Source organism: Ovis canadensis, chromosome 19, assembly GCF_042477335.2.
Source record: "Ovis canadensis isolate MfBH-ARS-UI-01 breed Bighorn chromosome 19, ARS-UI_OviCan_v2, whole genome shotgun sequence".
NCBI lineage: Eukaryota > Metazoa > Chordata > Mammalia > Artiodactyla > Bovidae > Ovis > Ovis canadensis.
The window spans coordinates 67,396,363-67,605,583 of NC_091263.1; the positions used below are offsets into that span (position 1 = coordinate 67,396,363).

Consider the following 209,221-nt stretch of genomic DNA (forward strand, 5'->3'; position numbering starts at 1 on the left):
AGTTAAAGCCTTTTCCACTTTTTTACTCCTCTCCTCTGCTTACTTGTGAGAATTGAAGCCCAGGGAGAGGTTGTCTCCTACCTAAGGTCACTCAGGAACTGGGGCCTCAAACTCAGTTTTCAGCTTGTAATCCAGTGAGCTCTGCTCACTGTTCAGTACTGTTTCTACTTCTTCTGAGGGGCCACACATACTCCTATGCTCCACTCCCAGTTGGGCCCATCAGGTCTGGGGAAACAGAGCTCTGGACCCCTAAGCTCTCCAGCTTGGCTCCCCTGAAAGATAGTGTCCCCCTATACATGGTGGCATAAATGCTGGCCTGCAGAAACCTGTTTGTCCCTTGCGTATTATTTTTAGCTCCTGCGGGTTTCCTGTAGGGATCCAGCCCAGCCTCCAGGGCCTCTGGGTTGGAAGCTGTGGGCAGTCATTTGGCAGTGGTCAGGGGACCCTGCAGACATTCTCTTCTGGAGTCTGAAACCGCAGAGTTCAAAGTTCAGCTCCAGGGAAGCAGCAGGTAGGAAGGGAGGATCCCTCTAGTCACAGAGCCAGGCTGAGATCCAGTGCGTCTTGGACTCAGCCTAGGCTGGTGTGGGGGCTGGGTGGCTGAGGCCTGTGACACAGTGGCTGGGGCCTGTTGGGAGCTGGCAGCCTCTGATCTTGTTGGCCTTGGGCCTGGCCCAAAATAGCTCTGGGGCTGAGCCGGGCCTGGGTGAGATCTGTGTGTTCATCAGCATTTACTTGTGTCCAGGGGCACTCGAGTACATGGGAGTACACAAGTACTCTACACTGACCTCTCTGCGTGCATGGGTCTGAGTCTCAATGTGTGTTCCGTGGAGCAGTGTATGAATCTGCACACATGTTCCCATGGACAGAGCTGCCACCCAAGTTGTGCAACACAGAAGCCCTGCCAGTGGATTCAGTAGCAGATGGGTCAATGGGACACAAGTGAATGTACTGTGGAACCGCGCGTGTAGAGTGGAAGTTCAGGTGGGTATGTGCACATCTGTGATGGGATTGGGTAAGCGCCTTGGGCTGTACTGCAGGCGGCAAAGAGCAGGTGGACCCAGTGGAAGCCGTCTTTGGGGCACTACCAGGGCACTTCAAATTACCCACGACCCTGGAAGGAAGGCTGGGCAGATCTTGCCCCATTTATGAGACAGTAAACCTGGGCTTGGGAATGCCTGTGATGTTATCCAATGAGTGGGGAGTGAGTGAGGGAAGACTAGCCGGCATCCTTTCTTCATTTCCACTTCCTGTCTCTGGAGGGGGGCCTCTTGACCTCAAGTTTTGTCAGTAACACGGTTATCCCCTAGAATCCTCATGCCGCAGGAAGTGATTGGAGGATCCAGAGGAAGACAGCGGGCTACTTTGTTACAGGCTTGAACCGTGGGTCCTCCCCCTCCCAGGAGGTCCTCCAGGACAAGGCTTCTGGCTGCCTTTCCCAAGGTCTCAGGCCCTGGCGCGCAGACAACCACTGGCTGACTTCACGGTCTACCGGGCTATGTTAAGAGTCGGGAGTGGGGGCAGGAGACTTCCCCAAGGTCATTCAGACACGAGTGGAGGCTGGCCAAGGACATCCTGCCCACCAGGAGCAGCCTCGGTTTACCCTCCTCTCGGCCACAGGTTTCAGGAACCCATCCGGTGCACCTAGGTCCGTAGGGCATCAGAATGGCGGGGCAGTGGGGCGGGACGCAGATGCGTGGAACAGGGAAAGACCCCTCCAGGATGTTTCCTAAGGCGTAGCTGGCCTCTCCTGAGCGTGTGTGTGTGTGTGTGTGTGCGCGCGCGCGCGTGTGTGTTGGCTGGGGCGGGCAATCAAGTTCCCACCTTCTCTCCTCCTCCTCCCACCCCGACTGCGTCCCAGACCCTAGAGGACGCCAAACTGAGACCTCAGGAGAGGCCTCGTGCGAGGGGCAGACTGACGCCACTTCCCGCCTCCTCCCTGCGGATCCCCGTCCTGGACCACGAGCAACATCCCAAGGCCGGTTGGAGGCAGGGGAGGCGGAGCTGCCTTCGGGGGCGGGGGCGGGCAGGAGTGGGCGGGGCCGGCGAGGGGGCGGGGCCGGCGGGGGGCTGGCGTCCGCGAGCAAGCAACCGCAGCGCGCTCCCCCGCGTGGGTTCCCGCGCCTCGCAGGTAAGGGCGGGGTGGAGGTCGCGCGTCTGGGGCAGAGCCCTTTTGCTGTCCCGTCTCCTCGCTCCAGGTGAGACTTTCGTCTCCGCGGCCCCTTGGGCCGCCGCGCGCCGCTCCTCCACTACTGCTCGGTCCCCAACAGCTCTCACGCTCGCTCGGGGCCCGTCAGAGTTTGTCCGAAGGCCCCTCCCTCTCAGCGGGGTTCAGCTTCGTCCTCCCTGCCCCTTGGTCACCCTGTCACCATGGGACAGCCTCCCTGGTCCCGTGCCTGACAAGAGGGCAGTGCCCAGGGGCTTGGCCTGGGCTGTGGGGCGACCTCGTGGGCAGCACCCAGCTTGAGGGACTTGGCGCCAGGAGGTGACGCAGTCTAGTGTTGCCACAGGGAGAATGGCATGGGCAAACGCCTGGTGACTGGAACAAGAGCCCATGTTTGGGAAATTCCAGTGACTGCGTGTGCCTGGCCAGGGAGAGGAAGGAAGGCTGTGAAAAAAATGCCACCAGGGAGATCGGGAGGGTGAGGGGTGGGGTCTAGGACAAGGTGCCTGGAGCCACTGAGGCCCAGAGGAAGGGTGTGGGGGGGAGGCCCAGGTGGAGACTGGGACCTGTCAGCTGTGACAGCTCAGCGCCCCCTCCCTCGGGCAGCTCCTCCCTCCTCTCTCTGTCTACCGCCCCAGCTTGCTGGATAATCAAGGGGGTTCCAAGGCAGCCCAGGAAAAAGCCTCCGCAGCAGGCAGCACTTCCTTGCTGACCGAGAAATCATAGACAGGGTGTGGCCAAGGGGCCTGAGGGGCCAGGCCTTGGAGAAGGTAGGGGAGAAAGGGACCCAGCGTGGACAGAGGCCAAGAATGCGAGAGAGAGAGAGAGAGAGAGAGAGAGAGAGAGAGAGAGAGAGAGAGAGAGAGAGAGAGAGCGAGCGAGCACAAGCGAGCCAGAGAGTGAGCTAGCCGGTCTGGCTGCTGGCTAGATAGCTGCAAGGACCGGCAGCTGACTCACCTGGGCATGCCAAGACTAGCCAGTCTGCCCTCACCCTGCCCCATGGTGACCATGAAAGCCGCCTGGGGAGCCTAGGTATTTGCTGTGTGCCCTGAGGTGAGTCGCCCAGCCTTTCTGAACTGCCTAGCTCAAGTGAGCTTCATGGGACTGGGAGCTGGAGGCCTGGGTCTGAGCCATGTATGTGCTCTATAGTTAGTGTCTTTGGGCCCTCCCATTCCTTCCTGGGCCTCAGTTTCCCCATATGTACCTCCTGTGCAGACTCCTGAGGAACCTTAGAACTGAATGGAGTGAGAGGGTAAGAAGGCCATGCCCTTAACCAGCGAGCCGTAGCTTGGTGATGGGACTGCTGTTTGAGGGAGGAGACTCCTGCTGGATCCCTGTGGTGTTAGGTTCAGCACCTCTTTCTCCTTCCTCGTACACACTTAGGTACACTCATACCTGGCCTGGGTCCTGCCCTCACATTTCATTGCCCCTGGGATGAAGCCTGGGAGCTTCCTAGCCTGGGAGCAGAGGCTCTCAGGACTACCAGACCAGATGCTTAGCCCCAAATGCAGTTTTCTCCCCACCCACCACCTCACCAACAATGCTTAGCCTCTGGCCTTTCCTTTGGGCAGTGTGACTCAAAGGTAGGAGATCCTTCTGGGGCCACAGACCTGGAAGGGTCCCAGAATAGTGTTGCCAGTCTGGGTCTGTAATACTCAGCTCCAGGGGCCCCAGGCTGCACTGAGAGGTAAGGGAAGCTGAGAAACAGCTCCCCATACTCAGAGGAGCTCCCTTCCATCAGTTTATCTATTCTGAAAGTGTTGGTCACTCGGTCATGTCTGATTCTTTGCAACTCCATGGACTGTATCCTGCCAGGCTCCTCTGTTCATGGAATTCTCCAGGGTAGAATACTGGGGTGGGTTGCCATTCGCTTCTCCAGGGGATCTTCCCGACCAAGGGACTGAACCTGGGTCACCTGCATTGCAGGCAGATTCTTTACTGTCTGAGCCACCAGCGAAGCTCCTTTATCCTTTCTAGGGAAGACTAACAAAGCTGTGATTTAGTCAGAGTAAAAAGCTATGATTTAGTCTTCTCCATTTCATAGAGAAGGTGATTGAGGCCCAGAGATGAGTAAGGCTCTGGATAAGCTGGGAAATGGCCAAGACTGGGCAGAGGTCAGAAGGGGGCCTGTGGGAGTTGCTGAGGTGTGAGCCACGCGTCCAGGGCTGGGTAGCAACTGCCAGCCCCATGTGGCAAGGGGAGGAAACCGAGGGGGAGAGGAGCATCTCAAATGTGGCATTGGCTGGGGTGGGCCCCCAAAAGTATCTGAGATCTGATGTTCAAGGCCTCCCAACAGTGGGTTACTTGCTGCAGGTTCCCAGCTCACCCTAATCTGGTCTCTAGTCGGTTCCTCCTATCTTAACCACACCTTCCTCCCTTCACTTTTAGCCAGTGTCCTCACCTGCCAGCTCTGACCCTGACAGACTGCCAGCTAAGGTTGGAAAGGTCACCTTCCAAAGGGTCTTTCCATTCCACCAGTTTCTGGAGATGTGGGTGAGAGTCAGATGGGCCCAGGCGACACTTGCTGCACCTCTGACTCCTAGGCTGGGGTCGCTTGGTCTGTCTGAATTGATTTGGAGCAACCTTCCCCTAGTCCTCCAAAGCAGGCTGGGGCTGCTGCAGGGCCAGCAGAAAGAGAAGAAGGCTGCAGCTGGGTGTCCAGTCATTTCTCCTTCCTGCCTCTCCCTCCCAAGGCCTCACCCTCCTGAAACAACAACAGCAGGAAAGGTGGGGCAGGAATGCCTGGGCCCGTGGCCAGAGTTCTGAGACAGTTGCCTCACTTTGTTGCCCCAGAGCCAATTCCCTGGGAATCATAGGCTCTGCCAAGGGCCTGGAATACCCTTCAGTGTCTTTGGGGCTGGGTGAGGGGTGGAGGTGATGAGACCCAGACCCTTTCCCGTTTGGTCTTTTGGGTCTGTCAGCATTGTCTCAAATTATGTCTCTAGTTCCACCCGGGTCAACCAACTCAGAGTGTCAGAGTTGGAGAGAGGCTGAGTCTGAGAGTCTGGGGTTAAAAGAGTATTTAATTTTCAATCCTAAGATGTATAGTCATGAAATCTGGGCAGATGACCTCATTTGCCAGGTCTGGTAGGAGAGGGCTGTGTCTGATTGGAGGCTGCAGCCTGGTTATGGCGGTGGGTTTGAACCTAGGCCCTTTGCTTCCTCTCTCTTCAGTCAGGAGGCTCCTTTCTCAGGTGATCCTGCCTTGGTGAGTCCCTCTCTCCAGAGCAGGAGGTACAAAGACCTGCTCATCCCCAAAGCCCCCACATGTGGAGTAGGACCCGTCCTGCAGGATCAGCCAGGTGGGGAGCCTGGAGGGGCTGGCTCCTGCCCACACTGACCTCACCCTCTCACAGCTTGGCGTCTTCTTGTCTGTAGCTGTCACCAAGTCTGTGTCCCCAAGTCTGATGTTGAATATCACCACTCCCCTACTCTGAGCCCCTCCATGGCTCCTCTGTCAGCCACTTAGGCAGCTCTTGGTGGGCCCCCTGCCGAGCCTGGGTCTTCATGCTATCGAGCCTTTGCGCTCATGGTTCCCTCACCTGCATGCCTTGTCCTCTCTGCCTCTTTTATTTCCTGTTCATCCTTCATGCTCCAGTAGGCAGTTCCCTACATCCCCCAGACCTCTTTTTGTTTATAAGGCAAGACAGGGGGTCCTGAGTCATGACCTTGAGAAAAAAGCTGTGTCCTTCTGACAATATCCTTGTTTCCAGAGACTCTGTGGAGAGGGGGCTAGGTCAGATCACTACTAGATGTTACTCTGAGCCCTTGGGAACCATGGTGGGTGTTTGAGCAGGGGAATGAACAAGCCAGAGGGCTTAAGGAACATCTGCCTTTTGGGTAAAAAAAGATGTTTCTTTTGGTAATTCTGAACCCTCTCTACTACTCCTTCGGGCTCCCCTCAACTGGGTCCAAGTAGAGCATAAGCAGGAGTCACTGGTCTGTTTAGAACTCCCCTTTGGGGTGACCTGGGCTCCCTGCTCAGTTCTGAGGCGGGGTGGTCATGGGCCTTGCTTTCGGGCATCTGGCCTGAGAGGAGCACTGACTGTGCTCTCACAGCGGCTCTAATCTGGGCTCTGTCCACAGGCCTGAGTCTGGCACCCTGGCCATGTGCAGCCCAGAGGAGGCGGCCCTGCTGCGGCTGGAGGAGGTTTTCTCAGCAACCCTTGCCCGCATCAACAGCCTTGTCCTCCAACCCCTTCTTGAGGCTGGTGAGTTGAGGCTCTCCAGTGAAAAAGGTGGGGGCCACAGGAACCATCCTCCTAGGGACAGGAGTCCTCCCTGGTTGGATCTTCTGAGCTACAGCTTTCTCAACTGCAGATGGGAGCAGTGGGATTTGAAGTGGGTGGCTTTCGATGAGTCCAGGGTTCTCACGCTCAACTGTTGGCTGCTTCCTTCTCAAAGGGACCCCGGGGAGCTAGGCTCTGAACCCCATTCTAACCTAGGTCTGCTGTGCATGGAAACGAAATCCCATCTCTCCCAGGGCACAGGTCTGGATTCTCTGCCCAAATTCTCATCTTGCTCTCACCCAGGGCGTGACTGGAAGGCAGGATGCCCAGTCTGTGAAGTGACCTTAGGCAGATGTCTTCATCTCAGGAGCTTTATCGGCGTGTCTGTAAATGGCAGGGGACCACTGCACATTCTGGACCTGAGGATGTTCTGAAACTTGGGGAATGTGTGTACTTGGTGGCCATAGGTCATCAGGTCATAGGCCATAGGTCATTGCCTTCTCCCCTATGCGGAGAAGGCAATGGCACCCCACTCAAGTACTCTTGTCTGGAAAATCCCATGGACGGAGGAGCCTGGTAGGCTGCAGTCCATGCGGTCGCTAAGAGTCGGACACGACTGAGCGATTTCACTTTCACTTTTCACTTTCCACTTTCATGCATTGGAGAAGGAAATGGCAACCCACTCCAGTGTTCTTGCCTGGAGAATCCCAGGGACGGGGGAGCCTGGTGGGCTGCCGTCTATGGGGTCGCACAGAGTCGGACACGACTGAAGCGACTTAGCAGCAGCAGCAGCAGCAGCAGCTGCTGCCCCTATGTAACGAGGAGGTGGACATGTGCCCCTGTTTAATCCACAAGGGTGCCCCCCACTACTGCAGCCTGCCTGTCCCTTGCTGAGCTCCAGGGGGCACGTGGGCTTCCAGTCCTGTCCCAAGGACCTCCAGGGCTCGTGGGGCTGCTGCCCCTCGGGTGACCAGCCAGGGCCTGTGTGTGCTCCCTGGACGGTGTAGCGGCCCTGTTCCGCCTCACGCGGTGCTTGTGCTCCTGCCCCAGCTCCAGAGGCCTCAGACCCCTGGGTCCGAGAGTGCCTGCAGCTCCTGCAGCAGCTGCACAGGAGCTCCCAGCAGCTGTGGGACGTGACAGAGGAAAGCCTGCACTCGCTGCGGGAGAGGCTGCGCCACCCCGAAGCCGTCGGCCTGGAGTCCCTGCTGCTGCTGCAGAGCGCGGACCGTGTCCTGCAGGTCCACCTGGAGTAAGACAGCCCTGGTGGGCTAGGGGCTGGCGCTGGGACTCACTTGGCTCAGGGCTTCGGCAAAGGTTTGCACTCAGCCCTGGGGTTGGGTGTTAGCCTGGGGGCAGGCTCAGACACCCCAGATCTGAGCCTGGTGACCTCCCAGGGAAGAAAGACTCTGAGTTAGAATTGTCCAGTTGAGTCAGTGAGGACTCAAGATCAGCAGTGCCCAGAGCCAGGCCCTCAGGGCTGTAGCCACTCAACGGGTAGGATCTAGGAACCCCAGAAGGGCAGGCCCTTGGGTCTGGAGCTGAGGGTGGGGCCTGCAGGGTATCCCTGGTGCTGCCTACAGGTACATCGAGTCCTACACATGCTGCGTGGCAGTGCAGGCCTTTCAGAAGGCAGCAAAGAGGAGGAGGTGAGCACACGGCGTTGCGGAGAGCCTCTGAGAGGGGCGTGTCTGGGAGGGAGGGCGTGGGGAAGCCAGGACCCCAGAGCAGTGCGTGTGACAGCCTGGGACTCATCCTGAGCACTCCTGGCTCTGGCAACCCCACGCTGATCCACACCCCGGCAGAGGGGCAGGGAAGCCTCGGGAGGCTGTGAGCAGAAGCCAGAGACATCAACTAGTGGGAGTGACCCTTGGGCAGGGGAGCATTCCTAATTCCTACTCAGGGAGGGCTGCTATAATCAGTGATCCCTTCAGTCTCTGAGATGCTGCTCCCAGACCTCAGCCACTGTTCTCATGAGAGAGCTTTGGGGTCTGGGATTGGTCCTGGGATCTGAGGGATTAGCCAGGGCAAGGAGGCAATGGTGGTGGGTGCGGGAACAGAGGAGGGGAGAGTGATGGGGCGCTGGCCCTCCCTCCACTCAGTGAGTACTGGCGGGGCCAGCGGAAGGTGCTGCGGCAAGTCCTGTTGGGTGTGAGCTCCGAGGGCTCGGTGGGCACGGCCCTGCTCCAGGCCCTCCGCCAGCCACTTTCCCATCACGTGCAGCAGTACGTGCTCCTCCTGCTGAGCCTCGGGGACACCATCGGGGAGGTAGGTAGCAGGGGTGCAGGGGGCAGGGGGCCAGGGCGGTATTGATGCTTACCAGACCTGCTTCTGTGAGGAAGCTGATGGACGGGAGAAATGGGCCTCTGGCTCAGGGAACCTGCCTTACTCAGGAACCCCTTGTTGGAAAAAGGACCTGGCCTGCCTTGGGGACATCATCTTGTTCTGGGGGATTGAAGGCCCATGTCCTTGCCCTGGGGTATCTGAGTTACATGGACCTGCCCCGGCAGAGCCAGCAGAGACCCAGAGAGCAGATGTAGACTCATGTGCTGGGTGTGAGGACACGTGGCCCAGGCCCAGCTGCGGCATCATCAGATGGTCCTGAATCCCCCGGATGCATCCTCCTGCTGACCTCTCCTCGGAGGAAGAGCCAGCAGGGAGAAAAGAACAAACTCCTGACCTGCTGGGCCAGGGCAGGGCTGGGGCAGTCATCCCCGAGTGGGGGAAGGTTCTGATGAGCCCCCGCCCTGGTGGCCCTGTCTCCCTACAGTGTCACCCCACCCGGGAGCTGGTGATACATGCTGCCGGCCTCTTTGGAGACTTGCAGTCCTTCATGAGGCAGGAGCTGGACCAGGCCATGGCCACGCAGGCCCTCTGGCCCACGCTGAGTAGCCGGCTGAGGGTGAGTTCCACACCTGAAGGGCGCTCTGAGAAGACCCCCCCCCCCAACCCAGCGGGGGCCCCCTGGGTGGCTCGAGCTGCCTGTTGCATTCTCCATGCTTCATTTTCCCCACCCAAATGGGGCAGTGGCTAAAGCAAGTGTCTGTGACGTTTCTCTGTCCGGCCATCTTCACGCATTTGTTGAGCACCTCTTGGGCTGGGATGTGAGCTGCTGGCTCTGGAAGAGCGGTCACAGAACCAACCCTCTCTTCTGGGATGTCACTGAATGATTGCACCCTCGAGCCACTGCCTATACTGCCCCTACAGGGGGAAAATCCCCTGTGCTCTGATGAGGCATGACAGGCTTGGGGCTCAGAGCAGAGAATTAGGAGGACAAATGAAGGGGATAAGAATTGCCAGAGAGGCAGGGATTGTAGAACCCTGGGTGAGAGTTGATGGGGGCTTGGCTGTGGCCATGGCCTGGGATGGGGTGGAGGAGGACAAAGCGGGGCTTCAAGAGAGGTTGTGACGTCTTGCCGAGAATAGCCAGGAATGAAGCCCCACCAGCTCAGAGCCCCAGTGCCCATCACTGACCTGGGGGCCTCCAGGAGACGCCCAGAGTGTGGGTGGAGGTGCCTGGGGCAGAGGCGGGCAGTGGAGTGACTGGTGCAGTGTCAAGGATGGTGGTCCCTGAACTTTGCAGTTCTCTCCTCACCTCGCCAGGATGTGCTCTGCACCCCTGCTCGCCGACTCTTGCAAGACAGCCAGGACGTCCCTGTGACAGTCACCCCACTGCGGGCAGAGCGCGTGCTGCTCTTTGATGATGCCCTCGTCCTGCTGCAGGTGGGCTGGGGCAGGCCAGAGGTCTTGGGAGTGGTTGAGAAAAGGAGGAAAGAGACAAGTGGCTGGGGGAGATGAGGGGGCTGCGACGTGGAAAGGGTGCTACTTGCCTATCCAAACCTATGTCTCCTGAAGCCTGGTTTGGGGGTTTCGATGCAGTTTGTTTTCCTCCACCCCTGACTTCCCCCTCTGTGCTCCAGGTACAGTGACAAGACGCTCACTAAAAGGCACCGAGCCCTTTCTCACCTCTGGACCTGGGCACGTCTGTTTGTCTATGCCGGACCCTCTCTTGTCCTTGCCCATGTCTGGCACGCTCCTCCTCCCCTTCAGGCCTGGGCCTGGGGCCACTTCATCCTGTGGCTATTGCTTGGTGGGAGAGGTTACTACACGAGATGGTCCAGAGGAAGGGAGGTTTGGTCTGGCTCTCAGAGCAGGGATGACATTCCAGGTAGAAGTAGCAGCGCAGCGAAGGTTCGGGCTGAGGAGAGTTTGTGGCAAGTGGAGAAAGGGGGGCACATGACCTGGGGCTGTTCTGTGTGGCCTTAGGTGTCAGGCTCAGCAGGAGGGATTTCAGGGAGGTTTCTAGCAGGAGCTCCTAAGGTCCAAGCGGCATTTCCAGAAGACCACTCTGGCGGCCCTGATGGAGCAGGATGTAGAGGGTTGTGGGAGACTGATCCTGTGTCTTGGGTGGGAAGGGAGGTGGAGGGGCTGCCCTGGAGATGGGAACAGGCAGGCTTGGTGGGGGACTCAGCGCTGGGCATGCTGAACCAAGCAACCTGGGGACACCTAGGGGCGTGCTGAGCTGGTGCTTGGGAGCAAGGCCAAACCAGACAATAGGTGAGCATCTTGCCCACCTATGCCCCATCTTCTTTCAGGGCCACAACATCCACACCTTTGATCTGAAGCTGGTGTGGGTGGAACCTGGGCAGGACAGGTGAGCGCTCCTCTCCAGTGACAGGTCAGGCCTTCCCTCCCTCTACCCCATGAAATCTGCCCACCCCAGGGCTCTGACTTGGACCTGCCCCCAGCTCCCTTCTGAAAATGAAACTGGGGCCTACTCATCACCTCCATCTGTCTAGGTGCACGTTTCACCTCCTCACACCCGAGGAAGAGTTCTCCTTTTGTTCCAAGGACCCGCAGGGCCTGGTGAGTGTGGGTGGACTGTGAACTTGGGGACTAGGATTGGGGGAGTAAAGGAAGGCGACAGGAGGGTAGGGGAGGGCATAAGTATACTGCCCTGGAGGCTCCTTGGGAATGTCAAGCCTCTGGAGCCATGGCCAGAGTGAATCAGGCGTCTGCCTGGACGCAGGCCTAAGACTGCCATAGAGAGCAGGTATTTTTCTCTGTGAAGCCAGGGATGAGGCCCACTTGATGGTTTTGTTTGGCCTCTCTGGGCAGGCCCCAAACTGCAAGTAAGTATCTCAGGTCTGGATGAGGCCCTAGGGAGCAGTGTGGAACTGTTGGAGTTTCCCCCAGGTGATAGAATGCGGTATGGGGGGGTGGTACCTGGAGCCACCCCAGGAGGCTTCCTAGAGGGGCTGCCTCCAGCAGCAGTGACCTGTCCTGTGTTTTCCCTGTCCTCCCCCAGGTGGTCTGGCAATGGAAGGTCACCCAGGCTGTGTGCCAGGCCTTGCGTGGAAAGAAGGACTTCCCTGTGCTGGGAGCGGGCCTGGAGCCTTCTGAACCCCCCACCTGCCGCTGTGGAGCATACACCTTCCGTGCAGAGGGCCGCTTCTGCCAGGCCACCTATGAGGGCGAGTGGTACTGGGGCAGGCCCCATGGCAAGTGAGTGACTGAGGCTCTGGGCCAAGCAAGGCAGGGGTCCTCCTGGGAGTCTCTGGGGCGCATAGGACCCAGATGGACCTTATTGCCTCAGGGCATGAACCAGAGGCTGTTACCCTCCCTGGTCAGTTCTGTCAATTCTTAAGTTCTCTTGGACAGCACTGGTCCATAGTAGGTTTGTGCCAAATAGTCTTGATGTCGGTGAGGCTGGAGAGCTCGGGACAGGCATCAAGAGACCCGACTGCAGGGCCCGCAGTTACTGTTCTGTTCTCAAGGCGGGTAACTGGTGTCTGTGTAGCATTTTCTGGTGGCCCTTACAAGAATGGCCTGAGGGAGTGTTAGCATGCCCTTTGTAGATGCAGAAACCATGACTTTCTCCAGGCCTCAGGGTAGGGGGAGCCTGGCCTCAACTGCAGATCTATACGACTCTACAAGCAGAGAGGCTTTTGAAGAATGTGGCCCTAATTTTTGCCACAGCTGATGAAACCAAGGCCCAGAAAGCAGAAGGGACTCACCAAGTTTTCGCTGGCAAGCATTCCACTCATTTCTGATACCCTGCCTACTTCCAGAAAGGGCTTCAGGAAGCCTATAAACAAAAACACAGAAAAACAATGCTGTGTCAGAAGAGGAGATGAGGATGGTAGAAACCCCACTGACTCTTAGTGCTTGGCTTGAACTCAAAGGTTAGCTCTGAGCTTCCTGTTGGTCAAGGGAACAAGGCAACCTGGATGCTTCCAGAACTTTCCCTGCTGGTGTAGAATGCCCTCCGTGAGGCTGCAGGGGCAGCTGTGCCAGTGCAGGGTCGTAGAACTCAGGGAAGAGGCCCAGTGGGAGCAGAGAGTCCAGTCCAAGGGCAATCGAGGCTTCTGAGAGAGTGTACGGTAGAGGCCGACTGGGGAACTTGTGTATGCTGAAGGATGGTCTGGTGGGCCTGACACCCATGGACCTGATGACTGTGGACTTCGACTGTTCCAGGGGAACCCTGAAGTGGCCAGATGGGCGGAATCACGTGGGGGATTTCTGCCAGGGCCTGGAGCACGGGTAAGGCTGGGGCTGACACGGGGCTGCATGACAGGGGTTCCCACCCCCATCACTGTCACCGGCCTGGCGCCACCCTAAATTCCCAAACCTCCAGCAGAAACTTGGAGGCCATCTGGTCCAGCTCCACTCATTGTCCTAAAGGGGAAACTAGGCTCTGAGGAGAGGGCACGTCATGGAGGGAGTGGTCTAGGTCCAGAAGGCCCTCTCAGGGTGCATGGGGGTGGGGTGGAGGTGGGGTATCCTGAGGGGCCCTTAGGAAGAAGAGGGACCTGATCACCTGTAAGATTCTTCTCATTGTCTGCGAAGGCCCCTCGGAAGCAGGGACACTCCTGGGCACGGAGGGGGTGTGACAGCTGTTTGGGGCAGGGCCGTGGCCCCAGTGCTGACCTCCTTCCCTGCCCACCCACACTGGCAGCTTTGGCATCCGCCTGGTGCCCCAGGCCTCTGAGGATAAGTTTGACTGTTACAAGTGCCACTGGTGGGAAGGCAGCATGTGCGGCTATGGCATCTGTGAGTAAGTGACCCTTATCTGACGGGGGGCAGCCTTGTGGGCTGGGCACGTCCTCTGGGAGGTAGGGCCAGCCACTGATGACCCTCCTCAGGTACAGCACCAGCGAGGTGTACAAAGGCTACTTCCAGGAGGGCCTGCGCCATGGATTTGGGGTCCTCGAGAGTGCCCCACAGGCCCCTCGGCCCCTGCGGTACACGGGCCACTGGGAGAGGGGCCAGCGGAGTGGCTACGGTGTCGAGGAGGACAGCAACAGGTGAGCGCTCTGCAGCCGCCCCAGCAGGACTGAGGGGAGACAGGACCCTCACAGACCAAATGCCTCTAGGCATGGGTTCCCTGTCATCAGTGGGTCCATTCTGTCTGTCTCCCAGAGTCTTTCTGAAGCCCCTCACTTCTGCTCCACACCCTGCTGAGGCTCAGGTTGAGGGACCCTGACCTTGACTGCAGATGCGCAGCCCCCCCCCCCAACTCCAGCCCTTCGCTCTGTCAGAGAGGAGTTTGTGCCCCCCAAGATCTGGCCCCATCAAAGGGTCACAGCCCTTCCAGATTCTCTGGGCTGAGACAAAGCCCAGTGTCCTTGGCCTGGCATCCGAGGCCTTGCCTGCTCCTCTGAACTCATCTGTGCCATGACACCTGTGTACCCCCCAGCCTTCTAGACCACTGAAGTGAAGCAAAGTGAAAGTCGCTCAGTTGTGTCCGACTCTGCGACCCCATGGACTGTGCAGTCCATAGAATTCTCCAGGCCAGAATACTGGAGTGGGTAGCCGTCCCCTTCTCCAGGGGATCTTCCTGACCCTGGGATCGAGCATCAGCAGGCGGATTCTTTGCCAGCGGAGCCTCCAGGGAAGCCCTCTAGACCGCAGAGCGTCCCCACATATCTGACGTGCGCTGGCACCCCCATGGCTGTGCGTGTGTCACAGTGGCGCTCCCTGCCTCTGCCCTTCCCGCCACCTCTCCCAAGAAGCCTGCCAGGATGCCCTCCCCCAGGCAGGCTTCCTTTCTCCTCCACCCTCTGTTCTTCTTGTCGGTCCTAATCTCACCTCCCCATGTTTGACTTGAGTGAATTCATGTCCTGGCTCTTTATCTGCCCCTTGCCCCCCGACCCCTGGCCCCACGCCAGCAGAGCACACAGAAGGTGCATGGGAACAATTCTGATCCAACTCCGGCCATCTTCTCTCCCCGCCCCCACCCTCCAGGGGTGAGCGCTACATTGGCATGTGGCAGACTGACCAGCGCCATGGCCCAGGGGTCATGGTTACCCAGGCGGGTGTCTGCTACCAGGGCACCTTCCAGGCAGACAAGATGGTGGTGAGTACGGTGACCCACATGTGTCCTGAGCCACCCTGTCCCTGCTCTGGGGCCCCAGAGCTGAACTGGGGCAGGAATCAGGGTTCTGATATGCTAGAGCGAGCCCAACCCTGGGCCAGAATCCAGTTCTGCCACCTGCCTACCCTGGCCTTGGCCGAGTCTCTGCCCCTCCCAGCCTCAGTTTTCCCTTCAGCAGCTCAGGTTATCCACGTATTATAATGACTCACTGGAATAGCAATAATGAAGTGAATGGTAATGAGAATGCCAGCAGCCTCCTCTGCCCACATTTATAGACCACTAACTGGGTGCCTGAAAAAAAAGAAAGTGGGAGTGTTAGTCACTCAGTCATGTCTGACTCTTTTGTGACCCCATTGACTGTAGCCCGCCAGGCTCCTCTGTCTTGTCTGGAATTCTCCGGGCAAGAATGCTGGAGTGGGTTGCCATTCCCTTCTCCAGGGCATCTTCCTGACCCAGGAATTGAACCCAGGTCTCCTGCATTGCAGGCAGATTCTTTACCATCTGAGCCGCCAGGGAAACCCTGGTACCTAGCTCTGGGCTAGGCCTCCCAGCGTGGTCTCGTGGGATCCTCCCAGTAGCCCTGGGGTTTGTGTCATCATCCCTAGTGTACAAGTGACAAATGTGAGGCTCAGAGAGGTCAGAGAACCTGCCTAGTGTCACATTCTGTTGAGTGACAGAAATGAGTCTCAAGCCCAGATATCCTGAGCATGGGCGTATCAACCCCCATCTTCTGTCTCACCCACACCCTGCCAGGTGGTTGGCACATAGTATGGCTTGGCCTGATGGCTGTTATTGATATTGTGGCTTGTTTGTTTAGCTACACTTTGTTCTGGAAGGAGTTGAAGGAGGAAGAAAAGATAAGAATAGGCACATAAAATAGATTTAAAAATAAGAACACAAATTGTATCCCATTTGGGTCTGAAGCTTCCTGGCAGCCAGAGCCGCAAGGGAGCCTGATGAACTCCACTGCCCCTGGCATCAGTGGCAGGAAAGTGGAGATGGTTCAGGAAAAGCCCAGCACTTCCTGAGCTGTAGGTGGGAAGGAAGGGTCCCCCAGAAAAGTTCCTGAGAGAGGCTGCTGGAGGGGAGAAGCCAGGTCTGGGGGTGTCAGTCAGAGTAACCCAGGATTGAGGTGCATGGGGTTTGTGCAGTCCAAGGGCTGGCATCCCACCTGGGCACAGTCCTAGGAGGTGTGCCAGGGCTCAGGGCCCTTCTCCTCTCCCTATCCCCAGGCTTCTGGCCCTTCTAACCCGCTGCTCCTGCCCTCCCCACTCCTTCTCTAGGGCCCAGGGATCCTCCTCTCTGATGATGACTCCTTGTATGAGGGCACTTTTACCAGGGACCTGACCCTCGTGGGGAAGGTGAGGGCCACTGAGACCCTACTCCACTCTGCGCAGTGACCTTGGCCAGAATCTGTAGTCTCCCTGCTTAGACCCAAGACTGAGGGTGGGTGGAGACGACAGGGGGGCCTCTCCCATCTCCACTATATCTAGGGGGCATGTGCAGCGACCTTTCTCTGCTACAAAGGTGCAGTTTGATCGGATATGAGTCAAGAGGGCCTAGGCAGGCTTGCCTTGGGTGCAGAGGGTCTGGTGGTCTGGTGTTTCCCCCGCTGGCTCCAGAGTTAGGGATCCACCCCCTCTACCACCACCTTGAGTGGGGTCCCCTGAAGGCATTGTCCTTCAGGAAGTTTCTGCCCGAGCTGACCCAGGAGAAGGCAGTTGTATCCCTCCTGGAGCCTTTGGACATGTGGGGGCTGTTTTCTCTTTGTAATGACTGGAGGGTACTGTGGCATCTAATGGATAGAGACCAAGAATGCCGTGAATGGGACAGTCCCATGCAGTAAGGAATTGCCCCTTCTTGGGGCCAGTAATACCTCACGCCCTCCCTAAGGCCACTGCCTACTTCTGGACTTATTCCCCGCTCCCAGCCTCTGTGGTGGTCCCCCTACTCTGACCTCTGAGTCCCTACTCTGACTCCCTTGCCATCTTCTACCTCATAGACAAGCCCCTTAGTGGTGGGCACGGCTCTCGGTCAGAGCTCCTACAGGGGTGAAGGATTATGAGCCCCTTGGGGTGGGGCAGATTGAATAGATGGTGGGAAGGCCACCCGTCTGTTTCCAGCCTTTGTAGCCCAGAATGACGGCCATGACTGTTATGATTGGGTGGAAGGGCAGCTGGACAGACAGATGGACAGACATACCTGCATTCCTCTCCCGGCTTCCAGGGCAAGGTCACCTTCCCCAATGGCTTCACCCTGGAGGGCTCTTTCGGCAGTGTGTCAGGGAGAGGACTGCATACCCAGGGTGTGCTGGACACAGCTGCCCTCCCTCCAGATCCAAGCAGTACCTGCAAGAGGTGAGAGCCTGACCGTCTGGCCTGTGCATTCTGGAGCCTTTCTGGGGGTTGTGCTTGTGGGTGCCTATGTTTCTACCCCAAAGACAGGTCTCGTTAGAAGGGCTTTTCTGTACCTCCTCTTAGCTCTTTGGAGAGTTCAGAAAGCTCAGGTCACACAACCCTTATCAGAGACTCTGGGAATCAAGGGCTATGTGGTGATAACTCCACACGCTGCAGAACTGAAGAAAAATGCTATGTATAGCCTTTGCTTAGACTCTGCTTTTTTTCTAGGAAGGTACAAGGTAGTCAAGCAAATGAGAATAAAATAGACAACTAAAGTATGAGTTGAGCTTAAAAGAAAAGGAGGTGCAGATAGGCACTATAATTGAGCATTAGCCTGACTCTGAGTTCCCTGGCAGCCAGGGTGAAAAGGGAAACTTGGAAGTGGATTCACACTCCTTATCATGGGGTATTTGAGAAGTGGATAGACTTCTTCCTTATCGGGACAGAGTTCTTCCTTGGAAAGGCAGGTGTTCAAGTGGTGACTCTTGTAATGTCTGTTGAGATGTGGTTGGTGGTTCTAATGGTGCCAGTCAGCATTTCAGAAGTTGATTTACCTGACACATCTTTTTATCTGATAGCAGGAGCTAGAAGTGGATGGCAAATCCTAGGGGCATAAGCCTGGGTCAGGTGCAGGTGTAGGGATATCTGTCAGTGTGAGAGGGGAGGGCAGTGCTCACCAGACACGCACACAGCCAGACACTTGGGCCTAACAACCGAGACAGGATCAACCTCAGGAAGGAACCAGGTGTAGGAGGAGGGAGAGTCGGGGAACCCTGGGCTTTGGGCCCTCACTGCTCTTAGGCCAAGACCCCAGTCTCTGGACTTGGCCTCCAGCTCTCCAGATCTTTCTGTTTCCTTTCCAGGGCTCTGAGTGCCCCTGTCTCTTTTCTCTACCGTGGAGTAGATTCTCTCTGACCCTTCTCTGCCTCCTGTTTCTCCTCCTGGAGTCTTGGAGGTCAGACCCCTCTGCATACCCCAGTCCATTCACCCTATTGGGGCCCTAACTCTGGCCAGGCTGGATATCCCCCCCTTTCACCCAAGGGCTGGACAGGGTCCTACATGGCTCCCTCCCTGTCCACGTTTCCCACCACCTCCATCGCAGGCAGCTGGGTCAGGGCGTCTTCCCCGTGGAGAGCCGCTGGCAGGGTGTCTACGGCCCCTTCCGGGACTTTGTTCGCGCCGGCTGCCCTGGGGACCTGCGGGAGGCCCTGCTGGGCTTCCACGTGCAGAGCTCAAGGGAGCTGCGCAAGTCGCAGGAGTACCTGTGCTGTGAGAGGTGAGGCCCAGGCGTGTGGGGTGTGTGTACCCACGGGGTGTCCAGACCCAGGGCTGGGGGCAGTGGGCTCCGAGTGGGTGGGAGAGGGGCAAGAAGGCTTTCTGGAGCGGGCAGGCCTGGGCATGGGTGAGACGTTGTGTGTGGTGCCCCAGGACCTGCCCCGAGGACCAGGTGGGCAGGATGGAGGACATCCTGGAGGAGCTGGTGCAGCACCGGGAGCCCAAGGCCCTGCAGCAGTGCCTCAGGAAGGTGAGGCTGCAGGGGAGGGTGCTGACCACAGGGGACAGGCCTTGCTGAGAGGCCGCGGTGCTCCTGTCTGAGAAGCGGGGTCTTGCCCTGGTGCTGAGCATCTCTTTGTGGCCGTCGCACCTGCCCAGGCTCTGAGCAACTCTCTGCATCCCCTGGGGAAGCTGCTCCGGATGCTGATGTTGACCTTCCAGGCCACATACGCAGGTATCGGGGCCAACAAGCATCTGCAGGGGCTGGCGCAGGAGGAGGTGAAGCAGCATGCCCAGGAGCTCTGGGCTGCCTACAGGTGAGCCCGGTGGCACCTGGGGACAGGCTCTGCCCTTTCTAGGCCTCAGCTCTGCCTGCTGCCCTGGGTAGGAATGGTGCCTCTACCTTGGGTCTGAAATGAGAGAGAAACAGAGGATGGGTTGTTTAGTGTGCCGCTGGTGAGCATATGGGTTGGATGGTGGCGAGGTGATAACAAGGCCTGATTGCAGCCAGAGTCCAGGCCCCAGCCAGGCTCGGGGCTGGCTCTAACCCCACTGCAGGCTGATCCTGACCTGGACTCACACCCCATCTTCTGTCCTGTCCTGGCTGAGCTGTGACCCCATCAAACATTATAAACTGAAACCTTCGATGCTGTAGTTCGTTCTGTCTGGGGCTGCAGGGCACTCACGTGGACATCCTGTACTCCCATCCCCCTCACTGCTGAGGTTCGGGCAGCTGGGCTCTGCAGGCCTCAAGCTTCATGGTTCTGGGAGCAGAACCCGCCTGCCTGGGCTTGGGTGACTCGTTCAGTGGGAGATGGCAGCCACACCGCCCCTCTCTTTGGTTCACAGGGGTCTGATGCAGGTTGCCTTACAGCGCAAGGGCCAGGCCCCAGAGGAGGACGAAGATGCAGAGACAAGGTGACAGCCCCCAGGAAGTTTGTGGGGTCTTCTCCCCTGGTACAGCCAGGCTCCAGTCCAGGGGATCCTTGTACCTTGCTCCTGGGAAAAGAGGTGTTTCTGAGGAAATGTTGGGGATTCATGCTATTGACCACACGCTGTTCATTGACCATTCAGGAATCATAAAGATCTGTGACCTCTGTTCCTTGAGCAGCCTGGAAAGGGACACTGTCACAGTGCATCAGATGCACCTTTGTTCTGAACATTATCCCAGCCTCATCTCTTAGGTGCCTGGGTGGTGAGCAGCTCCCTCAGGCACCTCCTTCCTCCTGTGCACAGATGGGGAAACTGAGGCCCAGCAGAGGCTGAGCCTGAGGTCACACAGAGCAGGAATTAAGTGGGTCATTAAATCTCTCAGCCCATTGCCCCCGAGACCAAACCTCACAACTTGCCTTCAGATCCCAGGCCCAGGGATCCTGATCAGAGGGGGATTTCTGTTAGTGCATTGCAGGAGGCAGGGGAAACAGGGTTAGACCTTAGGGAGAACTTCCCCCTGAGTCCTAGCAAGCACAGAAAGCTAGGAGGCCGAACTGGACTAGCTTGGAATGACTGCTGACAGCTTTGCTGCAGGTCACTCGTCTATCAGGGCCAGGTTTTGTTTTCAGACAAGTGCGGATCAAAACCCAACCTCACTTGCCATGTTGGTTCTCAATGAGAGCATGAGGTGGTCACAGATGTCCGCTGACTGTGAGATGACTGAGAACGGGGCTGGGAAGGGTTTTCTAAGGGATGGGGAAGGCTGGAGGCAGGCACGCTGAGGTGCAATGAGGATTTCTGTGGGCTCTTGGGGGCAGCCCAAGTAGACCCCCACATGCGCCCTGCTGACCCTGAGCCGTCCTGGTGGCTCTCACTCAGGGACCTGCGGGTGCACGGCTTGGTGCTCCCCCTCGTGCTGCCCAGCTTCTACTCGGAGCTCTTCACCCTCTACCTGCTGCTTCATGAGAGAGAGGACAGCCTGTACAGCCAGGGCATCGTCCACCTGAGCCTCTTCCCTGACGCCAGGCTGCTCGAGTTCCTGGACGTGCAGAAGTAAGCCTCTCCACCATGCCACCGTGGCCAGAGTTCTTATGTAGAAGAGGATGCAAACTCAACTCCAGTAGTCTTCAGAGAAAAAGGGAAGAGGTTAATTGGCTTATGTACCCATGAAGTTCTAGGGTGTGGCCAGTACAGCTAGATTCAGGTATGACTGGATCTAGGTGTTCAGCTACATGAAAAAGGAAGCAACCCCTCTCTCTCTGTTGGTGTGCCTCTGGTTTCCCTGTGTGGTGACAAACAGCACCAGTCACTGGAGGTTTATACTCTCCCAGCTCAGTCCCCACAAGGAGTTGGAGTCTCATTCCCAACAGCTCTAGCAGAGCCTCTAAAGTTCCTCCCTGGCATGGCTAGGTTCTTGAATGTGCCCCTGAATGCCGGCTGTGGCCCAGATTGACCGGGCTTACCTCAGTATCTGCTGCTGGGGCTGGGGTAATATCACCTGCTCCCAGCTCTTGGACTGAGAGTGGGAGAGGGATGATACTCAAGGGGGAAACCAAGGACTATTCTGGAAGCAGGTCAGGGCCTCCCTTCTACCCTCAGTAATCAGAACATCCTTTATCCTCCACACCCCTTCCATCTGAGTGTTGAGGGTACGAATGCACTCCTGCCTCCCACACCTGGTCCCTGGTCCCCCTTTTCTCAAGGTAATGGTGCTTCCTATCCCCCCTTCCCCCAAAACCCTTGTTCCCCTGTTGTGGTGAATGTTTCCTGCATCTGACCAGTTATCAGCCCAGAGAACTTGTTGTCAACAGCTTCCCAGGGGTTTTTCCTCTGCCACCTCAGTGCCACCTCCTCCATGCTGGCCTCCCTGCTTCATTGGCTCTACTTCCCTTGTATGGCATCCCTACTTCTCACCAGCCTGTGCCAGCTTACCGAGCCCCTGGAGCAGTCTCCACAACTGAGCGCTCTGGATGGACCCCCCAGGACTTTGTGCAGGAGGGTCCCCTGGCCTGCAGCACCATCCCTCTCTCTGCTCACTGTGTTTTGGGGCTGCATGGAGGGCTGCCCTCTCAGGGAATCCCTCCTGGCCTCCTATAGCCTGACGTAAAGTGAAGTGAAGTGAAGTAGCTCAGTCGTATCCGATTCTTTGCGACCCCATGGACTGTAGCCTACCAGGCTCCTCTGTCCATGGGATTTTCCAGGCAATAGTGCTGGAGTGGATTGCCATTTCTTTCTCCAGGGGATCTTTCCAACCCAGGGATCGAACCCGGGTCTCCTGCATTGTAGACAGACACTTTACCATCTGAGCCACCAGGGAAGTCCTATAGCCTGGCTCCACACAATTCCTCCCAGATGCCTTTGTGCATCCCCAGCTGCTTTCCCGTGCTCAGCCCTCCTGAGGGACATGGGGATGCAGGGAATTCGGCCTCTGAGAGGGCAAAGCCTCCCATCTCCCGTCTTATTTCAGGCACCTGTGGCCCCTCAAGGACCTCACACTGACGACCAATCAGGTGAGAGGGTGGGCCGGTTACCTGCCCAGGAGAGGGGCCCCTGAGCCTCAGCTGGGCCCTGGGTTTGCGCAGGTTTCCGAGCAGCTCCTCGTAGTCACGGTCTCAGGCCGCAGAGGCGGGTGAGGGAGAAGACGGCAGGCTTTCTGCACTGTTCTGGTTTTCCATGTGGGTGAGTGTGCAGCCACAAGTGACCAGCCTCAAGCGCAGGCTCCACCCCTTTTACTGGCTGTATGCCCATGGGCGGATACTTGATCTCTGTCCCTCAGTTTCCCCATCTGTAGAAGTACCTACTCCTGCAGTACTAGTACTCCCTCATGAGATTGTTGTGGGAGGAGGGGAGCAGGCTGGAACAGAGGAGGCACTGGTGTTCAGTGTGCTTGCTGGATTGGCAGCATCAGCGTTGCTGGGAACTAGTTAGAAAGGCCAGTTCTTGGACCCACGCCAAACCTACTGAGTCAGAAACTCAGGGAGGGAACTTGGAATTTCTGTTTCAACAAGCCCTGGGATTCAACAGCTGTTGACCAAGGCACTTAGAACTGGGCAGCACCCAGTGACCACTGGCTGTTACGATTCTTCTCTGTCCACCTTGATCCTCCCACCTCCTGGAGGCCGTTTACCCCACTTTACAGTCAAGTAAACTGACGCTTGCAGTGGAGCTGTGACTTGCCCTGGGTTGCTCAGCCCTCTGGGCAGAGCTGTGTTGAAGCCAGTGATAAGGAAGGGGTGGGTGGTGAGCAAGGACCAGCCCCAACCCTGGGAAGGGGAGGCCTCATCTAACCCCCTCCCCCGACCACACAGAGATACTCCCTGGTCAGAGACAAGTGCTTCCTGTCGGCCACGGAGTGTCTGCAGAAGATGATGTGAGTCCGCAGCCTGGGGAGGGGCGTGGGAGGCAGGACTGTGGGGACCCCGTTTGGGACTGAACCCGAGGGCCTTGATCTGGAGCCAGTTACCCTGCTGCAGCACCACGGTGGACCCCCGGGAGAAGCTGGAGGTGCTGGAGAGGACATACGGGGAAATCGAGGCCACCGTGTCGCGGGTGCTGGGCCGGGAGCACAAGCTACCCATGGACGACCTGCTGCCGCTGCTCATCTATGTGGTGTCTCGTGCCCAGTGAGCCCCAGCTGGGGGTGGGCCCAGGAGCTTCCCTTCCCACCCTGCCTGCCCCCAACCAAGGCATACTGCAAAGCCTTTGAACACTGCGGTCTATGGGCACAGCCTTTCTTGGGACAGATGGGGAAGCTGAGGCCCAGAAAGGCCCACCCAGGGTCCCATGGGTACCACAGCTCAGGTGTCTAGCCACCCAGACCAGGGCTCCTTCCCAGCTGCTGGGCGCCTGTCCTGATGGGTCCCCTTTTCCCTCTCGTGGTGGTGGCGGCGGTGGTGCTCCAGAATCCAGCACCTGGGAGCTGAGATCCACCTGATCCGTGACATGATGGACCCTCTCCACACAGGAGGCCTGTATGACTTCCTGCTCACAGCCCTGGAGGTGAGGGATGGAAGCGGTTGGCCCAGGCAGGAATGCCCTGGCCTCTGGGGCAGACCCCTTTTGCCCCAGACACCATCACGGGGATGTGCTCAAATTCACAGCTAGTGTGTGTCTCTGTGGGAGGGGTCCTCACAGAGCCCCTGCTCCAGCCCTCATTAAAAGGGGCTGGGTGGGGGAAAGCGGGCATAGCACATCCCGGCCCTCGGCTCCCCAGGGCTGAGTGTGTTCCAGGCTGCGTCCCTGAGCACAGGAGAGGGAAGTACCCCTTTCCCTGCAGCCTGTGGCTGAGGGCTGAGTTGGAGACACAGTGGTCCAGACCTGGGAGCGGGTGCACCCGCGTTAGGCCCTAAAGCTTCTGCACGCAGCTGGGGGCTGGCAGGCCAGCTGGCTCCAGCCTCGCCTCTCTCCTGCCAGTCCTGCTACGAGCACATCCAGAAGGAGGACATGAGGCTGCATCGCCTGCCCAGCCGCTGGAGCTCCAGGGAGCCATGGTAGCTCGGCTTCTCCTGGACCCACCGCAGTGCTGAGAGGGCCGCTGTGGAATGCCCATGGCCCGGGCCTGGCCCAGCCTGGCCCAGGGGGCAGAAGGCAGGAGGGGCCCTGGAGGTGACTCTGGCTCTTTGAGGAGATGAGGTCCAGTTTCTCCAGGGAGATGCTGCTGGAGTCCTGACTGGGATGAGGGTGACAAGTATGGCCCTGGAGCTGGTGGTCTGTCCCGCACCACTCTCCAGGCCAGCCTTGGATGACCTCCTCAATGCTGAGGCAAAGAGACCCTGACTTCTCCTTGCCTGAGCCTTGCCTTCACGTGACTGAGCCACTCTGGGCCTCAGTGTTGCCATCTGTAAAATGGTGGACTAGGGGATCTGTAAAGAGCCTTCCATCCATCTTGCTGACTTCTGGCATCCTTCCGTAAGTCTGACTTTGGTCTGTTGGGCTGTAAGTGAAGTTCTTGCGTCATGGGGGGTGTCGTTCCATTTCTCCTGTCCTGGTCAGAGGCTACACACTGCTAGTGGCCTTTTCCTTGATGGGTTTTTATTTTTTTCCCCATGAGTCATCTTCCGTGGACCTTCCTTCCCAGCTCTGCCCCAGGGTGGAGCTGGCCTCTCAGGGTCTCAGGGTGGGAACTGTTCCAGCTCCACCCTGCTGGGTGGCTTCTGGTGAGGCCCTCCCTTCATTGCGTATGCAATTGAGGGAGTGGGCTTGGGGGTCTCTGAACTGCAGTCCACATATAATGGCCATGTTGGAGCAGGCTGGAGGGAGAGGAGAAAGAAACTCACCTTGCTTGTCTCACTGTCAGCAGGTACCAAGGGAACTGGCCTCTGAACCTGCATGTGTGAAGGACAGCAGGGGCCCAAGTGTTCCGGCAGGGACTGTACCCAAGGATTCAGGGGGCCAATCCAAGGACCCTCAGAGATACTAGGGAGCATTAAGCAGAGAGCCGCAGGTGCCTCCAGAAGAAGGGGCAAGGCTGAGCTTCCCTGACTGATTCCACCAAGTGAACAGCTGGAATGGAGAAAGGTTTTGGGCTCTGGTTTTGCCAGACATGCCCGTGGTGTCCTCACAGAGGTCCCTGGAAGAGGACTGAACTGGTGAAAAATAGGGATCCCCAGGATGCCATGGGCACGCCCCTCACCCAGGACCGTGGAAGCTCTCCAGCAGTTGTCAGTCGGTTCTCGTCCTTTAACGGGTGACAGCAGCCTTGCCTGAGGGCAGCCCTGAGCTGGTGCGGTGCTGCAGCCTCACTCCCCGCACACTCCCTGGCTTCGTCAGCATCGGCGCCCACTCACCACAGTTTAGATTCGCCTGGGCCCTTTCACCCATCCTCTGGCTGGGCCTCGCCCACACCTACTGAACTGGGCCCTCCCGACAGGGCTTTGGGAGATTCCCAGGGCAGCTCTGCTGTCAGACCCTTTCAGCACAACTGCAGAGCCAGCAGGGGCCTTCAGATTAGACAGCAGATTGACAGCTAAGGTCAGTGCTTCATTTACAGATGAGACGCCTAGAGCCAGGTGACCACCTGCCGTGTAAGTCCCTTGGGGAGGCTGATGGAAATGGCCTGGGGCAGGCTTGTCCACCCTCAGTGATGGTGTCTCCCAGCTGCTGCGGGAGCCCTTTGGCTGCGGTAAGAGCACTGGTGTCCACTCTGTGAGTCTGGTTGGAAACCAAGGACTCTAGCACCTTGAGTGACCCCATTGATGTGCAAAGTAGCCTCTGCCCCCCGTCTTTCTGGTCCCCATCTCCTCTCCAGAGTGAGGATTCTGCTTTCAGCAACAGTTGCGAGGAAGTGGTAGAATTCTTCACGGTCTGTCTCAATCAAAATTCGTGATCACCAGGGCTGGAGAGGAGAGAGGCCAGGGGAGATGCTTCCCACTGATGGGGTTCTGACAGGCTCCGAAGGGCCACACTGGCCTTCAAGAGCCTGGACTTGGGGCTGAGAAAGAGACACCTGAGAGTTAGTAAATGGCGTTTCAGTGAGCAGATGTGTCTGAGTCATACAACCCAACACCCCACTTTTCATTGCAGCCCTGACTGTGGAGATCCACCTTTGCCCTGGCCCTGCAGGCAGTCTCTTATGCAAGCTCTCAACTTCTGCTTCTGTCCCCCTGCCCCACCCTGACTACTTCCCTTCAGTAGTCAAACCTGTCTGCTGCCCTCCCTGCTCTCCAGCTCCTGCCCCTGTTCTCTCCCCTAGAAATGTCCTCCTCTGGTCCCACTGGGTCCCAGTCTGCGCCATCCTCACAGGCCCTGCTCCCATGAAGCCCTGTGTCCCAAGGCAGAAGTCTCCCTGCTCCCCAGCCCTCTCTAGGGCCCCCTCCCCTGCTCCGTCATGTTACTGGTGTGTGACAGGCGGGTGCCTGCTTTCCCCCAGTGTCACTTCCCCCCATTGTTCAGGGACACTGCTCCCTCTGCTTGCTACGTACAGAGAAGGGGGAGCTGGACCTGAGTTCTGAGCAAGTGCCCCTGGCGGAGGCCTCCCCGGCTCAGGTCCAAGGAGGGTGGGTAAGAGACCAGGAGAGGGCGAGGTGGCCCCATCAGCAGGACCAGGTCGGTGCTAGCAATGACAGCCAGCAACCAGTTCAGTTCTGCAGGAAGCGCATGGGAGGGCTTTGCTTTCGTTTTGACAGTATTACGGCTGGCCGTAATAAGGTGAAGCTAAGGGAGTTCATATCAGCATCTAGGAAATACTGTTTTTTCATTTGGTGGAAGCCATTCTGCCTCCCCAGTCAGTCCTCAGTTCAGAGTGTCCCAAGAGGGGTTGTCCAGGACTCAGATCGGAAGGCATGGCGACGGTTGGGATGAGGTTGTCAAAGCATTCTGGGATGACAGGCTGGGCCAGGGGTCCTGCATGTGACAGCCAAGTTACTAACACCGCCCACCCCCACCCCACAACATCTTTGACCTCCAGAGGGTCTGAGGTCTCCCCCCACCAGCAGAACAGCTGTCCTTCCATGGCCCCATGGTCAGTATCTGTATGACCTGTCCCTGCAGCAAGGGAGTTTCAACCCTTTAAAAAATCCTCGCCGTTTCTTACTCTGGATGGATTCATCCCTGGGAGATTATACATGCATCTCAGATCCTGCTGGCCATGCTGGCGGGACCACCCTAGGAGCTGTCACCTTGTGCTTGTGCTCATTATGTCCCCAAGCTGCCTGGTCCCCAGCTCTGCTCGGCCTCGTACAGACCCTGTGGCCTGGGTTCCTGCAGGTGGACACAGGAGGGGAAAATGGAGGTGGGAGAAGTCTCATTGTGTGGCTGGGGTCTCTTGCAGGCAGGGTGGGCCTTTTCTCATCCTCCATCCTAATTAAATAGTGTACTTAAGTGTTGGTACATTTCTGGAAAATTGCCACAAATAGGGTCCACTTACGATGTCCCCAGTTTTTAAAAAAGAGTCTGCTTCATCTTTTCACGGCTTCTATTGTCTGTGGGTGATACTGGGCATGAAATGCCACAGTAATGCCAGATGTTGGCACTCGTGACCACGAGGGAGGCATCGCTGTCTGACTGGATGTGTTCAGGGAGTTCAGATATGCAGCAGCACGTTTAGGAGTTCTCAAACGGCATGCTCTGCATCTGTTCTGCAAGTGGGAATTGTGTGGTACCCAGAAAGGGGATCACTGTAGTTGACACCCAGTGGTACCCCTGGGGCAAGGGTAAGGGGTCTCCAGAGTCTGGGCGATGGATATACAGGTGGCTGCAGTCTTTACCTGTGTGACGCAGAACTGATCATTGCTTCCACTGATGTTCATTGCCAAAGGGTCCTTTTCCGTGGCTCATGAACAGAGCATGTGAATCCTGAGCAGTCTGCTGCCACAGAGTTTGTCCCTAAGGGGTTGGGACTGTATCCAGGTTGTTCAGCTGTCAGGTGCCACAATTGATGGCTGTTGGCTACTGGCTGCAAGTTGCGGAAAATATAACAAGGTGTGTTCAGGGGATGTCTTACAGGACAAGCACCAGTCTGCATCTCTGTTCATGGGCAGAGTTTTTTTGTTTCCCCCCTACATGCTTTAGCTCTTTCCCAGGCATCCTTCAGGACAGTGGTATACTGAAGACCCCACATCGCAGGGCCACACTTCCACGCAGGTGGGAGAGCCCGTTGATAGCTGGTTTACTCCTTTCTTGGATGTACTGTTTTCATTTAATAATAGGGGCTTGCTGGGCAGGGCCCACTTTATTCCATGACAGACATGCCAGGGAGGAACAACACAAGGGGAACTAGTCTCTCACTGTCCACGAGTGCCCAGTGTTGAGCCAGTAATGGGCCCTCAAATGGGATAGGCTGAGCCACAACTGTCAGGCAACTGCTAATCAAAACACCAGCCGTCCTCTTTGCTGAGTGTCAGCTTCCTACTGCCCCAGGCTCCACGCTGCGTAATTCTCAGTCCCCCACACTTGTCATCAGAAAGTGTCTTAGGACAAACCGGCCTGAGCAGGAGGCAGCCTGTGCAGCCTGCGGGTTGCTTTCTTTAAGCACTTCTGCGCCCACAGCTCTTCCGTTGATGTGCAGTGAGCTCCTTCCTCGTCCACCCTTGTCTTCTAAACTTCTCTACTGCCGCCATGTGACTGGGCCGGGGCGCCTGGAGAGCTCCTGTTGGGCAGTTGCTCCCATGTCACTGTCCAACCATGGCCTTTCCCCAACAGCATCACCCCTCCCAGTAAGAAGAGGTTCTCATCCTAAAACCTCCCTTTCCTGGCTGTGCAAACTGTCCTTCACAGAGAACAACACAGATTAGTTTCAGGGACATGGTAGGGTCGGTGTTGGTGGAAGCCACATCTTTGTACCCTAAAAAGGACAGGCTGGAGCCCCGGCCTTGCCTGGAGAGGAGCCGTCAGATATCTGGTCAGAAAGAGGCAGGGCCATGGCCTCATGGAGTGTGGCTATTTTCCCTGTTAAGACAGCCTTCTGACTGGAGTTACAGATCCCACATACACTGATGGCTTCTGCCTCAGAAACACAATTTCTCCACTGTATGATGGATAGCAGTTTGAGGATTCTTTTTTTTTTTCTTCTTCCTTTTCAATGTGTGGTAGACAGAGAAATTGTCCTCGGAAGATGTCTATTACCTAATCCCTGAAGCTGTGACTGTCACATCACTTTTGTCGATGTGATTAAGTTGAGGACCTTGTGAAGGGGAGCTGATCCTGGATTTTCTGGGTGGGTCCAGTCTAAGCACAAGGGTCCTTAAAAGTTGAAGGGAGAGATGGGAGAGTATCAAAAGGAGATAACGACCGTGGAGGAATGACCCAGGAGATGCAGGGTTGGAGCACAAGACTGTAAGAGCCTCCAGAAGCTGGAAAAGGCAAAGAAATGGATTCTGTCCTGGAGCTTCCAGGAAGAAACACAGCCCAGGAAGAGCCGTGTCAGACTTCTTACCTACAGAAACGAAAGAGAGTGCATTTGTGTTGTTTTAAAGCCACCAAATTTATGATCATTTGCTCTCATGGCAATAGAAAGCACATACACTGCTTCTGTAATTCTCTTTGTTACTGTAATTGTTGAGGTTTCATCCTTCCCACCCTGGGCTGATGCAGAGACTCCCTCCAACTTCCTCACATCCTGAGCGTTCCTGTCCCTCCAGATGGTGGACAGTGTGAGCTCAGGGCAGACTCCACCTGTCCCATCTCTATCTCTTATGCTGACTGGCTCTGAATTGCAGGAATTTCTTCCGTCTGATGCGCTTCTGTGTCTCTCTAATCTTGTGTGTCCTGTAACTGACCTCTGGGTGGCCCAGATCCCACAGGATTCCCAGGCTTCCAGGAAACTACGATTCTGTTCCCTCCTTGCTTATGACATCTTCAGCTTATAAATTGGCCTGTCATCATATAGGGCCTCCCCAAAGTTGGGGCTTTGGGCCCCCAGATCTCTTCAGTCTTTCACTTTAGGCACTTCTGTTCAATAGACCTGACTCACTCAGTACAGATAGCAAACCACACACCCTCCAGTTCTCTCTCTTTAAGAAAAGGGACGGTGTAGCTTCCTTCACAAACCACAAAAAACAAACACCAGATAAACTGAATAGTTAAAAGGTAAAAATAAAACTCTAAATATATTAGAAGAAGAAATAGGGGAATAAGTCCCTGTATTAGTGTGTGAAAAGCCATTTTATTTAGGGATGAGCATTAACTTCTATTGATGCTGCCTAAAGGTTTTTGGGACCAAATTAAAATACTAATAGTAGACCACCTGGTAGATTGTACCAACTATCAGTGTCTTGGCTAGAAAATTCATTCAAGAACTGAAGGGTAAAATGAAGTTTTTGTTCCTGTAAATAGATAATAGGTAAATAGATGATAAGGATAATAGATAATAGGGATAATAGATTTAATTTTGAAAAGTAGAATATCCAAGATAACTTTGAAGTTTCAAGAACTGTTGACTGATCATAGCTGTGCACCTGGTATACTAGAGAACATAGGAGAAAAACCCTCTGCTAACTGAGAAAGAGGTGAAATTATAAATCTGGTTTGGAATCACTATCTCTATAAAAATGGTGATTTTTTTCATGTGTCTGCTATCTATCAGACATCTTATTTGAGAACCGTAAGATCAATCTTTGAAATGTTTATTGACTCCAGGGCCTGTTTTACTCCTTAAATAGACCCTAAAATAAACCCTGCAAGGTATTCTCATCAGTACTCAGCAGAATATTGATGTAGCACTTGGGTGGCAAAGATGCAGCCTAGTAGTCCTGCACTGGAGGCCAAGAAGAAAAAGGTCTGCATGATCACCGTGGTGCTGTGATAGACAGGGAAGGAGGTGACTCAGACACTGCAGGACACCAGCATGCTTGAACTTGGCTTCACCGAAGGTGTCAGGTAGATTCCTGACTGGGGAATCCACAGCAGTGCTTCCCAGGGCCAAGGATCCCATGCATTCCAGGACACAGTAGAAAGCAGTGACCGAGCCCTTAGTGCATCCAGCGATAATGTGTGTAGACTCCGAGTGTGTGTTCACTTCAGTGAAAAAAGGAGAGAGTCCCAACCTGATTCTAGATTCTGACTTGGGATCAAGGCTTGATGGGAGGGACAGAGTCAGTGATCCGGATATAAACCACTGTCTTATTCTTTTCCCTTTATCTTGAAAGCCAAAACCACAGTCATGATTTTAGCCTTAACAGTATAGAAATAACCACAGTAAACACAAATGTAAATGTCATTTGCTGAGCCATGCAGGTGCCTGTGTTGGGAGGGCTGATGGAGAGTAAGAACAGAGGAAACCCAGGAAGAGGAAGGTAAGCGGGATGTAGCTGAGAGTCAGTTGCTGGCCTTGATGATTGAGTGTCTCAGTGCTTCACAGAGACCCTGAGGAGCACAGCTGTGAGAACAGAATAGCATAGAGTGATGCTGTCCAGAGCCATCCTTAGTGGGTCTTGAGAGTCCAGGAAGGTCACTTTCCTTGGGAGGCAGTGGTCTTGAGAGTTTGAGAACTGATAATCAGTGTATTGGTGCGTATCTAAAGAGGAGAGAAAAGATGTACTGTGTCTCCAGTTCAGGGACTCCTACTGATACCCAAGGAAAATAGTCCCCTTTGGGAACTTTGAACATCCTGTTCACCTTGATGCACACTCAGACAATAGCAATGAAATTTACAAGTTTCTGTTGATGCTGTCTAAAACTTTTTTGAACAAAATGAAAATTTCTGTCACTTTTTTCCCTTGTGTAAGGGAGCTATTTTGGTTCCTTCCACAGGGAAACTATTATAGCGTCTTAGATGTATAAATATAATATCTTCAGGTTCTCTCCCAGATTACAATGTTTCTCCAACTGTAGCTGGAGTAATTTATTCTCAGGAAATATGATTTTTACTGAGTATTAGATAAGTTTAAGGAATGACTACTGGTTTTGTTAGGTGTGATAGTTTTATACTAGTTATGTGGGAAAATGTCATATTTTCAGAGAAAATTTCAGAGAAACCTAAAGAGTGAAATGTCAATGTATCTGTAATTTATTTTCAAAAACATTTGCAGAACAGTTATAGGTAAAGCTTACATGGCAAAATGCCAGCATTTGTTAAATTTTGATCACATATATATGCATATTCATTATACGTTAAATCTGAAAATGCTTATAACATAAAGATCAGAAGAGGAAAGAAAAAAAGCCTCATCTGGGGAAAATTCTCCTAAGTTACAAAACATAATTAAGTTTAATTTTAGTGGAAAATTGTTAATTCATTCCAGAGCCCCAAATTTAAGCACTAAGTTAAAATAACACAAAATTCCTTTAAAGTCGGCACAGAAGACTTCCCTAGAGGTCCAGTGGTTAAGACTCTGCTTTCAAGGCAGGGGGTGCAAGTTCGATCCCTGGTCAGGGAACTAAGATCCCTCATGCCATGTGGTGTGACCAAAGAGAGGGGGAAAAAAGCACGTACAGTTATTCCAGTTTTTAGTGTTATCTATTGTAATCTGACATACTAAAATTGGCTCATTTTGTTAATTTATTTCATGTTTGTCTACCTACACTGCTTCAGGTTCTTTGTGCCTCTTACATATTATATACCTAAAATTTGTATAAATTATGCACTTGACTATCAGTGTATGTTACTTGAGTCTTTCATCCAAGAATCAATCAGAAAGCACAGGATAGAATTTAAAAGTCTACAGAAATAATGTCAGTGAAGCACCAAGATCGCCACCATAGGAAACCAGCAAACCAGGAGTAAATCAATGAGACATGATACTGATTCTCCCATCCCCCTAGGTCCTCAGTGCAGCTCCTTTAAGGAGTAAGATTCTTGGGGCAGAGGCCAGAGATCTTTATTTCCCCCCGAGAAATCAAAGGCCATACATGTCTCTTCAAGTATGCTGGGGAAACTCAGAGAAGGGAAGGACTCAGGGCTCTGCTTCATGGCTCACGGCTCTGTTGGATACAGACACCTGTCTCCATTGTGTCAGGGCCACAGGTGACTAGTACCTTGGGGTTGTCATAAGAGACCTTTGAGTGCTTAACCACCGGCAGCTCCTGTAGCCCTGACAACTGCTGTGTGTGTGTGTGCATGCTAAGTTGTTTCAGTTGTGTCAACTTGTTGTGATGCTCTGAACTTTGGTCAGCGAGTCTCCCTTGTCCATGGGATTCTCCAGGCAAGAATACTGGAGTGGGTTGCCATGCCTTCCTCCAGGGGATCTTCCTGACCCAGGGATCAAACCCATGCCTCTTAAGTCTCTTGCATTGCTGGCAGGTCCTTTATCAGTCGTGCCACCTGGGAAGCCCCTGACAATTGTTGAGATCTCTTCAAAATAAGGTTACCATTGTTTGCTCAGACTCACTATGTATGTGGACCCTGAGGGCACTTTTCCACCCAATGGGAATCATCCAGTTAGGAAAGGTGATGTGAAAACTTGTCCTTGATTTCAGCTGAAGTGATCAATGCCCCTTGATCACTGCCACCACCTCGGCTCTGGAAGGTGTTCAGGGCAGCCTCAGCTCGCGGGCTGGGGTGTTACAGATGATAGAACCTCCCTAGAGTCAGACTGAAGCGTGATCCTAATACACACTGTGTACCTGGATAAATGCCTTGGGCCAAGAGGAAAGGTCAGCATAGAGGCTTAAGGAGAAAGCCCCTTGGCTTTCTAAAGTACACATCATCAGGGTTGATGGGATTTGTTTGGCTGATGGGTCCTGAACCCTGGGGGATGAGGTTGAATCAGTTCTGTCAGAGGGTTTCATCCTGAAACTTGAGGTCTTTTTCAGTCAGCTATATACCTGCTGTATGAGTCCAACAAAATACATTTGGCTGGCCTGTCAGTGAGATGTATTCAGATCAGGAATCAATTTTTCTAAACGCTTTGCAGGATTCTTTCCAAAAAACTGTACCATCTCTCATACATGGATTTTACTTCCTTTGGTTTGTTCTCTGCCTCTTTTTACCCTTCCCTCTTCTTATCCCAAGTCCTCACTAGACTCCAGAGCTGTCCTCCAAGGGAGCCTTCTGGGGGTAGAAGGATCTGAATTGGGGCGCTGTCATGAACAAGGAACAGGGACCACCTATCGCTAAAGCCACTCAGGGCTTATATATACAATTATCTTTAACAGGAAGAAAGTACCAGCCAAGAAGCCACAGGGCACACCCAGAGGTGGGCCCAGGCCTGGCACAACTGGACTGGACCCATGTGAAAAAGTTCTAGGAGCACCACGCCGCTGTAATGCCCTTCATTTTTTAGGCTGAATGGAACCAATTGAACAGTTATGAAATAATGAAATCTTCCTGGTCAGGAAGTACCCTTGTAAAAAGGAGAAGCCTCTGAAGCTTAGCCACTGACATCAGCCTGTTTTATGTGAACCAATTCAGACAAGCTGAGTGAGTTCTCTGCTGAAAGGGGGAGGAAATAGGCCTGAGGTGACAACCGTTCAGCCTCCTCGACCCTACTGTGAATGGGGTGTTGTTGAGGAGTTTCTCATAGAGCAATGTGCTTGTGTGAACACTCCATTCATTCATCCAACAGGTAAGTTGTATGTCTCATAACCTATTACGAGTGTTGTTCCAGACCCTAGGGCTGTACTGGATGCCAAGGCAGCCAAGGTTTCCGCTTTCACATTCAGCCTCAGAGCCCCCTGAGGTGGGCCCTGGGTCTTCCTGGCCCCAACTTATCTTACCCTTTCCCCACAGCCAGACCATGTAGCTGGAACCTTCCTTTCCTGGTCTTCTCCCATTGTGTCTCTCAAGTTCTCCCAGAGCTGGTCTTCAACCTGGTAGATGCATTATCCTCGTGACCTTTCCACAGATTAGAGAAAAGGAAGCAGTGTCTGCTCATTTCCAAAGAGCAACATCTAGGACTGTTCAGATCTCTGAGAGGACACAAGCCAAAGGGACAGAATGGCCTGGGAGCTGAGCTTCAGGGTCTGATTCATCCCTTAAGTCTCTTTCTTGACCTCAAACAAACTAATCCTATGTCATACAGGTATTATTTTCAAGCACTATGCAAGATTCCATAAACATGTTTTTTCCTAGAGGAGAACTCCAATGGAACTTTAAAAATGATAAGTCGCATCCACATAGGTGAACATGACAAGTTGATTTTATGATCAGTCCTAAAAGAAGAATTTCATCCTACTTGTATTCACATGCATCACAAAAAACTAAACTAAAACATACCAATCAATAAAAATCTCTTCGGGACCTGTTCAGCCTGGGGATAGGTTAGGGCCCCACCCAGTCAGCAATGCTGGGTTATTTCCAAAGAGAGACATCCTTTTTTAATTCTCAGAGATGTGACAAGATGTTCCACCTGCCAGCACACCCATAAAATCTATCCCCCTAGAGATGGGATCTCCAAATCCAAGACCTCTTCTTCCCATTCATCACCTCCTTGACTGTGAATTCATCATTCTCTCTGATGGGTCATAGCCTTGTGCTGGAGACCAGCATGGAACTAGCCAAGACTTCTGCCGAGTATCCCCCATTTGGGAGACCAGGTAGACACTGAAACAGAAGGTCCTAAGATACCCATTTTTACAGATATCTAAAAAGTGTCCTGAGGAGGTAGTGCTCCCGAATATCTGAGCAGTGGCCTGGAAATAGAATTCTTTCTCTCTGTCTCACACTCTATTTAAAAAGTACCACTTCCATCAAGCTTCCTGAGGGACCTACAGCTCACCAACCCAACTCCCTTGCACCCATCCTAAGTGAACCATCGCTCATGGAAAGGGGGCAGCACTTCCCAAACAAGGTGTCCTTGGGGGGAGTGGGTAGCTCTGACCTTCTCTTATAAATTAGGCAGTATAAAGATGATAACTTTTAATTGTGTTAAAGTTACTGTCACCTTTGAACTAGGGTGTAATGGTCTCATTCTAAACCTTATGAACTTAAGAACCTTGTGAATTTTGAAGGTAGAACTGGCAGGATTTGTGAGTAGTTTAGATGGACGGCTTGAGAGAGAAGAGCCAGGGTGACTAGATTTTAATCTGAGTAACAGGGTGACTGGGGCACTATTTATGGAGATAATGTGATTAGGGGTGGTGGAATATGGGAGTGGGAGAGGAGAAACTTTCCGGGAAAATCTTAGAAGAAAGAATACTTTGATCTTGAGCATTTAAATGTGGGAACAGCCTTTAACAGCACTGACTTGAAGCCTATTTATAACTCTAGAAATTACCATTCTTAGAAGTTTAGCAATCTATTCAGTTGCTTTACACCTCCATTTGTATCACCTATTTGCCTACCATAACTTACGATATGTCAGGCACTGTAGTTTACTTAAGAAGAAAGTAATGTTTAATTGTATTATCATAAAGATGAGGAAACTGAAGCTCAAAAATAACTAAGGTCATCTAGCTAGAATTATATACAGTAGAATTCTCTTTCTGTACATTTAATATATTATATAGAAAGTTAGCCCAACACGAATGATCAGGTGCTTTGTGGCTTCAGAACAAACAGCACCAGCTCCCTGGGCCCTGTGGAATACATGCTGCCCTGTCCGGTAACTTCTGATCACTAATTCCTTTATCCAGTGTATGCATAGTGCTTACTTGCTGAGCCAAGAGAATCTACGAGAGATGTCTTTGAAAAATCCTTGGAATCTTGTTGGAGTATATTTACGGTGACCACATTTCTTCACCAAAAGTGGTGACACAGGAGCAGATATTGGCAACACATTTGAAATCGGGACTGCTCTGGAGGACCCACGGTATTTAGGCTGCCCTTGAGATAGAACTGGGAGAGGTTTGTTTGCAGAATTTAGTCCATGAGTTGAGTGGACTCTGGGTGTTCTCCCAGTAAGCAACCTAGCACCAAACTTCTGAGACTGACTCTTTCCCTTATAGAAGTATAACTTGGCATTCTAGACCACTGTGCACATCTGGGGCCTCAGGTCCCAGCAGGCTTCACGGCTGATGTGGGAGGCCAGGTCTCTGCAGGACAGCCCCACTCCCTGGTCCAGACTCTGAAATCTCCTTTAAATATATATATATATTTATATATATTTTTGACCGCACTGGGTTTTCGCTGCTGGGCTTGGGCTTTCTCTAGTTCTGGCGAATGGCGGCTACTCTTTGTTGTGGTGCTCAGGCTTCTCCTTGTGGTGGCTTCCCTTGTTGCAGAACACGGGCTCTAGAACAGGCCCAGTAGTTGTGGCGCAAAGGATTAGTTGCTCCGTGGCATGTGGGATCCTCCCAGACTGGGGATAGAAACTGTGTCCCCTGCGTTGGCAGGTGGATTCTTAACCACTGGACCACCAGGGAACTCCTGAAATCTCCTTTAATTCATACTGTTTGTAACTTTGTGAATAAGGGAAATGTGTAGGCAGCTTTGAAAAGGGAATTTATTATACGGATGCATCAGTACCTCATGGAGCCCAAGTTAGGTAAGCAGTCAGACCCTGGGAAGGATGAGAACTGGGAATGGAAGGCCGCCAAGAACCCTGGAGGATACTTTTTTTACCCCTATGTTTTTCTCCAGGCATCTGCTTCCCTCTTATTTCCAAGCGGCTAGACTTCTCCGCTTTACAGTCTGAGGCCATGGTGGCCCCTGGAGCTCTCAGATTTCCATGGTATTCATTCAGATGCTCAGAAGGAAATGGGTTCTTCCTTGATCCACCCCACCTCACCCTGGGGAAATGTCTGCTGGGTCTGCACCATGCTCTTTTCTGAACCCAAGTCAGGACAGAGCTCTGCGGTATAAGCCTGGCTGCTGTGGGAACCACAGATTTGGAAAGGAAAGCCAGAAAGGAACTTCTCTGAGTTTAGCTCTGAGCAGATGCTGCTCAGAACAGCTAAGGGTGGGAATGTGACCACAGATCTATTGAGGTCCTGTGGGTGTTTGCCATTTGGTCATGGTCCCCTTGGATCTATGGGGACAAATTATTTTCTGCTTATTACACTTTCCACTTTTTATTTGAGGAAACTGCTCCTTCCCCATTCCATGCAAGCCTGGTGGGATACAGTATTTGTTCCTTCGTGACTAGCTTATTCCACTTAGCCCAATGTCCTCAGGGTTTATCCATGTTGTACCATGCGTCAGACCTTCCTTCCTATTTAAAGCTCCATAGTGTTCCATTATATGGCTGTGCCTTATTTTGCTTATCCGTTCGTTCCTTGATGGATACTTGGGTTGCTTCTACGTTTTGGCTACTGTGGATAATGCTGCTATGGACATAAGCATATAAACACCACCTTAAGATCCTGCTTTCAATTCTTTTGAGTATATATGCAGTAGAATTGCTGGCCCGTGTGATAATTCTTCATTTAATGTTTTGAGGAACTGATACACTGTTTTTCACAATTGTGCTATTTTTACATCCCCACTAACAGACAGGATTTCAATTTCTCCACATCCTCCCCAATACTAATTTTCTGTTTTTGGATAGGTGTGAGGGTGGGTGTGAGGTAGTATCTTATTGTAATTTTGATTTGCGTCTCCCTAATGATTTAAGGATGTTGAGCATATTTTCATGGGCTCATTGGCCACTTGCATATTTTCTTCAGAGATTTCTGTTGAATTTCCACTAAAATGTAGCTACTCAGCTACATTACCCATTTTTGAATTAGGTAGTTTGTGTTTTGTTGTTGAGTTCTAGTTCTTCATATGTTCTGGCTGTGAAACCCTTGTCAGAGATATGATTTGTATATATTTTCACCCATTCCATGGGTTGCCTTTTCACTCTATTGATTGTGTCCTTTTATGTACAGAAGTTTTTAATGTTGATGTAGTCCAACTGATATATTTTTTCATCATCATATCCAAGTCAAATTAAGAAATTATTGTCAAATTCAATGTCATAAAGTTACCCCTATGTTTTCTTCTAAGAGTTTTATAGTTTTGGCCCTTATATTTAGGTCTTTGATCCATTCTGAGTTTATTTTTGTAAATGGTATAATAAGTGTCCAACTTCATTCTTTTCCATGTCAATATTCAGTTTTCCCAGCACCATTTGCTGAAATGATTATCCTTTCCCTATTGAATGGTTTTGCCACCCTTGTTGAAAATCATCCGACCACATATGCAAGAGTTTATTTTTTGGCTCTCTGTGTTAATTCATTGGCCTATGTGTCTGTCTTTATGCCAGTACCACATTGTTTTGATTACTTTAGCTTTGTAGAAAGTTTTGAAATCAGCAACTATGAGACCTCCAACTTTCTTCTTTTTCAAGATTGTTTTTGGTTATTTGGAGTTCGTTGAATTTTGAATTTTATGGCAGATTTTTCCTATTACTGTAAAAATCACCGTTGAGATTTTGATGAGATTGCATTGAATCTATAGATTGCTTTGGATAATACTGACATCTTAACTATATTAATTTTTCCAGTCCATAAACATGAGATGTCTTTTCATTTGTTTGTATCTTTTAAATTTCTTTCAGCAATATTTTGTACTTTTAAGTGTACAGAACTTTTTGCCTCTTTAGTTAATTTAATTCCTAAGTATATTATTCTTTTTGATGCTATCACAAGTAGAATTGTTTTCGTAATCTTTTTCACATAGTTCATTTTTGGTGTATTAGAAATATCACTGATTTTTGAGTATATTTTATATTCTTCAGCTTTTCCGAATTCACTTATTATTAGTTCTGACAGTTTATTTTGTATTTGTGTGTAATATTTAGGGTTATCCTGATATAAGATCATGTCATATAAGAACAAAGATAAACCTTTTATTTTCTTTTTCTTGGCTAGTTGCTCTCACTAGATGTCTAGTAGTATGTTGAATAGAAGTGGTGAAAGTGGGCATCCTCTCCTCTTGGGACTCCAGTGATACAAATTTTATATCTTTTGCTATTGTCCCATAGGTCCTGATACTCTGCTACTTTTTTTTTTTTTTTTTTGAGAAACCTATATTCAGGACTTCCCTGGTAATCCAATGGTTAAGGCAGGGGGAGTGGGTTCAATCCCTGGTTGAGGAACGAAGATCCCACAAGCCATGTGGCACTGCCAAAAAACAAAACAAAACAAAACAAAACTGTTTTCTCTTATTCAAATTAAATAATTTTATCAACTATCTGAAACTTCACCAATCCTTTTCTCTATATTTTCCTTTCTATGCTTGAGCTCATCCAGTGTTATTTTTGTTGTTTGTTTGCCTCGGTTGTGAAAGCTTTCCTTTCTAAAAGTTCCATTTGGTTCTTCTACATATCTATTGTTCCTTTGCTGATAGTTTTTTACTTTTTCCATTTGCCTAAAGAGCTCTTGTAATTGCTTGTTGAAGTGTTTATGTAACCGTTTTAAAATCCTTGTCAGATAATTTCAACCTCTATGTCATCTCAGTACTAAGTGTCTGTTGATTATCTTTTCCCATTTGAGTTGAGATTTTCTTGGCTTTTGGTATGAGTAATTTTGGACTGTATCTTGGACATTTTGAGTACAAGGTTAGGAGACTCTGTTTTTCATATAACAATTTTAATAGGCAGTCAATCTATTTATGTTAAGAATGCATGTCCTGGCCCACTTTTGTGGGCTGTGTTTTAAATATCAATTACTTTTCAAAGCCTTTGCAGTGCTTTTGTGGTCTGTTGCTTGTGTGCTACCCAGAGGTCAATTTGAAACCTATGCCATTCCATGCTGTAGTTCAGTTATCAAAGTTTTTGCTGTTTGATCCTGATCAGTTTGATAAATGTGCTGTGTCCAGGACTTCATACACAGATTGAAAGCATCCCCCTCTGCTATGGACTGCAGTGTCCTCCCTATCCCTGAAATCCTACTCCTCCCCAAATTCATATCCTGAAGCCCTAACCCTTCATAAAGACAGGTATTTAGAAATGAGGCCTTTGGGGGGTTATTAGGTTTAGATAAGGTCATGCAGGTGGGGCCCTCATGGTGGGATTAGTGTCCCTGTAAGAAGAGACACCGGGCTTTCCTGGTGGCTCGGTGATAAAGAACCTGCCTGCCAATGCAGGAGACACAGGTTCAATCCTTGGGTTGGGAAGATCTCCTGGAGAAACAAATGGCAACCCAATCCAGTATTCTTGCCTGGGAAATCCCATGGACAGATGAACCTGGCAGGCCACAGTCCACGAAGTCACAAAGAGTTGGACACGACTTAGCTACTAAACAAGAAGAGACACCTGAGAGCTTGTTCTCTCCCTCCCTCTCTCACTCTCTCTCGCTCCCTTTCTCTCTCCTTATGCCATGTGAGGACATGGTGAGAAGTGGCCATCTATAAGAGAACAAAGAGCTGTCATCAGAAACTAACCATGCTGCCACTTTGATCTTGGACTTCAAGCCTCTAGTACTGTGAGAAAAGGCACTCATGCTTCTCTCCTCATCTCTTTCCCTGCAGTCGCTGCTGCCAGGGCACTGAGGACTTCGTGTGGTCTTTCTTGCCTCTTGAGAGGCATCTGCAGAAGCTCTTGGCTTTCCTTCCCAGCTTTGTCCTGCCGTCTTTCTGTGCAAAGTAATCCTCCTGAACCATGTCCATTGTGGCACTTCTCTGGCCAACACCCTTCAGTGGCACCCTTCAGTGGCTGGCCCTTGGGAAAAGCTCAGATGCTCAGCCAGCAAGGCCCTGCATGCTGATTTCTTCAGATTCAGCTCTTGCTATATTTTCTCCTCACTTCCATTCTAGCTTAGCTAAATGTATTCCCTCAAGACACCCAAGACCTGAGTCCTGAATTTCGCCTTCACTGGATCATGCTCAGCTGGGCTTAACTAGTCTGTTCTTAAGAAGCCTTCTTTCAGCCAGAATGGGTCCCCATATCAGGTGGGCACCTTTGCTACTGTGGCTCCCAGTGTTATTTAGTTTTTCACACTTATTACCTTGGCTTTTCTGCTATCTTCTTCCCTAGACTTGTAGCCTCCAGAGCCATCACTTCTGGTTTTTTTTTTTTTTTCTGCTGTATTTATAGCACAGTGCTGAGCATATGATGAGTCAGAAAATCCACAACAAATTTTCACCTGCATTTTCTGCCTCACTTGATTGCATTTACATTCCAGCAGCAGCACTTTGCAGTTTGTGATGGTAGGCCTTTGCTTCTAAGAGCCTCTCAGACAGAGCCTGCAAGTTCTGTCTTTTCTTCTCCTTCTTTTTACCTTCTATTTCCCTCTTAGGGGCTTCCCTGGTGGCTCAGACAATAAAGAATGTACCTGCAAGGCAGTAGACCCAGGTTCAATTCCTGGGTCAGGAAGATCCCCTGGAGAAGGGAATGGTACCCACTCCAGTATTATTGCTTGGAGAATTCCATGTACAGAGGAGCCTGGTGGGCTATAGTCCATGGAGTTACAAAGAGACATGACTAAGTGACCAACACTTTCACTTTCTCTCTTATATCCAAAAAAAATTCCTCTTTCATCAGAATGCTCTCAACGATCCCAACTGAGATTCGTGGTTTATTCATTGAATTGAATCAAGTTGAATGAGAGACCATAACAAGGAGAAGGGCTCTGAGCCCTGATTCCTGGATCATATAAGTGAATCTGAGGAAGTGCTCCCCTAACTCTTCTTGCTTCCCAGTGAGATGGTGATTCCCATCTGGGCCCTCTGGGGATGTTAATGGAAGCACTTTGTGGTATATCAGGGCGTTTAGAGGACTGGAACAGCTCACTTTCTCTGTTCTGAATTGCCTTGCCTTGTTCTCTGTGTCTCCTGGTAGCACTGCTGCTTGAATATGTAAGACTTTGCAGGTGCTAGCTACCTACAACCATCAAGTACTTAACAACATACATCTATCTCTCTGCTCCTTTGCCCTGTTTGGGAAGTGCACCAGGCCTAGTTATAATTTTCACTCTAAGAAGCAGCAACCCTGTAAGGGGATCTGAGAGATAGCGGGGCAGTGACAATGATATTTCAAAGTCCAGAATCTATGTGACACACTTTGTTGGGGTGGCAAGATACACCTTAGCTGCCAGCATGCGGAGATTTAAAGCAAGAAAATGAAGAGCACACGGGACTTCCCTAGTGGTCCAGTGATTAAGACGTCTCACTTGTCGGGGGCGTGGGTTTGATCCTAGTCAGGAGAACTGAGATCCTGCATGCCTGAATGGCCAAAACAAGGAGCACACATGCCAGCAATGGCATGGCAACCACGTTATATTAAAATTATCCTAATCTTATTGAGTGGTTCTATGTGAACGTGTTTTCGAATAAGCCAATTAAATTCATGTGATGAAAACATAATATTAGATCAATTAATTTATGAACCTTGTACTAATGACTATTTACAACATTTTTATTGCTGCAGATAGGTGCATTTCTCTTATTAAAAGAAAACAAGAGAAAGGATTACATGATCTGTTTCTTAGGAGAGATGTAGAGCAACAGTACTGTGCAAATGTTTAAAGTCTTGGGTTGGCCAAAAGTTCATTTGAGTTTTTCCTTAAGATGTTATCAAAACGCCTGAGTGAACTTTTTGGTCAACCCAGTATGACTGTAAAAATCATCACCCCCCACCTCGTGTGCTTAGAATTTCAATATTGGGATTTCAAAATTAGAAGATAATAATATGGAAATAAAGCAAGCTACATAGAGCTTTGATATTAGATAATTCCATCTTTAGAGGTACTGGGAATAATATTCTGGCTCCCGTGAAGAGAGGACTGTCTTGGCTAATAATTCCCACTCAGCACTGGAGAAGGCTCCACAGGTAAACCCCTCACAGGTGGGGGAAACAATAGTATGGGATATGTATGGTGTAGCAAAGGGACTAAGGAATTTGCACTGGCTTGTCCTGGCAGAATAACCTCAGTGCTTTGTATCCTCTTGTGTCAATGCAGCTCTTGGCCAACTTTAGCCTGCTTTTCTGTCTCATCTGGATTGTTGCGTAGTCTCAGCTTTGTTTCCACTTTCTGCTTCCATTCTTCCCTGAGCCTGAAAATAGAAACAAAATATACAAATGGAGCATTCCTCTCCATGACTTTTGGTTCAGGGAAGCTTTTTTCCCTTTTATTCTGAAGGTGTTTTAAGTATGCTTGTGTGTGCTTTTGTGTGTTTGGGCTTTAAAAGGTATGCAGAGGGCTTACAAATTTAAATATATACGTATTTGAAATCTCATTTCTATTTGAGCCCTGGTGGCTCGGATGGTAAAGCATCTGCCTACAATGTGGGAGACCCGGGTTCGATCCCTGGGTTGGGAAGATACCCTGGAGAAGGAAATGGCAACCCACTCCAGTACTTTTGCCTGGAAAATCCCATGGACAGAGGAGTCTGGTAGGCTATAGTCCATGGGGTCACAAAGAGTCGGACATGACTGAACGACTTCACTTTCTTTCTATTTGAATACTATTTTAGTCTTAATTTCTAAAATTTCCTTTGAAAGTGCAATATCTTTAAAGTTTAAGAGGAGGGAAAAGCCCTGCCAATCTAGAATTGTTTACCCAGCAAAGCTATCTTTCAAAAACCAGAGGTGAGATAAAATTGTATTCATATGATTGCAAGGTTCTTACCCTCTACAGGAAATGATGTATCACTTGAAGGTAGACTGTAATAAGTATATAAATCCTAAAGCAACCGCTAGAATAACACACAGAGATATAGCTAAAAAGCCAATAGAGGAGACAAATGGCTAGCATACACATGCCCCACAGCCCCTGGCTACTCACTAGCTGTGGTCTTGGTGAACAGACAGCAACTGAACTGTTCCCTCTGAGGGAACAGACAAGCTGGCCTGTCCTTTCCTGTGGCCTGTAGGTGACTCCCTGCAGTCATCGAGAGGCTGTATGTGTGAGGGTGGTGAAGGGCCGCTGTTTCCAGAGACAGCAACCTAGGTCTGCTCGCATGAGTCACTGCTCTCCACTCGACTTCTTTGGCTAGAACAGGGTTGCATACCAGAGGGCCAAGAGCCTCCCAGAACCACACAGGACATCCTGTGTCATTATCCAAATGAGCACCGATCATTAGCTGATCACTGTCTCCTTTGTTTGATTGTTCTTCATGGATACATCTGTTGACATGCTCCACAAATTTAGTGTAACCCTCACACACTAGAAATGCTGACAGAGAGGAGAGATTTTTCTGGTTATAAAGATGAGAGCTGTGTACACTTGTTAACTTGGAAGAATTTCTTAAATTACTGCCCATAACCATAAATGGTGGCAGGACTACATGCAAAAATTGAAATAATTGCATCCTCTAGGATTGGCATTTTTCTGGGGAAATAAATTTTGCTTTCAAAACACACAGAAGCAAAGGTCATTATGATGTGTCCATGTAGGTTCATGAATTGTAACAGAGTACCTTCTGGTGGGGCATGTTGCTGGTGGGAGAGGCTGTGTGATGGAGTTTTGCTGTGAACCTAAAACCACGCTAAAAGTCATTTTATTTTTAAAAATTAATAATAAACAAGTAGATAAGGCACGTACTTTCTCAGTGCACTTCTTCCCAGGCGATGTTCTTCTGACTCTCGATAGTAAGTCTGTTTGCCAATTTCCCTTTCCCAGAAGCGTTTGAGCTCGTGACAGGTGTTCCGGCAGAAGACCTCCCGGCGGACGTACTGATTGTTCATCCCCTGAAAAAGAAAATATCGACTGAACCCCCACAGAACATGCTCCCTTGTACTCTGGAAGGTACAGATCCTGCTGTTTAACTCCTGAGGGAGACCCCAGTCAGGCACAAAACCTCGTGATAGGGACACACAGATCCAGGGATGTGACTGCAGAAGCTCCCCGCTGAAGCATGTCACAAGTGAACTGAAAGTTGCTCAGTCTGACTCTTTGCGACCCCATAGACTATATATAGTCCATGGAATTATCCAGGCCAGAATACTGGAGTGTGTAGCCTTTCCCTTCTCCAGGGGATCTTCCCAACCCAGGGATCAAACCCAGGTCTCCCACATTGCAGGAGGATTCTATACCAGCTGAGCTACAAGGGAAGCCCAAGACTACTGGAGTGGGTAGCCTATCCCTTCTCCAGCATCTGACAAATACCTCTGTCCTTCCTTCCCCCTCACAAATGAATGACTTCTCAGCTTTTTATCAGCAGGAAGTATTTTATGCTATTTATGCTATTGGCATTTTATACTATTGGTCCCCTTAGTTATCATATCTCCATGAGTCAATATCCCCTTCCTCATATTCTAGGTGAGACATTTGAGAAGTGATTAAATTTGCTCGAGGTCTCATGGCTGTAGCAGGTAGAAGGCAGGCTGCACACCTCGGAACATTTTCAGGCTCTTTACTAAAGAGATTTGTCACAGAAAATCAAAGTTGTGGATCACAGCTCTCCCAGAGGGATGGGCAAGGACACTAGGGCAGGATGGAAGCAAGACAGGTTTGAAACCAGACATTTACTCCAGACCTATCAACTTGATGCACCTTCTGTCAGCCAGTGATTCTCCAGGTCTCAGTCTCCTCATCTTTAAAATTTCTCTGAAGATTAAATTTGATCATAAATGTAAAAGTGTTTTGCAGTTTATGAGTTCTGATCTCAATATACATAGCCTTTTGTTATTCTAAAACCTCAAATTGTACAGGATATAGGACAATAATTAGCAATAAGTAATCATCATAACCTCCCCCCAACTTTCTTTTTATAGACATGAAATAATTATACTTCTCTTTTCTTTCTGAATCAGTGTCTGTTGACCTTCACTGAACTTGGAGTCACTTGGGGAGCTTTACAAAAAATGGATGCCAGGGATTCCTCCTTAAGGAGTCTAATTTCATCAGCCTTGAAAATGTAATGGGTGTCAGGATTTTTAAAAGTTCCTCCTGTGATTCTAATGTGCAGGCGAAGGTGAGAACTCAGTCTTTGATCCTGTCCTCTTGTGTGTTGGTCATGTCTGTGTCCAGAGCTGGCTCCAGGGAAGCTAAGGTAGTGAAGGCTGGGCCTAGGTAGGTCTCAGCAACAGCTGTCTTTCAGGGTAGACACTATTTTGCAGGTAAGGAAGCTGAGTAGCAATCTGACCTTATCAATGTAATATAGCTGGTTAAGGGGGCAGCTGTCATACTCAGGGCCCAAGCCCCATCCCCTGCCCCCAACTGTCCCCTAAGAAGGAGGAGAGTGACTTTCTTATCTCCTGGAAATGCTCAGTGATCTCACAATTTCCTGGCAAAAGAGCAGAAATCCAACTGACCTTGCAGAAAGCTCCCAGAGCTTTTAGGAAATGAGATTATCCTATGTTTTATTTAAATATATTAAAGTGTGTACTGGTGCTCAATAAATATTTGTTGAATTGAATAAATGCCCCCCACCTCCAAGTTATCTTTATCCTGAAGGTCTGGCCAGGAAGTGGCAGTGGTCCCTGTGGCAGTGCTTCAGGCATTGAGGGTCAGTCTGTGGGGCCAGTGAGGGGCACCCTAAGGTCACCTGGCCTGGCCTGAGGGCCTCAAGGTGATTCCTAAGGGCAGGGACATGCAGGATGAGTGGGTAGGAGTACCCATGGTGTGGGATGTGGACTCTGCAGAGGCCTATGGTGAAAGCCCTGCAGAAACAGAGGGACAGAAGCAGATGGGGTGGGTGGCCTGGTAACATTTTCGGGTTGTGGAAGTGTTTTATATCTTATTTCTCATCATGGTGACACAGCTGTATACAATGCTGAAACTTATCAAACTGTACACCTAAAACAGGTGAATTTTATTACACTTAAGTTATGTCTCAATAAATAGAGAAAAACTGTCTTCTATCTTTGGACTAGAGATTCATCCAAGTTCCCCAGTTCTAACCTCCTTGGAGATTCAGCATCTTATTATTAGGATTTAGCCCATTCCCTCACAGATAATACACATTTCCGGGAACATTTGTGTTTTCTGGCTTCTGAAATGAGGACAACTACTCTAGCTTGCAGAAAGGTGACAAGGAAGATATCAGTAGAAGGAAAGTCCTTTGAAAATGTGGAAGATTGTCCTCAATGAATAAATGACTATTCATCTGTGTCTGCTCAACAGTGCCAACAATACTAGCCACCAGCCTGCATTCCCAGGTGGCACAGTGGGAAAGAATCTCCCTGCCAATGCAGGAGACATAAGAGACACAGGTTCAATCCCTGGGTCGGGAAGATCCCCTGGAGGAGGAAATAAGGCAACCCATTCCAGTATTCTTGCCTGGAAAATTCCACTAACAGAGGAGCCTGGCAGGCCACAGTTCTTGGGGTCGCAAAGAGTCAGACATGACTGAACGACTGAGCACATAGTGCAAAGCATTCCTGTTGAGAGACTCAATAGTATTCCTTCCAGTCAATCACCACCAACTCAGAAAAGACATAACTTCAATGACAATTATAAACTTTACCTCACAAAATTAATGCATGCTTAAAGAGAACAGCAGCATGTAACACCTTCATAGAATTCAGTTAAACAAAGTGTGTTGAATTTTTCACCATCCGTGAGGCATCAGTACTGCCCTGGGGGCCAATTGATCTTAGTGAGTCAGCTGAGACAAAGGCACATTTGCCCATTGTGAGTGCTAATTGCTGTGCCAATCATTTAACTTCCCAAGTCTCTGGTTGCTCAGAGTATTAAACCCAAATTGAGGGATGTGAGAGTTATCTTCATAAGCATCCTATGACTCTCGGCTAGTTGTGGTTCACTGTGTCCCAGCTGACCAAGGAAATTCCAATACATACACATTGCTGAGCTTGGCAGCAGCAATGGAATGGACCAGCAGCAGGGCTTGCAGAGATGCACAACCCACCAGCTCTGATAGGAGGAGCTGTGGTCCCACTGGGTGGAGTAGACGCTCACTACTTTTCTCTGTCTTCTCAGCGTGCTTTATTGACTATGCCAAAGCCTTTGACTGTGTGGATCACAACAAACTGGAAAATTCTTAAAAGAGCTGGGAATACCAGAGCACCTGACCTGCCTCGTGAGAAATCTGTATGCAGGTCAAGAAGCAACAGTTAGAACTGGATGTGGAACAACTGACTGATTTCAAATCAGGAAAGGTGTACGTCAAGGCTGTATATTGTCACTGTGCTTATTTAACTTATATGCAGAATACATCATGAGAAATGTGGGCTGGATGAAGCACAAGCTGGAATCAAGATTGTCGAGAGCAATATCAACCTCAGATATGCAGATGACACCACTCTTATGGCAGAAAGCAAAGAAGAACTAAAGAGCCTCTTGATGAAAGTGAATGAGGATAGTGAAAAAGTTGGCTTCAAACTCAATATTCAGAAAACTAAGATCATGGCATCTGGTCCCATCACTTCATGGCAAATAGATGGGGAAACAGTGGAAACAGTGTCTGACTTTATTTTTTGGGGCTCCAAAATCACTGTAGATGGTGACTGCAACCATGAAATTAAAAGATACTTGCTCCTTGGAAGAAAAGTTATGACCAACCTAGACAGCATATTAAAAAGCAGAGACATTACTTTGCCAACAAAGGTCTGTCTAGTCAAAGCTATGATTTTTCCAGTAGTCATGAATGGATGTGACATTTGGACTATAAAGAAAGCTGAGCACCAAAGAACTGATGCTTTTGAACTGTGATGTTGGAGAAGACTCTTGAGAATCCCTTGGACTGCAAGGAGATCCAACCAGTCCATCCTAAAGGAGATCAGTCCTGGGTGTTCATTGGAAGGACTGATGTTGAAGCTGAAACTCCCATGCTTTGGCCTCCTGATGTGAAGAGCTGACTCATTGGAAAAGACCCTGATGCTGGGCAAGATTGAAGGCAGGAGAAGAAGGGGGCAATGGAGGATGAGATGGCTGGATGACATTACTGACTCAATGGGCATGAGTCTGAGTAAACTCTGGGAGTTGGGCAATGAACAGGGAAGCCTGGTGTGCTCTAGTCCATGGGGTCGCAAAGAGTCGGACACAACTGAGCGACTGAACTGAATTGATAGAAAATCATCACAGATATAAAAAAACTGAGCAGCAGCAGCTGTCAACTAGATCTAAGTGTAATTTATTGGATCTCTATCCAATGATGACAGAATATAGGTTCTTTTCAAGTGTACATGAGGCAAGTCACAAAAAAATTCCTAAAACTAGTAAGTGAGTTTAGCAAAGATGCGGGATATCAGTTTAATACACACAGATTAGTGTGTACTACCAATGGGCAATTGGAAATTGAAATTAAAGAGATGATACCATTTACAATAATGCCCCCCAATTAAATACTTAGATATAAATCTAACAAAATATGTACAAAATGTGGTTGCTAAAAACTGCAAAATGCTAATGAATAAAATAAAACTTCAATAAATGGAGAGACAGATCATGTTAATGGATTAGAAGATAGCATAGCAGAGATATTAGTTCTCCAAAAATAAATCTGTAGGTTTATTGCAATTCTAGCAAAAATCCAAACTGTATTTTTAAAAATAAGTAAAGGCAAAGTGATTCTAAAACTTACATGGAAACGCAAAAGGACTAGAGTAAGTAAAGCACTTTTGAAAATGAGTAAAGTTGAAGAAATTATACTACCTAATGTTAAGTCTTACTGTAAAGCTATGGTAATGTAGATGTGTGATTTCAGAAAAAGAAAAAAAAACACAAAAAACACATCAAAGACATGTCTCGACAAATAGTGTTGGAACAACAGGATATCAATATGCCAAAAAAAAAAATAAAGGCCCACACCCTGTATAAAAATTAACTTATTATAGACCTAATATAAAATGCAAAACTATAAAACTCTTACAGAGAAAATCTAGTTTTGTGTGTGAGTGTGTGTGTGTGTGCATGTGTGACTTGCGGCTAGGTAAAGAATTCTTAGACATGACATAAAAAGTACACTCCATGAAAGAAAAAAAATTCAATAAATTGGGCTTCATCAAAATTAGAAAGTTTTGCTCTCCAAAAAAGAATGAAAAGACGAGATACAAATTGAGAAAAAAATATTTGCAAATCGTGTCTATAACAAAGGATTTGTGTCCAGAGTATATGAAGAACTCTCAAAACTCAACAGTATGAAAACAAGCAACCCAAGTAAAAGATGGGAAAACCACTTTAGCAGACACTTCACCGAAGAAAATGAACAGATAACAAGTAAACATTAAAAGATGTTGAACATCATTAGCCACTAGGAAAATACAAATTAAGTAAAAAGTGCAGAGATACCACTATATCCTTATAAGAATGGCCAAAATAAAAATTTACATGTTGACAATATCAAGTGCTAGAGAGGAGAGGTATGGAGAAATTGGAACTGTCGATGTATGACTTGTCAAATTAAACATATTCCCACCATATGGCCCAGCAATTCCATTCCTAGGTATTTAGCCTAGAGAAATGCAAACCTCAGCTTCCCAAATGACTCAGTGGTAAAGAATCCACCTGCCAATGCAGAAGAAGCAAGTTCGATCCCTGGGTTGGGAAGCTTCCCTGGAGAAGGAAAAGGCAACCCACTCTGATATTCTTGCCTAGGAAATCCCATGGACAGAGGAGCCTGGCTGGCTACAGTCTATGGGGTTGCAAAAAAGTCAGACATGACTTAGCAACTCACTAACCAACAACAACGAATGCAAACTAATGTGCTAGCAAAGTATGTACACCTAACCACAGTTCTATTTTTCATGCCAAAAAGTGGAGACAACCAACAGTCTTTGAATGTGTGAATAACTGTTGAACATCTGTAGGATGAAATACTGTGCAGTAATAAAAAAGAATACTGTTGATATTTTCAATAACTTGGATGAACCTCAAAGGCATTCATGTTGAGTGGAAGAAGCCAGTCTCAATAAACTATATACCCTTTATGATTCCAGCTGTGAAAAGATACCCCATGTATGAGAAAACTAAGTAAGAGGTAGGCACTGAGAGAGGGCATCAGAAGGCAGACAGACTGAAACCACAATCACAAACAACTAGCCAGTCTGATCACATGGACCACAGGCTTGTCTAACTCAGTGAAACTAAGCCGTGCCGTGTCGGGCTGCTAACAGAAAGATAGAACACTGAAAGAGGAACTCCCCAGCTCATTAGGTGCCCAATATGCTACTGGAGAGCAGTGGAGAAAGAACTACAGAAAGAATGAAGGGATGGAGCCGAAGCAAAAACAACACCCAGTTGTGGATGGGACTGGTGATAGAATCAAGGTTCGATGCTGTAAAGAGCAATATTGCATAGGAACCTGGAACGTTAGGTCCATGAATCAAGGCAAATTGAAAGTGGTCAAACAGGAGATGGCAAGAGTGAACATCAACATTCTAGGACTTCAGCAAACTAAGATGGACTGGAATGGGTGAATTTAACTCAGATGACCATTATATCTACTACTATGGGCAGGAATCCCTTAGAAGAAATGGAGTAGCCATCATAGTCAACAAGAGTCCAAAATGCAGTACTTGGATGCAATCTCAAAAACAACAGAATGATCTCTGTTCGTTTCCAAGGCAAACTATTCAATATCACAGTAATCCAAGTCTGTGCCCCAACCAGTAACGCTGAAGAAGCTGAAATTGAACAGTTCTATGAAGACCTACAAGACCTTCTAGAACTAACACCCAAAAAAAGATGTCCTTTTCATTATAGGGGACGGAAATGCAAAAGTAGGAAGTCAAGAAACACCTGGAGTAACAGGTAAATTTGGCCTTGGAGTACAGAATGAAGCAGGGCAAAGGCTAATAGAGTTCTGCCAAGAGAACACACTGGTCATAGCAAACACCCTTTTCCAACAATGCACGAGAAGACTCTACACATGGACATCACCAGATGGTTGACAACGAAATCAGATTGATTATATTCTTTGCAGCCAAAGATGGAGAAGCTCTATACAGTCAGCAAAAACAAGACCGGGAGCTGACTGTGGCTCAGATGATGAATTCCTTATTGCCAAATTCAGACTGAAATTGAAGAAAGTAGAGAAAACCTCTAGACCAGTCAGGTATGACCTAAATCAAATCCCTTACAGTGGAAGTGAGAAATAGATTTAAGGGACTAGATCTGATAGACAAAGTACCTGATGAACTATGGATGGAGGTTCATGAGCTTGTACAGGAGACAGGGATCAAGACCATCCCCAAGAAAAAGAAATGGAAAAAAAGCAAAATGGTTATCTGAGGAGGCCTTACAAATAGCTGTGAAAAGAAGGGAAGCAAAAAGCAAAGGGGAAAAGGAAAGATATACCCATTTGAATGCAGAGTTCCAAAGAATAGCAAGGAGAGATAAGAAAGCCTTCCTCAGCAATCAATGCAAAGAAATAGAGGAAAACAATAGAATGGGAAAGACTAGAGCTCTCTTCAAGAAAATTAGAGATATCAAAGGAATATTTTATGCAAAGATGGGCTCAATAAAGGACAGAAATGGTCTGGACCTAACAGAAGCAGAAGATATTAAGAAGAGGTGGCAAGAATACACAGAAGAACTGTACAAACAAAATCTTCATGACCCAGATAATCACAATGGTGTGATCACTCACCTAGAGCCAGACATCCTGGAATGTGAAGTCAAGTGGGCCTTAGGAATCATCACTACGAACAAAGCTAGTGGAGGTGATGGAATTCCAGTTAAGCTATTTCAAATCCTGAAAGATGACACTGTGAAAGTGCTGCACTCAATATGCCAGCAACTTTGGAAAACTCAGCAGTGGCCACAGGACTGGAAAAGTTCAGTTTTCATTCCAATCCCAAAGAAAGGCAATGCCAAAGAATGCTCAAACTACCACACAATTGGACTCATCTCACACAGTAGTAAAGTAATGCTTAAAATTCTCCAAGCCAGGCTTCAGCAATACGTGAACCGTGAACTTCCTGATGTTCAAGCTGGTTTTCGAAAAGGCAGAGGAACCAGAGATCAAATTGCCAACATCTGCTGGATCATGGAAAAAGCAAGAGAGTTCCAGAAAAACATCTATTTCTGCTTTATTGACTGCCAAAGCCTTTGACTGTGTGGATCACAATAAACTGTGGAAAATTCTGAAAGAGCTGGGAATACCAGACCACCTGACCTGCCTCTTAAGAAATCTGTATGCAGGTCAAGAAATAACAGTTAGAACTCAACATGGAACAACAGACTGGTTCCAAATAGGAAAAGGAGTACGTCAAGGCTGTATATTGTCACCGTGCTTATTTAACTTATATGCAGAGTACATCATGAGAAACGCCAGACTGGAAGAAACACAAGCTGGAATCAAGATTCCTGGGAGAAATATCAATCACCTCAGATATGCAGATGACACCACCCTTATGGCAGAAAGTGAAGACGAACTAAAGAGCCTCTTGATGAAAGTTAAAAAGGAGAGTGAAAAAGTTGGCTTAAAGCTCAACATTCATAAAACTAAAATCATGGCATCCGGTCCCATCACTTCATGGGAGATAGATGGGGAAACAGTGGAAACAGTGTCTGACTTTATTTTTCTGAACTCCAAAATCACTGCAGATGGTGACTGCAGCCATGAAGTTAAAAGACGCTTACTCCTTGGAAGAAAAGTTATGACCAACCTAGACACCATATTAAAAAGCAGAGACATTACTTTGCCAACAAAGGTCTATCTAGTCAAGGCTATGGTTTTTCCAGTAGTCATGAATGGATGTGAGAGTTGGACTATAAAGAAAGCTGAGTGCCAAAGAATTGATGCTTTTCAACTGTGGTGTTGGAGAAGACTCTAGAAAGTTACTTGGATTGCGATGAGATCCAACCAGTCCATTCTAAAGGAGATCAGTCCTGGGTGTTCATTGGAAGGACTGATGTTGAAGCTGAAACTCCCATACTTTGGCCACCTGATGCGAAGAGCTGACTGATTGGAAAAGACCCGCATGCTGGGCAAGATTGAGGGCAGGAGGAAAAGGGGATGACAGAGGATGAGATGGTTGGATAGCATCTCCGACTCAATGCACATGGGTTTGGGTGGACTCCAGGAGTTGGTGATGGACAGGGAGGCCTGGCATGCTGCAGTTCATGAGGTTGCAAAGAGTTGGACACGACTGAGCAAATGAACTGATACGACATTCTCGAAAAAACAAGCCTATAATAATTGCTTGGAGTTAGCGATAAGGGGAGAGCATAACTTCAAAGCCAGAGCATGAAGAAATTAGGGGTGGGGGTGATGGAACTGTTCTGTATCCCAACTGTGGTGGTAGTTCCACAAGCTGAATATGTGATAAATTCTTAGAACTGAGCACACACAGAAGAGTCATTTTGCTTTATGTTAAGATACAAATCAAAATTTAAAAATAGAACAGAACTGTTTTTGATTTTTCACTGATTTGATTCAGTCATTGAAAAGTCTAAAGATTATTTTTCGATCCCTGAAATACCATAGAACCTTCTCAGTTGCTGCGTGGACCAGCTGCACTGGTATCACCTAGTAGTTGTTATGAAGGCAGAGTTTATCAAGACCAAAATCTGAATCAAAATCTGCATTTTAAACTGATCCCTAGATGATTCACACACATAGGAAAGTTTAAGAAGCTCAGCTTCAGAATTACAAAGACCAGAATTTAGTACATCTTCTTAAGCATCAGTCTTCTGAGGAGCCCGCTGTAGCTGAGCATCTCTATTTGAAAGGATGTTGATTCCTCAGAGGTTTAGCATCTCCCCCTCTATATGCACTGTTTTTTGTTTTTTGTTTTTGTTTTTTTTTTTTTTACAGGCAATCATCTTATCAGAGCCTTGTTAAATGAACACTGTAATGGATTTCTGGTTCTCTCACAGAGCTGTTTTGAATGCATTACTTAAATATATAAACTAGATACGGAAAAGTCCTGTTGAGATTTCTAAGCAGTGGAATTCCACCATTCCCAAACAGGTGTAAGGTGAGAATTCAGAGGGAAAGATGAACCCCAGTGGCTGAAAAAGACAGGGTTACAAGAACGCTCTCCATTCACTCCCCCCTGAGAAGGATAAGATGAACTTCCATCCCATGTACATTCAAGTTCAACATCCTTTACCTTTGTGATGAATCTGCTGCTGTCTTGATACGGTGTCAAGGAGAGTGAGTATTGCAGCTAGGGTTTGCAACAGCCCCGGTCTGGTCCTGAAACCCTAGGGCATCAACCCTTTATATGTGGAGGGGAGGTGTTTCAGAAACGACTCAGCCTTTCAAGGTTACAGGCACCAAATTAGTAGCAGAATCACAGAGATATCATTCCAGGCACACAATGACCTCCTTCCTGGTGAAAAATAGCCCCTATCGCCTGTTCCCCCTACCCACCCCAGGGCAGGTAAGCTTCTGCTCTGGCAGGCCCTGCAGGGACCATGACTTGGCTAGAACCAGAGTTATTGTGCAAAATATGCTCTGGATTACCCATGAGCTTGAACCTGCTGTGCATCAGGCCGCCCTCTGCCCTTCAGAGAGTAAACGAGCCCAGGATGGTGTGACAAGCCACGCTTTGGGGTCACTTTACAGGATGACTTAGAGTTGTGTGTTTTCCTTTGGAGCCGCTAATCCACTCAGGGAGCTTGGTGATGACATTTCACAGTTTGCTTAGTTCTCCCCCAGCAGGAGCAGGAACTGGACACCAATGACCATCTTCCAGCAAAGGCATTAAACTGAGAAGGGCTTCTCAGTTGAAAGGGGCCTTCAAGCAATTTCAAGGAGCTTGTTGTGTTCTTGGGTTAAACATCTGAAATGGTCCCTATCTGAGAACAGTCAGGTCACCATCAGACCCTGCTGGGCTACTAGTAAGCGTGCTTATAACTTAGTTATAAGAGTGTCAGTGTCAAAGCTCAAGATAAAATCCGAGGGCAGTGAAGCAAGTAGAATTGCTGATGTTCAATCTGTAGAGGTATTTTAATAAATCTTTTCTCTCCTATTGTGAATGCCTGTTGGAATAGCAGAACCAGATCATGCAGTGGAGGTTTTCTCATCAGGGAAAGAAGGAGCTAAGCATCACCTATTCAAAATGATAGCAACAGCCATGCTGGTATCGCTGGACTGTATGTAAAGGTAAAGATACCCATTTTGCTTTTACTGTTTTTCTGCTGATACATGTTATATGCAAATAGAGAGGACAGGATAAAAAAGCTATTAAAATATTTATTCTGTAAGTTTTTAACTCCGTTTTCCTCTTTAAAAGAAATCCACGACAAAATGATATTTAATAGGTGAAAGATTATCTTGAAAGTTTTTTTTTTAACTGACATGCTATATACATATATTCCTCAGACCTTAGACAAATCATTAGCAAGCCCTTTAAGAAAAAAAAAATGTATCAAGCTGAGCTTCTGAAGAGTTGCTGCTCCTTTGGTGTTCACAAGTGATCTGAAAACCTACTTAAGGCCCTAGCATGGAATTTCACAGTCTCCATAATTCATTTACTGCAAAGGACAAGCATTTCTGATTTTTGTAGTTTGACTGAATTTTGAATTGACAACACAGAGTCAAAAGATTGACACTCATGTGACCCATGACATTGCTGAACCACTGAATTCACCAACCCGAGAGGCTTCCAACTTAGGAAACCATAATAAGTGAGAACATGAATTTCCTTCATAGTCCTAAGTCAGTTGAGATGTTCTTTCATCTTTCTCTCTAGAATGTAATCTATTCTTTCTCCTTTCCTGTTCTTTCTGAATTTTCCCTCTCCTCATCTTTCTGGTAAGGTTTCCATACACACTGGCTCAGACATGCACATGGGAAAAGGCATACATTTGGAGGCTCTGGGCTTCCCTGGTGGCTCAGCTGGTAAAGAATCGACCTGCAATGTGGGAGACCTGGGTTTGATTCCTGGGTTAGGAAGATCCCCTGGAGAAAGGAATGGCCATCCACTCCAGTATTCTGGCCTGGAGAATTCCATGGACTATGTAGTCCATGGGGTCACCAAGAGAAAGACATGATTGAGTGAGTTTCACTTTCTTTTGGAGGCTCTGGATTTGGATCTCAGCTCTGTCACTAGTTGATCCACACTAGTTAAGTAGTTTTGTTAAGTCTCAGCTTCTTCATCGTAAAAGAGGAATGATAAAACCTATAGAGAGGGACTTCCTTGGTGGTCCAATGGCTAAGACTCTGAGCTCCTAATGCAGGGCGCCTGGGTTTGATCCCTGGTCAGTGAACTAGATCCTACATGCCGTGACTAAAGATCCCACATTCCACAATTGAGACCTGGCACAGCCAAAAAAAAAAAAAAAAAAAAAAAAATATATATATATATATATATATAAAACCTATAGAGAGATATAATAACAGTAAACAATTGTTTTATTAGTATTATAAATAAAAACCAACATTTATTAACTCTTTTTAGATGTCTGGTACTGTTCTAAGCTTTATAGGTACAAACACAGTATGCTATACATTGTACACCTAAGACTGGGGACTATCGTCACTCCCACTTCATAGATAAAAAGACAGAGGCACAAAAGGGTAAGCATCTTATCTGAGGTCATATCGACAGTAAGTGACAGATTGGGGTTTGAACCCAAGCAGCGTGACTTCAAAGCCCTTAATCCATCGTGAGCTCCAGCATTGTTAAAGGTCACACCCAGATTTCTCTGGGTCTCTGCCCTGTGCTTCCATCATCTGTTCCCCAGTGATAAGTTACATGGGGAGGGGGGTTGAAACTTCATGCAAAGCTGTGGGGCTGCCAGATAAAGTGAGAAGAGAGGACAGCACCCAGGCCAGACCTCCCTCCCTCAGGGGACATCTCTTGGGCACCAAGGTCATGTCAGTACCAGCAGGGAAGCCCATACAGGCTCTGTCAGGGGCTTGCTGTCTTCTTTGTTTGAACTGTTTATTTTAAAATAATTATAGACTCACAGGGAATTACAAAGAGGTGGACTGCACACCTTCCACCCAGTTTCCTCCAGAGGTAACACCTTGTTTAACCACAGTGCAAGAGCAAAACCAGGAAATACCCTGGTACCACCCACAGAGCTTCTTCAGGTTTCCCTGGTTTCACAAGCACTTGTGTGTGTAGCTCTGTGTAGTTTTATGTGTGCAGATTTGCACGTTCGCCATCACAGTCAAGATACAGACTTGTTCCATGGTACGGATCCCCTGTGTCTTCCTTTTATACTCACGGTCACTTCCCTCCTTCCTTTTATCCCAAACCTCTGCCAACTACTAATTTTTCCTTCATCTCTGCAATTTTGTCATTTCAGTAGTGCTATATACTGCAGAAACCACGCAGTGTGAACTTTTGAGGTTGACTTTTTGCATTCAGCCAGATTTCCTTGAGATCCATTCAAACTGTTGTGTGTATCAACAGTTTGTTCCTCTGCATTGCTCAGTTGTAGCCCATGATGTAAATGTATCAGCTTCTTTCATTATTTACCTATTGAAGGATGTTTTGATTGTTTCCGGTTTTTTTGATATTATACGCAAAGCTTCTGTGAACATCCGTGTACAGGCCTTTTGAGAACAGACAAAAATCCTTCTCTGGAATAAATACCCGAGAGTTCAATTGCTGGGTCACGTGGTAAGCATTTGGCAAGGCTTCCCTGGTAGGTCACCTGGTAAGGAATCTGCCTGCATGCAGGAGACCCTGGTTCAATTCTTGGGTTGGGAAGACTCCCTGGAGAAAGAATATGCTGCCGTATCCTTGGGCTTCCCTGGTGGCTCATATGATAAAGAATCCACCTGAAATGCAGGAGACCTAGGTTTGATCCCTAGGTTAGGAAGGTCCGCTGGAGGAGGGCATGGCAACCTGTTCCAGTATTCTTGCCTGGAGAATCCCCATGGACAGAGGAGCCTGGTGGGCTACAGTCTATGGTATTGCACAAAGTCAGACATGACTAAGTGACTAAGCACAGGGCAGTCGATGGTAAGTATTAATACATGTTTAGGTTTTTAGGAAACTGCGAAACTGCTTTGTTTTTTTCTAAAACTATTCTTTTAAAAATAATTTCACACAACAGAAATTTTGTTAAGAAAGAATAGTACAAAGAGTTTCATACCATCACCAAGATTAACCAAATGTTAATTTTGCGACATTTGCTATAGCATTTCCTACATCTCTCTCTCTCTCTTTCTCTCTACCTATCTATCATCTTTCTGTCTCTACCCATCCATCCATCCATCATCTCATTTCTGAACTGGTTTAAAGTAAGCTGCATACATCATGTCATTTTTCTCTTTGTTGTTGTTGAGTCACTAAGTCATGTCTAACTCTTTGTGGCCCCATGGACTGCACCACACCAGGCTTTCCTGTCTTTCACTGTCTCCTAGAGTTTGCTCAAACTCATGTCCATTGAGTTGGTGATGCCATCCATCCATCTCATCCTCTGTTGCCCCCTTCTCTTCTTGCCCTCAATCTTTCCCAGCATCAGGTTCTTTTCCAATGAGTAGGTTCTTCGAATCAGATGGCCAGAGTACTCGAGCTTCAGCTTCAGCATCAGTTCTTCCAATGACTATTCAGAGTTGATTTCCTTTAGGACTGATTGGTTTGATCAGGAATAGTCCAAGGCACTCTCAAGAGTCATTTTCCTCCTAAATACTTCACATTTCAGTGTGTATTTCCTAAATACAAGGACATTCACTTACATAACCACCATATAGTGGTCAAAATCAGGACGTTTAACAATTATTATCTCAAACACACGTTTTTCAGATTTTTCTCAATGAAACTGATAGCAGTTCTCCCCCCTGAAATCCAATCCAAGATCATACAGACATTGCATTCACTTGTCATGTCTCCTTGATCTCCATTAATCTGGAAAAACTGCTCATCCTTTTAGTTTAATTAACTAATTAATTTAGGTCTTTTGTAACAGTGACAGTTTTTAATACCATAGGTTAGTATTTTATAGAATACCCTTCAGCTTGACTTTGTGTGATATCTTGTCATCGTTAGAATCAGATTATGGATTTTTGGCATAAGTGCCACTGAAGTGATGTTTCCTACTCAGGGCACCCCAGCAGGAGGCACAGATAGCCATTTGTTCCGGTGTTGGTGGTGTCAGTGTTGACCATTGATTAACGTAGTATCTGCCAGTTTTATCCACTGTAAAGCTATTATTTCTCCCTTTATAGTAAGCATTTTGTGGGGGACTAATATGAGACTGTACATATCTTGGTGCTCATCAAACTTTCAGCCTCTAGGTTTAACATTCACTGATGACTCCTGCCTGCAACTTTTTTTTATAATAATAAACATTTTTATAAATCTAATTCGATCTTTCCTTCTACATGTATTAGCCGGCATTCTACAGTAGTGTTTGCTCTTCTCAACTCTCTGTCTGTCTATTGGTCAGTCTAGATATTGTCAGTATGGACTCATGGATTATTATTTTATTCAGTGGATTATAATCTGTTATTACCATTTTTTATTTCAATGTGAGACTACTGCAGATTTGCGAGGGGTAGCCTCTTCAAGCCAGTGTCTATGTTTTTTGACACATCCCTGTCCTTCCCTGGTGGCTCAGACAGTGAGAATCTGCCTGTGATGCAGGAGACCTGTGTTCGATCCCTGGGTTGGGATCTCCCCCAGAGAAGGGAATGGCTACCCACTCTGGTATTCTTGCCTGGAAAATCCCATGGACGGAGGAGCCTGGCGGGCTACAGTCCATGGAACTGCAGAGTCTGACATGACTGAGTGACTAACAACAAAAATGTGTCCTTCCTGAGGCCTTCCTTGCTTTTTGGCACAAGATGTTCCAGGCTTCTCTTGTGCCTTTCCTGCCCCAGCCCTGGTATCAGCCACTTCTCTTTGAAGCCCTGGCTCCTTTTACTGAGAAAGGTGTTGATGCAGCAAGACCAGGGTGCTGGGTGTGCCTATTGCATTGGAGAGGTCACAGCTTCCAAACCCTCTCAGCATCTGGGTTTCAAGCTTTCTGAAGTTGAATTAGGGGGACGCTGCATAACCTAATGCTGCTTGATTGGTTTCTAGTTGCATTCATTCCTAAGACAGCCCCATACACTGGAAATGGGATGTTTTCTGAGTTGAGGGTTGGAACAACGCCCTCAGTGAACTTGGCTTGGCCTAGCAGGGCAGCTGCGAGAGCTATACAGCTGAAGCAGTCCTTGGAGGACAGGAGAGAAGACGAGACCACAGCTGGAGGAGAAGACTCCTGAAACAGCCACCAGACAGAGCATTTGGAAAATGCAGCTGCTTTGCTCCTCACGTAGCTCCTGTCCCAGAGGAGACCCTGCTAGATGGAGATGTTGTTGCCTCTGCTGTTGATTTTGTGGTCATTGTACACAGCCTTTCTCCTTTCTCAAAAACAAGGGATTTGTGCTGATTCAATTTTTGTCTCAAAATGGTGAAGGAGAATTCCAGGGGTTGCCAGAGCCCAGCTGGATGTTGTGATGTTGTGCTCAACATGGCATATACTCTTAGCTCTGAGAGCTGAGTTATCAGATATGGTGGTGGGAATGGGCAGAGAGAGAGCAAAATAAATAGCATGAAAATAGGACTCTCCGACAGAAGATAACTACCCGGGTTTAAAAACCCTCCTCCAAATGGGCCAAGGGAAACCCAGTTAGTAAGACCAGCCTGCATACCAGGTATCCTAATCATCAAGAGGCCAGTGGGGACCTGGCCTAGCCAGCAGGCTCACAAATGGGACTTTGTGAGATTCTATTTATAAGGAACAGAGCTGCTTTACTAAGCCTGGGGGCTTCATGGAAGCAAAAAAGTTATGAATCATTGGTTAGAAGAGGGCTGGCAGGAAATATACTTGCAGCCCAGACCAAGAAAGTGGAAGAGTCCCCAGGAAGGGCCATCCCCGACCTTTGCAATAGGGCTCTGAGAAGCCCCTCGTTAGAAGAAAGTACTTTTATTCAGCGCCAAGATGCAAATACTTCCCCTCAACAACGTTAGGCCTTTTATAGGCAAGTTCAAGGTCAGTAAGGCAGAAATTGGGGGAGGCCAACACAGCCTCTTACTAACCTGGGTTTTGCAACACTGCAAGTATTTATATAGGTTGCATATTTCTGGCCCTTAATTCAGCTGCTTTTCTGGGATAAGCTCACTGAAGCAGGAAAGGCCTTCCTAGGGCTGGTAGCACCGAACTTTCCTGTTAAGAAAATGGTTGTCCCTCTTTGTAATACTCCATGGAGTGAGTTTCATTCCCTAAAAAACTCACACTGCTTTACACATAACATATAAGTTATCCCATTGTTTCATACTTGCAAAGAATGTAAAATTAGTAAGATGATAAAATATTTAAATTTAAGCCTGGAAAATCCCATGGATGGAGGAGCCTGGAAGGCTGCAGTCCATGGGATCGCTGAGGGTCGGACACGACTGAGCGACTTCACTTTCACTTTTCACTTTCACGCATTGGAGAAGGAAATGGCAACCCACTCCAGTGTTCTTGTCTGGAGAATCCCAGGGACGGCGGAGCCTGGTGGGCTGTCATCTATGGGGTCGCACAGAGTCGGACACAACTGAAGCGACTTAGAAGCAGCAGCAGCAGCAGCAGCGGAGGAGACTTTACTTTGCCGACAAAGACATTACTTTGTTGCAAAGGTCTGTCTAATCAAAGCTATGGTTTTTTCAGTAGTCATGTATGGATGTGAGAGTTGGACTATAAAGAAAGCTGAGCACCGAAGAATTGATGCTTTTGAACTGTGGTGTTGGAGAAAACTCTTGAGAGTCCCTTGGACTGCAAGGAGATCAAGCCAGTCAATCCTAAAGGAAATCAACCCTGAATATTCATTGGAAGGACTGATGCTGAAGCTGAAGCTCCAATACTTTGGCCACCTGATGCAAAGAACTGATTCACTGGAAAAGACCCTGATGCTGGGAAAGATTGAAGGCAGGAGGGGAATGGGGTGACAGAGGATGAGATGGTTGGATGGTATCACCGACTCAATGGACATGAGTTTGAGTAAGTTCTGGGAGTTGGTGATGGACAGGGAGGCCTGGCGTGCTGCAGTACATGCAGCAAGAGTCGCAAAGAGTTGGATGCGACTGAGTGACTGAACTGAATTGAGAGGAGACTAATTTTCCATGAGGGGGGCAGAGAAAGATGAAACTAATATTTACGTATGTTCTATTGTGAAGCATTTGATGTTGTATTGTAGTTCTTTACTGATTGTCCTCACATGAGGTTCTTGTCCCTATTTTATAGACATGAAAACTGAGTCTGGGAAAGAATGAACAACAAGCCTATGATCTCACAGCTGGAAATGGCAGAGCTGAGGCTCAAACCTGTGTCAGTCTGATCTCAAAGTCTGCAAGTGCTGTTGAAGCTGGTATGTTTGTACCTGGTTGAAATTGGCCTGTATATTAGGCACATGGGATATAGATAGTAAATATCCATGTAACAACATGATTAACATTGTGTAACCTGATCCACACTTGAGGATGCCTCTACTTAAAGATTATTATCTGTCTTTTTTCTGCGGTGGCTCAGCAGTAACGAACCTGCCAATGCAGGAGATGTAGGTTCAATCCCTGGGTCGGGAAGATCCTCCTGGGGAAGAAAATGGCAATGCACTCCAGTGTTCTTGCCTGGAAAATTCCATGGACAGAGGAGCCTGGCGGGCTACAGTCCATGGGGTTGCAAAAGAGTCAGACATGACTTAGAGACTAAACGCACATGAAACGTGAAATATAGTCATCACAAGCAAAGAGGTCTTTGGATGGCTGGGCCAAACCCAAGAGAAGTCTGGAAGCTGTGTTAGCAGTCCACAGCAGCACTGTGTCCCTGACTTTGTCATCTCTGAATGACTTTAGCCTTAAACCTGTGCTCCTGCACTGGGACCCGTGGGGTGGTTAAATAGGAAGTAGCTTACCATCTTTCATCTCCCTTCCTCTTGTCTCAGCAATTCCTTTTCCAGGACTAATTCGTTTCCAGGCTCTGCCTGACCTAATGAAGAGGCTGGGAGCCCTGAGACATGACTGTGATCCTGCACAGCTGAACATTTAATATTGATTTTGTAGGACGTTTTTTAATTTACAAAGTGCTTTCAATCACATTGTCTAATGAGTTATCAACAAGGGTTAGGAAAAGTGGTAAGAAGTAAGGCGAGATGACAAAAAGCGTTAAGATGAGCCTGGGAATGAGGCTGGTCCTCTGGAGAGGGGGTGGAGGTTGATGAAGAAAGATTGTGTGGTGAGCCAGCCCCTGAGCACCAGGCAGAGGCAGGACAGGACTTGACAGAATCACTGACCCATAGGCCCCATTTCCCAAGACCCTTGCCCGCTGCAGACCCCAGCTGATACAGAGCCAGGAACTGTAATTTCTCCACGAGACAGCTACGGTGAACTCTGACAGAAGCTTCTCTCTGACGCTTCACATGCCTTCATGTGGTCAGGACCACAGGACCATTTTGTGTTGCATTTATCCATGCCCTGGTGGCTTATCCTTAAGTACCTCATTTAGAATGGTGCTTTGCCAAAGATAAGAGTTGTGAAGTTGACAGGGCCTGGGACTGTGTCTCTCTTGGCCTGACCTTTTCCACTCCTTTATGAGTCTGATCCATATTCCATTACCTTCAGATAAGCTGTGCTTGCTTGGTGGGGAGTGGGTGCCAGTGAGTAAGCTGCCTGGATTCTATCAGCATTTTCACAGTCTTCCCTGCCATTCTGTACAGAAAAATGAGAATGGAGGCAGATTTTCCAGCAGTGCTGTGGGGAAAATTATTCTGGGCAAGGACTTTATGAACTCTTTCCAGCCACCAAAAATGAGGCTGCTGAGTCCAGGCATGTCTGGCCAAGCACGTCCTTACGTTTCAAGGGTACAGCTTGGGAAGGGCGGGGTGCTGCCCACACAGCAGCTGCTCTCTGGCCAGCCCTGAGGCTGGCCGCATGGAGGGGGGTCGGGTCGGTGCCCCTGTGATGGAGCTCCTCCTCCACTCCCCGCCCAGGATGCAGGTGGGTGAAAACAGGTATGCAGAGGATGGTATGCTGATGCCCTCTGTTAGGAGTGCAGCTGGTGGTCTGTGAGCCAGCACCCAGCCAGGGCCACCTCTGCACAGCGGCGACACCAGCAGCTGGACCCGAGGGCCTCCCTCCACCCACAGTCAGGACCCTGTGCTCTCCAGGATTTCCTGACGATGGTCTGCTCACTGCAGTGACGAGGCATGACTTGCTGCATAGAGTGGGGATCTATTCCCCACAGAGTGATAATACTATTGTTTCAGGTTTGAACGGTGAACCTGAGTATTTCCATTTGCTCCATATTTAACGCCAGCTGCTCTGTACTTTTCCCCTTTGTGTACTTGTCTCTCTACACCCCAGGCTATGGGCACCATGGTCTGTGGGGGTTATGTCCCATGCGTCCTGGTGTGTTTGCCCCAGGCATCTAGGACCATGCTTTGTTGCTGTTGTTCAGTTGCTAAGCTGTGTCTGACTCTCTGCAACCCCATGGAGTGTGGCACATCAGGCTTCCCTGTCCTTCACTATTGCCCAGAGTTTGTTCAAATTCATGTCCATTGCATCAGTGATGCTATCTAACCATCTTATCCTCTGCTGCCTTCAATCTTTCCCAGCATCACAGTCTTTCTCAAAGAGTTGGCTCTTTATATCGGGGGGCCAAAGCATTGGAGCCTCAGCTTCAGCATCAGTCTTTCCCAGTGAATACTCAGGACTGATTTCCTTTAGGATTGACTGGCTTGATCTCCTTGCTCTCTAAGGGCCTCCAAGAGTCTTCTTCAGCACCACAGTTTGAAAGCATCAATTCTTTGTCACTCAGCCTTCTTTTTGGCCCAATGCTCACATCCATACACGACCACTGGAAAAATCATAGCTTTGACTATATGAACCTTTGTTAACAAAGTAATGTCTCTGCTTTTTAATACACTATCTAGGTTTGTCATAGTTTTCCTTCCAAGGAGCAAGCGTCTTTTAATTTCATGGCTGCAGTCACCATCTGCAGTGATTTTGGAGCCCAAGACAATAAAATCTGTCCCTCCTTCCACTTTTCCCCTTCTATTTTGCTGTGAAGTGATGGGACTGGATGCCGTGAATCTTCGTTTTTTGAATGTTGAGTTTTGAGCCAGCTCTTTCTCTTTCCTCTTTCACCGTCTTCAAGAGGCTCTTTAGTTCCTCTTTACTTTCTGCCATTAGAGTAGTATCATCTACATACCTGAGGTTGTTGATATTTCTCCTGGCAGTCTTGTGGGGTTGTGATTCATCCAGCCTGACATTTTGCATGATGTACTCTGCAGATAAGTTAAATAAGCAGGGTGACAATATTCAGCCTTGTCATACTCCTTTCACAATTTGCATACAGCAAGCAGTTTTTCCTGTACTAAATGCTTGTTAGCTCAAGAAAATCAGTAACAGTAGATTTAATTTGATTCAAACCCATATTTGAGGGATGAGATGAGGCTAGGGATGGAGGATGGGTTTAAGGACCTGGAATGTGAAGTCAGTGTTAGAATCTGTCTTCACCTACTAGCTGTTTGGCCTTGGGCAGGTTAGTCACCCTCTCTGAGTCTGTTTCTTTCGCTGTGAAATGGAGGTAGTAATAGTTACTCAACACTATTGTTGAAAGCATCAGATGGGATCATAAGTATGTACACATTTTCTAGCAAAGTTCCTGGCAAAGTAAGTCCACGATAGATGGATGAGTATTGGAAACTGTTATGAAAACATTAAGAATGAAAGGAGTTAAATGAATTGTCCCAATTAATACAATGAGTACTATTTATTCAATTACACTGGGGTATGCGTGCTTAGTCATATCTGACTCTTTGTGACCCTCTGGACTGTAGCCTGCCAGGCTCCTCTGTCCATGGGATTCTCCAAGCAAGAATACTGGGATGGGTAGCCATTCCCTTCTTCAGGTTGCAACAAAAGAAGTCACTCCAATGAGAAGCCTTGGTACCACAACTAGAGAATAGCCCCTGCTTGCCACAACTAGAGAGAAGTCTGCCTGGAGCAATGAAGACCCAGCTCAGCCAAAACCAAAAAGCTCTATGGAAAAAAAAGAAGATGATGAAGAGGCTAGCTAGGGCAGAGAGCTGAGTCCCAGGCAGCTGCTGTTCCTTCGCCTCCAGCCTGGGAGCCAGGAGATGGGCCTGGTTTCCCTCACCTTGGGGAAGGATGGACCCCTCTACCTGCTGGGGCTGCCACCTTGGGCAAATGTAAACATTGTTTTTGGGCAAGAGCAACAAAAAAATGCTCTACTCTTGATATATTCAGGGAAATCATCTATTGGATTTTAGTCCAAATATCTCCCGAGGTGGAGGCTGTGCACAAAAAGGCTTAGGTGAGCCTGACCACCTCTTGTCATGCCAGGTGTCTTGCCCAGGAGTGGAGCAGAAGGGTGCTGGGAACTGAAGGAGATGCCCTGAAGTGTGAACTCAGGTTACTCAGTACTGCTGTGTGGGGCTGGAACTCTGAAATGTTTTGCCATTTGCAGAATAATAAATAAAGGGAAGGAAAGAAGAAAGGGATACACTCCTCTTAATGATCCCATTAAAATGGGAACCTCATCTACCATTGTTTTAGAGCCAGGCTACGTGCTCAGCTCTGTTCTGTGTTTGGCCAGGGGTGTTAAGCACTCAGCAGTCAGGGGGAAAACTGTTTAGAAGAGACCTACAGGAAGAGAGCTGATTCCTGGGAAGCATGGTGGTGGGACCTCCCCGCTTCCCTTCCAAAACCTTTCTTGAGCACCACTTACATGCTGGCACTGGTGCCGCTGGGGACGACGATGAGCAGCCTGCCCGGGCCCTCATTCTGCCCACAGCACATGGAGGCTCAGGCCTTGAGACAACTTGCTGGCAATGGAGGGGGTGAGACTTGCTCCTAGGCCGTTGGAGTCCAAATCCACTGTGCTGGGAAAAAGACCAAGCTTTGGACGGCCAGCGCTTGGCAGCCTGAAAAGGTGTGTCTGCGGTTTCCTGCTCTTCTCCATCCTCTTTAAAGCCCCTTCTTTCTCATCACTCCACCTCTTCCCAGCAGAGGCCCCACCCAAGGAGGAGGCTTTTCTCCACCATGTGCAGGAAAGGGCTTGCTTGGCTTCTTCCAGGGCCAAAGGGAAAAGTGGCTCTTCAATAAGAATTATCCAATCTACTTCATGATCTCCAGGAGCATGTGTATCTATTGAGTACCTATGGCTCTGAGCCTCCTTTTGGCCATTTTTCAGTGGGCAGTTGGATCAACTCACTTCCCAGTGAGAGCACATGCCTCAGTGATTGATAGACACCAGGGCAAGGGCCACATCCATTTCAAAGAACATCAGTCAGGTCTGCCCACCTAGCAGTTTCAAGTTGGAAGGAGGCTGGGGACCAGTAACATGGCCAGACGGGGAGATGGTGCTGTCTTCCCAACTCTTCACTCTAGATGTAGTCGCTGGCCCTGCAGACCAGCGTGCACCGGGCAGCTGTTATTCCTTCTCCTAAGAAGTGAGATGAGGCACAGCTGAACTCAGAACTAGCTCCAGATAGCTGTGCAGAGTGACTGTTGCAGAGAAAACGATGAGCTTCCTATGTTTTCCTGTGAAAGGTTGTTGCTGAACCACGAAAGACGCCAGGATTCTTGGCCTCCAGAGGGGAAGAAAATCAATCCGGGAGCAGAGACGAGGATTGATTGCTCAGAGCTTTTATGTAATAAGGTTTTATTAAAGTATAAAAAAGATAAAGAAAGTTTCTGACATAGACATCAGAAGGGGGCAGAGCCTAGAAATTGACTCTCTCACCTGCCTAGAGTGCTCATCAGCTATTGCTATATTACCTGGTGCTTCTAACTTGGGGCATTTAGAAGCTCATGGAGTTACAAGGCAATTAGTTTTCTCTTCCTTTGTGGACTTCTCTTCTTCCCCTGCCCAGAGAGGAAGGAATCTTGGACTTGGGGTGACTCTGACCCTTGGTTAGGCTGTGCTTAGGCTGGCAGAGATGAAGCCAAGACCATCAACAACTCTGAGTGGAGACAGAGCCCAAGCTTTGAGGGAAGGGTCTTAGGCGAAGAATCTAACCAAGGCTGTGTTTTGTTGGATGGGGCAGTTGACATTTCTGTTTATAACTGGGATGTGTTTGTATAACTGGGATACACTTCGGAGTGGGAAACACCTTTTATCCAAATATCTCCAAGTACTACAGAAAAATAAACATCTTACTTTTTATGATTCCAGACAAAATTTGATTTTCTTCTCATAGCACATGGGTTTTATTTTGATGGCCTAGTCTGGTAAATCCTATAATAATATCAGTTTTTCTGATTGACGTTGATTACATGCTAATGTATCTAGTCCGTAGTCCTTGGCTTTTTTTCTCTCTGAATAAAAATAAACCAGAGTGATCTGGAATTAGATAATATCACACTTGTCTTCTGATTCCTACTGCGTGGAGGGCTTCCTGTGCAACTGGGGTTAATCTGTGATAGCTTAATTTACATCATGCGTTCAATGTAAGAAATAATTGTGTGGCTTAGAAGTGCTACATCACTTAGGAGAAGAATTGTGACCTCCCTCTTCTGCTTTCTTTTCTTCATTCTCCCCCCACCCCACCCCACCCCCGTCTCCACCGCCGATCAGCGTTGACCTAGTGGATGAGGTGGGCCAAGTCTCCTGGGAGTTGCAGAGGCACCTGGAAGCGACCACAGCTGGGGAGGGCCTTCTTCTCTGACCCATACTGAGGTCAGTTTTGTCAAACAGCATGCTGCCTGTTTTTCCTGTCTTTATCATCTTCCCTCTTGATGGGGATGTAGGAGATGGTCTCCAGAAGTGTTAATTGTCTTTAATGCAGCTGTTAATGAGAAAGGAGACGATAAGGAACCAGTCCCCTTCCTGCCTTCCTACCCCTCTTCTTCCCTCCCTCTTCCATCTACAGTATCTACAGAGCAGCTCTAGAGTCCCTGGAGGTTTGGCACCCAGGGGCTGAGGATGCTGACAGACCAGTGCGGGAGACAGACAGGAAAACAAATCAGGGTGTTGGAGTGTTATGGGATCTATGGGAGACCTGTGGGGGGATTCAGCTCACAGAGTGGTTCTTCCCCCACAGTAGTTGGAGTAGGGGTGGGGAGACAGGAATAGTAGAAAGAGAAGGAGGGGTGGAGGCACAGATCATAGTTATCACCCTCCTCCTTGTGAGATGCTTGTATTATACAGGCCCAGCTGTACCTCTGCCAAGGTGGATATTGCATTTTTTTCTTTTCCATTTGTGGTTTATTACAGGATATTGACTATAGTTCCTTGTGCTATATAGTAGGACCTCATTGTTTATCCATCCTAAATATAATAGTTTGTATCTGCTAGTTCCAACTCTCAATCTATCCCTCCCCTACCCATCCCCCTTGGCATCTTCTGTATGAAGATGCATCTACTTGCATCATACAAGTCTTCTGTATGTTTGTGAGCCTGTTTTATAGATAAGTTCATTTGTGTTATATTTTAAATTCTTTATATAGGAGATATGATATCGTATTTGTCTCTTTCTAAATTATTTCACTTTGTATGATCATGTCTGGGTCCATCCATGTTGCTGCAAATGGCATTGTTTCCTTTTTATGGCTGAGTAACATCCCATTGTGTTTATGTGTGTATATATATATATGCACCACATCTTCTTTGTCCATTCAGCTGTTGGACATTTTGGTTGCTTCCACATCTTGGCTATTGTAAATAGTGCTGCTATGAACATAGAGGTGCCTGTATCTTTTCAAATTTTGTCCAAATATAGGCCCAGGAGTGAGACTGCTGATTATATGGCAACTCTATTTTTAGCTTTTTGGGGAACCTCCCTACTGACTTGTTGACTCAGGAGTCCAAAGATCTGGTCCCTTACCTCAACAAGAGACAGCTCTGAAGGGCCATCCCAGCCCTGGAGCTCCCACGGCATCTGTTGAGGCCTGTTACACATAGCATCTCTGAGGCATAGCAACCGTGCAGTTAACTTCTTCCCGAAGGCAGCTCCCCGAAAGTGTTGTTTTCAGGAGCTCTTCCCAGGAAGCTCCTTCTGAACACTCACAGCTCAGCTCCTGGGAATCTGACCCAGGACTCATCCTAGAGTAACCATTTCCCCCTGTGCTGTGGTTTCCTCCAGCTTCCTTTTATTTATTGACGTTGTCATCACATAAATCTGTCCTGATTTTCACTGAAATAGAGACAGCCCTTCTCCATCTAACCACTCATCTTGAAGTCGATTTTTTTCCCCCTGTAATTTCATAATTGTCCCTGGCTAACTGCCTTGCTCTCCCATGAATACTTCCATGGACCTCACAAATATAAACATGATAACTAATTCTTGCCTTTAGTCTTTACAAAATCTTAACTTCCCGTTATACAATCAATTATGTGCAATTGTAGTTAGCTTAGAAAACAAGATGAAAATTTACCTCTACTTGGAAATAACCATTTCAATATTTTCATGTTTCTTACCTTTTATGAACTCTAGTTGAAGCTACACTATACTCTGCCTCTCTCACCTGACATTGTGTTTTACACATTTCAGGTCATTAAATATTCTAAAGATGGTATTTTAAAGGTGGTCATATTCCAAGGTTAAAGTTGAGTTCTTATGTGAAGTGAAGTCGCTCAGTTGTGTCTGACTCTTTGTGACCCCATGGACTGTAGCCTACCAGGCTTCTCTGTCCATGGGATTTTCCAGGCAAGAGTACTGGAGGGGGTTGCCATTTCCATCTCCAGGGGATCTTCCCAATCCAGGGATCGAACCTAGGTCTCCTGCATTGCAAGCAGACACTCAGAAGCCCTTCTCTGATATCAGACCTCTGGTTCAGCAACAGTGTTTTGAGTGAACCAGGGCAAGTCTGCCCACTTGGAATAACAGGGCCAGAGGGCAATATGCTTTCTAGCTAGTGTGGACCCAGGTGTGTCTTTATTGTTTCCCATGTGGACACTTCAAGAAGTCTGTAAGGCTTTTGAGGGTAGAATCTAGAGTCTTCTGCATCCCCTTGAACACCATTTCTCAGAATATTCTTTTGGTTCATGATTTTAGATAGCATACAGGTGAACATTATTATTATTCATTTTTGTTCTTTAAAATTTAGGGACTGGTATAAATTATTCAGGCTTCACAAATGCTATTGCTTTGGACAAGTAAAAAGCACTTAAAAAAAAGTGGATAGATATTCAAGATCACCAATGACTAGGGAAATGCAAATCAAAACCATATAAGATACTACTTCATACCCACTAGCATAGCTATTATGAAAAAAAGAAAATAAAAGCAGTGCCCAGAAAGCAATAGGGTGCAGGAAAATTGGAATATTTATGCATTGCTGATGGACGTGTAAAATGGTGAAGCTATTGTGAGAAACGTACAGTAGTTCTTTACAAAATTAAAACAGAATTATGATATGATCCAACAATTCCACTTGTGAGTCTATACATAAAAGAACTGAAAGCAGGGACTGGAAGATATATTTATACACCAATGTTCACGTCACATCATTCATAATAGCCAAAAGGTAGAAAACAAATGCCATTAATGGATGGATAACCAAATGTGGTATATACATATAATGGAATATTATTTGGCCTTTTAAAAAAAGATGAAGTTCTGACACATGGGTGAACCTTGAAGACAGTATACTAAGTGAAATATGCCAGTCACAAAAGGATGTGTATGACTAATTATGTGAGGTGTCTAGAATAAATTCATGGACACAAAATAAACTAGTGGCTGCCAGGGGCTGTGGGGAGGAAAAATGAGTTGTTATTGAGTTTCAGTTTGAAAGGATGAAAAAGTTGTGGAAATGGATGGTGGTGATGGTTGCCCAATAGTGTGAATGTACTTAATGTCACTGAACTTTACACTTAAAAAATAGTTGAAATGATAATGACTGAATATAAATTATAATTTAAAGCACAGGTGATGTGGCCCAAATAAGGTGGAATGTGAACTGTCCAAGTTTGGAGAACACAGTCCCAACAGTGTTCACATTATGCTTAGGGATCATAGCAGTTTCATGAAATGAGACAAAGCCTTATTTCAATACTCTGAAGTCTTTTTTTTTTTTTCATTTCTGGGCTAAAAATGTTTTAAAGTAATTTGTGGTAAATAGGAAGGTAGAGAAGAACTGTGACATTTGTTGAGGAACTTGTGTTAGAGTTTTAGTTGGTTCACTTCATTCTAACACGGTGGTGTAGTAACCAACATGGGTCAGACTAGGAAACTGGGTCCCATTGCCAGTAAGTGGCCAGACCAGCCCTCCCCACTGGGCAGCCCCCTCTCCAGCTCTGAGCTCTCTTGGTGGTATCTCTCACTGCTTCCTTCCTTATCCCATTTCACCTTCTGTCACTGGACATTGCAAAACAAAAAAGAAAATTCCACTCTTCTGGAATTTTGCATCTGTAGGGCATTCATTTGGAAAACCACAAATTATGGATCCAACAGTATGTAAATAATGGAAACAGACCTTGTCCCTCACAGCAGAGCACACACACCAAAGCCACAAACAAAACTGGGCACCACCTTGAGCTCTTGGCCTGTCCAGTTCCCTTATCTTTAAGCCTGTTGTAGTCATCACGGTCCATATGAAAACAAAAACAATACACCCTCACTGCGGAAAACAGAGAAGTGAGAGGAAAAATGCCACCACCTAGAAATAACCAGAGTTCACACATTGGTCAATGTACTTCCCACTTTTACTAGACAGAACAGATACATGTTTTTAAAACTGGCTTTACAATATATGGTTTTATCACTGGCTTACAACTAAACATACTGTGAACATCTTCTTTTACCACCATTGAAATAATTGCATAGTATAGAGAAATCATAATGTATTAAGCAATCTTTATATCTCAGGGGAATTTAGATAGTTTTTTTAAAGGAGACTTTATTCTTTTCCCCTGGGCTTCCCTAGTGGCTCAGAGGTTAAAGCAGACGCTGGAATGCAGGAGACCCGGGTTCGATCCCTGGGTCGGGAAGATCCCCTGGAGAAGGAAATGGCAACCCACTCCAGTACTCTTGCCTGCAGAATCCCATGGAGGGAGGAGCCTGGTAGGCTACAGTCCATGGGGTCGCAAAAGGTCGGACATGACTGAGCAACTTCACTTTCACTTTTATTCTTTTTACAAATCCTTCAGAAAACAGGTGCCCTTGTCTCATACAGCTTCCTATAGATGACAGAAACTTGCCCTTCAACTTAGCCTTTTAACTTGCTTCTCTGTAGCCACTGGATCAACCAAGACATTCATTTTATTTTCTCAAATCTCTCCCATTTGCTCCCACTTTTCTACCTAGTCACCCAGGATATATGCACACCTCCATCACTCTAGCACCATGTCTCTCACCGTGGATATCTGCCCCCTTCTTCTCCTCTGCTCCCCTCACAGGTCCTTCCTTTCCAAGATACTATCTTAACTGATGTCAATCAACTCCATTCAAAGCTTTATGCTCAGTTCCACATTGAGAGTAACCTTTAATAATCTGAATATAGAATTCATCTGTTTAAAGGAAATTATTTGTAAGCCCTTGGCAGTTACATGTATCAGAAACACAGGAGTTGGGCACAAGAGATGGCTTACTCTTTTTTTTTTTTTAACTAGTTTTTTGGAGAGGGCAGGGCAGAGGAAAGTAATTGGCGCTTCAAGGAAATCTTTTTAGGGACCACAGGGAAATCTATTCACTATTTCAAGGCAACTAACAAATTATCATCTCTCAGTTGAGACATTAGAGAGACAGCCTTTACAGGTCATGAAATCTGCATGACAAATGTTGAAAAGAAATGTGGGTTAATAATAACTTTGTATAGCAATGCAGATGCCAGGTAGCATAAGAGCACATGCAGACAGTGTTAATTCTGGAGTCCTGGAAGCTGTGAGGTGCTCATCCATCACATGGCCATCTGGAAGATAGAGACACTTGGTCATTAAAGGAGATCCCTCTGGCACTTTATCCTGTTGCCCACATGGGTGACTCATCCACATGAGCCCCAAAGCAGTTAGGGTCCAAGACTGAGTGCAGTGTGTTTATGGGATCAACAGTACCTACCAGTTACGTGCAGTCAGACTCCCCTGAAAAAATATTTTGACAGAAGACGCCACAGGCCCACTGGTAACTTGGTCTTTCTCAGACCTGGGCATCTAACCCTGCAGGTGAAGCCTATAATTGTTGGTGTGTGGCAGAACTTGGTTGGGGTCTAATGATAAGGAGGCAGCATATTTCAGGTCCCAAGTTCTGGGGAGAAAATACGGTCCCTACCTATCCATCCACACCTTCCAATCACCTACCCTGGGTCTGATGTCTATGTGTATTTGTGTGAGTGTATTCGTTACTCAGTCATGTCCAAATTTTTGCAATCCCATGGACTGCTGCCTGCCAGGCTCCTCTGTCCATGGACTTCTCCAGGAAATCTTCCCAACCCAGGAATCAAACCCAGATCTCTAGCATTGCAGGCGGATTCTTTACCATGTGAGCCACCAGGAAAGCCCACCTGGGTCTGATACCCAATGTAAATAGACAAGACAATCCCTGCCTGGATCAGTGTCCCATCTTGTACTCAATGAAGCATTTGTTTTCATTTTCAATTTGTTGAATATTTTCAATTTCTAACATCTGCAGGGTCAGGACTAGGAGAGGCCTCTGAACTAGGGTGGCCTCTGAAATCTGGCTTAGGTTGGGGTAGGGAGCAAACCCTCTCTTCTTGTTCTCCTTTATGTCCCTGCCCTTCTTGTCATTGTTTTTCTCAAATCAGTAAAAATCAATAAGGTGAAAGGGTTCTGAGACCAATCACCAGGGAGTGCCGTACAGGGACCTTTTAGGATCCATGAAAAAGCTCCAATGAAAGGAGAAGGGGGCTCAGATCCTCCCGTGGAATTTAAGTACAATACTTGAAGTTGGGTTTTCCCAACCCCACTCTGGGCTTCCCTTGTGGCTCAGCTGGTAAAGAATCCGCCTGCAATGCAGGAGACCTGAGTTTGATCCCTGGGTTGGGAAGATCCCCTAGAGAAGGGAAAGGCTACCCACTCTAGTATTCTGGCCTGGAAAATTCCATGGACTGTATAGTCCATGGGGTTGCAAAGAGTCAGACACGACTGAGCGACTTTCACTTGCAAATTAGCAGACGGCTGCCTTCACTTGCAATCCCACTCTGGGGTGGGCACTAACTGAGCTGCCCCCCTGGAGTCTGTCTGGGTCCCCCTGCCCAAAGAAAGGAACAGCAGAGAGCATCTCTTGGTATTTAAGAGGCCAAGACTTTTCTTGTTTATTTTCCTCTACAGAGTTTCACATCCTATAAAGTGTCAGGTAGACTTAAAGTAACTCTCCACCTGAAAGGTGGCACAACTAGCCACATACTGAGGAAGTAAATATCAAGGGTGCCAGGATGAACATCCAATCTGGAGTCCTCGATGCTTTTACAAGCAGACCTTTTACTGACAGCTTGCAGCAAGCCATGTGGTAAGAGGAAAGACCCTTAGTAACTAAGTGTCCACAGGCCACTAACTAACCGGAGAGGGCAAAAGAGGGGACCCTCTGCTTACCACAACCAGGTAGGAATGACTGAGGAAAGCAGCGAAGCTGGCCATGCCAGCATTTACACATGGAACACTTCCTGGGCAGCCAGGTGTCATGGGGCACAGACCCACAGTTCCTGAGGATGAATGGACATGCAGATTTTAAATCTCCACTTCTCCTCCCCTCTCCGCCCCCAGCCCCTTTTTCAAGGACTTACTCTTTGCGAGAGTCATGCTCACAGTTGCGTCCATAGAAAGAGGGAGGGCAGGCACAAAAGGACCCCAGCATGCAGGTTCCCCCATTCAAACAGCAGGTTCTGTTCAGCTCCTTACCTGAAATGTAAGAAGAGGTGGCTGAGAAAGGTGGAGGGACTGAAAAGTTCTCTTAAAAGGTTAATATGGCAGTAAGGACTTAATCTCCCCAAAGTGTTTGCAGATGTCTAAACATTGTAAATCTCACTGAATAAGACTCTGCTTTTTAGTGTTCCTTTGGCTACCTGTGCTTTTGAGCAGAGAAATCTTTTTTCATGCCCAAGCCAGTGGTGGTACCTGGAATCCCCACCGTGGTGGGATCAGGTGAGGGAAACTTGTGTTCTGCGAGAGAAATTGTGTTCTGTGGTGGGGTGGAAGGCAGTGTGAAGTGCATGCCTGTATTGTCCCCAGAATCAAACCCAGTCCAGCTATCCCTCTACCCAGCTCCAGAATCACTCTTTTAGGCGAAAGTGTAAAAAAGATACTCAGAAAACACATAAAGGACCACGATAAAGATACCAAACTGTACATCTAAGGCGGGTATGTCTTACTCTTTTGGATTCCCATGGATGCTACAAACTGGGAAGGCTGGTGACGAATTGCAGGCTCCTCTTGGGGCCAAAGGCCATCATCTCTGAAGGCCAGCTCTCCCTGTGACAGATCGGCAAGTTCAAGGCCGCCCAATCCTGAATGACAAAATTAACTCCTTGAGTCTATGTTCCAGCCACTTGAAAATTTCCAGTGATCAAAAGAACAAAGTCTCTTACCAGCGACTAATCCCAGTTCAAGTGCTCTGGAAAAGGCCATGATCAAAATCACACTAGGAAGAGGAAATCAGACCTCCATTAGCAAAACAAAGCAAATAAAATCCCTTTGAGTTAACACCACAGGCCACTAGGGAGAGAAATCCTAGAGCACCACTTTCCTCCCCCCACTCCTTTCTTTTTAAATGATTAATTTATATTAACAACCCAAAGAAAGATGATGAGAATAAAGTCCAACTAATTTCCAGCTCTTTCCAATATGTATCCTCACATGCATAAAATTTTAAGTGTCTTCTGCCTTCTATATCACATATTTTTCTCCTGCACCTAGTTTTCATAGTAATTTTAAATGGCTGGATGACATTCAGTGTCATTGACGAATCACATTTCACAAACTATTTCATTTACACCAGTCATTTAAAAGATGTTCAAGGTTAAAAAACATGTCCCGTTATTCTTAATGGTTTCCAAATATTGAAAACCTGTCTATAACTTCAACCTTCTCAGAAGTATATTTTAAATTTCGTTGTAATGTTGACCTGTTCTTACAAAAGAGGAGGAAACCACTAGTCATGTCATAGGCAGAGCCAGTAACCTGACTGAAGATGTTAAAAGCCAATAAAAAAGGTAGATGCAACTTTAAGTTCCAGGTCTTTTGGAAAAACAGCAGCATTGTTGGCAGCTTTTTAAGGTTTGAATGAGATGAAATAGAACAATGCAGAGGTACAGAACACGTTTCCTAAGCTGGCAAACTCTAGTAATAAAAAGTTCACACTCAAGATCGGTTTTCATACCTGTAAGAGAAGCGCTCCATCTTCCTCTGGTCTGTGGCCCCTAACAATTTAGAAGGAAAAAAATATTAACCCGGCTTTAATTCACAGTCATTGCCAAAACACCCACAGGAAAATGTTAATTTCTTGACGTGAAAAAGAGCATTTTAAAAGAAAAATATCCCAGGTGAGAAATATGCTTTCCCTCAAAGTTCTTAGAAGCAGAAGTCGGGCCGTCCGGCGAAACTAGGGGACTCCTCACGGGTCTGTCCTAACAAACGCTTGGACTATAACCTTCAGGGAGATTCGCCTTCCTCAGTCGCAAGCCCCGGGGTTGTGGGGACAACCCTCCGGTGGGCGGGGAGGCGGCGGCCCGTTCGCATTACAATGCTTAAACACTCCGGGGTGGAGGTGAGAGGCTGCGAGGCGGCCAAAGAGAATGGAAAAGGCCATTCTTGTAAAACTGTTGCTAATTAGCCCTAATGTCTGTATCATTAGTTTCGGGTTAAAAATATCAGATTTGCTGTTTAAAAAAAAAGGGCAAAGCAATTTCTGTATTGAGGTGGTGGGAAAGTATTGCTTTAATCAGGAAAACCGAAACACCAAGTTTGGGTCTCCTAAGGAGTTGATGTTTTGTTTTATTTCCCGAAATTTGCTTTCATTTTTGGTTTTCCCAGGAAAGGTGTATTGAGCCCGTGCTCGAGAAGGGTGTGTCTCCGGGGGTGGGAGGGAAAGGTGAGGACTCAGGGAAAGTTAGGGTTAGGACAGAAGTTCAGGGTCAGGAAGGGGTTCCTGCCCCCGCTGGAGTGAATGGGTGTAAATTCCAGGCGCACCTGAATTGCAAGCGAGGCTGGAAGGAAGCACAGCCGGCGCCAGGCGGGTGGGTGGGCTAGGGGAGGCGGGCAGCGAGGCGGACGGGGCCTGCGCCTTCCTGGTGGACCGAAGGCCGGGGCGCAGCCACTAGCGGTCTACACAAGGGGTGCCAGGCCTGCTCCAGGAAAAGGATGTAGAAACACGGCCGTCTAGCCTGGGAGGCCATTTCAGCTTTGCCACTGGGTTTCATTGCATTTTAGCAGTCTCCCAGGGCTCAATGTGCAGTCTCTTTCATCCCCTTAGTCTGCCCTGTCCTCCCTCCCCACCACGACACCACCGGAATTAACCCGATTTAGCTGTGTCCTGTATTACCCTAAAAGTATTTATTTGGTAATTTCAGTAAGCTCCAGATGCTGCTGCTGGAGAGGCCTGTCCCTGAGCCCTGAGGCCTCTTGAAACAGAACAGGACTCTTTGGGGACCTCCCAGGTATAAAAAGTGCCTCCGTGTCCCTTGTCTCCTGTTAGTCACACAGGAGCAGGCTCAAGCAGTTAATGATTAGGACAATAGAGTCACAGAATCTTTAGTTCCTCCCTGAAGGAGGCAGATAAGTGTCTGGTGCACATTCCTGAGCTGTGCTGCAGATACCAAAACTGCCACCAAAGGGAAAAGGCTAACTGCACGATGACCAGACTATAGCCATGACGTGAGCTGCTCCATCTTGAGCAGCACTGATTCTCTGAAAGTGAAAGTGGCTCAGTCGTGTCAGACTCTTTGTGACCCCATAGTCTATACAGTCCATGTACTTCTCCAGGCCAGAATACTGGAGTGAGTAGCAGTACCCTTCTCCAGGGGATCTTCCCAACCCAGGGATTGAACCCAGGTCACCCACATTACAGGTGGATTCTTTACCAGCTGAGCTACCAGGGAAGCCCTATGTCTGGCCAGCACGATTCCAAGAATTGGCCTCAAGAGAATGGGGGAAAAAAACTGACCCTGGAGTTGAAGATTAACTGGGCTTGAAACACTCAATATGACTCTGACACAACCTGCTACTTGGCTCTGACAGACCTTAGCCCGCAATACTTCCCTATTTCAAAGTGGATGAGGGTTTACTAACCTACTTTCTTGAATTTCCTCTGGGAGTGGGTCCATGCTTGAAGGAATCCTTAAATTGGAATTTTATCTTCTAGTCAAGGGGATCATAATTGGCATGATGAGTCTTTGTGAAATGATTACTTAAAACGTTACTAAAGAGATGCATCTTTTGGAGTCTCAGTGAGCATGTGAGGGAAGCAGAGAATATTTCTTATACCATGTCAGATCCTTCCACTCTAACAATTCTCTGTTGCTTATGTACAGCTTGAAATTACAGAAGACTTCTTCACCCTTTTCCCCTGGACATGGAAGGAAAATCTGACAGTGGGGGTTGTCACTGAGGAATTAAGACACTAACTAGGGACTGTCAGCAACTCAGCATTCCAAGGCTATTTCTTTTTCTTTCTTTATTTTCTTGGGCTGCACTGAGTAGCTTTGGGGCCTTAGTTCCTGATCAGAGATCAATCCTGTGCCCCAATAGTAGGAGTATGAAGTTCTAACCACTGAACCATCAGGGAACTCCTCCAAATCTATTTCTTCATTTTTCATTATGCCTGACTTCTACCATTAGCTTGGCTTAGCTTGCTGCAGATAGAGAAAGCTGTTGATGCATATCAAGATTGAAGATTAGTTTTTCTATAGGTCTTACTTCTATTCCCTACTCTCCAGTACTAGCTGACCAAAGATTTGTTCCAACCGCAAGCAAGACCTGGTGGCTACCTGGAACCTTGTGATGGGGACAGTCATCTCTGGATAGAAAAGACTGCCCCTTCCCCTGCACATAGCCCCTTCCTTTTTATCCCTGGGTAATCTCTGAGCAAACCTGGGGATTTGGTTCTTTGTGACATGAGTCTCTGTCTCTCCAGGGTTGCTGGCTTCCTTAATAAGGTTATCTTTCCTTTTACCTAACACTTGTCTCTCAGTATTGGACTCTAGAGCAAAGAGCTGCTGAGATGGATTTGGTAACACTTTCACCTAATACCTGAGCGCTCCAGATAATTTAATTTGTTATTAAATACATCCTAAGTCATGAGTGAAAGTGAAAGTGTTAATCGCCCATTTGTGTCCGACTTTTTGTGACCCCGTGGACTATAGCCTGCCAGGCTCCTTGGTCCATGGAATTTCCCAGGCAAGAATACTGGAGTGGGTAACCATTCCCTTCTCCAGGAAATCTTCCTGACCCAGGGATTAAACCTGAGTCCCCTGCATTGCAGGCAGATTCTTTACTGTCTGAGCCACCAGGGAAGCCCCTAAAGTCAGGAGTAGTTTCTAAAAATCATCTACGCCTAATTTCTAAAGTGAAACCCCTGCGCTTACCTAATATTGCCAGGCGCACAAATGTGAAACTTTTATCTAGTACTAAAATGGCCCCACTCTTCTGAGGACTTAATGAAATTCAGGTTCTTTTTGTCTTGGTGCAGAAGGAATTCAGTAAGAGGCAAAGTGATGGGTAAGAAGTATAGATTTATTAATATACTTTGTAATGAAGTTGCAGGATAATGGAGCCTGAAAGGATGGTCATGCCCCAGGTCTCAGGTGAGTTCCTGGGATGGGCCACCAAGTGAAAGTGCTTGGCTTTGAGTAGGAAGGAATTCAAGAGTGAACCATAGTAAAGTGAAAGCAGAAATACACATTCCACAGGCAGAATGCGGTCCATCTCAGAAGGCAAGAGCGGCACTGAATTGTTGGGGTGGTTAGTGGGAGGATTATCTCATCTATTTTGAGGAATTAGACCACTGCCTCCTTTTTGGCTTTCCCTCTCAGAACAGTCATGGTGCCACTGGATGTGTCATTTCGCATATGCTAATATATTTCAATGAGCTCATAATGAGGATGCTGCTGCTGCTGCTGCTGCTGCTGCTAAGTCACTTCAGTTATGTCCGACTCTGTGCGACCCCAAAGACGGCAGCCCACCAGGCTCCCCCATCCCTGGGATTCTCCAGGCAAGAACACTGGAGTGGGTTCCCATTTCCTTCTCCAATGCATGAAAGTGAAAAGTGAAAGGGAAGTCACTCAGTCATGTCTGACTCTTTGCAACCCCATGGACTGCAGCCCACTAGGCTCCTCTGTCCATGGGATTTTCCAGGCAAGAGTACTGGAGTGGGGTGCCATTGCATAATGAGGCTACTGGAAGTCAAATCTTCCACCATCTTGGGCCTAGTCAGCTCTAGCCAGTTTCTGATGTCTGCAGTTTTTGTCAATGGCTGTATCATTCTTTAAGGACTATGCTCTGCCCCCTTCCCGCGGCAGAACAAATCACAGCATCTGAGACCATTTCAGCATCCCTGTCTACCTGTGTGAATGTGACGAGTCCACAGGTGCTAAAGAAGAGTGGTTATTTGCTTCTACACCAGTGGTTTAATTCTTGGGGGAATTAAATTTTAAATGATTTTTATTGGAAGGTAGGTCCCCATCAGAGCAATGGTGGCATGGGATGCAGCCTGTTTACTTAAAGCTGGTAGTTACCCCACAGTGGTTGACTAATTCCTGCTGTGCTTCAGCTCCCTGTGTGGCCTTCCAACTTGTTTCATGTGTCACTCTGAGATTCCGAGGGAATGAGGAACTTGGCCTGAAGCTCTAGAAGCTGGATGTGGAGGAGGGCAGTGCAGAAGAGAAGGCCAACCATATAACTCAGGAGCTGCACAGAGGCTTAAAGAAAGAACAGTACATTCTCAGCACACCTTGTGCTTCCCAGTCTGCAACAATCCAATGTGCTAAGCAGATAACAGCATTGGCAACGTTAGCCTCATTTTTTGGATGAAACAATGGCTCCCATCTGTGGACTTACAGGTCTTTTCCACAGAGGCTGGGCAGGTCTGTGGCAGAACTGGCAGAGGGACACCACCCCTGCCCTGACACTTCCTTGTTTAAAGGGGCTCTTGTGGAACTTTTGGGACTTGGAATAGAACCCCTGGAAATCATCTCTTCATTTTCAGGAGAGAATCAAGGCCCTGAGTCTGGCGACGTTTGCATGACTGGTGTGAGTTCAGCCTGCAGCCCACACAGGATCTCTGCATACCCCAAAACTGGAGCTCACTGAAAAGATCTGTGTTCCCCAGAGGGACAGAGGGCAGAGAAAGTCTAGTGTATGCAGTAGACAGAATCTGGGCTAGGTTTTAAGATAGGAAGAGGATAAGGGGAGGGGAGGGCTGAAGTGTTTGAGTGGCTAGATATTTGGTATTGGGCTGGGGACCGATAGGCTGTTCATTCAAAAAGTATTTAATGAGGCTACCATGTTGCTGGTCAAAGGCTGGGCTCTGGGGACACAGTGATGAAAGGTGACCCCACTGCTCAGTGGGGGAGAAAGGACAGTCGTGATTGTAGTTGTGCTGCTGTCTCTGGGTGGGGAGTTGATTGACATCTCTGAGACAGTCACTGGACACCTCTGCTCGGTCACTGCTGAAATTGACAGAGGCCACCCAGCCTCTGCCCAGTAATTACTGTGTTAGAGACCCATGGAGGGTCTGGGGTTAGGAGATCCTGGAATGGGGGTTCCCAGTCACTGGCAGCCCACATTCTCTGTCAGCACCAGATGGCCCTGGTCTCAGGATGGTTCACTACTGCCCTCTTGTCGTCCAACCCAAGTCACTGTGCTGGTGCACAAGGAGGCCAAACAAACCTAAACGTGTATTGGGCACGTGAACTTGGGTTCAACAACACTCTGAGTTGTCTTGCATTAAAAACTGGGGCAAAAGAGAGTTGTGTGTGTTTAAAATATACAAGTAAGAATTTGACTTAAAACCAATCGACCAAGAGTAGTCAAAGCAAAATAATAATAATAATAATCCCAACAGAGATTTCCAGTGTCTCTCTCAGTTTCAAGGAAGAAAACACCTTTGGAGGTAGGATAAGTTTTTAGCTTTAAAAAGTCAATTCGACGTTTCAGTGGTTGAGACCGTTTAGAATGAAACCTTAACTGAAGTGAAGTTGCTCAGTCGTGTCCAACTCTTTGCGACCCTATGGACTGTAGCCTACCAGACTCCTCTGTCCCTGGGGTTCTCCAGGCAGGAATACTGGAGTGGGTTGCCATTTCCTTCTCCAGGAGATCTTCCCAACCCAGGGATCCAATCCGGGTCTCCCTTATTGCAGGCAGACACTTTACCATCTGAGCCACCAGGGAAGCTCAAATAGTTAATAAAAAGAAGAGCCATTTCTGCAGCACGATGATGAGGTTTAAGGTCAAAGCCTACTTTTTCACAGGATTCCTAGGGACAGTTGTGTGGCCCCCTCTGTCATTGTCTCCTCAGGCCAGAAGAACAATGAGCCAGGCTGGGGAACTTCAGCTGAGGGATGTAGAGGCTACCAAGCTCAGCACCCAGCGGCTTCCGATAAAACCCAAGTGACACCCTGGCAGGAGTGGAGCCCTTGCCCATTCACCAGCAAGTACATGGCTTCCTCTTTTCACCGGTTAACTTAGCAAATAGCCACTGGAAACCTCTTCTGTATTTGCACAGACCTCTGTGTGGGGTTCAGAAGAATAGGTTCTTGCTCCCAAATCTCTGCAGTCTCAGAAGGGAAGATTGTTCAAATGAGCCAATTTAATGCTATACTGTTGTAGAAACTGGGTAAGAGGGACAGAGAAGGCCTTAGGAGGAGACTCCTTGTGTGTGTGTGTGTACGTGTGTGGGGTGGAGGGTATATCATATCAATTTCTATATAGACAGAAACTATCTCATCAAGAAATACTTGCTGTGTTTCTGCATTTACAGTGAGCTCCCTTGAATGTATATCCTGGTGACTTTTGGGGAATATTTCTAGCCAGTAAACTTCTAGCACTGGAATTGCTTGGTTAAAGGGAGAACATTTCCAAATTTATTTTCCAAGAAGGTTGCGCTGGTTTCCTCTCCCTCCCTTTTCTTCCCTTCCCCACACATCCCCAGGTCCTTCACAGCTGGCTGAAACAAGCATCTTGTGCGAGGGTGCTAAGTCGCTTCAGTTGTGTCCGACTCTTTGAGGCCCAATGGACCACAGCCTGCCAGGCCCCTCTGTCCATGGGATTCTCCAGGCAGGACTACTGGAGTGGATTGCCATGCGCTCCTCCAGGGGATCTTCCTGACCCAGGGATTGAACCCAGGTCTCTTACATGTCCTGCATTGACAGGTGAGTACTTAATGACTAGCGCCACCTGGCTTGCAGGATCTGCTTCCTGACTGAGGCTCAAACCCACACCCCCTGCAGCAGAAGCACAGTATCTTAACCCCTGGACCGCCAGGGAAATCCCACAACAAGTATCTTAATTTTTGCTGAATCTGTTTGTGAAAATAGTATCCCCTTGTTGTTTGGATTTGCATTGTTGTTTACCGGATGCTTGTATTTCTTTTCCTATGAACTGGCAGGTGGTACTGAGAGGGCATTTGAACAGGAGTTTCCCTCATTTTGTCAACTCTGTTGTTAACTACCAGTTTCCTTGTCTTTCACCAGCCCCTCTCCTTATGCTGATCCCCCACACCAGGGGATCCAGAAACCTAGTCTTCTGGAAATCTCACTTCTGCAACCTCTAGAGCAGTGTCTGTCTGTCTGTGCTGGTTTCCTTTTGGCTAAATCTTTTTCCGTCTGCCGCATCTGTGGCTGACATGTTACCTTTCAGCCTTATTTTCTAAATGAGAAGGTGGGGTGGGCGTGGACTAGGTCTTTGAGAAGCTCCAAAGGAAAACAACTTGCGCCCCCTAGCCTGAGCTAGGAAATACAACAAAAAATACTCCCTGCTGACAACAGTGAAGGAAAAAATAAGTGAATCTTAAGTACTCTGCTGCTGCTGCTGCTGCTAAGTCGCTTCAGTTGTGTCTGACTCTGTGCGACCCCATAGACGGCAGCCCACCAGGCTCCCCCGTCCCTGGGATTCTCCAGGCAAGAACACTGGAGTGGGTTGCTATTTCCTTCTCCACTCTGAGCAGTGCTGAATTCTGGGCAACTTATTCAAGAGAGGTCACAATGTACAAGACAAAATAGTCTTGATGCAGTTACCAGAAACCATGTCAGGGTAGGGGCAATTCTGATTTAGACTTCTAAACATGGCCATGGTTTAGAATTTTCACCAAAATTTTTCTCTTTTCAATCAAATTAGTCAAATAGTTACTCTGCTGAGCACACTAGAGGAGACAGGATCTCCTAGATTGGACTCCTGTTCCTTTCCCACTTCCCCCAGAAAAGATGAGCCCAGTAAGTACCATTTTAGTGTTATCAAAAAAACTGCTGATGGGGAAGGAGCCATCATTTCCTGATGGCCCCCTGACCAGGTCGAGGTCAGTGGCCCCAGACAGACAGATAGATGGGCAGACAGACTCTTTGAAGGGACTTGGGAAGGTGAGCTGGGGTCCCACTTGGTTTCACAAGACGTGGAGGATCTCATTTTAAAGTGCTTCTTAAGTGGATTTTGTATCAGATTGCATTCAGACATTCTTCACAGCTCTTAATGGTTTTGAAATGGATGAAATGCAAGTGGAGGGACAGAGGGAGGCCAAAGTACAAAACCCAGGCTATATCAGAGACCCGTTAAAGTGCTCCAGGGAGAAGATTTCCTGTATGCAAATGACCCTGGGCACTTTGAGTTGCTCCCCACTCTGGAAACTCAGTTGATCCAGGATAGATATCTGAAGTACGGGAACTGTGAATAAATGATATTCTATTAAGCCACTGAATTTGTGAGAATTTGATACAACAATATAAGATGAATAGGTAAAAATTTTTTAATGAAGTATGTTCTACATTGATAAAAGTCCACAGGTAATTAAGGTTATAGGTTAGTGAATTATTCCAAATTCAGAACCATGGAACCACAACCCAGGTCAAGAAGAAGAATATTACCAGAACCCCAAAAGTCCACTTCCTGCTTTTTCACAACCACCACTCACTCCCTCTTCCTCAGAGCTTTTACTTTTTAAATTTCTAATCCCAGAGGTTGGATTTCCATGGTTTTGACCTTTTTATAACCATCAGTGTGCATGTATATCTGCTTCTTTTTGCTCTTCTTTGGTGAGAGTAATCCATACTATTTGCAGAAGCTTGTTCATATTCAATTGCTGTCTAGTATTCCATTGCAGCACCACTAATTGAAAAGATCATTCCTATAACACTGATCTATCATGTTATTTCATTAGCAATCAGTTGTTCATGTGTTTGTGTGAAGTGGGTTTTTTTTTCTTTTCTAATGCCTTATTCTCTCTTCTTATACCAATATCATTCTGTCTTTAATACTATAGCTTTATGCTTTATAATTAAAAAGTCCTTGATATTCAGCATAGTAAGTTATCTCCCTTCCACACTTCAGCTTATAGCAACTATTCTTGACCTTTTACATTTCCAATTAAGTTTTAGAACATTTTCTAAATTTCTAAAAATTTCTGCCAGGATTTTGATAAAAGCACATTGATCCTTTAGAATTCCTATCTGTGTCATATTGAGTCTTCCAGTCTCTGAAGATCTGTTTAGGCGCTGTTTAATTTCTTTAAGAAAATTTTTATTAATAATTTCTATATAGAGATATTATACAGTTTTGTTGGATCATTCCTAAATATTTATTCTTTTAATGTTAAAGTGAATGGTATCTTTTACTTCCATTTTTGTGGCACTAATTTTTATATTGATCTTGTATCCAATGCTCTTATTTACTTATTATATTAGCTAGCACTGCCATAATACATACAGAGATAAAGGGTCTTAATCAACAGAAATTGATTTCCTCACAATTCTGGAGACTAGAAGTCCAAGATCACGGCATTACGAGGTTTGATTTCTTCTGAGTCCTCTCTTCTTGGCATGCACATGGCCATCTTTTTGCTGTGTTTCCCAGAAATTTTACAAACTAAGAAATCTGACAGATATGAGAGATCAGATCATCAGTGATTATTTCATTATTCTTTTTCATAACACTCAGTTTTTTTTTAATTTATCGCATTAACCACAGTTTACCGTTGGATATTTAAATGCTTGTTTGAAGGACACTCTTCCAACAAACTGTGATATTCCAAAGGGCAAGATCCTGTTTAATTCACTACCAAATTCTTAATACCAAACATATTTCCAGGAATATAGTAGGCACTTAATAAATATTTGGTAAATTAATAGATGAATCCCTGTGGAAGAAAATACGTACGTATGAGAGATTTCTTTCAGTTAGTTTTATGATTGTAGTTTCCACTTTCGGTAATGATAGGAAAGGTAAATCAGATCTGCAGAAAACAAGTAAAAAGTTGGACAAAACAATTTTGAAAAACTGGCTTAATAATCGGTAGATCACTTGGATTCAATAACTAGTGCAGCCTTCCTGAACCCAGGGCGTTGAGCTCAGGCAGGACTGAGTGACTATGTCAAGGTCAACTTAGTATACCATTTAAAATGGTAGCTTAATTAAAATGCCAATAAATAGAAAATGTTCCATATAGAAAACAGTCCCTCAGAAATCAAACTATTTTCTAATTTGAGTTCTTATGTATATATTAGACGAAGGTGTTTTGCTGTTTTAGGGTGAAGGGTATGAGGAACTGTCGCCATGAAGGGGCACTGAGAGAGGTTGTCTTGGACATGATAACTGCTTATTAAGTGACTATCACATCGTCCCAATGTTGGATGTCAGGAAAACATATTTGCCAAATTAGTAAAATCTCTAGACAGAACCTAAACTGACATATGTTTTAGGAAATTAATTTCTTAATTAAATTAAGAAAAAAATGTAACGTGAAACCAAGATTTTGGACATCTGTTGCTTCAAATACCTGGGAAGAGGGGTAGGGGAGACCAGCCCTTACATTTCCTTGGTTATATGGCTTTCTTATCCTGCTTTTTGTTTGGTTCCTAGTTTAGCGGGCTAAGAACGCGGCACCCACCCTTGGCCTTCACTGGCCTGTTCTATTTAACACGCTTCAGGATTTCCAATGTCAAAAGGCAAGGCCGACTGGAGGGAGGTGCAGATAATCCCGGGTTGTAGGGCTCAGATTGGCCAGCTTGTCGGCTGCCCCGTGCCAAACCCTCCTCTCCCAAGTCTGTTTTGTCTCATGCCGGGCTGAGTCACATAGAATAGATAGATAGTTTATCAGCACATGTTCTACAGATCATATTATCAGCTTACAAATATAGCCCGTTAGCACACAGGCGGGCAGGCTCCCGTGGTCGGAGCGTTTCCGGCCGCAGCGTGTGGCTGCTGCGGTGTAAACAGGCAGGCTCGGATTCCGCTCAGAGAGCCGCGGCAGGGGTTCAGGTTTGCAGTGTGATCACGGGTAGGTGGGCGTGGGGGGGGGGGGTCAGTGCGCCGCAGCTCCTGAAACTGGGGGGAACTGTGGGGAAAGCGAGGGAGAGGGTGTGTGGCACCTGCGGACGTCGAGGGCGGGGGGGAGGGGGCAGTGCCTCCTTGTTTATGTCTGTTCCTGCTGTGCCAAGGCTTGAATGTAGATGCAGGCAAAAGACTCCGCATCTATCTGCGTTTTACGCACGGCCTGGAATTGAAGGAGAGCCTGTGGGCCGGCCTGTCCAAGGCGCGGGTCTGCTGGCGCCGGCTCCGCACATTCCTGCTCCTGCTTAGTGAGTTACTCCCAGCGGCACCCTTGTGCCCAAGGGTGAACTCAAAGCCTGCTGGTCCAAAGTGCTGTCGAGGGGAGATAAATCATCTTTGTTTGTGCTTCTTAAGTGCCAGGGAGGGGATGGTCAAGTGGCTGGGGAAGTCTGTCCTGCAGGAGGGGCTGGGGGTGAGGGTGGGAAAGTGACTGGAAACCCAGAGAACTGTCTAGTTTTGTAAGCAGTTCCACTGTCTTGGTGGCCCTTCTAATGACCAGATCCTCTCTGTTAACTCAGAGGCTGGATGTTCTCCCGAAGAACCTTCTGTTACCATTGCTGATAGAGAAAAAATCCCCACATGCTCACGTATTATATCTCCTGTGCTTATCTTATGTTTAATTGGGAACAATGTCTGTCTTAATTTCTTCTTTTCTTTAAATAACTGACAGCTTTTTGAGCTTTACTAGGTGTCAGGTACTGTCTTAAGCACTTGCCACAAATGCCACTCCCACTAATCCTATAAGCTCAGTGCTGCTGTTACAGCATGTTCGCATGAGAACACCGGGGTTCAGAGAGGTTAGGTGACTGTCTCAGGATGCAGGACTCCAGCCCTGCAGGCTGACTCTGAGACTGTCCTCTCAATCCTACCTGGAGCCTCTGCCTCCCATGGCCAGATTTTCTAGCCTAAAAAATTACCATAAAATAATGGGTGTCCCCAGGGGGAACGCTGATCAAGGGACATAAAATGTGACAATTTAGAATTTGGCTGAAATAGTGTGACTGTTGCGACTGGCCTCGCTTGAAGATTTAGCCACTATTTCCCCCACTGTTTCTATCAGAAAACTCACTCTGTGTGCCAACTCTGGGGTCCAGGCCTTATGTGAGGATGGGAAAGAATTTGTGAGCCACTAAAGACCCCAGTCTGCCATATTATTCTCCCATTGTACCTTGGTCCCACTGGAAGTTCCTGTTGGTTATAGTCATTCCCTTGGATCCAGCAAGGCTGATGATAGGTATTTTCTGCACACAGAGGATACACCTGGATAAACACTATGGAAGGCCTGATGCCGGTCAGTGCAAGGAAGGGTCCCTGGGGGCTCTGAGGGGCAGGTGGGGAGGAGGCAAGCCAGCCCTCTCTCCCTGTGTCTGGTCCAGGTGACCCCTGACACCTTCTCCCTCCTCCCCTGTTTGGTACTGTCCCCCCTCCAAGCCTCTCAGAGGCAGCATCAAGACTGGCTTGGAACCTGAATTGTGGAGTTGGTTGAGTCTCCTCCCAGACTCCCCCAGATCCCCTCCACTCTAAATTCTCTGAGATGAAGCCCTGCCGCCTTCTAGCCCAGTCTGTCATTTGACGAAGAGTGAGAAGACTGGGTGACCCGTAAGCCTCCCTTGCCACCTGGAACCCTGGCCTATGACTCTAAGTGGAGACTAGAGTTCTGGGCCAAAGGACATGTTCTTCCATCACCCCTTGGCTCGGGATAGCGGACGGTTCTGTAAAGTGGTTCTGATATACCTGACTTGGGGAGGGAGCACGGAAAACCATTCAACTAAACCCAGAAGAATAGTCCTTTCCACTCTCTCACAGTCCCTGTGGGACTATCCACCCTCCTCCCAGACATCCTTCAGGGCATCCGTCCCCTTCTGGCTCCCACAGCAGCTCCTTCAGTCTCTGTTGTCGAGTCCACACGCCGCACTGAAATGTATCCCTTTAAACATCTGTTCATCCCTCCAGATTGAGAGCTCAGAGGCAAGGATGTCCATCTTTCTACATTTAATGAGTGTCCCTAAATGTCAGTTATTTAGGGTTCCTGGGAATCAATGAGCAGAAATACACACCAAGTAAACAGGCTGCATACCCAGGGTTTCTGTGTTGAGATTCAGAAGCGGGAGCCTGGCGCCTGTAGCCCTCTCTAGTTCCTGCGTCTGTAGCTGTGTCTGTGACTTAGCGTCAAGGGCTGACTTGAAGGGTCAGGCTCTGAGCCCCAATCTGGAGCCCCTTGGGTGGCAGCTCCTGTCAGTAAACCATGTTTCTGTCAGTCGACGGGCAGATAAAGTATAGTTGAACAAATGGTCGAATGATTCAACTTGTACGATATGCTGTGAAGTAAGTAAGGAACAGTCAGAGACAGAACAGCAGGGGGCTGTGCCTTAGACAAAGAGGCCACGCTAAGGGGAGAACAGCGCTAAGGGGAGAACAGCAGAAGCTGAGTCCAGGGGCGTAGGGGTGGGGGGAGTTGTTTGGACGGGGGAAACGTCTAGGCAGAGGGAGCCACGTGTGCTGTCTGAGGGGGTCGAAGCAGGGTGTGGACAGGCTCTGAGGAGCAGAGCAGTGGGGGCGAGTGGGGGTTCTGGCTGAGGGGAGGTCACGCCAGGGTCTTAATCGGGCCCTGTGAGGAGCTGGGGTCTCCCTCTCAGCCTTCTCTGGAGGACTTGGGCCAGGTGGCAGCATGCTCTGGTTCTCCTCAGATGGTGATGCTCACCACTGTGTATCAAATGGATTGGGCGCGGGTGAGTAGGACGTCAGGAGACCAGCTGTGCGGCTTTTGCACAACTGGGGCCAGATGTGGCATGGATTGGTGGTGAGAAACGCACGCCCTCTAAGACCTACAGGGTAGATTGGATGTGTGTGTGTTTGGGTGTGTGTGTACGTCTTCATAGTGGCTGATCAGGGTGAGGAAACAGCATAGAGAAATGACCTCCAGATAAATATGAAGTCATTGTCAAGCTGGGGAATTAAGGCAGCCAGGGATGGATAGATTCTAGATGAGTAAGTTTGGAGGGAATTGTGTTTCTTTTGAGATATGTGTGAGACGTGGATATGTCAAGGAAGCATAGGCACCAGATGTCACTATAAATTAAGACTGATTTTTATAAGTGCCTCCTTTTTACTATTTTACCATTTATTTATTGCTGTATAAAAATGATCCCAACATTTAAAAGGATAAACATTTGTTTTCCCATATTTTTGAAGGGTCCAAAACCAGGAGTGCCTTAGCTGAATGATTCTGGCTCAGGGTCTCTCATGAAGTCTAGATTTTGGCCAGGGCTACGGTCATCTGGAGGCTTGACGAAGACTTGAGGATTTGCTGCTAAGACAGCTTCCACTCACGTGGCTATTGGCAGGAGTCCTCAGTTTCTCTCACGAAATTTCTCACACGGAATTTCTCCATAGGGCTGCTGAGCACCCTTGGGACATGGTGGCTGGCTTTCCCTAGAGGGAGTGAACTGAGAGAGAGGGTGATAGCTCATGTCAGAAGTCACACACCATCACTTTTACCACATTACAGTCATTAGAAGTGAGTCCATAAGTCCAACCCAAGGTCAAGAAGAGAGGAATTAAGCTCTAGATTTTTAAAAAGAAGAAAGTCGACGCATTTGTGCATGTAATTTAGAGCTCTCACATCCACTAGAACTTTGTGTCCAGGAAAAACAAAGCCATTCAGGGAGCAGAGAGGAGGCCGATTCAGGGCAGGGGAGCAGGTGGCACTCAGTCAGCAGCCTGGGGGAACCAAAGCTGCTCTCTCTTACTGTTCATGAAAGCTGGGGTCGGCAAAGGACCACCCACAGGCTGGGCACAGGGGCACTGCCAGGGCAACGTGAGCCGTGGAGACCAAACTGGAGTAACGCCCTTTTTTCCCGTTCCGCCTAGACTCTCAGCACCTGTCTACCTGGCCAGCCATATCTCAGTGCTGCCCAGGGCCCACACTGGTTGCCATTCACATATTTGAGACTCTACTGCTGGCAACTGCCAGGCCCCAAGCAGTCGACTCTCTGCTCGAGAGTTGGTGAGTTAGGGTTAGGGTGTCACTGACCTTCAGCCTGCTGTCCAGCTTGAGATGAGTGGGAGGGGAAGACACACAGGCATCACTGGGGCAGACAGCGAGGCTGACTGTAGCTGGTCCCCCTCCCCTGCCCCATGTTCGTGGCTTGCCTTTTCCTCTTGGGTCTGTCACTCGCTCTGGTCCTGAGAATGTGTCCAGTGGGCAGCAACTGGGCCGAAGCATAGATGTGAGCTCGTTGCTTGGGCAGGCCCATGCCAGACAAGCAGGAAGACCAGGCATTTTCTCTTTTGTTATATAAGTAGTTTCATAAAATATTTACTATCTTGCCCTTTACTAAAAGTTTGCTGATGCTGATCTTGCAGTAAAGCAAATGGTTTTTCCAGGGAAAAAAAAAAGATTTGTTTCCACTGTGAATCCAACCTTTGAGTGTCTCTGAAGGTTGACATTGTCCCTCAGGGCCTGAAACACTGGAGGGGAGCGAACCTGTCCACACTTTGTACCTGTGTCCTTTTCTGTTGTAGTGAGGGACACAGTGGATCCCTCCTCTCTCACAGTCCCAAGTATTTTCTTCTCTGGAAGGTGCTCCGTGGTTGTAGACACTGTGGCCAAATCTAGGGAGACTTGTTCTCGTGATTTCTGTGCTCACCAGCAGAGAACCGGCATGAGAGTCCTCTTGGAACCACGAATCCTTGCTGTTAAGTTCATTGTGGGCCCAGCCTAAAGCTCTGCCTTCTTATGCTGTCTCAGGAGAGTCTCCTTGGTTGTAGTGTTTTCTCTGAGAGGTTAACGTTTTCTTTGTGTCCAGGGTTTGCAGACTGGACCCTGTAGAGGTTAATTTTTCTCTTCTGCTATGGTGTAGTATTGCTTTTGTTTAGTTGCTCAGTCGTGTCTGACTCTTTGCAACCCCATGGACTGTAGCCTGCCAGGCTCCTCTGTCCATGGGATTCCCCAGGCAAGAATACTGGAATAGGTTACCATTTCCTTCTCCAGGGGATATTCCCGACCTAGGAATAGTGGGTTCTTTACCACTGAGCCACCCGGGAAGCCTTTGGTGTAGTATACTTTGGTGATATTTCTATAGCTCTGCAGAAAGTTCATGCTTAGAAAATTGCATTTTATGTAATTACCTGAAAGAGTGGACTGGATGGAGATCATGGTACAAAGAAGAGATTAGCTTTGTGAATTTGCCAGGGGACTCTGATTCCCCTCAGGCTGCTAAGCAAGTGGCACCTGCGTCCGTCCTTGAATCTGTCTCCTCTCTGGCTCCCCCATCCCCTCCGTGGCTCCAAATGGCTTTTTATCCCTGGATGGAATGACTCATGGGCTCTTGTTGTAAAACCACTCTTCCAGTCTCAGCCCCACCCATGGGGCTATGACCTCCTGGGTTAAGGTCAAACCTGCTCAATTGTCTAGGGGCCCCTGGACTTCAGCCCTGTCCTGCACAGGATGCCAGCAGCTGGGCTGGACCTGGGACTCAGGAGCTGGTGTTCCTCCGCTTCCCAGGATCTCTGCTTGTTACAGTGTAGATCCCCAGCATACACAGTCACCACTTACTGTTCTTAGAGTCTCTAGTTTTCATTATGCACATTTGTAAGCAGAACATCTGACAGGCAAAACTTTGACTTAAATCCTGGAGCATTCTGAACCCCCTTAGTTGAAGGATAGCACCTCTTTTTCTGCTTGGCAGAAAATGAAAATAATGAACATGGTTAGATGACAGTCAGGATAGACTCTTTCCCACCAAAATACTGAGACTAATGTTGGTTTAGTGAAAAGTATTAGTCACTCAGTTGTGTACAACTCTTTGTGACCACATGAACTGTAGCCCACCAAGCTCCTCTGTTCACGGACTTCTCCAAACAAGAATAATGGAGTGGGTTGGCCATTCTCTTCTCCAAGGGATCTTCCTAACCTAGGGACTGAATCTGGGTCTCCCGCATCGCAGGCAGATTCTTTACTGTCTGAGCCACCAGGTTTACAACTATTTAAAAATGTAACACAAAGGCATCAAGAAGAGGCAATCTCTGTAATTCAGGGACTTTAATTACATGTCTCTAAATGCATAGAAATTAATGTACAGATCTAGTTACTTTTTGTGGATTTACTGACCTAAGAAAATTAAAGAAATACCACAAAAGAATCGGAGCCACGACTGGCTGATCTAGAACACACACCCTGGACAGGAAGCGAGTCTTCCAGCTTTAGTGATTCTTGGATGACTGGCTGTCTACACTACTCAAAAGCAGTTCACTTTATTTTGCCCTTGTGGTTTGCTTTTATTTGTAGACTTGGATTATGTGCAGAGATTTCCTCAAAGAAACTAGGCCGCCTGATTCTTTCTCTTTTAACAAGTATTCTCCATTACTGGCTATAGTCTTTAATTTCTTATTTTCAAGCTGATGCTTGGCATTCCTTTATGAAAGCTTTTTTGTCAAAAGTCAAAGCCTTAAGACTTTTGCAGCTTAGGGGAATTCCCTAGTGGTCTAGTGGTTAGGATTCTGTGCTTTCACTGCAGAAGATGTGGGTTCAATCCCTGGTTGGGGAACTAAGATACCACAAGCCACAAGGTGTGGCTTTAAAAAAAAAAAAAAAGTGCTCCTGAGCTAAAGGTAACAGAGTAAGGAAAGCGGTGAAAGGAAAATTAAATGCAGAGATTTCTGGTTTGGAGTAAGATGGAACAGGCAGATGCTTTACTGTCTGAGTCAGCAGGGAAGCCCAAGATGAGCAAGCACACTTAACCCATCCCTCCCCCTAAACGCAGCTTTAAAACCAGGACATACTGCACAGAACAGCAATATGAAGTCTCTGAAAAGTAGACAGTTGCAAGAGAAGAAGGGAAGGACACCAGGATTCAAAGTAGCACAGAACCTATGGTCTCTTCCCCATTTTTCCCGCTCAAGTATTCCCCAGCCTGGACTCAAGGCAGCCTGAAACCCAGAATTGAAGACAAAGTACTTAATTTTTCTCCAGGAGTGAGAATGGGGCTCCCAGTGCTCAGAGACTGGGGGGTAAATCCCTCTCTTTTACCTTTTTCTTTTCTCCACTCTCTCATGCCTCAGCCTGCATAGGATTGTGTAGCAGGAGCTGTGAAGGGCGTTGGGGAGAAGATGGGTGGTGGAGGATGTCAGTCACCCAGACTATGAGAGAGAGGATCCTTCCTCGCTGATCGGAGAAACTGCGGTCCCCAGAGTTTTCGCCCTCACTGTCCTCCTGCTGCTTGAACCTGTACAGTCGTAGGACATGCACGGTGAAGCAGGGCAGCTGAAGTCTCAGGTCTCCAACCAGAGGACTAAAAAGTGAGCCCCAGGAATCTGGAAGGACCAGAGAGATCACCAAGAGGGAGGGTATCTGGAGAACAACTCTGAAAGGTTGCTTATGAACTCCTGGGCTCATCCCCAAGCTGCGCCTCTTTGGATCTGACCCTAAACAGCATGTCCAAGTCTGTTAGAACCGACCACCAGGATGGACCATCACACCGTCCCAGGTGGCCACTAGGTGGCACCCGTGGAGCAGCTGAATAGTGCTGCCAAGTCAAGAGGGATCTGTTGCGTGAATCCCAACCTCAGGGAGCAGGTTGGAATTCGAGGTCTGAACCCAACCAAACTGATCACCTGCTGTGTGAGCTATCACCTTATTGCCTCTCAGCCCAGAGTGCATCCTTCAGTGTGTGAATTCTGTGGTGTACGATGGAATTCCTCTAAGTATTTGTCCTCTGACGTGAACATCATGTTAACCTTTCTCTGGAGGGAACACTGCAGGGACCGTGTAGTAGGAAGAGGTTTCCTGCTTTTCTCGTGGTGGGTGGCCTACAAGACGAGAGGAAGTTTTTTTTTGCAAATCATACATCTGGCAAAGGACCAGTATCTGGAATATGTAAAGAACTGCCACAACTCAACAATAAAAAGACAAACAGCCCAATTTAAAAAAATGAGCAGAGAATCTGAATAGCCATTTCTCCCGAGAAGGTATACAAATGGCCAATAAGCACATAAAAAGATGTTCAGCATCATTAGCTACCAGGGAAATGCAAACCACAAGACTCCCTTCACACCCACTGCGATGGCTGTGATACAAAGGGAGATAGTAACCATGTCAGTGAGTATGTGGAGCTACTGGGACCCTGAGACACTGCAGATGGGAATGTGAAATGGTGCAAGTGCTTTGGAAAACAGCCTGGCAGTTCCTGAAAAAGTTAAACATAGAATTGACATATGACTCTCCAGTTCTACTCCTAGGTATTTACCCAAGAGAACTGAAAACATATGTCCACACGAAAACTTGCACCATTTGCACCTTTGTGAAAAATTCCCTTTAGGTAAAAGAGTTTCAAGGGAGACAAAAGACAGTCCCAGATGTCAGAAAGGAAAGAAGGGAATCAGTTGAGGTCAGTATTTTCAGCTCTTCAGACTAAACTCACGGACCTCAAATGTTCAGCTGCACAAACATAAGCCAATTCTCCCACTCATATTGGCAAGCCATTTGTGGAGAGCACAAACTTGAGGCAGAAGAGGAAATATTTGGTTTCGTATCCTCACACTGCTATTTAAAAGTGTCTGGAATTGGAACAGAGAGTATTCACAGTCATACTATTTGCCAGCTGATGCTCTGTGTATTTTGCAGATCAGGAAATGGATTTAGCCAGATTTCAATGCTGTAGGTAGGGGAAGTTTAAAACAATATCTAGAAACTTGTGTTACTTCAATAAGGGAGAAAGCATACCTTAATGGGATGAATATTGAAATGTACTTTTGATCTTTCTTTCTTTCTTTTTTCTTTTTTTTTTTACAGTGAGCAAATAATTACTTAAACAGTAAAGATGAGGTGGGAAAATAAAAAGAAGAGAGAAATGTCATTGAGTGGGCTGAGAGTGAGGCAACCTGGGTATAAATCTTTTATTCACTCTCATTCACTCACTTATTATTTCAATAAATATTTATGGAGAGCCTACTATGTGCCAGGTGCCATGCTTGGTCTCACCAAGAGGTGATGACCAAGATGTACCTGTGTCTGAATTTTCTTGCATTTAGAAAACCACATAAACAGAGATCAGCAGCTTGTGAGGGTTCAGGTCACAGGGAAAACCTACAGGACAAGTGCCTAGGCTGTGTGGTTAGTCCCAGGCAGGAAAGTGCTCAGTGGGGTTTGGTACAATGCTTGGTTTGTTACTTAATGGTGGTTGGTGTTTAGCCTCAGATAACTGGCATGTGTGTTTTAATTAATTCATCAAATTTATCTTTGAGCATATTACAATGTATTTAGAAGGTCAGATTCTAATAAATTTAATAGAATGTGGAACCATGAAGCTTGAGGAATACCCAGGGGGCTTTGGGAACCCATGTTTAGCTGAGGGGTAAAGAGATAAGTGTGACGTTCTAGAGGAGACGACCTCAGTTGAGTGCTGAAGTTTGACTTACAGACAAGAGTCCCCTCAGACCTTAAGGACATTAGAAATTGCCATTCTGGAAGCAACAGGGCATTTCATCATTAGCGATAAAATTGATTCACTCATATTTTAAAGTTCAAGTTAAAACTGTTTTCTTCTCTGTGTGTATGAAGCTGACATATATGTTTCTTAAACAGGCAATTTCATGCTTCCAAAATGGGACATAAAGTGGTCGTATTCGACATTTCTGTCGTCAGAGCCTTGTGGGAAACTCGTGTCAAGAAGCACAAAGCCTGGCAGAAGAAGGAGGCAGAAAGGCTTGAGAAAAGCGCTCTGGAAAAGTATGTGTTCTCTGTACTTGCTTTGCACTGTCTTCAGCGATTGGGAGGCTGCAGTTATGCTGTGGAGGGGGTCCTCTCCTCTGAGATTTCTCCCTGTCAGTGACATGTGCTCAATGGACTTCAGAGTCTGTTGCCCACAATGAACGTTTGATTCCTATAACAGTAGCGCACATAGCTATAAAGACCCACACAGATTGCAGGCACCGTGCTGGCCATGGAAAGACAGCAGTGACACGATAAATGTCTCCTTAGTAAATTTCGAGAAGACTGCTCACCTCACCTCAGCAGGCTGTCTGATGCTCTCCCCCTGTGCGGCCACGTGAGGGCTGCTGTCTGTCCTGCACTCAGCCCTCCCCTGTTGAGCTGAACACTAGATAAGATTCATTGCGTCTATGCCGTGTTTACCTGGATTGGAATGATGTGGTTTGACTGCTATGACACACTCATGAAGTATGAGTAAAAGAGAGTTATTGTGTATGTGAAAACTAAGTTGAATGCTTTGGAAAAACTACGTGTGTGATCAGTCTGAACCACACAATTGAATTAACACTGTGCAAGACGGATACAAGTACAGTGAGCTAGAAAGCGTGCACGTTCAGGTGGCTTTGCACATCTGTAATTTTTACTCCTTGTGAAGAAACTCAAAGTAGAAGTCTCGGATGATGTGTTATGGGTGTGGTTTATATAAGAAGGGCAGAGTGGGATTCTGATTGCAGATTCATCCTCAAAGGCAGTTCATGACTGCCGTATCAAGTTGGCAAATGGTGACACATGTTGATGCTTTAGGATAAAATCAAAATGTGTAGGATGTAAATGTCTCTTTTTTCTTGGTTCTCCACTTCTCTGAACTATTTCGACCAAGCAAATACTTATTCTGATCATGCTGGATAATGAAGCGGCTGCTGGTAAACATCAGTGCGAGGGGCTCTGTTACCTCAGTTCAAGGTGTTTCATTTTGTAATACAGTATTTGTCCCAACACTTAAATGTTATAGGTAGAGATAAAATAGAGAACATCATTCTACGTGAATGAAATTCAGTCGTTTAGAGGGAGAGCTAAAGACGCTATTTGTTAGGCTTTAAGTGAGGAATTTTTCGTCCAATGAGGCTATTGCCATCTAGGCTAAGACTGTGGGCTCATTTCCTCAGGAAAGAGTTTTTATTTGCACATTTACTGATTTAATTAGTAGAGTCCTAATGACATTATTTTGTATGTTTATATTGTATTTGAAATTCTACCAAAATTGACTCAAGGGGAAGATTTTTCAGTTACATGGGTGATGGAATATAAAGACAATGGCATTTTATTTATGTTAGTTACTCTCAAGGAAGAGAATGGCATTGTAAAAATAGTTTATATTCTCGTTGTGACTTTCCTCTCATTAGGTTTCAAAGGGACTAAGAGATAAACATTTAAAAAAGAAATCCAAAGAAGATTTCGTATTTAAGTATTTTTAAAGTCGCATTTCTGATTTCCTTTTTTTCTCTGTTCTATGTTGACTACCAAGACATGTGAAATAGTCGCATCAATTTGTAATTTGTGATATAGGAAAGATGTATTGGGTAGGACTGAATGGGTATCTTTTCATTGCATTGCCAGAATCTAATTTCAGGTTCAGTCTAAGAACTGAAGAAGGAAAAATAAGAAACATTTGTCTGAAAAGTGCTCAGTGACTAGAAGACCTTGCTGTGGCTGTGCTGTTGGCTGTGAAATTTCTGGAGGACTTCTTCTATTAGTTCAACCAGTATCTTGTATCTAGGGTCTGGCCTGAATCCCCGACTACTATTAGAGCTAGAGCTACAGGCAAATATTTAAGTTCATGTTTATCAGATGGTATTAAAATATTTAAATTATACTGAAAAACTAATAATGAAAAGCAAATCACCCCAAGCCCCTGCTAGTATTTCCCAGAGGAGTCCACTTCTAACTTTTTTCAGCATTTTATTCTGGTATTAAGTTCCTATCTCTCCATGAGCTGGTATTTTTAAATGTATCTGTTTTATTACATTGTTGGTGCAGTGGTAAGGAATCTGCCTGCCAATGAGGGAGATGCAGGAGATGTGGGTTTGATCCCTGGGTTGGGAAGATCCTCTGGAGTCGGAAATGGCAACCCACTCCAGTATTCTTGCTTGGAAAACTCCATGGACGGAGGAGTCTGGCAGGCTATAATCCATGGGGTCACAAAGAGTTGGAGATGACTGAGCACGCACGACATTATTTGTAGACTTCATATATAGATCCCGAAGCACTGGCTAGTTGATTACCCAGTGCTATCCTCCAGCTCAGCTCCCTGTGACTAAGACCTTCGTAGTAGTGTGCTAGCCAATGCCATCAGCAAGATAGTTTTCTCAAATGCTCCTGTTCTCCTAGATGAATGACACAGCATGAAACTCCACTGATACCTGAAGTGGTTTCTGAAGAGCAAAAAGTCTGATTAAGGGGGAAACATTTGCATAGTCCTGGGGAACCAGCCCTGCAGAGATAAGGGACCAAGAACTCCAAGCAGCCATAATAGCAAGTGCAAACACCCTCAGGCAGGGGTTTGTCTGGGTGGTTCAGGGAAGAGCCAGGAGGCTAGAGTGTCTGGGCCAGAAAAAGTAAGGGAGGGAGCAGAAGTGGATGAGGTCAGACAGGCAAGGGGAGGGCACAGACCTGCAGGGCCTTAGGCCATAGTGAGACAACTGCTTTATTGGGTGAAACAAGAAACCAGTGAAAGATACGGCCAGAAGCATGACGTGGTGTGGTTGACACTGCCACAGGTCCACTCAAAATGCTGGATGAATGTAGACTGTCAGGGGGCAAGAGTGTTCCCTGCTTAAAGATGCTGGTGACTTGGACCAGGATGGGAGTAGTTAAGATGGTGAGGAGTGGCCAGATTCTGGTAAAAATGACCTTATTTGCTGATGGGCTTGATGTGAGATATAAAAGAAAGCACAGAGTCAAAGATGACCCTGAGGTTTGGGGTCAGAGCACCTGGGAAGTCTTTTTATTAAAATGGAGTAAGAAGCAAGTTTAGCAGGTAGACATAGGAGTTTGGGTTGGAACTTGTCGAGTTTGGGATGCTTTTTACTTATTCAGGTGGAGATGTTGGGAGGCAAGGAGGCTGGATTCATTGAGGACGCCTTGGCTGGAATGATATAATTGGGCCTCGTCAGCATATAGATGTATTAAATGCCAAGAGGCAAGGATGTCTGCAGACAAGGATGATCTGTATTGCTATCAATTTTCTACAAGTTCACGTCAATCCCTGCCAAGTTGTAAAATAGCTTAGCCTAGTCAATGACAAAGCTGCATACCCCTATAGGATTGGATAAAATCCAGCAGGGCTCTGGCATTCCACGTATCTACCAGTATCTACCAGTCTCTTGCTTTCTTGAGCCTTCCTTTTTTTTTTTTTTTTTTCCTTACAATTGACAGTGTTTGGTAGTTAGGGAAAATCCCTGCCCTCAGAGATGTTCCCACGCCAGACTCTTTGCTCTGTTCCTGCCCCTGCTGACCCCTTGGCTCCTGGGCTTGCCTGAGACCCCAGAGCCGGCTGTGATTCTAGTGCTTTCTCCTTCAGGTACCACTTGAGAGTCTCCATGCTAGGACTGACCCTCCACTACAGGGTTTTTGTCTGTTTGTTCACTCAGTGTTTGTCTGCCTTGGGTCATGTAGAGACCAGGGCTGCAGTTGCAGCCTGTTTCTGAAACAGCCCCCTTTTTAAGCCCGGGACCCCGCCTGCCACCAAGTCCCTGAGTTGGGCTAAGAACGGCCCAGATGCCTTCCTGAATGTCTTTTGCACCAAGTTCCTATCCAAGGCGGGCTACTTGTTTTGAGACAGTGTCTCTGTGTGATGGATTTGAAGGACAGCCACATCAAACCTTGTTTTGTATCACACAGATTAACCTATTAAATGCTCCAAGCAGATATAAAATCTCTAAATGGAGAAAGACCCCCCCCAGGTGCCCAACACTGTTCTAATGACCGTGTGGGCATCAGAAGGGCAGTGAGATGTAGTCCATCGTCATGGAGCTTATGACCAAGCTGGAGGACGAAGAAAACTATAAAGTGATAGGTTAGAGAAGTATTCTGGCCTAGAGAATTCCATGGACTGTATAGTCCATGGGGTCGTAAAGAGTCGGACACGACTGAGGGACTTTCACTTTAGGGAGGTAGAAACGAGAAGGTACTGGGAGTAATGGGGAGGCTGAGGAGTCCTGGGCCAGTTCCAGTGTCTGACTGAAACTGGGGTTTATGAATAACAGGTTCATTTGTAGGAGTGAAGTTTTCCAAGGTGGCTGGTGGTAGACCTTCTAAAGTTATATTTTATAAATTGGGGCTGTCTATATATTTCTATCCATATGCTCCTGTGTGCATGCTAAGTTGCTTGAATCATGTCTGACTCTGTGCGACCCAATGGACTGCAGCCCTCCAGGCTCCGTGGGATTCTCCAGGGAAGAATACTGGAGTGGGTTGCCATACCCTTCTCCAGGGGATCTTCCCAACCCGGGGATCTAACCCGGGTCTCTTCAGGCAGGTTCTTTACCACTAGCGCCACCTGGGTTGATGGCTCCTGGAAGATCAGCAAATTCCTGCGTTTTTAAAAGTTGCATTTAAAAATAAATTGGGGTTGGCACCTTATAATATCAAAAGATATTGTAATTAGTCAAAGGAATAGGTAATTTTGGTTAAAATTTCAGCCGTGTAACTCCTTGTATTTTTAGTCAGATTTGCTAATAATTCGCAACTCTGAAAGTTTAAGATTCCTACCCACTTCCCACCCCCCAGATCCCCTACTGCAGAGGAAACTGGAAAGGAGGGGCGGGGAGAGGGGGCGGAAGGGGAGGGAAGGGCTTGTCTCCGGCTGCTGGGAAACTGCACGTGATGAGAAGGACTGCGCATGCGCCCAGGTGGCCTGCTCGACTTCTCCAGGCAGGTGACCGCGACCTCTGCCGCCCCGTTTTAGGATAAAGGAGGAGTGGAACTTCGTGGCCGAGTGCAGGAGGAAAGGCATTCCCCAGGCCGAGTACTGCAAGAACGGCTTCGTAGACACCAGCGTGAGGCTGCTGGAACGGATCGAAAGGCGCTCTCTAGCTGTGCAGAGCTTGCTTTCCAAGGAGAGAGACAAACGGAGCAGTGAGTTTGTGTTTGAACTTTCCGGCGATCACTGGAAGGTGAGTCCACGCGCTCCTGTCCCCGCAGCAAGTGGAGGCTGGTGCCGCGCTGCGGCCGACGTCTGCTGCTTAGGCTGAGCTCAGGGCATTGACCTTGGTCCAGCGGGCGCTCTCGTCTTTAGAGAGGTTTTTCTCTGGATACGGAGGATCCCTTGCCTGCTGTAAGCTGAGTTCCTGCATCTTTTCTGCGGTGTAAGACTGTGTAGTCCTGAAAAGAGCAGCGGGATCCCCTTGGGTCTCTGTGAGGGACTGGGACCTCAGCGGCTCCCCAGGCTGGCGCAAGTCTTTAAAATGCCTGATTCTACCATCTTTCCCCACTGACATTAAAAAAGAATTCTTTGCCTTTCTTTCTGTTTTTTTTTTTTTTTTTTTTTTTTTTTAAATTTAAAAACCCTGAGCATGTAACCTGCCTAACACTCCTCTGACTTTGCTGACTTGTCACAGAGTGCGGGGCTGCAAAGGAATTTTGCAGTCAGATTTTCTCTGAGATTCTGAGACCAAGGCAGAGGTGTCTTCTCTTTCTTTCATCAAGTGTGTATGGGTCCTTCCTGCTTCCATTCCGCCAGCGTTGCTGCTTGACTTGGAGAGGCTGCCTGTGGTCTGACAGTTCCTGGTTGAGGCAGCACCTGGGGTGGGTATGCATGGGGTAAGGGAATGAGCTCAGGCTCTCTTCCCTTCAGTGGGACAGGCTTCTCTGGACCTGCCCTCCATCTCTCTGTATGCCACTGTTTTGTGGCCGAAAGGCCTCTGGACCGGAAACCGAGTATTTGGGGGTGATCCTTTATTGGCCCCCGTGACCTGAGGCAGTTTACTCCACTTGCACGCATTTCACCTCCTTCTCTGTCAAATGGTGCTGCTGCTTGCCTTGATCCCCTCTGAGGGCCCTGATGAGCCGATACTCTGTGACACTGACCCACTAGCAACACATCCCTATAAAAATGGGAGAGACTATGACTGAAACCTCTTCAGGGGCCTTTCTCCTGCGTCCCCATCACTGAGATCAGTGCCGCCTTTTCTGGGGCAAGAAGGAGGGCCTGTCTGGATTTCTAATTAAATATCACTGATAAATCATTCTCAGGTACCATCATCAGACCTGACCCCAGACCCCTGAGGAACCTGCTGAGTCCCCTTGGCTCACAGCACCTTTGGAAAACCACTTTACAGAGCATTTAGTGAGTGCCCGGTGTGGTAAGGGGATAGGAAGAGGGTTAAGAGCCAGGTGGCTCAGGACACTCCAGGGTGAACCCTGTGGACAGTGTCTTCATTACTTACAGTCTTTCCATCCCCTCCACTCTGCTCCCTGAGCTGGTACCCTATCCTCACTGGTACTCGCCCCAGGAGAGACTCTGGGGCCTCCAGCATTCATCAGTATGAATTTCAGTTGCTGTTTTCCCTCCCCAGAGAGATTTGTGTTTCAGTCTTGCCTCTATGTAAGGAGTGATAAGCTCCATTAAGGGATTTTCACCACGAGTATTAGAGTGCTTATGGCAGCGAGGGAGTTCTGGCCTCTAGCATCACTCCAGGCAGCAGGCCTGGTCCCTGCAGGAGGCCAGCATGGGATGGAGCTTCTGGGGCTTTGGGGACTAGGTGGGGAGAGCTCGCCTGGAGTCCCTTAGAGCTGGCTGTGGGGCTGTGATCTGTGACTAAAGGTACCTATTTAGAGGTGGTACTAGGGGGCTAGTCATTCTTTGCGAGCTGGAAGCACCCAGGCCCTGGGCCCTGCTCTTTCAGGAAGATTTCTCCAACTTTATTCAACATGTCTTCAATAGAAGATTTCACTTCTGCTGTCTGTCAGGTTTTCAGTTTTCAAGAACTCTCTGTTTTGTGAATGCATGCATCCTGTGATGTGGCTTTATTTTTCTACTTTTATAGACATTATAAAATTTAAGATAACTTAAAATTTTTTTCCCTGTTTTCATGGGGCTTAAAATTTTTAAAATTTATTTGGTTTTGGTTGCACTGGATCTTCATTGCTGCGAGTTCAGTTCAGTTCAGTTGCTCAGTCATGTCTGACTCTTCGCGACCCCATGAGTCACAGCACACCAGGCCTCCTTGTCCATCACCATCTCCCGGAGCTCACTCAGACTCACGTCCATCAAGTCCGTGATGCTATCCAGCCATCTCATCCTGGGTCGTCCCCTTCTGCTCCTGTCCACAATCCCTCCCAGCATCAGAGTCTTTTCCAATGAGTCAACTCTTCGCATGAGGTGGCCAAAGTACTGGAGCTTCAGCTTCAGCATCATTCCTTCCAAAGAAATCCCAGGGCTGATCTCCTTCAGAATGGACTGGTTGGATCTCCTTGCAGTCCAAGGGACCCTCAAGAGTCTTCTCCAACACCGCAGTTCAAACGCATCAATTCTTCAGTGCTCAGCCTTCTTCAGAGTCCAACTCTCACATCCATACATGACCACAGGAAAAACCATAGCCTTGACTAGACGGACCTTAGTTGGCAAAGTAATGTCTCTGCTTTTGAATATACTATCTAGGTTGGTCATAACTTTTCTTCCAAGGAGTAAGCACCTTTTAATTTCATGGCTGCAGTCACCATCTGCAGTGATTTTGGAGCCCAAAAAAATAAAGTCTGACACTGTTTCTACTGTTTCCCCATCTATTTGCCATGAAGTGATGGGACCAGATGCCATGATCTTCGTTTTCTGAATGTTGAGCTTTAAGCCAACTTTTTCACTCTCTTCTTTCACTTTCATCAAGAGGCTTTTTAGTTCCTCTTCACTTTCTGCCGTAAGGGTGGTGTCATCTGCATATCTGAGGTTATTGATATTTCTCCCGGCAATCTTGATTCCAGCTTGTGCTTCTTCCAGTCCAGCGTTTCTCATGATATACTCTGCATATAAGTTAAATAAGCAGGGTGACAATATATAGCCTTCACTTACTCTTTTTCCAATTTGGAACCAGTGTGTTGTTCCATGTCCAGTTCTAACTATTGCTTCCTGACCTGTATACAGATTTCTCAAGAGGCAGGTCAGGTGGTCTGGTATTCCCATCTCTTTCAGAATTTTCCACAGTTTATTGTGATCCACATAGTCAAAGGCTTTGGCATAGTCAATCAAGCAGAAATTGATGTTTTTCTGGAACTCTCTTGCTTTTTCCATGATCCAGCAGATGTTGGCAATTTGATCTCTGGTTCTTCTGCCTTTTCTAAAACCAGCTTGAACATCTGGAAATTCACAGTTCACGTATTGCTGAAGCCTAGCTTGGAGAATTTTGAGCATTACTTTACTAGCGTGTGAGATGAGTGCAATTGTGCAGTAGTTTCAGCATTCTTTGGCATTGCCTTTCTTTGGGATTGGAATGAAAACTGACCTTTTCCAGTCCTGTGGCCACTGCTGAGTCTTCCAAATTTGCTGGCATATTGAGTGCAGCACTTTCACAGCATCATCTTTCAGGATTTGAAATAGCTCAACTGAAATTCCATCATCTCCACTAGCTTTGTTTGTAGTGATGCTTCCTAAGGCCCACTTGACTTCACATTCCAGGATGTCTGGCTCTAGGTGAGTGATCACAACATCGTGATTATCCGGGTCATGAAGATCTTTTTTGTACAGTTCTTCTGTGTATTATTGCCACCTCTTAATATCTTCTGTTGCTGTTAGGTCCCTAAGAAGTTCAGGTTGTGTCTTTTTGTTCCTGCTGCTGACCTAAGACTAAGCAAGTCAGGAGGCGCTGGGTTACCATCTTTCAGCTTTCTAGCTACTAAGACTTTGTTGCTACTGCCTCTGTTCTCTTTCTCTTTGCCCTCTTGTAAGGTTTATGCTTTCAAAAAGGAATTCTTTTACTGTCTTTTTTCACAGAGAGGAGCAAAAGTATATGTGTGTGTTCAACCTGCCATCTTTGCCCTGTTCCTTTTATTTTTATTTAATGTGCTATCTTAAGATTTTTCCCATGTTATTAAAAATGGTTATGGATATAATTTTAGAAGGCATTGTAACTTTTGCAAGCATGCTGTTATTGGAAGAGCAATATGAGAGAAGTTATTTATGAGGCACTTGACCATTGAAACTTCAAGAAAGAGAGCATTGTTATGACCTGGGGTCAGCTCCCTGATGCCCCAGCTCCTGTCTTGTCCGAGCTGCAGAAGGAAACCGTCTGGTCTGGGGTGGGTGGCATTTGGATCAGGATGAGGAGGTGCTGAGATGGATTTGCCAGGCCTGGGTGCTGGGGTCAGTCACACAGGGCCCTATGCTGGGAAGGGCCCCGGGCTTGATTTAATGCTCTGCCATCTCCGTCTTGAAATTCTTAATAATTTTTAGAAGGGGCCTGCATTTTCATTTTGTCCTAGTTCCTGAAACTACGTAGCTGGAACGTTCCCTAAGTAACCCATTTAAATGTCTTTGGATTTCAGTGTTCCTCTTTGATTTATTTTTAATAATTAATTACTGTTTTGGCTGTGCAGAGTCCTCACTGCTCCTCGGGCTCTTTTCTTTTTTTTTTCGTTTTTTTAAAATTTAATTTAATTTTATTTTTTTTAATTGTCTTTATTTATTTTTTTAATCTGTTTTTATTTATTTATTTATTTTTAATTTTTTTATTTTTTAAATTTTAAAATCTTTAATTCTTACATGCGTTCCCAAACATGAACCCCCCTCCCACCTCCCTCCCCACAACATCTCTCTGGGCCACGGGCTCTTTTCTAGGCATGGTGAGCAGGGGCTGCTCTCTGGTTGCGGTGCATGGGCTTCTCGTTGCAGTGGCTTCTCTTGTTGCAGAGTGTGGGCTCTGGGGTGCGCGGGCTTCAGTAGCCATGGCTTCCGGGCTCTGGAGCACAGGCTCAGTAGTGGTGGTGCGTGGGCTTAGTTGCTGCACGTCATGTGGGATCTTCCTGGATCAGGGATCGATCCCCTTGTCTCTTGTATTGGCAGACAGATTCCTTACCACTGAGCTACCAGGGAAGCCCTCAGTTTTCTTCTTAATGGGCCTGAATCATGCCCACTTTGCCTATCTTGCACTGTTATGTGAAAGCATATTAAAGATGAAAGGACTTCTGTAAGTTACAAGCTTAATCCACATATTCAATAGCAGTGATCCTAAAGCCCATTGCAAGTACAGATACCAAGCAAAGGGTCACTGTGGACCCTCTGATTGCTGCCTCCACCCCGCCCCACCTCTCCCCTGTACATTCCTGCCCCGCTTTGCTGATGGTGCGCTGTGGTCAGCTCTGTAAGGTCAGGGGACATGCATGTCTCTCAATGCTCAGCACACTTTGTTGAAGTCGGGGCTTGTAAGCCCATGAACTGAAATTCTTCAGCTGGCCAAATAGCCCCTCTAAGGTCTAAGGCATTTCTCAGTACCTTTACGATTTTATCCCAGAATACTTGAGGCAGGGAAGATCCTGGATACAGCTGAGTTGCTCTGTGTCACTTCAGAAGTGAGGGCCAGAAAAGGCGTGCCCTTGAGATGTGGCTCAGCATCCAGGTCTCCCCACTGTCCTTCTCAGCTCTTATCCTCTTAAATATTCATAAAAGTATTTAGAAATTTGGCACAGCAAATATTAAGTCTTTATCAAATATTTTAAAAAGCAACTATTAGTAGTACAGAGGAAGGGAAATGGAGCACACATTTTAAAATCCAAGGTGTGGCCAGATTTTATTTTTAGACGATGTTAAATCCGTATGTTGTAAATAAATAATTTGTATGTGGCTTGGGGTGGGAGCCTGGTTGTCAATGTCCACCCAGCACTTGATTTTAATAATATGAATTCATGGCTCATCTGCTACTGGGGAGTTACTGACAGCCACAGCATCTTGCTTTCTCTTTGGAATGGCTGCAGAGCTGGCGTGCGTGCACGCTTGCTAAGTCAGTTTAGGCGAATGCTGTCACCTGCGCTCACTCTCCTCTGGGTTTTGGAACAAGTGTATGTTTTCCTTGGCTTCATGCATTCTGCTTCTGAACTCCTACACGGTGAGGAGCTAGTTCTGACCGGTGGGTTCCTTTCCTTTCCTTTCCTTCTATTCTAGGAGTTCCCCGATTCTTTGAAGGAGCAGACGCATCTGAAAGAATGGCACATCAGCAATACTCTGATTCAAATCATTCCTAAGTATATCGAACTGTTTCAAGCCATGAGGATTCTGGATCTGCCAAAAAACCAGATCTCCCGTCTTCCAGCTGAAATTGGTATGTTCCTCAGCTGGAACCTTCCGGCCCCTTGTCTGGGAAGCAGGTGACACGGAGAACTCTTCCTTCTGCTGCTGCCCCAGGACGTCGCTGGGCGGGGCTGTTTCATGTCTCTCCAGGGCTGCTGGTTCACGTGTCCCCTCTGGTGGTGATGCCAGGATCTCCCTGCGTAACTCAGCAGTGCTGACATCTGCCACTTCCTTAGAAATGGCAAGTCTCATGAGTGAGCAGTGCTGTGTTTAGAAACTTTTTGTTTTTTTTTCTTTTAGCTTTAGAAATACAAACATGCAATAATGTATTTATTATAAATATAAAAATGAACATATTGCTGCCACATATGAGTCCATTGATGAGCTTAGTTTAGCTTATGGTTTTATTTTGGTCCAGATTCTTTATTTTCAATCATTCCGTCGTTCACTCGCTTCACGGTAAGTGAAGTCCATGGTAATGATCGTCACTGCTTCTCTTTCTCTCGTGTGTGAAGCACATGGCTGTTCTGGGCACATAGTCGTTATGATTCTTCTAAGACACTCAAGTCTTTCTGGAGACATATCATCCCCGTAAACCTCTGTCATGAGCAGGGCAAAATAATTAAACGTTCTAGAAAGACGTAAAATGTAAAGTCAACTCTCTCAGCAAGAATTATTTCCTGGTATCAAAATTATACACATATCCAATGTTCTTCTAGAGCTTTACATTGTAGCCATATTTATAAATATATGTTAAAATATATGCCCATTAAATATATTTATATGTATGCTTATGTTAACGTATATGCACACTAAACATACTTGCGTAGAAGAGCTTATACCATGTTCTCCAGCCTAAGCCTTCTTTTCCCTTATCATACCTTGAAGATGGGGATGGACTCTAGGGTCAGGCTGACTGGGTCTTTCACTTACTGAAAGGTCACCTTAGGCAGGTCACTCACTGGTTTTCAGTTTCTCTGTTTGTAAAATGGTGATAATAATAATATCTACTTCTTGAGGTTGTTGTAAGGATTAAGTAGTTAATACAAAGAAAGCATTTACAGCAGATAAACCCTCAACATTTGCCAGCCACCACCACTATCATCAGGCTTCCCTGGTGGCTCAGCTGTTAAAGAATCCGCCTGCAATACAGGAGACCTAGGTTCCATCCCTGGATTGGGAGGATCCCCTGGAGAAGGGAATGGCTACCCACTCCAGTATTCTGGCTTGGAGAATTCTGTGAACTGTATAGTCCATGGGGTCACAAAGAGTCAGACACGACTGACTAAGTGACTCACTTCACCACCCTCATCATCATCATCATTGTTATCTTTACACAAATGTTATTTTTCAATATCAGAATATCCTATCCTTCCTCATTCTCCCTAATGGCTGAGTGATGATTATGGTATGCTTTATTTAACTTGTTCTTTAAATGTTTTACCTTTAAACTAAGTTATTGGATATTAGATCTAAGATTCTGAAGACACAATTCTAGTCTGAGTAACTTGGGCAAATACTTTCATTTTTTTGCATCTTAGTATCCTCCTTTGTAGGGTAAGGGGTCAGACTAGGTGATTTTTTAATAATATTTGCCACCTTTAAAATTCCCTAGTTGAGTGTTTTTGCATGTCAAAAACACTGTGGGAGGGGAGGGGAAAGAAATCTCAGAAACTTTACACATTCTATTCTGGATATAAGTCATACATAAATACCTTATCCAACTTGTAACTTAGAGTCTGGCTCAGATGGTAAAGCGTCTATCTACAATGTGAGAGACCGGGGTTTTATCCCTGGGTTGGGAAGATTCCCTGGAGAAGGAAATGGTAACCCATTCCAGTACTCTTGCCTTGGAAATCCCATGGGCGGGGGAGCTTGGTGCAGGCTACTATCCATGGGGTCTCAAAGAGTCGGGCATGACTGAGCGACTTCACTTCACTCACAAGTCAACTGAATATAATTCAGCCAAATATACCTGTGACTTCGGCAGAGTCACAAAAATTCTCCTCATGTGGCTGAGAAATATATCAGATTCTTGTGATGGATAAGTATAAAATTTTTATCATTACATAGGGCATTCATAAGAAAAGTAAGGGTCAAATAATAAAAAGAGAGTCTTGGAATCATTTAGGCGATGTAACTAGCCCTTGTTTTTTTCTAGGGAGTTATTTTCTGTTGCTTGCTTGCTTCTTAGATGCTAGTTGAGTTATTAACTTGGAGTATTTGGAATATATCTTCTTTTCAAACACAACTATTGTGGACATTTAGGACAAATCATTCCAAATGTGCTGAAAAGAACTAAACATATACTAATTCAAGACATGGTCTTTTCCTGGTGGAGTAGGTATAACTCCTTACACACTAGAGATAAATTGAAAAAAAAAAAAAATCAACAGAATGTGATAGGCCAGAAAGAGGAGTGAAGGGTTGTGTGTTTTTCTGTTTTGTTCTTGTTTTTTTGTTTTGTAGCTTTTTTGTGTTGAATGGCTATCTTTTGTAAAGGAGGTGGAACTGGATCTCTTACAGAGCTGTTTTAGAGAATAACTGAGCATTGTCTGAGCAGAGTGGGCGAGGGGAAGTGGTCACCAAAAGGGGTATCCTGTTTCTCATTATCAGGACAATTATTTCTGACATCTGACATCAAGGAATTAAACATGACAGTTAGTGGTCCTCTTAACTCTGAGGAATTATCATTAAATGGGTTTAAAATAGCTAATTATTGAAATCGTTTAAAACTGTTTACTCAACTAATTTAAAGTATGTAAATCCCTTAATGCTTTCTTTGGGCTCTAGAAGCTAGAAGCCTCTGGACAACAAATTGTACCCCAATTGGATTATATTTTGCTCACTGGCAATTAAGTCTGAGGGCCCTGGGAGGATGGGCTATATAAGTAGCGAGATTTCATTTCAGCTGGAAAAGATCCTGGAACATTGCAGGAAAGGATAGACTCATTAGCTATTTAGAAATATAATATGCTGGAGCTATGATGCCTGTCTTAGTCCATTCAGACTGCTTTAAAAAAACACTGGATGGTTTATAAAAAAAATAATTTTTTTTGCTCACAGTTCTGGAGTCTGAGATTGGAGTGCCAGCATGGTGGACGGAGGGCCTTTTCCTGGGTTGCACACTTCTTCCTGAATCCTCATGTGGTCGAAGGGGCCAGGGAGCTCTGTGGGATCTTTTCTATAAGACCATTGATCCCTCATGGACCTCCACCCTCATGATCTTACCCAACTGTAATTAGCTCCCAAAGACCCCACCTACTAATAATAACATCACTTTGGGGCATTAAGATTTCAACATATGCATTTTCAGACCATAGCAGTGCCTTAAAGGTTTTATTTTGGTTTTTGTGACTTGGGACCCTTGTCACACAGAAAAACTGTTTTTTCCTGGGACTTCAGGTGGCTCATGGTGCTTGATGACAATGCTGTTCACTCTCTCTGATGGGGACTACTGGGTTCATCTCAGATGAATAATGCCAAGTTCTTATTTGTTGAGAGAGGAAAAGTAGTGTTTGTATAATGAGATCAGGCATCATGAAAATGTGGCAAGGAGAACAACAATGTGAATACAAGCACATACAATTTCTTTATGTCTGTAAATTATTAAAATGTTATATCTGAGGTAGACTTTCCAAAGCTACTACTTTTTCTCTGCACTAGCTGGAAGGAACTTATATACAGTTTTCTCTCCAGTTACCTCATCTTCTCTTTGCATCCCCTTGCGATCAATGCATGTACGGTTGGTATAAATGTGTCCTTAATGTACTGGAGCAAAGGGCTCCACCAACCAGATCAGGTAACTCTTTAATAGACAAATTTACTCTCCTGAATCTGGAGACTAGACAACTTAGAACATTCACACTATCTGTGCCAATCTTAACTTTCCTTATTTAAACTAAAGAAGGTTTGTGCAGTGTGACCCTGTCTTACAGAAGCTGGGCCTGTGGAGAGCGTTAATCTGATCACACGCTCCCCAGCCCTCCCCATAAGAGAAACAGTCTTATATTAGCCCCTGAATCTGTCCTGCTATATTGACACCAAAACCTGATTGTAAGGTTACAGTTGCAGTGTATACCCGGTGGGTAAGTTAGAAGGGCCGCTGATTTTCACAACATCATCGTCATCTTCTAACAGTGAGACCACAGAAATTGACTCAGAAGTGGCCCTACTGCCAATATACTGTCTTTGTTTGTTTCCCTTTCTCAGTTATAAAATGGCAAGAAATTTTGTATTTTGAGTGCCTGCTCTGCAAAAGTAAACAATACTTTTGGTTTTCTAACTTTTAAAATTAGATTAAGAATGTTAAAGTAATGCTTGAGAGCATGTGTGACATGATTTTTGGAATATTAAATATATTTACTCTTGTTCTGGTTTCTGATTTGAAACTGGTCATATGTTTAGTCAATCAAGACAGAAGTGGGATGTGGTGTTTCTCCATCAATCTGTTATTGCCTAATATTCTTAGTGTGTTCGCTTCCTGCCTGAGAAAGGGATTTAGGCTTTTTAAAAGCACACGTATTATTTAGGAAGCACAATATGTCATAATTAATAAATGCAAATATGAAGCAAAAGATAAATGAATTCCATGCAGCCTATGAACAGTCTCCTTGTTGAAGTCATTTACACTGTACATTGAGCTTTGTGTGTATTTCAGTACTTAGCTTGCCTCCAATCAGAGTCTGCCCCTAGAAACTGGACCACTTCAAAGCCACTGCCTGTTACTTCATCATATGATTTCAGAGAGGTTTGCACTCTGTGGGTTTTGGGCCCTGACTCAGTTTATGTGGAGGAAAAATCCCCCACATCCCCCTTGCCTATAGTTTCACAAAGGATTAAACAGATAAAAAACAAGCAAAAAATGCTCTGATCTATGACCAAAATGCTCAAGATAAAAGATGAGCAGACATTTAATCAGAGTGCTTAGGAAACAAACACAAAATTATGTTTCATGCCTTCGCCACCATCATTTATACAAATGTTTTACATCTTCGTTTTGCTTTTTGTCCTTAAAAGACCTTAATGAACATGCAACCATGCCTGTTGATTTTTTCTGATAACAGGTTGTTTGAAGAACCTCAAGGAACTCAATGTGAGTTTCAACCGTCTGAAGAGCATTCCTCCAGAACTGGGAGACTGTGAAAATCTAGAGAAACTGGATTGTTCTGGAAATCTAGAATTAACCGAGCTCCCTTTTGAAGTAAGATAGAAACATTTTTGCATGGTGATTCACTTTTACTTGGTTTATGACATGGAATGGTCTATAATATGGGAAAAAAGTTTTAGAAGATAAAATCCATCTTTACTTAAGTCACATTTTCATGACATTTTAATCAGCCTAAACCAGCTAATATAAAGTCTTTAGAAATGTGCTTATACTTGGCTACAACCCAAATTTAATTTCAGAGCTGCTATCAAAAGAAAACTAGGCAAAATAAATCCTATTTTCATGCAAGGTATTTTTATTTAATGTCTATTTAATATGTGATGCCTGATGTCCATAATGCAGATCCCAACTTGTTTACCCATAATGGAGAAAATAATTGGAAACAAATGGAAATCAATAAAGTGGATAAAATTTTTAAAATTTAAATGCAGATAAGTAAAACAGTCCAGAGATATGATTCGAGAAGTCCATTAATTTAAAAATATCCATTTGTTTCTTTTTCATCTGTATTCATTGGGGAAATGATTTTAAATTATTTTCTGATAAAACAGAACAGATGAAAGTCAACAGTTTTTGTTGCTAAATAAAACTCAACAAGCTTCTTGTGCTTGAAGAGCAATAAGGATCTCACAAATCCTGCTGCTAATGAATAGGCTAAAAATAGTGTCGCTGGTGAGGCTCTGACAAGGCCCTGGCCACTGACTCTGTCTAGTCCTGGAAGGCATATTCTTCTTCTTTCCTGGAAACTTCTGGGTGAGAGGGAGTGGCTGCTTCCACTCTTAGCACCTGTGTGACCTGGGACATGCTGAGGGATGGTCCTGGTGAGGGGGCACAGTCAGGGCTCAAGATTCTCCCACAAGCTTCTTGTTCCCCAGTCCTCCCATCTTTACAGAGAGGCCCAGTCCTCTCCGAGATGTGCAGGCTGGCAGCAAGCCAACTCACCTTTGACCTCTCTTGCTCCCATGCTCCATGTCCACTCCATGAATAAGTCCTGTTGGGCGTGCCCTTCTGAATAACAGTGGAGATTTCTGATCCTTTGCCGTGTCTCTTTACCAATTCAAGTGTGAGTCTCCTGAAGATTTGCCAAAACCCATTGAGACAGGCTTCGCTAGGTCACACGACTCTTTGAGGCTTACACTTTGTCTTCTCTGGCTTTGTACATGCTGTTCCTCACCTGAATTTCCTCCCCAACCTTTCTGCCTGTCAAGGAACCTCAGGACCCAATTCAAACACTCTATTCTCTGTGACTCTTCCTGGACCCCTGACTCTCACCTCACTCCTTTCTCTGTGTTACTGAGTGTTGCAAATTGGAAACTTCTTCGTGCTAGTTCTTACTACATAAATTTGCCTTGCTCATTTATGAAAATATAAACACCTCAAGGGCAGCCATTATGCGCTATTCGTCTTATCACCCCTAGAAGGTAGCACAGTGAACAACACACAGTAGGTGTTCAGAATATATACTATATTTATCTGTTTTGCATATGTTCATATATGGGAAGAGATGTCAATCTAAAATTAATTGCCACTGTTAAAAACTAATTAGACACAACATTGTAATAAGTCAATGCTACCCCAATAAAAATTTTAAAAAATAACTTAAAAAATTAAAAAGTAATTAGAATATTCTGTTATTCCTTCCTAGTTAAGTAATTTGAAGCAAGTTTCATTCGTAGATATCTCAGCAAACAAGTTTGCCAGCGTCCCGATCTGTGTCCTGCGGATGTCTAATTTGCAGTGGTTGGATATCAGCAACAATAACCTGAGTGACCTGCCGCAAGACATAGACAGGTAGCTACTTGCATTCTGGAGGTGTGGTACATGAACTAGTCACTGACATTTTAAACATGCCCAACACATGAGTGTTTTCCAAGATCAGCTGATTTTCCAGAGTTTCTTGGTTCTGAGAAATTAGTTTGGTTCTTTATAGAGTAAGACAGTTGTCAGTCTACATCGTACAGATACATGTACAGCTGACGCTTGAACAATGAGGGACTTAATCTGCATATAATTTCTTGTTGGTCTCTGTACCAAGGGTTCCTCTGCATCTGCACATTCAACCAACCACAGGCCCATGCAATACTGTAATATTTACTGTTGAAAAATATTTGCACATGAGTGGATTCACGCAGTTCAGACCTATGCTGTTCAAGGGTCAACTGTATATATATATGTATATATAGATATACAGTTTAAACACAATATATATACACACACATATATATGAACACATCTTTGTTTTACTTTAGTCCTCAGTAGAATGGAAGTTTAGCTTTCCCTTACTTCCCAGGAGTAGAAAAGTAAATTCATTATGTATGGAATAGAAACATATCATTCTATATAGGCTATCAGGATATTTTTTATCAGTTTCATTTATTGCTTTATTATACATAATATTTCAAACAAAATTGATATGCTTAGTAAGGTTTTCAAATTCTCTCTTTGTAGCTATTTCATTTTAAAAAAATTAACTATTATACAGAGTCATGTAAGATAGATTCATTCATTTATTCAATCAGCCAATATTACTAGGCTTCCGTATGGCAGGCCCAGGAAGTGGGCTGAGTTTAAGTGTGAATGAAACAATTTTTCTGGCCTCCTGGACTCCATAGTGTTCTTCATAAAGTAGCATAGTAAGCTGTTGGGACACAGGAACTGAAAATTGCTTGGTCCTGAATGCCATCTCATGACCTTTCTCTACTCCTGGGACATGTGATGTATATGAATGCTTTCCTGGTTTATGAGACTAAGTGGGAACTGTTTCAGTTTGATACACAAGGGGAACTTTGTGAAATATTTTGTGGGATCAGTCAAAATTTTGCAGATGAGTGAAATAAAAAGCTAGAGAGGTAGGCATTGAGCTAGAAGAAAATGGAAAACAGAGAATAACATATTTGGACCATATTTTGCTCATTTCCTTCTCATTCTGCAGGTTTATTTATATTTTAAAGTTAAAGTATGATGAGAGAATAGTAACTGTATTCTCGCAAGAGGAAATATTTGACCAAAATATGTTTATTCTCACTATAGCTCTGATATGATTTCTTTCCCATATCTACCTATGGGAACAGAGCAGATACTAGATAGAATGGCAGATACACTGATTTTATAAGTTCCATCATGGCCTACTATATATTGTGTAATTGGCTTATCCTGCTGCTATATCTGTATCTTCCATTGCCAATTAATTCAGTAAAAACTTAAAAAACAAAAACCCCAAACCGTGTCACCCAGTATAGCTTTATTTAAATCGTGTAGCCAGTTTATTCTTATAAGGGTCATATATAAAAAATAAACTAAGTAGGGATTTCCTACTAGAATTTATCTGTAATTCACTTTTCTTGGCTGTGAGGCTAAGTCCTTGAGTTCTAATCCCTTTCACATCTTCTTAGGCTAGAAGGACTGAAGACCTTTCTCCTGTACAAGAACAAGCTCACCTACCTTCCTTATGCCTTGCTTAACCTAAAGAAGCTCACCTTGTTAGTCGTCAGTGGGGACCACTTGGTGGAGCTCCCAACAGCCCTCTGTGACTCCTCCACACCTTTAAAGTGAGTAGATGGCCCAGTAGAGACCCATTCAGACACAAGGTAAGAGCGAGGAGCCCCTGGAACCTGGGCCTCCGTCTCAGGAACCGTGTTCAATGGTTCTCCTACTCTGAGAACAAGAAATTCTGGTGCTTTCATATGGAATTTTGAAGTCTTTGGCCAATGGCATGGGGAGGTATAGCTCAAAGGATTTCTGGATAAATGCTACCTGCTGGCTGAAGGCACAGAAGGATATGTGCCCAGGGCACAAATATACACACACACACACACACACATAGATAAATACATATAAAATGATAAGTAACATATAAAAAGGAATCTGGATTAAGCCACAAATTAAATATAGGAAGGAAGCTATAAAATGAATGAGAATTGCCAAGTTAATGATGATAACAATGATAGATACATGATGATATATTTAACACCTGTCCATCTTGAGACCCCACTAAAATGAGGGGAAAAAAATGTATAGACCCACAATGATGAAAGAAGCAGCTAAGGCCCTCACAGAATGAGAGGTCCCAATACATTTCTGGGAGATACTCAGCTGAGGCACACTGGTGACTGATGGAAATGGGATGAAATAGGCTGAAGCTCAGAGGGCAAACCGAGAGACGAGCCATATCCTGGAGGACTCCAAAGATGCGTGGTAGTAGGATTCCAGGTATGGAAGGTATAGGCTGAGTCATGGTGCTAAAAACAGAAGGAGCAAGAGGAAAGCTTCATACAAACGGGTGATCCCCTGCCTTCCAGATCTCTTACTTGATTTCACTGGGCAGATCACTCAGCCCACTGATCGAAAGTGTGAGGTTTGCTTTAGGGAGGCCCTGAGGGAATGACCCTGGACTTTTGTGTTTGGAGATTCCCCAGGGGACTGATTTGCTCCTTTAGTGGTCAGCCACAGCGGGGCTGTCCACTGGGCAAACACTGTCTGCATATAAAGATGCCCAGACAACATTTTGCTGTCTCAGTTTCAAAATACGAAGGTGTCTGTAAGACTTACCAGATAATTGTCACAAACATATAAATGTTATAAACTGGTTTTCAATTCTAGAATCAAACTGCAAAAAAGATAGAAAAGTTAAATGTGGTTACAGAACGTGGATGGTGTTGACATTGACAATGTAAAACTACACGATGTCTGTGATGTGCTTTGAAATGCTTCAAAAAATCAGGTGGCTTGATGGGTGGCTAGAGGAGTGGGTTGATCGGTGGATGGGTATGTGATAAAGCAAGTACAGTAAAATGTTAAATGTGGAACCTAGGAGTGGGCCCAGGGGTGTTCATTGTAACATTTTCAACTTTGCTGAATGTTTGAAAAAGTTGCATAATAAAATGTTGAAAAAATAAAAGTATAGATAAAAATTGGGGATATAGAGGGAGTTGAATATAAGGGGAGGATACATTAAAGTATTATAAAAGTACATTAAAGTATTTTTCCATGGTAAAAGATAATTCCAAATAGATTCAGTAAAAACAGTGATTGACCAATGACAAATTTCTTTGAGATGGGAGAGGAGCGAAGGGGTAGGGCTGTTTTACATAAAAAAGTATCATTGTACTATTCAAATTTTAAGATATGTACAGTGATTACTTTGCTAAAAAATGAAGGATGATAAAATATAGTTATATGTCTTATTTTTGGATTAAAAAAGTGATAAAAATTCAATGAAAGAAATTGCAAATGAAAAGTTAAATGGATCTATGTATATAAGAAGTAAAGCCTTTTTGCTTTCCCCATATTTAGCTATGAAATAAAGTTAAAAGGAAAATTAACTGGGATGTATATATATATGAAGCTAGCAGCTATGTGGCTGATATCATATATATACACATATATGTATATTTGTAATATAGATATGTAACATCTCTTCTACAAACCAAAGACAACAGACTAAATTCCCTAAGACTTAGGGCCTACAATTGCAACCAAAGACTGTTTGAAAGATTTCCTATTTTGAATAGATATATTTGTAGAATCTTTCACATCAAAAGATCTTTCAAAATTGTGAAGAAATTAGGTCAAATGCCATTTTGGCTTGTCTCCTTTAGCTTCTTTTTTTTTTTTTTTTGTCACAGTAGTCCGTACTTTAAATATTTCTTTGATGGGGATTTCATCTGAGTCCTTTTCAACATAGCCACAACATTTTAAGAGTTTGCTGTCACTAACTGGGAGTAATATCAAACATAGTAAGGCATCATATCTGATGGAGAGGTTAAGTGTTATTGTTCACCTCATGCCCACTGTCCTCTGTCTGTGGCTAAGTACCTCTCATTTTCCCAACAAGCTTCTGCACAGTCTGGTGTAAACTGAATCCAGTAATCCTACTGGATTACTGAACAGTGAAATTCCACCGGTGACACTGTTATGTGGTCAGCTGTGACTTCCAAGAAGAAGTGAGAAATTGGGATTTAGTGCCACAAAGGTTGACTTCTGAGATTTTTGCACAATTACAAATACACAGGTGAAAGTGGTGGTATTTTCCATATTCTCTTGAATAGATTTGTAAGTCTTATGGACAATCCTCTTGAGAATACCCAGTGTCAAGATGGTGATGAAATGATGGAGAGTGAACGAGATCGCCAACATTTTGATAAAGAATTTATGAAAGCCTATATTGAAGATCTTAAAGAAAGAGGTAGGTTATTCATATTTAAAATTGTTTAACATGAGTGTATAAAATTCCAATCACTCATGCAACACATTTATTGCTGTAAGCCAAACTAAAGAAAACTTGATCGGTTAGGGTCAGGTTACTTTGTAGATTATTTTCTGCTTACCAAAAAAGAGAAAGAGAGAGATACCTTTTCTTTTGTTAAATAATCGAAATTTCCTACTGTGTTAGCCTGCTTAATACCTCCTCAACCATGTGACAGAGAAGCTGGGAAACATACTTAAAATGTGAAGGTTGCATTCCTAACTTTCTGTGGGATCGTAATGAAATGATATTGATAAAATAGTATTTTAATTAATAGGACAGAGGTTTCCAAGTCAAAATCCATTTACATTTAACTTTTTAAAAAGTCATCTCGTATATAAATCAAAGTACACCTGTAGAATATCACAAAAGGAAAAAACAAAATGACAGATTGGTGTGTGTATGGTGAGTCGCAGTCGTGTCCGACTCTTCTGCGACCCTACGTACTGCAGCCCTCCAGGCTCCTCTGCCCATGGGGATTCTCCAGGCAAGAATACTAGAGTGGGTTGCCATGCCCTCTTCCAGAGGATCTTCCTAACCCAGGGATCGAACCCACATCCCTTACATTTGCACTAGCAGGCTGGTTCTTTACCACTAGTGCCACCTGGCAGATTAGTAAGTAGATGCGTTTAGCTTTGGTTTCGCTTAACTGAATGACACAGAGGAACAGGGCAGTCACAGCACCTCAGGAAAGGGCGGAAGTGCTTTTCCCAGTGGCTGTTTCCAAAGTGTTCCAGAAGCCTAAGAACGCCTTCCTCTTTTCAGAAACATAGACTCAAGGAAAGGCATCAGTTAGTCTTTGTTCTTCTTTTTTGCTGCCTCTTTTCTTTTTTTTTCCTTTTCTGAGTGTGGGTGCCCACAAGTTATCTCTTAATTTTTCCAGTTCTCTCTCTTTTTTTTTTTTTTGGTAAGCTGGGTACAGACCTGAATGAAAGATGTTATGCATGTGAATTTAGGGAGGATGTAGCCCTGGCCCCGTGACTCTGAAGACAAGCACTTGGGGACAGGTTCCCTCAGTCACTCTCAGAAAGTATTATATGTGTGAGCTTACTGCTCCCTTGTTAGTAGGTATCTGAAGATGATAAGTCACATTCAGATATTCAGCTATCTCACGATATTAATGAAAAATACCATTTATTGGCAAAGTAAAATTTTTCCAGTTAAAATAAGAGAAGTTCTACACAGTTACCTCTCATGTGTTTGTCCATCCTTAATCCTGAATCCTGAAGTGTTATGAAATAAATCAGAAATTTATATTAAACATGAAACTGAAATACCAGAACCATTTATTTTGTCAAAATTTATCTTAGGGTTGTATAATTTTCCTCTTACAGAAACTTTCTTGTATTTTATTTGTTAGTTCATAATTCTGTTATACTGCTATTATATAGAAATGTAAGAATGGATTAAAGAAAATAGGTATTAATCTTTCCATCTATGTGGCCAGGAATAAAAATGGTTTGATTTTAAAAGTTAACTTCAGTGATAATAGATTTTGAATGCATTTGTTTATTTCTAAATAATTATCATAATTCTATCCTTCTTATGGGCTTCCTGGGGGCTCAGTGGTAAAAGAATCTGCCTGCAATGCAGGAGATGAAAAGATGTGGGTTCGAATCTCTGGGTTGGAAAGATCCCCTGGAGAAGGAAATGGCAACCCACTCCAGGATTCTTCCCAGGGATAGCTCATGGACAGAGGAGCCTGGTGGGCTGCAGTCCATAGGGTCGCGAAGAGTCAAACATGAATGAGCAACTGAGCATGCACGCTCACGCTCACACAACCTTCATATATTCATATTAGGTTGAACTAAATGATATTGCCAATATTCAGCTGTGTTTGACCTACGAAAATGGTGATTTCTTAATTGATCAACCTAGATGTGGTTGGACATATGCTTTGAATTTTTTTAAGTTTCCTTCTTCTTCATCGTGCTGTCTTCTCTCTTTTCTCTCCTTCCCTTTCAGACTAATGTCTGAGTTAGAGAGTTCATCACTGTAAGGAGAAGATAGATTTAGTGGCCTTCCTTGGCAGCCCAGTGGTTAAGACTGCCTTCCAATGCAGGGGGTGAGGGTTCAGTCCCTGATTAGGGAACTAAGATCCCACATGCCGCAGGGGGCAGCCAAAATAAATACATAAATAAATTTGTTTTAAAAAGTAGATTTAGTGAGTCTATGAGGATGTCCAACCTTGTACTGTTCAAGAATGGTGAAGAAGTGAGGCCTCTCCCTGGCCCTCACACTTTAGTGAACATGAGAATCAGCTACAGGCTCCACTCTCAGAAATTTTGAGTCATCAGGTCTGGGGTGGGGCCTGAGAATGTGCATTTCTCAGAAGTTCCCAGGTGATACTGATGCTTTGAGTCTGAGAACCATTGGTATAGACCAGCCTTTGAAAAAATTTGGCTGTGAAGAGAGAAAGAGTGTGCAGTAACCAGTGGGAAGAGCAGAAATGATAAAATGATTATTAATAAGATGGTGCTTGGTTTAGGAATAGCCCAGACTTCTCTAATAAACCATATCCCTTCTACCTGGCATCTATAGTTCTTGGCTATATATTTCTATTTTACCAACTTTTATTATTTTGGGCTCATACAGTTTCCAGTATGTTGATGTAGCTTGTGTAAGGTGGTAGGAAAGATTGCAAAAGAATGAGAATTAATAATAAGTTAATCTTCAGGGCTTGCCTGGTGGTCCAGTGGTTAAGAATCTGCCTTCCAAGGCAGGGGACACAGGTTTGATATCTGGTTGAGGAACTAGATCCTATATGACACAAAGCGACTAAACTTGCGTGCTCCAGCAAAGACACAGTCCAGAAAAAAAAAGAAAAAAAAATAAATTTAAAAATTAAAAATCAATCTTAAATAATGCATTCTTCTATCTTAGGTCTAAATATCTCTAAAGCATGACTACACATTTGTCGTGATTGACATAATGGTGATAAATAAATGCATTTATCTCTATACTTAGAGTATGAAATGGCAATAATTTGAATTTTGATGTAGTTACACTTCATAATAAGATGTGGAGTGGTTGAGTATATTTTTTTCTTTTTGTTGCAGAATCTATTCCCAGCTATACCACCAAAGTATCTTTCAGCCTTCAGCTTTGATGCCATCCATCAGAAGACTACAGAATTTTCCTGACCTGTGGAGCTGTAAATCTTCCTGTTGTGGGTTGTCATAGAGGAATAATAGCTTGGGCTTAAAGGCAAAGTCTAGAAACCACTGTCATAGTTGTTAGGAAAAATGATTTTCAAATTTCAAATATGTGAATAACTCTCTCTGTGGACTGGAGAATCGATAAATGGGTTTATATATTGATATTTAAAGGTTCATTTGCATTTACTTGTTTCCAAATAATACACATTTAATGTTTTAAAAAATGTGTTATTTTAAAAAATTGTCACTTAAAAGACCAAATTTTGAAGTTGACTGCATTGTTTTTGGAGATCCAGGGATAAAGGGGTGTTGAAAAGAGTATTTATATTGAATTAGTCAGATGAGAGTTTATTTTGTTATTTTGAAAGAGTTTTAATGCATCATTTCTTTTACTGAGGACTGTTTTCCTTGGGTTTATATACATTGTTATTTTCGTATGTTTTAAGTTGTATTTTACCAAGTTTAGGCTTTCAGGAAAGACTTTAGGAATAATCTGGGCCTTGAAGGTAGAAAGATGGGCTGGACTGTCTGCCCAGGCACTGGGCTCAGATGGTGCCCTGGTGGCTCTAGTGGAGGACGTGTGGGCCTGGCTGGTCATGGGAAGCCTGGTGGGGCCTCCATGGATGGTCAGCCTGCCACGAGTGGGCCTCCTGGGGTCCCAGGATGCATGCTGGAGCGCAGAGCAGAGGCGTTGCCTCCGGGGACCCGTCCTCCAAGATGGTCATATAAGGTAGCGGGAAGGACTAGTCCACAATGATGAGGAGTCAGTCCCCCGCAAGGCTTCCCTGCAGGTGCCTCAGGAAGACTTTGCTCACGGGTGAGCCACTGCGGTCCAGAGAGAGCAGAGGAGACTGAGTTTACATGGGCAAAGAAGGAGTTCATTAGAGGGCTTTGAACTTTGATATCACATTATAGGATTTGGAGAAATTATACAAATATCTATTTTTATACTATTATCTTGAGCTAAAATAAACAAGATTGTGAATATGTTGAAGATAAGTTTAAACAAGTAACTTTTGTGACTAAGATGGAAAAATTGCATATATTCGTATATGTTTATATCAATCCACCCCTCTGTGGTCTAGCTGAGCACTGTCCAGTAGAACTTGCTGCTCTGAAGGAAGGGCTCTGTATCTGTGCTGTCTAATTTAGTAACTAACAGATGTATGTGCTTCTTGAGCTCTTGAACAATGTCTGGTGTGACTGAAGAACAAATTTTTAATTACATTTAAATTTAAATAGCCAAAGGTAACTACCATATTGGACAGCACAAGTCAGGTCAGTTGGGTTTTTCAGAAGTTAATCAGGACTAGAAGTGAGCAATTTTTATTTCTCTATCTGAAAAACCAAAGGGGTTAATACTGATACTCAATATTTTGTCTTCATAGGTTTAATCATACTTCTAAATATTTTATTCTCAACAGATATAAAGCAGGCAGAACAATCTAAAGCCACATAGTAATGGTTCCATAGAGCACTGCTTCAACTTAAAGGCAAACTCTGAGAGGTAGGTTAAGAGATGAAAAGAGCAGGAGAGCCTCTTTTCTCAGTTAAGTGAGAAGTCACTTTAATTGAACCTCAAACAGCTGTGTTTTTATTTATACACTTTACAAATATAATGCAAATTTATCAGTTGTACTATGTGAATGATTTTGGAATTTTATTTCATGCCACAGTATGTGTTACATAACAGCCAAATGGAAAATGTGTCTCAAAAGGGGGAATATGAGGGCTTTCACATAAATTGACTGTCCATAACTCATGTAAAATTTATTTCAATAAAACCAGTCTTTTGTGCAAAAAAACCCCTTATATCGATGTTACATAAAAATAACTGAAAAAGTACTGAATACATTGATATGTGATTATTTCATATTATATAACATCCCATAATGTTTATTATGTTTAATAACATAATTAAAGAAATATAGCTTAAATATGAGGCTTATAGAGATAGTCTTTACTTTACTCATATAAATGTAAAAATGCAGAAAGATTCTAAAGTAGATTAAGCATCTTAATGGAAATAAGAGAGATCTGAACATTTTACATGATGCATATGGATTGATTCATAATTTGGAAAAGTAATTTATGTAGAATATAGATATGAATATTAAAGCAATATGAAGGAAAGAAAATATAATTCTTAGGAGAAAAATGTTCTGGTTCCAAAAGCTTGTTATGATACCCATTTTTCATATGTTGAAAGTAAAGGGGTAAAGACACTTCGGTGAAATCATTGAGTAGTGCATTTTAATTAATAACAAGACCTACACTAGATTTCTTGACTTTAGCTGTCTAGAACAACCATTTGTCATGCTTGCCAAGCACCAGTTTAGGGTAACTCAGGACTGTGAGGAGCAATCTCTGGAAATCAGCTACTGTCTTTCCCTCCTATTCTTTCCTGCCTTGATGCATCTCCCTACTTTTGAGTGGAAAGAAAATTTAGATACCTTTGGTGATTTTTTTTTCAGTTGAAGTGTAGTTGATGTATGACGTTGTGTTAGTTACAGGTGTACAGCAAAGTGATTCAGTTATACATATATTCATTCTTTTTCAGATTCTTTATAGCTTGTTACAGAATATTGAGTAGAGTTTCTATGCTCTGTGGTAGGTTATCTATTTTATAGTGTCTGTATGTTAACCCCAAGCTGCTAATTTACCCCTCCCCCCACATTTCCCCTTTGGTAACTGAAAGTTTGTTTTTGAAACCAGTGTGGTCTGTTTCTGTTTTACAAAGAAGTGCATTTGTATTATTTTTTAAAATTAGATTCCACATATGAGTGATATACGTGAAATTTGTCTTTCTGTCTGACTTAGCTCTCTTAGTGTGATCATCTCTAGGTCCATCCATGGTGCTGCAGATGGCATTTTTTCATTCTTTTGTTATGGCTGAGTAATACTTCATTGTATACACACACCACACTTTATACTTTTCTCTGTCAATGGGCATTTAGACTGCTTCCATGTCTTGGGTATTGTAAATAGTGCTGCAGTGAGCATTGGGGTGCATGTATCTTTTAGAAGTATGTTTTACGTCAGGTATATGTCCAGGAGTGGGATTGCTGGATCATATGGTAGCTCTATTTTTAATTTTTTAAGGAAACAGCATACTGTTATCCAGCTTTCCTGGTGGTTCAGTTGTAAAGAATCTGCCTGCCAATGCAGGAGACGTGGGTTCAGTCCCAGGGTTGGGAAGATCCCCTAGAGAAGGAAATGGCAACCCACTCCAGTACTCTTGCCGGGAAACTCCCATGGACAGAGGGGCCTGGCGGACTACAGTCCATGGGGTCACAAAGGGTCGAACATGACTGAGCGACCGAACACACATACTGTTCTCCACAGTGGCTGTACCAATTTACATTCCCATCAACACTGTAGGAGGGTTCCCTTTTCTCCACACACTCTCCAGCATTTATTGTTTGTAGATTTTTTGATGATGTCACACTTTCTGACCTTTGTGATGTGGTACCTCATTGAAGTTTTGACTTGATTTCTCTGATAATTAGTGATGTTGAACACACTTTGTCATGTGCTTTTGGCCGTCTGTGTGTCTTCTTAGTTATTGTTCTGTGGTGTCCATAGGTTTAAATTCTTATTTTATGGCATGTACATTGGTTTTATTTCTAACAATTAGGAAATTATATCTAGGCTTTAAAATTTGAAATGGTGCCAAACTTCAGCATTCGTAGGCAACTCCAATATCTCTGCTTAGAGTCTCCAGCTGTGTCATCAGAGTGAAAAATTGAGATGCTTCTGTCCTTTTATTGCAGTGTAATATAAATTACAGGAGAAGCAAATTACAGTTGAGTAGGCCTTAACTCGTAATTCTTAGGAAAGAAAGCAGCAGAACCCTGGTACTGGGACCGAAGAAGATACGGTGTTACACAGATGAACTAGCCTTGACTGTGAAACTCACCAGGGGGACAGAGAGGAACCAAGGCTGAGCCTGCACCGGTAGAGGTGTGGCTTTGAGGGGAGGAGGGACACTGTCTGGGGTTAGGATTTCAGTCTTAACTAATCAGCTGCTGCACCACAATCTATTTTCACTTGTAACTGGTCAACCCCGGGTAGCTCCTGTAACTCAGGTACTAGTGATGAATTGGTCCAGAATAGATCTGGTTCTCATTGAGAGCACGTTTATTCTTGTGACTTTCTGAATACATTTGGTAACCTCCTAAAGGGACCGATAGTCAACACTGGGACTCAAGGAGCCGGGATTGCAAGGCCAGCTCTTTTACAAATGCACTGTACTGTCCTGAGAAAAATCACTTCACTTTGGGGGAGTCTTATTTTCCCCACCTGCAAAAAATAAGAGGTGGAAAAGACAATCTTTAAGGCTGATCCCACTTTAAGATTTGATGATTTGCTTTCCACTAGGAACCTCCTTTTTAAAAACAATTTTAATTAAAAATTTTTGATTTTGTGCTTTATTTTTGGCTGTGCTAGGTCTTTGTTGCTGTCAGGCTTTTTCTCTAGTTGCGGTGAGCTGGGGCTGCTCTCTCGTTGTGGCGTGCAGATTTCTTGTTGTGGTGGCTTCTCTTGTTGTAGAACATGGGCTCTCGGGCACGCAAGCTTCAGAAGCTATGGCATGTGGGTGCAGTAGTTGTAGCTTCTGGGCACAGGCTCAATAGTTGTGGCACAGGAGTTTTAGTTGCTATGAGGCGTATGGGATCTTCCCAGACCAGGGATCGAACCAGTGTGTCCTGAACTGGCAGGTGGATTCTTTACCACTGAGCCATCAGGGAAGGCCTAAATCCTTTTCATGGTAATGACCCAGCATACCTTCCCCGCCTCACTGGTCACCCAGCATCCAGGTGTGTATGGGCTGTGGGACTCCCTCATTTCTCTTACACGCTTGTTTCTTAGGCATGTGTGTTCTCTGTCTTGTCCTGCTATTTATTTTAAGTCTAATAGCAACTTGTCTAATACAGGTATGTAGACTGTGCTCAAGTCTGTGAAAGATTTACCCACACATTTGGGTTGTGTTCCCAGTAGTTATCTCTGTGCTGAGTTCTTACAAATATTATTTCTGATATTGCCTTGGAAAATTAAACTTTCATCATAAAAAAATGGATTGCCTAGAAATACAAATCAAAAATACTATAAGATATCACCTTACACCATTGATATGGTGATTACACATTTAAAAAAAAAAACAAAATAAATGAAATAAATGTTGGCTAGAATGTGAAGAAATTGGAATCCTTATGTTGGGATTGTAAAACGGTACAGTTATGGAACAGTTTGGAGGTTCCTCAAAAAATTGAAATAGAATTATCGTATGATCTTGCAGTTCCGTTTCAGAGTATATATATCCAAAAGAGTTGCAAGCAGAGTCTCAAGAGCTATTTGTGCACCCAAGTTCACAGAAGCACTAGTTCCAGCATCCAAGAGATGGAAGCAACCCAGGTGTCTATCAACAGATGACTGGATAAACAAAATATGGTACATACATAGAGTGGAATATTATTCAGCCCCAGAAAGGAAGTGAAATCCTGTCACACACTACAACATGGGTGAACCTTGAGGGAATTATGCTAAGTGAAATGAACTGGTTATAAGAAGACAAACACTATGTAATTCCACATATATGAGGTATATGAAGTCTAAAGTAGTCAAATTTAAAGAAATGGACAGAAGAGTGTTGGTTAGCCGGGCCTAGGGGGAAGGAAAAAGGGGGAGTTGTTGTTTAATGGCTACAAAGCTTCAGTTTTGCAAAGTGAAGTAGTTGTAGAGATTGCCCCAGAGGGAGCAGCCTGCAGGCTGGGGCTGGACCAGACCAACCCTGTGCTTGCAGGAACCACTGACACTGATGAGGGGGGCAGACGGACGGAGAAGGGGAAGGGGACGAGGGTAAGGGAAAAGGAGCATTTGCTGTAAATGACTTTTGCTTTCATTTTAGCCATGTAAATGGGAGGATTCCTATTTCTACATTTAAAAGAAGATGTGAGAATGAGTCTTAAGATAGTTCTCATTAATCAGAACAGCAAACTTGTACAAAAACAACTGGATTTCAGAATCTAGCTGAGAATCCATGCACAGGCTTCCACCCTTGGTCCTTCAGAGCAGGGTTCCCCACCGCCACCACCCTGATGATTTTGATTGTGCAACCCTGTCGATGAGAAACTGAACACACACACCAAATGGGTGTGTATTTATTTATCGCATCACTATCCCATTCTGCTAATAACATACATTACAAAGCATGTGACAAGAAATAGTAAAGTACAAAGAATAAGTTAAATGGACCTTGGAAGGATAACTGCCAACCTTGGCGGAGCTTCCTGCTTCACTCCTCAGCTGTGTGTTAGCTCCTCAGTGGAGGCCTCTGACTTAGAACCTGGATTTTCAGGCAAATGCTTTGAACAGCAAACACCTCCACAGACTGACAACAGAGGATCTGTGCGAAATTTTCTGATGAGAGGGCCCCCGGGTTGCATGAGATTTCCAAATGGTTCCATGAGCCATAAACGCCTCAGTCTCAGTTCTACAGAGAATGAATGAAATTGCAGTATTTTTTTTTTTCCTTGAGGTGAGCTTTACATTAAATTAACCATTTCAAAGTGAACAGTGCAGGCGCATATGGTACATTCACAGTGTTATACAGCCATCACCTCTAAAATATTTTGGCCACCCCCCAAAAAACCATACAGATTATATAGTTGTCCACCATTTCTCCTTTCCCTGTGCTTTGATTGGCATCCCTAAATCTACTTCCTGTCTCTAGATTTACCTAATCTGAATATTTTGCGTCAGTGGGATTATACAGTAGATGACTGTGTGTCTGATTTTATAAACTCACTGATCAAGCTTTCGAGGCTCAGATAGTGACTTCTACCACAATTACAGTTACGATGATGATTATAATTACAATTAAAATTAGGATGAAGCAGCAGCAGCGCATGTGTGTGCTCCTGGGATGCTGGGCTGGGTGGGAATAGAAGCTCTGATCGCAGGAGGAATCCTGGTCTCTTCTCTCCCTCTGGAAGCTGGTGTTCGTTCTTGGGCTCCACAAAGTAGGGAGGCTCTCAGCTGGTGTGGGCTCAGGAAACCACGATCTGGGTAATACCTTCTTTTTCTTCACTGCTTCCTCTCTGGTGCTTCCACTCGTGGGAGGCATTTCAGCGGTGATCCCAAGGGTGGGCGAGCTTATTGTGGGAAATGGCAGGGCTATTGGTGACTGCACGGCGAGACCCATGTCATTCTGGACACAAAAGCCCTGCAGACATGCCTCGCAGTTGTCACTGTTATGTGGCCCTTTGAGAGCAATGTCTTTAATCATAGGACTCTTCACGAACTTAATTCCTTCTCTATAGCATTTCTTCAGAATTTGCAACACCAGGTTGTTCAGGATCCTTGAGATGTTCTCTTCTGTGAACTCGGGAACCTCAAACGAAGGCTGGGCGCACTTCTGACATCTCTGGGCAAAGACTCTCATCTTCACCTGCCCCCTGGATTCCCCCTCACTCCAGTGCATGTGGAAAAGGACCTGAACTTGGGCGGAGGCCCAGTTTCGAGAGCACAAGGAGCACTGGAACCTGTGGAGACAGAAGACAAGACCCATAACCTGGCTCAGTATGACCAAGTTGTGGGCTGTGTGGGAAGGACGCGCAGAGACGTGATTTGATAGGGGGCGTGGGTTAGCGGGGAAGAAATCCTGAGCCCCATGTTCCTATCTCCACTGTGCCACCGACACAGAGTGTGACCCATGGGTGTGTCTGCCATGAAAACAGCAAATCACAAACCCTTGGAGCTGGAAGGGACTTTGGGCAAATTCCAAGTCCAATGTAATCATTTTAGAGATGAGGCACACCCTGGCAACGTGTCATGCCCGGAGACCCAGCAGGTGGAAGAGCCAGGACTGGAGCTCCAGTCTCTTGACCCCAAACCAAGGCTTCCTCACATGTAGATGTAAGTGGATCAGAGGCTATGCGTGCAAGAGCCCCAGGAACCCTGAACTGAAATCCACAAATAGATACAAGTGGATGTGGATAAATGCTGCAGTCTAAATGTTTGTGTACCCCCCAAATTCCCACGTTGGGATCCTAACACCCAAGGTGATGGTGTTAGAAAGTGAAGCCTTTGGGAGGTGATTAGGATGTCTGAGATTAGTGCTCCTACAGAAGCAAGCCCGCAGAGCACCTCAGCTCCTTCTGCCATGTAAGGACACAACAAGAAGCCTGTGGCCCAGAAGAGTGGCTGACACCTTGATCTTGGACTTCCAGCCTCCAGACTATAAGGAGTGAGCTGAGACTCTGCTCTGATGCTTCTGGCCCGGGAAAACATACACCACCAGGAGAGAAGAGCTCTGCTTCCTCTGCCTGGACCCTCTCCCGGAAAAGGGATTGAGCAGAACCCCAGTTCCAGGATAGAGTCCCAGGCCCCCACCCCCAACCCTTGAGGTTCCACTCTCCCAACTGGAAAAGAGAGGGCTGGACTTTGAATGACCTCAGAAGGTCCTATTTTTAAAAGACTCCATCAGACTTCTACAGTGTTGCAGTGGATAGGAATCTGCCTGCCAGTGCAGGGGTCATGGGTTCAGTCCCTGGTTGGGGAAGATCCCACATGCCTCAGAGTATCTCAAGCCTGTCGCCACCACTACTGAGTCCATGTGCGGCAACTACTGAAGCCCGCGTGCCTACAGCGTGTGCTCTGCAACAAGAGAACCCACTGTGGTAAGAAGCCTGTACAAGAGCAGTGAAGACCAGCGCAGGCAAAAATAAATCAATAGACAAAATAAAAAGACTCCATCAGCTCGGAGTAGAGAGGGGCCAGGTTTGCTGAGTGTTGCTCAGCTCCTCATCGCCCTCCGCCCCTTCTCTGAGGGGGTCTTAGCGCATAGAATCTCTCCCCCGCAGACTCTGTGTTGGATCCCAGGTGTCCCCAAAGCAGGGGACATGTGCCCTAAGCCTTGCTCATCCAGCTTTTGTGCAGTTGAAGGCAAGAGCCTCCCTTCCTCCCCTTCTCTTTTCCTCACTGCTTCTCACCCTCACCACTCACAGCTTCTTTTTTCTCTCTCTGGGCATTAGCTCAGTCTTGCTTTCATCTTGCAGTTCAGTGTAATAAGGAAAAAAAATTTAATGAACCTGAAGCATCTTGGATGATGGGCACCTTCCTGTAATCTCCAATTTACAAGCATGAGCAGAAGAAAAGTAATGAGTGTATGAAGTAAGAAGAAATGAGCAAGAATTTTCTGGAATGTTACCATCGCATTCCCTACTCACCAGGCAAAGGTCCACTGCTGGTACTGTGCCCACCCTGGCTTCAGGATGTTAGGAAGAAGGCTTTTGTCCAGCGTGAGTTGCCACGTGTGCCACGGCTTCACCTCCCGAATTAATTCCTGGAACATTCGCTTCCACACCTTCATGTCCAGATCCATCTCTGCCGTCGCAGTGAGCTGGGTGTGGCAGTGTCTCCCGGCTCTGACGGATCTGAAGTGCAACGTGAGGTCTCCTACTTTAGAAGAGCTCAGATCCACTCTCTCCTTATGTTCCTGGACTGGGCTCCTGATCCAGGTCTTTGCCTCAGGGACAAAGGTCAGCTGATTCTGGCTCAGTTTCAAGTACAGGACATGGCTCCACGGGGGATTTTAAAAGACGCGGAATGTGTGGCTTCATCCAGAGAAATATTACCAAAGAAGTGCCCCGGACTCCCGTCGGGAGGGGCGAGTCTCAGCCTGGCTCTGCTGTTTGCCCACCTTTAACTGGGAACACACCTTTCTATCTCCAAAGCCCTACTAGTGGTGGAGACAGGCTCAGTTGCCCTTTCTCATTCTAACATTTGAAAGTCCTTATCAACTGGGCTGCTGTCCTCAGAATCCGGGAGGAGAGACACAAAGCAAGACATGGCCATCCAGGGCCCTCCTTCGAACGCCTGTCCCTCTGCATCTTTGCTCTTGTTCTTTACTTCCTTGCTTGTGCCAAGCCTTTGTGGGACAGTGTTTCACAGACGCTAAGCTGTCCAAGCCTACTCTTCCACCCACTGGAGACAAAAGCTCTTGCAGTTCCTGTGCCCTGGAGATGAGGCTACAAGGTCCCCACGTGGGTGGGAGGGCATGGCCACACGCTGAGGTGCTTCGTCCTCTATTCCTTCAGGAGAGACTTGGCGCCCTCTGAGACCCAAGGTACCTGACTACAGAGCTTCCCACCTGCTCTGGCTTGTATATGGAGACCCTCAAAGCGGGCAAAAATACTGGAGTGGGTTACCACTCCCTTCTCTAGGGGATCTTCCTGACCCAAGGATAGAACCCAGGTCTTCTGCATTGCAGGCGGATTCCTTACTATCAGAGCCACCGGGGAAGCCCCTTTGTTCTCTCTTGGAGCATCTTTATTTGTGTTTTGAGTTTTATTTTTCCACAACTCTGTTAACATTGCAAAAAAAGGTGAAAAAGCAAACAACCATGATTTTTTATTTATTTGGCCTCACTAGGTCTCAGCTGGGGCACATGTAATCTTTTAGTTGTGGCATGTGGGATCCAATTCCCTGACCAGGGATTGAACACAGGCCCCCTGCATTGGGAGAATGGAGTCTTAGCCTCTGGACCACCAGGGAAGTCCCCTATTATTTTTTAATGTTATCATTAAAACGTCTAACACAGCCCTCTGTGTTAAAGAAATTAAACAAGGAGTCCATTAGAACGAGGTGGTCGTGCTGCCCTGGTAGCCTTAGAAAGCAAACTGAAACCACAGCCAGAAGTAACACACTGGAATCCGAGAAAATGAAACTTAAGAACGACCAGTCACAAGCAGCCAAGTAGACTTTGTCATATTAGGCCACCACACAAGCTATAGCCAATCAGGTAATTTCCTTGTTTAGCTACTGTGTCTTCTCTATAAAAGCCCCCAGCCCGTGTCCATGGAGCACACCCAGCCAACTTAAGTTTAGTACTGCCTGATTCCAGCTGATATGTGCTCAAAATCTTGAAAATGTTAATGTGCCTCAGTTTATCTTTTAACATGTCTCTTCCCCAGTAGTATGCATGTGAGATTCATCCGTGTCACGCCACGTCGCCATAATTTTTTGATTCTCAATCTTACATATTCCATTGGATGAAAACTGCAGTGTGTTTGGCCACACCAGTGTTTGCTTATTACAAATAATGGGAATGTGTGTATTCTTAAGGTATGTTTTCTCGTGCCTTTCCATTGGTATTTGGTCAGGGTGTTCTCTTGCTCTGTACATCCTCTCCCCGACCGGTGCCCGCTTCACCTGCGCTCTGCTGACGCGACTGAACTTCCTACATTGTTGTCTCCACTCCAGCTGCTCTTATCAAAGGCCTGATGAGGGGTGTGCCTCTCCATTGATTTCCCTGGTAATTAATGAGCCCACCTGATGATCAGTGTTCCTCCTGGGAGCAAAGACTGTCGCCACCTTCTGCCCGCCTTCCACCACACGTGGTGGGGTGTTGCTCCCGGATCTTGCTTCAGACAGGTAAGCTCCCCCATCCATTAAACTGCTGGTGTCTCTGTTCCCGACTCCAGGCTCTTTCTTTGGTATTGAGGTGGGGCAAGCACAGGCCTTGTAGGCCTGTGGGGTACAGCCCTCCAGTTGGGTAGATACACCAATTTTTTTCTTTTTTTGGAAAGTTTATGAGTGTTTCAATTGCTCTAATCCTCACCAGCACTTGGAATTGTGCAACCACCAGTCCAGGGGCACAGCCACCAGCCTGAGTCTGCGTTTCTCATCTCACTGGCCTTGGCCCCAAGGGGTCGTGATGGGGCAACTTTATTAAGTCAGGACACGTTTCTCTAGAGCCAGGGCAAACCGTCTGTCCCCCAGGGAGTCCTCCTAGGGCAGCAGAAGAGTTAATAAACAAATAATCAATAATATAAGACTAATTCTAAGGTATAAGGAAACTACATAGTATTGTAGTAGGGATCTGGGTCTTGCAAGGGGTCTGGGTCTTGCAAGGGGTCTGGGTCTCCCTGGAGAAGGTGTGGTCAGTCCAGGGATAGCAGAGACGGTCACCAGGGGCCACGGGGCCAGGAGGCTTTCTGAGTGCCTGAACCATGTGGAGCCTTGCCCTGTGGCTGCAGCTCAGTGTGTGACCCTGGGCTTCGAGAGGAAGTCTGGGTGCCAGCGCAGAACAGGCCACACAAGCTGCCTGTGGGACTCCTGGATCTGTGTGGAGAGGGCTCTGGAAAAGGTCATCAGCAGACCCAGGCTACAAATGGGCAGCCCAGACCGCCTGCACTCAGGCCCACCCTGCCCTCCACCCCCACCAGCGCTGGAAATGGCAGACCGCCTTTCTCCTGCTGTGTTCTTCCAGCTCCGCCTACTGAGAAAGCTTACCATGGCTCCCTCTAAAGGAATTCCAGCTGAGAGCATGCACTGATCGCTGGTGCATTTTGAGCTGGGAGGCAGTAAGCTGATGACTGACGCAAACTATACAAATGTATGACAGGACCCCATCGAAGCCGCTGACGGGAAAAGGGGCTGATCTGAATCACTGTAGCAAACAGTGTTTTGCCTGGAAGTCATAAGGCTAAAGATGAAAGGAGTTGGAATGAGCATACTCTGTAATTGGTAAACGTGTTTTCTAGAGGGCTGCAATTCCAAAATTGCCTCACAGGTGTGCTGAGACAGAACAAAGAAGTAGATGGATGATAGCAGGTGGTTTGTACCGCAGGAGAGGGAAGTTGCACCCCAGGAAGGAAGGCTGGAGTGAACCCTGAGGACGGCTTAGATCGGAGGCAGCTCAGAAGGCACTCAGCTGGGTAGATGCAGAAACAAGGTGAGCACGTCTGCGCACGTGACTTACACGCATTGCCTTTGCCTTTGGTGCCTCCCTCTGTTGAGATGGGCCAGCAGCAGCAAGAGCACCCAGTGTTAAGACTTTGGTTTCTGGCTCTCATTGTCCAGTAAAAGGAAGGAAGACTCCTTGGTAAAACAGCTGATTGTAGGCTTCGGGCAGGAAACATACAAGATCAGCCTGTAGCGTCTTGTGGTGCCAGAAAATAAGGAAGTTCTCAAAAAACAAACGGATGCGGGCATGCCAAAAGGATGTGGGAACCAACTTGAAACAGATCCCAGCTGGCCTAAGCTGGGGCTAACATTTCTCTAATGGGCCAGACACTGTGCCAAGTTTTTTTTTTTTTTTTTTTAATCGAATCCTCTCTACAGCCCTGGGAGGTTATTACTCCCATTTTAGAGATGAGAAAACTGAGGTCCAGAGAGGTGAATGGAAAACGTTTCTCCTGTAGCCCAGGTGCACTGTTGGAAGATGAAGGCTGCCATTTGTCTCATGGCTTGTTGGAGTGGCCCCCAGGTTCCAGGTGACTGGCCCATCTGAGACCATCCCTTCGTGACATCATTTCTCCCTTGGGCCGTCCTTCCCGCAGCCTGAAAAGGCCCTGCTGTGGGTAAGGAAGCAGGAAACCAGGCTGCTTCCTTGTTCCTGCCTGGCCTGAGGGTGGGGGTGGGGCGTCTGTCTGTGTGGTGTGCTGACGGATGGGCTTTCCCTGCAGAGCATCTGGGGAACAGCTGCTCCCCAAGCAGCAAACGCTCTTCACAGTGTTGTAGCCACGCATTCCGGGAAACAAACTCACTCAGAAGGACAATGCAGATAGCGGAGTGCAGTTTATTACACCAGTGGGCCCAAGGCAGAGTCTCCTCTTAGCCAAAGACCCCCAACCAGCTTTTGTGAAAATCACTTATACCCCATGTGTACGTGTCTGAACCCACCACTCCAAATTCCTTGAGACTTACATAAATCAAGGAAAATACAATCCCAATAACCCCATCATTCACGTGCTATGTGCTCATGTTTGCAAACAGTCAAACAATTAGCCGATAATCAATAAACCCGAGGTTACACTCTGATTGATACAGAAAAATCTATGGCCTGTCTGGAGGAAGGGGTGATTAGTGTATGTTTTCTCTTAGGCGATGAGTAACCTAGATACGATCTTCAAGCTTCCCCTGTCTGGAGGGGGTCGTATCCTTCTGTTATTGTTTTCATAGGCACTAAACAGAGTTCAGAGTCCATTGGAAAGGTGGCCGAGCATGGTCAGCATGAACAGGCCTAAGATGGAGTCCAGGCCCTATGAATTCCTTCTTCAACAGAACCCAGACATCTGTGCTCCCTCCTCCCCCTTGCTTCTAGAGGACCGGCCAGGCTTCTCCCCTTGTCCTTCCCTTCCTCAGCTGTGACAAGCCTTAAAGGATTCCGAGGAAGGTTCATCAGGGCAGTTTCTCTTCTAAGACCTTTACGTGGAGGGCAGCAGCTCTGGTGTGTATCTCATTGACGCCTCCCAGCTTCAACTCAGTCCACTGCCTCAGCCCCCCACTCCCCATCCCCACCTCCCTGGAGCCCAGGATGCCTTGGTTCCCAACCAGCCAATGTTAGCCACAGCTAACCTGACCTGCCTCTTGAGAAACCTATGTGCAGGTCAGGAAGCAACAGTTAGAACTGGACATGGAACAACAGACTGGTTCCAAATAGGAAAAGGAGTACGTCAAGGCTGAATATTGTCACCCTGCTTATTTAACTTATATGCAGAGTACATCATGAGAAATGCTGGGCTGGAAGAAGCACAAGCTGGAATCAAGATTGCCGGGAGAAATATCAATAACCTCAGATATGCAGATGACACCACCCTTATGGCAGAAAGTGAAGAAGAACTAAAAAGCTTCTTGATGAAAGTGCAAGAGGAGAGTGAAAAAGTTGGCTTAAAGCTCAACATTCAGAAAACGAAGATCGTGGCATCTGGTCCTATCACCTCATGGGAAATAGATGGGGAAACAGTGGAAACAGTGTCAGACTTTATTTTTCTGGGCTCCAAAATCACTGCAGATGGTGACTGCAGCCATGAAATTAAAAGACGCTTACTCCTTGGAAGGAAAGTTATGACCAACCTAGATAGCATATTGAAAAGCAGAGATATTACTTTGCCAACAAAGGTCCATCTAGTCAAGGCTATGGTTTTTCCAGTGGTCATGTATGGCTGTGAGAGTTGGACTGTGGAGAAGGCTGAGCACTAAAGAATTGATGCTTTTGAACTGTGGTGTTGGAGAAGACTCTTGAGAGTCCCTTGGACTGCAAGGAGGAGATCCAACCAGTCCATTCTAAAGGAGATCAGTCCTGGGTGTTCATTAGAAGGACTGATGCTGAAGCTGAAACTCTAATACTTTGGCCACCTCATGTGAAGAGTTGACTCATTGGAAAAGACCCTGATGCTGGGAGGGATTGGGGGCAGGAGGAAAAGGGGATGACAGAGGATGAGATGGCTGGATGGCATCACCGACTCAATGGACATGAGTTTGAGTGAACTCTGGGAGTTGGTGATGGACAGGGAGGTCTGGTGTGCTGCGATTCATGGGGTCGCAAAGAGTCAGACACGACTGAGCGACTGAACTGAACTGAACACGCTACAAGTGGCCAGCATCACAGCAGTGAACCCTGACACAAAACTTTGCGGAAGATGATGTAGGAAGAACCACTTTACAAGTTTGACAGCCAACATGCGTGCGAGCCAAGGTGCCAGTCAGCATGAGTGGGTTCTGTAAAGAGGCTGGACACAGGGAGGGTGTGGCTTGCTGGTTTCCTAGGGCACAGGTACCTCCTGTAGTCCTCTCCTCTGAGGGTGCCCCCTTCTCACCTTAGGAGCCATGTGAGTCCTCAGAGCCGCACCCCTCCCCCACTAGACTCTGCCCTGACCTTAGCACCCCTTAGTGATTGACATTAAGCCCATGGTGGACCCTCACTGCCAGCAGCAGGAAGGACAGGAAGGAGCTGTGGGGACATGCTGCGTGACACGGCTCCCTGCTTCACACCAGTTTTCCTTCTTTGCCCTGCACCCCATTCCTGCTCATGCTTGCTTGGAGAGCTCTGCTTCCCTCCCCAGTGGACAGTGTCTTGCAGCCCTTGTGGCTGGTCTGGGTGGGCCCAGAGCACGGCTGGAACCCAGGGGATCAAAGCCTGGAGCCCAGCCAGCAAACCTGGTCGTCACCCTCCAGGCTGCCTGCCTCTGACTCAGCCAGCTTGCAGTCCTGAGCTCTGCTCCCAGCTTCCCAGATCCCTGTTTCAGCTGAGCACAGGACTGAGGTTGGCTGATCAAGAATTTAATCCACAGAAAGAAAGGAGGAAGGCTGGCTTCCAGGGGGCTGGCATGGGCTCTGGAGAGCAGGGGTCTGGCCGGGGAGGAAGCATGACCTTGGGCCAGGCCTGGGGGTCATGGAGACTCTTTCCAGTCCGGAGCTTGCTCAGCAGCCCCTGAGGGCATGGAACAGTTGGCCTCTCTGCCCCAGGGTGGCAGGTTCTTGCCCCGCTGCACTCTGAGGCAGGCAGGGTGGGAGCGGGAGGTGAGACAGACTGTGAAGCTGGAGGTATCAGCCCTTGCTGGGAACATTCCGCTCAATGATTCAGTTGTTTCCTTATTCCTCCTGTGGACCGCTTTGATGTCCCAGCTTCATATGTTGTTCACAGCTCATTGTGATCAACAGCAGTGTGCTGGGGCCTCCAGAGTGTGGAGGCTCAGTGCCAGTGTGGGAGGAAGGTGGATACTGCCAGGACATTCAGGCCCTTCTTGGCACTGCCTTCCCAGCAGGGACACAGAGTTTCCTAGGGGATCTGGGGGTGGGGATGGGGTGGGGTGAGGAGAGCACACAGCCCCTGGGATCTGAGGCAGCCTAGAGGGGCTTTGGCGTCACCTTGCTCCCAGGCCTCGGCGTCCTCATCTGTGAGATGGGCAGAATGATGGGGGGACCCACCTGGCAAGAATGGCTGAGGATCCGAGTTGTGCACACACAGTGCCGGCGCTGCGCTCGGGGGTTGGACAGGGTCTGCCAAGCATGCTTGTTTCTTTTTCTCTCCCTCTCCCGCATCCTGCTCTCCCTTCACTTCTCCAGAACCTATGCCCAGCTCAGCTCCATCACACTGCAACTCAAGTAACCACAACTTTTGTCCATTTGCAAATGTTCCTCCCCTTCCTCGCCCCTGGACTTTCCCAGTGGCTCAGATGGTAAAGAATCTGCCTGCAATGCAGAAGACCCAGGAGACATGGGTTTGATCCCTGGATCAGAAAGATCCCCTGGAGGAGGAAATGACTACCCACTCCAGTGTTCTTCCCTGGAGAATCCCATGGACAGAGGAGCCTGGTGGGCTACAGTCCATGGGGTCGCAAAGAGTCAGACACGACTGTGACTAACACTTTCACTTCACTTTCCTCTCCCCTCTGGGCTGCCCAGGTGGCTCTGGTGGTAAAGAAGCCAGTTGCCGAAGCAGGAGACTTAAGAGATGCAGGTTCAATCCGTGAGTCATGAAGATCCCTGGAGGAGGAAACGACTACCCACTCCAGTATTCCTGCCTGGAGAATCCTTTGGACAGAGGAGCCTATGGTCCATGGGGTCGCAAAGAGTTGGACACGACTCAAATGTCTTAGCAAGTTCTTCTTTCCGCCTTCTCTCTTCAGCCACTGTCACAGGTTGCCATCTGAGCGAAAGAGTTGTTTTTCTGTTTCAACCTTTTTACTTTGTCTTGGCGTATAGCAGATTAACAAACAATGTTGTGATTGTTTCAAATTCAGTGATGGCCATCCACATTGATAATATGAAATCAGTCACCTTGGGAATTGGCAAATGCTACAAATCAGGGCTTAATAGACAGTTGTGTTTTAGTGATTGTCTAGAGTTAGACTTGCGGCACCCCACTCCAGTACTCTTGCCTGGAAAATCCCATGGATGGAGGAGCCTGGTGGGCTGCAGTCCATGGGGTCGCTAAGAGTCGGACACCACTGAGAGACTTCACTTTCACTTTTCACTTTCATGCATTGGAGAAGGAAATGGCAACCCACTCCAGTGTTCTTGCCTGGAGAATCCCAGGGACGGGGGAGCCTGGTGGGCTGCCGTCTATGGGGTAGCACAGAGTCGGACACGACTGAAGTGACTTCGCAGCAGCAACAGCGTTAGACTTAAGAAAGTGGCAGAGAAAAGCCCCATAATGCAGATTAAACTAATGCATGTGTCTTCTCTATAGTTATAACATTGTAAACAGCACAAAAAATTGAGAAAATATTTTTCCAGCACTGGAAAATGCTTATATATCTGATTCAGGAAAGATGTTGCTCACATCATTGACAAATAATTGAAGTTCTATCATGCATCTAGTCATTTCTCTTTCATCTTGCTCTTTAACATAAAAGAAATGGATCAAACAACTACCTCCCAGAGCCAGTTAGTAAGTACTTTGTAGCCCAGCCCTGGTTATGGGGCGCACTGTGCTTCAACTCATACTGCCCAATGGGTCTCCAAGGGGGGGTTGTACCTGTTTATATGTTCGTTGGTGGGGTTTTAAACAAAATTCAGTTGTGCTTTGTAGTCATATCTCAGGACCAGCAGTTTCCTAGAAACTAAGCCCATGACTGAGCAAACTAGCTGACCCAGACTGGTGAGAATTACCCGCAATAGATTCCATAAGCAAAAGGTCCTTGCTAGGGCCACTTGCTGATGGGGGGTCTGGGAAGGGTGGTGGGCCGTAGGAAGGAAGAGGCGACGCAGGTGCAGCTGCTCAGCTTCCTGGAGGGGGCTGCACTCCGCTGGCCCTGAGAATTTTTTATTTAATTTTAATCTTTTTTAGTTATAATTCCCCCATTTAATATTTGTTTATTTTTAATTGGAGGATAATGGCTTTACAAGATGGTGTTGGTTTCTGCCATACATCAACATGAATCAGTCATAGGTATACATCTCTCTCTTGAACCTCCCTCCCGCCTCTCACCCCATCCCACCCCTCTGGGTTGGCTCCGAGAATCTGAGTGGGGAAGGGAGCCTGCAGGCATCAGGGCAGGGGCAGCCCGTGAGCACTGCGGGGCAGAGTCCAGCTGGAGCATCTTCCCATAGATGGTGGCAGAGGGCGCGGAGTGGGGCGCAGCTCCCCTGGCCATGGTGTGCCCCCTGTCTGGGGCTCCTGTCCTGTGTGCATCGGCCGCCTGGCCCACCGGGGAGAAAGCCCCAGCAAGGCCGTCCCTGGGGCAGAAGCCCCGGGTGAGGAAGCCGTGCTCTCCTCCTCAAGGCTTCTTGAGTTTAATTCATTGGTTTAATTCTCACATCTTATGGATCACTGCCCAAATCTGATCTCAATAAATCCTTTAGTGCCCTGGAGTCTGGGCAACACAGAGCAGCCTGTAAAACAATGAGTAAACATTGTTCAGAAACGCACAGAAACCCTTTGGGGGCTTGTGAATGTGCCCATTGTTCTCCCTGCAGCCAGGGTGGACATTTCCTTCTGTCTCGCTCTGGGAGAGGCCATGATGTGGTCAACAGTCATTACCAAGCAGGGTTAGTCCTGAATCTCCCAGAGGCAGGCTCTGTGCTAGGTGTGGACCGTGCGGAGAAACACTTCAACGCCACTGAGTCCCTGTGCAAGGAAGGCACCCACATGCATGGAACAGCACGGTGAGCCAAAGGCTTGAATGGGAGACAGTCTGCACTCCACTGTTGCAGGCGAGGGTAGGGCAGGGGCGGAACAGTCAGGGGGAGCTCAAGGGGGCCATTAGGGAAGTTGTCCCAGACTCCCAACATGTAAGAATGAGCCATCAACACGATACCAAGTGTTTCATGAGCCCCTGATGCCAGATCCATGGTCCAAAAAATAGTTTTAAATAAAGCTCCACACCTCTCTGCCTTTGGCCCTTGTCGGATCAGCATACTCTGGGCAGCTGCAAGTCAGGGAGCTTCCTCACTCACAATCCACCTGGAGGTCCAAGGGTCTGTCAGTACGATGGTGCCCAGGATGGAACTTCTGGTCCAGCTACTCCCAGTCTGTTCTGCCTGCTCCCAGTCTGTCCCATCCATGGTCTTCCCCATTTCAGTTAATGCAAGTCCATCCTTTAGCTTCTCAGGCCAGGCACCTCGGTGTTGTCCTCTTCCACTCCTGATCTTCACACTCCATATCCCCTGGAGATGTAAGCAAATCCCATCATGTCCACCTGTAAATCACACCTAGAGTTCAGCTTGTCTTGCCACTTCCCTGCTGCTGCACCCCAGATGAAGCTGTCTCATCTCTCTCCCTGATTATTGATGGTAACTGCCTACTCACTTACTTGTCTGTTGTCTTTGGGGGCTGGGACCAGGTCTGACTGACACTTGTGACCTCAGCCCTTGACAAGCGCCCGGACCACAATAAATGCTCCTTCGACTGAAGGAGACAGCTCCCCTCTTCCCTTAGTGCAAGGAGTCAGGAAGCCAGATTTTACCTAGACCTACCAGGGCAGGTACAGGGCTCTGGGGTTAGAGACCCCATTTGTAAAATAGCATCAAAGGAAACATTCAGGTCTGAGAATGTCTGATTTTCTTTTTTTTTTTTTTGGTCAGGTTATTTCATAGGAGCAACTGTGTGCCAGAATATTTCCAAATATCCTGGAAATTGCTCACTTCCCTGACTCTTTCTTCCATTTCCAAATAGCCACCAAGTTCTGCTTTGTGTAGCAGGTCCCCAGGCTTTGCTACCAGTTCTCCATTCTACAAGTCATCTGCCACCTTTAAGCCCTCATCTCGGCCTCTGGCATCCGTGCAGCATCCCGCTGCTGCTTTCTCATCAATGTGCCTCTTCCCAGATGACCAGGGAAGGACGGTTCAGAACTAGCTGGCCCTGGACTCACTCTCAGTCCCTGGTACTCTCCGTGGCACATCACCTGTCCTTAGTCACCAATGTAGTGATCCTCTGTTCCTGGGGAAGTGGCCAAGTGGTCACGTGGACACTGGGAAAGCTTCCCTTGTAGCTCAGAGAGCTCTGGAGGCATCAGAGAGAGGATGTGGAGCAGAGGTAGGGCCTGAGAGTCAGGAAATAGATGGTTAGGAGACAGATTAGAAATGCCAAGGTGAGCCACAGAAGCTGCTGGGGGTGCCTGAGAATTCATAAATGAATTCAATGAGGTTGCCAGATATAAGGATAATGTTCAAAAACAGATTGTATTTGTAATACTCGCAATTATTAGGAAATGAATAAGATTCAGAAAGTTAAAAAAAAAGGATGATCTTGCTAACATAAATGTTGACTGAAAGGAATCAGAAAAAAAAAGAATACATCCTGTGTGATTTACATAAAGCTCAAACGCAGGCAAAGAAGGAAATGGCAACCCACTCCAGGACTATTGCCTGGAAAATCCCATGGACAGAGGAGCCTGGCAGGCTGCTATCTATGGGGTCACAAAGAGTTGGACACGACTGAGTGACTTCACTTCACTTCAAACGCAGGCAAAAGTAAACTATAGTGTTAAAAATTAGGAGAGTAGCTTTAACTTTGGGGATAAGAGAGAGGGTGTTTGTTTGAGTGGGGTGTAAGGGGACTTCTGAACATTGGCAGTGCTTTCTTTTTAGACCTGAGTGGTGGTTACATACGTTTTCTTTTTGGGATAATTTATTGAGCTCTACATTTATGTTTTTACACTTTCCTGTATGAGAGAGATTTTTTTTTAATTAATTAAGAAAAAAAAGAGTACTCGGCCAGCTTGAGTAAGTGATCCACAGTTTAAGTTAGTTGACTGTAGCCAAATCAAAAGAGCCATGTGATTCAAAGGAAGCCCTTTCCAGGACAGTATGAGAGGGGAAGGGAGAGACATGGGGGAGGTGAGAGCCAGAGAAAGTGATCTCATTTCATGGGGGGTCCCCAAGGAATAATGGGTTCCCATTCTGTGTGTGTGTTTCCCCCTATATCTGAACATACACACCTGTGTTACTCAAAAACTTGGCTTGGCTGCTTGCTTTAAAACTAACTGGGTTCTTACTCAAAATCATGACTTCACTGTTGTTCGGGAAGAACTCAAGCTCCCCATTTTTGACTCTTTGATCCATTGATTATTTAGAAGTATGATACTTGGTTTCCAAATGTTTGAAGGTGTTCCTATCTCTTTGTTCTTGACTTCTAGTTTGATTTAGTTGTGATCAAACACATTTTGTACAGTTTAAATTCTTTTGAAAGGGTTGAGGTTTGGTTTGTGTTCCAGGATGTAGTCTGTCTTGGTAAATGCTCTGTGGGCACTGGAGGAGAATGTGTATTCTGCTGTTGGGCAGTGTTCCACAAATGTTGATTAGATCTTGGTTGATGGTGCTGTTGGGTTGGTCCTTATACATTGCTGATTTGCTGTCTCCTTGTTTTATCAGTTGTTGCAAGAGAAGTTTGATACTTCTGGCTATAATTATAGATTTATCTGTTTCTCTTTTCATTTCTTAAAAAAAAAAATTTGTGTGTCTGTGCTGGGTTTTTGTTGCAACATGCAGGATCTTTAGTTGAAGCATGTGGGATCTAGTTCCCTGACCAGGGATTGAACCTGGACCCCCTGCATTGGGAATGCAGGGTCCTAGCCACTGGACCATGGGGGAAGTCCCTCTCTTTTCATTTCTAGAGCTCTGTGTTTTGGTGCATACACGTTTAGGATTGTTGTGATGTCTTGATGTGTAGACTCATCATTATGCAATATTTCTTTCTGCCTGTAAAAATGTTCTTTACTCTGATTTGACTTTATCTGATATTAATATAGCCACACTTTCTTTTTTTTTTTTTATTACTGTTTATATGGTATATATTTTTTCCATGCTTTTACTTTCAACTTAGCTATGATGTTATATAGTTTAGTGAGTTTCTTGTAAGCAGTCAGTACAAGATTATTTTTTCAAAACACTATTCCAATCTGCCTTTTAACTGGGATGTGTGTGTGTTAGTTGCTTAGTCATGTTCAGCTCTTTACAACCCCGTGGACTGTAGCCTGCCAGGCTCCTCTGTCCATGGGATTTCCCAGGCAAGAATATTGGCGTGGATTGCCATTTCCTTCTCCAGGAGATCTTCCTAACCCAGGGATTGAACCCTGGTCTCCTGCATTGCTGGCAGATTCTTTACTGTCTGAGCCACCAGGGAAGCCTCTTAATTGGGATAGTTAAGTTATTTATATTTGATGTAATTATTGGTATATTAGACTTAAGCCTGTCATTTTATTTTTGCTTTTTGTTTGTTTTCCCTGTTTTGACATTTTCACTGTTTTCTTTCACCTAATATAATCGTAGGTTGTCTAAACATTTTTTAGAACTCCATCCTGATTTATCTGTAGTGTTTCGAGTATATCTCTTTGTATAGTTTACCTAGTGGTTGCTCTAGGTATTATATCATACACACAGCTTATCATTATATACTGGTCTGATAGGTTGAGTATGGACCCCAAAGATGTACACGTCCTAATTCTTAGAACCTGTAAATATGTTACCTCAGGTGACAAAAGGGACTTTGCAGATATGATTAAATTATAGATCTTGAGATGTTTTTTACCCTAGTGGGCCCACTGGCATCATAAGGGTTTTTATAAGACAGAGGCAGGAGAGTCAGAGGGAGAGACTGGGCTATGATGATGGAAACAGAAGGGGGAGTGAGGCGGAGCCAAGGAAGTGGGAAAGCCAGGAAGCGGGCTCCCTGGGGCCTCCAGGAGGGGCACAGCCAGGTGTCCTGGAGCCTCTGAGTCTGACTTCAGCCTCTGCTGTTACAACTATGAGATGATTCATCTGCGCCGTTTAAGCCGCCGTTTCTATCATTTCCAGGGTTTAAGCTGTATTAGTGGGGGTTGGCCGGGGGTGGGGGAGGGATAAGGAGAGATGTGTCTTACCATCGTGGGCCAGCACTGGAAGCTGGGTGTGCTGCTTCGGGGTTCTGGTGGGACTTCAGACAGAGTTGTCTGGGTCACAGCTGGGATGAGACCTGGATGGGCAGTAGGGTTCTGGGAGGTTTCAGCACCTCCCAAGGGGGAAGAAGGATGAGATTCTTCAGGGACAGAGTGCAGGGACAGGAAATGGGGTCAAGCGGAGATGCCTTGTACGGCTATTAGCTCTGTGCTTCTGAAAAATTGATTCTTTCCGGCACAGACTGCAGCGGGGAGTCGAGAGGCAGGGGAAAGGTCAGGAGTCCAGGGCCATCGTGTGACCACAGGATAGAAAGGAATCTGTGGGCAGAATGAAGAAAGGCCGGGTGCAGTTGGGCCCTAGATCACACGTTATGGATGAAGGAGAAGGGGAATCAAAAGACACACCAGTATGTTAACCCTGTGAGACTGAGAACCTGAGCCCAGCCCTGCCAGACTGGAGTGAAGAGAAGACCATGGGGAAGGGAAGTGTACAGAGAAGGGGCAGGAAAGACAAGCAGAGAAGCCCTTTGATCGCTGAGTGTCCTTTACAAATGGGGCCACCATGGGCAACACTGCTATTGGTTCAGAGCCCTTGCTCTCTAGCCCCCAGCCCCCTCCCCTCAGATTCCTCCAAATCCCCGACAAACACCATAGCTGCAGGGGGTCAGCTCTGTTTTCAAGAGGGTCAACCAGATGGCTGAACTTCAAGAGTCTTTTCTCAAATGCATTTTTTGGAAATTAACTCTCACTGAAGGAAGATTTTGCTCAGGGTCAATCAAGATCAGTCTTGGGTGGGTGACAAAGAGGAGGCATCTTGCTACCCCCCACCCCCACCCCACCCGCCCTGGGCTGGTGCCCTGTGGAGCGACCTTGGGAGACTGTCATTTCTGGAGTAAGACATGCTTGTAGGATAAAGGCCACAGCTCTCCGGCAAGCAGCTCCAAAAGGGCCCCGGGTTTGTGATAGTTCTACTTCTGGTTGCAGCCACAGACTCTTTCCCCCAGAGCTCAGCATCGGGGAGGTGGGGTAGGGGATGCCAGAGATGAGTTAGTAATTGCGATGACTGGGGTAGAAGGAAGCTCAGCCAGGGTCGCAGCAGGATCCAGGCAGCAGGGCATCCAGGACAAATGCGTTTCAGGAGGGAAAGGGCGAGAGACAGAGCTAGACATGGAGAAAGAAGCCAAGGAGAGACAGAACGTGAGAGGGGGAGGAGAGGAGGCGGGGGTTAGAGACAGAGATGTGGAGAAAGGGCAGAGAGCAGGGCAAGGTAGGACTGAACACTCTAGAAAATGGCGCACCTGGGCGCACCCTAGGTGGGCTGTGCCCGTGTCTGCCAAGGCTCCCTGTGACACCTGTGTGTGCACCTCTCAGCACACACAGCCCCTCCCGCTGGGCCTGGTGCCCCCAGAGGCCATTTCTACCTCCCTTGTTACCCTCTGCTTAGCCAAGCCCCACGTGGCCAGGGCTGCTGAATGTCTGTAAATATGGACAATACCTTGCCTGTACTGAGCCTTTATAAACATCTCAGACATCAGGTCTGAGCTCTGCCCACTTCAGGAACTGATATTATCTGTGTCCCTCTTATTTATTTTTTTTTTACACCTGGGGAAACTGAGGCTTAGGCAGGTTGAGAGATGGCCCAGGACCAGGTGGCAGTTTAGGCTGGAGCAGGTGGGAACCCCACGTCCAAGCCCACCTCTTGAGTTTCTAACCGCATCTCCCCCATGCCCTCCAGCATGCTAGGCTGTCCAGGGAAGAAATGAATGGAGGGATGAGGAAGGGAAGCCTGGGTAGAGCAGTGGTCTGGGCGCTAGGCACTCCCAGCCTGGAGGAGCTGGGGAGGGAGGATCTCACTTCTCTGAGTGTGCGTCTCCAGCTGCTTCTTGGTGAAGGCCATCCTAATCTCTCGCTATGGGATGCAGGCGGCAGACACAGAGGCCTCCTGTGCTGACTTGCGTAAGGCCAGAGAGCAGGCCCCCTCCCTGCCCGAATGGGGAGGGAGCAGCAGAAGGGCCCCCAGGGTTCAGGTGCTTCCTGCTTGGGGGTTTCCCTGGGCAAGGGGCTCATTCCTTCTGGGAAGAAATTTGCGTGGCTGGCCAGGGGCCAGCCCCCAGTTTCCTGCAGGCTGCCATTGACTGGCACCTTCCTGGGAGACTCTCCCTGGGCCTGGCATGCTGCACATTCTCACCTCAGTTAGATGCTCGTGGAATCCGATTGTTGCCAGGGGTGTGGGGTGCCAACATTGAAACCTTGGGGCTGGGTAAACCTGGGGTGTTTCCATTGCCCCTTTGACTCTGGGGAGACTGTTCAGCAGGTCTGTGGGGTGTCCGCCCCGGGAGGGCTTGGCCCTGAGAGGAGAGGGTCCATGCTGACCAAGGTCCTGATTATGACGAGGGGCAGGGAGGAGGAGGAAGAGGTCTGTGCACAGAAATAGAAACTCTTTGTCTCTGTGGGTTCTCTGTGAATTGGGCAACAATTGGCAATACAACGTATTAGTTAACAGAGGCCCGGTTTTCCTGCCCACTGCCCTTCTGAGCTCCCTCAGATGATGACCCCCCAGCACCCACAGGCACGTCCACAGGCTCCCAGGGACCCTGGGCTCTGTGCAAGGGCCCAGTGCGAAGACCTGATCTGAAATATCGGTCATCGCACTGGCCGGAAAGCAGGGAGCTCTCCCTCCGTCCCTTGCTCATTCTTGCTTTCTTTGTGTTCTCTCTTTAAGGTGGTCAGCACAGGAACGATCAAACCAAAAGAGGTCATGGGGCAGGGGGCAGGGATTAGTGACAGATTTCTAGCTGGATGGTGGATGAGCTAGCTGCTTTGCCAGAGTCCCCACGTATGGAAGGAAGACCAATAAGGCAATCACGGTGCTGATGTGTGAAGGGGCTGACAGTGCCTGGTCCACAGTTCAGTTCAGTCGCTCAGTCGTGTCCAACTCTTTGTGACCCCGTGGACTGCGGCATGCCAGGCTTCCCTGTCCATCACCAACTCCTGGAGCCTACCCAAACTCATGGTGCACAGGAGGGTCCAATACCACCACTGAGATCGAGGGCAGAGGCCATCCCTGGGCCTTGGTCTCATATCTCGAGCTCTCAGAAAGTTCTGGCTGAGTGGTAGAAAGCGTTCCTGGCTGTGGGCCTAATGGGAGACACGGGGTTAGCAATTTGGTCTCCGTCTTTCACTCACTGCGTGACCACAGGCGACCCTCAGCTTCCCTCATTTTAGAGCAGTGACTTTCTTAACTCAGAGTTTCTGTTAGAGCCACAGGAGACAAGGTAACTGATGGTGCTGTTTGGAGGACAAGGTGCCATCTAACTGCTAAGCACTATTATCTTCTCCCTGCTAGGATGACACTCCCCCTCCCCCCCACCCCTTACACACCCTTTACAACAATGGGCACTGCGTTCCTCCAAATAATGACAAGCACAGGCAGAGGTGTGCTGTCAGCTGGCTCTCTTGGAGGGAAAGATGACCTGACATCTAGAATTCGCTAATTTCCATGGTATAAATATTCCCACCAAGAATATTCCCACTAAAGAGCCTCTTGATGAAAGTGAAAGAGTGAAAAAGTTGGCTTAAAGCTCAACGTTCAGAAAACTAAGATCATGGCATCTGGTCCCATCACTTCATGGCAAGTAGATGGGGAAACAGTGGCTGACTTTATTTTTCTGGGCTCCAAAGGTGATTGCAGCCATGAAATTAAAAGACACTTACTCCTTAGAAGGAAAGCTATGACCAACCTAGACAGCATATTAAAAAGCAGAGACATTACTTTGCCAACAAAGGTCCATCTAGTCATGGCTATGGTTTTTCCTGTGGTCATGTATGGATGTGAGAGTTAGACTACAAAGAAAGCTGAGTGCTGAAGAATTGATGCTTTTGAACTGCAGTGTTGGAGAAGACTCTTGAGAGTCCCTTGGACTGCAAGGAGGTCCAACCAGTCCATCCTAAAGGAGATCCTGGGTGTTCATTGGAAGGACTGATGCTAAAGCTGAAACTCCAATACTTTGGCCATGCATGTGAAGAGCTGACTCATTGGAAAAGACCGTGATGCTGGGAGGGATTGGGGGCAGGAGGAGAAGGGGACGACAGAGGATGAGATGGCTGGATGGCATCACTGACTCAATGGACATGGGTTTGGATGGACTCTGGGAGTTGGTGATGGACAGGGAGGACTGGTATGCTGCGGTTCACGGGGCTGCAAAGAGTCAGACATGACTGAGCGACTGAACTGAACTGTCCCTCCTCCTCACTCATTCACTCATCCATTCAACCAATGTTAATCATTAAGTGCCCAGCACACACACAGGGCTCTTTGACCAGAGGACTTGAGGATGACCCCAAGGCTCTTCATTTGGTGGGAAGTAGTGGGAGGTATGAGAGGAAATGTGGGGCTTGAGGGAGCAGAGGAGATCTATTTTTGATGCATTGACTGTAGTGCCTGCAGGACACGCAGCAAGGGGCAGATAGACACCTGACGTGGAGCTCAGGATGGAGGACATGATTTTGTGAATCCTCCTTCAATGCGTTCCAGGTCGGAAAGTCTAGGGCAACTTTTGGTTGTCCATTGAGGTCACTGAATCCATGTTCTCAAGCCTTTACCTGGCTATTTCCTCTACCTGAAGTTCTCTTTGTAGATAGGTATCCTTTCCTTCAGGTACCTAGGTCAAATGCTCTTCTTCAAAGCCTTATGGGCTCCTGATGATGCAAACCGGTCAAATGGCCTTCCTTCGGCTCCCTCGCTCACTCTATTTATGCTGCCTTGCCTCTTCCCAGTGGCCTGTGCCCACCCCACTCCCTGTGTGCCATCAGCTCCTTAGGGCCAGGATGGGACCCCCTCTTCTCTGTGTCCCTCTTGGCACCCACCAGTTCTGGCTTGGATTAGTGAACGAATGAATGAATGTTGATAACAGATCAGTGGAACATTGTCTTCTGGGCAGCCCCACCTCCTTTGTCAGCTTCAGATGGCCTTGGGGGCTGTTCTGCTGGCCTGAGGCTGGGACATTCCTTGAAGACACAGCATGAAAACAGTCTGCTTACCCCAATCCTGCCTCCAGGGCAGTCCCTCAGCTCTGCCTCTCAGCTGTGGCCCCAGGTTCTCTGTGTTCCTGCCAACTCTATCAGACATCAGGCATCTGACCTCCCAACCGATCCTTTTTCTAATTTGCACTTGGAGATACAGACCTGGGTTGTGACATGTCTTAATTCTTTTATAATCACGGAAGGGCAAAGCCAAGTTGCTAATTAAGGTACAAAGATGCTTCAGCACTCCTGAGAATTAGTCAATTTTGTGTTACTTCATTATTTTTGTAATGGCTTATTGCAGTTATTGATGAAAGCAACTTTTAATGTTGCAACACTGTGTTTCCAAACCATGAGAGACCCTGGATCTGTCACCCCAAAACCTGACTGGTGATCCTCCCACTGAACCTTGGATCCAACTCCTGTGCCCAGCAAGCGGGATCCCTAGTCAGACTCCACTCATGTGCCTTGGCAGGATCCATGCCCAGGATAGAGGGGCCCCACAGTCTCCTCGAGGGCCTCCAAAATGGGCTGGCTCTGCTTCACCATGGCGCCAAGTGCTGCCCACTGCATATCCACCCCCAACAGGGCCGTCTCCCGAGGTATTGCCCCTCTGTCCCTGGAAACCCTTTGTGTACTCAGTAGTCTAAGCAAAGAATTAAGGCCAGCTTTTCAGGACAGATAGATTTCAGAATAACATACTGTCCAGACTAACCCACGTAGGGAATTTCTCTCACTGTTAGGACCTGACTTCTTCACTTAGTATCTCCTGGAGCTAAGTGCTCATCAGTACTTGCATGGTGGTCCTTTCTCTCTGGGCCCCCAGTGTGTTTCAGAGCATCATGTTCTATGTGACACCCCCCCCTCTTTTTTTTTTAATTTTGGCCACACCTCACAGCATATGGGATCTTAGTTCCCCCAAGTGGGTTTGAACCTGCACATGCTGCATCGGAAGCGCCCGGGAAGTCCTGCCCCCACCCCTTGATGGACGTTTAGTTTGTTTGCAATCAGTGAATGATAAGCAGGGCTGCACTGGAGACCCCTGCGTGGGAGTCATTGTGCTTCAAGGGAGTGTATTTCGAGGATGCAGAGCAGAGTTCTAGCTTTACAGTTGAAAACCAGCTTCCTGAAACAGGGTCAGCCTGTGTACTGAGGACAAAATAGGACATTTATCACAATGAGGTTCCTATCTCCCACCTCAGATTGCCACAAAACAAAACAAGTGGTAGGATATCCTTTTCATTGGCAAATGAGGGACCAGGAGAGCCTTTGGGCACTTAGGCCTCTGGTTCTGTTTTCTGGGAGCTGTATTAGGTCTCAGGAGGGCCCCAGGGGCAGTCTGGGTCAGACTCTGGGCAGCATATTGCCTCAGCCAGCTGGACCAGGCTGCCGTGGACCCCGGGCCAGGCAGCGGGCCTTCTTTCAAAACTCCAGGCTGGCTGGTGCGTGCAGACGCAAGGGTCTCCGTCTGCCTTAACTGGTTCCCAAGCACTTTAGATACCATCTGTACAGTCAAGCTGATCCACAAAGATTCACCTTAGGACCCCTGCTCTAGGTGCCGATCTCTAGAAGGCACTGAGACCAGAGAGGGGACAAAACTCAGGGACTGCCACTCCCGAGGGGCTTCGGACAAGTGGGAAAGAAAGAGCATCCCCCAGCTAGGCAGCGCTGGGGGGACTTGAGAGGTGGGGGTGGGTTGGGTATCCTCTCCCCGAGCGCCAAGCCCCGCCCGGGCACCTTTCCCGCTCCCTCGGTCTCAGCCCCCACCTCCCCCTTCCCCCAGTTCTTCCCCTCTAGGAACTAGCAGACCTCGGGAGGGGGGAGGAGGGAGGCCTGGGGCGCTTATAGGACCACAGGGCGGGGCAAACCTCGTGAGGCCACCGGGCACTGGATAAAGGGACGCAGAACGAGCGCAGGTGGCAGAGCCTTCGTTCCGGAGTCGCCCCAGGACCCCAGACATGAAGCTCTTCGTCCCCGCCCTGCTGTCCCTTGGAGCCCTTGGTGAGTGCAGGTATGGGTGGGGGCAGGGGCATGCCCCTCCAGGTAGGTGTCCCGGTCCCCACGCCCCGCTGTGGGAGCATCCCAGTCCCCTCACCCCTCAGTGTAGGCGTCTGGGTCCTGGCTCCCCGCCGTGTGGGCCTCCTTGTCCCCCGCAGCAGGCAGTTTGGCACGGGCACCTGCCGCAGAGGACGCGCCCGGGAGCGGAGCGGATCCCGCCCACTCGCCTGGGGAGGAGCCCGGAGCTGGGTTCCGAGAAGCCGGCGGGGTCCGTGCCCAGAGCTGCCGAGCTCCCCTAAGGGTCTTTCCCGGTCCCTGTCCCTTCTGTCCTATCCATAGCACTGGTGACAAGAGTATACAGAGGGAGGCGGGGGTGGTAATGAGATTCTGGGAGTGCGAGTGACTTGCCCAAGACACTCAGGAGACTGCAGATGGGGTCCCAGCTCCTGCAAGGACTGTGTAACTTGGGCAAGCGACAGTCTTTCTGAACCTCAGCTTCACTGAAAAATGGCTCAACCCTTTTCCCACAGGGCTGCGAGGAGGGCGCAGGGCCGCCTGCCCTGGTAGATGGAGGCGCACACAAGCCCTCCCACTGCAAAGGGGCAGGGGTGGGGGGCACAGAGCCTGCTGCTGGGCCCCTTCTGTCAGAGGGTGCGAGAGAAGTGCCTGGTGCCTGGTTTTTAATGTGCCTGGACTAGAAGGGGACTAAGCAGAAGGGACTAAACCACCGTTCCTTCTGACCGCACCGCCCCACCCCCCACCACCAAGTATCTGAACTGATCCCTGGAGTGCTCACTCACCTGTGCTGGACATTAGTGATGTACATGTGAGGGCCGGGCTTCCAGCAGTGAAGGGGGAGAGTCCTGACAGTGGCCACAGGGGCTGGAGAGTGAGACGGGGTGTGTGCAGGGCTCTGCTGAAAGCCCAGGTGTTGCCCCTTGCAGCCTGCCCCGCCAGCAGCGCAGTGCAGCCTCCTTCTGTCCTCCGGCATCTACTCCCGGCTGGGAGCTTCCTGGATGAAGAGAGGTGTTTAGAGGATAACCGGGAGCTTTTGCTCCCTAACCTATCCCTGTCTTTTCTGGTCCTCTTCTCCAGTTTCCTTCCCATGTTGTTGTTCAGTCACTCAGGCATGTCCAACTCTCTGCAATCCCATGGACTGCAGCACGCCAGGCACCCCCTGTCCTTTGGTATCTCCTGGAGTTGGCCCAGACTCATGGCCCTTGAGTCGGTGATGCAATCCAACCATCTCTTCCTCCCCAGGAGTGTGGATTATTTCTCTCTCCTCTAAGGCAGGACTGGACTGGCCAGGACCACCAGCTCACGACTACCCTTCCTTCTGACCCGTGGCCTGCTGGGCCCGTAGCACAGGGTCGGGGCCACCTAGGAGAGGCCGGAGGGGCAGGAAGCCTTGCTTTCCTAGAAGTGTTCATGGGCTGTGGTCTGGGACCTGGCTCAGAGTCGCATCACTGGGTTCCATTTTCACTTGAATCTTTGGTTGTCTTGACGCCCACTGAGGTCTGCAGTGTAAATCCTACCATCCATGGGATGGTGGCCAACGTCCCAAAGTATCACTGAATCCCTAGTCCTACCCAGTGGAAGGGGCGGCCACTGGCCTGGGGGGTTCCTGCCCTGCTCCGCATGGGTGTCGTGGCAGGAAGAGGCTGGATGGGGCGAGAAGAGAAACTCCAGCCCAGCCCCTGCCTTTGAGAGAGGGGCACTGTGTGTCCACACAGAAGGAATCTGAGCATGTGTCCTTTCAGGAGGGTGCCATCCAGGCTCAAGTGGGCAGCATGTGAGTGACTGAGACAGATCAGGGGCGGGGCTGGGGATACTGGAAGGGCCAGACCTAGATCTGCCTCAGAGCGTTTTGTCTTGAGAGAGACAGGCAGCTTCAGAGCTGGCTGCTGGGAGCTGTGGAGGGGAGGAGCAGAGCGCTGCGTTCTGCACCCAGCGCTGGTGTTTGGGGGGCATCTCAGAAAACCTCTCAGTGGCGCTTTAGTTTCCTGGTTCACCCCTCCCAAGGGAGCACACAAGCTCGTCCCCTGGTTCCCTATTCCTGCCCCTGCTCATGCCTTCCCTCCAGCTTGACACATGGTCTTCGTTTTGCTCTCTCCATTCACCCTCAGCTTCCATCTTGTGACCCCCAACTCCTGATTTCTGCTGTGCGCCCTCCTCTCGACTCCCTTTTCTGCCTGGTTTCCAGGTTTCAGCCCACCTGTCTCTGCCCTGCTGTGAGCCGCCGCTCCATGGCTTCTGAATGAGACCTTCTAGGACCAGCACTGGAGGCTTTCCATGACCTGCCCCCAAACCCTTTACCATCTCCACGGCACCCCGTCTCTAACCAGTCAGCCTACATAGGCAGGGGGCTTGGTGTCTGACTGCCTAGGTTCCAATTCTGGATCCAGACTTATTAGTTGTGAAACCTTGGGCAAGCCATAAGTTAAAGCCACAATTTTCTAACCTAGGAAACGTGGATATCAGCAAAACTCAGTAAAAAGCGATTGGGTGGATGGAGGGGGAACGGAACACATGAGCGGCCGAGTAAAGACCTGGCACAGATGGGCCTTGCAACCGTCTCTGAGCGCGTGGCCCATTGCGCCCACTTCTTGGGTTGCCTCCCCGCCCCAGTCACTGGCTGAGGTCGTGGGGACATCACACCTGGCTTGGCACTTGTTCTCTTCTAGAGCATTCATCATTCTTGGTTGCATCCTTGGGGGCTTTTTGCCTCTCCCGATGAGATGGCTGCTGCCATCTGCTTGCATGTTCCTCTGCATATCACCCAGTGCCCTGTATACAGAGGGCATCCAGGAAACCCTGCTGGATCCCAGTGGCTAAATCGGATAGTGCAGATTCTCACTTCAGGACAGATCCAGGAAGGCTTCCCAGGGTAGATTACACCCCTAGAAATTTCCCTGGGACGGTGGCTGGTGTTGGGGGGAAGGGTGTGGCAGCCACATCCTCGCCAGGTGTCTCAATACCCTGGAGGGTGCAGGGGGTGCTTATGAATAGGAGGTGGCAGAGAGCTGAATGCAGCCCCCTTCCCCACCAAATCACATCCAAAAGAGGAGTGGCTTTTGCAACCAAGAGGCTTTTATTTTTTTGTAGCAGTTTTACTGATGTATATTTTACTTATGAAATTCACCTCATCAAACTATATAATTCAGTGGTTTTTAGTGACTTTACCAAGTGGTACAACCATTGCGGTAAATCAGTTTAAGAACATTTCCTTCCCTCCTTGAGAGTCCTGTCTTCGGTGCAGTGGTGGATGGTGTAACTCAGGCACACTGACCCATTTGGTACAACACCTACTGCAGCTCACCTCCCGACAAGGGGTGGGGTGTATTTTCCTTCATTCCCTTAGCATCCTCTGGGGAGGATGTCTGGGGAGATGTCTGAAGCCTCAACAACCTAGAGGGACCCAGATTCCAGGCTGGACATTGCCACTGCTGAGCAGACTGTCACTCAGCCATGCTCAAGAGTCAGCTTCCACACCAGAAAGACAGACGCGATACTTCCTCCCCTGCCTACCTCCTAGGTTCCAGGGGAACAAAGCAGGTAGAAGAACTTCCCTAGCTGATGCAAGGGGGCATTGCTGGTTTTTTGTCAGGGGTAAGAAGTATGTCAGTCAGAGGAGGGAAACGATTCCAGAGGCTCTGATCATCTCCTCAGATTTGTTGAGGGTCACAGCCCTCTGGCCAGCATGGAGTGGTCATTAGGCTAGCGAAACACCTCCATCAGAGGAGAGTGGCCTGACTTAGGCACAGAATGGAGAGGGAAGGGGAGGGCCACTCCTTGAGAGGGCAAGGCTGTCCTTTCCACGGACAGTGATAGAACCCTCACTCCTTGGCCTCTTTCTCCCAGGACTGTGTCTGGCTGCCCCGAGGAAAAACGTTCGATGGTGTGCCATCTCACTGCCGGAGGGGTCCAAATGCTACCAATGGCAGAGGAGGATGAGGAAGCTGGGTGCTCCCTCTATCACCTGTGTGAGGAGGACCTCTGCCTTGGAATGTATCCGGGCCATCGCGGTGAGTCCAGGCCGTAGGTTGGGTGGGACCAGACTGAAAGGGAAAGGATCCAAGTGCCATGGAAAATGAGCTCGCCCTGCCCTCTCTGCTCTTCTTCCTGAGTGCCTGTAAGTTGGGAGCTGTCCTCTCTCCTAGGACACAACGCCATTTTGGAAGCAGACATTGCCATTCTAAATTTGAAAACCATCTGTAGGGAAACTGACATCACCACAGAAACCGAGAATAATGACAGTGCAATGATGGTGGCTCAGACGGTAAAGAATCTGCCTGCAGTGCAGGAGACCTGGGTTCGATCCCTGGGTTGGGAAGATCCCCTGGAGAAGGAAATGGCAACACACTCCAGTATTCTTGCCTGGAGAATCCCATGGACAGAGGAGCCTGGCAGGCTACAGTCCATGTTGTTGCAAAGAGTCGAACATGACTGAGCGACTAACCCGCCACTAACACACAATGATATCACAGAAGCAGTTGTATTGGGTGATTAGGTAACACTGGCAAAAGTCAAGGTGACTCTAAGGGAAAATCTCCAGAGAGATTACCTCTGAACTTGCAGAGAAAAAAGCTGAGCCCATCATAGTCAGCACATCACATGCTGGGGCACAGCCTGCCAGGCCGCACTGGAAAGACACTTGTCTAAGACGTTAGCAGACAGAGAAAGGGAAGGGAGTCCTGACTTGTGCATAACTTCAGATTCCTTTTGCTTTTTTTTTTCAGATGTAAAATCTATTGCAACCAGTTTTATTCATTTGTTTGGCAAATATGTTGTGTGTCTGCCATGCACCATGGTAATGTGTATATGACTTTAGCACAAAGTAGGTAATAATGTGTGTAAAGTTCCTATTAATATCTAGGCTTATTGGAACAGTACTTAAGGGAAAAAGTCTAGTTTGAATAATATTTTAGACTGTTAGTTTACAACTATGGCCTGTGGACAAACAACACCAGCATTTCCTGCTGGCTTAAAATGCAGATTTGTAGGCCCTATTCCAGCTTGTTCCATATCTGTGAATAAGACCTAAAAATCTGCCTTTTTAATTAGAGCCCCATTTGAAATCAGCACCACACACCACAGACTTCCCTGGTGATTCTGTGGTAAGGAATCCATCCACCAGTGTAGAAGGTGTGGATTCGATCGCTGGGTCGGGAAGATCCCCTGGAGGAGGAAATGGCACCCCACTCCAGTATTCTTGCCTGGGAAATCCCATGGGCAGAGGAGCCTGGTGGGCTCCAGTCAATGGGATCACAGAGAGTTGGACACAACTGAGTGACTACGCAACAGCAACTACATACCATACACCAAAACAGAGATAGATTAAATGCTTAAAAATAAAATGTGTATTATCGAAAACCTAGAGAGGCAGATTCATTAGCAGAACCATAGAGGGAAGAGAAGTCTCTTAGCTTTAAAAAAGCAATGAACCAAATCATGAAGTAAAATGAATGATTAAAAATTTTAATTCATAGCCATTAAAAACATTTAAGCAAAACATTTGACAGCATTGTAAAGCAATTATCCTCCAATTAAAAAGAAACTTTAGAAAGCACTGGAGTGAATATGCACCAGCTCTGACAAGTGACTGTATTCTATAAGGAGCTAATTCAACTGATAAGAAATGTAAGATCACATAAGAAAAACAATATGGGGAGATGGAGGTAGTATTAATAAAAATACTATGAAATGTTCCCCAGAATAATCAAGAGACATACAAATCTAAGCAATTTGTTAGTACTTGAATTTTCTAAGTGATAGCACTTAATAAAATGAAAGCCTCTCACACTGGTGGTTCTATAATGAAACTGGTCCTCACGGTAGGTGGCATTCCAGATTGGAAAAGAATTGTCTGGAAAGCAGGATGACAACGATGGCCAAGGCCTTGAAGAAAAAAATGCCCATTGTCTGGGTGATACCGCCCTCAGATGCCTATCCCAAGGCAACAGGTCATCAGAAGGGAAAAAAGCTAAGAGGACAAAGCTGCCCATGCAAGTATAATTTTAACAGCAAAAAGTTAGAAGGAACCCAGGTGGTGAACATTGGAGGGAATGTTTCAAATTTAGCTTAATAAATTATAAAACAGCCACATTATGATATAATATCATGAAGTCAATGCAATCAAGAAAGCTGCTACAGGAGAAAATGTAGGCAGTTTTAGATGAATAAAGCAGTCCAGAAAATATTATTTCTACCAGGCTGCAAATATGAGAAATAAGTAAGCAGAGGTGAAGTCATATGCCAAAGAGGATGAACATGGTTTATGATGATGATAACTTTAAGATATACTAATAGTTAACATTTGTATTCAATAAAAATAAAAACTTAAAAGAAATATAGAGGAAAAACGGGAGGCAGGAAGCATCTAGAACTTTTGTTTTACTGAACTTTTAATTTTGTATTGGGATATAGCTGATTGACAATGTTGTGGTAGTTTCAGGTGAACAGCGAAGGGACTCAGCCATACATATACAGGTGTCCACTCTCCCCCAAACTCCTCCCATCCAGGCTACTATATAACATTGAGCAGAGTTCCCTGTGCTGCACAGTAGGTCCTTGTTGATTATCCACTTAAGATATAGCAGTGTGTACTATATGTCCATCCCCAAAGTTTATAATATAAAAGACGGTGAAGGATGCCATCACTGAGTGATCTGAGGCATGTCTTGTGAAAAAGCGGCCATCTGGCGACCTCAGGAGTTACAGAAAAGGGGCTGGAGCCCGTTACCCACCTCTCACAGCAACTCAGTGGGACGTGACTGGAAGCTGACCGTCTGGAAGATCCTTCCAGCCATGGAGCCTTCTGACATCCTGAGGTTCACTTGCCCGGCTTAGGGTAGGTTTTCTCCTGAAGCTGGTTTGGCCTGTGGTTTCAGGGAAAAAAGGCGGATGCTGTGACCCTGGATAGTGGCATGGTGTTTGAGGCGGGCCTGGACCCCTACAAACTGCGGCCAGTAGCGGCAGAGATCTATGGGACAGAAAAGTGTGAGTTCTCCCTGGGGACCCAGAAGTTGAGGTGGCCTGGACCTGGGCCCTGGGCTCTGTGGGGTCAGAGTGGACAAGGCACAGAGCTGAGGTCTCAGACAGTGTCACACGTCCAGGGAATGATGTCCCTGGGCTCTTTAGGCCAGTGACCGACCCACTGGGGAAGCAGAGGAGGCTCTGGGCTGCAGTGACCAGATGGAATTCCCCTTCCCACGAGGGGCTCGTTCAGGGACTGCTGTTTCTCTCTCTCTCTGGTCCAGGCTAAGAGCTCTCGATTCTCTCTACCTTTTCTGCAGCTCCCCAAACCCACTATTATGCTGTGGCCGTCGTGAAGAAGGGCAGCAACTTTCAGCTGGACCAGCTGCAAGGCCAGAAGTCCTGCCACACGGGCCTTGGCAGGTCCGCTGGGTGGAACATCCCTATGGGAATCCTTCGCCCGTTCTTGAGCTGGACAGAGTCGGCCGAGCCCCTCCAGGGAGGTAAGACATGTGGGGGCTCTGGTGATCTCAGGCTGGGGTCCCTACTCCAGTGGCACCTTCACAAGCCACTTCGCGGTGTCCCAGGTGAGCATGTGGGGTGAATCCAGGGCAGGGGTCAGGTTAACTGCTGTGAAGCCTGTGGGGGTGGGGTCTCCTGTATCAGCAGCCCTGGGAGGTGGTAGCTGAGTCGAGTCTCAGCCAATGTACATCTTCTGAGCTCCTGGCTTTGCAAAGGCTCTCAGGTGGGGGTGGAGGGGAGGGAACACCGGGGGTGCCACTGGCTGTGGTCTGGTGAGCTCATACCCTGGTTCATTTCTCTCTGTTCAACAGCTGTGGCTAGATTCTTCTCTGCCAGCTGTGTTCCCTGCGTTGATGGAAAAGCATACCCCAACCTGTGTCAACTGTGCAAGGGGGTGGGAGAGAACAAGTGTGCCTGCTCCTCCCAGGAACCATACTTTGGTTATTCTGGTGCCTTCAAGTGAGTGAGACTATCGTCTTTTCCCCAGCGGCCCATGTGTCCTCTGGCTAGGAAGCCCTTTCTCTGGCCCCACATAGAGCTCAATGAGCTAGTGGGGGGCCATGGAGGAGGTCCAGTTCTCGAGCTGTGCGGAGAAACCGAGTCCGAAAAAGGTGCTGGCTCTGCCCAGTGCATGATCTCCTCCAGTCCCCTAGCCCGCCGCAGGATCCCCTCACCTCCGCACCAGCCCAGCGAGCAGTCACCTCGTCAGCGCACCCTCCTGCCTCCCCAGAGATCCCTGAATCTGGCTTTGTCCCTCTGTGGTCCTGGGCTCCTCCTGCTGATGGCTGTCCCCTCCCTAACTACAGAAGGACTGAAGGAGTCTTGTCATGAGCAGACTGGCCCCAGACCCCTGGCCAGGCAGCCGGACAGCCTGGTCCCTCTCCCCGGGAGGTAGTGATCTCTGCCTCGCTGGGGAGCTCTCTCCTCCGCCCCCGCCTCATGCTGAAGCTGATGTTTCTCCTTTTACCCCATCTGCCTCTCGGACTCAGGCATTTTGTGTGTGTTGGGGGACCTCCCCGATTCTCTGCTGCCTAGGGCACGTTTGCCACTTAGCCCTGGGAGGGGAAAAAACCACGTGGCCGCAGGCACTGCTTTTACCCTCTGGTGTAGAGGCATGGAAACTCTTTTACATAGAAAGACAAAGTTTTGCCCTCTCAATCAACCCTTAAAGGGGAAAGTGGGGGTCTCTAGCCAGCATCCTCTGGTTCTTTCTTCCTCAGAATCCATCTGCAAGTGGCCCCTGATGCCTTCCCGGGGGGAGGGGCCCAGAGCCTCAGAGCCCTGTCCTCTGCAGGTCAGGAACCCACAGAAGACAAGCCCCAGGGCCCTGTTCCACAGGCAGGCACGAGGAACAAGCCGGGCCGCTCTGTGCTGACCCTTCTGGTGCTTTCTCATCCCACAGGTGCCTGCAGGATGGGGCTGGAGACGTGGCTTTTGTCAAGGAGACGACAGTGTTTGGTAAGGGGCGGGCGAGGAGCCGCGGGTACCGCCTCCTTTGCTTTTTCTTTCCTTTCATTTCATTGTAAATCCAAGTAGTGAGCTAATTTGACTCCTCACTTCCTGGCACATGATTATCAAAGTTCTCTGCAGAGCACAGCTCTGATTTTTATGTGACTTTATATTTTAAGCAATTAGTTTTCTTTGAGACTACCCCGTGCCCGCTATCTTTCTCTTCTGCATCAAGGACACCCAGGTCAAGGTAGCTGACACATGTCCTCCAAGATAGATGTGGTCTTGCAAAGTGTATAGTGCTGATCTGTGTTTCTGGATTCTAAGTTCACAGAAACTCTATTGATCATTATTGATTATGATGTGATCAAGGTTTTCCACTCAGCATTCCGTTTTAGAGGTTTATCTGTGTTGTTGTGCTGTGCTTGTCTGGTTCAGGGGTTCTAACAGGTGAGAAGTGCTCCGTGGAGAGCACACATCACGTTTACTATCTACAGCTGTAAAGCAGTAGATACGTCACTGTTGGTTTATCTTGCATTTCTCTGGCATCTAGTGAGTTTGATCATCTCAGTGTATTTGCTGGTAGTTTGGGCTTCCCTTTCTTCCTTTTTTCACCGTTGACTATCCTTCTATTGATTTTCATGTCTGTTTCTTCATGATTTTGATTCAAGGTGAGGCGTTCCTCCTCTCTATATAACCAGCCATAGTTAGTTCTAGACTTTAGGAAAATCTCTTCTCAGTAAAAAAAAAAAAAAAAAAAAAAATCTGTCAGTAACAGGTTTGTTGAACAGAAGTCCTTGATATTGGTAAAGTCAAATTGGTCACTTTTGCCCTGCTGGCATATGTTTTGGGGGTCTTTTAAAGATGCTATTTTCCATACAAATCATAAAGATTTTCTACAGTACAATTTATAGACTCCGCTCCCTAACACATTCTTGTCTGTTCATATGTTCCCTACCTAGGAAATTAGGTATGGATTCCACTCGAGCATTCTCCCCTTTATAGTGAGACCATTTTCCTTACAATACTGACTGTAAAAAATTCTACCCTTTTCCTACTGCTGTATGGAGCCACTTATACATAAAACTTGTTTATAATCATGGATTCTGAGCTATTTTGTATCACTGGTCTATTTGTATTTTTCTGCTTTTATTCCTCTGGTTTGTAGGGATCCTTAATAGCTTATGGAGGTGGAAGTGGGAGGGAGAAAAAGAGAGAGAACCTCCCCCAAACAGTTTGCTATTTATTTTCTAACTAAAATTTTTGAATTATTTTCTTGATTGTTTAAAACATCATACTTTAAGTAGAATTGTATTGAATTTAAATTGATTCATGAAAAACTGATATGTTTATGTCAAATTTTCTAATCCCTGGATCATAATAAATCTCTCCCTTTTGATCACACCTCTTTTTAGGTTCTTCAATAGAATTTATAGAACTTAACATTTTTCTCTTAGTCTCCTGTGTTGTTTTTGTCTTACTTCGGCTGAGCAGAAAGGCTCGCGGGATCTCAGTTTTCTGACGGATTGAACCCAGGCCACCACAGTCAAAGCACAGAATCCCAACTACTAGACCATCAGGGCGGAGAAGGCAATGGCACCCCACGCCAGTACTCTTGCCTGGAAAATCCCATGGATGGAGGAGCCTGGTGGGCTGTAGTCCATGGGGTCGCTAAGAGTCAAACACGACTGAGCGACTTCTCTTTCACTTCTCACTTTCATGCATTGGAGAAGGAAATGGCAACCCACTCCAGTGTTCTTGCCTGGAGAATCCCAGGGATGGGGGAACCTGGTGGGCTGCCATCTATGGGGTCGCACAGAGTCGGACATGACTGAAGCGACTTAGCAGCAGCAGCAGCAGCAGCAACAGACCATCAGGGAGCTCCCTCCTGGATTGTTTTTCTTTTTTTTTCTGCATTGTTTAATGAAACTAATTGCAGTCACTCAGTGGTGTCTGACTCTGTGTGACCCTATAGACTGTAGCCCCCTAGGCTCCTCTGTCTATGGGATTTCTAGACAAGAATATCAGAGTGGGTTGCCATTTCCTACTCCAGGGGATCTTCCTGACTCAGGGATTGAACCCATGTCTCCTGCATCTCCTGCACTGGCAGGTGGATTCTTTACCACTGAGCCACCCAAGAAGCTGATGAAACCAATTGCCTGCTATTTAATGATTTTACTTGCTCTTAGAGTATATTATATTCTGTATTAGTTTCTGTTCTGTTGTTGCTAATGAGGGTAACAGTTGATTTTTGTAGTGTTGCCTCGCTGGACTTTTCTTATTAGTTTTATTAGTTTTTTCTTGGTTTCACTGGCTTTTCTATGTAGGTGATTGCATCATCTTTCAATAATTAGAATTTGTCTTTTTCCTTCCTTTCCTTTATATCTCTTATTTCTTTAGCAAATTGTGAAATACAGGTCGTCTGGTATTGTGTTGGCAATGTGACAACTGACATCTTTGCTTGGTCCTGATTTTGAAGTGACTTTGAATTTTCTTCTTTTAGTGTGATTTTGCTGTAGATATTTTGATAACTAGCATTTATCAAGTTTAATACCTTTACCAAGTTCTCTATATTACTGGTTTTCCAAAACTGAAAAAAAGCACAAATAAATGTTGAACACATAAATGCTTTTCTCTGTAGCTATTAAGATGATCTCATTGTTTTCCTTTCATTCATTCTTGTCGTGAATGTCTTTAGCTTCTTTGGCATTCAGTCATTCTTTTGTGAATGGAATAAACTGATCAACATAAGAGTCTGACCTATTAGTTTAAAAATAGTCTGTTATATTGAGTTAGCTAATTATTTTAGATTTTTCTGTTTATGTTCATAAGTAAAATAGGTCTGTAAGTATTTCCTCTTGTACTTCTTTCTCTGATTTTGAGATCCAAATTATACTAAGCTCATAAAACAACTTGGGTCAGTTTCCATCACTTAATGTATTCTGATGCAATTTACATGTGATGTAGATCAATAGTTCCAAATTGGGATGGACTCACTCATACCACCTTTCCCCCTTTTTTGGATACACCCAAGTGCTGAGAAGTGATTCAACTGTATTTTTTGCTTTAAAATTTTTACCATTTTTATTCTTTCCAGAGATGTGGGTTAGGGCAGCAGTTCCGGGCTTGTTTCCATCCTGCGACCCTTTGTAGGTGGGGTTGTCATGTAAAAAGATGGGTCAGGTTCAGCCTCCTTGGCTTGCCAGGCAAGAGTTGCAACAATCCCAGAGCCTGTATGATCCAATCAGAGGATCACGGGCTTGCCCTTAAGGCTTCCTGGGCACTGTCTTTACTTTTCCACATGTTCCGGAGCAATCCACTGCCCTTCTGACCCCCAGTTTTGTCAACTGTATAAGATGTCTCCTCCAGCTCAAATTCCATGGGGGGAGGAGGGCTATAGCTCATGGCTACTGACTGGGGCCTGCTCATCTGGACCCTCCTCTCCTCCACCTCTCCCTTCCCCCCAGAGAACTTGCCAGAGAAGGCTGACAGGGACCAGTATGAGCTTCTCTGCCTAAACAACACTCGGGCGCCAGTGGATGCATTCAAGGAGTGCCACCTGGCCCAGGTCCCTTCTCATGCTGTTGTGGCCCGCAGTGTGGATGGCAAGGAGAACTTGATCTGGGAGCTTCTCAGGAAGGCACAGGTATCCCCACCCACAGTAGCCCCGCCCGCTTGGATCTGGTGGTGGGGAGGTTTCCTTCCTTCCTTCCCTAACTTCCTGCCACTCTGGAAGTTTCAGTGGCCTGCCTGTCTAGGCTGTACTCCATACAGCTGAAACAATGATGCCTCCTCTAGCGTGACCCACTGGTGGTGTCTCCCAGGCTGGAATAGAAGTAGGGGGAGGATGATGCAATATTCTCAAGACTCTAAGGTGCTCAGATCCCAGCAACTTCATAACGACGAAGCCATGACTGAGCTGTGTCTCAGGGATGCCGTGAGACCCTCTACAGGAGGAGGGCAACCCAGGTTCCTGCTCTCAGAATCATCCCAGAATTCCAGATACTCTGTTTCAACCTGGTGTTTCGCTTTCCTGTTTACCACTGACATCATAATTCTCTTTCCCCTCACTAGGAGAAGTTTGGAAAAAACAAGTCTCAGCGCTTCCAGCTCTTTGGCTCTCCACAAGGCCAGAAGGACCTGCTATTCAAAGACTCTGCCCTTGGGTTTGTGAGGATCCCCTCAAAAGTAGATTCGGCACTGTACCTGGGCTCCCGCTACTTGACCGCCTTGAAGAACCTCAGGGAAAGTGAGTGAGGGCCAGGCCCGCCCTAAGGGCAGGCCGGTGTGGGCGGGGAGCCTTGGCTGAGGCCTTTCGGGAGCACCTCACCACCCTCCACCCCCGCCCGCTATGGGCAGCTTGACCCTGCTCTGCAGCGGTCCCTTGGTCACCTTCCAGCCCCTGGAGGTCTTCACCGGGGTAGGTGTGATGCGAATGTGAGCGTCTTCTGTGGACCAAATCAGGTGACAAGTGTCCCCAAAGGAGCATGTCACCTCCCGATAATACTGCTGCAGGACCCTGTGTGCGTCAGGTTGCCCAGCCCTGGTAGAGCAGTCAGTTTGCCTCTGGGGAAGTGAAAAGTATGAAGACACCCCAAGAGAGCCAGGGCCCTTCTGGCTCATTCCAGGGAGCTCACAGCCTGTTGACCACTGTGTCCCTGGGCAGCCGCAGAGGAGGTGAAGGCGCGGTGCACGCGGGTCGTGTGGTGCGCGGTGGGACCCGAGGAGCATAGTAAGTGCCAGCAGTGGAGCGAGCAGAGCGGCCAGAACGTGACCTGTGCCACGGCCTCCACCACCGACGACTGCATCGCCCTGGTGCTGGTAGGGGCCTGCGCCCGGCCTGCGAGCGGTGCGGGCGGGGGGCCCAGGTCACTGCATCTGGTTGGAGGGGAGCAGGGGCTCAGCGGTGCTTTGTCTCCAGGGGGGCAGGGTCTGCTCGTGCCTACGCAGAGTGGGGACAGAGCTTTCTGTCCTGCAAAGTGTCTATTGTGGACTTCGCAGTCTTCTGATCTTAAGAACAACTCACAATGAATGCAGGTAATTTGGAAAATTTGGAAAGATGTGATATAAAGACAAAGAGAGCAATGGAACCGCATACGGGGCCACCACAGTTCAGTGTGTGTTAGTCACTCAGTCACGTCTGACTCCTTGTGGTCCCATGGACTGTAGCCCTCCTCTGTCCATGGGATTCTCCAGGCAAGAATACCGGAGTGGGTTGCCATGCCCTTCTCCAGGGAATCTTCCCGAACCAGGGCTTGAATCGGAGTCTCCCGCATTGCAGACAGATTGTTTACCATCTGAGCCAGCAGGAAAGCACCATAGTTAAGAGTTTCACTAATTCCTCACCCTAGGATTCATCAGTTCATCTCACTTTAGCCTCGGAACAGTAGTGGATTGTTGTGCTTATGTTGTTTTGAGTCCTTTTCACTTAACAGTATATCTTGGCTATCTTCCCATGTGACATATGCTTTGAAAACACTTAAAAAAATTATTTCGGTGACTTTCCTGGTGGTCCAGTAGTGAAGAGTCCAGGAAGGGCTGTAGGGGGCCTTGGTTTGATCACTGTTTGGGGAAGATCCCACGTGCTGCATGGTGTGGCCAAAAAACCAAAAAAATATATATTTTAGAATATCTTGTAGATGGATGTGGCACAATTTAGTCGTGACCCTATTCTTTGTCCCCTTATTTTGATGTTATCGATAACCCTGTGCTGTGCAGCCTCGAATAGAAATCTTCATCCACATCTCCAATTACCTTCAATACAGTTGTAAAAAAGTTATTAGTTCAAAGGGGGAGTTTCACAGTCTTGCTGAATCCATGTTCCAGTGCTGGAGTCAGGGCTTGTTCGTTCTGATGGTGAGCGAATTTAATTGCTTCTGTTCACTTGCTGAATACTTTTGAGTGCAGTGCTAATGAGTGGAGACCAGACAAGACCAACCGTTCCCACCTGTCTCCTCAGCGAGGGAGGCTGGTGCAGGAGTGGTCCCAACAGTGCTCCAAGTACAGAAGGGGTTTCTGTTCCGAGTCCAGGGGTAAAGACTCCACCCGCCAATGCAGGAGATGCAGGTTCGATCCCTGGGTCAGGAGGATCCCCTTGGACGAGGAAATGGCAACCCCCTCCAGTATTCTCACCTGGAGATCCCATACACAGAGGAGCCTGGTGGGCTACAGTCCATGGGGTCGCAAAGAGTCGTTCACAGCTTAGTGACTAAACAGCAGCAACGACTGGGCTGCCTGTTCCCGGTCTTTCCAGTGGAAGTGACAGCGTGAAAGGCATGCACGGCCGGTAGAGAATTAATAGTGCACGTGGCATTTCCTTGGGCTGCCCAGATCAATCCTTGCTGCTTCACTGGGGCACCTGACATCCGTTCTCTTAGAGCTGTAAAGACAGGCAGGATGGGAAATAGCCTCACTGTGGTGTTGAAGACATGCTTTGTCTTGGCAGAAAGGGGAAGCGGACGCCCTGAGCTTGGATGGAGGATATATCTACACTGCCGGCAAGTGTGGCCTGGTGCCTGTCATGGCAGAGAACCGGGGTAAGCGGAGAAGAGCACCCTCTGGCTTATTCCCTCTGGGCTTCGAGGGCGGGGTGGAGAGGAGTAACCCCACTCGGTGGGTCACACGGAGACATTAAAATGGACAGATAGGTTCAAACAGGAGAAACAGGAGAAAGAATAGCTGAAAGTGGCTGTGTTACCCACATGGCCTAGTGTGGTGAGAACTGACAGAGCCCAGCTTGATTTCCTCTTTTTGGTTTTAAAAAAGATTTTAGTAAGTTATAATATATATACAGAAAAGTGCACGTAAATGTACAACTGAAGAACATTTCCCACACCGGTGCATCCCCAAGCTCTAGTGCCCACAGCGAGACACAGCGGGTTCCGCAAGTCCTCTCGCGCCCACTAGCCCTCTTACCCCAGCAAGGGTAATGACTCCTGACTTCAAACGGCACAAATCGGTTCTGCCCGTCTTTGAACTTGATGTAAAAGGAGTTGCACGGCAGGTACCTTTTAAAATGTCCTTTGCTCAGCATTATATCTCGTCTTGTAGTATTCTGTTGTGACTCCACTGCAGTTACTTATTTATTCTGCTGTGGGGAAGCATTTGGGTAATTTCCAATGGTTGGCTGCTGTGGATAGTGTTGCTGTGAACATCTGGGTCCTCGTCTTTTGGTGAACACATACATGCATTTCTGCTGCCTGGAACTGCTGGGATGGTCTGTTTGGGTTTGATTCTGGACTGCTGAGATTTAAAAGTTTGTGATTTCTCAGGTGGAGAAAGACAGATACCTTCTGATTTCACTCCTATGTGGGATAGTTAAAAAATAAGTGAAGAAACCAAATCAAGCAAAAACAAATACGCAGATTCAGGGAACAGAGTGGGGGATAAGAAAACAGGGAAGGAGATGTGGGGGAGAGGGAAATGGGCAGTGGGGGTCAGCTGTAGGTGAGGGATGGAAACTAAAGTTTTGGCGGTGAGCACATTGCAGGTAAGGGGCTTCCCCAGTGGCGCAGTGGTAAAGAATACGCCTGCCCATGCGAGAGGGTAAAGAGACATGGGTTCGATCCCTGGGTTAGGAAGATCCCCTGAAGGAGGAAATGACAACCCACTCCCGTATTCTTGCCTGGGAAATTTCATGGACGGAGGAGCCTGGGGGGCTATAATCCATGGGGTCACAAAGAGCACACATATACACACACACACTATAGGTATAGTACTCATAAAACTTACATAATGTCATAAACCAGTTAAAAAATATTTTTCCAATAGAACAACACTTACATTCAAATTATCCATCACATGAAGTGGGGGTGATGAGACCTTTTCCCAAGGAGAAGCTGATTCCGGAGTCCAAAGGCATGGATGGAGAGTGCTGCAAGGATATAAACAATTCCACTTTATCCTTTGCCTCTCCACAGGGAACCAGAGGAGGCCAGGTGCCCCCCACCTCCGACCGGTGAGGATTAGGTCGGAGTCCTTTGGTTGCAAATAATACCAACCAGTTGCCAAGTGGCTTAAACAAAAAAGGATAGTTAATTGAACTGTCCAGATGTTAGTTGCAGCAGTTCCACCCCTGGGTACATCCCCAGACATGTATGAAGATGTGCAGAGAACTTAGGAGCCGTAACTCAGCTCAGTGAGTTACAGACGACAGTAAGGCGATGCGAACTTAAAGTCACAGTATTGGGGCAAATATCATATGATGTCTCTTATATGTGGCATCTAAAATATGGCACAAATGAACCTATCTACAAACAGAAATGGACTCACAGGCATACTGAACAGACTGGTGGCCAAGGGGGATGGGAGGAGGGAGAGGCATGGACTGGGAGTTTGGGGTTGGTAGATTCAAACTGTTACTTTTAGAATGGATAAACAACAAGGCCCTGCTGTGTAGTCCAGGAAACTATGTCCAGTTTCCTGGGTAAACCATAATGGAAAAGGATATCAAAAGACAAATGTGTATATGCGTTTAACTGAGTCACTTTGCCATACAGCAAAGATGGACACAACACTGTAAATCAACTATACTTCAGTTTAAAAAAAAAGAACTTAAAGACACAGCATTGGGTTGAATTGAAAACAAAAACGAAAAAAGGAAGAAACATAGTGAAGTCTGTTTTACAATGCCATGTATTTATGTTAAAAACAAACACATACAAAGCCATGCCAATATGCGTTTTTCAATATGTGGGCACCTTTGAAAAATAAATGAACACACTAAACAATGTGTTTAATGACATTTTGCTTCTCTTTATTCTTTCAGAATCCTCCAAATACAGTAGCCTAGATTGTGTGCTGAGACCAACGGAAGGTGAGTGCCTTGTCTTTTGGTGAACGCATACATGCATTTCTGCTGCATGGAACTGCTGGGATGGTCGGTTTGGATTTGATTCTGGACTGCTGAGATTTAAAAGTTTGTGAGGGTACTTTCTTGTCCCTGGAGGAGAGGTTGGGAACTTAAAAAAAAAAACTCACAGAGATGCAGCCATAGAAGCTGTGAGTTCTTTCGCAGATGCCAGTCATTCAGAGAGGAGAGTGGCTGGGATTCGTGTTCACATGGACCCTCACACATGGCAGAGAAATCTCAGAGTTCCTCACTGTGTCCTGAGCCCCACTGTGTCCTGGGGAGGAGGGGTGGCCCATCCCCGTCTCGTACGGATGAGGAAGCAGAGCCCCAGATCTCACTCACAGCCATGGATAATACTGTGCAGATCCTGGCCGGAGCCAGGGTCCCTTGTGCTAAATCCCATGCCCTGTGCACCAGCCAGCCCACCGCCTTCCAGAGCTGGTGCCTCCTCAGCTTCGGTAGAGAGGGACACTTGCTGGCAGCAGAGTCTACCAGGCGTGAGCTAGCAGGAGGGGAGCTGCACCCCACTTAAGCTTAGGCTGTGTTGGTCTGTTTGACAATAAGCAGTCATCTGGGGGGATCGCTGCCTGGTGATGCTTCTTAACCTTTGTGGGCCTGGGTTGCATGCTGTGCAACAGAGTCCACGGCCCAGGCCCTGGGAGGTTAAGACTTGCTCTTCCGTTTGTCCAAGGGTACCTTGCCGTGGCAGTTGTCAAGAAAGCAAATGAGGGGCTCACTTGGAATTCTCTGAAAGGCAAGAAGTCGTGCCACACCGCCGTGGACAGGACTGCAGGCTGGAACATCCCCATGGGCCTGATCGCCAACCAGACAGGCTCCTGCGCATTTGGTAGGAGTCCTGAGGCAGTCCTGGGGGTAGGCTGGGGTCCCCTGAGAAAGTCAGGGCATGGAGGGGCGGGGATTTGCAGGCTGGCTGTGGCCCACAGGCCTCGTTTGGTGTAAGCGGTCCCCTGTGGCTGCCTCCTTCAGTTTCTTCATACATCCTGCCCCACGCCTCGTCCACCCCACACGGAGGCACAGAACTGCAGGGTCAGTCTGCCTCTCTGCACGCTAAGAATGGATGCAGGTACTGAGAAGTTCAGAAGTCTTTTTTTTTTTTTCCCACCTCCTGGAGCTCCAGATCTAAATTCCTCCCAGGCGCTGGCTCCCTAATTTGGGAAAAGCCACCTGCCTTCCTCATAAAAGGTGCCTTCTGCTACCACACAGAACTGACTTACAGAGGAAACCCAGTAAGACCTCCAGACTTCTGCCTCAGCCTCCCCTCTCCTGCCTCCCCACTGCACACCATGCTCACGCCTCACACAGGAGCCACACCCTACCTGCCGTGGGCCTGGTGATGGGGAGGTGTGTGGCACGTTCTCGTTGTGGCCCACGTCCTGGGCAGGCCTCTGCTCGGTGGGGCCCTGCTGCATTTTGAATGGGTCTTTGCGATTCCGCCTTGGCAGGCTTTCATGTGGCTCTGCTCCTCCCCAGGAGTGCACGCTGGTGTGGCTCTTTCTGACCCCACAGCTGCCTCCAAGCTGTGGGGAGGCTGCCAGGACCATGGAGGGACACTCCCAGCATCACCTGAGCTTGGCACGTGGTGTGGCTTTTCCAGTAGCAGAGAATGCGCAAGTCAGATAAGGGGTGCTATTTGCTCACTGGGGCAGGGCTTCCTTGTCACTTTTATTTCCTCTCTCTTTAACCTGTTTTAATCCGTGTTAACTCCTTGTTGTTTAGTTGCTAAGTTGTATCCAGCTCTGCGACCCCATTAACTGTAGCCCGCCAGGCTCCTCTGTCCATGGGATTTCTCCAGGCAAGAATATTGGAGTGGGTTGCCATTTCCTTCTCCAGGGAATCTTCCCGACCCAGGGATCGGACCTGAGTCTCGTGCATTGGCAGGTGGATTCTTTACCACCAGAGAAGCTCCACTAACTTCTTAATATGGGCTAAACCACATGATGAGTTGGTCCAGATTTGGTTCAGCTGCAAGAGCAGAGAACCCCCAGTAGAAGTGAATAGAGGCTTATTTCTCTCTCCTGTGAGTGAAGCCCAAAGGTGGCTTGACCAGAGCTGACAGAACAGCACCATGGAATCAGGGACCTGGCTTTCAAATATCTGGCTGTTTTGACAAGTATGTGACTTCCATGCTCAAGGTCACTCACGGCTCATGTCACATCTGGTGGTCCAGCCCGCGCTTCTGCTTTCCACGTGCAGAATGAAGGAAGGGAAGGAGAAGGGGCAGAACATGTATGCCAGCTGTCTTTTGAAGATGTCAGGACACTGGCCCTCGATACTCCCGCTCACATTTCAGAAGTGAGTGCCTGGCCACGTGGCTTACTAGCCACAGTCTGATAAGGCTTATCTCTGTTTTACCGGGTACCAGGGGCCCTGGTGAAAAGCAGGGTTCCTATTACTGAGGAAAAGGGGAGAGCAGAACCTGGACATTTTGCAGCTTCTGATACAATGGCCGCGGAGTTCATCAAGCTGAGTCCCCTGCTCGAGGCTGCGAGGATGGGACCCTTTGTACAGTCACAGACTCTCTTCTCCAGCCCCAGTCAGGTTGCCTATAGTCCCAAGTTTTTCTGAATCCTGTTGGGGCCCAGGTTGGTGGTAACTTGTTACTATGTGTTATAATGAGCTTGTTCTGTCTGCCTTAGTCAGACCAAGCCACGCCTGTCACCTGCTAGGCAGAGACCACTTAATCTTGACACAGGTAGGAAGAGCTGGCTCCCTATGTTTCTTCTCTGCAGATGAATTCTTTAGTCAGAGCTGTGCCCCTGGGGCCGACCCGAAATCCAGCCTCTGTGCATTGTGTGCCGGCGATGACCAGGGCCTGAACAAGTGTGTGCCCAACTCTAAGGAGAAGTACTATGGCTACACCGGGGCTTTCAGGTGGGTGCTGTGGCCAGGCTTCACCAGGACAGGGCCTTGGCCCTCAGCCTCCAGGGTCTTGGCACATCACATTCCTTTTTATTTTTTTTCTCTTTGTAAAATATATTTCCTTTATTTTTAATTGGAGGATGACTGCTTAACAATGTTGTGTTGGTTTCTGCCATAGAAAACGAATCAGCCATGAGTACCAGAAGTATATGTACATCTCCTCCCTCTCTGCCCCCTGCCCCCCGAGAACACCCCTGTAGGTTATCTCTGAGCACCAAGTTGAGCCCCCTGTGTGGTACAGCGACTGACTCTCTGTTTCACACGTGGTGATGTTACATGTCAGTGCTTCTCTCTCAGCTCGTCCCGCCTCTCCTTCCCCCTGCTGTGCCCGCAAGTCTTTGGCACTGCTTTGCAGAGGGGCCTGATGTGGTCTGTTGGGGGCAGCCTGGGGATCAGCTGATGGGCGGGCTGGGGAGGGCTCCCATCATCCCACGAGTGGGGACTGACCCCGGGGCTGTCTGACCTCAGCTCTGCTGGGCCCCTTCCTGTGTCCTGGAACCAAGGTCAATCTCAGTGGACCTCAGTGTCGTGTTCAGAATCAGATAGGGAGAGGTTGTGGTGTAAATCCTTTCGGCAACTCAGTTTTATGGGGAAGAATTCTCTTTCCTGTAGGCACCACCTTCTCCCCCAGTCTAGGTAGTTATGTCTCACGTTTTTCTGCTCTCTTTGATTTTGGCCTTAGAAATGGCAGAGAAAGAGTGTTGAAGAGTTATTCTCCGCTAGTGAAAAATAAACCAAAAAGTGTTTTCAGAACTCACAAATTATAAACACTTAGTGAATTACAGTATCTTTTCACAGTCCTCATTTTTTCAATCACATTCATGCAGCTGTTACTTCTGAGTGATATGGTTAGGGGTTTGAAGGGCAGAGTTCTCTCCCCCACCTGTTATTTTATCTCTATTCGCCAAGAATATATTTCACCACCAGGTGGCGTCATGTATTTAAGAAACACTGCTCAAACTGGTCTTGGAATTTTTTAAAATGTAAATTCAGTAGCCCTCTCTCCAGTGATGGGATGACATAAAAGTAGCTTTTGCTATACTCTGAGTGACTTATTAAATATTTCATGAATTTACAAAAAAAATTTTAAGGGGCTAAATTTTTGCATATGGAAAAGTTGTAATGTGATTCCACTCAGAAATACTGAACAGACAACTTGTCTGATAGAAAACCATGAGGTTTTCCTTTTCAAACCTATAGTAAGGCACTATTTCACTGAAAACACATACACTTTAGAACTCCTATTTATACTAGAAGAAAATGCTTTGTCTTTTGCTCAACTCGAAAGTTGGAACTGGAAGTTCTGTTCATCTCTCTGTTTCCAACATCCTCATATATTGCTGGTTTTCAATTTTTAAATGCCAGCCATTTTCTGCTGACTTTTTATTAGGAAAGAAGAAAATCTAGCTTCTGTTACTGCTCCTGTGCCTCTTCTACTCGTAACCACAAGCTTCACCTCCTTTTAGTATCCAGCAAGAGTATGACATATTCAGGGTTTACTTTATTATGAATATGCAAATATTAGTCTCATATTAAATATGTGATACAATAAGATTATATTTACCTTACTGTACAAAGTTTTAGTTTACTCTGGAGTTGATAAATGTCTTATTAAACTTCACTTCACTTTCTATACTGCTTTGAAAAAATCACTCATTCATCCCCAGACCTTCCACTCATAGCACAAATCTCCTAACATCCTGTGCATAAACAGACTGGGTGCTGCCCCAGGTGCATCGTTTACCTGTGAATGTTGCATCTGAAGTTTCCACCCTCCTTCCCAATCTAGATTGGCCCTTTCTAGGCCCCCTGCACATCTGTGGTCGTGGGATTCCCCTGAATCATCATTCTGGGATTTTCCATTGTCTTACTTCCCGTTAAAGGACTTGTTTTTTGGATCCTGCATCTTTCACTTTCTTGATTTTGTTGCGACAGAACATATCTTCTTGAGGAAGAGCGAATAGGAGTTGCTGGTTTTTGAGTATTTACATGTTTAAAAACATCTTTAGTCCACCCTTGAAGGGATTTATAGTTTGAATAACTAAATGTAGGCTAGAAAAAGTTTTCCTAGGAATTTTGGCAGGATTTCCACATCTGGGAAATGGCAGCATTAACTGGTTTGACCAACGGTCCCATGAAAAATAAGGAAAAGTGTTGGACTCAGCACAAACACACACACAGACATGTTCCTGAGAGCACTGAACAGCTGACAAAGTAACAAGGGATTATTAGACTAAAATCTAAGGCAAATAGGGATTGAGGGAGCTAAGTGGAGCCACTTTGTCCTGAGGACAGTTAGCGACTGACAAACTTACACTCAGAGGTTACATACATCTTTAGGGTAGGAGTGAATGAGAGGTAGCTTTCCCTAGCTTCCCCTCCACTCCCATAGGGCTTCAAGTTGCCTAGATGCGGAGGAAGATACACACCATCCCTGAAAAAGTGAAACCATGGACCAGCTCTTACATGAATTTGCAGCTCCAACTTGTGTCTCTTAGGATGGTTCAGAAATTCTCAACTCATAATTCCAAAAAAAGTGACCCTAGACTAGCGAGATCACTCGTCTAGGAACCTGTCTTGAAGACAGAATCTTCAGGTTAGGTCTCAAAGACTGCTCAGAAATACTCTTTGAATAATAATGAGCCAGACACAGTAAAAACAGTAACTATTACATTGTTAAGCAAACACACAGGGAAGAAGTTGCCAGAAGTGGAAAACAGAAGAATCAGCAGGTGAGTGTTCTTAAAAGGAATAAATAGAACTTCTAGAAAGGAAAAAAAGTACAGCAATTGAAGTTAGCTATGCAGCTGACCAATTTAACAGATTAAACGTAGCTAAAAAGAGAAGTAGTGATGTGGAAAGTATATGAAAAAATTATGTAGAATGTAACATAGAAAGAAAATAAGCAAATTTAGAAATTTAAGAGCATCAATCCATTGTCTTCTAAATCTAAAGTTTCTGATGAGAAAGCTGATAGCGGTCTTTGATCCCTGCTGCTGCTGCTGCTGCTAAGTCGCTTCAGTCGTGTCCGACTGTGTGTGACCCCATAGACGGCAGCCCACCAGGCTCCCTCATCTCTGGGATTCTCCAGGCAAGAACACTGGACTGGGTTGCCATTTCCTTCTCCAATGCAGGAAAGTGAAAAGTGAAAGTGAAAATTCTCAGTTGTGTCTGACTCCTGGTGACCCCTTGGACTGCAGCCCATGAGGCTCCTCCCTCCATGGGATTTTCCAGGCAAGAGTACTGGAGTGGGTTGCCATTGCTTCCCTAATTTTTGTATATGACATTTTTTTCTTCTTGAAAAGAAAATTGTTTTTAAGTTTTTAGCAGTTCATTTTTGGCTTCCTAATTCTGAGAGAGAAGTTTTGGAAAGCTCATGAGATGTTTTAGTAAACAGATCTACACAAAGAATATTTTTTTGAAGCGTAAATAAATCAGACATATTTGATGCATATTTATCTCTAAATTTCAGAGATTAAACAATGAATGAAAAATACTCTTTAGGAAAAATGAGTTCGGGGTTTCGTCCAGTGTAAAATGCTTTGAAAGTTATTTTCTTGAAAAGTTTTTGATTTTAAAAAATAAAAGAAATAAGCAATAGTTGTAAAAATTATTTTTAAATCTCCCTCCAGTGTTCTGAAACTTCAAGAGGTTATATGTGTGGGTCTTCTTTTAATCCATTGGATGGCACGTGTGTATTTATGCTGCATTTATATCGGCTCTATTTAGTCCTCCTGTTCTCAGCTTCTTTCAGTGGTACCTAGTACTTCTAATTGTTGAGTCTTTCTGGAGTTCTGCTGTGCACATCAGCTTTCTCCCTGGGTGTTCCCCACCCAAGTTGGACACTTGGGCGTCCAATTTATGTCACAGTTTTCTTTGCTCTGTTGGGTCAATTACCGTTCATCCATTTGATCTTTGACTTCCAAATGACATTATTATCTTCCCTGTTTCCCTCTTGCCTTCCTCTCACTCATGGATTTGTGGCTTAAAAAAAGAAAATCTCATTCGTGCCATGTTATTGGCATTTTACAAGGAGGGAGGGTACTTAGAAGTCTTTGAGCTACTGTTTTAAACTCTAAAAGTTCCTGGACATATTTGTCTTTATTTTTTCTATGTTTACTTCCACGTTGCAGGTTTTGGAATGTGTATCATAAATAGCTATGAAAATTCTAATAGTCTTTCCTCTCTGGCAATGTTTTTATTCTCTGGAACAATTTAGGTGCCTGGCTGAGGACGTTGGGGACGTTGCATTTGTGAAAAACGACACAGTCTGGGAGAACACGAATGGTAGGTGAAGGTGTTGTCCTTTCCCCTGCAGAGCACAATCTCTGCTGCCACAACATAGCCTACTGTTGTGGCAGCCCCCGCGCGGGTTGGAAAAGAATTTCCTGACACACAGTATTTCAGCAAGGAGTGACTTTATAAGAACAAGGAGCAGAGATAATGAGGGTGCTGCAGGCACAGTGGGCCGACCTCCTGGCCAGGGATGGTCGACCGAATGCTGTTAGAACAGCAACCAGGCTCAAGGGAGAGCCGACTCTTTCCTGGGTTAGTAGCCAGTTTTTATAACCTCAAGACGAAAATTGCTGCTGGAAGGGTGGCATTAGGTGATTGGTTAGGGCGCTAGAGGGTGAGCACCAGGGTAGGCAATTTTTCCTGTTAATAATATGGGGTCAGGAAACTGGTCGGTAAGGATCAGGTGGGCTTTTGGCAGTGGTTACTATGGGGCTCAGTCAGTTCCAGAGGTGCCCTTGACTCTGGGCCACAGAAGCACGCCATCTGCCTGTCTCAGCCGATTAGAAGTTGAAGGTGAATGATACTAAAAAAAAAAAAAAGTTGAACATATGCAAGTAAAAATTTCCCCTTTTTTAGAAGGAAGTAGAAGCCTTCATTCAGCCCCTATGAGCTCTCAGTGGGGAGACTCCTTGGAGAGTGAATGAGGGCAAACTCACAGGCGGATGATCAAGCGGAAGATCCGCCAGCCAGCAGAGAAGTAGCCACTCTCTCTTCTGACCTCTGGTGAAAATAATAATGATAAATTCAAGACTCTCCGCAGTTTGCTTCATTCTAAACTGCACCTTTGTGCTCACCTCCCATCAGCCTCTCCACCCAGAGGGAACTACCACTTCCTCCCCTGGAGAAGGACCTGCCTCAACTTTCCACCTCCCTCCCCCAGTGACAGCTACAGTCCTAGGCTCTGCTTCCTCAAGTCCCTGGGGAGAGTGACTGAGTCCAGACATGTAAATTTTGGGATGATCTGAGTATCAGATAGACAAAGCCAAGAGGTTGGAGGAAGTGTTTTCTTGAGGGGAGAGGGCAAAAGGAGAGAAGCAGCCAGCCATGTGACCGTGGAAGCTGTATTTGCATACACACAGGCGATCTGCATACGCACAGGCGGGCCTGCACACAACTGTATTTCGAATTCAGGAACCGTGAATCTAAGTGATCTCCAGGGCTCAGATGAGTATAGTTTTAAGCTGCTCTGGGATTTTGCAACTGTATTTTATTGAAATTGATTTAAATATATTGGATAAACCCATAAGAGAAGTTCCTATCCTTCTTCTAGTTACATTAAGAGCGTTGGAATACGAAAGAAAACAATTTCTTCTTGAACACAAACCAGCACTTTTATTTCTGGAACTTGCTGGAAAATATGGATTTTTCATATTTTTATAATACACAGTCCAATGTAACAGCTTTATGGAGATATAATTTATATACTGTAAAATCCACCCATTCGGACTCTCTGATTCAGTGATCTGCAGCGCATTCACAGAGTGGTGCAGTTGCCAACAAAATCCAATTGGAGAACGTTCACAAAACCCCTTTAAAAAGCTCTGCTCCTGTTAGCAGTCCCTTCCCCACACCCCCCAGAGCTGGCAACCACCAATTCACTGTCTCCAAAAATTAGATTTGCCTATTGTGGGCATTTTACAGAAATGGAATCCTACGATAAGTGGTCTTCTGTGACTGGTTTGTCTTACTTTGCATCCTGTTTTCATCTGTGTGGTAGCATGCGTCAGAACTTGGCTCCTTCTTGTTGCTGAGTAAGACTCCATCGTGAGCATATAGTGCTGGTATTTGATACATTTGAAGTCTGTATAACTTGAGGAGCTTTATTTGTTCTCCTTCACGTGTGTGCATTTCAAGAGGCCGGTGGGTGGTCACAGCCCCAGAAAGGAGGCTTTGACTCACCGGGCAGCTGTGGCTGATGCAGCCTTCTCTCTGTCTCCAGGAGAGAGCTCTGCAGACTGGGCTAAGAACTTGAATCGCGAGGACTTCAGGTTGCTCTGCCTCGATGGCACCACGAAGCCTGTGACGGAGGCTCAGAGCTGCTACCTGGCGGTGGCCCCGAATCACGCTGTGGTGTCTCGGAGCGATAGGGCAGCACACGTGGAACAGGTGCTGCTCCACCAGCAGGTAAGGATCACAGGGCCTCCTGCCTGTGCTTATCTGCAGGGACTCCCCTCAGGTGGGCAACCACAGAGCTCAGCGGATCCGCTCATCTCCAGCCATTCTTCCTCGTGCCCCAGCTTGAGGCTGGAGATGGCAGTAGTTGTCCACACTGTTGGCCTGCCCTGAGTCTCAGGCCCCTGGACATGTGCTCACTGCCCAGCCAGGAGAGGCTGTCTCTCCTTGAGCCTCCTGTTGTTCTTCCAGCAAATGAGGGAGGCGACTGAACCTTCCTTTCACAGCCAGGTAGAGAGTTGGGTTTCTTCTGCTGATGTCTCCAGAGCCTGGGCTGGCTGGGCAATGTTCTCTGACAAGGTCCCTGCATTTGTAATCTCTAAAAACAGCTGACCCAGAACCTCTATAGATTTAAGGCTATCTGTGTGGAGATTTCTTTCTATTTGAAAGACATCCTATAATTTCCTTCAAGTCTGGGATTTTTCTATTAGCTTGTCTAGTTCTGTGTTAAAACGGCATGTTTTTTTCTAGATGAGCTTTAAAGACAGTGACCCTAGGATGTAAAAATAAGCCCAGTTACTAGCATGCCTGGAGCTTCCATTATGCATAGTCACAGGTGCTGATAAGAGGTCTGCCACCTTGAAGGTGCTTGGTCCTTGCAGCTCACCTCTGGAGGAGCCCTGGGCACAAAGGAGGAACCATGGTCGGGGTAGGCCAGGTGACCCGCCCAAGGCAATGACCTGGTCTGTGGCAGAGAGGATTTCCCGTGCAGACTGCCCTCTGGGAGAGCTGGCCTATTAGAATGCTAGAGGTGATTAACTTTGAGGATGGATCTCAAACTCCTCCTCTGGTACCCATCAGAAGTTCTGAGGGCTTAAGCCACAGATTTAAGGAGCAAGGCAAGATGGTGGGAGGTGAGATCAGTGGTGAGATCGGAGGTGAGATCAGGTGGTGAGGTGCCTGGGCGCTGGCCTGGGGCCTGGAGCAGGGGAAGGCTCACCCAGGGCAGTGGATCGATTCTAGAACTCGGCTCCTTTTGCCCCACGGTCTTCGGGCAGCTGATCCTGCACAGCAGAGATTGCCTCCCAAGTCCATAATCTCTCTTCTTTTCCTCAGCTGGTCTCTTACTGTCTGCCCTTCTGACATAGGCTCTGTTCGGGAAAAATGGAAAAAACTGCCCGGACCAGTTTTGTTTGTTCAAATCTGAAACCAAAAACCTTCTGTTCAATGACAACACTGAGTGTCTGGCCAAACTTGGAGGCAGACCAACGTATGAAAAATATTTGGGGACAGAGTATGTCACGGCCATTGCCAACCTGAAAAAATGCTCAACCTCCCGTAAGTGGAATATAAATAACATCACTGAGAAACTGTCTTGCATGAAGGTCAAAGTTGGAGGGTCAAACATTTTAGGGGTGATGTGGGTTTAAAAACAGTAAGGCAATGCAATGTCTCTGTACCTCAGAGATGGAGATGGTGAAGGACAGGGAGGCCTGGTGTGCTGTAGTCCATGGGGTTTTGCAAAGAGTTGGACACGACTGAGCGACTGAACAACAAATACCTCAGGAAATTATGCTCTCATTGATGAAGTGAAAGAATTAGAGAATAAAATAAAGCAGTAGATAATATGCTAAATTTTTATAATGCTGATAGCAATTGTAAATATATTTATGCATGTAAATATATCTATGTTCGTAAATATATGTATATATGATACACATGGGCTTCCCAGGTGGCGCTAGTGGTAAAGAACCTGCCTTCCAATGCATATAAACATGTACACATGTCTATACATATATATTGAGAAATGGCAAATTCTGATTTCTAGGCAGTTACCATAAACAGTAACCATAAAGAGAATACAAATTCTCATAAACCATTTTAGCCAGGAAAATGTATTGACAACAATTTAAAAACGTTTAGAAGACATAGCAGAGTGTTGTCAGGCTCCAGGCAATAATTCCCAAATCTCAGTGAGTTCTACCTCCTCTGTGCACTGGAGTCATCCGGGTTCCTGTTTCTGGTCCCTCCCCAGGGGAGTTGGAGGCATTGGTGGGGCTTGTGTGGTGGTCCAGGGGGAGGGGGAAAGCTGGGAATCTCTACATCAGTGGTTCTCAACCGAGGATGATTTTGTCCCTGAGGCATTTGGCAATGCCAGGAAGTATTTTTAATTCTGATGACTTGGGGTGGGGGTGCTGCTGGCATCTGTGGGTAGAAGCAAGGATGTTTCTACACAAAGCACAGAACAGCCTTCACAATGCAGAGTTCCCCAGCCCCAAATGTCAGTAGTGCCAAGGCTGAGAAACCCTGCTGTATCCACAGGTATCTCGGGAATCGTGATGCAGGTGGATCTAGGGCCACACTCAGAACCCTGCTGCAGGGCTACTCTCAGAGCAGCCGCTCAGGACTGCACAGATCATGCGCCTCTGCAGGGCAGGCTCCTCTGTCTGTGCTGAATCCCCAGGGCTTAGCAGAGACTCGTACAAAGCAGGTGCTCAGGAGGCATTCACGGATGAATGAGTGAGTGCCGAGGTCGACACTATTGCAGGCAGATTTGCACGAAAATGATTGGTTGCTCGCAAAAGAAATTCGAGGACCATGTGAACTTGAGAGTGTAACAGCTGATTCACCTGGAGACAAGTGGGTGGGGGTCGTGTCACTCAGGTTCAGAGCAGGAAATCTCGAAACTCAATGAGGACCAGAGCTTCTGTGTGCTCCCTTGGGCCCTGCTGCTCTTAGCAGGAGGGGTCATTGGGAAATATGGGGATGGCAAGCTTTGACCTACAGTGGGGAAGAAGGGCAGAGGGAAGTCTGTTTTAGTGTCTTCTTTGATTGATGCATTGATTCCAAGGGAAAAAAAAGGAATCCATTTCTGAATCTCTGGCTTTGTTGTGTCCCACAGCGCTTCTGGAAGCCTGCGCCTTCCTGACGAGGTAAAGCCTGCAAAGAAGCTAGCCTGCCTCCCCGGGCCTCAGCTCCTCCCTGCTCTCAGCCCCAGTCTCCAGGCGCGAGGGACCTTCCTCTCCCTTCCTGAAGTCGGATTTTTGCCAAGCTCATCAGTATTCACAATTCCCTGCTGTCATCTTAGCAAGAAATAAAATTAGAAATGCTGTTGATTTTCATTCCCTATAAAATGCCAATTATCTTCTCTCGAATGTTCTACTGAAATCGTGTCTGACAAAATACCTGCCCAGTGGAACCTTTCCTTCCCTGTTTTCCAGGTCACACCTGCCTCCCACTTTCCTGCAGTTTTGTGTTTGGTGTCTGATGGTCGGGAATCTAAGGTCAGGCCAAGAAACTATTTTCCTCTAGGGAACATGGTTGGTCAGTTACATAGTTGTCTGTGTAAGTGTAGGTTTGAGTATGTGCATATATGTTTGTTTCTAAGGTGGGGAAGAAATAGAGAGTAGGAATCAAGTGATCAGTGGAAGAAAGTGGGTGCCAAGAAGGTTTATGAGTATTTGGTATTTTAAGTAAATAGCATCAGGTGTAATACATGTACAAATATAGACAACCAGGGGAAAATGTGGAATACATTGGGCCCTCCGTGTCCCTGGGTTACACATCCTTGAATTCAACCAACAGAGGACTGAAAATATTTGAAAAATTTCAGAAAGTTCCAGAATGTAAAACTTGAATTTGCCATGTGCTGCCAACTATTTACATATAGTTTACATTGTATTAGGTGTTGTTAAGTAGCCTAGAGGTAATTTAAAATGTATAGGAGGAAAAAAAAAAAAGATAAAATGTTCAGGAGGATATGTATGCAAAGACTACATCATTTTACATAGAGACTTGAGCATCCTTGGATTTGTCCTGGAACCAATCCCTGGGTATACTGAGGTACAAGGGAAAACTAACTGTGCATAACTGTGCATTTATCCCTTGGCTTTACTGGTCCTCGTTCTCCAGTTAACCTCTAGTCATCGGTTTATTCCTACTTTTCTCAGCCAAGCTTTTTCAAGTGCGGTCAGAGAGGGCTGCCTTCACTTTCTTCAGCAAGTCGGGTGGGTGGTTGGGTCATTCTCTCTTCACCTCACTGTAATTTGATTCTAACCTATTCACTCCCTTGAAGTGAATAAGAATTCTGGAATAAGACGGAAGCTTAGTAGGGTTCCCATCTCTTCCCCCAAGCCCCGTACATCTCCGATCCTGTGGACCATGTGGTTCTTGAAGCCCTGTTTCCTGATCTTCCTTGCTGCTCCTCCTCCTTCCTTTCTCTGCCTTTAACATTTTTTAAAGTTTATTTTTAAAATTTATTCTTCTTCTTCTGTTCGTTGCACTGGGTCTTCGTTTCTGGAAGGACTTTTCTCTATAGTTGTTGTGACAGGCTTCTCACTGCAGTGGCTTCTCTTGTTGTGGAGCATGGACTCCAGGGCTCATGGGTATCAGTAGATAACTTAAGCAGAATGAAAGGCCCATGAAATCCCCTTTTCTGGCTGAAATAAAGTTTCAAAGTCTAACATCACTGTATCCATTGAAAGTGAAAGTTGGTCAGTCGTGTCTGACTCTTTGCGACTCCATGGACTATAGTCCTTGGAATTCTCCAGGCCAGAATACTGGAGTGGGCAGCTTTTCCCTTCTCCAGGGGATCTTCCCAACCCAGGAATCGAACTGAGATCTCCTGCATTGCAGGCAGATTCTTTACCAACTGAGCTATCAGGGAAGCCCCTGTATCCATTAGCTCATGCTAAGTTATGTCAACATCCCAGTACCTTACATAACAAAGCCACATTCATGGGTCATGGGTCACATTCATGCCTGTCATGAGTCATCAGAGACCGCACTCTGACCGCACCTGGGTCTCTTTATTCTGAGGCCCAGGCTGAACCAGCAGCTCCCACCTGGGGTGTGTTGGCCTATAAACAGGGGAAAATAAAAGGGTTGGAGGCACAACACAATAACTCTTAAAGCTTCCTCCTGGGAGAGGCCATATAATTTCCATAATTTCATCACCCAAAACAAGTCAGGAGGTCACAGCATCACTGTGTGTGTGGGGGGGAGGGGTCTTTGGTCTCACATCCTTTCACTCTGACCCTGAATTGAGTGTGAACTCTGTTTGGTGTCCCTGGTTTTACTTTCTGAAACACCCAAGTTCCTTAAAATCTTCTAGGAAAGCACATGGCCTTGCATTCTGCATGGTTCCCACTCTAAGCTTTTTTCTGCCTGACACAGATATTAATGACCATCAATTGTAATACATTTTAGCACATTCCACTTCAGATTGTACTGAATTAGTGTTTCCTCAGTTTTTTGGAAAATATTCTCATCTATAGTTAACCCAAGCAGACTATTCACGGAGGCTAATTATTTACTCACTTCAAACTCACCACTAATTCCTCAGAAAGACAACAGTTTGCAGCATCTGTAACATCTGTTTACTCATCAAAAGCCAAGGAAAGCCATTCAGAACCATCTGCCTTGTGTTCTGACCATGGATATTGGTCCCAGTGTCTTCAGCTCTGTAAGCAAGAATTGTCAATGAAAGGTTAACAGTCGTTTTGGAAATTTTAAATATTTATTTATTTTGGGCCGTGCTCAGTCTTAGTCGCTGTATGGGCTTTTCCCTAGTTGCGGTGTTTGGGCTTCTCACTGTGGTGGCCTCATCCGTTGTATATCACGGGCTCTAGGGCATGAGAACTTTAGAAGTTGCAGTTCCCTGGCTCTAGAGCACAGACTCAGTACTTGGGGTGCACAGGCTTAGTTACTCTGTGGCACGTGGAAGCTTCCCAGATGACGGATTGAATTTGTGTCCTCTATGCTGGCAGGCGGATTCTTTACCACTGAGCTACCCAGGAAGCCCTAACAGTCTTAAATAAGTTAATTTTCTCTGGACACATTTGTTTGCAGTTGCAATCAAATGATTTCTTTCATTCAACATAGTTAAAAGGCTTTTCTTGCTTGGTTAACAAATGAGCTATTTAGAAACTTACTTTGCTTATAGCCTTATTTCATTTTTTGTTCTGAAGAAAAAAAAATTTTCTTTTTTTTTTTTTTTGGTTTTGGCTGGACTGTACAGCTTGTTGAAGTTTAATTCCTTGACCAGAAATTGATTCTGGGCCCATAGCAGTGAAAGAGCCAAGTCCTAACCACTGAATTGCCAGGGAATTCCCTTGAAGAAATTCTGTTGTGATGAGATATTTCACTTTAAAATTTCTAAATTTCCTGATTTTTTTTTTTCTCTCTGAGTTTGGAATAGCGCAACGAATGCTTAGGCTGGAAATATCAACACATGTTGTATTCTTTTAGCACAATGACAGTTTCACTGTGTAATAAACACACTGCTTTGTCATCTAATTCGATAACAAAATAATCCACAATCCATCGTGACATTTGAAGTTCACTTTTCTCTTTGCTTATTTTTGACATGTTGGATATGAACTGGCAATAAACAGAAACTGTCTACTGAAAACATTTTCTAAAAATTTACATTGTGTGTAAAGAGAAACTGTTTTCTCTACTGACAACACTTTTTTTATATTGAAATATAGTTGATTTAAGATGTGTCAAATTTCTATTGTACAGCAAAGTGATTCAGTTGTATATATATATGTACATTATTTTACAAATATTTTTCCATTGTGGTTTATCACAGGAGTTTGAATATAGTTCCCTGGGCTATACAGTAGGGCCTTGTTGTTTATCCATTCTATAGATAATAGTTTATATCTGCTAATCCCAAACTCCCAATTCATCCCTGCCACAACACCCTTGCCACTGGCAACCACAAGTCTGTTCTGTATGCATGTGTCTACTCAAACCATTTTGGATGCTAAATATGTGGGTTTCTTACACCAAACAATTCTCTAATTCTCTGTGGACACAACTGGGTTTCCTGAAAGTCATTTCAATTTTGACACTAACCACTTAGAGTTCACCACAGGTTAAAGGCCCAGGCCCACCAGACTGCCCTCTTCCTTTAGATGCCAATCACAAGTAGTGGGTTCCCAGGTTACATATACTTTTGACCAACTTGGCTATAAACCGAGGGCTCCCACAACTTCCTCCTTAGGTTTGATAATTTGCTATAATGACTCAGAATTCAGGGAAACACTTCACTTATTGTTTCCTATTTATGTTAAAGGAGCATATAAAAGATACAGAATAGCCAGATAAAGAGGTACATAAGCTAAGGACTGGGAGGGCCTAGAGCATAGGCGCTTCTGTCCCTGTGGAGTTGGGGTGTGCCTCTCTTCCAGCACATGAATGCATTCATTAACCAAGAAGCTCCCTGAACACGGTAGTATAGGGTTTGTATGGAAGTTTTGTAACATACACACAATTGATTAAGCCATTTACCTCTGGTGGTTATCCAGCCACTCTGCCATCCCTGGAGGTTGGGAAGTAGAGCTGAAAGATCCAATCCTCTAATTACAAGTTGGTGCTGGGAACCAGCTCCCACCCTGAACTTACATAGGAAAGCAGCAAAAGTTACTTCACCAGCATATGCTCAGGTCTGACTGAAACTCAGGCATAAAGTTTATTATGAATAACAAAAGACACTTATCACCCCACCAGTCTAGGCTGAAGATTGCATGTACATGTCACATTGTATTGTACGTGTACATGTACATGTCATTGCCGTATCACATCATCCGTCTGCTACCTGTAGTGCTGTTGAATCATAACCACCTGACTGTGGTTTGCAACGCACCAAGGGGCAGCAGGAAGCCATGAGTTCCAGAAACCATCTCACAACCACTGGACTCAGCCATTACAGTGCAAAAAAAGCCCACTAGCAATACATATTTACAATGCCAATTAAACTTTGTTAATGGACACTGAAATCTTTATTTCAAATGACTTTCACATGCCATGAAAAAATATTCTTTTGACTTTTCCCCAACTATTAAAAAATAAGGTAAAAGCCATTCTTTGTGCAGGTGCCCTGCCAAACAAAACGACAGGTGGTAGGCGGGGTTTGTTCCAAGGCTTGTAGTTTGCCAGTTCCTTTGGATGCGCCCTTTGTCCTCTGGTAGGAACATCGCCGGCCCTTTCCACCTACTCTCGCAAGTTAGGCTCTGCCTCTGCCCAGCAGGACAAGTTCCTGGAGGAGCTCGACAAGCACAACAACGACGACTCTTGTTTCCACTGCACCACGTGTCGAAAGGGCCTAGAGCTGCTCTGGGGCAGCGATTTAGCCACCACGCCGATACCTCCAGCGCGGTGCTGTAGCGCTTGGTCAGTGCTATTCGGATTATGTGCACCGCGCAGGAGTCCACGTGGCTGGCAGTGTTTGCGCCTGCGCCTGCGCAGTCCTTCCGTGGAGGGCTGCGCGGCAGAGGGCCCGAAGGTTACCGCGAGGGTTAGAAGGTTCTCGCGAGGCCTCAAAAGTTCTCTGGCGGCCTCGAAGATTCTGTCAAGGGCTTGAAAGTTCCCCGGAGGGCTCCAAGGTTTTCCCTCGGGCTGCTTGCCTTGTTTTGCGGGTTTAGTTTGAGGGAAAAGCCGCTACCATGTGGTGCAGGGAGCTTCCTGTCAGGAGGAGCGTCGTGTATTCTTAAGTCGGGAAACAGACTGAGGCTGTGTAATTGTCTCTCAGGGAGTTAGCTGTTACCCTTAGCGTATTTGGACTAGTTTAGCGCCACATTGTTTCCAGAAATAATTACAAGTCAGTCCTGAGTGGGAAAGAAGTGGCCTGTGAGCAGGACATCTAGAGCCCAGGCCCAGCTCTGCTGCTGTGTGGCTGTGCGACCTCAGGTAAGTCCCTTAGCTGCTCTTGCCTCAGCTTTATTTCTGGGTGAAATGAGGGGCTGGGCCTTGTTCTCTATGACTGTCGAACAGATCGAGTCTCACCCCAGTCATGAGGGACCAGAAAGGAGATTTTTAAAGTTTGTCCTGGGGGAGGATATCATACTTTTTTCTTTGTTTTCACCTGTGGTGGTCTGTGTGCAGGCTAGAAAAGAATTTCTGGAAAGGCAGAATGAGAGGTGAATACAGTTTATTAGAGTGCACTCATTAAATAGAGTGTGTCTGATAGACAAAGCAGGCAGGATCAGGGAAGAAATGACAACGAACACGTGTCATCTGCCTGTCTTTTCTAGCCAGGGAACAAGGAAGAGAAGGGATCTTGCTGTCATTTACTAATTAGGTACCATATGTATGCTTTCCTTTTCGGGGGAGAAGAACAGGACAAATACCCTTCCTAATATGGGGTTAGCGAAGGGACGAGCTATGCTCCCCAGGATGGCGCAAAAATTGCAACGGTTGCGACCTGGGTGGAAGGGCGATAAGGGTCTGATGCTTTCTGTTTCTGCCTTCTGAGGCCCTTCGAGCTCAGCTTGTTCTCTGGTCCTCTGGCCACGATATTATCCAGACAATATCAGAGTTAGTTTTCTGGGCTTACCTCGTGGCTCAGTGGTAAAGAATCTATCTGCCGGTGCAGGAGACATGAGATCCATCTCTGGTCCAGGAACGTTCCACAAGCTGCAGAGCAACTGAGTCTGTGTTCCTCAACTACTAAGCCTGTGCCCAGAGCCAGGGAGCTGCCACTGCTGGGCACAGGTGAGAAGCCACTGAGGTGAGAAGCCCATGCACCACAGCTAGAGAGTAGCCCGTGCTCCCTGCAACCAGAGAAAGTGCACAGACAGCAATGAAGACCCATCATGGCCAGAAAAATTAAAAAAAAAATCAGTTTTCCTCTTCAGCTTGATCTTAGGAACATTTCCCTTTGTGCAGTGAGAGTCAAAGAGGGCTCAATGGACATCTACATACCCACCATGTGGAGCTGACAGGTGTTAACATTTTGATGTGTTTTCCTCCTCGTTTCTGTTATATGACCTGATGTGTGTATGTGTGTGTGTGTGTGTGTGTGTGTGTGTGTGTGTGTGTGAGAGAGAGAGAGACATTAAATTATTTGAATGTGAGTTGTGACCACTGTGACATTTCATTTCTAAGTTGTTTCTTTTTGCATTTTTAAAAACAAATTATTTTTAACTGGAGGATAATTGCTTTACAATATTGTGTTGATTTCTGCCGTACATCAACATGAATCAGCCATATCATTCCTAAATTCTTGACCATGCATTCTCTAAGAGTAAGGACAGTGTCCCACATAATTCCAGTTTTATTGTTACTCTTGAAATGATAAATCTATAGCATCTGATATGTCGTTCATAGTCATATTTTTCAGCTTTTCCCTGTAATGTCTTTAGCCTCTTTTTAAGGAGGTGTTCCCATTACCCACTGGTAGTCAACCCCTCCTTCTTACCTTCCCTCATGGGCATGAGTCTCACTCTTCTCTGTGGGAATAACAGCACCTGTGTTGGCTGGAGTCTTTTTCTTGGCCACCTCCTCATCTGTCACTGCATCCCATCTCCTCTAGTCCATTGGAGATGAACCTGACCCTCTGCCTTGGAGTCTTTCAGAGACAGAGTGGAAACAGTGAGTGTGTGTGCAGATCATCGTCAGACAGAGCTGGCGTGTACTTGGGGACTTGTGTTGTGTGCTTTGCAGAGGAGGGCCAGCCTGTTTGCATGGTGCAGCTGGGGAAGGTCCTGAGCCATGGTGAGCAAGCTGGGTGCACCCGCAGGAAGTGTGTGGCAGGTGAGCTGCAAAGACAGACGCCTGAAGTAGCGTGTGGGTGAGGGCTTGGTGGGGAGGGCTGTCCACAGACTCACAGCAAAACTACTGAGCTGACCATGTGGTTGAGGGCAGAGGAAAACATGTGTTGTCATAGGCGATACAAGCCAGATGGTCTGATCCTCCCTACCACTCCTTCAAACAAACAAGCGGGGATGAGCCCCATGTCCCCAGATCCTTTTGTTAAACATAGTCATTTACCTGGCAGTTGCAGGAGGCTGATATGGGGAGGAGGAGGCCCATGAGAACTGAAATTCAAACACCATCAAGTTTCAGGCAGCATCTGTGGAGGGTGTGAGGAAAAGTGCTGTGTGGCAGCATCCAATGGGCCAGTCACTGTGTTGCTCACTAAGCCCTCATCCCGTCCATCAACCCTGCCTGGGGAGAAAAGTCTTATTCCCAGTTATCTGAAGGTCAGGGAGGCTAGCTGGCCTGTGTTGGGTCCCACTGGAAGAGAGACACCCCTTCCTACCCTCTCTCCAAGCAGGCATGGCAGGGGACTCTAGGGATGTGACTAATGGCCCTGGTCATAGCTAAAGGCCACACCCCAGGGAAAGATCAAAGGATTTAGAGTCGGAAATTTAGATCAAAGATTTTCTTTTTTTGGATGTGCCAGAGATGGTTGGTTGGAGAACTCTGCTTTTCCCAGTGTCCGTAAATGGGTGGCTGACGGGACCAGCAATCCTCAGACCCGCCTTCCCCGAATCACTTGGTATATTGTGAAAAATCTGGTGCAGTTATATACAGGAACTCACTCTATAAACCAAGCTCTAGAGACAAACCAGGAAGTACTGGGTGGAGGAGAGGAAGGAGCATAAGATTTGATATCAGAAAATGTCAAGCCCAGATTCTGACCCCTGAGAGCTGTGTGATTTAATTCTCCGTTTCCACACTTGTAAACTGAAGCTGATGATTCTCAGTTTTCTTTGATTTTTTTGTGGTGCAGATATGTCTGTGAAGGCAGTTGGTAAACAACAACAACAAAGTCTTATTGAAATTCCAACTAGGTGGGGGAGCCTGAGACCAGCAAAGGATGAGCATCTCTTAGGAAGGAGGATGACTGGGGCTGATGTGGCCCCAGAACATTTGGAAAAAAAAGTATTTGTTGCTTAACCAAAATTCAAAATTAACTGGCATCTTGTGTTTTTTTTCAACCTCAAATTTTATTGTTTTCTCATTCACTGTATCAGTTGTTTACCATTTTACAATTTGTTCCATTTATACTCACAAATACATAGAATTGAGATGAACAAGAGACTTCTCGTGAGGTTTCAGCCTTTCTCTCAAATGTCCCAAATCAGAATTATCTTGACTTGATAGGAAATGCTTTTTGCATTAGAAAATAATTTAATTTACAGGCAAAACAGAAACATCATCAATTTTTCTTAACTATGCTGACTATCTTCTCTTTGGCTTTTTAATGATTGTTTTCTAATGCAATAGTTTGTAGAAAAGTGCAAAAGCATGTGTTTTTTTTTTTAGTTGAAAGATAGTTGATTCACAGTGTTTTAGTAGTTTCAAGTATATAGCATAGTGCTTCTGTATTTTTGCAAATGATACTCCTTTATAAGTTATTATAAGTTAATGGCTATAGTTCCCTATACTACGTGACACACCTTTGATACTTGTCTATTTTATACGTAGTGGTTTGTGTTTGTTGATCCCATATCCCTAGCTTGTCCCCTGCCCTTCCTCTCCCCTGTGGTAACTACAAGTGTACTTTCTATGTCCATGCCTCTGTTTCTGGTTTTCATAGACACTCATTTGTGTTATTTTCTAGATTCCACATATAAGTGACGCCATGCAGAATTTGTCTTTCTCTGTCTGACTTATTTCATGCAGCACAATATTCTGTAGGTCCATCCACGTTTCTGCAAATGGCAGAATTCCTTCCTTTTTATGGCTGAATGATATTTCGCTTTGGGTGTGTGTACATTGTCTGATCTGCACTTGATGGCCCTTGGGCTGCTCTCATGTCTTGGCTGTTGTAAATGGTGCAAGCTGGAATCATTCTTATCTTTAGGACGACTGTCTCCTGCTAGGGGAAGAAGATCTTGCTGGATTATCAATGTTCCAAATATACTACTTATGTGTGTGAGCTGTTGTAACTGGATCATCCTGCACAAACTTTTGCTTTTCAATAATGATTTCACTCTGAGTCACTGTCAGAATTTATATACGCCCATGTTTTCATTCTGAAAATTCTGAAAAGATGTGTTCTGTGATTTCAGCACTGTGTCTGTGAACATCCAAAACCAATGTCATTTTGTCTGAGATTTCTGTCCCATATGTGGTGGAGGTGAATGGAGAGTCCAGACCTCATATCAGCATGTGAAGAAGATTCCCACGTGCCTTCTCCTTCTCCTCTCTTCATATCTGCTGGGGTACTTTCTTCTGAGGTCTTGCTCTTAACTTGTCATGGTGTTTTTATTTGCTATTTAATTTCATTCAGGATGAGTCCTGACTTAGCTCAGGCTGTCACAACACATACCACGGACTTGGTGGCTTAAACAACAGAATCTTGTTTCTCACAGTACTCAAGGCTGGGAGGTCCAGCATTGAGGGGCCAGTGGAATTCTGGTGCAGGCTCTCTCCCTGGCTTGCCAGTGGTCACTTTCTTGCTGTGTCCTCCCATGCTGCAGAGAGAACACATTCTCTAGTGTCTTTTCTTAAAAGGCATTAATCCCTTCCTGAGGGCTCCACATCTAAACCAAGTTACCCCACAAAGTCCCCATCTCCAAATACCGTCACACTGGGGCTTGGATTGCAACATATGAATGTTTTGGAGGACACGATCCATCCATACTACCCTGTGAGGACACGAAAGAGCCAGGGATTGGTATAGCCTGTGACTGAGCAACTTCACTTTCACTTTTATGCATTGGAGAAGGAAATGGCAGCCCACTGCAGTGTTCTTGCCTGGAGAATCCCAGGGACAGGGGAGCCTGGTGGGCTGCCGTCTATGGGGTTGCACACAGTCGGACACGACTGCAGCGACTTAGCAGTAGCCGCAGTGCTTACTATGAGATCTCTCCCAGGTGCCACCTCTTCCTCCTCCCTCCTCTGTAATGGAGGTGAGAGGTTGTTGTCCATAGTCATCCCACATTTAAGCTGTCACCTCTACTTGGGATATGTAACAGAAAACAGGCGCTAGATAGCACCCAGCAAGCCTGTTGTGGCATTTTGTAGTTACATGTGGTGAGGCCTAAGGTGTATGTTACACTGAAAAGAACAAAGCATGCCTTGTGTTAAAGATTTCTAGACACAATCTTACATTTACTATTGTTAAATAGGAGGAAGTATTAGAAACCTTGGGAGGCTCAGCGGTTGGGGTTATCTGGGCTCATTGGGGGTGTGGCAAGTAGCCAAGAAGACCCAGAGTACTTTCCACAGAGAAAGTCTGTTTTCCTCTTTTTTTTTTTTGATTTTTTGATTTTTTTAAATTTACATTTTATTTTTTTACTTTACAATACTGTATTGGTTTTGCCATCCAGAGCCTCCAGCTAGCCAGCTCTTTCAATCAGGAAAGGTGCCTGATACATTACTTCTGTGTGAGTAGGTTGTTTCTCTTACAGAATGTGGTCCAGTTGGTTGTAAAAGTGCATATTTTCTTTATGTATTTTCTCACCTGAATTTTGAAAGTTTGGTGTGCTGGCCACAGCATAGATTCTGGAGTGAATGGCACTGGGTTTGTGTCCCAGCTTTGCCACTCTCTAGCTGTGTGATCATAGACAAATTTCTGAGCCTGTTTCCTCCCCAGAGAAAGGAGACTAATTCCACCCATATCATGAGCAAACAGTGAGGTGTGGAGGAGCTCGTGTTTGTCAAGAACCTAGCACATTGCCTGAGACAGATTCGGCGCTTGGTGGGTGTTTGTTCACTGCCCCCTTTTCTCCCTGTACCCTATTTTATATACAAATGTGTAAAAAACTATTGGACAGGACAAGGCGATGAGTGAAAAATCGATGTTTATTTATCCTGCCTCTGACAGGAGCTAGTTTCTGTTTAGGGAGAAAGGTAATATTCTTCCCCTGAGGTGCCTTGGGCAGGCTCCTCAGTGGGTAGCGGTGCAGCGTCACTACACAGGCAGCAAAGGCGGCTGAGGTGTTTCCTAAATGCCTTGTCAAGAAGCATGTAGAGGAGAGGGTTGATGAAGCAGTGGGTGGTGGCGATGATTCTCGTGATCTGAACACTTTTGTTCAGGTTGTAACTACTGGCACAGCCATGCAGGGAGACGTGTTCTTTGAAAGCAGACAGGAAAAGTGTAATATTGTAGGGTCCCCACATCAGAAGGAAAACTGCCATTATGGTGAAAACAAGCTTGAAGAGGCCATAGTTCCTCTCCCGGAACTGGAGTGTTTTCCTCATTCGCACGTAGCAATATACAAAAGCAAACAGTGGCAAAAGAAATCCCAAAATGTTCATCTTTAAGGTCAGAAAATGCTTCCAGAATGTCTCATCATCTGGTAAGAAGTGAAGTCCGGTAAAGAAGCACTTGTATTTCTGGCTTTCCATCTGAGGTTTGTAAAAAACAAGTTCAGGCAAAGTGACCAGAGCAGCTGTGACCCACACTAGAGCGCTCATGAGGATGCTGCCGGCCACAGTCCTACAGGCCGAGAAGCGCCTTCTCACGTGGAAAAACTCCTTGTACCTTTGCACAGTCAGAAGGACGTTGAAAAATGCCTCACTGTACAGGCCTATGGAGAAGAGCATCAGGAGAATCTTACACAGGGGGTCATCAAAGCCCTCCCCATGAGAGGCTGCGTAAGCCCAGAATGGCAGAGTGAGCAAGAAACCCAAGTTAGAAAGCGCCAAATTGAGGAAGCAGATATTTTCTGCTTGCTTGAGTCCTTTGTATTTTACCAGGATAAACACAACCAAGATATTGTCCAGGAGGCCAACTATGAACACCGTGGTGTAGAGGGAAGGCACCAGCTGGGCTGAGAGAATCTTGGGGTCGTATGGGACGCATGGTTCTATTTTGCTGTTACTCAGGTCATCCTCGATGAGGACGTCATAGTCATCCTCTGGTGCTGACGTGTAATTAGCCATCTTCAGGCTGCCCTGGGGAGAAATGAAAGGTTATTTTTCCTTCATACAGCTGTGTGGTCCTGGATGAAACAGCACACAGGACTAGAGCCCCTGCAGCCACACTCGTCCTTTTCTGGTGTTTATTTTAGCCAGAGCCGGTCTACAACTCAGAAGATTTAAAATAAACATTTCTTTAACCTGCCCCTGCATCCCGAGCGCAGCTGCTTTAATTCATCCCTTCATTAAGCACTGAGGTGTTTAGTAGTATGCCAGCTACCACAGGGAGACAAAAGTAAACGTTACCCTTCTTCATACAACTTCATTCTCTTGGTAGAAACAAGACTTGCCTACTTGAAGCTATATAAGAAAAAACACAATTAGAGAGAACTAAGTACCAGGGTTTAGTTTCTCAAAATTGGTGTCAGTCACAGTTCCTATGTGTTTAAAAAGTTTGCTCACCCTCTGTAAACAGCTTCCTGTGATAGGCAGAGAAGTCTGAGTTCTTGTCTCGAAGGATATAAATAAATGCTTGCAAAAGTGAAACCACTCTTAAGTATCAAATGGACACAACTGGTTAAATACGTCGATGACTTACCAGTGACTGAGTTCCTGGGAGGGGAGGGAACAGCCTCCTGACCTACCATCCGAGTTGCTGTGGGAGCCGTCTGGCCAGATGAAAGACTAACTTCCTTCTGAAAAGCTGGCCCCTGACCCTTTGGGGCAAGAGAAACCACTGTTTATCCCCCTGGTGGCTGTGTCCCACCAGTCACAGGTCTCGGGGACTAAGCGAAATAAGGCAACTTGAAAGCTCCCACTAACCCCTAGAGAGTTTCTCAAGCTGCAGAGAGAAACCGGGAAGTTGTTTGCTCCTGCTGCTGCTCTCCCCACCCCCACCCCGCACCCCGCCTTTGATTTCCCTGTGGCCATCCTGCTGGCTGCCCCAGATAAGGAACTAAGTTATTGCTGCTTCTCAGTGATACTGAGGGAGGGATGGAAAACGCTCTGATGTGCAACTCTGAGCAGGTAGTGGGTAGCAGCAGACAAGTGTCATGCGCGGTGACTGTGCGTCCAAACCGGGCTGACGCTCCCCTGTAGCATTTCATCAGTATTAGCATATGGGTCAGTCTTCAAGAACTTGTAGTGAGCAACTCTGTTTGGACTTGTACTGTTACTTTTGAAAGTAGCAGTAACTGAGAGGAACAGTAACAGGGCTTTCCTCATAGCTCAGCTGGTAAAGAATCTGTCTGCAGTGTGGGAGACCTGGCTTTGATCCCTGGGTTGGGAAGATACCCTGGAGAAGGGAATGGCTACCCACTCCAGTAATCTGGCCTGCAGAATTCTGTGGACTGTATAGTCCATGGGGTTGCAAAGAGTAGGACACGACTGAGTGACTTTCTTTATTTTTGAGAGACATTTTTTGTGTGTCAGATATTTGGCTGAAGAATGGGTCCCCAAGGGAGGATGTGGGGACAGTGGAAGCCACAGAATGATGTCATTTGGGAAGAGAGTGGGTGCAGAGATGAGACCTCAGTACCAGTGAGCCTGGGGGAAATCGATGGAGTTAGGAAGGATGTTAGGAGCTGACCCTGCTCCTATAAGAAGGGCCTAGTGCAGGAAGATTCCATGGTGAGAACACAAAGGCTCTATCGAGATGCTGTGCAGAGAATGTGAGGGGCACAAGTTCAACCTTAGACTGAGGCTGGGGTGGGTGACGTTTAAGACCAGAGAGAAAGGAAGCTGAGAGTCCAAATTTGAAGGGAGATGGGGGTGGTTGGAAAGAAAGATGAACTGAGAAAAATAAATAACTGGAAAATCTGTATGAACTCCTGGATCAACTCTTGGTACCTGTGATGGACCTAATTTGGGGACCAGTCTTACATGTTGGCTTCGTGTTCATTTCACTGGTTAAAAGACTTCTGTTAATGCCAAAAATGTGTTTGAGGTGATAGTGCAGAATGTGGACCTGTCAAAGTAGAAATATAACTGAGGGATCTATTAAGGGAAAGGAAAAATAAACAATAAACGCCTGGACAAATATGTGACAAGCATTGAATTTAACCCAGAGGGAAACTCGTGATGTTCCTCTGTATGAAGGGGTTGGGAGGGGTTGGGAGAGATTGGTGCTGCTGGGAACCTGGGCTGTGAATGTTTCCCAGCAACTCTTCCCCCATCATCCCCCAGTATGGCTTCTGTGTGTCACTGAGGGTCACTGTGCCCTGGGGGTTCTGCCCCCTGTAGCTGGGCTATTTGGAGACACATCAGTCCCCCCACAACTTTGACTAAGTGATGGTGCCTCATGGTGCTTTATTGCCTGATGCTCACTGGTCAGTCTCCAGGAGGGGAATGAGGGTCAAGTCAAACTTTGAAACTTAAAAAACCCTGTGAACATACACCCTGCACGTTGTGTGGTTAGGTGGAGGAAAATAGCAGCAAGCAGGTGCTTCATCTGTATCACAGAATCATGTGAAATTTGAAGTTTCCTAGAGAAAAGCATCGTTTGGTAAATTCCAGATCACCCTAACTTCCTGATATTCAAATGGACTTCACTTTCGGGATTATTTTATTTTGGCTTGATTCCCAGAATTCTGCTTATTTACACCCAGACCTTGGAGTTCTTTTTTTTTTTTTTTAATTGAAATATAATCGACGAAAAGCATTCTAGAAGTTTAAGGTGTGCCATACCGATACATTTATATTGCAGTATGATTGCCATGGTAGTGTTAGCTAACAAAATTACCAACTTTTTATGTGGCGAAAACAATAAAGTTCTGTTTTCTCAGCAGATTTAATGTTTATAATACAGTTTGGTTGTCTGTAATCACTATACTGTATATTAGATCTCGAAGACCACGGGATTCTTGAAAATTGAAAATTAGTAGCAAGGAGTGGTTTAAAAGTCTAAAGTTGAAGCAGGAGGAAGGTTTTATTTACCATTTTAGTATCTGGAACTGTAATAGGGTCATCATTATTGGTGAAACTTCACTACATTCTAAGGTTTGTGAGCTGCAATCTCAATTAAAAAAAAAGAAGTACAAGGTCTGGGTGTAAATAAGCAGAATTCTGGGAATCAAGCCAAATAAAATAATTTTGAAAGTGAAGTCCATTTGAATATCAGGAAGTTAGAGTGATCCTTACCGAACAATGCTTTTCTCTAGGAAACTTCAAATTTCACATGATTCTGTGATAAATATAAGTAAACCCCAGTCTTTTAGACAATTGAAGTATAGTTGATTTACAATATTATATTAGTTTCAGGTGTATAACATAGTGATTCAGTATATTATACATTATACTCCATTTAAAGTTATTCTTTCGAAGGACTGATGCTGAAGCTGAACCTCCAATATTTCAGCTGCCTGATGTGAAGAGCCGACTCATTGGAAAAGACCTTGATGCCGGGAAAGATTGAGGGCAAGAGTAGAAGGGAATGACAGAGGACGAGATGGTTGGATAGCATTACCAACTCAGTAAAGATGGGTTTGAGTAAACTCTCAGAGATAGTGAAGGACAGGGAATCCTGGTGTGCTGCAGTCCTTGGGGTCGCAAAGAGTTGGACATGACTTAGTGACTAACAGCAAAATTACTGCAAAATAATGGCTGTATTTCCTTGTGTTGTACAATATATCAATGTTGCTTATTTATTTTATACATAATAGTTTGTATCTTTTCATCCTTTACCCCTCTCTTGGCCCTTCTCTCTCTCCACAGGTAACCACTAGTTTGTTCTCTACATCTGTGAGGCTCTTTCTGTTTTATCTCCGTGAGTTTGCTTTTTAAATTTGGATTCCACATATAAGTGATAACATACAGTGTCTGTTTTCCTATGATTTATCTAACTAAGCGTAATACTCTGTCCACCCATGTTGTGAATGGCAGCATTTCATTCATTGTGATGGCTGAGTAATATTCCATTGTGCATGTATGCACCACATCTTCCTTAGCCACTCATCTGTTTATGGGCACTTAGGCTTCTTCCATGTCTTGGCTAATGTAAATAATGCTGTGAAAGTTGTGGTTCTTATATCTTTGAAATTAGTGGTTTCATGTTTTTTTTTTTCCAGATATATACCCAGGAGTGTAGTTGCTGGGTCATCTGGAAGTTTTATTTTCAGTTTTTTGAGGAACCTCTATACTGTTTTCCATAGTGGCTGCACCAATTTGCATTCCTGCCAACAGTGTACGAGGGTTCCCTTTTCTCTACATCCTCACCAACATTAGTTATTGGTGGCCTTTTTGATAATAGCCATTTTAACAGAAATGAGGTGGTTTTGATTTGCATTTATCTGATGATTAGTGATGTTGAACATCTTTTCATGTGTGTGTTGGCAATCTGTATGGTTTTAGAAAAGTGTTTATTCAAGTTCAGTCCCAGTTTCAGTATAGGAGGCTATCATGTTATTACTCTTATTCCCCCCCTAACATGTAGATCATTCATTTATTCAAAGATTGTTTATAAAATGCCTAGCATGTGCCCAGCACTGTTCAGTGGACAAACATCCTGACCTTCATGGAGCTTACATTGCAGACAAAAACAAAATAAGTATGTAAGTTGAAGGTGGTAGGAGAGAAGTTCTGTGGCAAAAAGTAAAGCAGGGAAGGAGACTAGGAGGGGCCAGGGTGGTTTGGGAGTTCACATTTTACGTAGAATAGTCAGAGAAAGCCTTGCTGACAAGATAATCTCTGATGAGATGAAACAGCAAATGATTAGGTCCTATAATTTATACTCATCTCATTTTTTTCCGTGTTACTGAGTTCTTGTATCGGGGAGATTAGAAAACACACTGAGCAAAGGTACACAAAAACACACTGCAAAACACACTTAGCAATAATTTGACAGGAGATGTGGAAATACTGTTCCTGTTACATTGGTTTTCCATTAAAAAAAAGCTGACGGTGCAGTGCACCTGTTAGTAATTCATTGCCTTTTAGCCCCTAACCCACCTTCCTTCTTCTGCTTTGTGATCCTCAAGCCGAACTCTGTAAACATTTGCCCTTTGCCAGCTGGTATAGCAGGTGCTAAGAATCACAGAAAGAGGCCGGGGCTTATCACTCTGGCTCCAGGATTTTGTTGTTTGTTTTTGCTCCTTGGGATGAGCTGACAGTGCTGTGTGGAGACTGAGTGACACCCGCCCTCTTGTGTGTCTCACTGGTGCCCTTTCAGGCAGTTTCCTACTCGCCAGCCCCGAAGGGCAGCACCTTGGCAAATTTCCTGACCATCTAGAGGGTTGCAGTCACCCTCTCTGACAAGGTCTGAATCTCAGATTTGCAAGGGCAGGCATCTTCCAGGTGTGTTCCTTCTCGGGTGCTCCACCTCAGCCTGGAGGCCACTCCCTGTACCTGCTTCCTCCTCCCTTGGATTTTCAGTCCCCTTTGACTGGTTAACAATTCTTGGTAGTGAATTTTCTTTGTTCAAATTACTGGTATGATTCCTGTCTCTTAACTGGATGCTAATTCATAGATACAACATTAAATTAGTTGAGTGAAGGATGGGAGATTGCTAGGATGCTTGATATGTCCTAGTGTGGTGGCATTTTCAGAGAAAAGGGTATTCAAAAATTTAGAATTACAATACTTTATTTCTTAAAATGGCTTCATCAATGCTGTCAGATTATCTATCTAATTTTTATTAGTAAGTATTCCAGAAAATTTGGTAAGTGTAGGAAAAAAAAATCTTTGATATTGATATTCCCAAATAGCAGCGATTATAATTTTTAAATAGAACTACTTCTTGATGGAAAGTGTGTAAAACCTATTTTGAGAAAACCATCAGTTTTCCTCTGGGTTCGTTGTTTGGTGCTGAGCAGTAGATTGAAGGGGAACATACCTTCATGTTGTAATTTTAGGGATTCTGAGAATGTCTCATCCTGCCCCCACATTTTCTCCCACATCCTGGCTAAGCTTACAGCATTTCTTTAGTGCTTAGTCCTCTTACTACCTGGGCTACCTGGGAGGGCAACAAAGGGGAGACAAGATTTTCAGAAAACAATTGTATTAAAAAAAAAAAAAACAAAAAAAAAAAAAAAAAAGAAAGAAAACAATTGTATTGATGGCCAACTCTGAAATACAGATTTTATATGTACTTACTGGAAGAAAAGTAGTTAATTATATCCTTAACAAAGACTTTTTCAACGTATGTTTGGTTTATTCTGCATTGTGCTAAAAAACGTAAAAAATGGGCGAGAGTGACTTTGCTCAAGGATGTTTAGAAGATAGGTGGACTAAAAATATAAAATAAGTCTTTACAGTGCTTCTCAGAGCTCTTCAAGTGCTGATAAGCATTTGGATCCTGGAGAAAGTATGTGGTATTTCCCACAGTTGTTAGATCATGGAGTCCCCTTGTTAATTCTCTTGATGTTGCGTATGGACTAAGTGCTCTGCAGAACATGTTTTCGAGAAATGTTACCTCAGACATGCAAATACTGCTGTTCTGTGTGGGAATGAGCATAACTGGCTGAGGAGCCCAGCTTCCTCACTCCAAAAATACATCCTTGCATCCATGCCAAGGCCTTGCCTGCCGAGGGCTGCTCCCAGTCAGTGGGCTGCTCCCATCCCTAATAGGGCCACTGGGATGGGCCCATTCCTGGATGATGGACTGGTGCTTCTCCCTCACCCTACTTTTTCCTTCTGTCCTTCACTTGGGGTCAGACTTGCATTGTGATCTGGTAACTTTCCCAGCTTTGCCCACCACCCCTCGCAATCTCTCTCAGAGGTGTTTCATCTAGTCCATTTATTTTATGCTGTGTCCCATATTAGTGTCTGTATCTTGAAAGAATTTGGGTAAACACAGCCTTGGAAGGGAGACATTAGTCTTTAGAGAGTCTTGAGTCCTTTGCTTACTGAAGAATGACACGTTCTGCAGCATCTTAAGTGTGAGTAGCTCAGTCATGTCTGACTCTTTGCAACCCCATGGACTGTAGCCCACCAGACTCTTCTGATGGAATTCTTCAGAGTACTGGAGTGGGTAGCCATTTCCTTCTTCAGGGATCTTACCAACTCAGGGATCAAACCCAGGTCTCCTGCATTGTAGGCAGATTCTTTATCAGCATCTTAATCCCCCCCTCATCTTTTTAGCCAGTGTCTACCTGACTTCCCTGGTGGCTCAGATGGTAAAGTGCCTGAGTACAATGCAGGAGACCTGGGTTTGATCCCTGGGTTGGGAAGATCCTCTGGAGAAGGAAATGATAACCCACTCCAGTACTCTTGCCTGGAAAACCCCATGGATGGAGGACCCTGTTAGGCTATAGTCCATGGGGTTGCAAAGAGTTGGACATGACTGAGAGACTTCATTTCACTCACCTGTGCTCTGCTGGGGTCAATCTTTTTGGGACACATATGGCCACTTGATGTCATTATGTCCCCGTCCACGCCATCTTCAGTGCCCCAGGTCAGTTTCTGATTGCATTCTTCTTCTTGTCTCCTCTGCCCTCGCCTCCCTTCCTAATGCTCCCTTTTCTCCACTGCTCTCCTCTGTGCCCTCTGAAATCTGAACGCAACTGCAGACAATCCTCCTGACATCCTGAACTGAATCCCAGAACATTCCTCAACATGTTCCTTGAGGGTGCTCCTTCCCTCTCACACATGCCTCATCCTTGAGGGTCAGAAGGTGGTATTCCTGGCTCCAGTGCCTCTTCCTGACCATTACTCCTACAGGTTTCATTAGGTAGATATATAACAGACTGCTGTGGTCTCCAGCCCCCACCCTGCACTCTGCTCATCATTGCTGATTACCACTGGCTGCCTGACTGCCTCTTCTTTTATTAGGACAAGGGTATGTGGATAAGGAGCTTCTCTTCGCCTAGTTTTCTCCATCATCCTGGTGGCTTAATTGCCCATGTTGACTTCCACTCAGGGCCCAGGGCTTTCAGCTCATTAACTCCACTGGCCTTCAGTTTCACTCCACTATCATCCGCACTAACAGTCAGATTTGGGATTTGTTAAGTTGATTCCCCGCTGAACTTTCACAGTAAAATTGCTCACTCTTCTGATCACAGCATCTACTCCTTAGATCTTTCTCACTGCACTTATTCCTTCTGTACTGCTGTTCTCCTTCATCAAGCCCTCTAGCCTCTGTCTCAGCCCTTCCTATAGCCACATCCCTCCTAGTCCAGCTAAGATCCCATAGTCTATCATTTTGTCATTCTCTGGTCAGTGCCTTGGGTGCCCTTGATTCCCAGCTTTAGATCCCATCCCTCTGCTTCTCCCTGCCATTCTTTTTTTGGAATGTGTTTCTGAGAATAGCTGGTTAAAACCACTTACCCATGAAGACAGAATTTGTGACTAATTTATGCTCTCTAGTCGCAACTGGCAGGTCAGGTGCTCTGGTATTCCCATCTCTTTCAGAATTTTCCACAGTTTATTGTGATCTACACAGTCAAAGGCTTTGGCATAGTCAATGAAGCAAAAATCGATGTTTTTCTGGAACTCTCTTGCTTTTTCCAGGATCCAGCGGATGTTGGCAATTTGATCTCGGGTTCCTCTGCCTTCTCTAAAACCAGCTTCAACATTTGGAAGTTCACAGTTCACGTATTGCTGAAGTCTGGCTTGGAGAATTTTGAGCATTACTTTACTAGTGTGTGAGATGAGTGCAATTGTGTGGTAGTTTGAGCATTCTTTGGCATTGCCTTTCTTTGGGATTAGAATGGAAACTGACCTTTTCCAGTCCTGTGGCCACTGCTGAGTTGTCCAGATTTGCTGGCATATTGAGTGCAGCACTTTCACAGCATCATCTTTCAGGATTTGAAATAGCTTAACTGGAATTCCATCACCTCCACTAGCTTTGTTTGTAGTGATGCTTTCTAAGGCCCACTTGACTTCACATTCCAGGATGTCTGGCTCTAGGTGAGTGATCACACCATCATCATTATCTTGGTCATGAAGATCTTTTTTTGTACAGTTCTTCTGTGTATTCTTGCCACTGCTTCTGAATATCTTTTGCTTCTGTTAGGTGCAAACCATTTCTGTCCTTTATCGAGCCCATCTTTGCATGAAATGTTCCCTTGGTATCTCTTAATTTTCTTGAAGAGATCTCTAGTCTTTTTTTTTTTTTTTTTTAATTTTTAGTTTTTTATTTTTTAAATTTTAAAATCTTTAATTCTTACATGCATTCCCAAACATGAACCCCCCTCCCACCTCCCTCCCCATAACATCTTTCTGGGTCATCCCCATGCACCAGCCCCAAGCATGCTGCATCCTGCGTCAGACATAGACTGGCGATTCAATTCACATGATAGTATACATGTTAGAATGTCATTCTCCCAAATCATCCCACCCTCTCCCTCTCCCTCTGAGTCCAAAAGTCCATTATACACATCTGTGTCTCTTTCCCTGTCTTGCATACAGGGTCATCAGAGATCTCTAGTCTTGCCCATTCTGTTGCTTTTCTCTATTTCTTTGCATTGATCGCTGAGGAAGGCTTTCTTATCTCTTTTTGCTATTCTTTGGATCTTTGCATTCAAATGCTTATATCTTTCCTTTTCCCCTTTGCTTTTTGCTTCCCTTCTTTTCACAGCTATTTGTAAGGCCTCCCCAGACAGCCATTTTGCTTTTTTGCATTTCTTTTCCATGGGGATGGTCTTGATTCCTGTCTCCTGTACAATGTCACGAACCTCTGTCCATAGTTCATCAGGCACTCTATCTATCAGAAGTAGTCCCTTAAATCTATTTCTCACTTCCACTGTGTAATCATAAGGGATTTGATTTAGGTCATACCTGAATGGTCTAGTGGTTTTTCCTACTTTCTTCAATTTAAGTCTGAATGTGGCAATAAGGAGTTCATGATCTGAGCCACAGTCAGCCCCTGGTCTTGTTTTTGCTGACTGTATAGAGCTTCTCCATCTTTGGCTGCAAAGAATATAATCAATCTGATTTCGGTGTTGATCATCTGATGATGTCCATGTGTAGAGTCTTCTCTTGTGTTGTTGGAAGAGGGTGTTTGCTATGACCAGTGCATTTTCTTGGCAAGAATTTATTAGTCTTTGTCCTGCTTCATTCCGTATTCCAAGGCCAAATTTGCCTGTTACTCCAGGTGTTTCTTGACTTCCTACTTTTGCATTCCAGTCCCCTATAATGAAAAGGATATCTTTTTTGGGTGTTAGTTCTAAAAGGCCTTGTAGGTTTTCATAGAACTGTTCAACTTCAGCTTCTTCAGCGTTCCTGGTTGGGGCATAGACTTGGATTACTGTGATATTGAATGGTTTGCCTTGGAAATGAACAGAGATCATTCTTGTCGTTTTTGAGATTGCATCCAAGTACTGCATTTCAGACTTTTGTTGACCATGATGGCTACTCCATTTCTTCT

General features: G+C 46.7%; 7 protein-coding genes and 2 long non-coding RNA genes across 20 annotated transcripts; 3 read left to right on the forward strand and 6 right to left on the reverse strand.

Moving 5' to 3' along the window:
• Positions 1 to 393: 393 nt before the first annotated feature.
• Positions 394 to 24,476, forward strand: ALS2CL (ALS2 C-terminal like). 7 transcript variants are annotated; one of them, XM_069562251.1, is made up of 27 exons: positions 394 to 511; positions 746 to 984; positions 6,251 to 6,375; positions 7,444 to 7,642; positions 7,974 to 8,039; positions 8,493 to 8,658; positions 9,161 to 9,292; positions 9,994 to 10,113; positions 10,986 to 11,044; positions 11,190 to 11,256; positions 11,699 to 11,895; positions 12,868 to 12,933; positions 13,349 to 13,447; positions 13,536 to 13,697; positions 14,638 to 14,749; positions 16,051 to 16,128; positions 16,994 to 17,124; positions 18,269 to 18,442; positions 18,595 to 18,691; positions 18,820 to 18,977; positions 19,510 to 19,578; positions 20,473 to 20,646; positions 22,061 to 22,103; positions 22,902 to 22,963; positions 23,067 to 23,216; positions 23,496 to 23,592; positions 24,007 to 24,476. In XM_069562251.1, exons 2-27 carry the CDS (start codon positions 947 to 949, stop codon positions 24,085 to 24,087), a joined length of 2,922 nt encoding a protein of 973 aa, XP_069418352.1. In that variant the 5' UTR covers positions 394 to 511; positions 746 to 946; the 3' UTR covers positions 24,088 to 24,476. The 7 variants fall into 7 exon arrangements, with proteins under 7 accessions (XP_069418352.1, XP_069418356.1, XP_069418358.1 ...); XM_069562255.1 differs by lacking the exon at positions 16,051 to 16,128; XM_069562258.1 differs by lacking the exons at positions 394 to 511; positions 746 to 984 and adding an exon at positions 2,067 to 2,131.
• An 18,694-nt stretch (positions 24,477 to 43,170) lies between these two features.
• On the reverse strand, positions 43,171 to 68,369 carry FAM240A (family with sequence similarity 240 member A). Its single transcript, XM_069561127.1, has 3 exons — positions 68,299 to 68,369; positions 45,313 to 45,477; positions 43,171 to 43,822 (listed from the first exon to the last, which is right to left on the reverse strand). The coding sequence occupies exons 1-3, from the start codon at positions 68,367 to 68,369 to the stop codon at positions 43,720 to 43,722; spliced, it is 339 nt and encodes a 112-aa protein (XP_069417228.1). The 3' UTR covers positions 43,171 to 43,719.
• Positions 68,370 to 75,312: 6,943 nt separating this feature from the next.
• On the reverse strand, positions 75,313 to 78,864 carry CRIPTO (cripto, EGF-CFC family member). The gene is made up of 6 exons (XM_069562186.1): positions 78,845 to 78,864; positions 78,054 to 78,106; positions 77,838 to 77,972; positions 77,253 to 77,367; positions 77,062 to 77,171; positions 75,313 to 75,425 (listed from the first exon to the last, which is right to left on the reverse strand). The coding sequence occupies exons 1-6, from the start codon at positions 78,862 to 78,864 to the stop codon at positions 75,313 to 75,315; spliced, it is 546 nt and encodes a 181-aa protein (XP_069418287.1).
• A 10,839-nt stretch (positions 78,865 to 89,703) lies between these two features.
• On the forward strand, positions 89,704 to 127,352 carry LRRC2 (leucine rich repeat containing 2). Of its 2 annotated transcripts, none has more exons than XM_069562285.1 (9): positions 89,704 to 89,941; positions 99,578 to 99,721; positions 104,670 to 104,877; positions 110,850 to 111,006; positions 116,042 to 116,178; positions 117,791 to 117,936; positions 119,538 to 119,693; positions 122,193 to 122,329; positions 125,449 to 127,352. In XM_069562285.1, exons 2-9 carry the CDS (start codon positions 99,597 to 99,599, stop codon positions 125,496 to 125,498), a joined length of 1,116 nt encoding a protein of 371 aa, XP_069418386.1. In that variant the 5' UTR covers positions 89,704 to 89,941; positions 99,578 to 99,596; the 3' UTR covers positions 125,499 to 127,352. The 2 variants fall into 2 exon arrangements, with proteins under 2 accessions (XP_069418386.1, XP_069418387.1); XM_069562286.1 differs by having other exon boundaries at positions 89,831 to 89,922.
• Positions 127,353 to 131,521: 4,169 nt separating this feature from the next.
• On the reverse strand, positions 131,522 to 136,563 carry RTP3 (receptor transporter protein 3). The gene is made up of 2 exons (XM_069562287.1): positions 134,775 to 136,563; positions 131,522 to 133,088 (listed from the first exon to the last, which is right to left on the reverse strand). Exons 1-2 carry the CDS (start codon positions 134,927 to 134,929, stop codon positions 132,371 to 132,373), a joined length of 873 nt encoding a protein of 290 aa, XP_069418388.1. The 5' UTR covers positions 134,930 to 136,563; the 3' UTR covers positions 131,522 to 132,370.
• A 19,104-nt stretch (positions 136,564 to 155,667) lies between these two features.
• Positions 155,668 to 186,449, forward strand: LTF (lactotransferrin). Its single transcript, XM_069562196.1, has 17 exons — positions 155,668 to 156,173; positions 160,032 to 160,195; positions 163,061 to 163,169; positions 163,466 to 163,648; positions 163,979 to 164,126; positions 165,070 to 165,125; positions 168,584 to 168,762; positions 169,191 to 169,365; positions 169,783 to 169,937; positions 171,562 to 171,652; positions 173,884 to 173,931; positions 174,659 to 174,814; positions 176,718 to 176,859; positions 181,127 to 181,194; positions 183,143 to 183,327; positions 184,464 to 184,653; positions 186,218 to 186,449. Exons 1-17 carry the CDS (start codon positions 156,131 to 156,133, stop codon positions 186,250 to 186,252), a joined length of 2,127 nt encoding a protein of 708 aa, XP_069418297.1. The 5' UTR covers positions 155,668 to 156,130; the 3' UTR covers positions 186,253 to 186,449.
• LOC138424808 (uncharacterized) lies at positions 171,864 to 175,564 on the reverse strand. Its single transcript, XR_011250973.1, has 3 exons — positions 175,305 to 175,564; positions 172,899 to 172,989; positions 171,864 to 172,420 (listed from the first exon to the last, which is right to left on the reverse strand). It is a non-coding gene; the product is annotated as an uncharacterized lncRNA (long non-coding RNA).
• Positions 186,450 to 191,063: 4,614 nt separating the features above from the next.
• Positions 191,064 to 193,735, reverse strand: LOC138424807 (uncharacterized). Its single transcript, XR_011250972.1, has 3 exons — positions 193,523 to 193,735; positions 192,659 to 192,875; positions 191,064 to 192,222 (listed from the first exon to the last, which is right to left on the reverse strand). It is a non-coding gene; the product is annotated as an uncharacterized lncRNA (long non-coding RNA).
• Positions 193,736 to 197,844: 4,109 nt separating this feature from the next.
• Positions 197,845 to 199,902, reverse strand: CCRL2 (C-C motif chemokine receptor like 2). Of its 5 annotated transcripts, XM_069562577.1 has the most exons (3): positions 199,384 to 199,777; positions 199,228 to 199,281; positions 197,845 to 198,957 (listed from the first exon to the last, which is right to left on the reverse strand). In XM_069562577.1, the coding sequence occupies exon 3, from the start codon at positions 198,943 to 198,945 to the stop codon at positions 197,899 to 197,901; it is 1,047 nt and encodes a 348-aa protein (XP_069418678.1). In that variant the 5' UTR covers positions 198,946 to 198,957; positions 199,228 to 199,281; positions 199,384 to 199,777; the 3' UTR covers positions 197,845 to 197,898. The 5 variants fall into 5 exon arrangements, with proteins under 5 accessions (XP_069418678.1, XP_069418675.1, XP_069418677.1 ...); XM_069562574.1 differs by lacking the exon at positions 199,228 to 199,281 and having other exon boundaries at positions 199,520 to 199,902; XM_069562576.1 differs by having other exon boundaries at positions 199,228 to 199,657.
• Between the last annotated feature and the right edge of the window lie 9,319 nt (positions 199,903 to 209,221).

Bases quoted from the DNA above. Each gene is read 5' to 3' on its own strand.
- CCRL2 (XM_069562574.1), bottom strand. From the start codon at position 198,945: ATGGCTAATTACACGTCAGCACCAGAGGATGACTATGACGTCCTCATC.
- LRRC2 (XM_069562285.1), top strand. From the start codon at position 99,597: ATGGGACATAAAGTGGTCGTATTCGACATTTCTGTCGTCAGAGCCTTG. The intron at 99,722-104,669 runs GTATGTGTTCTC...GCCCCGTTTTAG, and splicing joins GAGAAAAGCGCTCTGGAAAA to GATAAAGGAGGAGTGGAACT. The intron at 104,878-110,849 runs GTGAGTCCACGC...CTTCTATTCTAG, and splicing joins TTTCCGGCGATCACTGGAAG to GAGTTCCCCGATTCTTTGAA.
- LTF (XM_069562196.1), top strand. From the start codon at position 156,131: ATGAAGCTCTTCGTCCCCGCCCTGCTGTCCCTTGGAGCCCTTG. The intron at 163,170-163,465 runs GTGAGTTCTCCC...CCTTTTCTGCAG, and splicing joins GATCTATGGGACAGAAAAGT to CTCCCCAAACCCACTATTAT. The intron at 163,649-163,978 runs GTAAGACATGTG...TCTGTTCAACAG, and splicing joins GGCCGAGCCCCTCCAGGGAG to CTGTGGCTAGATTCTTCTCT.
- FAM240A (XM_069561127.1), bottom strand. From the start codon at position 68,369: ATGTGCTGTGGGCAGAATGAGGGCCCGGGCAGGCTGCTCATCGTCGTC. The intron at 45,478-68,298 runs GTAAGTGGTGCT...GTGGGGGTTCAG, and splicing joins AGCGGCACCAGTGCCAGCAT to TCGATATTTTCTTTTTCAGG. The intron at 43,823-45,312 runs GTACGTGCCTTA...TTCTATTTTCAG, and splicing joins GGAAGAAGTGCACTGAGAAA to GCTCAGGGAAGAATGGAAGC.
- RTP3 (XM_069562287.1), bottom strand. From the start codon at position 134,929: ATGGATCTGGACATGAAGGTGTGGAAGCGAATGTTCCAGGAATTAATT. The intron at 133,089-134,774 runs GTGAGTAGGGAA...CTGTCTCCACAG, and splicing joins CAGCAGTGGACCTTTGCCTG to GTTCCAGTGCTCCTTGTGCT.
- CRIPTO (XM_069562186.1), bottom strand. From the start codon at position 78,864: ATGGAGCGCTTCTCTTACAG. The intron at 78,107-78,844 runs GTATGAAAACCG...TCCTCTTCCTAG, and splicing joins ATGGAGCGCTTCTCTTACAG to TGTGATTTTGATCATGGCCT. The intron at 77,368-77,837 runs GTAAGACATACC...CTTACATTTCAG, and splicing joins ATCCATGGGAATCCAAAAGA to GTAAGGAGCTGAACAGAACC.
- ALS2CL (XM_069562251.1), top strand. From the start codon at position 947: ATGTACTGTGGAACCGCGCGTGTAGAGTGGAAGTTCAG. The intron at 11,896-12,867 runs GTGAGTGACTGA...CGACTGTTCCAG, and splicing joins TGGGGCAGGCCCCATGGCAA to GGGAACCCTGAAGTGGCCAG. The intron at 23,593-24,006 runs GTGAGGGATGGA...CTCTCCTGCCAG, and splicing joins TCCTGCTCACAGCCCTGGAG to TCCTGCTACGAGCACATCCA.